General features: G+C 32.9%; 4 protein-coding genes across 4 annotated transcripts; 2 read left to right on the plus strand and 2 right to left on the minus strand.

The window, feature by feature from the left end:
- Window positions 1–35,999: 35,999 nt before the first annotated feature.
- Window positions 36,000–78,391, minus strand: LOC145248265 (PIH1 domain-containing protein 1-like). The gene is made up of 10 exons (XM_080110137.1): window positions 78,237–78,391; window positions 64,406–64,487; window positions 62,417–62,484; window positions 58,327–58,444; window positions 54,221–54,364; window positions 50,669–50,765; window positions 48,649–48,729; window positions 41,246–41,333; window positions 40,119–40,262; window positions 36,000–36,091 (listed from the first exon to the last, which is right to left on the minus strand). Exons 1-10 carry the CDS (start codon window positions 78,312–78,314, stop codon window positions 36,053–36,055), a joined length of 939 nt encoding a protein of 312 aa, XP_079966263.1. The 5' UTR covers window positions 78,315–78,391; the 3' UTR covers window positions 36,000–36,052.
- An 8,794-nt stretch (window positions 78,392–87,185) lies between these two features.
- LOC145248266 (aldehyde dehydrogenase family 16 member A1-like) lies at window positions 87,186–142,085 on the plus strand. Its single transcript, XM_080110138.1, has 14 exons — window positions 87,186–87,339; window positions 101,590–101,692; window positions 104,622–104,748; window positions 106,198–106,376; window positions 112,996–113,258; window positions 114,756–114,908; window positions 117,974–118,171; window positions 121,348–121,446; window positions 124,565–124,807; window positions 126,218–126,372; window positions 134,505–134,672; window positions 135,633–135,837; window positions 137,567–137,752; window positions 139,507–142,085. The coding sequence occupies exons 1-14, from the start codon at window positions 87,229–87,231 to the stop codon at window positions 139,804–139,806; spliced, it is 2,490 nt and encodes an 829-aa protein (XP_079966264.1). The 5' UTR covers window positions 87,186–87,228; the 3' UTR covers window positions 139,807–142,085.
- A 10,133-nt stretch (window positions 142,086–152,218) lies between these two features.
- LOC145248267 (small ribosomal subunit protein RACK1-like) lies at window positions 152,219–177,022 on the minus strand. Its single transcript, XM_080110139.1, has 7 exons — window positions 176,758–177,022; window positions 166,778–166,952; window positions 160,873–161,020; window positions 154,073–154,168; window positions 153,818–153,928; window positions 153,348–153,488; window positions 152,219–152,441 (listed from the first exon to the last, which is right to left on the minus strand). The coding sequence occupies exons 1-7, from the start codon at window positions 176,864–176,866 to the stop codon at window positions 152,268–152,270; spliced, it is 954 nt and encodes a 317-aa protein (XP_079966265.1). The 5' UTR covers window positions 176,867–177,022; the 3' UTR covers window positions 152,219–152,267.
- A 46-nt stretch (window positions 177,023–177,068) lies between these two features.
- Window positions 177,069–238,477, plus strand: LOC145248269 (serine/threonine-protein phosphatase 2A catalytic subunit beta isoform). The gene is made up of 7 exons (XM_080110140.1): window positions 177,069–177,457; window positions 222,222–222,431; window positions 223,245–223,418; window positions 226,554–226,643; window positions 229,650–229,811; window positions 235,988–236,106; window positions 237,768–238,477. The coding sequence occupies exons 1-7, from the start codon at window positions 177,353–177,355 to the stop codon at window positions 237,838–237,840; spliced, it is 933 nt and encodes a 310-aa protein (XP_079966266.1). The 5' UTR covers window positions 177,069–177,352; the 3' UTR covers window positions 237,841–238,477.
- Window positions 238,478–271,517: the final 33,040 nt, after the last annotated feature.

Raw genomic sequence — 271,517 nt, forward strand, 5'->3', positions numbered from 1 at the left:
GTGGTTCCAAAAAACGTGGATGGTTCTACACAAAGCCTTCACTATTATAAACAAATAATTCGTGTGGATTTCGAACAATTTAGTTTCCTGAAATTCATACGTCAGGATTCGACAGGGGAGTTTATTATATATATATATATATATATATATATATATATATATATATATATATATATATATATATTGTGTTTTAATGTGTGTCATTTTGTTTGTCAAAAAGTCATAAAGATTGGATAAACGTGGGCATTATTATAAGCGTTGGGTTTGTGTATTGCATATGATGTTGTGTGTGTGTGTGTGTGTGTGCGCGCGAGCGCGCGTGTGTGTCTGTGTGTGTGTGTCTGTGTGTGTGTGTATCTGTGTGTGTCTGTGTGTGACTGACTCCAATCGCGGAAGAGAAATTATCACTCGAGGTATAAATTCAATATTCAAAAAGACCAGCATTTGCAAAAAAATTAAAAGAACTAAGCCTTTCATGACATTTTTCTTTTTTCTTTGCAAGATTTACTAGAAGAATGTTTTAATCGATTCCATTGTCGTCGAAGAAAAACAACAACAAATAGTGGTGGATTGAGCTAAGACTAGTCATTGGATATTTTATATCCATGTCAAAACCTACGACTAATCCGGTCGAAAACTGGGTTCGTATGAACGTATATGACATGCCCACCCATCTCTAAAAAAAAAAAAAAAAAAAAAAAAAAAAAATGTTCTTTTATCTTTTAATACTTTTACAGAGCAGCAAGCATCACATATATCAGCCGGGATGTTTTTGATTCCAATTCATGAGATAGATCGGAATTGCTGAGCCGTCGCCGAACAGTCAATTATTAAACGAACACTTACATAACAACCCATGTGAAACAACTTTTTAAATTTTTCCCCCTTGACTCAGGGTTAGGATCAATCAAATACCTCCAACCTACTCGTGTTAAGAATGGGTTTAATAATTTTCTTCAGAACAGTAATTGAATCGACTTTATTTATTATATAAATGTATGCCACCTGTGCATTTTGGGTTTAGAAAACTTTTTTCGTGATTATTTAGAATTGCACTCATTTCGAAAAACAAAAATAAAGAAAAACCTTTATGGTGTACCTACTTGCACCGTCATGAAAATATTATATTTCAAAAATCACAAAAATTGATCAAGTAGTTTGTTTTTTGTTTTTGTTTCTTTGTTTTGTTTTTTTTTAAAGAAAATCCAATTTTACGATATTTAGCGATTAATTATTTTTAGCAGGCTTTGGGTGAGCCCTTGCTTTTGAAGTGGTTGTTAAGGTGGAGGTAATCATGGATGAATTTTGAATTTAATCAAATATGGCGACTGGTTTTTCTCACATTGAGTAAGTCATAAAATTTGATTCTTAAAAAAAATCTACTTAATTAAATAACGTGAATTTTTAGAATATGACGTTTTTATTCCGTGACGGGTACGTACATCATAAAGACTTTTCTTTACTTAGAATTTCCTTTATAAATGCAAGTCTAATTATTTTTATTTTATTATATTAAAGACCAAATTCTCAAAATTATTAAAAAGAAAAAAAAAATGAAAATTGAAAAAAAATCATACCGTTCAATTTTTAGATCGGTGTTCAATTTAACGTAAAATGTCACACCTATTTAAAATTCTGCATACGTTTGTAAATAGGACTCGTTTTTGAATGTACAGAATAGTTAACAAATATCCTTCCAGCCTTCCTCGTTTTAAGACTGGCAGACCAACGGGACACCGGCGGAAGTAACTGTGACTAGGTGAGGCTTTGCCTCTTAAGCAACAGACGCCTAAGCAGGAAAGCCGTGATGTGTTTGATGATCACGAGCTAGACGAGCGAGCTAAAATAAGAAAGAAACACGCCGAAACACACCGACTGGCAGACCAACGGGACACCGGCGGGAGTAACTGTGACTCTTTTAAGCAACAGACGCCTAGCAGGCAAGCCGTGGTGTGTTTTAAGAATGGCTTTCAAATATTATCTAGAAACCTATTCTTAATATGGGGAGGGTTTTTTTTTTAACTATTCGGTATCTTCACTGATGTTTCTTTTTTTCTGGCATCCTGCTTAAAAATCGAGAAACTTAAACTTAAAACTGAGCAGCTGAGCAGTGAGCACCTATCTAAAAATTTAGACAAGTAATTTATTTTTTCAAAAGTTTTTCTTCCTCTTGTTTTTGTTGTTATTTAAATATTTGGTGTTTAACCAGATTTTTTTTTAATTGAATAACATTTAAAATAAAATTTAGAGATGATGGGGCATGTCATATATGTCTACGCGTATATTTGATTTTTTTTTTGTCATTTTTTTAATTAAATTTTAGAATAGATGTCATTGTCAAGTGACTTTGTATTTTTCCTTTTGTATATTATCCTCCTATTTACAGCTTCCATTCCCATGTGTGACACAAGGCCAGTTCAATGTGGTCAAAATTCAGCTCACAAAATTGAAGCACTTTGGATTGGGATAAATTTAAAATTGCTGTAGTCGATGATGTTTTTTTCCTTCTCTGATTGATACTGATAAAGGTGCAGAATAGTTAACAAAATTCCCCCGTCTTCCTCGTGAAGAATGTGTTTTTAAATAATAACGTTATTATTTAAAAGGCCATTCTTTACATGGGGAGGAGAACTTTGTTAACTATTCTGAACCTTCATCCAAATACTGCAAGTTGACACACCAGTTCTTGTTAGATCACCAAAGTTAAACAACGTTGAGCTTAGTCATTATATGTTGTGTGACCATTTGGGAATACCAGGCGCTGTATGTAGGAGGACGTCGACACTTCCGGCAGTTTCTGTATCCCACCTCCCACCTGACCTCCAGCTGTCTTGGACCTGTCCTGCTGCTGGATCGGCCTCGTTGGGACGAGAGAGTGAAGATAGCTCTGCACAAATCAGCTTCACTTTAAACAAATCCCAGTGCGAGTCATTCATCATCCCGCCAATGATCAGATAGTTTTCATCATTCTGACAGATGAACCGCTTTTTATTTTTCTTTCGTTTTTTTTTTTTTTTTTTTTTTTTTTTTTTACTTTCATTCTATTCTGCAAATTCGGAAATCTTTTACTGAGTCATGTTTTTGGTATGTGATGACTTTGTTGTTGCCGGATTGAGTAATTTTGTAGTTTATCACCCAAAATGGAAGACAACTCGATGCTTGTTAAGATAGAGTCAACAGATGGAGTTTTTAATATGTCGTTTTCAGCAAAAAAAAAAAAAAAAAAAAAAAATTACGTACTTAATTGTCATGTTGAAAATAGTAATATATCCAAAAATTACAAAAATTCATCAAGTAGAAAGTTATTTATAGTTAAAAGTAATTTTTACAAAAAATGGTTAAAATTGTATTTTTCTTAGATGGGGTTTATTTTACAATCCATTCGGATTCGAAAAAGTGGTAAAAAAAAAATCAAATATATAACAAATAAATGTTACCAAAGACAAGTTACTCTTCTACCTACCTGGGTAGGTTTTTAGTGTTTTTACTTAATGTAAAATGTTTATTTGGCTCGAAAAACAAGCAATGTTAACCGTTAGAAAAAATGGCCGCGTAACAAATACGTTGAGGCTGTTTTTTCTTGTGGTCACGTAATGGTTGACATTGCTTGTTTTTCGAGCAGAATAGACATTTAATCTTAAATGTTATAAAGTAATTGGTGAAGAGTTCATAAACAGGGGGGCATAACTCGAACGAATATTTTAGATTACTTATCCAATGGCGACCAACATTTTAACTTTATAGCAATAGACATTTTTTTTATTAAAAACACAATAGCAATTCGGGTATTTAGCAGAGAAGACTACAATGAAAAAGGGATCAAAAATTCAAATACATACAAATAAACGTTACCAAAGGCAAGATAAATTACTCTTTTACATATCTGGATAAGTTTTGTGTATTTTAATATAATTTTAAGTGTTTATTCAGTTCGAAAGACAAGTAGTATCGAGTGGGTAAGTTAAACGGGCAATCAAGATGGCCGACGAAAGCATGCTGTCTTCAGAGCGTCGATAATCGTTAAAAAGTGGGGAAAAAAATACTGATAGAAATTCACCCAATAAGTTTTACTGTAACACTTCGTGACACTTATATGGTGGATTTCTACCAGTATTTTGTTAATTTTACCACTTCTGAACCATTATCGATTCTCTGAAGACAGCATGCTTTCGTCGGCCATCTTGATTGCCCGTTTAACTTACCTACTCGACACTACTTGCCTTTCGAACTGAATAAACGCTTAAAATTATGTTAAAATACACAAAACTTATCCAGATATGTAGAAGAGTAATTTATCTTGCCTTTGGTAACATTTATTTGTTATGTATTTCAATTTTTGGCCCTTTTTTCGTTGTTGTCTTCTCTGCTAAATACCTGAAAATATGGTTCTTATTTAGAATTCAACCCAATTAAAAAAAAAAACGGCCGAAAAATATTTATGATGTAGGTACCTGTCACGGAAATATCATATTTCAAAAATCGTATGAATTGGTCAAGTAGTTTCATTTTTATATATAAAAAAATAATTTTTAAACGATTTAAAGCGATTAATGTGAAATTGGTACCATCACAATGCTGATCTCACAAGTTTGAATTATTGTGGACTTATCTGTCCTTTTGTCAAGGTGGTGATGTGAGACAGTCCCTTTTTGCTTATTCATAAAATTTAATTAGTTTAATTAAAATTAAAAATAACTTTTGGAATATAATATCCTCGTTCCGTGACGTTGATTGTAAAGACTTTTCTGTATTTTTGTTTTAATTAATTAGGTTGATTTCTAAATAAGAACTGAAAATATTTATTTTTTCAATGTTATTGTGAAAATAAAATCAGTGTTTCTTTTCTTTTTTTTTTTTTTTTTTTTTTTTTTTAAAGGAATCCGAAATACAATGAATCCCTTTAAGCAGACGATTAATTTAAGGTCAAAGTCGTCCGCCATTTTGGGTGCAAAAGTACAAAATTACTTCAGACTGAAGTATGGTTCTATGCAGACGTCCACGGTTTTATTTTCTCTCTTTGAAAAGAAGTTCGCTTATTAATCCGGAAATGCAGATGGGGCTGCTCTGGCAATTTTTGTCAGCCAGATGCCCCTCTTCTTTTGTGTGCTGATTTTTTAATACCCGCCTTGCGACCTTGTGTCACATCTCTCCATGGTAAGAAGGGGTGTGAATATCTCCTTTTGTATATTATAATCAATCATGCCCACTCTTCAATATGAAGGTAATAAAATTTGCCTTCGCTATTCTACATGGAAAGTTTGGGTTTTTGTATCGTAAAACTACAGTTTCGTGGCCTACACAGAATGCGATGAAAAATTGGATAAAGGCGATAAAAATGGTTGGGTTTGTATTACTGCACACATAGATTCGAAAAAGTTGTCAAAAACAAATATATAACAAATAAATGTTATCAAAGGCAAGATAAGTTACTTTTCTACCAAACTGAATATATGTTTAGTGTTTTTATTTGATGTAGCATGTTTATTTAGCTCGAAAAACAAACAGTGTTTACCGATGTATTGGAAAGTTAAAAATGGCGCCTGACTCTTTCTTTGGCGCGGTAAGTTTGGGAAAAGGAGTTAAAAATAAAAACTAGACAAAGTACTGTTAGAAACTCGCTCAATATATGTTACACCGTGACACAGGCTGACATATATTCAAAATTCAAAACCAATTCAATAAGGTAACAAAGTATCAAAACAAAAAGTATTAATCATCAAAAGAGTCATTGAAATTTAAATTGTGGAGAAAAAAAAACATTTAAAATGTAATAGTTAAATAGGAATTGTTGGTGCTTATTGAGATTGGCACTTATAGCTGCAATTAAAAGTTTTTAAAAAAATACAGAAAAGTCTGTATGATGTACGTACCAGTCACGGAATGAAAATGAAACATTCCAAAAATCATATAATTTGATTAAGTAGGGTTTTTTTTTTTTTTTTTTTTTTTTTTCAAGAAAATCCAATTTTACAACTAAGCAAGTCGTAGTGTTTTCGGCCACCGTGATTAAATCCAATGACAGAAAAAAAGTGAGACAACTTAAGTTAAGCTAAGAGGTGAAAAATCAGCCTTACGTTCAATGCAGTTTAGCAATAAAATACCTAAAAATCGTAAATTTTGATTTTCTTAGTTTTAAATAAAACTACTTGATCGATTAATGTGATTTTTGGAGTATGATATCTTCGTTCTGCAACGAGTACGTAAATCATACAGACTGTATTTCCTTTACTTTTAATTGTCACCATAAGTGTCAATCTGAATAAGCACCAACTATTTTTAGTGTTTTTTTTTTAAATATATTTCTTTAATAACATAAAAGTTTATATCCAATTTTGGTGATTTTATTTTATTTATTTATCTTTTTTTTACAATTTAGCAACAATACTTCAAAATGAATTATTTTTTTAACATACAAATTAAATGTAAAATTCTATATTTCAAAAGAATTATTTTAAGAATAATTTTTTAATGCACAAACAAAATATAACATTCAGTTTAGAATATTATGAAATAGATGGAATGTTTGGAGAATCTGAAAGAGCTTGCCCCACCTGTCCATTTTTTATTTTCGTCTTTTTTTTTTTCAATTTTTTTAGCGGATTATTATTGAATGGACACTAATCTACCAGATTATCAAAGAAATAAAAGAAAAACGTCAATATTTAAATATTGGAAGGAGGTGCTCAGTTTTTAATGCAACGTTCTAGTAAATTGATCACCCAATTTTTTACCCATTCGATGGTTTTAGACCACATTTCGCGAAATTAGCCTTTTTTAAACAGTTCTGCCTTTTTTTCAGAGATTATTTTTAAAAGCAAAATTTAAAAAAAAAAGAACTAAACTGCTTAAATAAATGTAAATATTTAAATTTTTTTTTTATCATCTGGTTGATTAGTGTTCATTCCATAATAATCTATTGAAAAAAAAGTTGAAAAAAAAAAGACGAAAATAAATTTTTAAAAAATACAGGAGAGGGGAGTTCTTTCAGGTCTGGCAACATTTTTTTTTTTTTTTTAGAAAAGATAAATTTCTTTAATTAAATAAAATAAGTCTTGAAAACTGTCACAGTAATTTTAGAATATTTACAAAAGTAGCATTAATTTGGAATTATATTCCCTTTTCGCTAGTATCACTCTTCCGAAAATGAAAACAAAAAAAAAATACTTCCGGCAAGTTAAAGTGTACTTGTGTCAAAAAGTTTCATCATGTCATAATCTTTAAAAAAAAAAAATAAAAATAAAAATAAAAAAAATTATAAAACCATTTTAATCGCCTGTACATAATTTTTTTTATCACATTCTGTTCAGGCCACTAAACTGTGGTTTTACTATTTGTATATATATTTTCATGTTTACTTTTCTTATATATTGTAGGAATTCGAATCATTTACAGTATGTGAACATTTTGAAAAGCATTTTGTTTATTTAAGGCATTTTCTTTAGAAATATTATAAACGCATAGAAAGTTATTTTACACATTTTCTGTTAATATTGTTTGTAATTTTTATTGGCTATTTAATAAATGTCCATTTCTTTTTTATTTGAATAAAAGGTCATTTTAAGAAAGACCTTTTTATTTTTAATGGGTTATTGAAATAATATCCTGGAGAGGGAGGAGTCAAAAAGTTATTTTAACAAATACCTCTTTTAATAAAAAAAAAAAAAAAAAAGGCTATTTTAAGAAAGATTTGTTTATTTTTAATGAGTTAGCGAAATAATAACCTAGAGAAAGGGGATAAAAAAATTAATTGAACTAATACCGTTGTTTTTTATCCTTTTTAATTTGAAAAAGGGTTTATTTTAAAAAAGACGTTTATTTTTAATGGGTTATTGAAATAATAACCTAGAGAGAGGGGATAAAAAATTAATTTAACAAATACTTGTTTCTTTTTAATTTGAAAAAAAGGTTTATTTTAAGGAAGACATGTTTATTTTTAATGGGTTATTGAGATAATAACCTAGAGGGGATAAAAAAAATTGATTTAACAAATACTTGTTTCTTTTTAATTTGCAAGAAAAGTTATTGTAAGAAAGACCTATTTATTTTTAATGGGTAATTTAAATAATAAACTGAAGAGGGGGACCGAGAAATTATTCTGAACAAATATATGTCTGAAAATAAAACTCTTTTAACAAAGACCTTTTTGATTTTAATTGGATTATTTAAATAATAACATGGAGGGGTATCTCAAGAGATTATCTTAACAAATACCTACTTCTTTTTTCAAGTTAATTTAACAAAATCCTTTTTCTTTTTAAGAACTATTTTAACAAATATCTGAGGGGGGGGGGAGGTAAAATTTCTAATGATGCTTCCAAGAGTTTTAATATACCAATTTTTTCACTTTTAAATCGAACATGTGCTAAAAATAAGCTCACAGAGGAGTGTTTGCTAACTCCTCGTGTGCTTAACAACAACATCATGATTTGAGCATAACAACACAAGGATTTTATTAGCAAGGAAAAAAACAGGAAATAGAACTCTTTCACTCTCTGAAGATGAACCAGATATGGTCTGAAAATAATAAGAAATATTTCAACTTAAAAAAAAAAAAAAAATTGAATCGTGTTTTTCTTCTCTCTTTTAATAATTTTTTTTTTTTTTTTTTTTTTTTTTTTGCGTCTTAACCCTACCAGACCGAGTTACTGAGTTACTGATATACCGGTAATTTCTGAAAATGCTATATACCGAGTTACCGCTAAACCGGTATTTTTCTGACCATATCAAAAATAGCTACCCAATCGCTGCTTAGCCTCGATTTAGTGCAACCCTAACTTTCTGCAAATGACTTCCTTTGTTTTAGCGGAGTTGTGAGTTGTCTTGTAGAATAAAGTAGCCATGAAGCGAGCTAGTAACGAACCAAGCACTTCAACAGGTAGAAGAGCGAAACCAAGGAGTTTCACGGTGCAACAAGTGTTGGATAACGTAACAAATTCTGATTCAGACGAAGGCGAATTTGATCAGTAGTATGTTTCTGAATCAAGTAACGCTAGTAAGGATGAATATATTGATGAAGGAAAAAGTGATGATAATTCTGATGATGCAAGCGGGCCTGTGCATCAAAATCAAGTGTTTAAAATAGGGGGCTTGCCAGTCAACCAGGTGATAGGGGAGATTCTGGTGAGGTTGATGAGAGATGGAGTCACAATTTTGTATCTCCAGATCTGGATGTCACAATTTTGCCCAGGAGGCCAGGCACAGGGACAAATTAGGTTCAGTAGCTCAGGGTTGGTAGGGTTAACGTGTTCTAAAAACAGTTTTATCTATTTATTCAAAGTTTTTAATAATGCTTCCAAAAACTTTAATACCAACTTTATTCTGTTTTTATTTTTTTTAATTTTATTTTAACAATTATAAAATTGCTCAATATCCTAAGAAAAGAAACAATTAAGTTGTATGCACACACATATGCACATGCATATCGATAAGTTAACATAATGCAATATCAAGTTGGTGTTTATTAGTATTTAATTCAATCGTACTTAATATCAATGGTATCACTGCTTTATTTCTGTATTTTAAATAAAAACATTAATATATAATGACTTTATGGAATAATAAGTTTGTTTGTTCTTTTAAAATACTGGTAGGCGGCATTTTTAGGGTTTTGCTAAAGGTAATGTTGAACATGCGCGCGCCATACAATTACACACACACGTACACACATGTACACACACATACACACATGTACACACACACATGTACAGTGACTATTTTAATTATTTATCAAATCATGTTTCGAATAAAGAGCATTCATATTGTAGTTGTTTACAGCTGTTTGAAAGCAGTGTTTATTTCAAGTCATACAATGAAATATAAAAAAAAATCAAACACTTGATTATCTCCAGAAAAAGATTTTCGTAGGTATGCAGAAAAAATTACAAATCCATAACAATCACCCAAAAAATTACAAATTCCACTATAAACAAAGCAAAAATCACATGAATAGATTCATTATCAATTACCTCAGTAAAACATTATTAAAATGAATTCCACATCACTGTGCATATTATATATATATTTATGTTTGCAGTACAATCAATAAAAACGCCTAATATCTCAAAATTATTGTAGATGGAGGACTCTGTTTACAATATAAACACGACACCAAACTGATCCCTGACTTTTTTTACATGCAAGTAGTTTTCTTTGCCTTTTGATAAAATCATGTCTTAAAGTTCTGAATTTTTTTAGATGAGGGCTGATTGTTTATATTACTTGTATTAATCGGACTATTGTTCTCATGTTGAGTGTTATTTGTGCAACGTTTTGGTTAGCTTGTCCTCCGACCGTCTCCAGGCATGTTGGTTATTGTTTGGAAAAGAAAAGAGAAAAGTTACTGGCTCCGTAGTTATTTTCGTATTTTGTGAGTTAGTCTCTATTTTATGGTTTTAGTTTCGAATTTGTGAAAAAAATTGATTGACAAAGGGGAGGCATCTCTAATAAAGATCGATAGTATATTATCTCCCATTTCAGCAGCAAAATTTTAAGGGTGTAAATGTTTTACAGATTTTTTATTAGAATTGCCTTCCCTTTGTCAACCATTTTTTTTTTCATAAATTCGGAACTAAAACTATAAAATAGAGACTAACTCACACAATACGAAAATAGTTATGGAGCCAGTAACTTTTTTTATAGGACAATCCGACTGAGACGTTGCACAAATAACACTCAAGATGAAAACAATAGTCCGATCAATAAAAATAATATCAAAGATCATATCTGATTATTTACAAGTATGAAACATGTTTTTAATCTCAAAATGGGCCTTCAATAAAATAAATAACTGCTGAAGTTTTTCTATATAGTGTCAAACAAAAAAACATCAAGTATTATGGTTCATTTATGGTAACTAAATCAAAAGAAAATATTAATTTTTCTTATGCGCCCCGCCCCTGTCATACAAAAGATTCAATGAGTATATTTAACTTACTCTAAATATACATATAAAATACACCTTATATATATATATATACTCAATAATATTTATATATTTATATCTATAGGGACAGTTGGGAAAATATCACCTATTCCGTTTGATGTTCACACCAAGACAAAAAATATAATTCAAGATTAACAATCAATTTCAGCAAAAACTAGCAAGAGTATCTGGCGTTTCCCGGAGCTATAAAATATGTTAAATAATATGTGTAACATCTAAATCTAACTTTAACAGGTTTCTTTCCCTCCCCTACTCCCAGTGGCATAGCAACTATTTTTGCCACCCAGGGTGGTCGTAAGTTCCACCCACCCCCCATCCCCAGAAAGTCCTCAAAATATTTATTTTCAAGGAATTACAATTAAGGATCTAAAATCGTTTAAAAACACACATAAAACACAAAAAACATTACGCCCTTAAAAAATCATTTGGGTTTAAAATTTCAGACTTTTTGTTAAATTTTTTATTATTTTAATTTTTTTTTTTTTTTCTATTTTTTACCCCCTATAAATGCTGCGTTCTGGCACGTGCTACCCGAAGCGGACCGTACTTCCCACCCTCCTCTTTGCTGCGCCACTACCTACCCCCACTATAATTTGAAGAGAAATGATGTCATTTCTGGAAGATTTCAAAGAATGATTCGGCAATTTTTTGGAAATTACTATATAGATTGTTTTCTTTAAAAACTACTACATAATTACATTTTATAAATCCGGAAAAAAGAAACACAACTCTAAAAAAAAAGTACAAACAAACTTGCCCAGTTGACTCTCAAAGAATAAATATATTTTTTTTTATTTTTAGATATTATACATCCGGGACAACGCCAATTAAGATAATACCAACTTTATGGTCATTCGCTTTGCAGTTTTTCTTTTTTTGTTTTTTTCTTTTAGCTAACATACACACAGACAGCTTTCCTTTATATATTAGATTTGACTGTGACACAAACAAAATTAATGAGTTTTTCCTCTTGTCCCTTCTAAAATTGGACGCATTTCTACTTTTCAAAATGGTCATACGTTTTTACTTTCCATTTGGTGTCATTTTATATTTTTACACTTAAAATTAGCGATTGCTAAAGAAAAGCAAAGAAAAATAAGAACATCATTACTTATATACAAAAACTAAAATATAAGAAGTCACTTGCTCTTTTTTATATTTTCATTTTTCCAGCAGAAAAAAAAGTTTCACTATCGTTTTAAAATTTTTCATCTTTTTTTTTTTTTTTTTTTCCTTTTTCTGGGTAGATTTTTTTTTTTTTAATATTGATAAATTTTTAAAACATTTTCTCTCTCTCTCTCTCTCTCTCTCTCTCTCTCTCTCTCTCTCTCTCTCTCTCTCTCTCTCTCTCTCTCTCTCTCTCTCTCTCTCTCTCTCTGTATCAATAAAATTGCAGCTCAAAAATAATTTTGAAAAATGGAAAAAAAAAAAAAATACAAATAAAATGATTAAATTGTTACTGTATGTAGCTTTAAAGATTTCAGACACAACTTGCGAATAGGAACAGAAATTTATCAGCAAAATTTGTCGACGATTATGGGACTTGCTGAATATTTACCATATTTTCCAGCGACTTTTTGTAGAAGAACCCTGTCATTAATTTTTAAAAAAATGAGTTTATCAACAAAAGAAAATGCCATGCGCGGTGAGCACACGCGCCCTTGATCTACATTTTTAAACCCTGTTTAGATATGGGTTACGGATAGGGTCTCGATCTCCACGTTTTACTTTTTTTAAAGATATGACTGATGCAAAACCTTTTGTAAATCGACACAAGGGAAATAACTCTCGCCTCTTAATGAAGAAATTTCTAAAAAGTTAAAGGGCATGGATTATTTCCCTTGTGGCTTCATACAAACAGACTTGTTTCTTTTCCGTCTTGAACTATTTTTTTATATTGGCCATACTAAAAAAAAATCTAACATGGCGAGATGTTTTTTTTTTTTTACTATTTTGTGTGTGATATTCAAATGACTATAACTAATTAATTAGTTTTTAATACTTTTTATTTCATCTTAAATATTCAATTTTTACGAGTTTGCAAAAGAATGAAGACTGTCGGCAGCCATCTTGTTGGCTCCCAAGTCATAAAAAGTGAATATTTGAGATGAAATAAAGATCATCTGAAAACTACTTTTAAAAAAATCAGCCAAGTAAATAGAAAAGTAACTTTTATAACCGCCCCTTAAGTAAGACACTTTATCAAACCTCAACACTAACATACTGTACATGCAATAACCCTTATCCCCGAGTGGCTTCCGGGCCTTGATAAGTGGTGACCACCTTGTAAAAAAAAACAAAAAAACAATATATCATTGTAACACAGCCTATTCTTTTTTAACTGTGTCATTACTGGATCACTTGAACCACGGCCATAGCCGTGCTTGAACCCGCATGTTCTCTGGTACTTCATCGCAAAGGAATAAACAAACAAAAAATAGGAAAGAAATAAAAATCCGACTCGGCATATTTTTTTTTTTTTAATGCAATTGAAATGCATTTATTCGTGGTCTTTCCAATAATAACGCATCTCATTATCTTCCAAAATTCTTTTCGCTTTTTCGACCACGAAGCGAATGTCCTTTCTGAAGCGAATGTTCTTTTTGACATGGGTCTAAACAAAAGCCTGATCGCTTCTTTTACTCGACCACATACTGTCCTTTTTTTTCTTTTTCTTTCCTTCTTCTTCTTCCCCTGAGGTCAGAACGTGCACATTTGCTTAATTTGCATACATGCTTTAACGGCTGCTGCTGCTAATATTTTCACTAGCCAGCTATCCTACGGCCGCTGCTGATTTTCTCACACAAACCCATACGCGCTATGTTACCAAAAGAGCGCACCGCTCCGTTACAACATTTACTTATTGTATATTTGATTTTTTCCCCCCACCTCAGTCGTTTGTTGACTTAACTCCAATCCTCAAATGCTCTTTGGTCCGGAATTTCCCCTTTCTACATAGGGGCTGGGAATATATGTGTAACAGCAACAATTTTAGTCAAAAAATCAAGGATGAAAGTTTACTTTTGAAGAAGTAATTTTTTATTTGGCGCAGGTGGTCAGCGTAGATGCAAAATATGTTTTCCATCACATGAAAACTCTTTTTGCCTCACTAGTGACCTCCAAAGACCACATCAGTCTTGCATGCCAGTCAGTTCAAAAAGGAATCAATTCGAAATGGACGGTGTTCAGATAGGTAGTTCCTTTCACACCTTCCATCTGCAAGAGAGCGGTGCGGAATATGAATGTTCCCTTTATAAAACTACACCGGCCGAAACGCAAATTCTTACATCTAGATAATGATCATCAGAAACCTTCTCATCTCATTTCTGTTCCTGTTCTTAAGTAGTGTCAAGCGATAGAATTTTTACAATTTGACGTTATTACAATTTTTTTTTTTTTTTTTTTGTCGTCATTATTGGACTTGATGATGTTTTGTTTCTTCCCTGTGGCGTGTTTTTTAATGGTTGCAACAAATGTATTTGTCTTTTTAATAATATCTCTTTTGTTGTTTTGTTTTGGTTTTCTTCTATTTTTATTTTCAAATTACTTACTTTGGGTTATGCCCATACGATAAAAGGAAAATAAATTGAAATAAAAAAAAAAAAAAAATTGTTATTCTTGTTCAATGTTTTTGTTTGTTGTTTGTTTTGTTGTTGTTGTTTTTTTTTTGTTTTTGTTTTTTTAAAGAAGACAAAACTTCAGACCAATCGCCTGAAGTCTCTATTTGCAACTTTCTTTTTGAAATATTTTGGTGCTGTTCAAGAATTCACCCTTACTTTCTAAAAAATACAGAAAAATCCTTATGATATACGTATTGTTACATAGCCTCATATCAACCCTTAAGCACATACCTTTCAAGACCACTTTTCATTCATCTCATTCAATCTGCAAGGAAATGTTCATCATGCACGCAATAAAACACAGAGTCTTCTGTGTTTCTTTGATGTTCTTTTTAATAGTCCACCATGTTCGAAGAAGATTCTTCGTTTGAAAACTCATCTGTGTTTACGGAGGCAACTGCACAACCCCTAGGCTGGAGGCACGGGATCTGAGAGGGTAGGGTCACTGAAAGTCTGCAGTTTGCATCACTGCTGTTGATGTTCTGTGGCGCTTACTTCTGACAGTAATGAACTTCTGATGACAATCATCCTCAAAAATGACAGTAGCTTTATGGATGATAGATCGTCAGTTTGGTCGATCACTGGCACAGTCTTCCAATTTCTTTGGTCCAAGTTCACACCACTTTTATTGGCTACAGTATCATTGTAACACGGCCGATTCTTTTTAACTGTGTCATTACTAGGGCTAGGACAACAGCATATTCTTTTCATTGTTTTGACTCTTGAGTGTATATCAGTTAATATCTTTTTAAAAAAGTGTTTCTGTGATACAGTTAAGAAAATTAGACTTTGACATAGTGGTTCGGACATGCATCGCCAAGTTTTCTTTTCTCCCTTCATCTTATAATTCGGTGGGCTACATCTTCAAAACACACTGTTGCTCTGTTGCTCCCAATACCAAAACTGACTTAATTTTCCAAAATCATTTCCAGTCACCTGATCCTGTGACGTCATAATCTGGCGATAAATCACGCCATGTTTGTTATTGTTTTTGCCATTCTCCATTTGCTCCAAATATTTAATTTGTATTTATTTGCATTCACAAAACTGTATATTCTAAATGCATCATCGTTAACTGTGTAAATTACATATTTATCTAGTTAACGTTACTCACTAACATAGAGTCCCAATATGTCACAGTACCTGTCAGGGAACGAAAATTTTATATTGTAAAAATCATCTAAATTAATCAAATAGGTTTTGGGGGTTATTTTAACGAAAGAAATCACATTTTATGATGAAGCGAGGAGTGTGTTTCGGTCTGCCATCTTTAAAATTCATCATTGGTTACCTCCCCCTCAATAACCTCTCAAAAAATAGAGATCAAAATCAACCTTGTTATGACTACAATTAATAGTAAATTGCTAAGAATTGTAAAAAAAAATGACTTTTATTTTATAGCAAAAAGAATGCTAAGATTCATTCGAAAAAATAAAAAAAATATTTGATATCAGATCTAGCATTAGTTCACTATGATCCGAACAAAGAAGCGCTTGTCGTAGCTGACATAAACGGGATTGGTGCAGTACTTTTGCACTAATAAAATGATCGTTTAATTGTAGACTTTGCAGTTGTAGAAATTGGATTTTCATTTGTCTCTCGCTTTCTTGTAGTGTAGAGATCGTCTACCTCTCTTTTTTTGTCTAGTTCATTTATGTAGCGATATTAGGGAAAGGAATGAGACTAGTGTGATCAATTTCAACATAGGGTTAAAAAGTTTGTTATATACAAATATATGAACATATAACCATCTAACTTCAGACAGATACAAGTATTATATTAAGTAAACAATCACTATTATATATAGCATAAATTAGAACAAATTTTGCTGCATAAGCTGCTGACAAGTGTATATGTCAATTCTATCTGTGCATCTGCTATATCGCTTAATTATAGTAACCAGCAAAAACGATATTAAATTTTAAATAAAGAAAATGTATTATGCTAACAAGTCTGTAACAAATGTTGCTAATACGAAACATGCCATAAAATTTTCGGCCATTGTAATATTTCTGATATTTTGAAAATGTCGACCATTTGTTGAAAGAATAACCATTACTGAAAAAGACAGTACCATACGTGTGAAACTTGCACTCTTGGGAAAATGCAAAATGTACGATCAAGAAAACCAGGTTGTATTATCCTGAAGTAAACCAAATTTCAAATGAAGGAACCAAATCAGACATTCAACTTGAACTCTTTTCAAAGTTAAGCTTTTTTACTCGGATAAGTCTTTAGTACGAGAGCAATAACAGCATTTAATATTAACAAAGACGCTTCTTATTCAGACTTCATCTTAATTTAAAAATTAAAAAATGCAGAAAAATCCTTATGATGTACATATTTGCCCCGGAATGAAAATGTCATATTACAAAAAAAAATCACATAAATTGATCAAATTTATCTAAACTTCAGCCTCTGTCCCATCGACGAAATGTTGGATCCCTCTGCCTGTTCTACAAGTACTTTAATGGTGAATGCTCTGACGAACTGCAAGCACTTGTGCCCCTTCAACATAAATACCCCCAACAAACCCGACAAGCAGCTAAATCCCACCCCTTCACAGTAGAGATCCCTAGATGTAAGAGAGCCTTCTACTCCAGTAGTTTCTTCCCCAGAACAGCTAGACTTTGGAATTCCCTTCCGGGTCCCTGCTTCCCCAACTGTACTGACATACAGAAGTTCAAGTGTAACGTGAACCGACATCTTGTTTCCCAACTCCCTACACAGTACCCCTGATGCTTATGTCCCTGATAGTAGCCTCCTACAACAAAATGGCCATGTGCCTTGTTTGGGGTGAAAATGTAATTCAAAAAAAAAAAAAATAGATTAAACAAAAATTTCTTGTAGTGGAGAGGTCATTTGTCTCCCTCTTTTTCTTTTGCAGTAGCACTCTCTATATTAGAGATGAGCGTGTAAGAATATAATTTCGACAGAGAAAAATTATAACTAATGTTAGAAATAAATATATTCTTTCAATATAATTTGCAAAGTAAAATAAAATTATTAAATATAAATAAATAAAATAACATAACAATTTGTCGCTTATGTTTATTTTTATGAATAATTAAAAGGACGTTTTTTATTGGTGGAAATTAAAAGCTGTCTTTTGCTCTTGCATTAAGTAAGCAGACGTTTCTTTATAAAAAACAAATATACATATATATATATATATATATATATATATATATATATATATATATATATATATATATATATATTTATATATATATAAATTCTTTCAACAAGAAAAGACAAATTACGCTCTTACCAACGTTAGAATACTTGGAAAAAAACTAATTTTAAAAAGTGATATTCTCCTGAAGGTTGAAGGTTCAATCCTCATTGTGGACGACCGAAAAATATAATGGCGAATTACTTAGGACCTTTATCCAGTCATGGCTGATGGAACAAGAGTGCGTTACTCTCACGAAGTAAATGAATGGTTCCTCTCGAAATTCCGTCCAAATTCCTGAGTTTGACAGAAACATTCCCGAGTTCAAGATACACCTGAAGAAGGTCGGAGGTTACATTGACCAAAACGTTATGAAAATCACACAAGATGAGAACAGTAGTTTTATGAATCCAAATAATGCGAAGAACCAATCCTCATCTCAAAAATTCAGAAATGTCAAAATAGTGAGGGTATCTCCATTTTCTATTTGTAACGATGCACTATTGATGATGCAGAGAGAGTAGTGATTCCCTGTGTCTTTCAGAAAACGAGCTTAAAAGACTTTCACTTCTGTTATCATGGAATGTCTGTGATCAAAGCATTGATGCAAAATTACGTATATTGGCCTAAGAATGACCAGGATATTGAGAATGTTGTTAAATGTTGCAAAGGCTGTCAATTAACAGCCAAAGCAGCACCAATAAAAACTCAGCCCTGGTCTAAAACCGATGTTCCATGGACACATTAATTACAAAGGTTCATTGAAAAGGATATTGTAACATGGTGCAGACGCGCCTATGCAAATATATCCAAAATGACGATATCAAATACTTTTTTTATTTTTTGGAATGAATCTTGGCATTTCTTTGACAAACACCATTCTTTATTTTTCTGTCATGATTTATTCAATGGCGTCACCTAATTATATAATTTCGGAATGTATAGACCGCAAAAGTTTACTAATCCAAGAAATGCTTGTTTGTAGCTTCCTTTATCACCGGTGGGGAAAATTAAAGACTTTAAAAAGAAAATCACGTTAGAGACAGGAAGAACATTAAAGATCACGTAAAGGGGTGGCTGACGTTCGAGAGCTTGTACAAGAAGACAATGACGTGAGATATATCACACCGGTAATGAGAGACTGCATAAATAAATGTTGTACAAAACAAAAAGCGAGTTGAAATTCTTTTCTATTTTTTGCGACTGGAAACTACAACGTGTTGGTTCCCGGACAACGTTACGATATTACTTTTCAGTAATAGTAGATAGCTGTTCAAACTGGCCAGTAATTTATAAGCATAAGCTCACTATAAAATCAATAAAAGCTTTAGACAAACTATTCAACAGATTCTGTGTACCAGAGACCATAGTAAGTGATAATGCGATAGTATTGTAAATCATTGGCAATTGAACAGGTAACTACTCTGAATTATAATTCAAAATCTAATGGTCAGGCTGAAAGATTCCTTGAGACCTTTAAGAAAGCTGTGAGAAAAAAAAATCAAAATGGATTCCAACAAAAAAAACTATTCAAACTTTCTGACTAACACCAAATAGCGATTTGGAAAATTATGACTCAACTGGACATAAGGTGCGATCAGTTTTGAATATCTTGTTACTGAAAAATAAAACTTGTTTGGAACGAACAAAGGAAAAGTTTTTAAGCTACAAATTGAGTGATAAAGTTTTCGATTAATACTATTGCACTGATTAAAAAATTTTTGAAAATGGTAAATTATAACTTAAAATATTGCAGCATTAAGAATTTATATAATGCTATAAATTGAATATTTTTAAAATTCTTGATGCTGCAATATTTTAAGTTATAAATTTATTATATTTTTTACTAGAATATTTTGTCCTTTTCTTTTACAGTTTTAACAACTAGTCCTTTACTTTTCCATGTTTAAGCTTAACCATATTACTTTTCATGCTTGCATTTTTCTATTGTAATCCATGATTTTTCCAGGCTTCTAGTAAATTCACTTGTTCTTTATTTCATTTCAGTCTTATTTTTTTTGCCCCCATAAACATAACATACACATATATAATAACAATGTACAGCACTTGTCTGCTTTCAATAAAATCTCCCCAATTATCTCCCTTTCATTCTTTCATTCTCTCTGTTTCACTTGTTACTCCTCTTTTCGCAAGAGCGGTGAACTGGTAGCAACAATAGTCGCTGAAGCAATGTGGTTGCTATGGAAACCAGTCATAAAAAATATTACTCGCCTTCTTACGTTTTTTTTTTTACGATTTTGAACACCAGTAAATTTATCATAACTTTTGTTTTACTGAACGAAAATTGAAAATCTTTTTCGCAATATAGCTGAGAAGGTGATCTATAAACTGTAATAATTGTTTGAAGTTTGGTCAAAAAATGAGTGAGCGGTTAAACTTTAACGCAGTTCTAAATGACTAAAACTGACACTTAACCATATATTCAAACACGGTAATGTTTGAATGATATATATATATATATATATATATATATATATATATATATATATATATATATATATATATATATATATATATATAATGATCTGCTTTCCAGAAAGATAAAAAATAAAGTTACGATGAAAAAATACCAAAGAAATGCAAATAAAAGATTATATTATAAAATTTAAGTTTGCTTTTGAAAAGAAAAAATATCTGGAACAAAAATTTCTACAAAAAATAAATTATTTCCACAAAATGAGAAAAAAATATTAATAAATAGTTGTTTGTTTTTCCATTTATTTCCCATTTTTTTTTTTTTTTTGGAAAAAATCATTTTTGATCTTCAAATGTTATTTTTTTTATTCGATTTGAAAACACAAAAACGTGTCCATTTTTTAGATGCGTCCATTCAATCTGCGCGTTCCGTAATCAAAATGATATTTAAAACTTAAACGTTACAGACTAAATAATGTTATTTTAAACTTAAGCGTTACAGACTAAATAATGCTATTTCAAACATACACGTGACAGACTAAACAAAATGCTATTTTAAACTTCAGCATGGCAGACCAAAGACAATACTATTTAAAACTTAAGCGTTACAGACCAAACAAAATGTTATTTCAAACTTATGTGTGACATTTCGAAGGCGCAGACAAATGGTACGGGCTCAAACTGGAGACAATACTGGAAAACAAAAACTGCAAAATTCTTTTGGATACGGAGGTTCAAACAAAGAAATTCATCCAAGCTAGGAGACTGGACGTCATAATAATTAATAAGAAGGAAAGAAACTGCCAAATTGACGATTTTTGCTGTCGCAGCAGATCACAAGCTGAAAATGAAAAAGAATGAAAATGAAGCAAATACACGGAACTTTCTGGAGAACCAAAAGGAATATAGAACATGAAGAAACTTAATATAATCTATATATTAATGCCATAGTACGTTTAACGTACGTACATAAATGTGTCACAGTTTCCAGATCATAAATTATTCCATCAGGAGATCCTACTTATTAAAAAGGAGGACAACAGATGACAATATACCTCAAACATTAAATTAGTAAATAGATACGCTAATTTAATGTTCACGGCAATAAATAGGATCTCCCGATCACCAAAGACGCAATGTAAAAAAATAATAAATAAATAAAAATAAATGATAAATGATGTCGCTTTGGGGTCGTACGTGAAACTAAAATATACCTTCTTGGTCTTCTGGCTAGGATCTAAGGATAGTATCTGTCCTGTCTAAATATGGTATAATGAAATCGTGGGGTTTACGTTTGCGCCTGGCATTCATACAATGGAAATATGTCACAGACTCCTGTAAGGATATTGGAGGTAAACCGTAATAACCAGATATATTCTGACACTACATTAACCAGATTACTTAGATAAATACTTTTTCAGTTTTAATAAAAGGGCTACAAAATATCATGGGATCTTCATTCACACTAAATGTCCACAGATTGCCCAGTTGCAATATATTATGCATGAAAGATGCCGCTGTGGAATTTTCACAGGTCTCCCTAGTATCAATAATTGCATGAACACTAAGAACAATGCTAAAAAACTTGAAAAAAAGGTTAGGGGAAATTGGAATCTAAAAGAAAGATTGAGACTCTGCAAAAGTACGGCAATGCTGAAAACAACAGAAATCTTAAGGAAAACCCTCAAATACAGAAACTAACCCATGTAAACTACAAACACTAACCAGCCATATTTAAACTGCAACAGAAGTAAAACAAAAAAATGGAAGGAACACCACATGAAACCAAGGAAACTGAAACTGTAAGAAATCTTATAAACTGTGTTACCCACCCCTCCACAAAAAAAAAAAGGTATGAAGGGTCATGAAGAATGGGAGGATCAAGGAGGGAAATAACTAACCGGATCTCCACTGGATAAATACAAAGAATACTATGACCTTGGAGAGACTACTTGCTACCTAAATTTCAGTGAGGACTAATGATCATTACCAGCAAAATATCAACGGTATGGAGCTGTTGCAATAATGCAAAGTCATTTGTAAAGGTTAGTCAAAGAGGTGCAGAGTACTGGAAATTTGGGGAGATTTGTTGTCACCCAGATTTCAGGGAATACCACCGATTATCATCTCTGAGTAATTTCTAATGACTACTTGTATGAGTATTCCTAATGAGTACTGCAATAATAATCATCATCATAATAACTATCATAATAATAATAATAATAATCTCCTATATAATAAAATGACTGAAGAAATTCCCCTCTGGACGAAAGTATCGTAGGTTTGCAACAACAGATGCCACATACAACTTTAATACATCCAGGCTAATAACCACTATCTTATGTAGCTTTCAAACACCATTTTATACACATTCAGTCGTAATAATAAAATGCTACATTGCATTTGACGAGCAACACCATCACAATCGCTACATCTTCAGAGGAAGCAGTTCCTATTTTCCTCTCTAAATATTTAATCCTACCACCATTACCAGTTTTCACCAGATACAATTCTACATGTTCTACAGATACTGTACTTACACTGATCGTAACTAACTCATATATACATAGAAATCACAAAATCTTTCCTATTTTCAATTCATAAATAATAGCGTCCCCCTTGCTAAATTTCATACATTCTGATTAGCGAAACTCTGAAAATTCCTATATTTCAGAATCCAGTTTCTCGCTACATAAATGAACGCTTAGTAAAATTACAATATGGCGTCGTTCAGAGACATATTTACGGCAATAAACAAAACTGAGTTCTTATATTATTACACACAGTGCATGTACATTGGTGATATTTGAAAATGACGCATTACTTATGTATTTAAATATTGACCATTTTAGCTCCCAAATATTTGCGACTTTTACATTCAGATTTTTCTATTAAGTTAAATTAAAACAATGCTGCTGTCAAAACATCAACAAAACTGATTTCTTTTAGCATAAAACACGCTATGTGACCACCAGTGATGTTTCAAAACTATGCATTACATATGTATTTATGCATCAACGACAACAATGACGACGATGTTGCATTTTCTGTTTTTTATTCTGATGAAAGATAAATATGGAAATTCATTAAACAAAATAAAATTTTTTAAAAATTATTTTTTGCCAACAATTGTATTTACACTACATATTTCCTTTAATAATGTTCCGTAATACTTTTTTTTTTGGGGGGGGGGGAACAAATTACTAGAAAATATACTCGATTATTTGGAAGCAAAACTCTTCAATAGTATAATATATATGAAATGCGTGTGTACTTTGTCACGGTACCCTCATTTTGGCCACGGGTGCCAGTGCCCGCTATTATACTGGGCCGGTAGCAGCTCCTACTAACAACCGGAGCTTGTTTTTTTTTTTTACAGGTGGGTAGGGGCATACTTCCACCGTGCAACACCGGAACATGGGTCCTGCTAATAATAATAATAATAATAATAACAATAATAATAATAATAATGGTAAGTAATTATTACGATAATGCAAATTCATTTGCAAATGTTATTGAAAGAGGTGGAATACTGGAAATCTGGGGAGACTTGTTGTCACTCAGCTTCCAGGGAACACCACAATCCTTTATGACCCGTGTGAAAGCTCCTCATGAGCCAATAATAATAATTTTGAAAACAATGAAAACCAATTTTATCAAAATGTAAACAAGGGAGAATAAAAACAGAATAAAACTCGACTGGAGAAAGAAATGGGAAAAACGACAAGACCACAACAGAAATGCTGAATGGCTGAAAGACATGAAAGAAAAGTTACAGCAAATTAAAGAAAGGACAGAAAAAGAAATCAGCAAGGAAACACCCAAGAAAATCCAAAGAAAAATGGTAAACCAGAGAGCACCAGAGTACAATCGAGTACACACATATAGATTCAAAAAATTCACAGCACAACGTGAAAGGCTAATTCAAGACCTGAAAAGATATATCCACGAAGACACTGAAAAGGGAACCACACTCAGTAACTACAGGCCCATAAACTGCTTACTAACCATACAAAAAATCTTAACAACTGAAAGAACAAATTTACCACTCATTTAATAATCATAACTACTTTCCGAGGAACAGAAAAAAATACCAAAAATGGAAAAGAGGAGTGCATGACATAGACCAAAAGATCATGAAACAGGTAAAAAGAAGGAACAAGAACATAGCCATGGCATGGATCGACTACAAGAAAGCATCTGACAAGATCCCTTAAACATAGGTAATAAATTGTTTGTACAAAATATCGGACAAGATTATTAATTTGATTGAAAAGGCAATGAGAACATGGAGACTTGAACTTACAGGTGACGGACAAAACATAATTGAGATTAAAATACAAAGAGATATCTTCCAAGGAGATTCCCTATCACTATTACTGTTCATCATAGCCCTGATGCCTTTTAACGATATACTAAGGAAATACCAGGCCAGATATAAGTTTGCTAATAAAGACGAAAGAATTAACTATCTAATGTACATGGACGCTGTGAAACTTTTTGCAAGAAATAAAAAGGAACTAGAGACGCTAATAAACACAACCAGGATCTTCAGCCAGGATATCCAAATGGAACTCGAAATGGAAACGTATGCACTGCTATTTAAAAGAAGACGAAAATTGGAGGCAGCATAATGTATAGAAATGCCAAATCAAGAGAGGCTGAGAACACTGGGCAAACTAAACAATATAGGAGAAACCTAATAAAAGGAATAAACACATGGGTAATCTCACTAATAAGATACTCTGGAGTCTGGACTGTTCATAGGTTGAACCAAACAAGAAGTGAGGCATCTCGATCAGAAGACAAGGGCTTTGGAAAAGCTTTTTTGCTACCCAAATCCCAAGGAATACCAATGGCCGTTGCCAGTGAGAGATCAAAGGTAAACAGCTGTGCGATAATATGAAGTCATCTGCGCTAGTTATCGAAACTGTTTAGACCGTCGATCTTAACATTTACCTTGCAAGATTTGTTGATACATTTGTTTTTAAAAGAACAAAACAAACAAATAAAAAAACGAAATGGTATTTTATCTTTAACAAGCCTCACCATAGTTCTAAAACACCAAGATTTCAATAAACTGTTTTTTTCCTGCGCACGTGTCTATTGTCTACTTCATTTTTGTTTTTTGCACACTGGGAGGGCCCGGAGGGGTGGAGGATGTTTGTTTCAACTATTTTGACCGCATTTCTAAAAGAGCAATTAAAAAAAAAAACAGAATGTCAGATCTAAGATGGCTTTAGACTCTGGCAATAAATATTTCCATCATAAAAAAACTGTTTTCGTCTTCCTGAGATTAGCGATAAATGGCGTTGGACACGCATTCGTTTTTTTTTTGTTGTTTTTTTTGTTGTTTTTTGTTTTTTTGTTTTTGTTTTTTTTCCACTCCTCCTCAGATATTTTCCTAAAGGTTGACTAAGTTTACAATTTAAAGTTCTAGGTGCTTCCGCACGCCCAAAATGCCAAAATCAGTGAACGTTTTGGACTGTTGGAGTGTTGGACTCTGGCGAAAGTAAGGAAAATAAGATTTAAAAATATGTTTAGCAAAAAATATAAATAAAAATAAAAACGCAGACGTTGTAGAGCAGAACACCAGTCACCACCCTCTAAATTCCACAATTTTAAAACATTTTCTTGTTAATATCATCGATTACAGACTTAAATTTCAGATTATAAAAAACAAAAAATGAAAAAAAATCGAACACGAACTTTGTGACCACGATGAATAGATAGGTGATATGGATACATGCATAGATAAGAGAGAGAAAGAGAGAGAGTGGGGGATAGATACATCGATGAGAGGTGGAGGAGGGAAGGGGGGAGGAGGTAAAGAAATCTTCCTTTTTTTTTTTTTTAACCCTCTCTGTTCTAACCCCTACCTTCCGGTCACATCAGAGAGAGTTGCCATTTTTTTTTTTTCGTCGTGGTTACAAAGTGCGTGTTCAATTTAGTACAACGTTATAATTGAAAACTGAACCCTTACGTGAAAAGTTATGAATTTTTTTTTTTTTAATCTAAAACTTAAGTCTGTAATCGATGATATTAACAGGAAAAAAGTTAATAAAAAAAATTTTTTTTTTAAGTGAAAATTGTGGAATTTAGAGGCGGGGGGGGGGCACTCTCGACAACGTCCGCCAATAAAAAAATATATTTATATTTTTTAAACATTTTTCAATCCTTTTTTTCTTCACTTTCTAACCGTTTTATTTTTATTTTTTCCCCTTATTTACTTTTTCTATCTCCTTTCCTTCTTTCCTCATTTTCTCATCTTCTTTATTTGCTATTCTTTAATCTTTCTCATTAATTCATAGCGACTCATATTTTTCTATTTTTATTATTACCTACATATATACTACCCTTCCGATTTACTCTTATATATTGTACCTACTTTAAATATTTCCTAATTACTTTTTACCATATTATCCTATTCCTTCATTCTCATTTCATATTTAGATGTTTAGCAGTGTCAGAAAGCGCCATTAAAAATGCGTGATAAAAAATTTAATAATTCGACCTCTTATCTTTCGAAGCTTATAACTACTTGAAAAATGTAACTCAAACCCTAATTTTTTTAATTAAGGGAGCAAAGACCAAATTTAAAAAAAAATAACAGGTTGAATAGCAAATTATGTAATATTTGGTTTTTAATCGGTTTTCTTTTTAAAAGATTTAAAGAAAATCAATGAATTTTAACTTACTTCGATCAAATATATGTATATATACATTCCAAAAAATCCCTTACCTATAAAAATACTAATCAATGGGTACTTCCATTCTTCATTGTTAAGAATTTATCCATATTTATATTTTATATTCCATGTTCTTTTTAAATAAAATACATTTTGAAGCAAGGATAAAAAAAATTGCACCATCAGATGTTTTTCACAGTTGGAATAAAGGGAGACAAATGTCTGCTTTTCTTCGAGTATAAATCTCTGGTGGCTTTAAATGACAGAATTAATTTCTCTTTCTATTGCGTGCTGGAAACAAAAGTTAGTAAATATAAGCCAGCATAGCTGAAAAATAATCACATTTCACTTATTAGTTTTGGCCGATAAAAAAAAAAAAAACAGTTGAGCAATTTTTTTTTTCTCTCAAAGAAATACATGAGTTTTGATTTAATATATTTTATTTCTTCTTTATGGAGTGAATTATTTTTTTAAATATCTAAAAAAAAAAATAAAACATTGAATGAAATAGAAAAAATTGTTGTAATTCTATGAAATTTTCTGAACAATATAACAAGATCATAAGGTTTCACTTAAAAAAAATTCAACGTTGTTTTTAAAAAATAGGTTTTAAACTTTGGACTTTACAGGTAAATTTGCAAATAACTTCTTTTTTTGTTTTAAATAAGCTTATTTCATTTATTGATCTTTTATCTTCAATTTGTGATATATGAATTTGAGGTGAGAAAATTAATTATTTTGATTTTAATAGACATTTCAAAATGGGGGGGTGAATTTAAAAAAAAACGCTTGTCTAGAAAATTATATTCTGTTTATTGGAAAGCGCAGAAAATTGAAACCAATAGAAAAATTTTGATAGATTTTTAAAGTTTAAAAATTAAAAAAAAATTAACTCGTAAAATTCAATTGATTTCATTACATAAAAAAATGGCTGCATGAACACGCACAGGCACTTTGTAAACACTGTTTTTTAAAAAATAAAAAATAATATTTCTATTATTTTTTATACAACTTTAATATTTTATTTTGGAAGTATATTCAATAAAGAAAATAAACAACCCACTTTAAAAAAAGAAATTATGAGTTTTTTATATTTTATTCGCAGTTTGTGTTAGGGGTGTAAAAAAATTACCAAAAAATTCTGATACACCTACTAGATGTTATTAAGCCAATTTTTTTATATTTGTATTTTGTATAATACTGGCCTTTCTCCTTTTCTGATGAGAAGAATTTAACTTCAAAATTCCATGGCCTAAGCTTGTAAATTTTCCATTTTTAACTTTTTGTTATTGTTCTGATAATATAATAACGTTATATATAACTTTTATTCCTCATCTTTGATTTCATATTATTGTTTGCTCCTCTTAATAGTGTTTAGCTTTTCATACCATAAATTTTGCTTTGTTAAAGATTTACTCTTTGTTAAATAATTGTATTATATGTATTATATACATAAATATTATATATATATGTATTGCATATATATATATATATATATATATATATATATATATATAGTTGGTAAAACTGGTAATTAGTAAAAATCTGAAGAGAGTGCTCAATACTATTGCAGAGCAAATATGTGTTTTATTTTTTATTACCGTTTTATCTGTTTGGTGACATATGTTTCAGATGTCGGACCATGTTTACAATCTAACAGCCTCGTCAGACCTTACAGAAGTCTTCTGTAAGGTCTGACGAGGCTGTTAGATTGTAAACATGGTCCATCTGAAATTTGAAAATAAAATCGGCCAGCCAGAATGAGTTAGTGAAAGATGTTTGAATTTATTTAAGTAAGAACCAAATTGACAGGTGCGTGCCCGGAAGTCGTCGAGCGTGACGACGACGACGACGAAGGTTTGTTTGTTATAAGCGAAGTAAAAAAGAAAACAACGTAAAAAAATTAAGCGGGAAAAAAAGCACAAAAAAACTAACATAAGGCAAACGAACGATGAAAACAGAAAAACAAACGTTACGTGAAAAATGGCTTAAATAACACTGGTTCAATATTTAAATTTAAAAAATCGAAAAAAAAAAAGACATCTCACACCACGATTCGAACCCCAAAATGTTTAGATAATGAACCAACGCGCTAATCGACTGACCTAACGCAACGTACATTAAATTTGTTCAGTTTTTCAACAATTTAAAGTAAATCAGGTCATGACGTCATCTGGCGCATGCGTAGAACTGGTCGTCGTCACGAGAAGACCGTTTTTGTTGACCCCCCCTCCCACTGTGTAAAACTGTCGATTTCGGGGTGAAAAAATGAACGTTTTTGGCCAATATTTCGATATTTTTCAAGCGAAGGATGGGGCTTCGATATGATACAGAGTTTGTGAATTTTTGTCATGTCTGTCGGAAATTTTTAGCAGACACACATACATACATACATACATACATTTTCGCTTTTATATATATAGACTAGCGAGGGGTACCCGGCGTTGCCCGGGTGTTTGGAGGTGTGTGTGGAAACTCCGGGGGGGGGGGTAAAAAAAAAAAAGTAAGTATGAGGATCGAACCCGAACCGTTGAGGCAAAGTTGTAAATTAAAGTGTGAAAAAAAAAGTGCGACGTTAACCATTGCCCCACCGCAAGATGCTAACGGAAACACGGTTGAATTTATTTAATTACTTGGATTTGGCAGGTGCCCGTTTTTATGAGTTAATGAGGTCAAGTTTGAATGCGGGATAGTATTTCATTTACTGCGAAACGCTTTTTTTTCCCCAAGATGTTATAGGAAAAAGATTAACCCACATGCGGCGAGCGACAAATGTTGAATATTTATCTTCCCGAAATCGAGCAAATTAAATAGACAGGCGAGCTTCGTTGTTAACTCTGAGATATTACGATTTATATGTGATATAAAAAGTTTTAAAAAGTTGTGAAGCGAGCGACCGCTTCTCTGAAAAAAGATTTTTGTAGACATACAGAAAAAGCGAACACACATACAAACATTTTCGCTTTTATATTTATAGATTGCAATAGAAATAACATGTAAAAAGGATTTGATTTTGGAACAATTCATTTTAAAATTGCACACGGACTTTATATATATATATACACGGACTGTATATATATATATATATATATATATATATATGTTTTATTTTTTATTACCGTTTTATCTGTTTGGTTACATATGTTTCAGATGTTGGACCATGTTTACAATCTAACAGCCTCGTCAGACCTTACAGAAGTCTTCTGTTTGGTTACATATGTTTCAGATGTCGGACTTGACTTACTGTCTTTAGATTTTGGTTTTGATCTCAGCTCGCATACTTTTTTTATTTTATTTTTTTTTACTAACAAGAAGTGAACTGCTTAGAAAAAAAACATAATACTCACATGCACGGTTTTCCTTTATTTTTTTAAAGGAATTTAACTTTATGTTTAATACCTATGGTATTTCTGCTTTTAATAAATAAGAAATCTGCATTCATTAAAATATAGTTATGTGTATTTTATGACCAGGCAACACAGGGTGGCTTGCTAGTCAGTATATAAACTCTACTTTCTGATTGACGAGTGCTATTGATTATATGAGCTGTAACAAGAAGGGAATGACATTAACAATTAAATCAAGTTCTCGTTTTTTTTATTATCAAGCTTTAAACATGGACAGAACTTTCGTTACAAGCTGATATGTAACACATGCTGTCAAGACTTAAGATGACTTTTGAACTGACCTCGTCCTGAAATATGTGACAGGGTTAAATATTGAGTAACTCCACTGTCATTTAGCTTGATGGACAGGACTTGACTCTGGGATCAAGTGCGAGTAGCAGATGGTTCATCTGATTAAGTGACGAGACATATATCTATCAGAAATAGAGATATAGTCAGTTGCGGTCGATAAGTCAGAGTTTGATTGTTTTGAGGCATATCAACCCTTTTCAGGTTTATTAATGCTGAATCCGGTCATTTTGGAAAAAAATTTTATGCTTCAAGTTCTTTATACTTTCAAATATTCATTCATGGTGTTTGGTTTGGTGTATTTTGTTTTATTTTTTTGTATAGGAAAATTGTTGTTTTCGTTTTTGACTCTGCAAAACATCATTGAGTTTTGCAAAAGAAAAAGAAAAATAAACAATAAAATCAATGTTCGTTGTATTTGATGTCAGAAAGCCAATATCTTCAGACAGTTTGATTTGGTTAGAAAGAACCGATTATGATGTACTTAGGTTAAATACAAGGCATTTAGAACCTTTTGAAGATATTAATGAAAAGCAACTCTCGATTAAGAAAACTGTATACTTAAATAAACAGTTATTATTGAGCTATTGTTGTTTCCAATTCTTTCTCGTTCTATTCACTAGCTGGTAACTACACAGACAGCCCAAGACTCGACCCTAGACAATGTTGAAAAAAGAGCCACCAACCTAATAGGTCCTGAACTATCAACTAAAGTCCAACCTCTGTTCCATCATCGAAACATGGCATCCTTGTGCTTGTTAATTCCCCGACAAAAGGAGGGTGGACCTGTAAATTCATTCGTCCGTTTCTGTGTCCGCACTTCTCCCAATAACTACACCTTTGAATTTTATTAAATTTTGCACAAACATTAAATATGATATAAGTAAAAAAGTAACTGAATCAATTTTCCGGCAAAACTCCAGTTGCCTCCTAGGAGTACCTTTCAGGTTAAAATGGCTATAATTGACACTCTTATGCTTATTAAAAATAATTGATGCTTTGGATTTTCATAAAACTTTCTGTTTGTTTGTCTATACTTTGTGATAACTCTGGGGTGTGCGCCCCAGGGGCTCTTTTAGGGCTAATAAAAACACTTGGGACTATTTTACCATATTTGTCCAAAATTTTCTGTGTATGGCTATTTAGCAGTTTTGCATGGTGCTGAACTCAATTTGGGGACTTTTGAGGCTAAATGGAGGGGAGGCAAATGATGGACTTAGTCATTTCTTTTTTTTCATGGTGCAGAACTCAAATTTACATATGTTAAGGCCTAATTTGCACCGTTTATTCATTTTTACCAGAATTTGATATCCTCTGGGGACTTTTGAGGCTAAATGGAAAGGGGGGAGGGGGGGAATGCTGAACTTAGTCATTTTTTTTATTCCTCATTCACTGTGCACTCACGGGAGACCATGCATGCTTCACTTGCTTTGTATGTATTTCAATGTCAAGTGCTCTGACAAACTCCGAGCACGAGTACACCCTCGACGACAATCCCCTTGACAAACCAGACAAGCAGCAAAATCCCACCTCACACTGTAGAGATCTCTAGATGCCGTAAAACCTTCTACTCGAATAGCTTTTTCTTCAGACAGCTGCACTTTGGAATTCCTTCCTGAACCCCTGTTTCTCCTAACTATACTGACATGTAGAAATTCAAGTGTAATATAAACAAATATTTCACTGCCCAACACCCTAAATAGTATCTTTGCAAATATGGTCCCAAATAGTAGTCCTTCATGACTAAGTGGCTCTGTGCTTTGTTTGGGGTAAATTACAAGAAAAAAAAAAAAAGATCACAGGTGGGTTAGATGACGAGTAAGCGATCATATTCCCTGGTACAACTGAAGTTAATTAAATCAAGCACTGACTGCACTTAGCATATTTTTTCCTTTTTCGGCAAAAAAATAAATAATCTAAGAAAATTTAATTCAGAAATTTTTATTTCTAAGAACAAGGTTACCCGGCATTGTCTGGGAGCATTCTCTTTTTTCCCCTTTCTCTCTCTCATGAACTCTCCATTAATGGCTTTGTCATCAATCAGCCATCTTTATTATTATCATATAGTATAATCACGTTGACACAGCAGTTCTCATTATTTCACCAAAGTTAAGCAATGTTGAACTTGGTCAGTACCAGATGGGTGACCATACGTTGTATGTAGGAAGACATTGACACCTCCCTGCAAGAACTTAACATCATCATCTCCCTTGATGGAAATATACAAGCAGCTAGGAACCAGTTGTGAATTTGATATTTCCATGAAAGTTCCTCCTTTGGAGGAAGCCATTTAACCTGCCTATGATAAGTGCTGCTTCGGTTTGTTTTTACCACAAGGATGGTATTTTCTATAGTTTACTGTTTTTAACTAATTTATTTAAAACTAGTGGGGGTACCCAGCGTTGCCCGAGTGTTTGTTTCCGGGACGGGGGGGGGGGGGTAAAAAATGTTATGGTAGGTAAGTAGGAAGGATCAAACCCGGAGTCATGAGTAAAAGTAGGAAAATAAAGTGTGAAAAAAAAGAAAACAAAAAAACATCTGCAACGTTAACAGTTCGGCCACCAAGAAAAGTCCATTCCAGTTGTTTAGGAAAAAAAAAAAAAACGACTACGGTAGGTCGGCGTGAACGTGAAAATATAATGTGAATTGTCCAGCACGCTAACCACTACGCCACAGAGCACTGCAGCTTAGTTTAGTGATTTTAAATAACTTCACATGAAAGAACTACGAAGCCAAACCGGTGTTCTCTTCTCAACTGTTCCTTGTGAACGATCCCCAAACGGTGTTAAGTGGTGGCAGGGGGAGGAGGAATTTATTAGAGAGAAAATATTTTACCACTTCCATTGATCTTGATCGATTTTGGCCGTGACTTCTCAGCAGAAAAAGTATAGAAATCTAAGATTATCGAGGAATTTGAGAAACAATAAGCCTATAACACACCTCAGATATTGTTCTGCCGTTTGTGCATATTATATTTGCATGAAATATCTTGATTTTTAATCCTATTAATGTCAAAATCAGACGGGAAAAAATGAGTTCATTTTATTTATATAGAGATAACAAAATGTGGTTGTAAGGGTAGTTAATCAGAAACAAAAGTAAATCATTGTAAAACTCGCTGACAGAATTAGAATTATCTCCCTTGTTAGTTTTGTCATCAATCGGCCATCTTTATTTGTTTTTTGTTTTTTTCGTTATTGTAACAAAATTCAATAATTAAAATATTGAATTTCAAGTGAAATCAATGGTATCTACTGAATTGTCATGTCACAGTAATGAAAATATCCAAAAATTACGAAAAACGATAAGGAAGAAAATTAATTCTTAATGAAAACGGTTTTCAAAGATAATTAGCGAAAATCGAGTCTTGCTAAATTGGCTAAAGATGTTCATTTTTCAGAAAATATTTACCTCCCTTTTGTTACAAGTAGAACTCTCCATTTTCTTTTTTGCTTTTCTTTTTTTTTTTTGCAAAACTCCATTTTCACTAATTGTCTTCAAAAACTGCTTTATTAATAATTAATTTTCTACTCCATCGTTTTTCGTAATTATTTGGATATGTTCATTACCGTGACATGACAACCCAGTAGATGTCATTGGTTTCACTTGAAATTCAATATTTCAATTTTTTAATTTCGCTACAATAACAAAGAAAAACTGTTTCATCATCAATCAACCATCTTATTTTTTTAAAATTTTTATTTTACTTTGGAGTCACTATTTATCAAGGCCCGAAAACCACTCAAGGATAAGGGTTAATGAATGTAAGTATAATAATTGTTAATGGTGTGAATTGGGTAGAATTTGATTATTTATGGGGACGGCTCAATAAGAACTTGTTTTCATTGGATTTAAAGGCTACTATGTTGTATTCAACCAGGAAGCAGGCCAGTGGAACAGTGTTCCACAGGTGGGCAGTTCTAGGAAAGAAGCTTTGTTTATGTAATCTGCGTTTAGATTTAGGCACAGATAGAAGGTCAAGGAAATTGTATATAGTGGTTGTAGCTAGTCAAGTGCTTTTTTTGTGAATGTATGGCAATGGGAAACCATAGATTAGAATTCAGTCGAGCACTTACCATGAAAATAACGACAGAACAGAGACAGGCTCACAACATCTCTTTCTGTGGAAAAGAGTTTGCAGGGGAGAGAAAAGGGCATCACCTACTGGGTTTCAAAGCTAGTTTTGAATGCTATCAAGGCTGGATAGGGCGCACAGACCAGCTCAGATGTGGCAACAGTACTCCATTTTAGGGCATACCTGGCTTTTATACAGATATAGGATTACATCGGCAGTGAGATACTTTCTGGAGCAGTAGAATGATCCAGCCATTTTTCCAGTGATCTTGGCAACAGATTTGATGTATGTGTTCCATTTCAGATCAGGAATGAAGGTCGGTCGTATATCTTTATCACAAAGATAGAAATCTTATGACTTAATGTTTTTAATTGATTTTTTTTTTTTAATTGAAACAGTTTTTTAGTTTTTCCATTTGAGGGGAGGAGGGTGACCATACCTTACCCCCTCATCAACAGTATGTTCAAGATCTCTAAATATTTACCTATAAAGTTGTTATTTTTCTACCATTACCGTAAACACACATGTTAAATGTACAGATATTTTCTCGTAAAAATACATTTGTTGGAGATGATTTTAGTTTTACTGGTAGTTGAAAATCAATAGATATTCATAATTTGTTCATTACTACTAATAGTGGACGATTTTGTTTTAAACAAAATCAAATAAAGAAGCCAATTAAAAGAATCGTTTTTGGCATCGGGAAATAGGCACAAATTTCTCTGATTCCGATACACTCAAAAGTCCCGATTTTTCTGATTCCTAGTTCTAATTAATCATTCCAACACTAGCAAAAACTAGCATTACATATATTACTTACATCCGTCCTTGTTGGAGTATTTTGTTAGTTTAAATATTAAAGAAATTATTACAATAAAAAAAAAAAATGTTTGGTGATTGCCCAGAACTCCCTCCTTTCCCATGAAAAAACAAAAATACAGAAAACTTTGCACATACTCATAACAGAAAAAAAGCATACACCAAAAATCACATAAATTGATCAAATAGTTTGATTTTTAAATTAGAAAATCAAATTTCATGGCTAAATCTGACAACACCATCTTGAAAACAGTCTGAAGAAACAAAGGAGATAACTCCAAATAATTCAAACTTTAGCAAGATTTTAGAAATCCATTCTTAATATGAGGAGGGGACATCAGAAAAATTCAAATGCACTTAAAACTGATTTTCTTTATAAAATACTAACTAATTGATCAATTTACTTGACTTTTAGTGTATAGAAATTTTCTTTCCATCACAGGCACATGTCATACAGATTTTTCTTTATTTTTGTTTGTTCTTAGAGACGGGGGAGTTCTGAATAAGTAGCACATGTCATTCTTGAATTGCAAAAATTACACAGAAAATTTTTTTTTTTAATAAAATATTTATTAATTTGCAAATTAAATGTTATGTTGACTTAAACTGCTGGTTGAACAGGCATCGTTACAGTCAAAATCTGAAATGACAAAAATATGTAAAAAAATAATCAAATGTAAATAAACATGTCAAATGACAATGCTGACTAGATGAGAAAATAACACATTTTATATATATATATATATATATATATATATATATATATATATATATATATATATATATATATATAGATATATAAGAACAAGTAGTTAATAAAACATGTTAAAAAACACTTTGAAAAAGAGTTAAAAACATATTTAATTTTAAAAAGGAAACACTAAAAAAATTGATAGTCCTTAATCTGCGGAGTTTCGAAGAAATACTTTCCTTCTCATCAGAGGGTAGGATTTAGCAAAATGTGGGATCTGATTTTGCTTGCAAAAGTATTAAATGAAACTACAAGTAAGTAATAGATCTTACTTGATAACAAAAAGTGAAACAGAGGGAATAGGGTGAATAAAAGAGTGATTTCACGTGAATGGATAGTCTGGTGAAGGGTAAAATTTCCAATGACGGTAAAAGGCAAAGATGCAGAATCCAAGAAAGTTAGTTAAATTTCCATTCGCACAAGTAAAATCCAAGGGAACCGCATAATTGGAAGATGATCCAAAGTAATCCAAAAGGCAGAAATCCGTGGAATAATTCACAAATAGGTACAAGGAAATGGGAAAGAATTCCAATATATTATTAAAATAAAGATAAAATGTGCGTAAAAAAGAAATGGATCAAATTTACAGCTCGGCTGTCAGGGCAAGATGGCAATTGCCATATATATTTTATATTGCCATATATATTTTTATATTGCCATATATATTTTTATAACTTACTACCTAGCTCTACCCATATATTGAGCACTGTTGAAGTAAATACTTAAAGTTCACGCATAAAATTATTCTTTCATATATTAATTTATGTGATTAAATAAAGTTGTCATATATATATATATATATATACATATATATATATATATATATATATATATATATAGGGTGTTATTTTTTAGAAGCGGCAAACTCTAAATTAAAATAAATCACAGAAAAATATTTTTATTATACAAATATGTGGTTTATTCCAAAGATTAACTTTTTACATTATTTTTTTTATTTACAAGGTAGTTACCACTTATCAAAGCTTAAAGGCAACTTGAGGATAAAGATTAATAAATGTAAGATGGTAGTTTAGTAATTGTTAATGGTGTAGATTGGGTAGAATTTGGATTATTTAAAGTTTCAGCTCAACAAGAACTTGTTTACATTGAACTTGAAGGCTACCATATTGTAATTGGCTGGGAAGCAGACTAGTGGAACAGTATTCCACAGGCGGGCAGTTCTGGGAAAGAAGCCTTGCTCATGGAATCTGCATTTAAAATTAGGCACAGATAGAGAGTGGGGAAAATTGTTGATAGTGGTTGTAGCTAGTTGAGTGTTTTTTTGTGAAAGTTTGGTAAGGGAGACCATAGATTGGAGCTCAGATGAGCACTTGCCATGAAAATAATGATAGAGCAAAGACAAGTTTGGGAAAGAGGTTGCAGAGAAGAGAAAAGAGCATCACCTACTAGACTTCAAAGCCGGTTTTGAACTCTATCAAGACAAGATAGGGCATGCTAAACAGCTCCTGCCCAGGCATGGCAACAGTATTCCATTTTAGGACGTACCTGGTTCTTATACAGATAGAGGATTGCATCAGCAGTGAGATACCTACTGGAGCAGTAGAATGATCCAACCATTTTCCGGCAATCTTGGCAACGAATTTGATGTGTGTTCCATTTCAGATCAAGAGTGAAGGTCAGTCCCAGAAGCTTATCAAGACATGGTGCATCCCCAACACAAGAGTCATTTATTTCAATGGGGTTCAGAGCACCCCCACACTCCATGCGTATATGGCATAATCTGGAAATCCAAGTTTCACAAGCTCTACACATTAAATTAGGCTATATTTCAACAATTATGCATTAAATGTTTTCTTCCAAGTGATCTATTGTGTCTGGTTTATCACCATAGACATGGGACTTTACATATCCCTAAAGAAAATAATCTAACAGAGTTAGATCGCATGAACGAGGTGGCTAGTTGACAGGTCCATTTCGTGAAATTATTCATTCATCAAATTGATCGTATCATGTGCCTTATCCTGCTGCAAACCACATACTGAAATGCCAAACCAAGCTACACTAAAAATAATTGATAGTTGCGAATTTTGCAATTAAAGAAAATAGAGTTGTCAAAGTTCACTGCCTCCAAAAAAACAAAAATAAACCCTGCATACAAACACTATTGGTTACATATGTGCATACATGTTTCTGCTACAAATTCTTTAGGAATGCAGTGTCATCAGGCTTTAAATAGTTATTCTTTTATACAAAATCTTTCTATTATTTGTAATGGAATGGAAAAAGAAATAATTATAATCAGAATGAGCATGACTCAAAATGGTAAATGAGTCAATGCTGAAGTTCATAGCACAACACATGTTTTTAAGAAAATAATCTGTTATTGAAGGCCCCAATGTGTTGCTCAGAACATCCGTTGGTAGATAGGTACCATTCCTGATTCTGCTAGATACATGTTGTTGGACTTAACTATACGACCTTCAACCTTCAGTATTGATTCGTTTATCGTTTTGTTGTGCTCATTCGGATTTTCACCTGAAGATCTTGGAGACCATTAATGTTCATTTAAAGAAACCTTTTCTTTGTAAACAGGAGGAATGTCTCTTGGGTTTGAACGTGATTAGCCTCTAAGAGATTCTTTCCTTCGTAATTGCAATATATATTCATCAGCACTGTCTCCGCACTATTCTCAACATCCACTGGAGCGACTATGTCACCAATGTTGAGGTCATCGAGCAGGCGGAAGTCACCGGCATCGAGGCCATGTTGCTGAAGTCACAGCTATGCTGGGTCGAGCACATCGTCAGAATGGACGATCATCGCCTGCCCAAGATAGTCCTATATGGCAAACTCTTTCTACTGGCCGTCGTGACAGACAGGCACTGAAGAAAAGATATAAAGACTCTCTGAAGAAGTTTTTCGGTGACTACCACATTGACCACCAGCAGTGGTCTACTCTCGCTGCTGACCGTGTTACCTGGCGACATACTGTCTACCAGTCTGTCGCCGCCTTTGAGATCTCCCGCACAGAGAATCTGCGGGAGAAGCGCTGCAGGAGAAAGATTCGGGAAGCCTCAGCAGCCACACCTGACATGACTTTTGACTGCAGCTGCTGTGGCCAAACCTGCTTGTCCCGCATCAGGCTCGTCAGTCACAAGCGTGCCTGCAGTCGACGTGGAAAACCCCCTCCATAGAATCTTCGTTTGCGAAGTATTGCCAAGATTATATATATGTATATATACATACCAAGTTAAAGGTATTCAGGAGATAAAACTCATGAGTTAAAACAAGGTTATTAAGAGTGCTCAATAAAAAAGAGCAAAATATAATATTTTTATTTATATAGACAAATATTACAGAGTCGCTACACTGAACATGCTAATGTTTCAGACAATTGGTTGGCAAGAAATCAAAAGTAACTCATCAGGCGACGTAATGAAGCTTATTTGCCATCAAAGGCATCTGGTTCTCAAATGGAAAAAATGAAATATATTTTTTTATTTATAAAAATAAAATGTTAAAACACTAAATTTAAGTGGGAGAGGTGACATTAAGCGACATTTTAGACACAAAATAGAGGCAATAGGGGGAAAGAGAATGTCAAAACTTAACAGGATAAATAGAAGGATTAGAAAGAGATAAAAAGGGAAAGAAAAGATCAAAGAAAAAGAAAAAAGAAAGAACAGAGAGAGACGGAAGAAGGGGTCAGCATGATTACATTACTATAAGGAATTGGAGGGGGGGGGGTGAAAACATTTGAAATCAACTTAGATTAAGAGTTCAAAATTAATGTGTCAAAAGCATGGGTATTGATTGTCTAGCATGGAAAGAAAGAAAGAAGTCGGCGTAAGGGGGGATAAATACAAATTAGTATATATATGTAAGATTTGTCTATATAAATAAATATATATATGTGCATGCATGCGGGCGTATATACGTGTGCATTTTCATTTACCTGTGTTTTTCTGTCAAACTGAGCTCCACAATCCTCTTGAATGAGATTGCAAGGGAAATATATATCAAGTAGATAAGTACTGGACCTCGTCTGTAAGAATAAACGGTCCTCTCCAATATCTAGAATCAGGGAAGAAGCCATTTGCTGTGGATAAAAATATTTTTAAATAAGCAAATTATAAATACGAATGATAATTGGCATATCATCTAGGTGCTTGTGCAGTTTAATTTAATTTCAAATAAATGTATTCAAAGTAAAAACGCTATTGTGTACTTATGTGCTATGTCAAAATTTGTAAAAAATTACAAAAATGATCAAATAGAAAAATAATTTCAAGTAAAAATAAAATTTATTGAATTATATAGTTTTATTTTATTTATAATGTTGAAGACTTAATATCTACGGGAAGTAACAGCAGTTTATGATTTTGACAAAATAATTGTTATTCCTGAAAATCTCCCATTTCAAAATAGAAAATGGCGGATCACAAATATCTGAGGGTTTTTTTTGTAAAATACATCCTTTTTTATTTTTTATTTTTTTTACAAAAGAAGTCACCACTTATCAAGGCCTGGGGGCCACTTGAGGATAAGGGTTAATGAGTGTACAGAAATCAATGAGAAAATATTGTAGCAATCGTTAGTAGCAGAAATTTGATAAATTGGATTACTTAACGGTACAGCTCATCAAAAACTTCTTCATGAATTTGAAGACAACTATATTGTAGTCAGTTGGAAAGCAGGAAAATGGAACAGAGTCCCACAGGCGTGCAGTTCTAAGAAAGAAGCCTTGTTCATTGAATCTATGTTTAGGGTGAGGCACAGATAAAGAGTGGGAGAAATTATTGATAGTGGTTTCAGATAGATGAGTTTTTTGTGAAAGTCACGCAAGAGGAGGACCATAGATTGGAGCTCAAACGAGCACTTGCCATAAAAATAACAATAAAGTAGAGACAGGCTCACAACGTCTCTTCTATGGGAAAGAGGTTGCATTCCTCACTGACAAAAAAACAAAAATCTGTTTTTTCTTTTTTTTATTTAGTTAAAAATTAAAATGCCTAATATTATTAGTTTATTATTTGTTTTTAATAAATATAACAGTTTATTAAATATAATATTGTAACTTACAATTTTTGGAAGGTGTATTTCAGCTACTAAAAAATCTGGATGTCCTTTTGGGGGTTCTTGGATCAATTTGTATTTGGGTGCTTTTCCACTGGAAAAAAAAAAAAAGATGATTCATTGATGAACATCAGGAAGCAACCATAAATGATAGAAAGATAATTGAAGGATGAAATCTATCAAAGATGGTGCGAGCAAGCATATTCTTCAAGAAAATGCAGACACGGCAGACACATTCTTCAAGAATGATACAGTGAATATTTACTTAAAAAAAAAAAATAAATAAATAAATAAATAAAAGACATCATTGACTAACAAACTTTTTTTTTTCATCATTACTTCAATCAAAATGCATCCAATGTGGTGTTGTATTTCTCCCATGCTTATAAGAATGACAACAAACACTGGTGTTCATATTATTTGGATTCTTCGGACTACTAATGTAAATACTAATAGACTATAAACATAAATATTGATGTATAAAAATACATTTTTTATTGTTGGTGATGGCGAATGAATAAGGAAAGAGGACGCACAGGAATTAACAGAGCTGCTTTTCTTGAACTTGATCTCAATTTAGGGTTAGTTTATATAATAATTTTGGACACCGATGCAGCCACCTGTAAATGCCCACACTGGGATTTCACCTTTGCTGTCAATCTAGCGACACTCCTAAGGTGTGTATTTAGTGATGTATGGGATATTCCCCTTTGCAACGAACTGATACAGTGAATATCTATTTTAAAAAAAAACAGCACAGAGCAATAAGTAAGACTAAGCTGGTCTTCTTTAACAATTAAAAGACGCCTCCCCAACCACCAATATCCATGACAAATAACACTCTACTGAGAATTATTCCTTCAAACTCCTCAGCTTAATATTCACAGGCAATATGAACTGGAATAAATACATTGAGGATATTGCGAAGGCTGCTGCGAAGAAGGTGGGTTCCCTCTATCGTGCTAGAAGATTATTCATACCTGAGAGTATCTTGTACCTTTACAAGGCCACCATTTGATCATGCGTGGAGTATTGTTGCCACATCTGGGCTAATGCATTTACTATTAGTCTCTCCCTCTTGGATAGGGTCCAAAAAAAGGGGTCTTCAACCTAATCGGCCGCACTTTGTCAACTAAACTACAATCTCTGTCCCATTGCCGCAATGTTGCATCCTTGTGCCTGTTTTACAAATATTTTAATGGAATGTGCTCTGATGAACTCGTTGCACTTGTGTCCCCTTGGCATACATATCCCCGACAAATCTGCTTAGCAACAAAATCACACTCCTTCACTTTTGAGGACCCTAAATGCCAGAAAGCTTTCTACTTTAATAGTTTCTTCCCTTGAACAGCTAGACTTTGGAATTCCCTTCCTGCTACCTGCTTCCCTAGCTGTATGCAGAAGTTTAAATGTAATGTAAACCAGCATCTTTCCTAGCCATGGTTCCAAATAAGTAGCCTCTTACGTCCAAGTGGTGATATGCCTTGTTAGGAAGTGAACGGGAGTAAAAAGCATTTTTTTTTTTCACGATCAGATCAATCAAATTAGTAAAAAATGTATCCAATGTGGTGTTGTGTTTCTGCCATGTTTCAAAGAATGATCTAGCATGTCTAGAAGGAATGGGGAAAGAGTGCAGAAAAGCAAGCAAACTGTTTAGACGATGGAGTGATAAGGTATGTTTCTGGAGTTCTGGATCAATCTGTCAGTTTTTTTTTTAACTCATGTTCACCCCTAACAAGGCATACCACCACTTGGACATAAGGGGTTACTACTTGGGGCCATGCCTAGGAAAGATTAAGATGTTGGTTTACGTTACATTTAAACTTCTGCATATCAGTACAGTCAGGGAAGCAGGTAGCAGGAAGGGAATTCCAAAGTCTAGCTGTTCAAAGGAAGAAACCATTAGATTAGAAAGCTTTCTGGCATTTAGGGACCTCAGCAGTGAAGGGGTGTGATTTTGTTGCTAAGTGGGTTTGTTGAGGATATGTACGCCAAGGAGGCATAGTGCAACAAGTTCATCAGAGCACATTCCATTAAAATACTTGTAAAAACAAGCACAGAGATGCAACATTGCAGTAATGGGCAGGGGTTGGTGCTTAGTTGACAAATTGAAGACTCCTTTGGACCCTATGCAAAAGGGGAGGGACTACTGGTTGATGCACCAGCCCAGATGTGGTAACAATACTTTATGCACAATCGAATGGTTGCCGTGTAGAGGTACAGGATACTCTTAGGTGTGAGTAATCTTCTAGCACGATAGAGGGAACCCACCTTCTTTGCAGCAGCCTTCGCAATGTCCTCAATGTATTTGTTCCAGTTCAGTTAAACAACACAGTGAAAGACAGGAAGTTTTGCAAATTGTTAATACATAAATAACAATAAATTGTGATGTGTGGAAAACATTTCATGATGATGATGATGATGTGTCTATACATGATTCAATGAGTACATCAATGTTTTAAAAATTCATTTAAACTCATGTGTTTAAAAGAATGCTGGCAAACACTGATGTATGAAAATATACTTTTATTGTTAGGTTGCAATGAACGATAGGGGTGAGATAAGGGATTGGAGAAAGCATGGGGATTGAATGAGAGTGAATTCTTAAACTGACTAGCAAACTCTGATTTCAATTTGAGAAAGTTTATATAACATTTTTTGGCCACCCACGCATCTAACTGCCAACGATAATTTTGGAATCTCACCTTTCCCATCAATCTAGTCAAATTCTCTTGGATGTGGCTTCCATCCATTTTATTGACGATGATGACTGATGAATAAACGTTTAGAAATTTATTTAAGTTCGTGGGAAAAAATAAAGGTTGCAATTTCTAAAACTAACTTCATACAGTTTGTGTTTAGTCTGAGCTCATCAATAACTAAAAGTAACAGATCAAATATAAAGAAGAGAAAATAACGACCACTCTCAGCTCCTTCGAGATCTATATTCAATAGTCTGTATTATTGCTGTGTTTGAATGAATAACAACAAACACTGGTATATGAAAATATGATATTTTTATTTTTAAGTTTCAGCGAATGATTGGAGTGTGAGAGAAGATTGGAGAAAGTCTAGTAATCGAATGAGGTTGATGTCAACCAGTAGGTTATTTGTTCGATCTCAATTTGGAAAGTTTATATAACGTTTTTGGACACCCACGCATCTAACTGCAAACGGTCACTATGGGAGTTCATCTTTGCCGTCAATATAGCCACGTTTTCTTCAACCTGGCTTCCATCCATTTATTGTCTATGTATCTTTATGTATGTTTATTTAACAGTCTGTGAAAAAAGATCTATGTAGTGCTGTATTATTGCTAAAATAAATGACAACACTGATGTATGAAAATATATTACTATCAGTTCTTAATAACAATTCTTCCAGAAGTTGAACGTGCTATCCTCATGGCATAATAAATAAGAATAAAACAAAAATTACTTAACTAACTTGATCAAGGCTGACAGAATAAGAACAATCTATGTGCAAACATTTAATAAAGAGTTCAGTTTGAAATTCCATATAAGTTCCTGAGTACGGTATAAAGTTTGTGGGGTTTGAAAAAGGAGTATCTGAAAAAGGTTGAAGGTTGCGAGAACGTGAAAGTAACAATCAAGATGAGAATAGTAGTTTGAATATTCCAAACTGAAACAGGTTTTTAAATAGTCCTCTCAAAAATTCTTTATCATATATTTATTCATAAAAACAAACGTTATTCCTTTTCAGCTATTTCGACTTATATCAGTCCAAAAGAAAAAGAAAGAAGCAGAAACGACATTGAAACTAAAATACAGGGTTTGTAATAAAAACTGTTTGTTTTTTTTAATTAATTAATTAATTATGTATCAGTAAGATATATGCTGTACTAGCCTGGGTGCCCGGGTGTTTGCAGGTGTGTGTGTTGAGAAAAAAAAAAAAAAAAGTTGTAGCAGGCAAACAGGCTCAAACCCGTGACGCAAAGGCAGAAAAGTGGAGGTATGTGTAAGGATGTTGGTTGAGCAAAAAAAAAGTGGTAGTAATCAGGCAGGCTCGAACCCATACCACGAACGAGGAAAAAAAAGTGAAAAAAAAAAAAAATGTGACACATTAGCTGCACCCATTACCAAACTGGAAGTGACGTAGGTTTAAATTAAGGCTAGGCAATCAAAAAGAGGCGATGACTTCTGAAAATATCAGCGAAAAAAGCGACCCCTCCTTGTAGAAAAATGCCCAGTTGAGGGTGAAAGAATTAATGCTTTTAGCCAATTTTTCTATATTTGTCATCCGAAGGGTTGAGCTTCAAAATGATACCAATCTCATGAAAATCCGTCGCTTCTGTCGAAAGTTTTTGTGAGGCATACAAACATACATACATACATACATTTAAACAGACAGTTGAGATTTATATTATAGATTATTGACGACAAACACTAACGTTTAAAACTATAATATTTTGATTTCTTAGTTCCCGTAAATGAATGAGATGAAAGAGTAGGGTAGAGGAAACATGTGAATTGTCTGCGGTTGATCTCTTGAACTCACTAACTAGTTTATATAACACTTTTGGACACCCACACATCAACCTTTATACACACACTCTGAGATTTTGTCTCCAATATCAATATATCCACACCATCAAGGGCGTTTATTCTTGTCTGCAAACAACTTTCACATATGATCGTCATGTGTGTCTTTATATCAAATCACTAGGAAATTTTCTGGGCAATTATATTTCTGTGTCAATCAACTGCATTGTGTTTCTTCCAGCTAGGTGCATGCCTGTGTTAAGTAAGATTTATTTATCTATGTCAAATGCCATTTTCAGTCCACCAGACCCAATATTTAATAGTGTGGCACAACTATTTGAAATCAAATCATATTTAATTATAAAACAGAAATAAAATTTCATTGCAATGAGAAAGAATTTGTGGAAAGGTCAAATAAATTTCAGTAGAAGAAAAATAGTGCAGTTTGGATGGCAGAGTCATGAATGCTTTCAAGGAAGACTTTGGAATTCCCTCCCTGCTTCCCTTATTATATTGACATGCAGAAGTTTAAATGTAATGTGAACAAACATCTTACTTATCTCTTTACATAGACCCCTGTAGACATAGTTCCTAATAGTAACCCCTTATGTGCAAGTGGCAATGCACCTTTTTTTTTTTGGCAGGGGGGGGGAGTGAATAAGAGTTTTAAAAAAAAATTGTTAAAAACTGATATTTTACAAAAATAATAAAATTAAAATGTTTTATTTGTTCTTACTTTTGTTTCATCTGAAAACAAGACAAACTGCGACTGAGACATAAGAGGCTACTGTGATTAGGGGCAAAATTTATAAGGGTCAACCTAATAATGGGGAGTTGTGCAATATTTTTTCACATTACATTTAAATTGCTGCATATTGGTACAGTCAGGAAAACAGGCAGCAGTGAGGGAATTCCAAAGGCAATTAGTCCAAGAAAAAAAGCTATTAGAGTAGAAAATCTTCCAGCCTCTAGAAACCTCTACAGTGAAGGAGGGAAATTTTGCTGCTTATCAGGTTGGTTGGGGGCATTTATCTTGACGATGGTGGCAGTGACACTCTTCCAGTGCACCATCTTTAATTTGAAGAGTGTTTGTTGATCAGGCTGGAAAGAAAAATTCTCTTCAAATAAGTCACGAAAAACAGTTTATTGATGCTCGGGAAAATCATATCCGAGCTGGTGAACCAACACTAATCTCTCCCTCTCTCTCTCTATCAGATAAAGTCTAGGAAAGAGCCTCAAATGTAGTTTCCCATACTGTCTACCAAGTTCCAGCATCTGTCCCATCACCGCAATGTTGCATCCCTGTGTTTGTTTTATAAGTACTTAAACAGAATGTGCTCCAATGGACGAAATCGCTGTACTTGTACCTTCTCAATATAAATTAGCACTGACCAACCCGACAACCAGCAAAATTCCACCCCTTCACTGTAGATAGCTTTACACTATCTGGGTAAACTTTTTTTTCTCTTTGAATTTCTCTCCCTTTTTCCCTCCCTCCACAATCATACTAACATATAGAAATTCAAATGTAATGTGATAAAACATCTTATTGCACAACTCTCTACTTAAGATGACAAGATGACTCCAAATTCATGGAAGCCCCTTACGTCTCGGTGGTAATGTAATTCGTTTGGAGTGAATATAAGTTAAAAATTAAAAAAAAAAAAAGAAAATTTTTTTTTTAGTATTTCCATAGCTGTTTTAAGTACCTCAGCTTGCTGACCCATCCCCTATTCCACTCACCCAGCAGCCTAAAGCGGACAAAAAATCCCGATTTAAAAGAATGAGCAAACAGGAAAACAAAAGTCATCCGATTCATGACGTAAACTTTGTTTAACAAATGAAAATAGACAACCCCCCCCCATTCCTTATGATGGCTAATTATAAATTCAAGGATCAATCAAAGCAAAACATACCTTGTTTTTTTTTTTTTTTGCATTTTCACTCCAAATAAGGCACAGTGCCACGTCGATGTAAGGGGCTACTATCTGGGACATAATTTGCAGGGATACTATGTAGGGAGTTGAACAACAAGATGTCAGTTTACATTACATTTGAACTTCTGCATGTCAGTAAAGTCAGGGAAGCAGGAACCCAGAAGGGAATTCCAAAGTCTAGTAGTCCTAGGGAAGAAACTATGAAAGTTGAAGGCTTTCTTATATTTAGAGATTTCTACTGTGTACGGGTGCGACTTTGCTGCTTGTCAGGTATGTCGGGGGAGGGCGGGGTTGTATTTACGTCGAAAGGGTACAAAGGCTTCTAGTTCATTGGAACACCTACCATTAAAATACTTGTAAAACAGGCAGAAGGATGCAACATTTCATCGATGGGACAGGTTGAAGACTAGCTGACAGTTCAGGACCTATTAGGTTGGCGACTCTCTTTTGAATCCTGAGAGACTAATAGCAGATGAACAAGACAAATGTGACAATACTCCATACATGGGTGAAAGGTGGACTTGTAGAGGTACAGGATACTCTCAGGCATAAGTAGCTTTCTAGCACAGTAGAGAGAGCCCACCTTCTTCGCAGCGACCTTAGCAATGCTCTCAATGTATATGTTCCAACTCCTGTTCCTTTTGAGTAAGTAAACTTGATATTCCAGACTTGAGGAGAAATTCAATAAAAGGAGATAGACATGTTTTTTCATTAACACATGCCTAACGAGGCGATCGTTTTATTTACATTAAGGAGATAAAACAAAAAAAAACAAAAAATAGCCCTCTACAAAAATTTAAAAAAATAGGAACTAAGAGCAGATAATTCGAATTCTTTAAACCAAGGGATAGCTTATCTCTTTACAAATATGGAACAAGGGAGATAACTCTTATCAGTCTCACGGTCATTGATAACTTCAACACGCTTCCTCAATTGCTGTCAGACTACAATACATCATTTTCTAACATACCTTGGCTCTATTTTCTTACTGGATATTTCTGTTATAAGAGGAGTTGATTTCTTAATTTCAGGAACAGCTTTCTCTTCTGATCTGTAAAGAAAAATGAAGAAAACAATTTATTGACAACCAAAAAAATTCACATACAAATGTTATAAATATATAACATTTTATTTCTTGAAATATCTTTGATTGCACTAAATAGTAGATAATGTACGGCACAATCACGTTGACACACCGGTTCTCGCCAGATCACTGAAGTTAAGCAACGTTGAGCCTGGCCAGTACCAGCTAGACGCTGTATATACTTTCTGGGAAGGTTGGGCATGGGACAGCACCCTCACCCTGTAAAAAGAACTCCTCGCTACAAAAACATCTACAAAAAGTTGTAGATGGCCTATGCCCCACCCCCACCAGGGGTTCAAGGCTATGGATGGATGGAAATAGTAGATAGAGCACTTTCGGTGGCTGATATTGTTTATATAAACATTCACATTTCTCTTCCTTATCATTTTGCTGATTGCAAAATAACTAGATGTTCTGTCAAATATGGAGTTTTGATCTCAGCTTGAAGGACTTGCCTGTCTAGCTAAACTGAAGAGCTGTGATACAGTGAAACAGTGCATGTGAGAATAATATATATATATTCTAAAGCTTTCAGTAAAAAAAAATGTAAAAATAAAAATAAAGAATGCAATTTAAATTCCCAGAAAAAAAAAAATTAATATCGCAGACTTAGCACTTGCATAATCGAATTCTAAAATGTCTACAATTACAAAAGAGCATTCAACTATATATGGATGAAAAAGAAAAAAAAACTTTACTAAAACTGTTAAATAGAAATAGACTTAGCATTTGCATAAGCCGATTTCTCAAAAGTCTACAATTATAAAAGAGAATTCAAGTATATAAGAATGAAAAAAAGAAAACCTTAACTAAAATTGTTAAATAAAAAAAAGGAATCATCAGCTACCAACCACATAGTTGTTTCGGAGATTTTAAACAGAACACCTGTAAAATACATGGCTCTCCAGTGGATATAATACCACTTCCCCATTAACAAAATGTACATACAATACAGTTACTATTTATACTAATATAAAAAAAAAAAATGAAATATTAATAATATTAATAATAATAAGATTAAAGATCTATTCTGTGACATGTTAATTAGCATATAAATTTTATAAGAATAAAAATGCATAAAAGCTTAAGTACCTTTGATACCAGACAGGCAAGTAGATATATATATATATATATATATATATATATATATATATATATATATATATATATATATATATACATATACACACACACACAAGCAAATTTTCTCACAGAAGGACATGCAGCTTCCTACTAAAATCGAATATGACTGGAGTGATTTGTTTATAAACAAACCTAAAGAAACATTAACTTTCGATCTAGACCTGCTCCAAACTTGATCATTTTTCTACCATATCGTTTTTCTTAATTTTTGGATATATTACTATTCAAGACATGACAATTACATAGGTAGGATTTGTTTGTTCAATATTTTTTTTGTTATTATAATATAGAAGCACCATAATTTCTGTATTATATGACATTGAAGAATCGACAACAAAAAGTAGAATGCAAGGTAGGATCCTTTGAAATCGATTATTGGAATAAACAATATTTGATTACTTAAGACAGCTTGACATGTATTTGAATTTAAATAAAATAATGCTATATTCTCTAAGAAAGCAGCATCGTGATAATGAGTTCCACAGCAAAAAAGAATAAAGTGGATGTTTGGCTAGGAGCAAAGTGTAATAACTGTTCTGATGCTACACTTAATCTTTTTAGTCCTCAGTGAAGTTTTTCTAGTCTGAGGCAATTTTTATTTTTGTCCAAATCCAAAGTGTCCTTTTGGATAGGAGGGCTGGATTTTTCCACTCTTTATAAAACGACCTTGTGTCTGACTCTGCTCTCATCGGTAAGGAAGTAAATAGGAACACTAACCAAATGAGGAAAAAATATATTATAAAAAAAAATTATTCATACTCACGGAGGTATTTCACTAATAATAGGTCGAGGTTTATTCCGGATATTCTGTGCTGAGAGAGTTCCCATAAACTTTTTATTCTTTAAGATTAACCATGATTCTAGCAGAAAACAAATAACTTTACTTTAACAAAAATTTCAGCAGAAAACAAATAAATTTTCATTAACAAAGGTTTTAGCAGGGAAAATAATGAAAATTTCAAGTTTTTTTTCATATATTATTGCTTGAATTTATGAAAATGATATTTAAATGACATAAAGGAATAAGTTTCAACTCAAAGTCAGCAGAAAACTGTGTTAGGCCAAAATAGATTCAAGGTATAATATACATTGATTAAAAAATAAGTTATTTTACTAAAAATAAGTTCTAGGTATAACAAGCCACATGTGCATGGTTCCCCTCTGGTGCTGCGAGATGACACCACAAAAAAATAGTGAAGAAACGATGATCGTGAGAAGTGTGAAGGACCAACGTTGCCTTCACATTTTCACCAAGTTTCAGAAAAATCTAATAGATGGGGCAAAAGTTATGGGGTAAAAAGTGTCATTTTTTGCAATTTGGGGGCATTTGTGACCCCTTTTGAGCTCCTGGGAATGCCAGTGAAAATGGACAAACGGCGCAGTTTCATGCCTTAAGACATATATATTTGAATTCAGCACCATGGAAAACCACTATATAGACATACATATCAAGTTTTTGAGTAATATGAAAAAAGAGCTCCAAAAAGGCATATTTTTTTAACCCTAAAAGTTCCAGAGGGATGCGAACCAGAATTTTGCCAGGGTCACCCATACTGAATTTATATCAAGAAAAATGGCCTCCACATTTTGGCTAAGTTTCAGGAAAATCTAATGGATGGATCAAACGATATGGAGCAAAAAGTGTCATTTTTTACCTCTGTCGCACCCCTGGGGACGCAACAGGAATTTTTGCAAAAAAAATTTTTTTACTGTGCACATCTATTCAATGAAATACAATTTGTGGCAAAATTTCAAGAAAAACTAATGGACATTTATCTGGCAATCGTCCGGACTAACGGACGCAAGGACACCACTGAAAACATAGGTCCCTCTCCGATAAATCAGGGGATAAAAAACATTGATTAAAAAATAAGTATACAAAATAGATTCCAGGTATAATATACATTGATTAAAAAATAAAGTTCTTTTACTAAAAATAAGTATACGAATCGATTTTTTATTTCAGAAAAAATCGTTATTTTAAATAAATTTTTTGATATTTCTTAAAAATGTTTTTCTTTTAATTATGAAAATATTTAATGAAACTGATTTTGATTCATAAATATAATAATCAGTATTCATGCAGAATACGGACTGTGCTGAAATAATAAGGTCATTTAAAAACTCACTCTTAACATGGGGAGAGAGGATATTTTAAAACTATTCTGTACTTTCAAAAGATATAAAAATTGAATTTAACTTGAAAATCCTATCTAAAAAATGTCATAGTCCATATTCTGCACAAGTGCCTAATAATCAAGCTTCATACGTAATTTCAATAGTTAATTGAAGGAATTTTACTGGCATCAAAGAGTAAAAGAAAATTGCTTTGGTCATATATGTGTGACATGCTAGTATCATGATTTTTAAAGAAATTATTTCATTAATTATTTTTATAATTAAAGAAAAGAGTCTTACATTTATGAATTTTCAAACTCAATTTCATGAAATATTTTTATAATTCACAATTTGATTAAATATTTTTATTATTAAAAATAGAAATTTTTCATATTTTGGAAATAATATCAAACCATTAACCCTTATCCTTGAATGGCTTCCCAGCCTTGATAAATGATGACTTTAATGTAAAAAAAACCCAGCTCAATGAGTAACTATTTTTGCAAAAAAAAAAAAACAATTGTTTAAAAATCTTATATTTTCGAAATAAACTCAATTTAATCCAAAATAAAATGATTATTTCTTTAGTATTGTAAACTTTTACTTTTAATCAGAATCAAAATTACCAGGAAGTATATTATATCCAAAAGCTATTTTGGTCTAACACCATTTTCTGTTAACTTTGTGTCAAGACTTATTCCATTATGTCATTCATATTTCCATAGAGTGACTTGCAAAAAAATACCATTCATTAAATCATTAATAAAGTTTAAAATCCTTTCTGTAATCCAACCATATCTGGTACAAATAAACTTCAGTCTATGCCTGACTTGTCCACCAAGTTTCAAACAAAGAATGTCCCACATTTTTTGTTTTATCGCTATTCAATTACAAATACACCTGGATAGTAATCTAAATAATTTAAATAAAATAAATTACATCAATGTTGTGAATAGTCAGTATTTTTCATCCATTCAGTCCGTCAGGTTCCAACTATGAGAAGGTTCCAGGCATGAAATACCAATACCAGATAAAGCCATTGCAACAATCACTGAGGAAAGAATATAAAATATTTGCTGATATGTCGAACATAGTAGACAAAAATTCTTCTTTTGGTAAAAGAAATCGTAATGTTCGTTAGGTGAAGCAATCAAGTTGTTTGTTCTTGAAATACTTTGCATTTGTAATTGTCCCTAGTTTTTATAAAATTTTAAAATTATAAAAGGTGATGTTATAAACCAACCATATTTGGTACCAATAAACTCCAGTCTATGTCTGGATTGTCCACCAAGTTTCAGCTATAAATATCCAACAGTCTTTGAGAATAACTTCATAAAAGTTTTGGAGTTTACTTTAATCTACAATTTCACTAAATCAAGGATTTTTTTTTTCATTTTTGTGTCTCATGGCAAGGTTAGACGTTTTGTGAATATTTTTCAACTTTTTATGTTCATTGCAATTTCGCTTGTAGCGCTCACTAGGATCAGATCATCTGATCCTCTCCATGTTTTCAGAGCCAAGTGCTCGGTTTTGGATCATCAACATCAATATGGATCACACTTCAAAGCATTTCAGATGACCGATGGAAGGTAACATGGCAGTATCAGTTAGGACGACGACGACATTGTGCAATGTAATTTCTCATGGAAGCGTTTACTTTCTCCATCAGCAGCCAGGATCGTATCATTTCATCTTTTTCATTTTTGATCTCATTTCACAGTCGTATAAGAGTTGAACATGTATGTTACACACTATCATTCACTTATGATGCAATCCCTGCATTTTGTAAAATTGTCAATTCATACTAGAATTGTCTCAAGGATTCATGCCATAGTGGGTAAAGTAGTTGGTAAAATTCAGTTGCAAAGTTACACTCTTCTGGAGGCTGGAGGTTGCAGGTTCAATCTCAAGTACAGGTGACACTCAAATTACAATTGCAAATTACTTAGGACTTCTAACCAGTTATGGTTGATGGAACAAGAGCATGCTAGCCCCATGGATTAAATAAATGGCTCCATCCAAAATTCTATGCAGATTCCCAAGTTTCACCAAGATACACTTGAAGGTCGGGGGTTACATTGACTGAAACGTCGTGAAAATAACACGCAAGACGAGAACAGTAGTTCAAAGAATCCAAATAATAAAAAAAAAAAAAACTTGTATTCGAAAAAAATTTTGTTAAAAAACTTTCACTTACCTCGTTTCAAATTCAGTCCATATTTTTCTTCCAAGCCTTCAAGTGATACAGATATCATAAAAGAATGAAACAATTCACTTTTTTGTATTTTCTTAAAGAATTTTGGATTAATAACAACATCGTAGACCGTGCAGGCTTTCCCGGCTAGAATTATAATCAATATGAATTGAAGATGAATATTGTGGAAGAAAATGAAAATCTTTAAATAAAGAAACATTTTTTATGAAAATCAAATGGAAATTACAAAATGTTTTCATAAATAATTGAAAATATGAAAAAAAAAAAAAAAAAAAAAAAAAATGGGCGTGCTAAAACAAAGGTTTACATTGTGATGTCATAGTCGTTCATGTGCAGACGTAAAGTGTGCACGGTGACAAGCAAGATAGCCTCATCATCAGTTTTAGTAGTACATAAATTTGCGTTCTTGTCCAAAATTCTCCCTATATTAAAAAAAACAAAAATAAAGAAAAATCTGCCTGATATAAATAGCTGTGACAAAACAAAAATATCATATTCTAAAAATCACAAATTGATTAGTTTTATTTTTAATTTAAAAAAATCATATTTTATGAATACCCAATGAGTGACCATCATCTTCACCATTTTGAAAACAATTTAAAAAAAGGGAGATAATTTAATAATTCAAACTCGTGAGATTTTTTTTGTAATGTCTATGAATTCCCATTAATCATTTAAAAAATTATTTTTTTTATAAAAATAAAAATAAAACTATATTATTTAATTAGAATCCATTATTGCGATGAGCAATTTGTTTATTTATTTATTTAGTTATTGTGACTTATTATCCTCATCTTCATAGTTGTTGTTTCACGTTTCGGCCAACTATTCCTCTGGCCTTCGTCAGGTGATAACTGCGACGAGATAGGAACTCCGAATCTCCTAACTCCTAGTTGGCTGGAAGGCATTAATTACTGAGGATGCAGTTAGGAGATTTGGAATTCCTATCCCATCACAGTAACAAGCTGATGAAGGCCAGAGGAATAGTTGGCCGAAACATCGTGAAACAACACCTTAAAGATGAGGATAATAAGTCACAATAACTAACTAAACAAATAATAAAGATGAGGATAATAGTCCGTAATAAATAAAATAAAACTAGTTAATCAATTCATGTGATTTTTAGGATATGATATTTTCGTTTTGTCACAGATTTTTTTTTTATAGCAAGCCCCACTCTCCCCAATGGTTTACTTCTACTTGTGCAGCTGCTATAGCGTAAAGGCAGCATGTGTACTGCAGATTTAACCAAAATCAGTCCAGTTACAAACAGACAGAAGGATATAGAAGCCAGAAGTAACTGTAAGAAAGAAATAGCGACAGCTAAGAGAGAATTTACTGGAACCACCAAAAAACGCATCAAAGCACAGAAATAAGGAACCTGTGACTGAAAAATCTATAACAGTGTAATAAATAATGGGCAATCAACAATTCCTCTACTATCCGACAATCATGAGGTTGTTTGCTCAGCAACCGAGAAGGCTAACATGCATGCCAGTCAGTTTGCCTCAAACTCCACACTGGACCCTGCTAACCACCCCCTCTCTGACTTTCCTTTGTGGACAGATGCCACACTAGATCTGAAAATCACCCCTTCTCAGGTGCATGCTATCATAAAAAATCTTGACACTTTAAAAGCATGTGGATCTGATCTCATTCCGGCTGTGCTATTAAAAAGTGCTCCGCCGAAGTAGCCCCCAGTTCTCTCCAAACTTTACAACAAATGCCTTAATGAATCTTGCTTTCCTGCCTGCTGGAAAACTGCTTCTGTGGTACCCGTTTTTAAGAATTCTGGCGAAAGAACTAGCCCAGTAAATTATTGCCCCATTAGCCTCCTCCCACATTTTGTCAAAATATTTGAGTCCATAATTAACCAAGCTTTAGTCCATCACTTTACAGATGCTAAACTTCTGACCGACCAACAATATGGACTTAGGCAAGTCCATTTCACAGCAGACATTCTAACTGTAATCTCTGAACATATATACCATTCACTGGACAAAGCAGGGGAGGGTAGAGCAGTAGCTCTAGATATATCTAAGGCTTTTGGCAAGGTATGGCATGAAGGTCTTCTCAGGAAAATCAGATCATATGGTATCACTGGAAGAATACTTAACATAATTAAATCCTTCTTAGATAAGAAAAAAATCCAGGTTGTCCTCGACGGTCGTACATCTAAACAATACAATATAAATGCAGCAGTGCTTCAAGGGTCTATCCTTGGACCTCTATTATTCCTAATATTCATAAATGATCTCCCTGACAAAATTGTCTGTGAGATGGGTATATATGCTGATGCCACCACGCTCTATAACAGACACAACAGGAAAACAAATGAACACATATCTAAAGAAATGGCAGAAACACTAGAGGATGACTTCCGATTTGTAGTGGAATGGGGACAAAAATGGATGGTCACATTCAATGCTGCCAAGACTAAACTTGTTTCCTTCAATAATTACAAGAAACCTTCTCTACCACCAATAGCAATAGCCAAAGACTCTTTATCTGAAAGTACATCTTTTAAACTCCTTGGCCTAACGTTCACAGGAAACATGAGTTGGAACAATTACATTGAGAGTATTGCCAGGACCGCTGAGAAGAAGGTAGGTTCTTTCTACCGTGCTAGAAAGCTACTAACACCTGAAAGTATCCTGTACCTCTATAAGGCCACCATTCACCCATGTATGGAGTATTGTTGTCACATTTGGGCTGGTGCATCTGCTACTAGTCTCTCACTCCTAGACAAGGTTCAAAAGAGAGTCGCCAACCTGATAGGTCCTGAACTGTCAGCTAAGCTTCAGCCTCTAAGCTTCAGCATCTAAGCTTCAGCCTCTGTCCCATCGATGAAATGTTGTATCCCTCTGCCTGTTCTATAAGTACTTTAGCAGTGAATGCTCTGACGAACTGCAAGCACTTGTACCTCCTCGACATAAATACCCCCGACAAGCAGCTAAATCCCACTCCTTCACAGTTGAGATCGCTAGATGTACTGACATGTAGAAGTTTAAGTGTACGTAACATAAGCCGACACCTTGCTGCCCAACTCCCTACATAATTCCCCTGTAGCTTATGTCCCTGATAGTAGCCCCCTACATCAAAGTAGTAACATGCCTTGTTTGGGGTGAAAATGTAATAAAAAAAAAATGTTTTTTTAATATAGGAGAAATTCTGGACAAGAACTTAAATTTGTAATAGAAGTTGCAAAACTGAGATTGTGATTTATCTGTTCATGGTACAGGAAGTACCAGTCAGAAAAAAAAAAAGCACATATGGTTTTGGCTTTCTTAAACTTCAAATTTTAATATTCAAATTCATAATGACATTTAAAAAGAAAGTGCCAATCTATTTCATATAAATATAAATAATTTTTAATGTTTTAATAAAAACATATTATCCTGGGATAAGTCAATTTAAAAATATTTCAAAAGCAGTGTGTAAGTGACATCAGATAGTGTGTGATGTTAAATTTTTTTCCTTTCAAAGGCCAGCAAAACTTGGTCCAAAATAGAAAAAAAATTTATTACGGTTCTGAATTTTTGAGATGATAATTGATTATTCGTATCATTTGGATTCTTCAGACTACTGTTCTCATCTTGAGTGTTATTTTCACAATATTTTCAGTCAATGTAAACTCTGACATTCTTCAGGTGTATCTTGTCGAACTCAGGAATCTTTCTGTTGAACCCGAGAATCTTCATAGAATTTTGAATAGAATCCTTGCACAAGAACCCATGCTACAGTCGAGTACTTGGTAAAATTCAGTTGTAAAGTTTTGGAGGTTGAAGATTAAATCCTAAGTGCGGGTAAAACTCACAATACAATAGCGAATTACTTAGGACTTCTACTCTGTCATGATTGACAGAAGTAGAGCATGCTAACTCCATGGATTAAATTAAGGGTTCCATTCGAAATTTTGTGTAGGTTCTCACATTCGACAATGACAAGATACACCTGAAGAAGGTTAGAAGTTACATCGGGCGAAATGTTGTGAAAATAACATTCAAGATGAGCAGAATAATCCCAAGAATCCAAATAAAACAAAAAAATTTATTATCATAAATTTCAATTTTGAAATTGATGCTTACTTTTATCAAGTTCTTCATGAGGTTCTCCAAGACTCATCGGAACACGATATCCGGTTGGCTCTTCCGATGCGAGTAACTGAAGTAGATCATCTTCTGACAATTCTTTTGGTTCAGGTACCTGAAATAATGTGAACAACTCGACTAAGATGACAGTAGAAAATTCCTGATGAAGATTATAGATTACTGCCAAGAATTCAAAGAATGATCTCATGATCAAGCAGACCCTATAAAGAAACTAAGATTGGATTGGACAATTTCTTTTTTTTTAACTTTTTTTCACATCAAACAAGGTATTATTCGGGTCATGTGAGGAATTAAGTAACATTAAAACTCGACATTTAAGTTTCTGCATTTACCGATCCGCAATTTCCATGAAGTTGACTCAAGCTCGCTCAGTAGAAATAACCAGAAAAGATCGTCCGAGCGTTCCTCAATCTTTTTACGAACATTCTGCCAGTTTTCGCGATCACCCACTTCCAATTATTCCCATCAGCGGTCGAGCATATCCAAGAAATTTCATGCAAACCGCAGGTCAGTAAATGCAGGAGTACCTACTTCTGCATGTTCGTACAATCAGGGAAGCAAGAAACAAGGAAGAAATTCCAAAATCTGTGGGAAAAAAACTATTAAAGCAAAAGGTTTTTCAGCATCTGAAAACCTCAACAAATTATGATAAACAGAGAAAAACATGGAAATACAATAAATAAAACTAGTCGGACCTGTGGAAATTCCACGGCGACTCATTCATATGTAATATATTGATGTTGGCATCCTATAGATGTTCAGCGTAAATGGAGACACTCTGATATTATTGTAGCTCTTTTGTTAAAACTGCAAAAGTATTTATCCAAGCTAGCAGGGACGCCTGATGTAGCCAGGTCGTAAAATACGCTTAAATATATTTTAATTCTTGCAGATTTCATATATATTATTATAGAATTAATGTTCTATCGATTATTATATATTATAAAGTTGCGATTTCAAAAATAAAAAATATATCTACATGTCTTGGGTTCATCAACTTGAATCGAAACCGAATCCCGAACTTATGAATATATGCATATATAACTTTAGTTCCTTTTGCTATAATTGAAACCGAAACTTATGAAAAATTCTTGATAAAATTATTTATAAAAAAAATAGATTACTAAGGTGCCATCAGCTGAAACCGAAACCAAAACTTGAAGAATTCTTGATAAAATTAATTTTTAAAAAATAGATTATTGGGGTGCCATTAGCAATAATCAAAATCGAAATCAAAACTTATGAGAAATTCTTGGTAAAATTATTCATAAAAAAAAAAATAGATAACTTAAGTGCCATCAGCTATAATCAAAACCAAAACTTATGAAGAATTCTTGTTAAATTATTTATGACAACAAATGGAAGTACATAACAATTAAATAACCAGGATGTAAACATGACACAGAAAATAACACACTATCGTATTAATATATACCTAATCCGTGTGATTAAAATTAATTTTTTAACAACTAGTCCTTTACTTTTCCATGTTTAAGCTTAACCATATTACTTTTCATGAATGCATTTTTCTATTGTAATACTGAAATTTATTTGCACCAAATGTGATTGAATTGCAAAAGTGATTGTGAATTTTATTAACATTTTCTATCATAGTCAGCTAACATATTTATTTGGGGTTTTTTTTACGAAGGAGTCACCACTTATCAAGGCCCAGAGGCTGCTCAAGGGTAAGGGTTAATGAGTGTATGGAAGTCAATGGGAAAATATCATAGTAATCGTTAGTAATGAAAATTTGATAAATTGAATTACTTAAGGAGACGGCTCATCAAGAACTTGTTCACATTGGACTTGATGATAACCATATTTGTAGTCAGTTGGATAGCAGGAAAACGGAACAATGTTCCACAGGCATGCAGTTCTAAGAAAGAAGCTCTGTTCATGGAATCTACGTTTAGGTTTAGGCACAAATAAAGAGTGTGAGAAATTATTGATAGTGGTTACAGCTAAACAAGTGTTTTTCATGAAAGTCAGGCCATGGGGGGGCATAGATTGGAGCTGAGACAAGCACTTGCCATGAAAATAATGATAAAGCAGAGACAGGCTCACAACATCTCTTCTATGAGAAAGAGGTTGCAGGGAAGAGAAAAGGGCATCCCCCACTAGGCTACAAAGTCTATTTTGAACTCTGTCAAGGCAGGATAAGTCTTGTAGCAGCTTCAGCCCAGATGTGGCAACAGTACTCCATCATTGAATGTACTTGGCTCTTATATAAGTAGAGAATTGCATCAGCAGTGAGATATGTATTGGAGTGATAGAATGATCCCACCATTTTTCAAGCAGCCTTGGCAACAGATTCGATGTATGTGTTCCATTTCAGATTAGGAGTAAAGGTCAGACCCAAAAGCTTGTCAAAACATGGAGTCTCCCAAAGACGAGAGCCATTCATTTCAATTGATGCCAAATGGGGATCAAAGCATTGATGATGAAAAGATAGAAGCTTGGTTTTAGATACATTAACCAGCCACCTCTTTCCTCATTACACCATGTGCTCAAGATCAGGAGAGAAAGAATCAGAGAGAACTTGGTCATTTACAGCCTTTGAAGTGTTGCCATAGATGGTAGTGTCATCAGCATAAATGTTTATGAATGATCTTGGGATGTGATTTGAGAGATCATTGATGTAGATCAGGAAGAGAGTTGGGTTCAGGATGGACCCCTGAGGGACTCCAACATCAATACTATGAGCTTCTGATTTCTGCCCATTAACCACTACTCTTATGAAGCTATCAGAGAGAAATGATTTAATAATTGAAAAGACATTTCCAGCTATATTGTAACTGGAAATTTTGTGAAGTAGACCTTTATGGCACACCCTATCAAAGGCCTTTGATATGTCAATAGCAATTACCCTAGAAAGGAAGCCTCCATCGAGAGATTTTCTAATCCTTTGAGATATAACTGTTAGCACATCTGCTGTAGATCTAGCAGAATAGAAACCATATTGCATGTCATTGAGGAGGTTATTTTTACTGAGGTGGTTGACTACTTCTCTATTTAACACAGATTCCAGCAACTTAGTCATGACGCACAGGAGACTGATTGGTCTGTATTGAGAGGAAGATGACCGACCACCTGAATTTTAAATATGGTACATAACTTCCGGTGTATCTGCTACCGGAAGCGGTGACAAGGCAAATCAGTTCCTTCACTTTTTTCTCTCCTGCTTATATCTCCCCTGTGCATCTACTCTTTTTTTTTTATTGCATTTTTTTCAATCGTTCTTTTTTATTTAATAATCATTAAAAAGTTTTTTTTCGGTCTTATTTTAATAAGGAATCATTGAAATTAGTTTTATTGTTTTTAAGAATTATTGGAAACACCTGTGTATTTTCTTTTTAAAGAATGATCGAAAACACTTTTTAAAATCTTTTTAAACAATTTTGGGAATATTATGTTTTGAATACGATTTTTTTTATGTCTGAAATTTTGTTATTTTGACTTCAATAATTTTATTTTTATACTTTCATAAACATTTATTACATAAATTCAAATAAAAAATTTTATTTTTAAAATTTAAAAAAAAAACAAATTATTTTTATAATTTCATAAACATATATTTTTAATAAAATTTCAAATGAAATAAAAGCTTTTATATTTTTCATTTTGTTATTAAAACTGCAAATGGTGTTATTTTTATTTGTATAATTTTTTAAATTTTTATTGTATATTTTTCAATAATGTCCTTTTCTTATACTTTATTTCAATAAATCACTTCACAATAGAAATAATGAAGAACAATAAAAGTGAAGGGACTGATTTGCCTTGTCACCGCTTCTGATAGCTCTACGCTGGAGGTTAAGAAGTAGATTAGCTGACTATAACCAAATTTCATAGGTGGATTTTGGTGGAAGTCTTATGTTTAGTGTTATTGTTCCCCAAACAAACAAGCTAACATAACATCATATCTCTACTAGAACTTTGTAGAAAAAGAAATGTCACGTATTTAAGAGTTAGACCCCAGATATTCAATTTGCATACAGAATAACACAGAATTCAAATTTCATTAAAAAAAATAATGAGTAATTAAAAATATTTTATTGCTTACAGTTTCTGCATGGCAAAGGTTGATGAATACTTTTTCATCTTTATCATTTTTGACTTTAATGCAAAAACCTGAAAAAGAACAAAAAACAAATTTATAAACTGACAGGCAGGAAGACCCGATCTTGGCCAGGACTGAATGATTATTATATTATTGTAATCGAAATCGTTGAATTTCAAAATAGGCTGACCTCTAGAGTCTGGTGCTGTCTTATGTAGAGGTCATTTAAAATAGAGCTTTGAAAAGACACATATGATTTGATGAGTCAGAGATTGGGAGCAAGAGAGAGCAGAAGCAGTCAAGAGTCGAGAGAGGAAGAAAGGGTTCATGGATGCTGATGGCTACCAGTAGAGGGGATTAGGATGCATTAGTTTAGGACCAGCGTTACAGCTTGCCAATGGGAAACATAAATCTCACCTGTCTGTATGAATGTATGTATGTTGGTATGTCTGCCTAAAACTTTTGACAGAGGCGACAGATTTTCACAAAGCTTTTTGAAGTGCGGCCCTTCGGACGACAAATATCGAAAAAGTGGCCAAAATAAATTCCTTCACCTTAAACTGGGCACTTTTCTACAGGGAGGGGGTCGCTTTTTTCACTGACATTTTTTGCAAGTCATTCAAAGCTCGTTATTTCGTTACGTTATTTCGACCACCCGTGACATCACAACCACGATAGGCGCATCGATAAGAGCATTTGTTTTTGTTTTTTTTCACCTCGTTTTTCCTCTGGTGTGTTATGGGTTTCAGCCTGCTTACTACTTCTATTTTTTTTTTTTTGCGCTCACAATTTTCCTTATTTTTTTTTTTGCTCAACCAACACCCTTACACACACACTTCCACTTTCTTTTCTACCTTCGCGGTTCGAGCCTGCCTACCTACTACAACGTTTTTGTTTTTGCTCAACACACACCTCCGAGCAATGCTGGGCATCCAGGCTAGTCTATGTATATAAAAAGTTAAAATGTGTGTGTGTGTGGTTGTATGTCTTGCAAAAACTTTCGACAGAGGCGACGGATCCTGACCAGATTGGTATCATTTTGAAGCTTGATGCCTTGGACGACAAATATCGAAAAATTGGCTTTTCTTTTCGATTGACTATGATTAATTTGAATGCTTTCGACTTCCGGTCGCGACATGGAACATTGGTAAGACATCAGATTTTCTTTCACTTTCTTTTTTGCCTTCATGTCACAGGTTCAAGCCTGCCTGCCTACTACCACTTTTTTTTAAACACCTCTCTTTACCCTGGCAGCCTACTGTTTTGATTTCCTCTCCCCGCTACTACCATTTTTTAACACCTCTCTCCACCTGGGCTCCGACTGTTGTTTTGATTTCATTCCCCCCTCCCCCCGTTACTATCACTTTTTTTTTAACACTTCTCTCCACCCGAACTTCCTACTGTTATTTTAATTCTGCCCCCCCCCACACACACACCTCTCCACACCCAGGCAACGCCGGGTACCCCCACTAGTCAGTAATAAAGTTGTTAGAAAGACAACGCGAGATTTGTTGATTTATTGGGACAAATCTTCTTTGCAGCTTTTCCTGAGGATTTATTAAACAAGATCAGGGATGGACGAGGTATGTTTCTCTCATTGGCCCGATGTTAAAACCCCAGAGAACTGTCACTTGTCCCTTTCTGTTATAAATGTTAAATGTCCGTTGTTAAACTGTATCTGGTGTCATAAGCGTTATAACATTAGCTGATGCACAAGTTTAGACACACATACATAATATATACCCCTCCATGTTACACAGAACCCCCCAACAATACAACATTGGTACCATTCGAACCGAGTGGCAAGAAGTTTAGCATAACTGGAAATCATGCCAAGATAAATTGAGAGTACATACATTTCCTGATATTTCCAAATGGTCACCCATTTAGTTCTGACCAGGCTCAACATTGCTTAACAACAAGCCACATGAAGTGTTAACAAATTAGCATTTAAACAAAATTTATAAATATATTTGTTTAATGTTTACTTACCAGGTTTTGGAACCACCTGTACAAATGACGCGGGTTTTGCTTCTGTGTCAGAAAAACTTAAACCACCAGTTTCTTTTGCAAGCTACAAAATAAAAAATATGGTTATTCCTCAAAAAGTAGAAATTTATTAATTCTTTTTCTCTTTTTTATTATGTAGTAATCAAGAAATGCACGATTAAAATGTGTAAATATTGAACGAGTAAAAATCAAGATGGCTGCTACTGCAATTTCGTAAGTAAGTAGCAACTTTGACCTTTCGGGTTTGTTTTACAATGGACAGACATCCGAAAACATGGTCAAAAAACAAGCATAACAAATAGTTTTTGGGTTTGTTATCATGTATTCACGGAGGACTTTCTGTTGATTGAGAACTACCTGTCAAGACACCTGCGTTCGGGTTAGCGCATTGGACTTTGTTTGCTACACCAGTTGTTGGATTTGGGACAGGCATATGAGCATAGTTTCATGTTGTTTCCTTCCACTATTTTTTTTTACTTTGCAGTGGTTGTGTGTTGCATGGGTGGAATATGCAGGACGGGGTGTTAATGGCATAGTGGTCCGCTGTTGTCATCTGTTAACTAATTTGTATGTTCTCGATTTTTATTTTTTTGTTGTCATCTGCTAACTAATTTGTATGTTCTCGGTTTTTGTTTTTTGTTGTCATCTGCTAACTATGTTCTAAATATTTGTTTTCTTGTTGTCATCTGTTAACTAATTTGTATGTTCTCAATTTTTGTTTTTTTGTTGTCATCTGTTAACTAATTTGTATGTTCTCAATTTTTGTTTTTTTGTTGTCATCTGTTCACTAATTTGTATGTTCTCAATTTTTGTTTTCTTGTTGTCATCTGTTAACTAATTTGTATGTTCTCGACTTTTGTTTTTTTGTTGTCATCTGTTAACTAATTTGTATGTTCTCGATTTTGTTTTTTTGTTGTCATCTGTTAACTAATTTGTATGTTCTCGATTTTTGTTTTTTTGTTGTCATCTGTTAACTAATTTGTATGTTCTCAATTTTTGTTTTTTTGTTGTCATCTGTTAACTAATTTGTATGTTCTCAATTTTTGTTTTTTTGTTGTCATCTGTTAACTAATTTGTATGTTCTCAATTTTTGTTTTTTTGTTGTCATCTGTTAACTAATTTGTATGTTCTCAATTTTTGTTTTTTTGTTGTCATCTGTTAACTAATTTGTATGTTCTCAATTTTTGTTTTTTTGTTGTCATCTGTTAACTAATTTGTATGTTCTCAATTTTTGTTTTTTTGTTGTCATCTGTTAACTAATTTGTATGTTCTCAATTTTTGTTTTTTTGTTGTCATCTGTTAACTAATTTGTATGTTCTCAATTTTTGTTTTCTTGTTGTCATCTGTTAACTAATTTGTATGTTCTCAATTTTGTTTTCTTGTTGTCATCTGTTAACTAATTTGTATGTTCTCAATTTTTGTTTTTTTGTTGTCATCTGTTAACTAATTTGTATGTTCTCAATTTTTGTTTTTTTGTTGTCATCTGTTAACTAATTTGTATGTTCTCAATTTTTGTTTTTTTGTTGTCATCTGTTAACTAATTTGTATGTTCTCAATTTTTGTTTTCTTGTTGTCATCTGTTAACTAATTTGTATGTTCTCAATTTTTGTTTTTTTGTTGTCATCTGTTAACTAATTTGTATGTTCTCAATTTTTGTTTTTTTGTTGTCATCTGTTAACTAATTTGTATGTTCTCAATTTTTGTTTTTTGTTGTCATCTGTTAACTAATTTGTATGTTCTCAATTTTTGTTTTTTGGTTGTCATCTGTTAACTAATTTGTATGTTCTCAATTTTTGTTTTTTTGTTGTCATCTGTTAACTAATTTGTATGTTCTCAATTCTTGTTTTTTTGTTGTCATCTGTTAACTAATTTGTATGTTCTCAATTTTTGTTTTCTTGTTGTCATCTGTTAACTAATTTGTATGTTCTCAATTTTGTTTTCTTGTTGTCATCTGTTAACTAATTTGTATGTTCTCAATTTTTGTTTTTTTGTTGTCATCTGTTAACTAATTTGTATGTTCTCAATTTTTGTTTTTTTGTTGTCATCTGTTAACTAATTTGTATGTTCTCAATTTTTGTTTTTTTGTTGTCATCTGTTAACTAATTTGTATCTTCTCAATTTTTGTTTTCTTGTTGTCATCTGTTAACTAATTTGTATGTTCTCAATTTTTGTTTTTTTGTTGTCATCTGTTAACTAATTTGTATGTTCTCAATTTTTGTTTTTTTGTTGTCATCTGTTAACTAATTTGTATGTTCTCAATTTTTGTTTTCTTGTTGTCATCTGTTAACTAATTTGTATGTTCTCAATTTTTGTTTTTTTGTTGTCATCTGTTAACTAATTTGTATGTTCTCAATTTTTGTTTTTTGTTGTCATCTGTTAACTAATTTGTATGTTCTCAATTTTTGTTTTTTTGTTGTCATCTGTTAACTAATTTGTATGTTCTCAATTTTTGTTTTTTTGTTGTCATCTGTTAACTAATTTGTATGTTCTCAATTTTTGTTTTTTTGTTGTCATCTGTTAACTAATTTGTATGTTCTCAATTTTTGTTTTTTTGTTGTCATCTGTTAACTAATTTGTATGTTCTCAATTTTTGTTTTCTTGTTGTCATCTGTTAACTAATTTTTATGTTCTCAATTTTTGTTTTTTTGTTGTCATCTGTTAACTAATTTGTATGTTCTCGATTTTGTTTTTTTGTTGTCATCTGTTAACTAATTTTTATGTTCTCGATTTTGTTTTTTTGTTGTCATCTGTTAACTAATTTGTATGTTCTCAATTTTTGTTTTCTTGTTGTCATCTGTTAACTAATTTGTATGTTCTCGATTTTGTTTTTTTGTTGTCATCTGTTAACTAATTTGTATGTTCTCAATTTTTGTTTTTTTGTTGTCATCTGTTAACTAATTTGTATGTTCTCAATTTTTGTTTTCTTATTGTCATCTGTTAACTAATTTGTATGTTCTCAATTTTTGTTTTTTTGTCATCTGTTAACTAATTTGTATGTTCTCAATTTTTGTTTTCTTGTTGTCATCTGTTAACTAATTTGTATGTTCTCGATTTTGTTTTTTTGTTGTCATCTGTTAACTAATTTGTATGTTCTCAATTTTTGTTTTCTTGTTGTCATCTGTTAACTAATTTGTATGTTCTCGATTTTGTTTTTTTGTTGTCATCTGTTAACTAATTTGTATGTTCTCAATTTTTGTTTTCTTGTTGTCATCTGTTAACTAATTTGTATGTTCTCGATTTTGTTTTTTTGTTGTCATCTGTTAACTAATTTGTATGTTCTCAATTTTTGTTTTCTTGTTGTCATCTGTTAACTAATTTGTATGTTCTCGATTTTGTTTTTTTGTTGTCATCTGTTAACTAATTTGTATGTTCTCAATTTTTGTTTTTTTGTTGTCATCTGTTAACTAATTTGTATGTTCTCAATTTTTGTTTTCTTGTTGTCATCTGTTAACAAATTTGTATGTTCTCAATTTTTGTTTTCTTGTTGTCATCTGTTAACTAATTTGTATGTTCTCGATTTTGTTTTTTTGTTGTCATCTGTTAACTAATTTGTATGTTCTCAATTTTTGTTTTTTTGTTGTCATCTGTTAACTAATTTGTATGTTCTCAATTTTTGTTTTTTTGTTGTCATCTGTTAACTAATTTGTATGTTCTCAATTTTTGTTTTTTTGTTGTCATCTGTTAACTAATTTGTATGTTCTCAATTTTTGTTTTTTTGTTGTCATCTGTTAACTAATTTGTATGTTCTCAATTTTTGTTTTCTTGTTGTCATCTGTTAACTAATTTGTATGTTCTCAATTTTTGTTTTTTTGTTGTCATCTGTTAACTAATTTGTATGTTCTCAATTTTTGTTTTTTTGTTGTCATCTGTTAACTAATTTGTATGTTCTCAATTTTTGTTTTTTGTTGTCATCTGTTAACTAATTTGTATGTTCTCAATTTTTGTTTTTTGGTTGTCATCTGTTAACTAATTTGTATGTTCTCAATTTTTGTTTTTTTGTTGTCATCTGTTAACTAATTTGTATGTTCTCAATTTTTGTTTTTTTGTTGTCATCTGTTAACTAATTTGTATGTTCTCAATTTTTGTTTTCTTGTTGTCATCTGTTAACTAATTTGTATGTTCTCAATTTTGTTTTCTTGTTGTCATCTGTTAACTAATTTGTATGTTCTCAATTTTTGTTTTTTTGTTGTCATCTGTTAACTAATTTGTATGTTCTCAATTTTTGTTTTTTTTGTTGTCATCTGTTAACTAATTTGTATGTTCTCAATTTTTGTTTTTTTGTTGTCATCTGTTAACTAATTTGTATCTTCTCAATTTTTGTTTTCTTGTTGTCATCTGTTAACTAATTTGTATGTTCTCAATTTTTGTTTTTTTGTTGTCATCTGTTAACTAATTTGTATGTTCTCAATTTTTGTTTTTTTGTTGTCATCTGTTAACTAATTTGTATGTTCTCAATTTTTGTTTTCTTGTTGTCATCTGTTAACTAATTTGTATGTTCTCAATTTTTGTTTTTTTGTTGTCATCTGTTAACTAATTTGTATGTTCTCAATTTTTGTTTTTTGTTGTCATCTGTTAACTAATTTGTATGTTCTCAATTTTTGTTTTTTTGTTGTCATCTGTTAACTAATTTGTATGTTCTTAATTTTTGTTTTTTTGTTGTCATCTGTTAACTAATTTGTATGTTCTCAATTTTTGTTTTCTTGTTGTCATCTGTTAACTTATTTGTATGTTCTCAATTTTTGTTTTTTTGTTGTCATCTGTTAACTAATTTGTATGTTCTCAATTTTTGTTTTTTTGTTGTCATCTGTTAACTAATTTGTATGTTCTCAATTTTTGTTTTTTTGTTGTCATCTGTTAACTAATTTGTATGTTCTCAATTTTTGTTTTCTTGTTGTCATCTGTTAACTAATTTTTATGTTCTCAATTTTTGTTTTTTTGTTGTCATCTGTTAACTAATTTGTATGTTCTCGATTTTGTTTTTTTGTTGTAATCTGTTAACTAATTTTTATGTTCTCGATTTTGTTTTTTTGTTGTCATCTGTTAACTAATTTGTATGTTCTCAATTTTTGTTTTCTTGTTGTCATCTGTTAACTAATTTGTATGTTCTCGATTTTGTTTTTTTGTTGTCATCTGTTAACTAATTTGTATGTTCTCAATTTTTGTTTTTTTGTTGTCATCTGTTAACTAATTTGTATGTTCTCAATTTTTGTTTTCTTATTGTCATCTGTTAACTAATTTGTATGTTCTCAATTTTTGTTTTTTTGTCATCTGTTAACTAATTTGTATGTTCTCAATTTTTGTTTTCTTGTTGTCATCTGTTAACTAATTTGTATGTTCTCGATTTTGTTTTTTTGTTGTCATCTGTTAACTAATTTGTATCTTCTCAATTTTTGTTTTCTTGTTGTCATCTGTTAACTAATTTGTATGTTCTCGATTTTGTTTTTTTGTTGTCATCTGTTAACTAATTTGTATGTTCTCAATTTTTGTTTTCTTGTTGTCATCTGTTAACTAATTTGTATGTTCTCGATTTTGTTTTTTTGTTGTCATCTGTTAACTAATTTGTATGTTCTCAATTTTTGTTTTCTTGTTGTCATCTGTTAACTAATTTGTATGTTCTCGATTTTGTTTTTTTGTTGTCATCTGTTAACTAATTTGTATGTTCTCAATTTTTGTTTTTTTGTTGTCATCTGTTAACTAATTTGTATGTTCTCAATTTTTGTTTTCTTGTTGTCATCTGTTAACAAATTTGTATGTTCTCAATTTTTGTTTTCTTGTTGTCATCTGTTAACTAATTTGTATGTTCTCGATTTTGTTTTTTTGTTGTCATCTGTTAACTAATTTGTATGTTCTCAATTTTTGTTTTTTTGTTGTCATCTGTTAACAAATTTGTATGTTCTCGATTTTTGTTTTCTTGTTGTCATCTGTTAACAAATTTGTATGTTCTCAATTTTTGTTTTTTGTTGTCATTTGTTAACTAATTTTTATGTTCTCGATTTTGTTTTTTTATTGTCATCTGTTAACTTATTTGTATGTTCTCAATTTTTGTTTTCTTGTTGTCATCTGTTAACTAATTTGTATGTTCTCAATTTTTGTTTTTTGTTGTCATTTGTTTACTAATTTGTATGTTCTCGATTTTTGTTTTCTTGTTGTAATCTGTTAACTAATTTGTATGTTCTCGATTTTGTTTTTTTGTTGTCATCTGTTAACTAATTTGTATGTTCTCGATTTTTGTTTTCTTGTTGTCATCTGTTAACAAATTTGTATGTTCTCAATTTTTGTTTTTTGTTGTCATTTGTTAACTAATTTGTATGTTCTCGATTTTGTTTTTTTGTTGTCATCTGTTAACTAATTTGTATGTTCTCGATTTTGTTTTTTTGTTGTCATCTGTTAACTAATTTGTATGTTCTCGATTTTGTTTTTTTGTTGTCATTTGTTAACTAATTTGTATGTTCTCAATTTTTGTTTTTTGTTGTCATTTGTTAACTAATTTGTATGTTCTCGATTTTTGTTTTTTTGTTGTCATCTGTTAACTAATTTGTATGTTCTCAATTTTTGTTTTTTTGTTGTCATCTGTTAACTAATTTGTATGTTCTCAATTTTTGTTTTTTTGTTGTCATCTGTTAACTAATTTGTATGTTCTCAATTTTTGTTTTTTGTTGTCATTTGTTAACTAATTTGTATGTTCTCGATTTTTGTTTTCTTGTTGTCATCTGTTAACTAATTTGTATGTTCTCGATTTTGTTTTTTTGTTGTCATCTGTTAACTAATTTGTATGTTCTCAATTTTTGTTTTCTTGTTGTCATCTGTTAACAAATTTGTATGTTCTCGATTTTGTTTTTTTGTTGTCATCTGTTAACTAATTTGTATGTTCTCGATTTTGTTTTTTTGTTGTCATCTGTTAACTAATTTGTATGTTCTCGATTTTGTTTTTTTGTTGTCATTTGTTAACTAATTTGTATGTTCTCAATTTTTGTTTTTTGTTGTCATTTGTTAACTAATTTGTATGTTCTCGATTTTTGTTTTTTTGTTGTCATCTGTTAACTAATTTGTATGTTCTCAATTTTTGTTTTTTTGTTGTCATCTGTTAACTAATTTGTATGTTCTCAATTTTTGTTTTTTTGTTGTCATCTGTTAACTAATTTGTATGTTCTCAATTTTTGTTTTTTGTTGTCATTTGTTAACTAATTTGTATGTTCTCGATTTTTGTTTTCTTGTTGTCATCTGTTAACTAATTTGTGTGTTCTCGATTTTGTTTTTTTGTTGTCATCTGTTAACTAATTTGTATGTTCTCAATTTTTGTTTTTTTGTTGTCATCTGTTAACTAATTTGTATGTTCTCAATTTTTGTTTTCTTGTTGTCATCTGTTAACAAATTTGTATGTTCTCGATTTTTGTTTTCTTGTTGTCATCTGTTAACAAATTTGTATGTTCTCAATTTTTGTCTTTTTGTTGTCATCTGTTAAGTAATTTGTAGGTTATCGATTTTAATTTAAACTCATAATTTCTCCTTTTAAAGTGGGTTGTTCATTTTCTGTATGGAATATACTTCCAAAATAAACTATTGAAGTTGTTTAAAAAATAATAGAAATATTATTTTTTTATTTTTTTTTAAAAACAATGTTTACAAAATGCCGGCATGCCTTCATGCAGTCATTTTTTTACGTAATAAAATCATTAGAATTTTACGAGTTAAATATTTTTCAAGTTTTAAACTTTAAAAATCTATCAAAATTTTTCTATTGGTTGAATTTTTACGATATTTTTAGGGTCAATGTGAAATTTTATACTCTTTCCAATAAACCAAACATAATATTTTAGAGAAACGTTTTTTTTTTTCAAATTCACCCCCTCCCCATTTTGAAATGACTAATAAATTTTTTATAATTAATTTATGTGCCGAAGTTTTATATATCACAAATTGAAGATAAAAGATCAATAAAGAAAATATTCTAATTTAAAAAAACAAAAGAATAGTTTTTTGGAAATTTACCTGTAAAGTCCAAAGTGTAAAACTTTTTTTTTAAAAAAACCATGTTGATTTTTTTTTTAAATGAAAGCTCATGTTATGCTTACATCGTCAAGTAAATACCAGGCGCTGGCGGCAAATATTTCTATTTCATTGAATGTTTTCTTTTTTTAGATATATAAAAAAAAAAAATTTATTCGATAAAGAAGTATTGAAATATATCAATCAAAAACTTGTGTATTTCATTAAAAGAATTTTTAAAAAAAACAAAACAATGAAGCAGATTTTTTGTTCTAGGGGAAAAACTTATAAGTGAATGTGTTTCCTTTTTAACTACGGAGGATGAAAAATACTAATTTTGGTTAACACATGCAATAAAAAAGAGACATTATTTATGTCCCTTGGACGAATCCGTATTTCATAAATTTCATTTTAGCAGCAGCAGCTCTTTACAGCTTCGCGCAAAACACAAAAATGCGATTTTCTACAACCCTCGCTTTAAAAAATCCTTTTATTTAAAAAATACATGGAATCTAAAATATAAATATGGATAAATTCTTAACAATGGAGAATGGAACTAACCATTTAATAGTACATTTTTTTAAGTGAGTTTTTGGCATTTATATATATATATATATATATATATATATATATATATATATATATATTTATAAGCAAGTCAAAATATGCTGATTTTCTTTATATTTTTTTTTAAAGAAAACCGCTTTAAAAAAAAATATATATTGCATAATTTGCTATTAAACCTGTTATTTTTTAAAATTCGGTCTTTGCTCCTTTAATTGAAAAAAAAAATTAGAGTGTGAATTACATTTTTCAAGTAGTTACAAGCTTTGAAAAATAGTAAGTTGAATTATTAAAGTTCTGATCATCATTTTTAATGGCCACTTTCTGATACACCTAGCGGGGCACTCTGGTGGACACAGTAGGTTTGAGGTGCTAATGCAGAGAGTGATCCGCGCTATTTTTTAAAATCGTATTTCCACGTTTAATTAAAGTTTTATGATATGTTTTTTTTATTCAATTGTAAGGTTAAAGTACAGAATAGGTACAAAACACCCTCTCCTCCCCACATTAAGAATGGCTTTTTAAATAATAACGTTATTTCAGCACGGATCACTCTCTGCATCAGTACGAAGCTTGGGAAAATGAGTTAAAACTAAAAAAACTACACAAAATACTGTTAAAAACCCACCGAATATATGTCAGCCTATGTCACGATAACATATATTGAGCAAGTTTCTAACAGTATTTTTTTTTTTTTTAGTTTTAACTCATTTTCCCAACCTTAACATGTTCAGCAGAGAGTGCCCACCATTTGCAAATACATCGGTAAACACCGTTGTTTTGAGCTGAATAAACATGTTACACAAAATAAAAACATTAAAAAAATTATCCAGTTAGATAGAAAAATAACTTATCTTGCCTTTGATAACATTTATTTGTTATATATTTGTTTTGTTTTTTGTTTTTACACCTTTTTTGAATCTATGTGTATAGCCCACATTATTTAGAAAGCCATTCTTAAGACAGGGAGAGGAGGGCGTTTTCTAACTAACTTTCAACTAACACTTTGGTGCTAGTGCACTTACTGATCCACGCTATTTTTTAAATCGTATTTCCAAGTTTAATTAAAGTTTTATGATATGTTTTTTTATTCAGTTGTACCTATTTACTATGCCTCCCCACGGGGCAGAGTTAGACACCAGGGTCGTTTTTTAACGTGGAAAAAAGGTACAAAAATAAAAATTGTCTCAGTCGTGAAGGATTTCTCCTCCACCGAAAGAGAACAAGAAATGGAAGTGCAGCATCTGAAGAACAGATACTACACTTTGATCTTGACCAAAAGGCCAAGAACTTCAATTGTAAGGTTAAAGTATAGAATAGGTACAAAACACCCTCCCCTTCCCATGTTAAGAATGGCTTTTAAAGAGAAATTATGTAAGCGTGTGCCTCTCTGGGCGTCTGCTGTGCCATCTTCTAATTCTTGGGCATGCGTGAATCACGTGTGAATGTGATTTGACGCTATGCCTCCCCTTCCCCTGCTTCGTATTTAAAGTGACAGAATACCGCATAGGGGTGTTGTTTTTTGGGCACTGGCATTCGGGCAGTAGGAGAGGTTGGACGCACATTAGTGCTTCCAAACCTTAGAGGTGGCAACAGGGCAACCTGTTGCAACTTTCTCCCTGTCTCAAGCCTAGCACAAGGATAATTCGCCATATTTTGCAACAGGTTGCCGTCGGTAATTTCTATACCAGATTGAATTAATTTCTGTGATGGCGTCTTCCTGGGTTGAATGCCTGCAAGCACGTATCTCTTTCCTGGAAGGACCCTATATATCGAGTTAAACAGCCTGCAGGTTCGTAGAGAACCTTCTGTGACTTCTTACATGGATTCATTGGATTGTCCTTTTTAATTGTCTTCGTGAAAATTTGATGCTATGAAGTTAAACACGCATTCAAAACTCGGACTTTGGGATAATTTTTTATGTGCACCTGCAAGTCGTTTTTAATGCGGAATTTAAAATGAAATCCTGTTGTGTTGGAAAAAGAATCCTCGCTTTTAAATGAAGTTCTTTTATGAAAGGACAATTCGAGTCGAATTTATTTTGGAAAAAAGTCATTTTCAAAGACCTTTTTACGATGCGGTCGACTTGTATGTATTAAAAAGTGGTCGTTTTAAACGTGGACTTTGGCGTGAAATTCCATTGTCTTTTGAGAAAAGAAAAAAAAAAAGCAGTCGCTTATAAACTAGAGTTATTTATGAATCTACAATTCCAGTCAAATGCTTTTGTTTAAAAAAAAAACAAAAAAACTCGCTTTTAAAGGAACTTAGAATGCAGTTCGATCGACCTGTATGTAGGAAGTCAGCGTTTTTTAAGGAGAAATTTGAAATTAAATTCGGTGTGCTTAGTCGGGGATATCTTGCGTTGACTGGTAAGAAAAACTAGCGAGGGGATATCTTGCATCAACTGGTAAGCGAGACTAGCGGCGGGATATCTTGCGTCGACTGGTAAGCGAGGCCAGCAGGGGCGATATCTTGCGTCAACTGATAAGCGAGACTAGCGGGAGATATCTTGCGTCGACTGATAAGCGAGACTAGCGCGGAGGGGGTATCTTGCGTCGACTGGTAACCGAGGCCAGCTGGGGGATATCTTGCGTCGACTGGTAAGCGAGACTAGCGGGGGTATATCTTGCATCGACAGGTGAGTGAGGCCAGCTGGGGGATATCTTGCGTCGACTGGTAAGCGAGACTAGTGGGGGGATATCTTGCGTTGACTGGTGAGCGAGGTCAGCCGGGAGATATCTTGCGTCGATTGGTAAGCGAGGCCAGCCGGGGGATATCTTGCGTCGACTGGTAAGCAAGATTAGCAGGGGGGTATCTTGCGTCGACTGGTAAGCGAGACTAGCAAGGGGATATCTTGCGTCGACTGGTAAGCGAGACTAGCAGGGGGATATCTTGCGTCGACTGGTAAGCGAGACTAGCAGGGGGATATCTTGCGTCGACTGGTAAGCGAGACTAGCAGGGGGATATCTTGCGTCGACTGGTAAGCGAGACTAGCAGGGGGATATCTTGCATCGACTGGTGAGCGAGGCCAGCTAGGGGATATCTTGCGTCAACTGGTAAGCGAGGCCAGCCGGGGGATATCTTGCGTCGACTGGTAAGCGAGGCCAGCCGGGGGATATCTTGCGTCAACTGGTAAGCGAGGCCAGCCGGGGGATATCTTGCGTCGACTGGTAAGCGAGGCCAGCTGGGGGATATCTTGCGTCGACTGGTAAGCGAGACTAGCAGGAGGATATCTTGCATCGACTGGTAAGCGAGGCCAGCTGGGGGATATCTTGTGTCGACTGGTAAGCGAGACTAGCAGGAGGATATCTTGCGTCGACTGGTAAGCGAGGCCAGCTGGGGGATATCTTGCGTCGACTGGTAAGCGAGACTAGCAGGGGGATATCTTGCGTCGACTGGTAAGCGAGACTAGCAGGGGGATATCTTGCATCGACTGGTGAGCGAGGCCAGCTAGGGGATATCTTGCGTCAACTGGTAAGCGAGGCCAGCCGGGGGATATCTTGCGTCGACTGGTAAGCGAGGCCAGCCGGGGGATATCTTGCGTCAACTGGTAAGCGAGGCCAGCCGGGGGATATCTTGCGTCGACTGGTAAGCGAGACTAGCGGGGGTATATCTTGCATCGACAGGTGAGTGAGGCCAGCTGGGGGATATCTTGCGTCGACTGGTAAGCGAGACTAGCGGGGGGATATCTTGCGTTGACTGGTGAGCGAGGTCAGCCGGGAGATATCTTGCGTCGACTGGTAAGCGAGGCCAGCCGGGGGATATCTTGCGTTGACTGGTGAGCGAGGCCAGCCGGGGGATATCTTGCGTTGACTGGTAAGCGAGGCCAGCCGGGGGATATCTTGCGTCGACTGGTAAGCAAGATTAGCAGGGGGGTATCTTGCGTCGACTGGTAAGCGAGACTAGCAGGGGGATATCTTGCGTCGACTGGTAAGCGAGACTAGCAGGGGGATATCTTGCGTCGACTGGTAAGCGAGACTAGCAGGGGGATATCTTGCGTCGACTGGTAAGCGAGACTAGCAGGGGGATATCTTGCATCGACTGGTGAGCGAGGCCAGCTAGGGGATATCTTGCGTCAACTGGTAAGCGAGGCCAGCCGGGGGATATCTTGCGTCGACTGGTAAGCGAGTCCAGCCGGGGGATATCTTGCGTCGACTGGTAAGCGAGGCCAGCCGGGGGATATCTTGCGTCGACTGGTAAGCGAGGCCAGCCGGGGGATATCTTGCGTCGACTGGTAAGTGAGTCCAGCCGGGGGATATCTTGCGTCGACTGGTAAGCGAGGCCAGCCGGGGGATATCTTGCGTCGACTGGTAAGCGAGTCCAGCCGGGGGATATCTTGCGTCGACTGGTAAGCGAGGCCAGCCGGGGGATATCTTGCGTCGACTGGTAAGCGAGGCCAGCCGGGGGATATCTTGCGTCGACTGGTAAGCGAGACTAGCGGGGGTTTAAATGTGAGGTGATCTTTAAGGCATTTTCCTAGGGGCTTTTATTCTGGAAAAAAGTAAAAGGAAATATATTCCAAGACTCCTTTTTCTTTTTTGTGTCTTGAGACGAGAATATGTGAGAAATTATGTAAGCGTGTGCCTCTCTAGGCGTCTGCTGTGGGTGCCATCTTCTAATTCTTGGGCATGCGTGAATCAAGTGTGAACGTGATTTCACGTAATGCCCCCCCCCTTCCCCTGCTTCATATTTAAAGCGACAGAATACCGCATAGGGGTGTTGCTTTTTTTTGGGCACTGGCATTCGGGCAGTGGGAGGGGTTGGACGCACATTAGTGCTTCCAGACCTTAGAGGTCGCAATAGGGAAACCTGTTGCAACTTTCTCCCTGATTCAAGCACAGCACAAAGATAATTCGCCATATAAATAATAACGTTATCAATTCAGCACGGATACAATTTGTTTTTTGACAACTTGCATTAGTACCAACACTTTAATAAAAAGATATCGTAAAACTTTAATTTAACTTGAAAATAGTATTTTTAAAAAATAGCGCGGTTCAAAAAGTGCATAGGCACCACCGATTTTCCTAATCAATTAAAAAGAACAAAGTTCCATTTAATTTTATTAATCGATTTTTGGGCACTTTTTGCTATAGACAACAAAACGAAAAAGTGTCCCCATATTTAAAACGTGTTTGAATGGGAGTTTTAAGCAACGAGAAAAAGTTATCATTTACCGATTCATTACAAAATGGAGGAATGTTTAACGAGTTAGGAGTAATAATTAATATAAAATAACAAGATAGTAAATTACTGAACTCACGGAATTTAATAATAAGTTACAGTAATCTGATTCTGGCTCATTTGACTCGAGTTCCAAGAGGCTTTTATCAACAGACATGTTTACTCGTTGCTAGAATGAAGCGTTACTTCCGGTGGTACAGCAGTCAAAAATTACGGCATTATGAACAATCATATGATTATATCTTTATCTATTTTTTTTTTTTTTTTCAAAAAAGAAGTTTCAGTTAATTTTGAATTTTTTATACAAAAAGGACACATATTCACTCATTCGTGTTATTGCTCCGTGAGATTTTATAGAAAGTAGACGGTGGCAGCCAATATTACGTCCCTGCTGAAAAAAGTTCCATGAGTTAGTGTTTGTTTTATTTCAGCATAATAAATATGAATGTCCGTTTATTTACTTTTATGAATTCTATATATTTTTTTTAATAAATATGTTTAATTAGATATTTTGGTAAACTGTTTGTTTTTTGTTTTGTTTTTTCAAATAACTATGTTCATTTTCTTACAATTTTTCATAAAAAAATATTGCTTTAATATTCACCAACTTTCTTGGTGCAATGGTGCATGGTGCACTGCCAGCACTGCAACTACTGTCGTCCAACCCAATCGCATTTCAGACAAAAGCATTTCCGGGGAAAAGATTATTACATATTTACGTGTCATGTCGAAATTGATATAAATACCAAAATTTACGAAACATCGCCTAGTAGAAGACGTACGTTCAAGAGCTAATTTTCGGGGGGGGGGGCGTATAGTATTATCGAGAATAAGCAAGATGGCCGACTTGAAAGGAGTTATCTCCCCCTGATTTCAAGCATCTAAAATTGCAACTTTGAAAAATTGTTTTTACTTACTTTTCTACTGGACCATTTTTCGTAATTTTTGAAATTTTTGCTAATTTCGGCATGCCATGTGAGTACGTAATAATGTTATTCTCTGAAAGGCATTTTTTTTTAGGACACACTATAGTAAAGTTAAAGTTATTTATTTATGTTTGTTTGTTTTTTTTTCAAATATTTTTAATACAGCCACCCAATTACATTCTTTTAATCAATCTGAATTCATATAGGGCCAGAACAAATCCCCAGTAGGAGCATTTCATAGTAATCATCACTTCAATGTCCATGCGTACGAAGAACGCAACGTTGTGACTGCTGCGACCACCACACACATAAAACAAAAGGAACTATGTTACCCTTCCTCGCATAGAAATACAGTAAACATGCTGAAACGTTCGGAAGGCCTAGACATAAAGATTTGCCCATGAAAAATCAAATCAGTTTTTCCTCTTGATTTCTAAAGAACAGCACATGTTCAGAATAACTCCATCACTGGGAGACGTTAAAATCCCCCGTCCTGAATTTACATGCCATGCACATGAACTTTAATTCCCATCATGGAAAGTTACCACATCGAACGAGAATTTAAATCTTTTTTTAAACAATTTTGTTTCAAACTACTGTTTTTATGATACGAACACACATGAACGCATTCGCTTATACGATTTATAGACTGTTTTTCTCAGAAAATAGCCACATTAACTTTAAACTCACCTGTGACACTCTGATCATAAAAAAAATCAGTAATTTCAAACTTTTCTGCTATTCTCACAAAAATCCTAATTTCATTAATCCTTCGTTATGAACATTCAACATAAGAAAGCACTTATGTTAGAACAATTTAAACTAATATTCCTAACACGTAAATAAATGCTGTTTATTTCATGTTAGTGCAGCGATTTTGTGTTTGTCAAGTGTCATTATTTTCCAGATTTCATTTTAATTTTTTTATGTAAGGATGTGGATTTGTGAAACCTTTCTATTAATCTATGATCCCATTAAATTTATCTTTAATGACCCTGCAGATACTTCGACTTCAATAAATTGTGACTCATGCAACCAGGGTCCTAAAAATTGATAAATCCCGGTTATAAATTGATTATCCTACCGATCTCACATTTTACAAATGGTTAACTGGTTGATTGACACCGTCTACTTCCTATAAAGTGTTAATGGCTCGAATGATTGGCTTTTAAACTATATTGTTCAATTTAAACTAATATTCCTAACACTTTATTCCCAAGTTACACGTGTCTTTGTTTTTTTTTTATTTGCTTTGTTCAAATTAATACTGTGATTGTTTACAAAAGATTTACTTCCGTTTTGTGCAGCTTGTTTTGCTTCACATTGAATGTCCTGAAAAAGTACCTTTCTGATTAATGTTTACCAGTTTAAAAATATTCTGTTACTATGAAAAACAGCCAAGTTAGCTTATTTTAAAACTGATAAACATTAATCAGAAAGGGACTTTTCCAGGGCATATATTGTGAAGCAGAACCGTCAGCAGAAACTGGAGGTCAAAAAACAAAAAAGAAACATGCAGAACTTGGGGATAACATTATTTTAATATATTGATGAATTTGTTATTTGCAAGTTTATTTTTTAATTTTCTGCTTAAATTACTTTTGACTAAAACTCTTGTAGAATAAGAAGACAAGAAGTCTCTTTCCCAGAGGCTGGAGATTTTTATCCTCGGGCCCCAAAAATCAACAGAGATTAGACCGTTCTTGTAATTATCTGGTCCCTGTTGATTTTGGGGAATAAGCTCTGTGCAGTTCTAGAAGGTCCACCCTCCCAGGCCTTGCCTTCTCTTTTTGAGATTAATTTATTGCGAATCGCCTGAGGCGCCCTCACTGGGGAATGCTGACGGAGCTGCCCAGGCACTTTTTGAAGGTCGGAGTGCCCCTCCTCTCGGGCGCTGAGCTGTCAGTCCCACTTTCCGACCTTGGTGTCACAGTTCTTGAAGTGGGAGAGAACTACATATCCAAACAGCTTTATTGGATTACCTTTGTTAGTATGTTGCATAAAGAAAGGGTTAGTCATAAAAAGCGTTTCTGTGTAGAGACGTAGATTAAAGATTAGACAGGCCTGTTGAATGAGAGAAGCGTTCATGTGTGTGCATTGAAGTTATGGCCCATAGCCATGATGTATTATTTGTCTCCTTAAATTTAGTAGTAGAAACGTGCATCACGGTTTTCATGCATAAAGTAAATTTCACAGTGTATAAGAATTATTTTATACTGTAGATATTCATGATCGTACCCTATTTCTGAAAGAGGAGAGATATAATATATGAGAAATATTTGGAATCAAGTTTCAGATCATTTGAAACCATAGCAGCAGGTTTTAACCTCCCCTCCATCAAGGCCAGGTTTATTATTAGGTTGAAGCAAAAATAATGTAATTTTTCATTTGAAGTTGAAAGTCAAGCAGCGACATTATTTTTGCACCAACCTAATATATATATATATCATACTTTGGGGCAATTGTGCCAAATCCAGGGGTAATTAGGCCAATTAAAAAAAGTGCTCTTTATATGTGTGGTTGCCAAAAGAGCACTTTCCTGATCTTAAATGGAACACATACATTAAATCCGTTGCCAAGGTCGCTGGAAAAATGGTGGGATCCTTCTTTCGATCCAGTAGATATCTCACTGCTGATGCAATTCTCTATCTATATAAGAGCCAGGTACGTCCAAAGATGGAGTACTGTTGCCACATTTGGGCAGGAGCTTATCCTGTTTTGATAGAGTTCAAAATAGACTTCGTAGTCTTGTAGGGGATGTCCTTTTCTCTTCCCTGCAACCTCTTTCTCACAGAAGAGATGTTGCAAGTTTGCCTCTGCTTTATCGTTATTTTCATGGCAAGTGCTCGACTGAGTGCCAATCTATAGTTCCCCCTCGCCAAACTGTTACAAAAAACATCCGTTTAGCAGAAAAGACTATCAACAATTTCCCCTGCTCTTTATCTGTGCCTAAACCTAAACGTAGATTCCATGAACAAAGCTTCTTTCTTAGAACTGCATGCCTTTGGAATTGTTTCTGTTTTCCTGCTTTCCAGCTGACTATAATATGGTTGTCTTCAAGTCTAACGTAAACAAGTTTTTGATGAACTGTTCCATATAAGTTAACAAATTTATCGAATTTCCATTACTAACAATTACTATATTGTCCAATTTCTACTGTACACTCTTTAACCCTTATCCTCGAGTTGCCTCTTGGCCTTGATAAGTGTTGATGCCTATGTAAAAAAAAAAGGTAGTTGGCCCAATTACCCAGGACTTGGTGCAATTACCCCAAAGTATGGTATATATTCATACCTTTGGTTCTATGGGACGAAACTACATGAAAATTTGCAGGCTTTTTGAAGACTATAATATTATTCTATGGTTAAAATTTTATGACACTTGGTAAAGAAGACCTATACTTTCAAACCAATAAAATATACCCAAATTTTCCTACATCTTTACATATAGCAGCTTTAGTTTTGCTGCTTCAGTTGTCTCTCCTGTGGCCGTTAGTATATAATAATAAGTAGTTATATACACTATTAAGTATTAAGTTTGTGCATCTAAAATCCAGAATAGGTTTAAACCTCTTAAAATTCATACTAGAATTAGCTGCAAGGAACCGTGGCATATTGGATAAAGTACTTTGTAACTTACACCCTTCTGGAAGTTGAAGGTTCAAGTGTGGGTGATACTCAAAATACAATTGCAAATTACAACTTCTACCCCGCCATGGCTTATGGATTAAATAAAGGATTTTGTTTGAAATTATTTTGTAGATTCCCGAGTTTGACAGAAAGATTCCTGAATACACCTGAAAAAGGTTGGAGATTACATTGATTGAAACATTATGAAAATAACACTAAAGAAGAGAACATTAGTCCAAATAATATGTAAAATTATTCTTCCTTTTTTGGGTGTTTATATTTTTGTTCAACTCACTTGCAAATTTTATCATAATGATCAAAGTGTAATATCTGTTCTTGCTTGGCTCATTCTGGTACAGAGGTCTAGTTTGCTGAAATCCCAACCTGTGGATTATATGTGGCTGATAAGAAAGTTATTGCGGTTTTTAACTTTTAAATTCAGATGAACATATTTCGGCCCAAACAAAAGTTTATTGATCGAAATAAGCACCATCAGAATTGCCAAGCAAAACAAGCATATTTATGCCAGTAATGTAAAAAATCTTGTGTTCTGGTGGCGATGAAGTCGCTGAAGGCGTTTTTGGTATTGCTTAGGTTTTTGAAGCATTTCTCACAGAGAAAGTTGTTGAGATGCTTCAAAAAGTGGTAGTCAGTAGGTAAGAGGCCTGGAAAGTGTGGCGGATAAGGCAGTTTTGTAGTCCAATTCGTTCAACTTCTGCAGGGTCAGTTTAGCAACATGCTGTCAGGCATTGTCATGGAGGAGAACTGGGCCTTTTTCTGTTGACTAATGCTGGGTGTTGTTGTCGAGGTTTCTGATGCATTTTATCCATTTGTTGACAGTACTTTTCCACTGTAATGGTTTCGCCTGCATTCAAAAAAAAAACTGTAATGGATGAGACCAGTTGCAGACCACCAAACAGCCAGCATGGCCTTCTTTTGGTGCAACCGTGGCTTTTGGTGCAACCGTGTCATAGTGCTTTGTCGGCATCTAATCATTGATCTGGTCGTTCTTGTTGCATATAAGAAGGTAAGATGACACTTCATAACAACATTTCTTTTGGTTGTCATTCAATTCATGAGGTACCCATTTATCAAATGTTTTTGTCTTTCCAATTTCTTAAGTGGTTGAAAATCATCGTATATGTTACATCTAATTCAGAAGCAATTTCTCAAACAGTTGTGCATGGATTGGCTTTTACTAAGGCTCTTAATTGATCGTTGTCAGCATCCGATGGCCGACCACTATGCTCATCATTTTCAAGATTCTTGTCATTAGCACAAAATTTCTTAATCTACCATTGTGCTGTGTGTTCAGTAGTGGTTCCTGAGCCAAATGCTTCATTAATATTGCGAGCTATTTCAGCAGTTTTAGGCCTAGCTTGAATTGAAATAAGAAAATTGTGTGAATTTGTTTTTTTTCCATTTTGTATTCAACGTTCTGAAAAGAAGATATAATTGTTTTTAAACAATTAGATAGAGTGAAAATCGCTCTTTATATGATATATAGAGTAAAGGTATTATAACAAAAACTTATTTTGAAAATACATTTGAAATCAAAATTAAAAATTCCACAAGCACTTTCTTTTCAACCTAATAATTATGATTCTGTTCATTTTTAGGAGGCCATCTTTTTAGGCATTATCTCTTCCTTTAACAGAGGGAATTGGTTTATCACCAGTAAACTGAGACGCCCGTACTGAGCAATACCAACAGCAAATTTTGTACCTGTTCATAGTGATATTCGCCCCCTCCCCCTGTTAAACTGGAGAGCGGTTAAATAATTTCCCAGTATCTATATATTAATTGGGCGTAGGGCCAGCACCGTCACCCTGAAAAAAGAACTCCTCGCTACAAAAGCATCTACAAAGTCATGAATGGTCTATTCCCCTCGAGGGGCTCAAGGCTATGGATGGATCTATATATTAAACAGATTTAAATGGTTGTCTATATCATATTCTGCTTGTTCCTTTCTTAATTAGTCTATATGTTACGCTTTCAGTAAGCAAAACTCATCTACATAATAATATGTTAAGGCAAGTTCATTTCGTTATCACCTTTGTAGAGGACTAGGATATATAAATCCTAATCCCGTTACAAAAGAAAATAATGAAACAAATGGAATGAAGGAAACAAAGACCCAATTGCTGGAATAGATAAACATGTCGTTTATTTACTGTTGAAAGAATGAATGTTTTAGATATAACACGTGTTCATGTCCACGCGGGTGTAACCATTGTTTGTTGTGGGATTGGTAGTATAGAAGGAAAAAGGAAATGTGTGTTCATCTCACATTCGGGTCACTATCGTTTGTTCGCACGTGGGAAGAGAAGTGAGTGATGTAGTGGAAAATGGGAATGATAGTCCAGCGTGTAGACAAAGAAAAAGATAGAGGGTTGACATCAGTTAAACTGTGCGCCATGTTAGCTGTCAGCTATGACGTGGTGTTCTCTGGCACAAGTAGTAGATAGAGAGAGAAAGAGTGAGAATGTCAATCCAGTTCATGGAGAGAGAAAGCATATAAAGTGTACATACTGTCTGTTGGCATTTTGTCCCACATAGTAGCAAATGGCGTGAGGCACGCGCATGCGCGCGCATGCCGAAAAGGCATGCTGTCGGTCTGTAGACCGCCCAGCTAGGAAGCTGGTCTGAAAAAGGCTGGAAACAGCTTGTCTCTTGCTTTTATAGTCATTTTCAGTGGTTTTGCACATGTGTGGATTTCCTTTGAAAGGGGAAGTGACGTTGTCCATGTGTGCGTGTACGGGTGTGTGTGTATACACGTGAATGTGAGTGTATGTACGCGAACGTGAAAATATGTACGTGTGTGGACATGGGCGGGTATGTTTGTGTGCGCGTATGTATATGACAAGTAATATAGCTTGAAATGTGACCATGTGTTTTTGTGTGAGACTAGAAAAGGCTCGCGCACCTTCCATACCTTTTTTAAAGATAGAATCATCCGATAGTCGAAAATGCAATGAGAAAAAAGTAATCAAAAAAATTTCTGAGATGACAGCTGATTGTTTATATTACTTGTATTGATCAAACTGTTGTTCTCATCTTGAGTGTTATTTGTCTCACCTTTGTCAACCAAATTTTTCACAAATATGAAACCAGAGCCATAAAATAGAGACTAACTCAAAGAATGCAAAAATATCTACAGAGCCAGTAACTTTTCTCTCTTTTTTTTTTTTTTTTCCAAACAACAACCAACATTCCTGAGGAAGGTCAAAGGCCAAACCCACCGAACGAAACGTTGCACAAATAACACTCAAGATGAGATCAATAGTCCAATCAATACAAGTAATAAAAAAATTTCATCTGGTGCTTTATTATGTCGAAAGTGAAACTCAAACTAAAATACACTTTTCTCACCATTGAGCTAGGATTAAAGTGTAGTACCTGTTTGATCTAATATACAAGACACACATATGTTATACACCCATTGGCTACATAATAAAAGTTTTTAAAAAACTCATATTTGCTGCATGCTGCTATTTATTTTTCTGTCTAAAAATCTCAGTTTTTCACTATCCAGAAAAAATATCAATTTTATCAAAAAATATTTGTTAATTAAATATATTTCTCATCCCATGGACTTTCCGTAAGTCATTATGACATGTGGTCTTCAGAATTGTCTGATCTATTTCCTGCTTCCTTTGTTTCAGCTCATTTGAATCATTACTCTAGTGGTCTCCATCAATTCGTTGTTTTGAAACTTCATTGTAATATAGCTTCTTATTTCAAAAACTACAGGCTTGTGCAACTCTCTCCCTGCTGACTGTTTTCCTCTCTGCTCTTATAAATCTAAGATTAATGGGCACCTCCTGTCTATGCAATAATTATCTTTTCTTTTTTATTTTTACTTGGAAGTCATCATTAATCAAGGTCTTAAGGCCATTCAAGGATAAGGGTTAATGAATGTAAGGTAGTAGTGCAGTAATCATTAATGGTGTAAATTGAGTAGAATTTGATTATTTATGAGGAAAGATTAACAAAAACTTGTTTACATTGGATTTGTATGTTGTATTCAGTCGGAAAGCAGGCCAAAGAAACAGGGCAGTTCTGGGAAAGAAGCTTTGTTCATGGAATCTGCGTTTTGATTTTCCCACCTGACTACAACTTGAATGTCTTCAAGTCCAACATAAACAAATTCCTGATAAACCGCCCCCTTTAAGTAAGACACTTTATCAAATCTTCATTACTAACGATTACTACGACATTATCCCGTTGTACTGTACACGCAATAACCCTTATCCCCGAGTGGCTTCCGGGCTTTGATAAGTGGTGACTACCATGTAAAAAAAAAATAAAATAAAATAAAAATTTAAAAAAAAAACATGCATAAAAATGAACTAGTATCCGAACAGATAATACATTTTGCTCCAAGCAGGATAAGTAGGATTAATATCAAGTGGAAGATAAAGTTGTTTTCCTGCAGTAATGAAATAAAAATAAAAATAAAACTTTTTACGCATGCGTCACATGCTAAAACCCCGCCCCCTTTGTGATTTGGAAGATGGCGGCTGAGGCGATTACACGCGGAGAGTCTGGTCTCGCCAACTCTGTAGAAGGAATATTCCATACGCTTGATTATGGACCAGCACCCGAAAATGACGCTATTGTAAAGGTTAGCATTGGTTTCCATTTTCAATCTTATGGTTCTGTTATAGTTATTGCGATTTTTGTGGCTCCTAACTGGTTTTTCAATTAATTTACTAACTTTGTTTTGCTCGTAAAACTTTATATATTAGCAGACGCTGTTTTTTTCTTTCTTGATTGATTGATTTTTGGCTGCTTGTATAGATTGTTGGTGTTTTTAAACCAACGAATTTCACGTGAAAACTTTACTTGTGTGTCATGTCGAAATTATTACAAATTCCAAGAAATTACGAAAAATGATCCAGAAGAAAATAATAACAAAGTAAAAATAGAATTCATCGAATTGTCGAGTTTTATTGTATGTTTTTAATGTGAAAAAGTTGTGCGACCAATTCTGTATGACAAACTGATTTATCTCTCTCGACTTAAATTAAGGACCCCTCTTATTTAACACAAAATTTCAAAACGTAATCGTGAATGATATTTTGTTAAAAATGCGGCTTTTTCAAACAGTTCCCGGACACAGTGCTGCTGCTGCTGCTGCGACGCGTCTGCTGCGCTGCGACTGCTGCAGTGCTGCGGGCCTGTCAGACTAAAATCAAACATCACAAAAAAAGAAAAAGGGCTGGGCGGACGTTGTCGAGAGTTCCCCCTCCCCTCTAAATTCCACTTTTTTTTTTGTTTGTTATTATTTAAAAAGCCATTCTTAACATGGGGAGGGGAGGGTGACTGTTTTGTACCTATTCTGTAACCTTACAATTGAATAAAAAAAAAACAGAACCTTAATTAAACGGTATTATTATACAAACACCGTGACAGCGTTAGGGTTAGGATTAGGGTTTAGGGTTAGGGTTAGGGGTAGGGTTAATTCGCTGTCACGGTGTTTGTATAGTTTTACCATTAAACTTAGAAATACGATTTAAAAAATAGCGCGGATCAGTAACTGCATTAACACCTTTCCTGTTAATATCATCGATTATAGACTAAAGTTTCAGATTATAAAAAAAAAAAAAAAATGAAAAAATAAATTTTTATAACTGTTAACGTGGGGGTTCAGTTTTCAATTATAACGTTGTACTAAATTGAACACAAACTTTCTGACTAGGAATAGATAGATACATACAGAGATGAGAGAGAGAGAAAGGTAGATACATGGATCAGAGTGGGAGGAGGAGGAATAAAGAAAGCTTCCTTTTTTTTTTTTTTTTTAAATAAACCCTTCCGTTTTAAACGCTACCTTCCGGTCACATCAGAGAGAGTTGCAATTTTTTTTTTTTTTTTTTTCATGGTGGTCAGAAAGTTGGTGTTCAATTTAGTACAACGTTATAATTGAAAATTGAACCCCCACGTGAAAAGTTATGAAAAATTTTTTTTTTTTTTTTATAATCTGAAACTGAAACTCCCTAAGTCGAACTGCGTACAACATCGGAGCCGATGCGTATTTCGCTAGAGTGAACGTCCGCCTATTTTATTTTTTTTTATGACACTCAATGTTAACTGAACAATGAACACTGTTAACTGTTCTAAGGAGAGTTTTTTACCATTAACCCTAAGTCCGACTGGCAAGGTCATAAAACCACACATAATCGCATAAAGTGCACCCTCTATCAGGAAAAAGGTTATCTAAACACACAGGATTTATCTCCGGGAGGAGTAAGTGTTCTAAAACAATGGGATGGCTCGAAAATTGGGGGGGGGGGGGGCTGGCTCGTTTGGCATTTCTGCAGTTTAGCATTTCCAAAGAAACAAATTTAGAAAGCTAGCCTTTCATTGGGAGAGGCTTTATTATTAACTCGTTACGTTGCACGGACGGAACTCTCTGAAAATGAAAACACTTAATTTGCTTGCCGATAGTGTCGTTCATTTTACGTTCAATTTAATTCCCACTTTAAATTCTAAATTATTTGTTTTTTCTTTCTTGTACAAGGAAAACTTGCTAGGTTTTAATTTATTTTAAAGATTGTCATATTGATATTTAAATAAATAAAAATTGGCTGCTTGTAGGCACCGCCAAAACTGGGGGGGGGGCAGGTCAGTACTTTTTGACGGACCGTCTTTTTAAAAATCTACCAAAAATCAGGTAATTATCCGATCAATACGAAATTTTCAGCGATTATTAGGAGAAGAATGAACTTTATAACAGTGTACTTATTTTTCATAAACGATATTTATATATATATTTTTTTTTGCTTACAAACCCCCCCCCTTGTTTTGAAGTGGGAACAAGTATGCTTAAAATAATCATCTGAAACTGAACAAAACATATTGTGTTGTTGTAAGGGACAGAATTATAGATTTAAAAAAAAAAAAAAAAAAACTTGTTTGCATACCTTATTTTGACGTCTGAATATCAGAACTTCGATTGTGTTTAATTATCCCGCTTTTGAGTTTTGAAGTGTGAAATTCGGTGAATATGTTAAGTAAAATAATTAATTTAAGTTAAGCAAAACAAAAAAAAATTTTTTTATATTTATACGAAAAAAGCCATTTTAAAATTTTTGATAAATAAATTAACAATTTTTTTTTAGCGAGCCGAATAATGCATGACCATTATTAAACAGGGCATGCTTTGAATAATCGATACAAAAAAAAAAAATTCGATAAATATTGTGCCCTTTGTGTTAAAAATAGCATCATTTTTTTCGATCCCGTTTGAAAACGTTTGCCGCCTTTCGACTACGGTGGACCAAACGCGCTGAAATAATTTTTTTTTATTCTGCTTTAAATTGCCCCCACCCCATTTTGGGGAGTCTGGCCCCCACACACATACACATTAAAAACCAAACTCATACAAATGGTCACCCATCTGGTACTGGCCAGCCTCAGCTTAATAATACATTGAAATTTTCGTCACTGAAAAATAAGTTTTTTTGGCCTGTTTGGTCTTCCATAGTTTTCTCCTTATCAGACACAAACGTAAACAGAGTCGCGAAATCTGGTTAGCTATATGAATAAGTGGAATTATTTGAAATTCAGGTACTTATATTATAATATTTTTGCATATTCTCTTAGAAAATCATCCTAAATCTTAGTTAGACAATAAATAAATAAATAAATTATTTCAAAAACCTTTTTTTTTTTAAATATTTATGTACGTTTTTTGTGCAAGACAAAAAATGTCAATTGTTAACTTTTTGGGAAAATTTAACATTTAAAATTTAATTAAAAATAGTAGAAAAAGTTTTACATTATTCTGTTTTCTATATGATAAAATTCAGGGTTTTATCTTTCTGGAAAAAGTTACTCAGAAATAATGGATTTTAATAAATGTAATTTAGTTTTAAAAAACAACAACTTGATTTTGCGGCCATTTTATGTTCAGATATAGTCGACAAATCGAGTTTTTTAATATGTCGTTTTCAGCAAAAACAATATTACGTACTTAATTGCCAGGTCGAGAATAGTAATATATCCAAAAATTGCGAAAATACATCGAGTAGAACAACTGCTATTGTGTTTTTAGTAAAAAACAAAAAACAAAAAAAAACGTACTTGTACAGTTTAGTCAAGACATTAAATATTGAAAATATTGAAAAAAGGTTATATCGCACGTATCCGTTATGGAACGAAGTTCTCCGAAAAAAAAAATTCACTTAATTTCATCAAGTAGTTTTTTTGTTTTTTCTTTTCTGTTACGGCGAAAAAACAATTTATGATACCGAGCAAAAGGTTCGATTTTTAGGAAGAAAAGCTAGAAATGGGGAGGGAGTATCGGCGCTTTACATGGAGTTATCTCCCCGTGGCGTGTTCAGCAAATTTCACAATGGCTGACTTCAATGCGCTCTCATAAAAACGTGTTTTTCTGCTGTAGAAAAAAAAAAAAAAAAAAAAAAATTAAATGAAAATTTTTTCGGAGATCTTCAGTCCAAAACAGATACTTACAATATAACCTTTTTTTTTTTTTTTTTTTAATGTCTTGACTAAACTGTACAAGTACCAAAAAGTCTATCTCTATCGACAACAAATATTGGAGCCATATGAACAGGTAATCTAAAATATTCGTTTTGAGTTATGACCCCTGTGTGTAGATTTTTGAAGTCACCACTTATCAAGGCCCAAAGGCCACTTGAGGATAAGGGTCAATGAATGTAAGGTGCTAAGTATAGTAATCGTTAATGGTGTAAATTGGGTAGAATTTGGTTATTTATGGGGAGGCTCAACAAGAACTTGTTTACATTGGATTTGAAGGCTACCAAAGGAGACCAGGCCAAAGGAACAGTGTTTCCCAGGCAGACAGTTCTGGAAAAGAAACTTTGTTCATGGAAACTGTATTTAGATTCAGGCACAGATAGAGAATGGAAAATCATATATAGTGGTTGTAGGTAGTAGGGTGTTTTTTGTGAAAGTTTGACAAGAGCGGATCATAGATTGGAGTTCAGTCAAGCACTTGCCATAAAAATAACAATAGAGCAGAGACGGACTCACAACGTCTCTTCTGTGGGAAGAGGTTGCAAAGAAAAGAAAAGGGTATTACCTACTAGGTTTCGAAGCCAGTTTTGAACTCTATCAAGACTGGATAGGGCTCGCTGAGTTTTGGAAAAGGAGTTATGAATAAAAAGTCAAAATACTGTTAAAACCCTGCTGAATATATGTTGGCCTATGTCACAGTAACATATATTGAGCGAGTTTCTTACAGTATTTTGTCTGTTTTTTTATTTATAACTCCTTTTCATGAACTTACCGCCTCAAAGAGAGTCGGCTGCCATTTAAAATTTTCCAATACATCGTAAACACTGGATGTTTTTCAAGCTGAATAAACATGTTACATTAAATATAAACACTAAAAACATATCCAGTTGGGTAGAAAAGTAACTTATCTTGCCTTTGATAACATTTATTCGTTATATATTCGTTTTGTGACAACTTTTTCGAATCTGTGTACAGTAATACAAACCCCCCACACTTTTGAAATTCTTGTGCCTAATTTATAAGTGAAATTGATTTTTCTCTTTGTTTGCGAATAAATAATTCAAAGTGTAGTATCTGTTTTGTACTTGGTTGGAAGATGAAGAGAAGTCCTTGAAGCAATTCGTTATATTTTTGTCTCGACTCAAAGTGCCTCTAATTAGGGCGCCAAATTTACCCCATCGTTAAAAACCAACCGCATTTCTAACTTGTCCTTCGTGGGGAGGTAAGTAAATATTGATAAGTGATATATTCTCAAGATGACGACACACTTTTATGAAAAGCAGCATGTCACGTGAGTTGATGCGGATTTTAGTATTAATATAACACAACACACATACACACACAACACAAGCATAAAACACACACACAATTCTTGGAAAACAATCCTATCTCAATGACTCAGACAAGGATAGTTAGTAGTTCTACAAAAAAAAATAATGTACGAATGTCGTTCCCACTTTTTAATTTAAAAAGTTGGAGAGTTACGAAGACGGATTATTAAGTTATTAAAATGGTTGACCTTTTGTGCCTCAGAATGTATTTTCTACATAGTTACCACCATTCTCAATGACGTCTCTCTACTTTTGATGCACGTCCATGATAAGAAATGCTTTCTTAGTCTCACACTGTCAATATCTAAAAAAGAAATGAAACTTTTAGGTCATGAATGCATAGGTTCAGTTATTATAACAATGCAATTTGCAATCCCCTCTGATCCATTCAGGCGGAATAAAAAAAAGTTAGAGGCATTACTTTTGGAACGCTTCCTCCTCTGTGTTTATGGTTCTGTTTTCAAAAAGCTGCTTATTACAACGTATATATATTTTCAGATATGTAAATAGATTTTGGTATGCGGGAATAGATTTATTAACAAAAATCTATTTTGTTACTGATTTTGGACAAACATTGTTTCCTGTTTTCAAAAGCAAAAGTTATCCTTTTTGTTTGTTTTTTTTTTAATTGTTTGTGTGTGTTTAGACTTTCTCAACATTTTCTCTTTAATTTGTCCTTCTCAAATGGAGGTGACAAAATTTTCATTCTTCATCTGGGATATCTGTGACTCTCCCCATTGACATCAGTACATGGTATAAACTGTGGTATATGATGAACTACACAACTCTCTGGTTTGGTCTCTAATTAGATAAAATCTTAAAATTTATTTACTGCAGAAAAAAATGACATCTGATTTTTTTTTTTTTTTTTTTTGTTCATGTCATTTGAAAAATTAGTTTTCTTTACTGTTTTACTAATCTATAACAAATAGATATGTACATACATATTTGAAAAATAACAAAAATACAACTTTATTTTGAAAATCGATTATCATTGATTTTGTGTGTGTGTGTGTGTGTGTGTGTGTGTGTGTGTGTGTGTGTGTGTGTGTGTGTGTGTGTGTGTGTGTGTATATGCTAGTAGGGAACCCTGACATTGCTTGGTATTGAATGAAGATCAATAACTATTCCACACTTCTAATACTTTTATTGTCATTGAAATTGGTGAAATCACCCATTCTTCAATCCAATCGATTGATTGCCTGCTCTAATTGGAAACTAGGAGGAAGCTACACATGCCTCACAGTGATTTAGTCCACGATACATTGCACTGTAGAGAACCTACTATTGATTTTTATAAAATTATTTTATACAATGGCTTGAATTAAAGTTTAATATGCAAAAGTCAAGTATCATAGTTCAATTATGCTCTAAACAAGAAACATTCATTTTGAACAGGCCCCTGTCTTATCAAAGAACCTACTGTTGATTTTTATATGCTGGACGTTCTACTTTTGCGGTGATAAACCACAAATACACTTGCGATGTTAGGTTATATAAGGGTGTTTAACCTTGGCCAAAATTGGACTGTTCTTTCTTCAATCAGATTTTTTGGATCATTGATTTTCGATACTTACTGGAGGCATTCCGATACAAAACCTATCTAAGAACACTCCCAGACACATAAAGTACATTTGCATGAAATTAAAAAAAAATCAGTCCATCTGTTTCAGAGTCCATAGGGAACAAACTCATGTGCACACGCACACATTCACACACACAAATTATCTATAACATAAATCTCACCTGTTTGTTTAAATGTATGTATGTTTGTATGTCTGCCTAAAACTTTTGACAGGCGACGGATTTTCACGAGATCGATAAAAAAATTGGCTAAAAACATTAATTCCTTCACCTTCAACTAGGCACTTTTCTACAAGAAGGGGTGTCTTTTTTCGCCGATATTTTCGAAGATCATCCCCTCTTTTTAATTGACTAGCCTTAATTTAAACCTTTGCCACTTCCGGTTTGGCGATGGACGCAACAACAAAGATATCATGTCTTATTTTTTTCATGTTCTTTTCCTCCTTCGTAGTACAGGTTTGAGCCTACCTGCCTCTACCATGTTTTTGCTTAACACACACCTCCAAACACCCTGGCAATGCCGGGTACTTAGGCTAGTATATATGTATATATATATATATATATATAAGTACAAATAAAAATTGCCTCTTTCATTCCAATGTAAAAAAGCAGCATTCCATTTTGCTTCCTTCAGTTGTTTTGCAAATTTGAATTATAAATACTAAAAACTCTCGAAGTAAGAATAGTATTCAACGTTAGTTGAGCAAACGTTTTGGAGTTATCTTAGTGGGTCAAAGTACAAAGTCCATAACTAGGATTGCTGATTTGGTGACATTTTAGGATGTGGTGCAATGTTAGGGGTCATGAAAGGTCAATAGAGAATGGGAGGAAAAAAAAAAGGCACTTTACTTGAAATGAGGCCAAAACAGAAATGTGAAGAGGAAGATAAATTGATAAAATGTGTGGATTGTTCAGGAATTCGACACTTGTTCAGATGATTTGTAAAAATTAAATCTCATAATCTCTATTAAAAGTCAAATATGTTTTATCTTTTTTTGTCTTTATTCAAAAATATCTACTTTATTCATGTTTGTTTACCATCTGCCTTTTTCTATAAGAATATAATCTATTAGATAAAAGGCAAAATGTGTGTTTGTCTGCCAACCGTCAACTGGGCCATTTTTTTACAAGGAGGGGGTAATTTTTTTCATCGACATTTTTGCAAGTCCTTCAAACCTTGCGTCAATGCCGTTGTATAAGAAGTTATTTCAATCACCCATGATGTCACAATCGCGATGGGTGCATTGATTCTCCACTTCTGTGTGTTAGGGGTTTGATCCTGCCTACTATTCCTAATTTTTTTTTTTTTATACTCAACCAACACCCTTACACATACCTGGGCAATGCCGGGCACCCAAGCTATTCTAATATATAAAAAGCAAGATATGTGTTTGTGTGTGTGTGTCTGTCACTCAAAAACTTTTAACAGATGCGTCAGACCATAATAAAGTTAGTATCGATCTCTTGGGTGACAAATATCGAAAAAGTGGCCACAAAGATTAATTCTTTAACTGTCAACTGGGTCGTTTTCTTTTGGGGGGGGGGGCAAGGAGGAGTCAATTTTTAGCATCAACATTTTTGCAAAGTCATGCGCCTACTGATTTCAATGTATGTGTAAAAGCTGTTATTTCGAAAACCATGACACCACAAGTGCGCTGTGGGCCAGACGGTTGACATATTTGCTTTTTATACCTCCTTTTTCTCTTTTGCGTTAAAGGTTACAGGTTCGAGCCTGGCTACTGCAGCTAATTTTTTTTTAGGTGGTTGGCTGCTCAATAGCCTTAGTATATCACCTTTCCACACCTGGGCAATGCTAGGTAGCCATACTAGTAGTATATAAGTACTGGTCTATTACCCTTTAGTTTTTAGTAGTATTCTTGTTGTCTTACTTAAGTTTTGAATGATACAGTCTAACTGCGAACAAGATGAACCATTCAAAGTGTCAAATGAAATCAAGCAAGAATGTTTTTGCTCCAATCTTATTTGCTCTTTTATTTTCAGTGATGCTTGAAACGGCCTTCAAAGACACCTTTTTAAAGTGTAGGTGTTGAGTATCAATCAAGCTAAGGATTATTTAACCAGCAAAAGTTCAAAGCCAAAATCCGGGCTTTTGTGCAGACTGTTCTTGATCTCCTTTTTGCTGATGACTGTGCTCTTGTCACCCATAGTCTTGAGGACATGCAGAACGTCCTCAGTAGATTCTCTAATGCATGTAAAGTGCAGTACTAAACAAAATAAAGAACTATTTTCTTTTGTGAATGGATGCCTCTATGCTAAGCGATTTGACCACAATTAATCAATCAGTTGGCAGAACACTTGAAATTCATCCGCTCTGCCAACTGGTCAATTGTGGCCAAATCACATAGCACAGGGGCATCCATTCACAAAAGAAAATAGTTCTTTATTTTGTTTGCTGCTACAAAGCCTTTGGTCTTAAAAAGACTGAACTTATTTACCAGCTGAAACTAAACTTTTCACTTTCTCCACAACCAGTTGTATATGTTAATGGTAAGGCTTTTAAAACAGTATTTTCCTTTACATACGTTGACTTGATTGTGTCTGACGCTGTCACGTTTCATTTTTGAATGGCATTTTCATTGGTTCATCAGTCATCAGTTTTAAATGACGCATTTATTAATCGGTTTCAAACAGCATTTTTTTTTTTATATATATAAGCATCTTCTGACCTCCTATAAGAGATTCTGTCAGTTTGATTTTCATGTTTGAAATGTTATCGTAAATCAAGTTATGCAATTTTACGTTGTCTATATTTGGGAATGTGTGGCATTTCAATCATATCAGATACAGCGTCGTGCTAAACTTGTTCTTTAAAAGTACTATCATAATTAAGGCACTTAAAATACTCTTGGTTCCCTTTTTAAGTTTTCTTTTTAATAAAAGTGAAAAATAAACGAAACAATTATTGATCAGTTATTCTGCTTTAACTTTAAGTAACTTCTAAAAAATTTACAGTGTATTTCTATAGAATAGTGGATTTTGAAACAAATGCATTTCAGGTAAAAACATTATCACATACTTACGTGTTCTATCGAAATTCGTATAAATTCCAAAAATTCCAAAAAATGATCAAGTAAATGCACTAGATCTATTTTTTACTACAAAAAACATACAAACGTTTGCTCGACATGTTGTTTCTAAATGGTAGATTTTAATCATAAATCAGAGATATTATAATCTAGGTAGTATATAAAACGTTCTAAGAAGCAGTGATCCCCCCCCCCAATCCTTTGCCGAACATACAAAAAATGTGCACACACTAACACACATTTTACCTTATATATATAATGTCTTTACCTGTGCTGTTTGGCTTGAGAAAAATGTTTTTGTTATTTACAGAATTACTGTATTTTATAAACTTCAAACTTATGAGACAACTTGTCATTCCCTCCTATGATTATTTATATTTTTATGCATTTATATTATTTTTATATTTATTTTAGTGATATTTAAAATCACTTAAAAATTGTATGTATGTATTAGTGTTGGGGCAATTGATTGGTAATTGGAAAAATCATAACTTTTTGGGGAATCGATATCAGAATCATTTGTGCTCAGTTTTCAATATTAAAAAAAAATTTGTTTTAATTGATTTTTATTTTTTTTTTATTTTGTTTAAAACAAAATCTTCCATTGTTGGTAGTAATAATAAAATAATAAATATTTACTAATTTTAAACTACCACTAAAATTAAAAGCTATAAATCTCCACAGGTGTGTGTTTACTTTTGAGAAAATATATACACATTTGACATGTTTTTTTTTTAATTAATAGGGAAAAAGTAACCATTTTATAGTTAAATATTTAGAGATTTATAAAAAATTTGAATCGGTAATTGTATTGGAATCAGAAAAAATTAGAATCGTCCCATATGTACAGAAGGTCAGAAAAAAATTGGTACCGTCGGTTTCAAGTCTAACATAAGGGCGACCAGTTAATGGTAAATTGTAAATAATGTTAGACTCTCATCAGCCATGTTGATGAGAGCCTAACATTATTTACCATTAACTGGTCGCCCTTATGTTAGGTTTGAAACTAACGGTACCAATGTTTTTCTGACCTTCTGTACATTTAAATATTAAGCTCTTGTATCGAAAAAAGGTTTTTCCTTTGTAATCGAGCACTTTGTTGGAATTCTTTTAAAAAAAACGGTAAATAAATATATATATCTATATAAACGAACCAACGTCATCTATCAGTTCAAATGCCCCTTGAGAGAATGTAACTCCTATAATAACAATGTAACTAATGGTTATGTTGGATATATGATCACAACATTATCACGCTGCGTTACCTGCCATATTCCAACATTTACATAAAAGCATCACTGTCCCTGCTCAAATTTCAGAAATTCTAGTTAACAACACCAAAATACTACACCATGAAACAAATGTAAAGAAACGTAAAATTCTTGAAACTATTTATATTAAAACGCAAAAACCTACCCATAATCAGGTCACATTTCAGAATAGTACCAATACATTCAAATACCTTGCATAACTCCTACCCCCACACCCACCTGGTCCTGCCACTGACCCTAGAACAGGTTCTTCACTTTTCCTTACCACAACAACGTCCCCACTGCTGTTAGCAGTCTTAAGGAACTTCGCTCACACCCCAACTACCATTTAAATAAATCTTCCCATCCTTACCAAGACTAGCACACATTCCTGGCGATATGAAGACGATTTCATGAAAAGTTAAAACTGCAGACACTTCGACAAGAAAAATGCTTAGACCATACATCCATGCGTTCAATGTATATACAAAAAAGATAATACGCAAAATAAAAAATAAAAAAAAAAGGTGGTACTAAACAGAGCATTCTTTTGTTTTCAATAATGTCTGCCTGGATGAAAAAATGCTGCCTTAATACATGCAATATATGTATTTTAATATAAAACACTAATGTACCTACCATCTTGTATAATAATTTTATTAAAGCAGAAACTGAGGGTATTAATTCTATTAATCTTATTGTAACACAGGCTATTCTCATAAAATTTGGACATTATTCTTCCGTAAAAACTATACACAGGACAAGTAGTATTTTTATGCGGCCTATGAATGATATGAAAAGGGAAGGAAATTCTTTTATCAAACTTTTTATGGATAAATATATCCTCAATTTTTATATCCAGATTAAAAAACGTAACTTGTGTTCCTGTGTTTTTTCACAATTTAATTCTAACACATTTTAATCAAATATTTCCAAACTCCTCGTTATCATTAATCAGTACATCACCTGCAATCGTGATTATAAATTTTTTTATTAATAATACCATATATTAGTATGTCTATCTGCTTTGCATTTTCTCAAACTACGGCACCCATCTAGCTGAAATTTTGTATGGACTCTTGTTATAAGGTGCTGTGGACTAGATATTATGGCATCTACTCAATGCAGAGTTAGGGATTAATAGAGATTAGTATTTAATGCAAAAATGAGCACAGATTTCATACTCAGTTATAAAATTGGCATAAAGCACTCATTTGGAGTCGGTGGGCTATAGCTTTGGTTTGTTAAAAATGGGCAAAGTTTAGTTTACGATGAACCCACCCGTCAATTGCGACGCATGAACTCTGTCACAACAACTTAAGTTGCTAAGAAATCTATAGATGATTTGTTTATAGTGGTGAAGGCTTTGTGTAGAACCAACTGCACTTTTTGATATAACTGCTAATCTTTGTCAGTGCAATTCCTGTCACAAGACAGAGCAGGTTTTTACATCAGGTTTTAGTGTGTGTGTGTGTGTGTATATATATATATATATATATATATATATATATGTATATATATATATATAATGACAAAAGTCTATATTCCAAATTTCAAGATGTTCACCATCTTACCATTTATTCCTTTAAGTTAGTGGACATTCACAATTCATGCATGTCAACTTCAAGGAATAAACGATTAGATGGTTAACATCTTAGAAATTTAGAATATAGGCTTTTTATTGTTATATGCTCTGTAATTACATTGAGCTTCATAAATTAAAGGATTGGTATAAATAAAAGGTGAAATATAATTGAATAAATATATTTCCACATAAATATCTATTATGTTGGAAGGAATGGAAATAGTGATTTCTGTGCGCGATGGCAGCAGCACATTCTGGAGGGGACTGCCAGAAACCACAGTAAAAAAGTAATAAAGAATGCAAGAGTTGTATTCTCAGTCTCTCAAGCCCAAAGTAGCTGAACAGCAGCTTAGTTCCCACCAGTTTTGGCAAATAACAAACAGGGTCCTGAAGAAAAGTGTGTTCTCTATCCCAACCATCATTAATAGACCTGTCGTAATTTTGTCAGCATTAGACAGTCAAACTTTTTGCCAAAACTTATGCAGCTAATTCTAATGTATGTGATCAGGGCTGCCAACCCCTCCATGTTTCCTCCTGTGTCTGAAAACACTATGCGACATACAAATATGTTTCCAAGCTAATCAAAAACCTTGATTCCAGTAAAGCAACCGACCCTGACAGCATTTCTATTATAGTGCTCAAAAAGCGTCAACCAGAACTAGCTCCCATACTTACAAAGCTGTTTAAGTGTTGTTTTAGACTTTGTTGCCCTTTTCTCTTTCCTTCAACCTCTTTCTAACAGAAGAGACGTTTGCGAGCATGTCTCTACTTTATTGTTATTTTCATGGCAAGTGCTTATTTGAGCTCCAATCTATGGGGCCCCCTGGCTTGACTCATCTAGCTGAAACCATTGATAATTTCTCCCACTCTTTATCTGTGCCTAAAACATAAATGTAGATTCCATTAACAAAGCCTCTTTCTTAAAACTGCACACCTGTGGAAATCTCTTCTGCCTTCCTGCTTTCCAACTAAACAATATGGTCGTCTTCAAGTCCAACGTAAACAAGTTCTTGATGAGCCGTCCCCTTAAGTAATCAAATTTACCCAATTCCCATTACTAACAATTACTATGGCATTTTCCCATTAACTACTGTACACTTATTGACCCTTATCCTTGAGTAGCCTCTGGGCCTTGATATGGGGTGACTTCTTTCCAATTTCAGTCGTAATTTTTCACAAATAACTGTTTGGTTAGAATATTACTAGCAGCTTCACAATTTATAAGTATCTTAATCTATAAAACCTACTTCTAACAAGATGTGTTGTATATAGTATCCTTTACAAATAAAAACTATATTATTAGCTGCTTTATCAATAGAAACCTTTACAAACCTATTTGGAAATATTTGGAGATTTATAATTATTTCTGAATTTCTAAAGTTGTTTGTAAAGGATGTTTAAATTTGTTAGATCATTCGACCTTTTTGGCTTTGTTTATTTTTAGTTTCCTATTTTTGTTAGCTTTGAATTTGATAAATCAATAATTGCTTCTGATTAGCCATTTTTTTCTTTCTTTTTATCATTGCCCCATGTTCTTTAATCCGGTACATGGAAACATGTTTTCTTCTTTAGGCCTGGCTTGACAAGCATGAGAGGTCGTTTGGTCATTTCATTGATGGACAATGGTTGAAACCAGAAGGAAGAAAGACATTTGAAAGTAAAAATCCTGCTACAGGTTTGTTAAAATTCTTCCTATTTTTTCAAAGAGTCACAATTTATCAAGGCCCGATAAGTGTACAATAGTCAAAGGGACAATATCGTAGTAATCGTTAGTAGTGGAAATTTGGTAAATTAGATTACTTAAGGGAACGACTCCTCAAGAACGTATGTCCTCTATAGTATCAGACCTGACTTAATGGTTAATTGTAGGTATAGACTGCTTCATACCCTTCAAAAAATTCCAGCAAAAACCCAACAGCCAGCTGTGGTTCTCTCCAGAATGTGCTGCTGCCATTGTGCACAGAAATCCCTTTTTCCAACATAATAGATGTACTGAGACTAAAGTTGTCTTCAGGACTGCCAGTAACCACTCTAAAAGAATAATAAAAAATGCAACTGAGTTGTATGCTCAGTCCATTAAGTCGAAAGTAGTTGAGCAGCAGCTTGATTCCCACCAGTTTTGGCAAAGAACAAATAGGGTTCTGAACATCAGTGTGTGTTCTATCGCAACCATCATCAGTGGACCCGAGGTAATCTGGCCAGCATCAGACAAAAGCAAACTCTTTACCAAGAACTTTGCAGCTAATTCTATCCTATGCAATGAAGGCTGCCAACCTGGAGAGGTATGTCTGAGGCTTATTTACATTTTGTTTTTATCTTAACTTTTACAATCAAGTAATCAGAAGATCCCAATGGAGACAGAACGGAGGATGAACATAGCTCAGGGCAAATTGTGAGACAAAGGTCTAGGAGACTTGCATACTGACCATCAGTGTCAGGCACACGGCTGGGTTCGTGAACAATCCAAGTTAGATCATAAGCAATGGAGAAATCATGACAGAACTTCCTTGCATCATGTCTTATTTGAATGGGCTAACCATTCCACATTGTGAACATTGAAGTCTCCACACATGTGAATGTTAGCCGAAGGATGAGCAGACAGGATGTGGTCAATTTTCTCAGAAAAAGAAACGAAGAAATATTTTTTTATTTATAGCCTATGATAAGGTAAAGCTGTAACAATTGCCCACTAAAATGACATTGAGAAGCACCATCAGAAGCTACCGCATGGTCCAGGATCCATTCACCAATTGGCAATACAGCAGCCCCAGTACTTTACAACTGCTGATAGGACGGCCTCCTTCGTGGTTAATCAAAAGTTAGAATCTCTGACTATCAGGCGGATAATGTCAGCCCAGTTAAAATGTTTACCTCCAGCACCCTTATTAGTGGAATGACTACAAGGATAGACATAGAAACAGAAAATTTCTGACATCTTGGCAACTGCTCACGCAAAAATACTGCTGGCCTAGAATAGAGCTTTTTCTTCTCCTTTTGTCAGAAAAATCACTCATTCTAAATGAGGACTGAGTGACAAATAAGGAGAAGCAAGAGTTATGGGAGCTGCCGATAATGCATCCACAATGCATTGTCTACTCTTCATTTAAAAAAATCAATAACTAATGGGACCTGTAGAAATACCACAGGGGACTCATTTGTATGTAATATATTGACGTTGGCATTCTGTAGATGTTCAGCATAAATGGAAATGCTCTGATATTATTGTAGCTCTTTTGTTAAAACTGCAAAAGTATTTATCCAAGCTAGCAGGGACAAGTATGCTTAAATATGATATTTTAATTCTTGCAGATTTTGTATATATTATTAGAGTTAATGTTCTATCGATTTTTATATATTATAAAGTTTATTAATGTCTGAATACATTTTATATAAAATTTCAAATATTTAGACCAAAAATTGGCTGAGTAATTTGGTAGAAATCAGAGGTTCAATTTTTTAAAAAACTTTGACCTCAATTTTGACCCCTTAACATTTATTGTTTTGGGCTCAGATCAAATTAAAGTTTGATCCATGTCCAAGTAACCTACATTTAAAAATTTCAAATGTTTAGACCCAAAATTGGCGAAGGAGTTTGGTAGAGTTTTCAAAGATCAAATCGTTGAACTTTTAGGTTGCAGGGAAGAGAAAAGAGCATCCTCCACTAGGCTAGGTTTTCTCCTCCCTCCCCCTTTCCTTAACCCCATTTTCAGTTTTTTCTTATTAGTCTTGCTTGACCTAATCTTGGGATCATTACCAAAATTAGTCTTTTTCTAACAATGAAAAAAAGAAAAGGTGGAAGCAACCAAGCAGCAAATAATAAAGCAATTAAATCCAGTTTTATGATTGTAAAGTAAAGCCATTGTTTACAATATAAAATGAGGAAAAGCATAAAAAAGGAAACATCTACAGAAGAGTCAATCCTTTAAAAGAATTATCTCTTCAAGCAACAAATGTGTGGTCTAAAATGTAACCAAAAACAAAAAGTTACTCCTTTATAATTAAGAACTTAAAAAATTAGTATAAACATGTTTGCATGCAGTCTGTAGAGTTCTGTCTAGACAAAAAGAATGAAGCAAAAAGGGTGAAAAAAAAAATGATCACCTTTTCTCTTTGTATGCTTACAAAATTATCACCTAACATGCAAATGAGATGCTTCCAGTTTAATATAAAAAGGCGGATTTTTCAGAGACTGGGTTGATTTTAGATTTGGATGTCAAAGTTGCAAGTATTGTCAGTAGTGTGTTGTGTTCTAGAGTTGAGTTTTGACACAGTAATGAGATTTGGAGTTGAGTTTTTGATAGCAGTGTGTCGAATCTAACATTTCTTAACCACAATTCATCGCCCAAAATAATAATCACAAAATTAAGAAAAACGGAGAATTAATCTTATTTTTCAACCAAAATAAAAATGGTTTTACATATGCAAAACTTGAAAGAATGCAACATGCAAAAACGATTTCTTTTCAAATATCCATTTTTTTCTCAGATTTTCTCTTTCTTTTATAATCTCTTGAGAATAAAACTTTCACGTGGTATAAGTTCTTGGATTTTCTTGCTCAAAAGAACTTGAATATATTTTATACAAGTTTTTTTTTTTTTTTTAAGGTGAAGTTCTTGCCACCACAACCCAGGGAGAGCAAGAAGATGCTGAAAGAGCCATAGAGTCTTCCAGAAAAGCCTTCAAATCATGGAGTGCTTTATCCCAACATATGCGATCACGCTACTTATATAGGTCAGTATAGCTTCTTTCAACATATTTAAATTTCTATGTGCATTTATTTATGTAAATCAGGTGTTTTATAGTTATGAGTAGTCAAAATAACTGATCACTTTTTTTTTTATCCCTTTTAAACACGGCCCACAAAAAAGGAAACCGTAAATGTTGAAGCCAACAGAAGAAACATAGAAAAACCATGCAGAATCGAACAAGTGAAAAGCACTAAAATGTGACCTTGAGATTATGCAATGAATTATAGTTGTTAGCTTAAAGAGCTGAAAAGAAATAAGATAATAAGGAGGTAATTAACAAGATTATGTGTTTACAGAAAGCTTTTTTTTTGGGGGGGTACTTCTGCAGTTTAAATCCCGTTTTTCTGTGAGTCTTACTCTGCAATCTCCGGCGAACGACGAAAACTGGTCCGGAAAGTGCAGAAGTAAGCTAATTCACTGAGAAACCGAGTGGCAAAAAGAGACGTGAGCAGAGGACACCAAATTCGAAGAAAAAATAAGGAAAGGGAAGAGTTTCATCACGCTTCAAACCAGGTTTTTATTCTTGTGACAAGGAAAATGCTTTTCTTCAACTGCAGAAACTACTATCCCTAAGGTAATAACGTATCCTCAGGAAACCACAAGTTGCTTACCCCCCCCCCCCCCCCCCCCCCAAAAAAAATAGTTTACCCCTAGCTCCCTACAATAAGTGTAAAATATATAATTAAAAAAAAAAAAAACTATTTTCAAAAAGAAATTTTTGAAGAAAATGCATTTTAAAAAAATTGCCATCGTCGGCTGCTTACAAAAAACAAAAGAAACTCAAAAGTTTGGAAAACAAACTCAAAAATTGTTAAAAAAAAAAAAAAAAAGATACACCATTTCTTTGAAAACAAGAGCTTTCCGAAAATATATGTATATCCAAAAAATAAAAACGTTCTTTGTTCCTTCAAACAAGGTTAATGTGGTCTGATTATCCCACTGAAGACTTACCTGCAAAGGGTGTTTATTTAGAAAGCTGTTCTTAACATGGGGAGGTTGGGAGTAATAACTCCTAAAAGGCAACTCTTTGCAGCTAAGTCTTCAGTGAGACAACGAGGCCATATTAACCCAAAACAAACATTTTTTTTTTTTTTATTAATTCAAATAAAAATAACGTTTCATACAAAAAAAAATAGAAAAAAAAAATTTGTTCACTAATTCAAAGAAACAAAACTTATCAAAAAACAAAAACTAAAACAGTAAATTTTATGAATTTATTACAGTAGGTTCTTTTATTTTATTTATTTTTTATTGACTTCCGTTTACTCGGTATAATCCAACGGTTTTCATCGTCCACCGGGTGTTGCTTAGCGAGACTCACGGATAAATAGGATTTAAACTGGTGAAGTACCATTTTTAGTCGATGTTCAAATCTTTTATATTTATTGGATGATAAAATGATTTTTTTTTTTTTTTTTTTTTTTTTTTGTAGCATTGCTAGGAATATCCAGAAACATCAGAAATTATTTGCTGTCTTGGAAAGTATGGACAATGGAAAACCAATGCGGGAGACGAGAGACTACGACATTCCTACTGTCATAAACCATGTCTATCATCATGCCGGTTGGGCTCAGTTACGAGACACAGAGATGAAAGGATGGAAACCTCTTGGTAGGTTTCACTGTTAAAACATCAGCATAAAATATTCAGTTTTATATTTGCTATTTTTTTATAAGAAAACTTGTATTATGTGGGGATTCATAAGCTCCGAACCAGATGTTTACCTGTCAGCTGTCACAGACAGTGTATGTAAACATATCACTATGCATAGGCTCTATACACCTATCTGGTCAAAAAGAGGAAAGTATAAAAATTAATTTAGCTAATAGAAGCGCAACTCGCTAAAATAAATTTAACAACTAATGTGTTTCTGGGAGCCAGTAAAAAATAGATAAAAAGCCGAACGTTTTTGAAAATGAAAAAGAACGGAAACAAATACCAAGAGAATAACATACAGGCACATTCAGGAGAGACGTCAGCCCGCTTCCAATATTGAAGCCAGCAAACACTCTGCTTTAACCCAAAAAAAAAGAATGTTTCATTCAACAAACAAAGCCTATAGTTATTTGGATTAATCAAACTACTATTTTCATCCTGAATAGTATGAAGAATCCAATCTCTGACAAACTTCAAATCTAAAAATGAAAGACATATATCTAATTTGCTACTAAGGTTGCTAAAACAATTCTTGTATCTTTCTACCTTTCCAGAAAGTGCTGCTTAAAGCACTGTTTTGCCAGCGTACAAAATCAAGTTTGGCATCTAGTGGGTGGATGATTTTTTTTTTTTTTTTGCGTAGAATAGACATTGCTAGTATGTTTTATCTACTCTATTGTTTCATTATTAAAGCATCAACATAAAATATTCAGTCTTATGTATTTGCATTTTTTTTTTTTTAACAAGAAAACCTATCAAATTATTTGGATTACTCAGACTACTATTCTCATCTTGAATAGTCCAAATTCTACAAAATTATCAATCTTCGTTTGAAAAATTCGCATGAAACCTATTGTGTTTTATTGCTTGCGCAAATGATGCTACACGCAACCTAATTTATTAGGTTGGTGCAAAAACGATATCGTTTTTTCGTATGTTACTTTTATATATGATTTCTGAATTAATTCATTGATATATATATAACCATGTTTTATATCATTTTGAAGCACATTTTTCGCTCTATCGAATCGTGTTATTCGTTACCGTTCTCAATCTCTTCATTCATTTTTTTGCAGGCCTTTCGACAGCATGGACAAAATTCAAATCTGCATGATTTTTTTACTCCAGTTCAAACTAGGCCGAAAAGCTACCTAGACAGCTTGTGGTATCGATGATGCGTTTGTCCCAGGAACCACTAACAAACATGTGGCACAACAGTGGTTCCAGAAATTTCGCAATGGTGACAAAAACCTCAAAGATGAAGACAGTTGCAGCCGGCCGACTGTGGTTGATAACGAGCATTTGAAAGGCTTAATTGAAGACAATCCTCGCAAAACCACATGAGAAGTTGTTGTTGAATTCAACCACTCAACAGTTGTTCACCATTTAAAGCAAATAGGGAAGTCAAAAAAGTTGGATAAATAGGTGCCGCATGAATCGAACGGTAATCCAAAATCTCGTCGCTTTGACGTGTCTTCTATACTCCTTCTGCGCAACAAAAACGACCTACTTCTCGAGCGGATTGTGACATGTGATTAGAAGTGGATCCTCTGCAACAACCGGCAACATTCGGCACAGTGGTTGGATGCCGGAGAATCTCCACAACACTTCCTGAAGCCGAAATTGCACAAAAAAAAAGGTTATGGTGACTGTTTGGTGGTCTGCAGCCAGTATTATCCATTACACCTTCTTGAATTCAGGCAAAATGATTACAGCGGAGAAGTACTGTCGACAAATTGACGAAATGCACCAGAAACTCCAACGTTTATGCCCGAGATTGGTCAATATGAAGGGACCAATTCTCCTCCATGACAACACTTGCCCACATGTTGCTCAACTGACCCTGCAGAAGCTGAACGAATTGGGCTAAGAGACTCTGCCTCATCCAACATATTTACTGGACCTCTCGCTCACAGATTATCACTTCTTTAAGCATCTCGGCAACTTCTTGCACAAAAAATTCTTCAAAAGCCGAGATGATGCCAAATCGGCCTTCAATGACATCATCACTTCCAGAACCCCGGACTTTTTATGCTAATGCCATAAACTTGTTTCTTGTTGGCAAAAATATGTTGATTTTAATGGTTCTTATTTCGATTAATAAAGTTTATTATGAAAGGAGTTATGATCTTTTGAAGTTGATGTCAAAGAACATTTTTGCACCAACCTAATAACACTCTTTAGCTAAAGACTTCTAGCAATTCTGATGCTACGGTTGCTGGGAAAATGGTTGGCTTATTCTATTGCAGAATGTATGTGAATCTTGTCTATATGAATCAGATATGCTATTAGATGGCATGCAAATGCAACTTCTTGTCTTGACAGAATACAAAATTGACTTTGCAATGTAATGGGAGAAATAATCTCTTTTGTTCTTTACAATCTTTTCTCACAGAAGATTCGTTGCTATTATCTCTCGCTATTCTATTATTTCCAAAGAAGATGATCTATCGAACACCAATTGTTGATTTCTCACGCTCAAAATATTTGGCTTTCTCTTTAATGAAGCTCTTTGTTTTGATCAAGTCCTCTAACTGATTTCACTCCTAAAAAGGGAGGTATATATCCAGTCGGTTACTAAGGTTATTGGAAAAATGGTTGCATCATTCTACTGCTCCAGAAAGTACCAGTGTCTTAATGCAATCCTATACCTATATAAGATTCAGATATGTCTCGAGATGGAATACTGCCATTACATCTGAGGAGATGCCACTCAGAGCACCAAAAAGAGTTTCCGCTTTCTGGCCTAAAATGCACCAAACTTTGATATTATTTTTCCTCTACAAAATAACCACTAAAAATATTGGATTTGCCGATTAATAGTCCGAAAAGGGTTGATACGCCATAAAACAAAACAGCAAATCCATGTAAAGCATTCATATCAGGACTGTCAGGGAAGCAGATAACATGAAGGAAATTCCAAAGTCTAGCTATTCGAGGGAAGAAGCTATTAGAGTAGAAGGTTTTCTGCCATTTAGGGATCTTAACAGCGAAGGAGTGTGATTTTGTTGCTAAGTAGGTTTGTTGGGAATATGTACATCGGAGGGGCACAAGTGCAATGTAACGTGTGTGTCTTCGACCCCGACTAGCTACGTTTAACTTCCATGCATTATCACACTGCGTACACATGTCTAATCGATTCTTTCCTTGGTCGAATACTTTATTGGTTAGAAATAGTAAAAGTTCTCCAAACTTACTCCATCCATTCATAATTCTTACAAACACGTTAGCACCAGCTCCTTTCTGTATTCCAAGCATATCACCAAAGTAACAAAACTTTTGAAAAAGCTCAGTAGCTTCGTCATAGAAATATACTTTCTCCACATCTGAGTTCTCATCCATCTCGATTATGTTGAACTTCTTGCACACAAATTAGTTATCATCTCTTAATTTGTAATTTCACTGCATTTCTTGTGTATCCAATGCCTGCAAATATCGCAAAAATTTAATATAAATTTGCAAATTTGTTAGAATTTTAAGAATTGATGATTTCCTATAATATAACTAGTTTTTCATTAAAATCTATAGTATAAGTGGTTTTTCATTAAAATCTATAGTATAAGTGGTTTTTCATTAAAATCTATAGTATAAGTGGTTTTTCATTAAAATCTATAGTATAAGTGGTTTTTCATTAAAATCTATAGTATGAGTGGTTTTTCATTAAAATCTATAGTATGAGTGGTTTTTCATTAAAATCTATAGTATGAGTGGTTTTTCATTAAAGTCTATAGTATAAGTGGTTTTTCATTAAAGTCTATAGTATAAGTGGTTTTTCATTAAAGTCTATAGTATAAGTGGTTTTTCATTAAAGTCTATAGTATAAGTGGTTTTTCATTAAAATCTATAGTATAAGTGGTTTTTCATTAAAATCTATAGTATAAGTGGTTTTTCATTAAAATCTATAGTATAAGTGGTTTTTCATTAAAATCTATAGTATAAGTGGTTTTTCATTAAAATCTATAGTATAAGTGGTTTTTCATTAAAATCTATAGTATAAGTGGTTTTTCATTAAAATCTATAGTATAAGTGGTTTTTCATTAAAATCTGTAGTATAAGTGGTTTTTCATTAAAATCTGTAGTATAAGTGGTTTTTCATTAAAATCTATAGTATAAGTGGTTTTTCATTAAAATCTATAGTATAAGTGGTTTTTCATTAAAATCTATAGTATAAGTGGTTTTTCATTAAAATCTATAGTATAAGTGGTTTTTCATTAAAATCTATAGTATAAGTGGTTTTTCATTAAAATCTATAGTATAAGTGGTTTTTCATTAAAATCTATAGTATAAGTGGTTTTTCATTAAAATCTATAGTATAAGTGGTTTTTCATTAAAATCTATAGTATAAGTGGTTTTTCATTAAAATCTATAGTATAAGTGGTTTTTCATTAAAATCTATAGTATAAGTGGTTTTTCATTAAAATCTATAGTATAAGTGGTTTTTCATTAAAATCTATAGTATAAGTGGTTTTTCATTAAAATCTATAGTATAAGTGGTTTTTCATTAAAATCTATAGTATAAGTGGTTTTTCATTAAAATCTATAGTATAAGTGGTTTTTCATTAAAATCTATAGTATAAGTGGTTTTTCATTAAAATCTATAGTATAAGTGGTTTTTCATTAAAATCTATAGTATAAGTGGTTTTTCATTAAAATCTATAGTATAAGTGGTTTTTCATTAAAATCTATAGTATAAGTGGTTTTTCATTAAAATCTATAGTATAAGTGGTTTTTCATTAAAATCTATAGTATAAGTGGTTTTTCATTAAAATCTATAGTATAAGTGGTTTTTCATTAAAATCTATAGTATAAGTGGTTTTTCATTAAAATCTATAGTATAAGTGGTTTTTCATTAAAATCTATCATATGGCTGGTTTTTCATTAAAATCTATCATATGGCTGGTTTTTCATTAAAATCTATCATATGGCTGGTTTTTCATTAAAATCTATCATATGGCTGGTTTTTCATTAAAATCTATCATATGGCTGGTTTTTCATTAAAATCTATCATATGGCTGGTTTTTCATTAAAATCTATCATATGGCTGGTTTTTCATTAAAATCTATCATATGGCTGGTTTTTCATTAAAATCTGAGACTATAACTATAAATGTTTGATCTGAATAAATAAATTATGTTAAGATCTACTTTCTAACTAGTGGTCACTATTTGTTATGTTGGCCATATCTTGACTGTTGATATGTTTACAAGTTTAGAGTAAAATCTGCATGGGTTCAGTTTCTCAAAGTGTTGGCAGTCCTGACATTTTGGACTATCCTTCTCACTATCAGGGGAAGGGCATATAGGAATGTGAGACTGTATAGCAGTGAGAGCTAGGCTTCCACCCAGTCAGAGCTCACTTATCTTTAGCATAATGGCAGAGCAATGACTGAATAGATATGTAATGTTGAGCCAGATCAGATCCGACATATCCCCTCTGAAACTCTATTGGTGAGGCTGAATATGCCAGAGCTTGATAAACTGCTGAGAATCAGTCGCTACATTAGTTTGACCATGTTGAAAGGCACAATTCTTGCATAAGAAAATGAAGAGACTTTGAGTTGAAAGGTCAGAGGAAAGTTGGACAACCCAAGAAAACTTGGATGCAAACTATCAAAAAGAATTTTAATAAAATTTGAACGGAATCCATCTTCAAGATCACAAGCTTGGAGACTGATTGCAGGCTGTCAGAAAATGTCAGACCTCTGGCCATGGAAAATAAAATGATAAAATGACTTTACAGAGAGTGGTTGACAGAGAAAATTATTAATTAAAAAGGAAAAACTGGACTTTTTGGTGCAACTTTACTATATGCCTTTGAAAAAATACATTTCAGAGAAAAATATTATGTACTTACATGTCATGTCGAAATTAGCATAAATTCAAAAATTTACAAAAAATGATCCAGTAGAAAAGTAATTATAAGTAAGAACAGAATTTTTCAAAGTTTCACTGTAAATTAATCCTTTAGATGCTTGAAATCAGGGGGGAGATAACTGTTTTCATGTCGGCCATCTTGCTTATTCTCGATAATACTACATGCTTTTTCCAGAAAATTAGCTCTTGCACGTCTTCTACTGGATGATGTTTTGTAAATTTTGGAATCTATACTAATTTCAACATAAAACATAAGTATTAAATAATGTTTTTCGCTGAAATGCTTTTGTTTGAAAATACACAATTGGGTTGGACGACCCACTATAGTAAAGTTGCACCAACTTTTTAGTTTGTTAAAAACTAGCAAAAGTTATAGTCCATTGATTTTAGTATGAGTGCTTTATGCCAAATTGATGGTTGAATAAGATTCTTTGCATCAAATACCTATTAATCTCCAGCTATGACTTGAATGGATACCATAATAGTTTGTTTGCTGTATCTTATAGCAAAGGTCTATACGAAATTTAAACCAGATCAGCTCAGTAGTTTCCAAGAAAAAGTGGAACTTGAATACTAATCCCTATTGATCCCTAACTGTGAATTAAATGGATAACCATAATATGTAATTCACTGCATTTTATAACAAAAGATTTTTTTTTCTTTGTATGCACTTTTTTTCAAAGGCAAATGTCTATTTTTAGGTGTTGTTTGTGGTATTGTTCCATGGAATTTTCCGTTGATGATCCTCATGTGGAAAGTGTGTCCTGCTCTCGCCATGGGAAACACTGTTATTTTAAAACCGGCTTCTTACACCCGCCTCAGTTGTCTGTTGCTGGCTGAAGTGTGCGCTCAGGCTGGATTACCTCCAGGTGTTTTCAATGTGGTCACAGGAAACGGTGCATTTGGTAGCATGGTGGCCGGACATCCGGGTGTTGATAAAGTTGCCTTTACTGGTTCGACTGGAGTATGTATTCTTTCATTCTTTTTCTAAAATAGCTATTCTGTGAGAAATGGAGAAAATTTTATCCCACAATAAAATGGGTTTCCCTTCAAACAATGACCTTTTAAATCCACCTTCATCTCTGTGATTATACATTGTCAGGATTTTACTAATAAGGTACGACAAAAAGTACAAGTGCACCTGCTGATTCTCTGTGTAATATTTTTGCATGTCGTTCGAGTAATCTGGAATTCTTATGTCAAGAACAACAAGAAGCAATCCATTTTAATTTAGACGGATTGGCACACTTTTTTTTTTCTTTTTTTTTTTTTTACACTAAAACATCTTTGTACAGAATAAACAAGCTTTTTTTTATTTTTTGGATTTGATATGCTTTTATTTTTCCATTGCTAAAAGATTTTTGTAAAAAAAAAAAAAAAAAAAAAAATTAGATTAAAAAAATTTTTTTAGACTAACAGGTCGAGCTTTTAGATGAATTAAATAATTTGTTGATATGTTTACTTTTTGCTGTCTTTAGAAAACATTTACTATTTTAAAAACGACAAACTTAATATATACAAAAAAATCATAATTTTAAAAAGTAAACAATCTTTTTTTTTTCCTTTTAACTTAATGGAACATTTTTCTTTTATTTGATTCGTAATCTTTCCAAAATATTTCCTCCCTAAGTCTGTAGCGGTAAAAATAAAGTCCAACCTTGATAGAGTTCAAAACTGGCTTCAAAACCTAGTAGGTGATACCCTTTTCTCTTCCCTGCAATCTCTTTCCCACAGAAGAGATGTTGCGAGCATGTTTTTGTTCTATCATTATTTTCATGGTAAGTGCTCGACTGAAATTCTATCTATGGTTCCCCTTTGCCAAATTTTGACAAAAAAAAAACACTCGACTAGCTACAATCACTATATACAATCCCCTCCACACACACTCTAACTGTGCTTAAATCTAAGCGCAGATTACAGGAACAAAGCTTCTTTCCTAGAACTGCTCACCAGAGGAACACTGTTCTGCTGGCCTGCTTCCCGGTTGAATATAACATGGTAGTCTTCAAATCTAATGTAAACAAGTTCTTGTCGAGCCCTCTCCATAAATAATGAAATTTTATCCAATTTACACCATTAATGATTACTACACTACCACCTTACATTCATTAATTCTTATCCTTGAGTAGCCTTGAGGCCTTGATAAGTGGTGACTCCCAAGAAAAAGAAAAAAAATTTGAAATCCTCAGATCTAAGCCTCACATTACGCATCGATCATATCATTTTCATGCGCAACATACATCTTCAACCTTCACTGGGCAGACATCATCTCACTTCATACACTTCTTTTCAATAAGGTTGATATGCCATAAACAACCAAACCATCCTTTGTGCCTCAATAATTCTGAAACATAAAATTTATTTATATAAAACATCCTAAATTTTTCTTAACTATCAAACCATAACTTGTAAATTTTTTTTATTGTAAACATTATTCAGTTTTTCGTTTTTCTACTTTCAGATTGGACAGACGTTACGCCGTCTAACTGCAGGAAGTGGCAAGAAGATTTCCTTGGAGCTTGGTGGAAAGTCGCCAGTGGTTGTGTTTGAAAATGCTGATATTGACAGCGCCATTGAAGGAATCATTGATGCCATCTGGTTTAATCAGGGCCAGGTAATTCTTTCTTTTAAAAACATTTGGTAAACTAGCTAAAAAAAAAAAAAAGAAAAAAGTCCTCTGGGTGAATTTTTAATCTACTTCCTTTAGAGGATTTCTGGGTTTTGGACAATGACCTGATGTATATAGTAAACTTTTGTGTGATAAATAAAATTATGACTTGTTTTCTCACCAGTCGCCCTGATCGTTACTAAAATTTAAAAAAAAAAAAAAATTCATAATATTCTCCAGTTCTCTAGTAGTTATGAAATCCCTAAAAAATAAAAACTTAAGTTCTTATTCAGAATTTTCCTTATATATTATCAAAAATAAAGAAAAATCTGTACCGTGACAAAAAAAAATCATATTCCAAAAATTAAGTAAATTGGTAAAGTAGTTTTATTTTTAAATAAGAAAATAAAAAGTTTTGGTCAATGTAATTTCCAACATTCTTCAGGTGTATCGTGTCGAATTCAGAAATCTTTCTGCAAGGACCTGTGATGTAGTGGATAAAGTAGTTGGTAAAATTCAGTTGTGAGTTACACTCTTCTGGAGGTTGAAGGTTCAATCCTTAGTGGGGACAACACTCAAAATACAATTGTGAATTACTTAGGACTTCTACATAGTCATGGCTGATGGAACAAGAGCATGCTACCCTCTGTTTAAAATTCTGTGCAGATTCCCGAGTTCGATAAGATACTACTGAAGAAGGTCAGAGGTTACATCGACTGAAACGTAAAAATCAAATAAGACCAGTAGTCTTAATAATATTAATAATCAATCCTCACCTCCAAAATTCAGAAACAATAAAATCCAATTTTATCAGTATTGGATAAGTAACTGTCTTGCTCATCTTTTTGAAAAAAAAAAAAAAAAAAAAAAAAAAAAAATTCTAATAAACAAGGGGGATAACTCATAAGTTATACTTACTAACATATCTTCTATGGATTCCCACTAACCACTTAAAAATGATTTTCTTTATAAAAATAAAACTATTAAGTTAGATGATTTTTTTTTTTTAATTATATTTTTGTTTCATCAATAATGTATTTTATTTTTTAATTTATGGGGAATTCTGGACAAGAATCAAAACTTAAAAGCCCATTTATTAATAATCAAACTGTTAGATTAACCGTTTTAAAAGATTCGAAGCAAATAAGTTTCTGCTGGATACCTGGCCATGTTGGTATCTAAGGAAACTGCAGCAAAGAAAGCATTAGAAATGCTTCCCCCCCCCTTTTTTTTTCTTGGGAGTCACCACTTTTCAAGGCCCGAAAGCCACTTGAGGATAAGGGTCAATGAATGTAAGGTGGTAGTGTAGTAATTGTTAATGGTGTATATGCATATATAAAAAAAATTTGCCTTTCATCCCTTTTTTAAAAGATTGAATCGTCCGATCGTCAGAGACAAGATTCAAGCAAACAAGGAAAGATGCCCGGTTTTATAATTGGGGAAAATCTTTATGAAAAAAAAAAGGGAAAAAAAAAAAAAAATACAAACTTTCTTTTAACATCTACATTGGCCATTTTAAAATTTGCAAAATGTTTGAGTTATTGAGTTTCATGCGATCTGCATAGGCATTCCCAATAGCAGGAAATCAACAATAAATGAATCCCTTCTTAGAGAGAAAGTAAAGCCTGGGAAAGTGGAACCATACTTCCACCCAACAGCAGCCCTGTCGGTGGGGCATTAGAATACGCTGACTGCCCCCCTGCAGAGGGTAAAAATCCCTCAATGGGGGTCCTGGATATGACCTTAAACTATATCCAGTGGTGAGGCCCCAGCTTGTGGGCTTTGGGGAGTGTGGAGTCACCCTTTAATTACCATTGCTCCCAGGTCCACTCTGACCCGGAGTGGTAGTATCTGTTAGGGTCCCAACTATGGGTTAAATAGAAACCGACGTGAAAACAACAAATATATTCTATTAAAAAAATTTTTCTTGAATCTTTGGATTCGGCATTAAATAACCCGAAAAGGGTTGATATGCTGTAAAACAACCAACCAGTCAATCCACCCAACAGCAACAAAGTCACTGTCATACTAGCTAAGGTATTTGCTAATGTTTAAAAATATCATTTTGGCACAATATACGAAGGATGTTCCAAAAGTAATACCTCCTATTTTTGCATTATTATTTGTTTTATGCATTCATGACCTGAACATTTCATCTCTCTGTTGCAGATATTAACAGTGAGACTCTAAGAAAGCAATCCTTGTCATGGACATGCATCAGAAGCAAAAATACATCATGGAATTCCTGTACACAGAAAAACTAACTGATCAATATTCACTGGCATCTGTTGAACATTTACAAAGCTGATACAGTTGATGTCAGCACAGTTAGGAGATAGGTTCGTCGATTTCAGAGTGTCAAAAGATATGCGAGTAATAAAGCACACTCTGAAATTTTACAACCAACGCATCAAAAGAGGCTGACAAAGTGCATTGAGAATAGTCATAACGATGTAGAAAAATAAAGGTTGGTTGGTGTAATGGCACACTGCTGTCTTCATAGCTCTTCAAGGTTTTAGTTTTTGAGTTAAAAAAAAAACAGGCTTTACTTTTGGAACATTTTTAGAGTTAAATGTAACTCAAGTTATTAGGTATGATTGATTCTAGGGTTAGTTATGAACCCATATACAATGGTGAATATCTGATTGGTTGGTTTAGTCATGTGACTAGATATAGGATTTGAAGTGATGCAGATAGTTTCAGTTCAATGTTAATGAAAGAAGCATCAGTCAAGATCCTGGTCCTCTGATATCCAGTTTATCAATACATAATCCAATAAATAATAAAATTATTGTGTACAATGGTCTGAAGGTGCACTGGAACTGATCAAAAGCATATGCATAGCACATAGGATGATGTACAATTGTAAGAGCCCTCATACTTATGTGTATGGAGGGAAGGGGCATTCGGTATAGTTCTGGCAAATTTCAAAATGCATGAAGTTTTTAATGGATATAGTGTCTTGGCGGCCAAAAACTGACGTAGGCAATTTGCTCCATGTTTTTTAAATTTTTTTATTTAAAGTTTCTTGATTTACATTTTTTTTTTTTTTTTTTTTTTTTTTTTTTCAGGTCTGCTGTGCTGGTTCTAAATTGCTTGTCCAAGAGCCTGTTTATGAAAAAGTAATAAGTAAATTAAAGGAACGGTTAAGCCACTTCAGAGTCGGTTGTGGTCAAGACAAAGCGGTTGATATGGGAGCTATTGTAGATGAATCCCAGAGAAGGACAATTGATCAGTACGTTCAAGAAGCAAGAGAAGAAGGTGCGGAGGTAAGATTTATTTAACAAAATTCATTCCTTTTTTTCTTGATTACTCAGAAGTGGGCAATGTTTTTTAATTTTTTTTTTTTTTTTTCAATTGATTTTTTTAATTTGTTTTTGATTATATAGTAAGTTTTTTCTTATCATTTTTTTTTTCAGTCTATTTTATCTTAAGAAGTCATTCCCTATAGTCTTATGAGTAAGATAGGCTGAGAATGAGCCACTTTCATTATCAAGTTTCTATTACATAGGCAAGATAGTGTGCTTGGGTGCTCATTTGGACACTGTTGGAAAATATATTAAAAATAAAGAAATTGAAGAAAAATCACAGGATTTAGAACTATGCCTTTTTGATCTCCTTGAATTCGCCCCTGTATATATCTCATAGTCTGTGGACTATTTGGGGCAATACACAGATTTCTAGCTGCTAAATTTCTTAATGTGTCCATTTAATCCATGCACTTAGCAATGAAACTGCAATTTCAAACTTAAGTTTGACTCATGAATGAACTAAACAGAAAGACGAAGCCTCTTAGAGAGATACGTGGACATGTCTAAAAATATGAAAAACTTTGAAGTGTAAGACGATAGATTGAAATCATGTCTAGAAAGTATATTTGGATTTCAAGAATGGATGGAGTAAGTTCAAAAAATTCTGTCATTACTAACCTGTAGAGCATTACCATTATTGACCAAGAGGTATGTCAGGTACGTGTGAAGTGTCATGACATATGGAAGTTAAACTTAGCCAATGAAGGTTGAGGATATGCATGGAGAGAAAGGATATGAGAATCATACAATGGATGTGTGATGTGATTCTTAACAACAGACTTAAATCTGGTACATATAACGTGTAATAGACAGGGTCTAAATGAGCAAAGCCTCAGTAAAATATATTTAAAGTTGCTCTGCAGTTATAATCTCAATAGGTGTAATTACCTAGAGCTATATAAATAGAAAGGGTGAGAGATTAACAATTGTAAAATTATCAATCAAGTTTTCATAGGAGAAAACATAACCTTGAATTTATATTTGATTTTATGTTTCCTCTTATTGAATGATTGATAATTTCACAATTATTAATCTCTCACCCTTTCTATATAATTATATATGTGTATATATATATATATATATATATATATATATATATATATAACAAAGAAGAGACACCCATAGAAACAGTTTATTTCATGGTCATAAATTTAATAAATGATACTTGGTTTACATTCCCTTTGCTGTTTTTAATGTTAAGACCCTTCTAGGCATGGCATTGATCAGTTGACAAATAGCATCTTGAGGAATTTCTTGCCATGTCTGACGCAATAATGCTAAAAGTTCATGCTTAGAAGATAGCATCCTTTTCTTTTTGTGAAGGTTCCAGTCTAATATGCCCCAAAAGTTTTCAATTGGGTTCATATCCAAGGACTGACTTGGCAATGGAAGTTTATTAATCCCATTTTGGCTCAATCAATGTTGTGTTGCCCTAGCAGAGTGACAGAGCGCTCAATCTTCCATAAACAGAGAATTAACTTTGTTCATTTTACCATTTGAGAATATTGGTAGGAATCTCTTTCATGTAATATTGAAACCTATTTAGCAGGATTGATGTTTTCTTTGCACTCCACCAGGTGTGAGCAACCGTCACTTCAAATTACACCCCATACCATAACCAAGTTTTGGCGTTAGCTGCAGTCTTTTTAAGTCAAACTCTTGCTGAGAAAACCTCCTTCCATACCTATACACTTCCACCGTCAGGAAATAATGCAAATTGTGACTCATCAGAGAAAATGACATTGGTTGAAAAGGTCATAGGTCTCTTCACCATCTCACAAGCCCAATCTTTTCTGCGCTTGATATTGGAAGGATGAAGAGGTTTCCTTCTCACAGCTCTACCATAATAGCCCAGTTTGTGAAGATACCTGACAGCTGTTCTGGTTGCTTGTGTTGCAATGTCAGAGGCTTTGCACCAAATATCCTCTTCAACATTTTTTCACAAGATTCAAGGTTCTTTCAGACGACCCAAGGCAACTTGGATGAGGTTTTGTGTACTCTTTGTCATCTCTTGTGAATTGTACGATCACTCTATTAACAGTAGAAAGAGGGATTGAAAGATTTCCTGCTATTTTGCATTAAGACCATCTTCATGTTCACCCACGATTCCTCCTTGCAGAAATTCTGATAGGTCTGATGCTCTTTTGGTTCATAGCATGCTTCAATGTTTATAGATGCAATTTTTATGAGATACTCTTAATTATTTCAGCACTATTCTTATCTGTAAATATAAATAAATATGTGTTAATCTTAGGAAAAATATTTATTTCAGCATCTATTCTTTTGTCATTTCTGTATATCATCCACAAATGGAACCACATGAAGACAGTTCTTAAAATTGAACACTTTCTAGGAAATAAAAGCAATCGGCTTACCTTGTGCGAGTTCGTTATTTCTGGTCATTTGAATACTATTGACTGTCTTAACATATTTGGCATTTATAGTTGTTAATTTCCCTTAGTTATTGTGACAGTTGGTGGCCTGGAGGTAACGTCTTAGCAAATAGTCAGACTTTGTAACTGGGCTCGATTCTCCCAACGAGTAGCAATTGTCACTTCCTGAACTGATGATTGCAAAAGCATGAAACGCTAAGTACAAAGATAATTATGAATAATTATCTTTGTACCTAGTGTTTCATCTAGGTATAGATATTATAGGTACAAAAATAATTATAATTATACATGTGTAGCAATTAACCTACAGTCTTACACATTTTATACCTGTAAGGAATCGAATGCAGAAGAGTCTGTGTAGTGTAATTGCCATATATTTTCATTATTTACTCGTGTATTGAGCATTGGAGTAAATACAGAAAATTTACCCATAAAATATATTTCGTTAAAACATTTTATGTAAATACATAAAAATATATATACTAACACTAAGTTAATTAATATTTTTGCCTAAGTCTGTATTTTAATCACACAAAATACATACTAAAATATTCCTCAGTTTTAGAATTGAATTATATTTGAAAAATAAAAACATTCTCAATTAGCCATAATTTTACTAGTGTTTAGTTTGTGAATTTCTTACAAATCAATTTAATTTTCAATTTCTTTTTTATGTTGTAAAACTGTTAATCCTAAAATGAATGTAATTAGTTTACTTTAAATGCTTTTCTAATATTCCAGGTCTACCAACCTTCGATTGAAATGCCAGCGTCTGGTTGTTTTTACCCACCTACATTAATTACCAACGTTCAGACTGTCTCAAAAGTTGTTGAAGAAGAGGTAAATAGATTTGTATAAATTTGCGAAATACTAAAATTGCGTGGTCAAGAACGGCCTATTTTCTGAAGTCAGCCTGTTAATATATGTGGATCTAGACAGAAAATGGCGGATCTAGAGGAGAAAACTTTGAACAAAAATTTCTCTTTATGAGTAATTGTAGTTTGTGTGGTAACCATCAACAGATGGAGGCTTTAGCAGAAAGAACATCAGTTTCGTGGGAAACTATTTTTGACAATAAAGAGGTGCATTACTCCAGAGAATGGAGAATCGTAAAGTGTAGAGGTTTGGCAACTTGTATACTTATCTAATCATAATTTGTTATAATCACTTTTGGCTAAGACTGCATGCTTTTGAATATGGCTGCAAACTTGGTTTAAAAAATAGTTTTAATAAGGGGAGGGAGGGTAGTAAAACCATAAGCCTAAGTCCAAGGGTGGTTGTCATTTAGAGTAAACATTTTTAAAGTAGTTTGTTTAAAGCATTGTTTAATGTGTAAATAAAAAGAAATTTAGATTTATAGAAGGCAAAAGTGTTTCTATTTTTTATCTATTAAGCTTGAAATTTGCGACTAAGTTATCAGCTATGTTGTAGAACATACAACAAGTGGCAACAACAAACGCATTGATAATAAATATTTCAATTAGTAAATACTTGTGAAAATTTGGTGCAACTTTACTATAGTTGCACTGAATTTCATAGAAAAACATTACATACTTACATGTTATGCTGAAATTAGTATAAATTCCAAAAATTATTAAAAATGGTACAGTAGAAAAATAAGTAAAAAGAGAATTTTTTGAAGTTGTGATTTTTCGCTGTAACTGCACTCTACCAATTTAATTTGCTCAGCGCAGAATCTGATGACACTATCTTTCAAGTGGGCCGTCTTGCTTCTTCCTGATATACTGCACGCTTTTTCCTGAAAATCAGCTTTAGCACATCTTCTACTGGACCATTTTTCATAATTTTTGGAATTAATACTAATTTTGACATCGCACTTAAGTATGTAATATTTTTCTCTGAAATGCCTTCGCTTGAAAATACATCATTGAATCAGAACGACACACTATGGTAAAGTTGTACCGAAAATTCTACAGGTAAGTAGAAAATTAAAATTTTTTGCATTTGGTAACAGTTATTTGTTTTTTGATTTTTAGTTTTTAAACTTTTTTTCTAAACTATATTGCATAACAGCCAATATCTTTTTAATGTAACTTGCTTAATCGCACATAATGACACGACAGAATAATTGACCCCTAGGCATAGTATTGCTTTCAAACATGTGATGCCCATCATACATTGTTATTGCATTAATAAAAAAAGGAAGATTTAATTTAGATAATTTATAATGTTTGCAACCTTTAGAAAACTCGCTTAGAGCTGATTGATATTTAACATTTTTAACAGATTGTGGTGCAATCAGCTTTTCAATCAGATCAAAATTATACTAGTTTAATATTTAATTTACTTTTTAATAACAATAAAACTTAATCCAACAGGTACATATACAATATGGTGCACATATAAAAATCGCATTCCAAGGAAAAATTGTTGTACATTTCAACCACTTGGACCCACACGTTGTCTGGTATGGTCGCAAAGAAACAAACAGAAAAGGAAAGAAATAAAAATTCAACTCGGCAGTTTGTTTTTAAATGCAAATGAAACTCATTTATTCGTGGTTCTTCCAAATAACACATTTCATTATCTTTCAAGTTCTTTTCGCACTCATGTTTTACAACACTGTGCCATATAACATGTGCTTTTTAAAAGTCTCCGTCCTCACCACCTGACGCCTGTCTTATCTTTCCCTTGGATCCTCTAGTTTTTCAGAGAGAAGTGGGGGATGCTGTACAGGCAACAGCTATCCTATATCATCCTGCCCAGGCTATATATATGTAGCTCCACTTCACCAGAACTACAAGGTGGGTGAGTGCTACCAATGACAATTAAGTTCTATATTTTGTCCATTTACCAGTTTTGGTCTAAACTAATATCAGCAGTTATTATCAGAACTGAAAACTGCTGACAAACCATAAATGAATACATTTTACAAGAATGGATGTTACAATTCGATAATCATTACAACAGCAATTATGCTTAATTGAACTACTTTTAGAGAGATTTTCAACATCATTGTTTTCAGAAAAAAATTATCCATATCAGTTGAATCAGTGGTACAATTAATCATGGAGTTCTGTTATGACCCGGTTGCTGAATCCACTTTTTGCACATGGTTCACCCCCCCCCTCTTTTTTTTCTGTGTGCGTGTGAAATGTAACAAGCAGACATTGAAAGGTTGGACTTAAGTTTGGATCTATTCTGCAGGGTTAGGAAATTCAGTAAGAGAAAACTGATGTACAGGATTCAAAGTTGCACCTATTAAGAGTGAACCTTTTGAGTTGACATTGATTTGCACTGCTTACCTGACGAGTCTATGGTAAATTAAGTCGAAGTCATACAAAAAATGCAAATCTATTGCTTTGTGTTTTTATTTATATTATTAAACCAGTGATATAGTAGCAGTGTAATTTGTAAAAATAAATATATTTCTGATAATGTTTTTTAAATTTTTTCTTAGTTTCTTATTTGTAGCTTTTGATTTCTGTATGAGTTTCATATTTCTGTTTAGGAATTTTCTATGTTCGCAGTCCCATAAAAAAATTAACAGCTTCATTTGATAATAATATTACCTACATAAACAAGAGTGGTAATCAAATAACAGCCTTACACACAACATATTTTGAATTTAGCATAACCTCTGACCTTCTTTGGATATATTTTGTCGAACTCGGCAAATTTGTATGGAATTTCAAATGCAACTCTTTATTTAATCCACAGGGTAGCTTACTTTCATTCCATCAGCTATGATTCTGTAGAATTCTTCATATTATTCGCACTGAGGATTGAACCTTCAACTTAACATTCCTGGAAGGTTGGAGGTTACATCAACTGAAACATTGAATAGCATCCAAGATAAGAACAGTATTCCGAATAATCCAAATCATTAATCTTCATCTCAAAAATTCTGAAGCAACACAACATTTTGTTGGAAATTCATTTGATGGATTTGTCTGTTACGTGTTTGATTCTTTAATCATATTTTTTTTTCTTGTAGATTTTTGGACCTGTACTTGTGGCTCTCTCCTTCCGAACTGCTAAAGAAGCCATAAGTCTGGCAAATAACACAATTTATGGTTTAGGTTCAAGTGTTTGGTCTGAGAGTTCGGCCCTGGCCTTAGAAGTAGCTTCGAATATTAAGGCTGGAACGGTTTGGATAAATTGCCACAATGTTTTTGATGCTGCTGCTGGCTTTGGCGGTTACAAACAAAGTGGTTATGGCCGTGATGGCGGAAAAGAGGTATGATGGTGAATTTTTTTATTCTTATAGATTATATGCAATTTCTGAAAATATCTTGTATACATACATTGGCAATTTATACATGCACTAACACCTACACACTATACCTATTACTTACAGGGTGGAATGATAAAATTGTCATCTTAGAAAAGACGACCTGATTCCATTTATGTTTGTGAACACCGTTTTTCTTTTTTTGTTGCGGACCATCTACTAGTTGGTCAGTTGTGTACAAATCCCAAGAGCAATAGGAACCTATCATGTCTGAAAGTGACACCATGTTCAACAAGCGAGATCAAAGATGTGCCGCTGTACGACTCATGCTTTCTACCGATCCAAGTTATGAGAACAGGACCATTGCCAGCACCCTCAAAATGCATCACTGGACTACCGTGAAATACAGGGAAGTTTCCGACCACAGTTATGGTCTTTGGTGTGGTCTCAAGTTGGAGTCACATCATGCCACCTCACATCTTTGAAGTAAGAGCTATTAAACCTGATGTAGTAATATTGGACAAGGAGAAAAAAGCAACCTTAGAAGTTAGTGTCCTAAATAATGCTGGGTTAAACAGAGCTGAGAGGGAAAAAAACGAAATATCAAGATCTTATATGATGACATGAAAAGAAATTGGAATCTTAGGAAGATCTCCATCATTCCAGTAATTATAAGAACCACCTAGACTCATGAAAAAGAACTACCTGTCAAATACACTTGGTAAACCAAGTGCGAGAGAGATCCAAATAACTGCACTTAAAGCAACGGTTAGAATCTTAAAAAGGTCTTTCATTTACCTGCTTTCCATCTGACTACGATATGGTCATTTTCAAGTCCAACGTAAACAATTCTTCATTAGCCGTTCCCCTTAAGATATCCAATTTACCAAATTTCCACTACTAACGATTACTACGGTATTGTCCCATTGACTACTGTATACTCTTTAACCCTATCCTCGAGTGGCCTCTGGGCCTTGATATGGGGTGACTCCTATGTAAAAAAAAAAAAAAAAAAAAAAAGTGAGATAGGTGAATGTCTGTCAACCAGTAGAATGGCCTCTTCCAGCTGAAACAAAATAAGCTAAAAATTAAATAAAACACAGATGAAAATCTCATTCTAAATAAATTCTTTTATCTATTTACATATCAGGTAAAAATCCTCACCAAAAAGTGAAAAAATTATTGAGTAGAAGTTTAATTACAAGTGAAAATAAATTTTATCGCAAATTTCATTTTTATCATGTCAAGTAATTTTAAAGAGATGTTTGAAAACAAGGGAGATAATTCAGTCACACTTGGAAAATAGCATTTTGGTTGGTCTGTCATGCTTAAAAGTTTGGAATAGCTTTTTCTTTTCTAAATGCTCAGACTGAATGGAAACATCTTTCAAAAATATCCGTTCTTTTCATATTGCAGGGTTTGTATGAATATGTTCAGCCTGCCTGGATGTCCAAGCCAAACATTCCATCATTAGAAGTGAACATGAAGACATTTGGATCTGCAGAATTTACTCATTCAATGCCAGGAAATGAACAAATGGGTTTTCAGTCGAATGAAACCGATAAACCAAGGTGAATTATTTTTACACTTTTTTATCTATCCTGTATAGTTCATTCTATTTTTTTTATTATTATTTTTTTTTTTTAATTTTTTTTTTTTTTAGCCTTTACGTTTGAATGATTTTAATCACTTAGTTCGGGGGGGGGGGGGGGGTCATTTTAATGGTATTAATCACTTAGTTGGGGGATGGGGTCATTTTAATGATATTAATCACTTAGTTGGGGGGTGGAGTGCTTTAATTATTTCTTTGTTACAATTGTGTAATATAGTTGTATTAAAGAAACAGGAAAAAATTTTAACAAATGTATTTATATCTAGTATTTCCAACAACGTATTTTTTCTAAATATTCAAACAATTCCTTTTTCCTTCTCTGGATGTATGTGACTGTCCCTGCTGTGACGTCCGCCAAGTGTCTTGAACACATGCTTGTCTGAACAGTGGCCACGCCTCTAACACGTGCTTTTCATGTCGAGTTTCCAATACCTCTTCTCTGAACACCTGCATCCTTTTATCTCTGCTGTGAGATCACTTTGCACAGCCGGCTTGGTTATTTGTATTCTTCATGCAGACTACCACTGCTACCAGCGTCAGCAGCTCTGTTACAACTGTATCTTAAATCTTGTATTAATGACACTGTTTTCAAGGAAAACCTCAATGTTTTATTAGAATTGTAGCATATTCAGTTGTCATATCAACTCTTTGTAACTTTACAAAACGACGTGTTATATATCCATCAATGCATTTCTATATATATATATATATATATATATATATATATATATATGTATATATATATAAAGTAGTAACTTTCGTTTTATGTGTGCCTGTGTATACAACTTTCCTACAGCCCACACCACCGGACCAATCATAACCATGATGTTGGTCCCCCACTTAGGGATGGTGCAAACCATTTTGCAGCTTTACGGTCAAGGTCATAGCCTATGTATATATACTCTCCTACAGGCTACACTTGACTGACCATGACTAAACCTGACATGATTGTCTCTCACCTAGTGATGATGCACACCATTTTTCAAGATCAAAGATTAAGGTCATATTTAGTGCGTCTTTTACTAAACTAGGGATGCTGCAGACCAAGTTGGGATTTGTCACCATCCCGGGAGCGCCAGCCAACTTCTTTGTGAATTTGAATCTGATCATCCTCCTCCACCCACATCCTCTGAATCAATTAAACAAATGTTAACGATTGTGATTCTTTGTAATCAGGGTTGGATCAAATACTGACTTTTAACAATTGAAATACAAATACTTTCGTTAAGGTTACCAGAAATACAAATACAAATACTTTTATTCCTAACTCTAAAAATACAAATACAAATATAAATACTAACGCTAAAAATACAAATACAAATACTTTTATTCCTCAATCTCAAAATACAAATAAAAATACAATAACTGATTTAAACAATCTGAAAATATGCGAAGAAAAGAAGAAAAAAGAAGAAATATTTCCTTCCAAATTTGACATCTACATTACACTCTATATCATGTCCTCATTGCATTTTATCATCATTAGAGCTCTGATGACTTTTAATTAAACTTTTGGGACTACTCACTCAGGAAAAAGTATATGAATACTTAAAAATATTCATTTTAAATACAACTTTAAATAGCTATAGTTATAAGTTTTCAAATTTCTATAAATTGAAAATAAATTAATTCAATTAATTTCAAAACACTACTTTTAAAGAATTTCAAACGAAAAATACAAGAATTAATTATTTCAGAGGAAATATACTCAGTGACCTAATTGGCAGGGACAAGGCGCCAGCACTAAAAAATGTCCCCAAAATGGTTTCATACTCAACTGTGAACTCTTTGAAAGGGTCCATATAGACCAGTGGTTCTCAACCTTTTTCACTCCATTCCCCCCTTCATGAATTCTCAACATTCGTGTGGCTCCCCTTCATTTTTCTCCCAAATCCCACCCTGCCAAAAAAGGCGCAGAAAAAAAAGAATAAATAAAATGTTGATGAAGAGAACACCCTTGCTTTATTACAAAGTTTACAGTCATAATTATCTTATATTGATAGATTTCTGTGATATGCTTAACTTACATCACTAGACTACAAAAGACTAGCAGACAATAGCAAATTTGATTTGGATGGGAGAAAGTTCAATTAACCTCTGCATACTTTATCACACATCAGTGGGAAGGCTGATATTGTTTCTTTTCAGTCAGTTGACGAATCCGAGGTTGTGTCACTGACAATGCACATCTCATGTCGGGGTCCACATCCAATCGGTTGCGGCTCTTATTCTTGATTTGTAGAAGGGTGGAGAAACCAGACTCACATAAATAGGTAGTTGAAAAAGGCAAGAGTAGTCGAAGTGCAATCTCACTGACTTTTGGATATGACTGATGCATCGAACACCAGAATACATTCAGAGATTTTTCTTCATAGAGATCTTTGGCAGCAGAATCATGTTTGAGATCAAGGAACTCGTCCTGAACATCACTGGGAATGGTAGTAATATCAAGAGTGCCAGAGAATGGATTCCTTACCAACTTCCCTTCTTCCTCCTCGAATTCTGGGAAGTACATATTAAGTTCACTTTCCAAGGATCTCAGATGCTGGGTGATTTCAGTTTTAAGTAATGGGTCAAGCAGACTATCTTCTTCATTCTCGTCAAGGACAGCTGAAAGGTTTTCAAACATGGCAACATTCCCGGCACCGACTTTCCTTTGCCAATTCTGGAGCTTGGCAAGAAATCCACGAAGACAGTCCATCAGGTGAAACACATTTCTTTCCTTGCCCTGTAGTTTCAGATTCAACCTATTTAGCTGCTCAAATATATCTGCTAAATATGCAAGACGTGGCTCCCACAAAACCTCATTGAAGTGACTCAACAGATCATCTTTCCCTTGCATTTCCAGGAACAATTTTAGCTCCCCCCGAAGTTCAAACACTCGATTCACAACATTGCCCTTGGAAAGCCAGCGCACTTTGGAGTAAAAGAGGAGAGCTTCATGCTCCGAATCCATGTCTCTACAGAGGTTCTGGAAAAGGCGAGAGTTCAGAGCTCCAGCTTTTACAAAGTTGACGCATTTGACCACTGCTTCCAGGATCTTGCAAAGTTCATCAGGGAGGGTTTTCGACGCCAGTGCAAAACGATGGATCATACAATGAACCCCCTTGGCATTCGGAGCTACTTCCTTGACACGCTTCTGGAACCCTGATTTTGATCCCAGCATCGCTGGAGCCCCGTCTGTACAGACTCCACAACAATTTTCCCATGGGATCCTGTTAGCTTTGAAGAAAGAAGATAGCTTTTCCATCACATCTTCAGCTGTTGTGGTGGTCTCAAGCTGTGTACATAACAGATATTCTTCCTTGATATCACACAAGAAAATATACCTAACAAACACGAGTAGCTGTGCACACGAACTCACATCCGTTGACTCATCCAGTTGTATTGCAAACATACCAGCTGGAGACGATTTGATCTCCTGTATCACTTTTTCCTTTATGTCATCTGACATTTCATTAATTCTCCGCTTCACTGTGTCGTTTGACAAGGAAATTTGTTGAATTTTACGTTCATTTGCATCTCCAAGAACACGCTTGACCATCTTTAAAGTACATGGCTTAATTAAGGTTTCACCAATTGTGTGGGGCTTCTTTTGCTTCGCTATTTCAAGGGCAACCTCGTATGATGCCTCAACTACACTTGAGGTCTGTTGTTGGAAAGCACCAGTTGCATCCAGTTTCTGTTTTCCGAAACTACTTTCATGGCGCCTGAAGAAATCGGGGTCTTTTTCAGCATACTGTGGATGGATGGTCTGCAAATGATGCTTCAACTTACCAGGCCTCATAGAATCGTTCCCCAACACTTTGAAGCACAGTACACACTGAGGTTTCTCGATGCCATCAGCGAGAATTGATGTAAATCCGTAGCTAATGTACTCGTCACTGTACTTCCGCTTCTTAGTAACACTAGTAGCCATCGCAAATCTAGGGAAAATAAAGAAGACAGACTATCAGAACAAACATTAAGTGATAAGACAAAAGAATGATAATGAAGGACAGATAAATAGGACAAGTGATAAAATGACAAACACACAAATATCCACATACATAATACATCCATGGACTCACACATTAAGCACACACACAGTCATACACAAACATACACAGAGAGAGTAAAGATGATAAACATTCACACTCAACCTAGCAAGCTGAAATGTACTTTCTACAGCAAGAACACACCTCCTTTGACAAGCACTGCCCCAATTGAAATTATGAGAAGAATAGCGAGTCACATCAATATTAGCACTAAAAAAAAAAAAGCAGGAATACCTGAGTAGGGAATGAGCATGAATACAATGATACCAAAAAATAAGAAAATAATAAAGGAAGTGCACAAATATTTCACACACGAAAACAGCGACCGCATTTATAATTGTCGAACAAAATAAGTAAAACAGTATACAGTATGGTTCAGAATCAATTATACCCACATGTTTACGTGCTGATATCCAAGGCCACACTGAGATAATTCGATCACCTCTCTCCCACATACATACACACATACACACGTACACACACATTCGTAACAATATTATGTAGGTAACAAAATTTTATTGTCAACTTAATCAATTAAAAAAGAAAATTCCACCATGGCCCCCCTAAATTATTGCCATGGCCCCCTTGGGGGCCATGGCCCCCAGGTTGAGAGTCTATGATATAGACATTTAGTAAGTAACTGTGAAACCGGATTAAACATTTAGGTGTGAGATTCGCTTAGTGCGAGAGGGTGTAAATCCATGAATGGGAGTGGGAGGTCAAAAGTTTGTTTTTTTTAATCTACAAGTTTAGACATCCAAACAACTGTTTAAATTACTTTATTATAACTTTTTCTTTAATAATCCATATTTAATAAATATTTATATAAAATTATCCGAAAAAGGCCAAATTTGAAGCATAAATTTGAAAAAAAAACAAACAAAAATTTTGAAAGCCAAACTGCTTCAAAAAAAGCCAAATTCGCGAAATTTGGCCTTAAAAAAGCCAAGCTGGCAACCCTGAATTGAAGCTACTTGACTCACAGACTTATCGTCACTCAACTAGCAGCAGCGTGTGTGACTGGAAGTGGACAGGGCTGGTAGACTGGTACACGTACGCAACATGTATGTGAACAGGGTTGGATCAAATACTGACTTTTAACAATTGAAATGCAAATACTTTCGTTTAGGTTACCAGAAATACAAATACAAATACTTTTACTCCTAAATCTAAAAATACAAATACAAATACAATTACATTAAAATTGTATTTAAATACAATTGAAATACAAATACAATTGTATTTGATCCAACCCTATTTGTAATTGTTTAAATTTTTATCTGTAACAATATAAGTGTTAACTTTGATATAATCTATTTGCTTTAAAGTTCATAGTTGGATTTCAATCACTCCAGGAGGTAGTTAAAAAATTTTAAACATCTTAAGCTATAGTTGCTTGTACAATATTCACTTCCTGCTAGGGTGTCCACGAAGTGAGTACCCGAATGTACAACAAAGTCCTGCATGAAGCGCAGGTATCTTTGCTAGTGTATATATAATTGTACATGCTTCATAATCATCGAAAGAGTTGCATATCAATGTCTGTCTTATTGCTAGTGTTGAGAATCGGAATCTGAAAAATAAGCGCTCTTAGGGTTATCGGAATCGGGGAAAATCTATTTTCTGATGCCAAAACCGATTCCTTTAATTATCTATTTTATTTTTTTTTGTATAAAACATCTTCCATTGCTTGTAGTAATAATAAAATAATAAATATTTATTGATTTAAACTTCCAGTAAGACTAAAATCTCTAGATCACCCTGTCACAATTGTGTTTTTACATTTGAGAAAATATATGCACATTTAAGATGCGTTTTTACAGTAATTGGGACAAAATAATTTTATAGTAAAATATTTAGAGATTTATAAAGAATCGGAATTGGTAATTGTATCAGAATCGGGAAAAATATTCGAATCGTCCAATCACTACTTATTACACAAAGTTCTTTTTTGGCACCAAATAATGACGTGTTACAAATGTATGTGAAATAGGTGTGTATTTACACGCATACAATAAACATTCAGTTCAGATAATATGTGATCGCTGAGAGTAATTTTTTCTTTTCCTCACCTTCACCCCAAACAAGGCATATTGCCACTTGGACGTAAGGGGCTACTATTTGAGACCATGCCTAAGAAAGATTAAAAAAAATGTTGGTTTACATTATATTTAAACTTCTGTATACCAGTATAGTCAGGGCAGCATGAAGGAAATTCTAAAGTTTAGCTGTTCAAGGAAGAATTTATTAGAATAGAAAGTTTTCTAGCATTTAAGGAATTCAACAGTGGAGAGTGAGATTTTGTTGCTAAGCAAGTTTGTGAGGGATATGTACATCGAGGGGTACAAGTGCAATGAGTTCATCAGAGCACATTCCATTAAAATACTTGTAAAACAGGTACAGGGATGCAACATTGTGGTGATGGGACAAGGGTTGGAGCCTAGTTGAAAAAGTGAGACCTGTGAGATTATAGACCTTTTTTTTTTTTTCTTTAGATTAGCGGTAAATGCACCAACCCAGATTTGGCAACAATATTCCATGCATGGGCAAATGGTGGCTCGGTGGAGGTACAGGATATTCTCAGTTGTGAGTAGTCTTCTAGGACGATAGAGAGAGCTCACCTTCCTTGCAGCAGCCTTTGCAATGTCCTCAATGTATTTGTTCCAGTTCATATTTCCTGTGAATATTAAGCCGAGGAGTTTGAAGGAAGAATTCTCAGTAGGGAGTTATTAGTCATGGATATCGGTGGTTGGAGAGGCTTCTTGTAATTGTTAAAGGAGAGCAGCTTACTTTTACTAGTATTAAATGTTATGATAATTTCAAATGTGCATGACATACAGATAGACATACCTTGGTTCCTTAGTTTATCAGTAGTTGGCACTGGATGTTTGAATAAAAATCTTTTCGACATCTGGTTGCATGCGAATCAACCAAATAATAAACAGGCATACACCTTTTTGTTACGGTTTTATTTTAGGTGATCAAGACACAATACTAAGTTCTCTCACTCCCAAGAACAAACTTTTTATTTTGTAGACTATTGTAGACTATATATGATTGAATGTTCATCGTTCACTCCTGCAACTCTAACTCATTTAATTCCAGTCATTACCGATATCACCAACTGTTTTCTTTGTTCCTAAAATTTTGACCTCTTTCTATTCAGACAATTGCGTTATCTTTGACATTTTAAATGAGGCCAATATTTATTATTGTCATTGACTGTTATCGTTTATAAATTCCTTTCTTGTCAACTATTTATCTATTTGTTTCAAAACTGTATATTCACACATTCCTTAAGCTTAGCTGTGCAAACTGTATATTTATCTAGTTAACCTACTCAATTCTGGTTACTGTAAGGCCCCAATCTGTTGCACATGTACAGAAAAACTTAAAATATTAATAGATAAAAAATTTACACTTTAATTTAAATCCAAATCAATCTTATTAAGAAACTAGCAGGGGGACTCGATGTTACCTAGGATTGAATGATGATCAACAAATGTTTCATGCTCTCATATTTTTATTTTCATCAAAATCTGTGAAATCACCTATTTTATCTGTTTGTCAACTGTTCCACGAATGCGCATGTGTGAATCGTCCACATGACAGATTAGTTACGTTAAGAATGATTAGGTTTGAAAACTCCTAGGTTTTGGTTGTGATCTCAGCTTGAGTATTTTTTTTTTTTTTTACTTATAACAAATAAACTGTTTAGAAACTTAACTCTCGCATGCACATGTCGCAGTTTCTTTTTCTTTTTTTTTTTTTTTTTTTTTTTTTTTTAGGAATTTAACATTATGTTTAATAACTTGCAGTATTTCTTTTTATAATAAATAAGAATTCTTTGTTAATCAAAATATAATATTTAGGCGTATTTTACGACTAGGCAACCTCCTAGTATATGATATATATAAATGAAGTAAAAACTGGTATGACTCTACTTTAGAACTCTACGCCATATTTATTCAATTCTTCCGATCAATTTTGGTAGTCAGCAATGTTCTAAAGTTGAATGTTGAAATAAATTTTATGTATTTAATTCTATTTTCAGTGTCGATCACACATACAAATTGTATTATGGTGGTGCCCAAAAACGTCCTGATGGCCAAGCTTCCCGCACAATATTTAGTCCTGAAGGTGGAGTAATTGGTCTTGTAGCCGAAGCTAACAGGAAAGACGTGAGGAATGCAGTAGAAATTGCTCAAAAGACGGCGCCAGGGTAAGAATGTAACTGATTTTATTTTTGTTTTTTAATATTGGGTAAATTTTTTATTTATTATTTTTACAAATAGACCAAAATAAATGCATTCTTCAGAATTCAATTTTGTAACTGAATTATATTTTTTGTCGAATTATTAAACAGATTATTGAGGATGGAGTGGAGAAAGGTTTTTATTAAAAAAAATTTTTTTTTAAATTGTTTGAAACGTTTATACAACTAAATAAAGAGTAAAAAATGGAAAAGGAGTGACTTGTTTTTTCCCGGCTTTGGTCAATTTGAGGGTTCAATAACTTGAGCCTTCAGGGTAGGATCAAAGTGTATCTGTTCTGTCAGGGTCAGAGAGTTTTTTTTTTTCTTAGGTATATGAATACCTCTTACCACTTATGAGTGAAGTAGTAGCCTGTCTCTCCCTCTACTCGTCAAAAAATAATAAAATAATTTATTAAATCTGTACCTATTGTAAAACTACAATTTTTTAATATACCAACCAGTTAACCAAATCTACATACCTGAGTTTACGATTTTTACTTGAATTTATTTAGTATTGTTGGAATTCATAAAGTGATTAGTTTTCTTCTATAACATCCTTGGCTTTCCGTAATAATTTATTTTTTCATATTATTAAGGTTATTCAAACTACTATTTTTATCTTGAGTTTTTATTTGCATTATATTTCTATTGTGTAACCTTTGACCGTCTTCAGGTGTATTCTGTCAGACTCCAGGAATCTGCACGGAAATTTTGAATGAAATCGTTTATTTAATCCACAGGGATAGCATACTATACTCTCGTTCCATCATCAATCCTAATCTAAAAAAAATTCAGAAACTGTTTTCTTTTTTAATTATAGTTTCAGTCGCAATATGTATTGTTTCAGCACTAAATAACCTTCAAAAGCATTGCTATGTTATAAAAACAGGCAAACGGATCTAAAAGACACAAAATAATTATTTGCAGGTGGGCGAAAAAGACATCTCGTCTTCGGTCGCAGATAATGTACTATATTGCAGAGAATTTGGAACTTCGTCGTGATGAAAGTGCGTCGCTGTTGTGCAAAATGACAGGAAGAAGTAATGCAGATTGTCTTTCAGAAATTGACAATTCAGTTGAGCGCTTGTTTTATTGGGCAGCTTATTGCGATAAATATGGTGGAGTTGTTCAGGTAAGATTTATTCCTCTTACAGTAAAGCTCGCCCAGAATTCTTCTTGTATTAATTTAAATTATCAGAACCTGTGGAAATTCCACGGTAGTTGAAAGTTTTTAAAACCCGTTATAAATAAAATGAATAAAAAAATAAAACAAACAACGACGAATTTTAAAAAATTCTTTTAGCAAATTATTTTTTTAACCTTTTAAAGCTAAAAAGAATTGATTTAAAAAATTTAGATTTTTTTTTCAATGAAAATTCAACACAACACATTGTATTATTTTTTTTTTTTTATATAAATTATGAAGGAACATATGTAAATTCTTTTGCACATTTTTAATTTTAAAAAGAAACTATAATATATAAAAAAGACTTACTCTCTTCTCAACATGACCTTTATTTTTAAATTATGAAATAAAATAGTCAGTTGAATGTACTCGCAAAAAATGGAACACACACCAACAGATCCTATATACAGCAATTTAACAGACAAGAATGATTATACGAAAAGTAGAATTAACTTTAAAAAAAAAAAAAGAAACAGAAACGCTATGTGCTATATTATGACGTGTGTTTAAATGAAAACATGCTGCCTAAATCCACACACAAATTGAAATCTCAGCGACTAATGATCAGAATTTAACAAATGAAGGCTCACTGAAAAGCTAATGATCTGAATTTTGTAGTGGGCTATGTGACATTTGCCCTTAAGATCACACATTAGAGATCATCCAGAGCCTATGTTTTGCACTTTTTTACAGCCATAAAATGTTTCAGAAAAAGTGTACCCTCAATAAATCCTTTCCACCCTCAAAAAATACTTTTAAATTACCACTGTTAAAGGTTTTTGTGGGTGTTGAAAATGAAAATGTTTGAAATTTCAGGAAACGAGTACTTTCCAAGATATGAAGAAATTATAGTTTCAAAAAGTGGGGATCACTTTTCTATATTTAACGTAAAATGAAACCCACTTGGTGTTTATTTGATAATTGTGATTATCGACCTGATATAAGAAAGAGGTTGTTGGAGATAGAAGCAGACATATCCCACTAGATTTCAAAGTATGTTTCGTACTTTGTCAATGTAGGAAAGGATGTTTTGAGCGGCACCTTCCCAGGTGAATATACTTGTTATGAAAAATAAACAAAATCCCAGAGTAAATAATGGAGTTTTTGCTGTTCTTTTTAATTACTTCTGTTATTTCAGCTACAAAAAGAAATAAAATTGGGAAAGAAATTTTTCAATCAAGAGTTGAGTTAGAGGTTAGGAAGCGTGGTAGAGAAGTGAGATTGGTTCTGCCTTTTGAGTGTTTGGCATCAAGATGAATGGACGTTGTTGTTAGTTTCTTCCACTACCTCCATAGGAGTTGACCAGGACAATGCAGTTTATCTAAATATGCTTGCTGTAAAAAGCAAACCAAATCCCAGAGCAAATAATGGAGTTTATTGTTGTTCTTTAGTGCTTCCAATATTCCAACTACAATGAGAAAACGGAAGAAAAGAACATCTCTACAACTGGTATAGTCACCACTGCTGAAAGACACCACCATCCGTTAAGCTAGCTTCTTACATATTTACAAATAGCTATTTTATTGAAGAAGACGATAGCCAATCTGTGCAGCTCAAAGAATTCTCCATTCAGTGTAACACGCATCCGCTTATAGAGATGAATGAATGTGCCTAAAAGACAAATCAAATTCTCACATTATTTTAACTTGATTTATCTTTACTTTTGTCCTTACAGGAAACTACAGTGTACGGCCTAACAGTGAAACTCCATGAACCTGTTGGTGTGTTGGGTATTGCCTGTCCTGATGAGAATCCCCTCCTTAGCTTTGTTTCTTTATTTGCTCCTGCTATTGCCCGTGGTAACGTAGTTGTCATCATTCCAAGTCAAAAGTATCCACTAGCTGCCATGAATATGTATCAGGTAGATTTTTTTTGTTTTTTTTTTTTTTTTTTTTTGTTTAAGTACAATTACTCTTATGTGTGTATCCGTGCGTGCGAGTAGGTTGGTTTGAGGAATGAAAGCATTTGGATTTAAGTAGACAGTCATGTTAAATCTCAGTTCATCCTATGAAGGATTTTGATTGGTTGAAATGTGGTAGTTATTAGTAGGACTAGGACAACAGCATATTTTTGTCATTGTTTTGACACTCTGTATCCATTGATATCTTATATGCTTTTATATAGTGATGTGATTCTCGCTTGTCTATGTCTCGATATATACTCGAGAGTCAAAACAATGAAAAGAATATTCTGTTGTCATAGCCGTAGTTATTAGTCAATTAGAATAAAGAATGGAAAAGTTTTATTTTGAGAAAAATTAGGTTTGGAAAATTAAGATTTAGACACACAAAAAAAAAAACAGTATTAACAGGTGAACCAGTCAACCATAGAATCATAGGCAAAGGTTGAGTGGGGAAACTTCCATGCTAGCCTTTAAGTATTTGCAGATATTTTGTGGCAATTTTAAGATTACATCATTCTCTGGTGAAATACTTTTTTTTTTCTCTGATACTTAAATAAATCACCCCCACCCACCTCTCATGTCAAATACATCTTATATTCATAGTCAAAATTCAGTGTTTGGTGACTTTACAAAGTGCAGATGAAAAAAAAAAAAAATAGTGCTTGTTACAGTCAACAGATTTATTTATTTTTTTATTCATTTTTTTTTTGTCATTTCAAGCAAAACCAATATTACCTACTTAATTGTCACTCTGAAAATAGTAATATATCCAAAAATCACAAACAAATCATTGAGTAGAAAGTTATTTATATTTTTATGGAAAATTGGGTAAAATTGAATTTTTCTCAGATGTTATGAAGTAGACAGTAGGAGTTGCTGGGGATAGGATGGTGTGCTTATGTAATTGGGATCCCATCCTCTTTTGTCGTGAATGGTAGCGGATTTAGGAGCATAGGTCGCATTTATTTGTTAATGAAATTTTTTGTCTATAATTAGTTGGTTTTGCCAGCTGTATATCATTTTACAAAGTTTGTTGCTTGAAACTAAAATTTTAGATAATGAATATTTCATTCATAAGACACAAGACTATAAAATTTAGCATTCATCCAAACATTAACAATTGGTAATTTTGATGCATTTTTTTATGCAAGTTTAATTCTTAATTAATCTGAAAAAAAAAAAAAAGAATTCCAGAATTTTGACTCCTGATTCAATAGAGTATTTGTAATCTATATAGATAAAACAGATATGTGTGTGTGTGTGTGTGTGTCTGCCTGTGTGTAAAACCAATAAACTCTTAAACTCCTGGTCACATAACACTGAAATTAACAGGAAATAGTAATCATACACTAAGGATGGTTTATAATGAGTAAAATTTTTGTTTAAATGGATGAATAATATGTACATTTTACGACCGGCAAGGTCACCCTCCCTCCTAGTATATAATAAACATCTAAAATATTACATTTTAGAAAAAAAACAATCAACTGTAACTTTTCAATTATAAGGAAATCGGAAACCATCGCGTAAACATTAATCAAAATATGTTTCTTTGGTATACAGCAGCCTGACTTCTGCTTAATAGAAAATGGAAGTCAGAATGATGCAAGTTTTTTAATTTAGTCCAATAATTTTTATCTAAATCAGATCAGTCCGTTTTTTAATTATTTTGTGTACAATTAAAATAATTTAATTTCAATAATTTTTTTCAGATTTTTGATACGTCTGATGTGCCTGGCGGTGTAATAAACATCTTGACAGGCGATAGGGACCATCTCACCAAATATTTGACAGAACACCATGACGTACAGGCTATGTGGTACTTTGGATCAGCTGAGGGTTCCAAGTTTGTAGAATACACGTCAGCCGACAACTGCAAGAGGACATTTGTGAATTATGGACAGGCGAGAGATTGGTCCGACCCCGAACAAGGACAAGGGGAGGAGTTTTTATATCATGCAACACAATGCAAAAATATTTGGCTTCCAATGGGAGACATTTTTGCTAACTGAGCTTTTATTTTCTTTTTGTAGACTTCTTGATTCTAATATTGGACTTATTAGCTGCCAAATTTTAATGACTAGTTTCATTTGATTTTCTGAATGGTGAAAGAGCAAATTAATCCTCTGTATTTGTTTTCTGATTTTGTAGATTAACTTGTATTTTTGTGGATTCTTGTTAAAAACAATTTCTGATTTTTCTGGATTTCTTAAAAAAAAAAAAAAAAAATCTATGAAAGATTTAAACAAATTTATATGGTGTATTAATTTTTATATGGTGTACTAATTTGGTCTATCACTGTTTGGGAAATCAGACAAAATTAGTTGATAAATATGTCAGTCATTTTGAAAGCTAACCACTTCAATATTACTGAGTTTTGTTTCAAAAATATTTTGATAAAAATAAGTTTTATATGACACGAGTTATGTTTGTCCAAAGATAGTTTATTTTTTATATTCTAATAATTCATGGAGAATTAAGACAATGACGAGTGAGAAAATTGTTTTAAAAATTTATTATCCTTGTCATGATGTTTGTTTATAAAGTGAAAACTTGTATTATCAAAGTCGGGATTAGTTTGTCCTAAGCTTACATTTACTTAACAAGAGAGAGGTCAATAATTTTAATATTCGGTTATAGTGAATAAATAATTTAGCATTTTTTTGTGTGAACTGTTATCCTCAGTCAGTTTCACCACAACTCATCTTCTGGCCTTCTTTCAGATAATTAACCGCAACAGGTTAGGAATGCTGAATCTTGTAACTGTATTCCCAGTAATTACTGTCTTCTATTGTTGTCTCGCCACGTTTTCAGCCAACTAATCTTCTGGCTTACTTTGGTAAGATTGAAACTGCTGTCTTCAGACGATGCTCACCTGGAAACCGTAGAGACTCGACATCTCTATCCACTGCACCACAGACCCCGAAGGCCAGTGGATGAGTTGGCTTAAATGTGGTGAAACAATAACTATGAAGATGAGAAGAATAATCTGCAAAAAGAATGAATGCACAAATTATGAAGCCTCATCTCAAAGAATTCAGAAAAAAAAAAAAAACTTAATATTTACAAAACTACTGTAACTTTAGCAAATTTCACCTTTCCAGTGTCAATTAGATTTAACAAAACTTTTTTGTTGTTTAAATTAAATAAAATGGTGCATAAAACAGTTTTTAGTGCACTAATTTCAAATACTGTGCAACCAGTTTTAATGAATAATTTTGAATTTTTGTGTGCTTTACATACATACATAATACTTTTATATCACTTGGAATTTCTGCTGTAGTAATACAAATTTACAATTTAAGCTTGAGGTTAACTTGCAAGCATCCCAATGTTGTCTAAGAATACAGGATCATGTGTATTGCATCTCCCCGTCTGAAACCTCAAATTACAATTTTTTTATTTACAATTTTCAGTTTATTAATTAAATGTATTCATGGATGTTCAACAAAATGCAAACCTGACAATGTTGTTATTATAGCCCCTTCCACCTCTTTTCCAATAGAATATTAATACCACTATTGGATTTTTAAACATTTTCATATTTGATTAAAATATAAAATAAAAAAGTTTAAATGCAAGTTAACATTTTTCTTAAGGCTATCTCTCTACTCTATAATTTAATAACACAAAATACATGCTAAAATATATACTTTTGTTCTGGGATTGAGTTATGTTTGAAATAAATTTTAATTGTTCTAATTAGCCATAATCTATTATTATAATATTAAATATCAGTTAATCAACGTTTGTTTCCCTATGCCTTTTTTCCTCTATTCTTCAACAATACAAATATATGCTAAAATATACCTGTTCTAGGATTGCATTATGTTTGAAAAATAATTGTTTTAATTAGCCATAATTCCCGAGAACAAGTCACTTGTTTCTCGTAGATATTTATGTATTCCTCGCTGTTGATTCAACCACGTCTGTGAGCATTGTCACTCTTTTATCAGTGCTACCATCAACTTTTACATACGAAATGCGTTTGTAAATTAAATGGCAAAATAATTTGTTTTACTTGCATGAACAATTAGAAGTAAAGAGACTTCAATTATGCAATAAAAATGTCTTATCACATCTCGGTTTGGAATTTTCGAATGAAATCAAGCAGAATAGTGTTTGTCACTTAACGGATTGCGGATATGGTTAATATATTATAGATTTCTCGCTTTACATTTTAATAAGCTGTATCATTTAATTAAAGTCTAAAAAAAAAAAATAGAAACAAAATTCAACTCTTATGTATTATTTTTTTTATTGGAATCCTTTGAGATGATTAATTTGTGCATTTATTTGTGGACTATTATCCTCATCTTCATAGGTGTCGTGTAAAACAATAACTATGAAGATGAGGATAAGTCTGCAAATAAATAAAATTCAAACTCCATTGAAACAATTCACTTTGATATCTAAACATAAAAAATTAAATAGTTTACTGCTTCAGGAAATAAATATCATCTTTCACCAGAAATTACTTTCTATTTGACAGTTTAAAGGCTTTAAAATTACTTTTGGATTCGGAAGTGTGATGTACTTACTTTTGAAGGGAAAATAAAGACTGGAAAAGTAGGGTAATTTTGAAATTTGTACCCGGCACAAAAAAAAGATAAAACTTTAGTGTAATTATTCATTCAGAAGCCAAACAAAAATTGATTTTTTTTCACTTGCCACTTTCATTTTTTTTTTTTTTTTTTTTTTTTTCAAGTTGTACCAAAAATCCAAAATTCTCTTATCCAAAATGAATAGTATGATCATAATAAATGCATTTAACATTTATTTTTTATAAAAAAAAAAAAAAATCAGTTTCTTATATTTTTTAACACACCAGCCCTTATATTTTTTTAACACAACCTGAATACACATTTTGATCAATTTTCATAGTTTTTGTCATGACTGCATAAATTACTTCCATCTTTGAAATTGGGAATTGTATTTGACTTCTTTTCTGAAAATCAAAGGTTTAATTTGATGAATAAATCATTTTGCAATAAAAAAAAAGTTATTTGTCTTTTCTCATGAGATACACCTTGATTTCATGCGACTTTATGAAAGGTGTTAAATAACTTTCTGTAGGGTCGAATGAAAAATTGAAGGGTGAAGATTTTGATGTCCTATTATCATTGGGGATTAAAAAAAAATTCCCTCACACTCGTCTCATATTCCTTGCATGGAAGCTGAATATTAAATCTGTTAAATTAGCTCTTCTGCAACTCATATTCAGTTTTGTTTAGGATCTACAGGAACGCACAGAATCTTAGCACAGCTTAATGGCACCTACAGAAAGACTCCAGTTTTTTGGGGTTTTTTTTTCATCATTCCACCTTACATTTAAATTCAACATATCACAGATGAAGAGACTGCCTATGAATTTGATAATCTCACGAAACTGCCTAGGGTGAGTGCCGCCTCATAGATGGAGTGCAAAGTAGGAAACTGGATCATATCAGGAATATACAGAGACAGAGGAAATCAAATTGATGTTTGAACAGATCGAGCACTGTCAAATGTAATAGGCAAAACAGCAGCTGCTATGATAAAATTAAAATGCAAGATTATACACACACTACTGTAACATTATTACTGTGACAACAGCATATTTTTTTTCAGTGTTTTGACTCTGGAGTGTGTATAAGTTAATATTTTATATAGTGATGTGGTTCTCGGTTGATTTAACTGTGTGGGATATATACTTGAGTCAAAACAATGAAAAGAATATTCTGTTGTCAGTCCTAATTATTACTTTTAAAATGGACCCAAATATTTAGAGACTCAAAGGAAATAAAACTTTGCCACAAACTTTTTAGGTAAAAGAAAAAGTTGTTTTTCTTTATCACATAAGTTGCCGACATTTGTTTACAATATGACAAGTATCTTCTTTCTTTCTCTCAGCAGATAGCAGTCCTTTGTTTTAATTACAGCCAGCTGAGGTGTGGCCATAATTCTCTCTACAACTCATGGATCGGATGGCTCATTTGAAAGCTTAGGAGGGGGAAACTTGCGTGCTTGCCAAGCGTACCTTTCAAATCACCTTTTTCTTTCCAACCTTAATATTTATATATGCATTTCATTCAGTGACGTCATGTTTGTGCCTTAAGTTGCTGACACAACATTAATTCAGCATACGAGTTGTCAATATCCGTATGTGTCCTGGCCATTTAATGGTAGAGCCCCTGACTGCGTTACACTACTCCAGCAGTACTGAAAAAACAGTATGCAAGTGTATCTATTCCCCCCTGTTTTATTTTTTTTTTTGTGCATAGCTTTATTTTTACTGCTTTATAACTAATACAAAAAAGTCACTTAAAAAAACATTTCTACTAAAACTTCTACATTTGTCCCCTCACAAACTACTCAGCCCATTCCTTTAGCTGGACATACAGACAATTCTCCTTTATATTAAAAGATTTCTTGCAAAATAAGTGGGCATTTTCTTTCCAAATTAATACATAACACTGAAGGAAAAAAAAGAAAAAAAGCTCCCTTCTCCCTTTACAAAACCCAGGTAAGGTAGAGTTGACTCTCAAAGGATTTTTTTAAATATTCATCCAGGACAACATTGATGAAGAATATACCAACTTTGGAAGCAAAAAAACTCAGCCTGACAAGTTTTATTGCAATCGAAAAAGATATAAATAGAATTCCTGTAATATTGGATCAAACGCTGGAACTCCGTTAATGGTCAACATGAATTAATGGGGGAATTATTGATAATTTATTTGGAAATTGAAACAATGGGAAATTTCATGTTAGTCATTTGATTTTATAACCCCACACACTTGTACTTTGACATAACAGATTTAAAACCTAAAATTGGCATTCTGTGCATCTAGATGCTTTATTAAAAGTAGGACAATTTTCCATCTTTTTGGCTAATAGATCAGCCACACAAGACTATATCACCTGAGAACATAAGTATAGTATGTTAAAATAACCATTAGTAAAATATTCCTATTTATTTCCCTCCTCACAAGGGCAGAGTTAGACAAGGTCAGTTTTTAATGTGGGGAAGATCCAGCTCCCCAAAAGGGGCACTCTGGATAGGAACAAAAATAAAAATTGTCTGTCATGAAGGAATTCTTCACTGCCCGAAGACAGAAAAGGTGAAGTGTAGCATCAGAACAGATGGTATTTATTTGCTCCCCCACAGAGCAAATTAGGCACAAGGCCGTTTTTAATGTGAGATAAAAACCAGCTCCCCTAAAAGTAGGTAAAAAGGGGGCACTCTGGTTACCAAAAATAATAATTGTCCCAGTATAGAGGGTTTCCCCTCCATTGACTGGTACAAATCATCTTAAGTGCAGTATCTGCCGGAACAGATGGTATTTATTTGCTCCCCCACCGAGCAAATTAGGCACAAGGCCGATTTTTAATGTGAGGAGTGAAGGGAGGGGGAAAGGAAAAAGGGGACCAGCTCCCGAGAGGTGGGAAATGGGAGCTGGTTAATGGTCAGGCATGTGGGGCTGCCCCCACATCTGGTCTTTGCTAGTCATAGCTTGCAGTATCTGCCGGAACAGATGGTATTTATTTGCTCCCCCACTGAGCAAATTAGGCACAAGGCCGTTTTTAATGTGAGGTAAAAACCAGCTCCCCTAAAAGTAGGCAAAAAGGGGGCACTCTGGTTACCAAAAATAATAATTGTCCCAGTATAGAGGGTTTCCCCTCCATTGACTGGTACAAATTATCTTAAGTGCAGCATCTGCCGGAACAGATGGTATTTATTTGCTCCCCCACCGAGCAAATTAGGCACAAGGCCGATTTTTAATGTGAGGAGTGAAGGGAGGGGGAAGGGAAAAAGGGGACCAGCTCCCGAGAGGTGGGAAATGGGAGCTGGTTAATGGTCAGGCATGTGGGGCCGCCCCCACATCTGGTCTTTGCTAGTCATAGCTAGTCCTAGCCAGTCATAGCCTGCAGCATCTGCCGGAACAGATACTACACTTTGTTCCTGACCAAAATACCAACTATCAGCAGAATGTTTAACACTAGTTTTTTCTCCCATAACTCTCCAACAGGTCACAATGCAAAGATGGTTTGTAGCACAAATTGAGTTGCAGTTTTGATTCTGTACCTTTTCCAATAAAACTAACGTTTAAGGACATTTTGCATTAAGCAGACACTATAATATTAGCATTTTAATAAGACCATTAAATATCTTGTAAAGTTATGATCAATGGTTTTAATTGTATTCCTGACCGTTACAAATGTAACAGAGCTGCTAGCACTTGCAGGAATCGCATGACACATATGCAAATGACTAAGCCAGTGCATGAAGTGACATCATAGGAAGAGAAGGGAAAGTGGTCGAAACTGCAGGATTTTTTTTTTTTTTTTTTTTTTTTAACTACATGGCGAACTTTTAAAGCAAAATGTAATGTGTCACTTTTGAAAGTAACGGTGGGGGGGGGGAGGGGGGGGGAGCAGAATCAGATTTCTTTTGTTTCCTTGCGATTACCTCAGACACCTGTTGGATCAGTGTTAACATGTAATAACACCATCGCATCTTTATTTTGGCACCATAAGACTAGACCTTTTCACAAAAAAAAAAAAAAAAAAAAAAAAAAAAAAAAAAAAAAAAGTTACAAGAGAATGCAGTCACAAAGAAAGTATATAACAAACTAATCCGAGAAGGAAAACTTGGGAAATAAAATATTTTTTTTAAATTAAAGAATTGCATCACGCTGTAAGTAATATAATTCGTTTTTGTTTCTTCCTCTTTTCTGCTTCATTAAAAAAAATTTGTTTTGTTTTGGCAGGCAGATTTTTAGTTGCTCAAGGGCGTTTTGTGGGGAATCTTACTTAACTGACAATATTATGTTAAATGTCTAGTATTACAAATCTGTTATAAAATATAAGAGAAATTGCTACACTAAATGAGCGTGAAACTGATAGCATATTTGGTATTAAATAAGAATTTAGAATGAAACAACCATATATTGTTGTAAATTTACATTTGAGCTTTTCAAGTGATGTCAGACTACCAGCTGAGAATACTGAATATCTCCAGTTTTTTGTTAATTTTTAAAACTAATGTGTTAAAAAAAAAAAAAAAAGTTCAATTCTCAGCACAAACTATGCTGAGGGACTTACAAATAATTTTGTTTTTGCAAGTTTTTAAACAATGCATGATGTTATTTTTCGGTATTTGTTACTCATAAATTTAATACCAAACACATTAATATTTGAAATCGTCTTTAATTTTAAAACTAATGGCAAGTAAAATTGCTTGGAAGTTAAGTAAGGCAGATAACGTTAACAGAATATTATCTGTTGAGCCTAAAACTGAAACTCTTTATGAGAAAAAGGTACAGTGGTTGAATCACCGCTGTCATAGAACGATAAGTGTCCACTAAACATTTAAGGTACTCACAATCCTCTGGTACAGAAATAGAGGATGTGTGTAATGATGAATTTGTTCCTAAGCAACATGAATGCTGTCAGAATTTGCTTAGTCATGAGATAAGGGGCCATGGAAGTTAGCATCAGGGCTTCTGAGGATTCGATTTACAAAGTAGCTTAAAGGATAGCAAAAATTAGAAAAGTAGTAAGTGAATAAACAGTGTTCGTGTGGAATGAGAAAGCTGAAGAGAAATGTCAAGGTAAAACCGTATTGTGACAAATGAGGGAAATGCGATAATTGTTGTATAATGTTGATATCGATTAAATCCAGAAGTTGGGGGAGGGGATGACGGATAATGCTTCTGATCATTCGGGTCAGGTGTTAACCATAATTATGCCAAAGGGGGCTGAGCAGTTCAGAGATAAATAGGTCAAAGAACTAGGCAAGAGGTCATGCTAACTAGTTTAGTCAAGAATTTCAGAGGAAGTTTTAAAACAAAATGAATTAAAAAAACTATTTGGGCACTTGGCATGAAAATCTATCAAACAAGCAAGGAGAGAAATATTAATGCTATGACTGATAGAATAGGTAAAAGAAATTGAGAAAATGCAAAAAGAATGGAAAAGATAAAAACTCACATTATAAAATTAACAATGTAACATGTTATGAGGAGTGCCAAGCAATAAACTGATTATTACTAAAATAATATCCGGTTTCCGTTTGGGGAATTTATAGATGCAGGACCAATGAACAAAGACTGTTGAATGAAACTGATTTTATCTTTTAACTGGTTTTGTAACAGTTAACTAAGGTTATAGTTTTGAATGTTAACAAAGCTGAAACATTTTGGGACTGAGTGAAATTTGTATTTAAAAAAAAAAAAAAAAACCCGTGTCTTACTATTGAAACAGTTACACCCCCTTTCAACATATAAGAACATTGTCTTGAAATATGTTGGAGTTTATTTTTCTTGTAAAAATTAAAAAAAAAAATAAAGAAAAAATTTTCTAACATGGGGATGAAAAAAGTTAGAATGAAAAGGTTGAACCAAGACATTGTGTGAACTTGAGTTTCTTTTATTACCTGAGCACAGGTTTTAAATCATAAATTCTTTTGACGTAACAAAGCCTTTGGCATTTGTAGTAGCAGCTGCATAACTGAGCCAGTGCTTGACGTGACATCACAGCAGAAAAGAAAAGCAGAGGGGGAAAAAAAGACATGGCTGGCAAGGTGTGAGCTGGACGTGTCATGACATGTTCAACACGGCAGTTTTGTTAAGCATATGTTGGTGCGAGAGAAACTGTAATACATGATGCAGGCGTTGTTCGAAAAGTGATAACAAATACCTTTGTTAAAACTGAAAAAAAAATTTAGAAGTTGAATTTCTTTCTTATTTGTTTGCAACTGTCTCAAACATGTTGAGTTTCTGAGTGTTGGGATGATTAATTGGAATCAGAAAAAAAATATTAACTCTTAAACGAATCGGAAAATTTTTTCCAATGCCAAAAATGATTCTTTTTAAAAGCAAAATCTTCCATTGCTGTTAAAAATCAATATTTTATGATTACTAACTAATTAAAACGAAGATCTATAGATCATCCCATGAATTTTTTTTTTTACACACTCGAAAAGGTCTGCAAGATTAACATGTGCTATTATGATAATTGGAAAAAAAAAAAAAAAACTATTTCATAGTTAAATATTTAAGAGATTTATAAAGAATCGAAACCTATAAAAAGAAAAAAAGAAATTTATATGGGATCATCCCATCACAAGTTAACATGTAACGATATCATTGAAGGTTAACTACATTACACAAATAACTCCTTATACTTTATATTTCAAGCTCCTTCGAAATGACAATCTTTAAATTACAAAAGGATACACAGTATGATTGAAAAAAAGGACAACCATATGATCATTTAAAGCTCTCCACTTGTAGCAATCCCATAAGCAAATGGCAATGAGTCCTTACTATAAAAAAGGAGGGATTTGAAATAAAAATAAAATTACTTGTATGCGATCAGTTGGAATCTAAGCCAAAACATCTAGTGCCAGACTAGAGACATTTGAGCTACAGACAGATAAAGGATTTAAAATTAAATCACTTCAAACTATGAATGAATTTGTGCATGCACAAAAGTAATAGAAACATGTCGGCAAGTTGAAACGAACATTTTGCATCCTTCAGTGCATGTTATTCATCCATTCATAAACCGTCCTTGGTGTACGATTAGTTTCCTGACGTTTATCGGTTTGTTTTCACTTTACATAAATAAGATTTTACGGCTAAGCAAACACTAACAGCAATATCACAATACCATCTGAAAAAACAAGTCAACTCCAAATAATTAAAATGTAATTTTAAACTATTAAACACCCAAATTCACTTAAAATGTCAAAAAGCCATCGAAAAATCAATGCCTCCTGCAATTATTGTCTATATATAAATATGGTACTTGTACAGTTTAACCAAGAAAAAAAAAAAAAGGGGTATATTGCACATATCCGTTATGGAACGAAGTTGTCAAAAAAAAAAAAAAAAAAAAAAAAAAAACAATGTTATGATATCAAGCAAAAGGTTCGATGTTTAGGAAGAAGGAAAAGATGGGGAGGGAATGTCGGCGCTTTAACACGCTCTCATAAGAACGTGTTTTTCTGCTGTAAAAAAAAAAAAAAAAAAAAACTTCAATCAAATTAAGTGAATTTTTTTTTTTTTTTTGTCGGTGATCTCCAATCTTATTTATCGATATTTTAATTTTTAAACGTCTTGATTAAACTGTACAAGTACCAAAAATACTATATTTTGCTTTTTTTGCGGGTTGCTTGATCTGTGTAAGTTAATCAACATTCTTGTGTGTGGCGTGTTTGCTCAGTTGGTAGAGTGCTCGCCTAGCATGCAAGAGGTTTGGGTTTCAAATCATGAGCGCAGATGTCTAACTGATGAGCCCAAATGAGGGCTAAACTCGAGTTTTGGATTTCTAGTTTGTTGGCTTTCTTATGGACTGCGGACCTTGGTCCGGCTGTGGGAAATAATTATATATATATAAGTGATGGGACGATTCCAATACAATTACCAGTTCTGTGTTAAATTTCTGATTCTTTATAAATCGGATTATTTAACTGTTATTTCCCTCTAATTTCTTTAAAAACATTAAATATGCACATATTTTTCTAAACATAAATTACACTTGATCCATAAGATTTCAGCTTTGCTTCTATTTTAAAATCAGTATTTGCTATTTCATCAATATTGCCAGCAATAGATTTTACTTTAAAAAAGAAAATCGTTTTGGCAATTTCCGATTCCCCAAATGTTCGGATTTTTACAATTCCCGATTAATCGTCCAAACACTAATGTGTGTGTGCGCGCGGCTGAGTTTTAAAAATAGAAACCAAAACATGATGAAATACCCTTAAATCATTCAAACACTACCACGTTTGAATATATGGTTAAATGGAAGTTTTAGTCATTTAGAACTGCTTTAAAGCTTTACCACTCACTCATTTTTCGACCAAATTTCAAACAATTTGGTTTATAAATCACCTTCCCTTATCTTAAATAAAAAAAAAATTTTTTTTTTTTCATTTTTGTTCAGTAAAAACAAAAGTTATGAATTTACTGGTGTATAATGTTATGTTTATGGGGGCAAAAAATAATGTTATGTTTATGGGGGCAAAAAATAATGTTATGTTTATGGGGGCAAAAAATAATGTTATGTTTATGGGGGCAAAAAATAATGTTATGTTTATGGGGGCAAAAAATAATGTTATGTTTATGGGGGCAAAAAATAATGTTATGTTTATGGGGGCAAAAAATAATGTTATGTTTATGGGGGCAAAAAATAATGTTATGTTTATGGGGGCAAAAAATAATGTTATGTTTATGGGGGCAAAAAATAATGTTATGTTTATGGGGGCAAAAAATAATGTTATGTTTATGGGGGCAAAAAATAAGACTTAAATCAAACAAAAAACAAGTGAATTTATTGGAAGCCTAGAAAAATGTGAGCATGAAAAGTAATAGTTAAGCTTAAACATGGAAAAGTAAAAGTATGATATTCTAGTAAAAATATAATAACTTAAAACATTGCAAAAAAAAAAAAAAAAAAAAAATTCAATTCAAACCAATTCTTAAATGCTGCAATATTTTAACTTATAAATTCATATTTTTTTTTTACTAGAATATCGCCGTTTTCTTTTCCAGTTTTAGCAACTAGCCCTTATTACTTTTCATGCTCGCATTTTTCTATTGTAATACAATATAGTTATGTCTCATAAGTCTTAATATGACTGCAAAAATAATAAATAAATAAAAAACATCCACTGAAGGGGATGCCTATAAAGTTTTCACCCGTAAACATTGCACGTTATCCTATCAAATTTGATCATTAACCCATTTCATCCCACCGTCTTATTACAAAAAAAAAAAAAATTCCATTTGTTGGATCATGTATGGATTTAGATGAGTTTTGCAATAGTAAACCACTAACTTATTGCCAAAAGTACAGCGTTAACCGTTTTGCTCCTTACAATAATGTGGAAATTTTATCTTGAATGTCTTGATTTCTGAAATATGTCCCCCGTGTCTTATTTATAAGAGAGTCAGTATTTTGCTTTCTAAATAAACTTTCCATTCAATTCATATTTTAATTACAAAGTTTCAATTTAATAGTAGTGGTAAGACAATCACAATAAAAACTTTTTGGGGTATTGGAATCGGTAAAATTTGTGCATATTTTTTTATGCCAAAAAGATTCTTTTAATTATTTTTTTTTTTTAAATTTGATTTTGTTTAAAAAAATCTTCCACCGTTAATAGGTAGTATAAAAAAAAAAAAAAAAAAAAAAAAAAATTGATTTTAAACTACCAGCAAAGCTAAAATCTATAGACCCCCCCATGTGTTTTTACTGCACATCAACTTTTTAATAATTAGGAAAAATTACTTTATAGATAAATATTTAGAGATTTATAAAGAATTGGAAAAATATTGGAATTGTCCCATCATTACTCAATAGTTAAACATTAAGATAATTTTGGACTTTATTTTTTTTTCTATTAAATAAGGAAAACAAAAGTTCACCGAGCACTTTTAAAATCTTTATTTTGATGGCAAATCAATTTTTTTGTTAATGTTTATCGAGCGGCAGTAGAGACTTGCCAAACCCGGATATTATTATCCGTGTAGCCAGCAAACAAAGTCTGACCATTAGCAGACCAAGCAAGGCAGGTACAAAGGGGCTGCGACTTGGTACTTTGAGTGATCACTTCGGGGCGCAGCTCATCTACGACATTTTTACCTTCAAGATCCTGCAATAAAAAAAAAAGATAAAAATTGAAAACTATTTGCTTTCAGTAACATGTAAAAAGTTTTCTAGCAAAAAGTTAATCTCAAAACGGCATTATTAGTTATAAATTTCATTTGGTGAAAATTGTTCAGAGTATAAAATGCTTTCTGTTTGCGAATTGGGAAAATATTAAAAAAATATTTACCCCTGACAAAAATAAAAAGCTAAAAAATAATTAGTATTCTCTTAATGAGTATTATTTAAAATTGTTTTAGATCTGTGCTAATTTTTATTTGAATCTCATAAATTAATGAAAATTGTATTCTTTTGTATAAAGTTATCAATAGGGGACCACTAATGTTTCCCATAGAATAGAGTTGTTTATATGCATCTATTTTCTAGAATTTTTTTTCCAAACAGTTTAACAGAATACGATTTTTTTCTTTTTTTTAAAAACATTGAATTCATTTGCATTGTTTATTTACAAATTCATAGTAAAACAAAATATTACTCTTAAAATTCAAAAGGAGTGCAATACATTTTGTTCAGATTTCTTATATTTGAAAGAAAATGTGAAGACTACAATATGGTTGTCTTCAAGTCTAACGTAAATAAGTTCTCGATGAGCCGTTCCATATAAGTCATCAACTTTACCAAATTTTCATTACTAATGATTACTATAATGTCCAATTTCTACTGTACACTCTTTAACCCTTATCCTTGAGTGGCCTCTTGGCCTTGATAATGTAGTGATGCCTATGTTAAAAAAAAAAAAAAAAAAGAGATTGCTGATTTTTAGTGTTGCTTCAAATTAACAATATTAAACTTATTTGCTTCCTGACAGGCCATTGATAGATCTTACTGTTGAAGTGCCATGGTGACCACAAGAAATATTGATTATATTTGGACATTCAAAATGAAATCTTACCCAAATCTTGATGCTTGGTCCTGTTGCAGCGCACAGCCAATATCTGTTAGGACTGAAACACAGGGCGTTGATTACATCACCACCATCCAAAGTGTACAAATGTTTGCCTTCTCCAAGATCCCACAACATAGCTTGGCCATCCTGATTTAACAGAAAAATAAAAATGTGATGTATATTGGATTAAACTTCGAACAATTGATGCATAAAAAGAAAAATATATTCAAACCATTTTGATGATGGCCTACACAAACATGGAGAAACTTAAAAAATTTATCCACATTGCTTAACATTAATTGAAACACCAGTTATACATTGCATTTTAAAATTATTTTTTAATACAGTGTACATAGGAATTTTTTTTAAAGAAAAATAAAAAAAAAACAAAAAACAAAATTTTTTGTATCAATAGCTAATACATGTAAAGATATTTTTTAAATCAAGTTGGAGGTTAAAAATCAAATTGTTTTTACCTTGCCACCAGAAGCACAGAGTGATCCATCAGGAGAAACGGTCACAGTATTCAAGTAACCAGTATGTCCATAGTGGTTGGTCTTTAGCTTACAGTTGGTAAGATTCCAAACCTTTAAAAAGAGGAATGAAAACATTTTATTTGAATCTTTTACAAAAAAAAAAAAAAAAAAAAAAAAAAAAAAAAAAAAAAAAAAAAAAAAAAATACAAATTTCAATTATGTAAAATTTGATAGAATGTATTATTGAAGACTTACCTTGACAATTTTATCCCAGGAGCAAGAGACAATAATTGGGTTGGCTGTGCTGGGAGAAAATCTGACGCAGGACACCCAATCGGGATGGCTGTCCTCCTACATTAAAAAAAAAAAAAAGGAACAGTTTAGATTTTATGCACCACAACTTCTCTACAAAAGACTGTTCAATAACGCTTAAATCTGAAATAGATTTCTTTAAGCGCACAAATTAAAATGGGTTTATTTTAATCAGTTCTTTTTGTTTTTCTATAAAATAGAAAATATTTCAAAGAAATTTAAATCCAAAAAGTTTATCGTTTGACACTATTTTCTTTACCCATTTCATAGGGATAATATACATTTGGCAGCAAAAATGCTGATTGATTTCAAAATTGTTTTTAAAAAGAAATAAAAGAATGGTCAAAGAGTGGTCAACAAAAAACAGTACAACAATGAAAATGACATTTAAAACTAAATTGACAGATTAATAACTCCTCATGCGTTATGTATTTGGCAAAATACATTTTAAAATTTAAGATTAATCGTAACAACAGAGACCATATACAGAATTCACAATATTACAAGTTGAGAGAAAAGAAACATTAACAATTTTGAAGATGCAGCACAAGAATAAGAATGTATTCATGAATCAAAATCAATTTAAAAAGTTTAATGTTTTATAATTGCTGAAAGAGTGTTGATTCAAAGCAAGCCTCCTTAATTTGGATCAAATAAATTGAATAAGCAGACAGTAATTTCCCACCTTATACAGTAATGGAATTCATGCCCTCATAATTGCAGGAGTAATTTCATCAAGCATCAAAAAGGGTTATTAATCACTGGGCAAACTTCAGACCATTTTTTTTTTTTTTTTAATGCACAAAATTTTGCAACAGCTTCAATACAAAGCCCGAAGCTGATTGTTAGATCCAATTAAAAAAAAAAAAAAAAAAGTTTGTTTATTTTTATTTTATTTATTTATTTATTTTTAAATCTTAACCAGCCAGAGATAATACAGAACATTAAAATGAAATTTTTCTCAGTGGGTGTGGTAGTTAAATGAACATTTTTAATTTCGGTACAATTTTACTTATCTTGTAAATTTAACCATGAAAAAAAATAAAAAAATAAATAAATTAATAGATTGTAACAGTTTCAAAATTAAGTAAAGACTTACACTTCCACCCAAAAATCTCATTCGGACAAATTTTGAAAGACTTATATTAAAATCAAAATAACTGAAAAGATTTTTTTCCCCCCCAAAACGAAAATGCAAATTAGTTAAGCTTGCAGCTAATATCAAATATACATACACAATATATATATATTATATATAAAAACTGCATATTGTGTGAAGTTGAAGTGGTTTTGACTTTACCATTAATGAGATTAACTTTTTGCATCTTTTCATTTATCCAAATGAAAAAAAAAAAAAAAAAAAAAAAAAAAAGAAAAAAAGAAAAAAGTTTGCCTAGTTTATATTTTCCAATTATATACCAAAGTTCATGAAATGACGAATACAGTAAAATTTCTTTAAAAATTCAGTAGAATTCACGGCTTTTTTGAATTTATGACATTAAAGATTAGACAATATTTTAAGGGACTCTTTTTACTAATTAAATTAAACCAAGACAATTCTGAATTGGAAATTTAAGATGCCCTCATAATTGCAGGATTCATTTCAATGAATATCAAATATAATTTCTTAATCACAGGGCAAAAACATTTCATAGAATTTACTATATTTTTTAACACTAATTGCTTTTTAAAAAATAAAATTGTTTTCCTTAGCATTTATAAATGTTTTGCTTTTCAGTCAGAAACTATTGCATGAAAGTTTTTATTTTATTTAAAAAAAATTTTTTTTAACACGTACAGAACTCGATCTCCATTACAAAAAAATTTAATAACCCTAATTTTTCGATTTTAAAGGAACATCAATTGACAAAACGGAAAATTCAAGTTGAAAAAGGAGTTAATTTTTTTTTTTTTTTTTTTTTTAAATAACAAAACAAATGTCTTATTTAATTTCAGATGAATTTGATCAACTTTTAGAAAAAAAGTATGAAACGAGTTTAGATTTTAATTGTATTTTTAAGACGAGGTGAATCTTTGTTTCAATTATCAGATTTCTAGAAACAATACATTTGCAGGATACAATCAGTTTTGAATTCAAAACCACAAAAAAATTCTACTAAGCATCAATTGCTAATCACTGGAGAAAACATAGTATCTTTTCTATTTTACAATGTGAATATCTGACATTTCATTCATATTGTTTTTGGCATTTTAAAGCAATAATCATAAAATATAAAATTTAAAAACTTTTTAAAAATGTTCTTACTGCAGCATTCATCCTTGGCGAGTTGAGCCTGCAATTTGCTTCAAGGAAAAACTCAAGTAAAATAAAAAAAAAAGCTTGCTTTTCTTTAAAAACCTTCCCAACAATTGAATAAGGTAAGGGTTCAATTGTAGCCCCATAATTGCAGGATTCATTTCAAACACAGATTTTGTTTTTGATTTGATATTACACTTTTAGACACTGGGAAAATATAATCTTCAATTACAAAATCAAGTTTTTCTAAACGGATGATTTACTTCCTCTTTTATACAAATTTAATCCGATTCTTTGACAAATGTTGATAACAAATGGCGAAGATTAAAATTGTAGAATTTTTTTTACATCAAATGCCCTCATATAGAATAGCCTTTTTTCAACTTGTTTCAATAGCTAATACATGAATTTATCAATCATTGGGCATCAATGTATATAAAAAAAAAAACAAATCGAACAATTTATCAGATGTATCCTCAGACCTCAGAAGAAAAACTAAATAGAAATCTTAATTGCTAACACAAATAAATTGGCATACATCATTTGACCCTAGTTCATTTGGTGTCACTCAAAAGACTGCGTGTACACGTGTTATGGTCAAAACGTACGACTCATAAATTAAACTGATCTGTCACCATTAGTATAAGCATAAGAGATTAAATATTTACAGATAGTTTTTAATTCTTAATGTTGCTGCATTAATCATAATGTTAACATGCAAGCGTGTGTGTGTATATATATAATAAAAATTAAATTTATGCTTCAGAATTTGGAGATGATCGATATATTATTCTAAGCACTGCCAAAACAGGAGAGAGTTTAAAACAAAGGAATCACCACTTATCAAGGTTCAGAGGATAAGAGTTAAAGAGTGTACAATGGTCAAAAGGACAATATCAATCGTTAGAAGTGAAAAATTGGATTACTTGAGGGTAACGGTTCATCAAGAAATTGTTTACGCTGGACTTGAAGACAGCCATATTGTAGTCAACTGGAAAGCAGGTAAACAGAAGAGTTCCACAGGTGTGTAATTCTTAGAAGCTTTGTTCATGGAATCTACGTTTAGGTTTAAGCACAGATAAAGAGTGGGGGAAATTATTGATAGGGTTTACAGCCAGCGAGGGTTTCTCGTGAATGTTTGACAAGTAGGGATCATAGATTTGGGGCTCAGACAAGCATTTACCATGAAAATAATAAAAATTAGACAGGCTCGCAACGTCTCTTCTGTGACAACGAGGTTGCAGGGAAGAAGAAAAGGGCATCCCCACCAGGCTACGAAGTCTATTCTGAACTCTATCAAAGCAGCTCCTGCCCAGATGTGACAGCAATACTCCATCCTTGGACGTACCTGGCTCATATAGATAGACAAATTGCATCAGCAGATATATATCTACTGGATCGATAGATGGATCCCATCATTTTCCCAGCGATCTTGGCAATGGATTTGATGTACTCATTCAATTTTAGATCAGGAGTAACAGTCAAGCCCAGAAGAGTGTCAAAACATGGAGCCTCCTCAAGATGAGATACATTCATATCAATTGATGCCAGATGGGGCATCAGAAAGTTGATGATGCAAAGATAGAAGCTTGGTTTTAACCAGCCCCCCCCATTGTACCACATGCTAAAGATCAAAGGAGAGAGAATCAGAGAGAACCTGGTCGTTTACAGCCTTTGATGTGCTGCAATAGATGGTAGTGTCATCAGCAAAAAATATCTACGAATGACCTAAGGATGTGAGATATATATATATATATATATATAAGTCATCCACATACAGTACTGTTTTGCAGCTCATCAATGCAGCTAGACAGGCAACTACCTCAAGTCAGGATTGATATAATATATATATATATATATATGAGAGACGCTCAAGGGTACAAAAATAAGAATTGTCCCAGTCGTGAAGGATTTCTCCACCGAAAGAGAACAAGAAATGGAAGTGCGGCATCCGAAGAACAGATGCTGCACTTTGATCCTGACCAAAAGGCCAAGAGTAGCGGTGAACCCGTGGAAAAAGAAAGGGAAAACAGGCAGCTGTAAACGACGAAAAGAGAAAAAAAGATAAGATCGTAGCTTATGGTGGAAGAACGTGATGACGTTAAATTGGCCATGACAGCCCGTGGGTGGCGAGGATACCAATGAAATTCCGATCTACAAAGCAAACAGTCGCCGAACAGCGGGGCGACACGTGACCCTATTGAAAAGACGCGTGGCCTTTGTGGAATCGGATTCAGCTGTTTTTATGTCCTCTCAAAAATAATTAAGTTAGGCATCTGTTTTTATGTCCTGTCAAGTTCCATTAGGGAACACCCGAATGCCAACAGAGAAAGAAAGACAGCTCCTTTTTTGGGTATGGGCCGCCTGGCGAAGATTTGACGGACAGTGATCCCTTAATTCTGATTGGCCAACGACCTGAAATGGGAAGAGACCCAGTCCACGCCCCCACAATATAAGCAGCGAGCCTTGAGAGAGTAAGAGAGAGAGCCTTGCTTCCTTGGGTCCGACGAACGAAGATTCCCCCATCGATTGACCCCGTCACGTAGATAATTGAGTTGTCTGTCGGAGAGAGAGAAGAGAAAACCTCGCAGTTAACAAGTGGCCAGTCCCTAACTAAACAGCTAACTGCGATTGTACCCTGATTGAATACAAAGAAGTTTAAACAAAAAGAAACGCTTATTGATTTGGTCCCTTCAATTGTTTTTGCATGACAAGTCTGTTTTAGGAAACCGGCCGTGACATCATCGCTGAGGAAACATCAGAACCGACAACCGGGGTCATTCCACCACTGGACGACGCGCGGGTGACGTAAGTGTCACATATATATATATATATATATATGTTTTGCCCCCCCCCCCCCCACTTCTTTAATCAGCCGAAACTGACAATATATTGTATTGTGGAAGCACGAGGAGTGTTAAAGAATACCAGATTAGCAAAAAAAAAAAAAAAAAAAAAAAAAAAAAAATTATATATATATATATATATATATATATATATATATATATAAAATTTTCATTTTTACGAAAAATAGCTTTAAATCTTTTGGAAAATAAATTTTCTGTTAACGAGCCGATACACTATTAGGAAATGTTTTGAAGAATCAATAAATAAATAATAAATAAAAAAAAAAAATAACTGCACCATTTCATTTTACTAAAAATAATTTTTTTTTCATCAAATTGTTACGTATTATTTTTATCCACGGAAGACTATACGGCCTAAAAACAGTTCTGTATTTACAAACTGTTACCTCCCTTTTCCAAAATAGGAATTCAGAATTTTGTCTTGTAATTAATGCCTACCGTAGCCTTTTTTTTTTTTTTTTTTTTTTTTTTCGCCACGAGAAATCTACACATTGAAATAAAAGATACAATTATTTGAAATACTTGTTATATTTTTGCATATAACAAATCATCCTATAAAAAAAAAAAAAAAAAAAAAAAAAAAAAAAAAAAAAAAAAAAGCAGCGAATATTTTTTTTGTTGAAAATTTAAAATTGTATTAAAAATAGAAAAAGTTTTATTATTCTACTTTTCATATGATAAAAATTCAGGTTTTTATCTTTCTGGAATAAAGTTGCTCAAGAATAGATTTTTGGAAGAGTTGAATTTGTTAAAAAAAATTTTTTTGCCCGTGTTTATATTCGGACGAATGTAGCGTAAGTGTTAAGTGATCTGGAGCAGAAAATGGTTAATGTGGCATGACGAGGTCCCAAAATCCAACATCGTTCTAATTTTGGGGAAAGGAGAGTCACGTGTGTATGCAACAGAACATTAACCCTTTGAACATGAATGCAACAGTACGAGTTCGAGTGATTATAATGAGGCGAAAGAGTTTTTAAGGGTAGAGAAATGTTAAAAACTTAACGGTTTTATTTATTTATTTTTTTCCAATTCTAATTGCTTGAACTGTTAAAAAAAATGTCTATAATAATAAATATTTGAAAATTCTTTCAATTGCTTCTTGTCTTGGTAGCATTTATTCATTCATTTTTTTCCGTTTATCTGTTTGAAATTAACAATTACCCACGTTTCTACAAAGTCAGAACAAGGCTGGATTTTGGGAACCCATCGTACTACAATAACCAGTTTAATGATAATACAATTACAGATTACTTAAGTCTTCCACTCAACCATGGCCGACAGAACAAGAGCAAAAAAAGGTTCTACTCAAAATCCTGTAAATACTCCTAAGCTTGAAAAGATGCATCTGAAGATCAGAGGTCAGCTCAGATGAAACACCGAGGAAAGTGTCGCCCCTCCCTCATTTTCACACAATTTGTTAATAGGAAAGCGTGTATTAAAAAAAAAAAAAAGAAAAAAAAAAAAAATGCCCTCATATAGAATTTTTTTTTCATATTGTTTCAATAGCTAATACATGAATTTATTAATCATCGGGCATTAAAATTTGGTTTTAATTAAGAGAGAGAGAGAGAGAGAGAGAGAGAGAGGGGGGGGGGAATAATAAAAACAAACAAACAAACCGTAATAGTGTATTTGCAGACACCAAGAGTATTCCACAGTTTGATGGTTCTGTCGCGTGAGCCAGACACAATTTGACGATTATCAGCAGAGAAGGATACACTGAGAACATCTTTGGTGTGACCAACAAAGCGACGACTGGTGGTACCCCTACAATGGAGAAAAAGAAATAGTTACACTGACATTATGAAGCAAACAGATATAAAAATATGAAAGTGAAATATCAATGGTAATATTTGTCAAAAGAAAATCAGTTAAAAGCTTACATGCTTTAACTACTAATTAATAAACTAAAAGTACATATAAAAACTAATAATCATTCAGTGGAAGATTTATTTTGCATTCCCCTAACAATAAAATGTATTTAAAGGATCTAGGAAGCTGAAACTGTTGATAAGATGTGATCAATAATTTACTTTCAATTACATGAGAAAAAAAAAAAAAAAAAAAAAAAATGCATTAACAAATGTTACATGATAAGGGCTGTCCCCTTTTCATGTAAGTATAAAAATGGAGAATTTAGTTTAAAAATGAAAATGAAATAGCAATAGACAAATTCGAACCTCGTAATCTAGTTTAGAAATAGATTACGTGTGAGAATTTAAAAATGTAAAACAAACATTTGTTTAGAATATAGATAAATATTTCAAGGAAAGAATGTTAACTATCAAGTTTGTTATGAAATTTTAAATTGAAAGAATGCAGCTTATAAGATAATGTTTTTAACATATTGGAAAAATAGGTTACTGAGAAATAGGAAAAGTTTTGGACATGTATGTCCAGGACACGTGAAAGAAGGCACATGTTTTAACATGTGTATGACGTCACGGAAAATAGGACGTTCTAGGAATAGAGAAAAACTTTAGTTAGAGTTGACAGTCAGTGAGAAAACTCAGAGAGTCAGCCGTCTAGGAACGAGACGTCCCTTCAAGAAAAAAATGTGAGACTTTGAATTCTTGGTGATGGAACACGGCCGTGTGACGAAATAAATCATCAAGTGTTTTTTGTAAAGCTCGTCTTGTGTCTTATAATTCTTACAAAAAGGTAATGTGAAATTGTATTATATATTTGTGTTATGTCTTTACATACACGTCTCAACATCATCATGTCCGAACTGTCTGAACACTATATGTCCTCACTCAAAGAGCTTTCTTCTTCCATTCAACACAATTAAGGAATGAACTTTTAATATATAAGAATCTCTTATAACGTGAACAATATCTACCTAGTCTCTTACAACATCAATCTCTCTGAGTCTTTCAACATCCCTCACTGTAATAAGACTCCTAAGCATCTCTCTCTAAGACTCTTTTAATAAGACCCCCTTATATATAACACAAAAAAAGATTAAATAAAAATAACTTATTTAAGAGAAAAATCTCAAATTTTTCCACATTTTTTCTTTTCTTGACAAATAAAAAAAGACAGAAAATGCAATACTTAATCAGTTTTTAGTAATTTAATCTAATGTTAATTTTTTTTGGGGGGGGGGGGTCTGGGGGATCTACCCAATTTAAAAATTTGACACTTCACCTAGTATCTTATAAGATCCTTATTTACTTGAATCTGCACAAAGAGGAGTTAGATGTAAGTTAGGTAACAATAGTCTATATCACAGAGAAGGGACACTGTATTGGGACATTTTAGTCAAAGATTGACAAGAATACTACAAACATCAATTTGCATAATCAGATCTTTATTGCAAAAGCTTATAACATTTCACACCTTAAGACATGTATATTTGAATTCAGCACCATGGAAAACCACTATATAAACATACATATCAAGTTTTTGAGTAATATGAAAAAAGAGCTCCAGAAAGGCATGTTATATTAGCCCTAAAAGTTCCAGAGGAATGCGAATCAGAATTTTGTCAGGATCACCCATACTGAATTTATATTAAGAACAATGGCCTCCACATTTTAGTTAAGTTTCAGGAAGGTCTAATGGATGGATCAAAAGTTATGGGGCAAAAAGTGTCACTTTTGGCCATTTTTTACCTCTTTTGAGCCCCTGGGGATACTGAATCCCAATTTAAATGGATAACGGTACAGTTTCAGGCCTTAACATGTGTATTTGAGTTGATCACGGTGAAAAACCACTATATAGTCAGACATATCAAGTTTTTGTTGAGAAACCTGAAAAGAGCCACAAAAAAAAGGGGCGTTTTTAGCACTGAAAGTCCCCGGGGATGCGAACCAGAAGTTTGCCAAGGGTCACCCATACTGGATATTAAGAACAATGGGCTCCACATTTCAAGTTTCAGAAAAATCTAATGGATGGATCAAAAGTTATGGGACAACACGTGTCATTTGGCCATTTTTGACATATTTTGAGCCCCTGGGGACGCAACGAGAGTTTTTGCCATTTTTTTTTTTTTTTTTTTTTTTTTTTTTTTTTTACTTTTTACTGTGCACATCTTTCATTAAATTGAAATACAATTTGTGGCAAAATTTCAGGAAAACTAATGGACGGTTATCTGGCAATAATCAAAACTAACGGATGCCACTGAAAACAGGTCGCTCTCCGATAAACCAGAGAACCAATATTCAAATAGTGAACTTTTATTCATTAGATTTTTTTGTCCGAAACTTAGCTTTTTTTCAATACCTAAACTAGCAGGGAGACCCGATTTTGCCTGGAATTGAATGAGGATCAAGACGTTTAACACTCCTATATTTTATTGTCATCAAAATTAGTAAAGTTATCCAGTTTCAATTAAATCAATTGACTGCTCTAGTTGGGGACTCATCGCATTGCACTAGGAGGGAGCTTCACATATCTCCCCACATACATTGTAGTAGGGGTAGGCTATACAGACAAAAATTTTTCAAATAAATGCCAAAAGTGCCTTATTACCTTCATTTATATGTAAATAGATGGGAACAAGTGATTTGTTCAAAACGGATCAAAATTGGAGGATCGCTGGCCCCAAACGTGATTTGACCGCATCAACGCGTGAAAATGGCCCAAATTTTGCCCCCGAACAAACTTAATCACTTATTGAAAGCCACAGGGTGCATTTTTTGACTATAAATGCATTTGTATCATTAAATCTAACATTCCCATTGGCTATCCCACAAGTATAGGGTTTTTTAGGGTATCTCAGAGTCCAAAATAGGTCAAAATTACCCCAAAATTAGTCAAAAATGGTCGGAAATCACAATTTTCCAAAATGCACCTTCCATGGGCCCAAAGACACCTCTACATGGCAGAAACTGTTGGGAAATGCTTGAAGCAGGCACTCTCCTAACTTTTGCACTGTTAATGAGGGGTATAAGGACCTTTAAAAGGGGCTAAATATGGCCGATTTAGCCAAAGAGAGTCAAAAAGTCCCTAAGAATCAACATAGGTTGTCAAAAAGGGGCTTAATTTGAGTTATAGATGGAAAATTACCAAATAAGAAAATGTTTTCTTTCTGTAACAATGCAATGGCATCTTTAAATAGACACGATAACATTGCATTGCATTAATTGTGAATTTGATTGAACTTTGCTTTCTTTTTCAGTTAGTAAAATGCAATGAACATGACTGGTATAGCAGGGCAGATTGACGAAGATCATAACTACGACGATAGGACTTATCTTCTGCTTGATTCTCTTCCAACTGAGGCTGAATGTGTTCAAGCTGTGCAACATCATGCTGCCAAATATGGTACCACGACACAGAAAAATCATATTCACCAGTTCTCCTTGCGATTACTACAATTGTGGCAGAAAGCCTTTGGAAGTGATGTTCGTTATGTTACAATACCTGGGATAAAACAAACTTGATCGATCGCTAAAAATTTACGACAAAGATGTCTACAAAGCAAAGGGTTCCAGACGTGTGAATATGATTAAATGGAAACGAGAGCACCATGTCCTTCTCAATATACTTTCAAAACATGTGAATCCTGATGAATTTGATGTACATGAACAAAGATTCTTTGTCGATCAAAAGTCTCTCTCTCGCAAATGGCTCATTGACACTTTCCACGTCGATATGGAACATGAACGGTTTCTGGCAGAGCCAGAACTGCACAATCGTTTGGATTTGGACGATGATCAATTTGAAATGGAGGATATAAGTGACCAATTGCCAGAGCATGATACCTCAAACAATTTTAACTACTCATTAAACAGATTGGGTACAGTCCGTAGCACTGTCCCATGTACCGAGATCGCCACCCAGTATTTGTGCTAGAGAATAATGATGTGATTGACGAGCTCTTTAATGCATTATATTGATATTTTACTGTTGAATGATTTTAAAGTAATGTGAAGTGAAGCTGTGTCTTGAAATAACAAAATAATTCCTTTGCTAATTACTCATACCTTTTATGAAGTTATTCAATATATTGGTTAAAATCGAGAAATAGCGAATCGAGAGCCATTTTCATCAATTTTGGGGTAACTATGAGAACAATATGAATTCAGACTCTTCTTGGACAGCATTTTATTGACATTCCATGTTCAATTTACAATTAATTACTTTCTGAGAAGTTGATGTAGTAAAGTTACGATGTTTCTAAAAAGTATCATTGATGAATGAACTAATGATTCATATGTTATGTACCGTAAAGCGTAATTTTGTCATTTTTGGATTGTTTTGACCCTTTTTACATTCCCCAAAGATCTCTAAATACCCTAAATACAAATGGATAAGATAACAGGGTGGTTATTTCAGTCTTCCAACTGTAAAAAGCCATACAGGAGTGTTTATAGGAGTCCGATGAGATATAATACCTGCATTTTGGGGATTATCTGTGATTTTCGTTCATTTTTGGCTAAATTTGACCCATTTTGGACCCTTAAGATACCTTGAAAAGCCCTATATAGGTGGGATAGCCAGTGAGAATGTTAGATTTAATGATATAGAGTCATTTATGGTCAAAAATTGCACCCTGTGTGGCTTGGGAGGTGCAGTTTGGAAAATCCGTGATTTCCGACCATTTTTGACTAATTTTGACCTATTTTGGACTCTGAGATACCCTAAAAAGCCCTATACTTGTGGGATAGCCAATGGGAATGTTAGATTTAATAATACAAATGCATTTATAGTCAAAAAATGCACTCTGTGGCTTTCAATAAATGATTAAGTGTGTTCGGGGGCAAAATTTGGGCCATTTTCACGCGTTGACGCGGTCAAATCACGTTTGGGGCCAGCGATCCTCCAATTTTGATCAGTCTTGAAAAAAAATCACTTGTTCCCATCTATTTACATATAAATGAAGGTAATAAGGCACTTTTGGCATTTATTTGAAAAATTTTGTTTCTATAGCCTACCCCTAATTGTAGAGAACCTACTACTGACGTTATGAAATTAAGTTTAAAATGCAAAAGTACCATGGTTTAATTGTGCTCTAAAAAAGAAATTCATTTCAAACCAGTCCTTGTCATAGCAAAGAACCTACTGTTGATTTTATATGCAGGGCCCTTCTGCTTATGGTAATAAAAACATCTCAAATGCACTCTTGATGTTAGCCGGTATAAGGCGTTAACTTTGCTCCAAAATTGCCTGTTCCTTCTTTCATAGGATTTTTTTTATTTTTTATCATTAATATTTATTGAAAACATTGATATAAAACCTAACACTACCAGCCACATTAAGTACATTTGTGTGAAGGAAAAAAAAAAAAAAAAAAAAGCCTAGGAGTTTAGGAATCTATAAGGGAACAAACTCTGAGACAAAATTCCTTTTATATAATAAAATAAGAGCGAGGAAAACACCTTTTCAGGTAATGTTGACTAGATTTTAAAAATTGGACCAAACAAGCATTTAAGTTGACAAATCAAGCTTTTTTGTACCATTTAAATTAAATTACAAGTGACATTTTTTTCTGCATAAAGTTTTAAAGACGATTAAACTGCATCTGAGCAACACCTGTGAACACATGAATAAAAAGAGGTCAAAAGGTCAACTTACTGGTTCAAATCCCACAAGCGCAAAGTGGCATCCCATGAGCTGGAGAGGGCGAAATTTCCATCAGAAGACATGACAACATCAGACACAAAGTTGTTGTGTCCTTTAAGCGATTTCTTGGCATATCCAAACTGATGTTGCTCATCTTTCGTTAATTGCCACAAAATCAAAGTCTTGTCTAGAAAAAAAATAAAATAAAAATAAAAAATAATTTTTTTTTTTTTTAAATTTCAAGTGAAAAACATGGTATCAAAGTGATAATACTTAATCAGGTTTGTCATTTTTTTCATCTTCCAAATTACAAAGCAAAAAAAAAAAAAAAAAAAAAAAAAAAAAAATCGCATCAAGTAAAAAAGTATAGAAAGTTTAATATCGAATGAAGCAACAAATCTTACTAACATAGCAGAAAGAACAGTTGAAAAGAAATCATACAAAAACCACTATGATTGCAATTCCTACAACTAAAACAGGACTATTAATAGCTGACATTGTAATATGGAGAGAGAGACAGACAGAAAAAAAAAGGCAACCTTACAAGTTAGTTAATCCCAATTATGCTGGATTATTTAATCCAGCATAATTGGGATTAACTAACTTGTAAGATTGCTTCTTTTTTTTTTCTCTCTCTCTCTCTCCATATTATAATGTCAGCTTTAATAGCCCTGTTTTAGCTGTAGGAATTGCAATCATTGTTTAAGTCAAGAGGGAAAAGCTAAAATACCAAGGTCTGCTGTACAACATGAAAAGAAACTGGAATCTTAGGAAGATGTCTATCATTCCATTAATTATAACAGGATTCATGAAAAAGAATTTCAAAAACTACCTGTCAAACCGGTTAACCAAGTGCAAGAAATTAAATCTCTTGGAATATATAAGATAACAGGGAATGTTTGGCATCTGCTAGGATGTCATCTCCAGTTTAAACAAAAAAAAATATCTTACAGTAGAAATTTTTTTTTTTTTAAATGTGGGCAATTTTGCAGTTCAAGGCAAAACGATACACAGAAAAAAAGAGGGGAGGGGAATCAAACATAAATGTTACCAACGGCAAGATAAGTTACTCTTCTACTTCCCTGGATGTGTTTTTATTGAAAATTTAAGGGTTTATTTGGTTCAGGAAACATTTAGCAACGAAAACACCAGAGTGCAAATTGTTTATTTTGGACTTTTGAGCCATTACTGATGCTCTGCACCAAAGATGGCGCACTTTTGTCGGCCATGTTGATTAGTGGTTTAACTCACCAAAGCGAACACTTTTTCGAACTGAATAAACACTCAAAATTATGTTAAACACAAAACATATCTAGGTTAAGTACGAGAATAACTGGTAATGTCACTAAATCTAGTGTGAGAAATTCCATATACAGTCGCCACCTTCCTTTTGTTTGGCCGCTCATGCAGTAGGTGTCAGAAATCGTGAAAAATATTGAATAATTCCACCCAGTCGTTCCAAGCTTATAACTCCTCGAAAAATGTAATTCAAGCCCTAATTTTTTTTTTCAATTAAAAAGGAGCAAGGACCAAGGTTTCATTAAAAAACAAAAAACAAACATTTTTTTTTTTTAAAAAAAAGGTTTTAAACTTTGGACTTTACAGTATTTATTGATCTTTGATCTTCAATTTGTGATATATAACACTTTAATTTACTTTTTAATAGACATTTCAAAATGGGAGGCATGAATTAATTCAACCCCCTGTGTTTCTAAGCTTATAACTACTAGAAAAATGTAATTCAAGCCCTAATTTTTTTTTTAATTACAGGAGCAAGGATCAAGGTTTCATCAAAAGTTTTAAACTTTAGACTTTACAGGTAAATTTCTAAAAAAAAAAAAAAAAAAAAAAACAAAAAAAAAAAAAAAAAAAAAACAACTACTTTTTTTGGTTTTAAATTTGAATATATTATTTATTCATCTTTTCTCGTCAATTTGTGATATATAAAAAGAAAGATGCCAGTTTTCACGTACACAAAAAAAAAAAAAAAAAAAAAAAAAAAAAAAAGGACGATAAGTTAACTTGTCTTTTTTTTTTTAAGGGAGATAACAGTTATCTCCCTTTGGTATTATTTATAAGTCGGACAGAAAATCCATAAGGATTCTTTTAAACTGGTCGACACTGTCGCCAACCCACGTCCACGTTTTTTTTTTTTTTTACATAGGCATCACCACATTATCAAGGCCAAGAGGCCACTCAAGGATAAGGGTTAAAGAGTGTAAGAAATTGGACATTATAGTAATCATTAGTAATGAAAATTTGGTAAAGTTGATAACTTATATGGAACGGCTCATCAAGAACTTATTTACGTTAGACTTGAAGACAACCATATTGTAGTCAGCAGGAAAACGGAAGACAATTCCACAGGCGTGCAGTTAGTTCTAAGAAAAAAAAGCTTCGTTCATGGAATCTACGATCTGTGTTAAGAATTTCAGTCTGGTTTCTTTTTGCACTTATTACAAATTTATATATATATATATATATATATATATATATATATATATATATATATATATATATATATATATATATATATATATATGCCGTTGATATTCGCAGCCGGCTGCGGCTATTCTAAAATGCTATTCGCAGCCGGTCGCATCAGCTGACCGGAAGTGACGTCAGACAAATCTTAAGTAAATTCTTGGTTAGAATTGTAAAAATAATTTGTTTTCTTTTGTAATAGAATTTAACAATTTCTTTCATTTTGAGCTGCTTTTTTCTCCCGTTTATTTTTGTTTTCTACAATTAATAAACCAGTTTACAAGTAAAAAATAAGTTGTTTTAATTTTTAATTACCAACACAGTGGCGAATTTAATTTTTCTCTCTCCCATTTTTTATTTTGAGCGGAGAATTTAACATGTCTTTTCATTTTAATTATTTGTTTTAGTTTTTCATTACTAACACAGCGGAGAATTTGGGGTACTCATGCAGAGAACGGCATGGGCGTGGCTTATCACTTGCTCAGTTGCGAAATATTTTTGTTTTTAGTAAATAATTTGTGTTTTTTGGCAAAGTTTATTTTTAATAAAATTAGCGTATTTACTGATATTTTTGAACCGCGATATTACCATTCTTTCATAACACCGATCACTTTAGTCCTGCCTTCTTACACAGGTTTTCGGGTCGCTGACAACGAATCTGATAATCAACCCCACAGCAAATTTACCGTTTAGATGGTATTAACCCCTGGAGACTGGATCTACCTGTCGCCATTTTACAGGCTTCGTTGCCCGCCCGCTAGGTGTATCAGAATTTTAGGCGGAATTTTTGACACCCCCAACAAAAAACTGCGAATAAAATATATAAAACTCGTAATTTCTGTTTTTAAAGTGGGTTGTTTATTTTCCTTATGAAATATATTTCCAAAATAAACTATTACAGTCGTTTAAAACATAATACAAGTATTATTTTTTATTTTTTAAAAACAATGTTTACAAAATGTCTAAGCGCGTTTCTCCGATGTTACAAGCAGCCATTTTTTTACGTATACAAATACATTGATTTTTACGAGTTCACTTTTTTTTTTTTTTTTAACTTTTTTAACTTTAAAAATCGATCTAAATTTTTCTATTAGTTCAATTTTTACGTAATTTTCAGGTTCAATGTGAAATTTTATGCTCTTTTCAATAAAGTGAATATAAATTTCTGGTAAGGTTGTTTTTTTATAATTTTGAGATCAATACCGTCGACTCGACAACTTCCGGTTTCGCCGCCGGCCGGCTGCGAATAGTCACTTCGTATATATATATATATCTCGGTATTTTCATTTATCATATACTGACTTCTGTCACGACTACGCAACTGTTTAGTGTTTCGTTTTATTTATATAGTTTTTGCATACCTCAGACTTATTTACTTGTCTTTAGAGAATTACGGCCAAATTGTGTTCATTGCCCACCCCCAATGTGGGTTCCCATTTGACGTTACATTATTATAGAAAAGTGACCCCCCACTTTCTGACCACTAAAATTTCTTATCTTTCGTTTGCCGTATATATAAATGGTAATTTCCGTTTTCAGCGCCCCCGAAAACCTTTAAAAGTGGAAAATTTGAAGGAATATAATCCCATATCGAGATTACTAACGTTTCTGAATTAGTGTTTTTTTACACTTATAGGCTTCCGTAGATATAACAAAGTGAGAATCTTAACATCCGGTTTCTTTAATGGACGATGTCGGTACGATTTATCCTGACATGTGGTTGAAAAATCCTTCCATTTAAAAAATACATGGATTATAATATATAAATATGGGTTATGGTTAACTTTCGTAACCGGTTGTTTACAAAGCCATTTGCCGGAAGTGACGTTTTATCTACGGATGATCAAAACCGTATAGAATGAACCTTTTTTTTTAATATAAAAGTTTTATTCAAACAGGCTTTATTTGAACTTAATGGACTTTTTTTCTTGTATTTATTAACTGTTTTATTCTTTTTATCAAACAAAAATAGAATTTTTATATTGACATATTATGGACTGTTTTTCGAACATCGAAATTTAAAAATTAGTTTTATTTAAAAAAATAAAAAGAAAGACGGTGTGGAGTCTTTGCAAAAATAAATTCAGGTCCATGAGGGGGACTAGCGTCGCTAGTCCCCCTCATGGACCTGATGCAAATTTTAATAATCTACAAGAATTCCTTTGGCGGCGGCGAATCAAAAGCAATTATTTTGGGAATATAATGTATTGGATACGATTTTTTTTATGATGTAATGAGTTAACTACATGAACAATGAAAAAAAAAACAAACAAACTTTTTCTTTAAAATTTTTTTAAATTTTATGTTAGAAAAGATCTATAAAGTCTATTTTTTTATATGAAGGCAAAAATTTGTTAAAGAGTTAAAATAAACAAAGACTTTTCATTAAATATATTTAAAATAAATTATAAAATATCTATAAAGTCCATTTTTTATGTCTAAAAATTTGTTTAAGAGTTAAAATAAACAGACTTTTCGTTAATATCTATAAAGTCTATTTTTTATCTCTAAAAGTTTGAAAAATTCAAATAAAGTTTAGAATTTAAAAAAAAAACAAACACCGTCTTTCTTTTTTTTTTTTTTTTTAAATAAAACTAATTTTAAAATTTCGATGTTTGAAAAACAGTCTATAATATGTCAATATAAAAATTCTATTTTTGTTTGATAAAAAGAATAAAACAGTTAATACAAAAAAAAGTCCAATAAAGCCTGTTTGAATAAAACTTATATAAAAAAAAGGTTCATTCTATACGGTTTTGACCATCCGTAGATAAAACGTCACTTCCGGCAAATGGCTTTGTAAACAACGGGTTACGAAAGTTAACCATAACCTAAATATGAATAAGTTCTCATACAGGAAGATTAAAAGAAAGCATATCTTAGTCATGGAACAGGTAAGTGATGTTTTGCCAGTTAAATAAATATCATAAGATTCAACTCGTGTTATTTGTTCGACATTCCGTGAAATTATAAGTGAAGAAATCCAAAGAAAAAATAAAATTGTTTATTTCTCTTTTAAAGCTTTCATGATATTAAAATTTGGTCTTTGCTCGTTTTATTGAAATAAAATTTACGGGTTTAAATTACATTTTCATATTGTTATAATCTGATAGACTTGGCCAAAAATTATGATACACCTATCGATTCTCTAGGTGTGTCAGAAACTAACCTTATGAATGCATGTCGACCCCCAGTCTTTCCAAGCTTATAACTACTCGAAAAATGTAATTCAAACCCTATTTTTTTTTTTTTAATTAAAAAGGAGCAAGGACCAAGGTTACATTAAAAACAAAAGAAAAAAAAAAAAAAAAAGGTTTTAAACTTCGGACTTTACAGGTAAATTTCTAAAAAACACTACTTTTTTGGGGTTTTAAATTTGAATATATCATTTATTGATCTTTTATCTCCAATTTATGATATATAAAAATTTGGTGCATAAATTTACTTTTAATTAGACATTTCAAAATGGAGGGCGTGAATAAAAAAAAAAAAAAAAAAAAAAAAAAAAAAAAAAAAAAATTGTCTAAATTATATTCAGTTTATTGGAAAGAGCATAAAATTTCACATTGACCCTGAAAATATCGTAAAAATTGAATCAATAGAAAAATTGATAAATTTTTAAAGTTTAAAATTTTTTTATATATTCTTAGCTCGTAAAATTCAATTGATTTTGTTAAAAAAAAAAAAAAAAAAAATATTTCTATTACTTTTTATACAACTTTAATAGTTTATTTTGGAACTATAATCCATAAAGAAAATAAACAACCCACTTTTAAAAGAGAAATTACGAGTTTTTTTGTTTTTTTTTTAATTTTATTCGCAGTTTCGTGTTCGGAGTGTCAAAAAGTCCCCAAAAATTCTGATACACCTATCGATTCTCCACAATTTTAATGAGTTATCTTTCCTTTTCTTCCTTTTAAACAGGCACTTATGGCAACAAAAAATGCGACCTAAGGGAGATAATCAGCATAAACAATAGCAAAATATACATTTTGCAAGGTATAATTTGGGACGCTTATTAATTAACATACACAAAAGTAAATAAATCAACAAAAATAAACTGCGATCAGAGAGCAATATCTATTTTCATTAATCAACAAGTTTATTTAATTTTTGTCGTTGACATCGTTCCATTGCGACTTTTTTTTTTTTTTTTTTTACATGTTTTGTTTACGTTAATAAGTTCTTGTTACTTAACACTGATTAATTTTCTTCTTGAAAACTGCTTTGGCATATCCGGAACTAATCACATATAGTTTGATCGCTAACTTGTTTCCTCTTAAAATGTTTCGGCAATTTCCGAGACTTGGCTATAGTATTTGTATAATATTTTTTTTTCCATTTAACATTATTTACTTGTTTAGCGTCCCAAATGGCAAAATATGCTTATTTCTGTTTATGCTGGTTATCTCCCCTAGATCGGAGTTTTTGTTGCCATAAGCACCCGATTACCTCATTTTTGTGTAGACACCTAGCACCTACCGTTGCTGGATATGCAAATTTATCAAGTTTTTCCGGTGCTTATTCAGATTGGCACTTGTGGTAGAATTAAAAATTGAAGAAAATACAAAAATGTCTGTAATGATGTATGCATTGCACCGATCACGGGACGAAGATGAAAAATTCCAAATCACATAATTTGATTTTTTTTTTTTTTTTGAGGGTGGAGAAATCGGACAACGCTGACGTAAGTGGAAATGATTATCTCCCCTTATTTTCTCTGGGGAAACATGGCCCCGTCTGTTATTTATCGATAAAAAATGGCAAATTTGTTTTTCGTAAATATACTTGATCATCTTGTGATTTTTAGAACACAATCTCCATTCCGTGACAAGTAGGTATAAGTTTTTTCTTCATTTTTGTTTATCGCTATAAGTGGCAATCTAAACAAGCATCCGGCTTTTGCCTCTACGGCGGACCTAAACGAGACCCCCCCCCCCAAGTCTTTACAGTATGTTTTACTTTTCGATGTTGAGTGTTTATACTACGCTAGGTTAGGTCGTAAAAATACCAACTTCAAAATTAGGGTAGGAGGAGATAAACAGATTTTTCGTTCAGGTTCATTCTAACTACAAACGCTGCAAAGTTTATAATTTTTGACGTTTGGATAAAACCAAATTGCTTAATGCTTCGTAGAGTGATCTCCCTTTTAGACCCCCCCCCCTCAACACACAAACCAAGTTTTGTCTTTTAATATCGAAGTTGGGTGAAGATTTAATTTTAGTTTTTACTGCTCATAAAACAGTACTTGCATTATAGTCGCCGATAAATACAATTGATCTTCAGGGCAAACTTTAATCACGTTTTACTTTACTGCAGCATAAAATTATGGTTCTTGTTTACATTAGTGATCTTTTAAACCAACGCATTTCAGGTGAAAACATTACTTACGCGTCATTGTCGAGATTAGTATAAATTCGAAAAATGTAAAATGATCAAGTAACAGACGTGTTTGTTTGATGCAATTAAAATTTACAAGTTTTTTAATGGCTTACTCTTAATTTAAGTCAAGGGAGCTAAATCAGTGTAATAATACTCTTCCACCTGCACAAACTTTTAATCCAAAGAATATGACGTGTACATTTTATTTTAACCTAAAACAAAATTATGTTAATCATTTTTCCAAATTTTCTTCTTTCTGGCGCTACCGCTTCCATATATGCGTCTATTTTTTAATATTCACGGAATAAGTTTGCTGACTTTATCTCCACGTGGATATTTTGGTACTAGTGCACTAGTGCAGTCAGTAGTGCAGTGCACTTATTGATCTGTGCTGAAATAACGTTATTTAAAAAGCCATTCTTAACATGGGGGTGTTTTGTACCTATTCTATACTTTAACAATTCAATAAAAAAACATCAAACTTTAATTAAACTTGGAAATACGATTTAAAAAAAAAACTGGATCAGTAAGTGCACTAGCACAGATATTTTAAAATGTCAGCCTAATTATTAGTACGAGACTTAACATTTACTTTTAAAAATGTTCAAAAGCGATTTTGGTGCTTATACAGAAAAAGCACCGTGCTATTTTTTATACGAACGGTATCTTGTTTAAGCGAAAGCACAGAATAGTCATAAAACACCCTTCTCATGCTAAGGGCTTTCTAAATAACTGCACAAGTGCACAAGTATCGCGATTTTTCCCAAGTTATTAGCAAAACTTTCGTATGAACTACGATTAATTTAATGAAGGCAAAAATGTTTTTTTGGCGGCAAGTAATCTTTATTTTATTATATAGAGCTAACGCGACTAAAAAAAATGCAATAAATTTAGAAAAATTGAATTTAAAAAACTAAGTTAAATAAGTGGAGGAATCCAGGAAGGCGTTTAAAATTTCCCCTGGCGTTGGAGGTCATGCCTGGGAGACGTCTCAAAGACAGAATAGGTACTTTGGCCCGATTAGGTAAATATCCAGAAATTCGAAATATTCATTCTTTGAACCGAACAGATTTTTTTTTTTTTTTTTTTTGCCAAGTAACTCAAAATATGAGTGAAGAAACGGTTGGGAGACGGGAGTGATTCTATAAAAATAAAAACGTGAAGGTAATTGTCGATAATAGGTAAAATACCAAAAGAGTTAAGATAAAAATGGACAGAACTTAGACGAAAAATCACAAGAAACAGTGTAGTAGTTCATATAAGCACACGTACTTGGAATAGGCCATTTTTGTCAAAAAAATTGGAGGTCTTAGATTTTATGGTACTCATGCAGAGTGATCCGTGCTGAAATAACGTTATTTAAAAAGCCATTCTTAACATGGGGAGGGGAGGGTGCGTTTGTACTTATTCTGTACTTTAACCTTACAATTGATCAAAAAACACGCATAAAACTAATTAAACGTGGAAATACGATTAAAAAAAATCGCGCGGATCAGTCTCTGCATTAGCACAGATTTTATTTCCTGTAGGGAAATAAAATTCTACTTGATATCTAATTGAACTTTTCTGAAAAGTATTAAATTGCCGATTAATAGGTTTCATTCGGCCTCCTAATTTTTGCTTTAAAATTCGAAAACTATGAATAAAAACATAGTTGATAAAGAAATAGTCGCCAGCGATTAAAATATTGAATTAAATTTATATTTCAGGACCTTTAAATTTTCTACAGAAAAAAAAAAACTTACGATAACCAGTTTTATATAAACTGCGAAGAAAATCGCGTTGAATAGGGGTGATTTTGCAACGTTGTTTAGACTACAATTGAAGTGTTTCATACATTAAAGGAATATACTTTTGCGACCTGTGTCCACATGTGGGTTGATAATCATTATGGACCGGTTTCATCGATTTGTTTGTTGCCATCATTAGGAATGAACATAATTTAGATTATATATATATATACATATATATATATATATTACATACACAGACAAACCATATTTAGCAAGTAGCAAAATAAATAATTTTAAATTAAATATTAATAAAAATCAACCTTCATATACAAAATGTATACGTAAGAAATCACGTTTACATGTACAAAAAAAGAACAAAATGACGAAGCCTACCTCTAGAAGCAGAAACAATATTTTCTTGGTTAATTGGGTTGGTGGCGATTTGTGTAACCCAACCTCCATGACCCTTAAGGGTCCCACGAAGGGTCATTTGCTCACTCATGATTATTTTTTAAAAGTTATCTCAGGATTCCTACAGATTGAACCCGAAGAGAAAAATTAACCGATCTGCATGGAATGGTGACCGGCCGGAAGAGAACGTCCGACGTGAGTTGACGCGTTAATCTCGTTTCAGCATAAACTTCCGGCTATTGAATTTGATATTTTTAGAATTATTATTTTTTTTAAATAAAGCATATCATTACGGAATATATTTAATTTAAATGTGTTTTAGATCATATTTGTCGATATTTATCGTAATTGATAATAAAATTATATGCAGAGACAGTCTGTTCATGACGTCAGAGCAGGAGGGTCGGCCATTTTGGGTAACGTCTCGAGTAGGGTCGGCCAAATTGTCCTCAGAAACACGACTTGTGTTATTCTGAGCTCTTTTCTTGACAATCTCCCGACCCCTCCAAAACGTTTGTTTGATTTTAAATAAACTATAAAGTGTCGTTGACGACGAAAAAGTCCAAAGGAGAAAATAATGGTGGAAGATCGGGCGGCAGCGAAGGAATTGGATCAATGGATTGAGCAATTGCACGATTGTAAGCAACTAACAGAGACCCAAGTGAAAACACTATGTGAGAAGGTAACAGTTATTTATTTTTAATTGTTTGTTTGTTTTTTTACACTATTTTATTTATTTATATATTTTTTTAATATTTCTGTTTTAAAAATATTTGTTTTAATCTCATAATTTACACCCGGTGTATCTTAAGATTTAGATAGACGTGATTTCTTTTCTGTTTCTCCATTTTTTTTTTTTTTTCCCTATCTTGTCTATTTAAAATTATTAATTTTATTATATTTTTTTAAAGTCGATTTGTTAAACACGTTAATTATAATAATATTAGTTAATTAAATTTGATCTGAGTTTGCTATTGCTGCTTGTCAAAATGAAGGGGAAAAAATCATTGATTTCTCTTTCCTTTTAAAAATCGCCATCTCCGTTTTAAATTTTTTTAACATGACTTTTTCCTCCTTCTTTTTATTTTCATTGTTTATTTTTCTTTTGACGTTATTATATATTTAACTTGATCTGCGAATGTTAATCTCGTCAAATGTTCGACTATGTCCCCCTCTTTCTCCTTAAATGTTGAGCATTTTAAAAATATCTTGTTAGTAGTAGTAAGCAAATTGCCAAAAGTGAGGGATCGAATTATATAACAGTATTAAATAATAACTAAACCCCCACTTTTTGACCGTTTAAAAGTATAACAGTTTTAAAATTTTATTTATGGCTTTTTAAACATTTTCTTTAATTTAATCAAATCTAATTTTAAAAGTAATCTTAAAAAATGCATTTAGTTCTTTGAAATCGTTTTCATCAAATAGACGCCAAAATGTTTCTGTATATTTTTATTTTAATTTCTGAATTCATTTAGTTTATAAGAATGTTTTACAATTATAAAAATCTGAAAGCTTATACATTAGTTTTTAAAAGATTATTATTTTATTATTATTTTATTTTTTTTATTTATTTTTTTTTTACTCAACATTTAATTTACAGGGAGACTTACCTAAAAACCTTGGACGATTTTTGGTACGCAGAATTACGGAGATCATGCTAAAATAATTTAGAAACCCATTCTTAACATAGGGAGGGCGTTTTGTGCTTTCTGTACTTTCACCTAACAATATATACTGCACAAATTGAATTTATTTTGAAAATTTTATAAAATGAAAAAAAAAAAAATAGCAGCATTCGTATTTTATTTTTCAATAAAATTGTTTTAGATCCAGAACTCCTACACAATTTGAACTATTTTTTTTGTTTTTTTTTGTGCTTATGCACTTTTGTAATAGTTTTCCAGGTTAAATTCAAATTTCACGATATCTTTTTAATTGTTAGGTGGAAGCATCCTCCACCTCCCCGTATTAAGAATGGCTTTCAAAATGTTATTTCAGCACGGTAACAAAAGTGCATAAGTACTTTTTTTTTAACCTTAAACTAGCCCTAGGTTTTAGATTTAGTTCGGCAAAAGTTTTTTTTTTTCTGTTCAAATTCTGTAGAAGTACCTTAGATTCGGGAAAAAAATGTTTTACAAGCTTAACTTACAGGTTGACTCCACTTTTCATTGATTTCGAATGTTTAATGACGAATTTATTTAATTAAAAAGAAAAATCTTTACTTTCGTTGTCTTAATGGGTTTAATTTCTGGTTTAATCCAATTATTTACGAAAAAAAAAATCGTTGGACTTTTTCATGATTATTCAAATTTTTGCTTATAGGTATGTATAAAATAAATGGCCGATCTCCAAAAGGTGTAAACATTGACCCCTCCCTTCACTTGAAAATTTTCCAGGGTTTGTTTTACTGTACACATAGATTCGAAAAAGTTGTCACAAAACAAATATAGAACAAATAAATGTTATCAAAGGCAAGATAAGTTACTTTTCTACCTAACTGGATAATTTTTTAGTGTTTTTATTTCATGTAACATTTTTAATCAACTCGAAAAACAGTGTTTACCGATGTATTGGAAAATTCAAAATGGCAGCCGACTCTCTCTTTGAGGCGGTAAGTTTGGAAAAAGGAGTTATAAATAAAAAACCAGTCAAAATACTGTTAAAAACCCGCCGAATATATGTCAGTCTTTGTCACGGTAACATATGTTGAGCGAGTTTCTAACAGTATTTTGACTGGATTTTTATTTATAACTCATTTTCTCAAACTTATCTTTCCAATACATCGGTAAACACTGTATGTTTTTCGAGCTGAATAAACATGTTACATTAAATATAAACACTACAAACATATCCAGTTGGGTAGAAAAGTAACTTATCTTGCCTTTGATAACATTTATTTGTTCTATATTTGTTTTGTGACAACTTTTTCGAATCTGTCTACAGTAAAACAACCCCTTTTTCCAAAATTCAGGAAATCAACCAATTTTATTGAAGTTTTCCGTATTTATTTATTATCAGAGTATAATGAACCAATTTGTTTTTTTTTATCTAATTAAAAATTTATTTTGTGTAAACAAAAACACCTTTTACTAAAGTCTGTTTTAAGTATTTAAAAAAATTCTTTTTTTTTTTTTTTTTTTTTTTTTTTTTTTTTTTTTAATGAAAATAAAGCATCGTAAATGTTAGTGTTTTTTTTTTTTTTTTTTTTTTTTTTTTTTTTTTTTTTTTTTTTTTTAAATATAAAATTAGGTAGGAACATTAAAAAAAAAGCCCCTAAAGTTCGTGTTACTAAAATCAATATAACTTGAAGAAAAGTCAGTTTCTTGAACTAACGATTTTATCATTACATTAAGCATTGTTTATTCAATGTTTTCACCAAAAATATAATTGTAACGAATGTTTCCTGTGACTTGGATAATTCTCGCAAAATGTCAAATATATTTTCTTTGTACACATAAACGTGAACAACATACATCACCGTAAGAAATCTTTTATAATCTTAAAAATAAAATTTGTGGACCAGGATCACTAACAAAAATTTTAAATGGTATTATTTCTACTAACGATTAATTTGGAGAAGTACGAGTGCGCAACAATATAATTTAAAAACAAAGAATTTGCATCCCACGCTTATTGTATTCTATTTAATTTTTGTTTTAACGCTGTAGGAATTTTACAACTTTTATTTCCAAAATTTTACTGAAAAGACTTCAATATTTTCAGAATATTACTGAGTTTGTGAATTTTTAACCAATAATACTATTAAAATGTCTCTGAATTTAAAAGTTGAATATTAATCTTTACTTTATAAATAACAATTTTAATTGAAATGCTTTTTAATCAAATAAGCATTTTCTTTTTATTACAAAATACGAGTACTTGATATTTTTATAATCTTCAAAAATACAGAAATCAAGGTATAGTGCTTAAATTTACTTTTAAAAATCGATTTGACATTTTTGGTTTCCAAAGAAATTCTGCGCATCGCTTTGTCATTTGTTTTGATTGTACGAAAACCGGTTTCTTTTATGGATTATTAATCCTTTTTTTTTTTTTTTTTTAACCTTTACATTACCACCTTCCCAATTTTCCTTAAAATGATTTTTTTAAGGTTTTCGACTATGCTAAATAAGAAAATCATTTAAATTTTGCAGAGACCAGTAGTTATCGAGATATAAAGACTTTCATTATGCACTGTAATTCTCTATCAGCCATGTTTATCGCGCGTAAAAACATGGTCGCCAGAGAATTGCAGTGCATAAAGTCTTTATATCTCGATAACTACTTATCTTTGCAAAATTTGAATGTGATTTTCTTATTCAGAATAGTCTTCTTTTTAAAGAAGATTGTGAAGTGGAAGTGGAACCCAATGTAAAAAAAAATTATCATTTTTATTTTAATTATTTTTTTAAATAGTTCAGAAATAGTTTCTTTCAAGGGATTTTTACATTTAAATTTAACCTTCAAATTTGGCTGAATTTTCAATTTTCGTAGCCGTCGTGTAAACATTTTTTTCCGTTTAGAGATTAGTTTGGGTTTTAATCTTCCAAACAATAAAAAAAAAAATAATCGGAAACTTATTTAAAAAAAAAAAAAAGATAAAAAGCAAAACCAGCTTTCATAACTATGGGTCTATCAGGTTTTCGTTTTATTTTATTTTTTTTCTTTTATTTTTATTTATTTATTTTTTTTTTTACTATTAAATTGCACGTACGAGTAGATTAAAAAAAAAAAATTAACGGATTATTTTTAATCTAATTTGCGTTTTCATTTATTTTTTTCTACTGTAATTAACTAAACAAAAGGTATGGAAAAAAAAAACTGCAACAAATGTTACCGAAGGCAAGATGAGTAAAGCGAAAGCGGTTGTTTTGTTTTTCAAAACAGTGGCTCCACTATTGAGTTAAAACGAAGGAAAAAATATAATTAATATAAGCTTTTACATGAGAACGCTTGATAATGATTAAAGAAAAAAAGAAGAGAATTATAATTAATCAAAATACTGGTAGAACGTTACATTTTCGCACGGTTGGTCACATTTGAGTGTGTTTCTCAGTATTTTCGATTTTTGAGCGATTATCAAGGGCTCTTTTGCAAAGCTTATGTGCTGTCATTTTTTTTTTTTTTTTTTAACAAGTGGGAACACAATTTCTTAACAAAAACACTCTTTAAAATAATCCACCCAGAAGAGTTAACTTGCCTTTGGTAACATTTAAAAAAAAAAAAAAAAAAATTTTATGATAGTAATTTTTGAATTCTTAATTCACTTTACGCTGCTCAAGGCCAATAAAAATTGAGTACCCATGTCATGATTGATAAATATCCTAACTCAAGATACTTTCCTTCATTAAAGCATGAAATTAAATTTTCAGAAATTTTAATTTACAAGAAAATGAATTTTATCAATTTGAACAAATTGTAATTTTGATTTCATTTTTATGTGAAATATTAAAACCGCTTTGATCTGATATTCCGGTTAACTTGGAAACTGACTTAAAAAAAATTTTTTTTAATTCAAGATGAATTAAAAATCACTATTGTACAATAATTAAAAAAAAAAATGAAATTGATATTTGTTTTGATAAAACTGAAGTTAATGAATTCTTGAACTATATAATGTGTAAATAAATTATAATGCCGAGAACTCTATATCTAAGACAAGATCATATTTCTACGTCTATACGTAACTTTATAATAAAAATTGATGATTTTTGTTTATAAACTTTTATCAAATATTTGAGATAAAAAAAAACGAAGAAATATATAATTAAAAAGTATATTTACACAAAACCTCGAAGTTTTTAACCAAATGTGATTTTCTAATAAGTATAAGAATTTTAACATAAAAAATATAGAATTCCTTTGTTTTTGGAATTTTTAGATGAGGATTTGTTATTCGACTTTGGATTCTTCAGATTACTGTTCTCATCTTGAAAGTTATTTTCATATCGTGAATAAGTAATTATCAAAATTCAATTATAAAGGTTGATGGTTCAATCGTCAGTGCGGGCGATTCTCAAAATACAATTGGAAATTATTTAGGACTTCTATCCAGTCACTGCTGATAGAATAATGGCATGCTACCGTGACCATCGTCATATTACGGTAGCCACGATGCTACTTTTGTGGATTAAAGGAAGGGTTTTGTTCAAAATTCCATGCAAATTCCCAGTTCGACAAAAGAATTCCCAAGGTCGAAGGTTACATCGACCGAAACGTTGTGAAAATAACAGCAAAGATGATGAGAACAGTCGAGAACTTTTTTGAGTAAAAAATTTCAACATTTTCGGCATCAGAGTTATTAAACTTTTTTAACTTTTACTTTTTGTTTGTGACGTTTGTCAATTTTATTTGAAATACAAAAAAAAAAAACAAAAAAAAGTTAGCACACACGTGTGTGTGTGTGTGTGTGTGTGTGTGTGTGTGTGTGTGTGTGTGTGTGTGTTTTATTTTAACTACGAATGTATTATTGAAATTTATAACTTTGAAAACTTCAAATACGTATATTCTTTGAAACTTTAACAAACAAATACATATATTCGGAATTTTTTAGATAGCAACTATTATTTTGATTATATTTAACATATGGCTGATTTTTTTTTCCTGAACTTTGGAATCACGGGGGCAAAACTCTTATGAACATATAACTTAACGGTTACAAGCTTTATTGGTTAATCAATTTTAACTGACAGTCTTCTAATGTATTTTTTTTTCTACACATTTACCTTTTATTATCAACTTTGTATATACAACACAATCCAATCCAAACAATCGACATATTGGTTGAATGACTAATATTTTACCTTTTCATATTTGCGCAACATTATCGATTTTTGTTTAGATGACAATTTATTTTATAGTAGATTAAAAAAAAAACAATTTTTTTTTTTTTTTTACGACCTGCCCCAGCGGAGTATAAACACCCCCACCCCCCCCAAAAAAAACCACCTCATGTTAAGAACGGCTTTCAGAATAACCCCCTCCCATGTTAGGAACAGCTAAGGTTGGGGAGGGGTTATTCCAAAAGCTGTTCTAACATGGGAAGGTTGGAGTGTTTATAACACGCTAGGGCACGTCGTAAAAATTTGCCAAAAATTTTCGTATTAAACATTATTTTGAATTCAAAATCTCTTGTGAATATTTCGATGAAGGCAAATTGTTTGGATTATCAAACACTAATTAAAATAGTTTTCATTTTGTTTTCCAATAAAACGTGATCCTTTATTAAGTCGCACATTAAGTGGCTGTTTAGTATTTTGTTATCTAATAAAGTTATCTTTGCATGTTGCATCTGATAAATCAATATTTGATTATGACTTGTGATTTATTATTGTCCACTTGCTAGGACTTCTCAGACATGCTATCAACAGCGATCACTAGCTGGCAATAAGCTGTGTTGTTCCCTGGAGTCTGAGTGACATCAAATCTCCATAGTTCTCATGCTCTCCACCTCTTTCGATAACCAGTGCAGATGACTTCACATTAACCTTTGATCTTTCACTGGTAACGGCCATTGGTATTGCTTGAAGTTTGAGTGGCAAAAAGTCTCCCTCAAGGCTCTACTGCTCCCTGCACTTTTCTAGTCGAGGTCTGATTAGTACTCTCCCTTATTTCTTCTGGATCCTCCACGACTCTTTAGTGTGGCGTCATTCGATGTAGACGCCACTGACGGGGGGGGGGGTAAAATAACCAAAACCGCGAAATGTTAAGTTATCTTGGTTCTTTGTGGTTGTATTTGGTTTTATTTTTGTTAAAGTATTAAGTTAAGTTTACAAAAATTATGACAAAAATGCAGAGTAATTCTAGAAAATAGTTTGCAAATTTACGAATAGGGGTCTCCCAATTTCTAGCCTAGTTTTCACTTCAGAAAAATTAGGTCACGTGGTACCTGTGTAAGGTCAAATAACTTTTTTTTTTCTTATCCTTGCAATCACCCCCCCCCCCCGCCGCTCATTAAGATAATTGAACAGAAATAAACTAAAAAGTTTCGTCATCTCCATTTCTTTTTTTTGTCTTTTTATTGGTTACGATTATTGATTTTTATAATTGAAAAGTTTAAAAAGAAAAAAGAAAAAACAATTCTAAGAAGTTCATGTTTATATCATGTTAATTCAAAAAGTTATTTAGCGCGATACTGGTCAGCTAGTACCACATGACCTAACTTTTCCAAAGTAAAAACTGCTAGAATTTGGGACCCCATTTGTAGACTAGCACAAATAGTTTTACCATTTTTATGCATTTGACTGGAATTCTCACATTTTGTGTTGGAATGCAAGTCTTTCTAAATCTGACCTTAGTTTCTTTGTTGTAGTCAAAGTGTATGTAAGGAAGTGTGAAGAAATTGGAAACTGACTTTTCAGACAAATTGAAAGTCAGACCCAAATAGCAAACCATCTTGCATGTCATTACTCTATTCAGACTAAGCTTTTTATCATTATTCATCTTTTCATTTTTTTTTTTTTTCTTGAAGTTATGTGCAGTTAGACTAAATTTCTACAAAATATATTAACTGACGTGACTTAGGCATCTCCAAAGATATGTGTAAAACGTTCACGTTTTACACAACAATGGCAACGTTATTTTGTGTGTAGATTATTTTTCGTGTTAATTTCTATGGATGGCATAAAAAATTACTTATAGAATTTTATTTATTTTTTGATTCGAATATTATCGAAAAAAAAAAAAAAATTGAGAAAAAGCGTTTTTGTTTTTTTTTTCTATTGATTTTGTGTACAATTTTGTTTACAACTTTAAAGAAAGTGACAAATAATGGGTGTTTTTAGATTGTTTTTTAATTATTTAAACTCGTCAACTTTAAAAAATGTTGCAATTTTTATGGGCCTAAATTTCGTAACATGAAATATGAGGAGGGTGTCAGAATTCGCCATTAAAAAAGGAGTGATTATGTAGACTCGCTATCTTTCAAAGCTTATAACAGTATGAATAATGTATCTTTAAACCCTAATTTTTTTTTTCTTCAATAAAAGGAGCAAAGACCAAACTTTAAAAATACAAGGTTTTATCGAAAAATATACAATATTTTTTTAAATCTGTTTTCTTTAAAAAAGATTTCACGAAATTCAACAAATTTTAACTTTATCTAAATATAATAAATATAAATTCAAAAAAATCACTTACCTATATAAAATACTAATCGACGGATGCTTCCATTCTTCATTTATGAGAATTTGTCCATATTTATATTTTATATTCCATATATTTTTTTAAATAAAAGAATTTTTTTTTAAACAACTATTTGAAAAGACCGCTATTACGTAAGTATTAGCCGTTGTTAGCAAGCCTGTGTTTTCTTGTTTCTTCCTGTTTGGAAATGCGGAGGGATAAAAGGCTATAAAACGTAAAAACACAACACATACGCGTAAGCCCTGAAGCCTTGTGGATGGAGAAATGTGTCACCATAGCTAAAAATAAAAAATAATTACATTTTACTTATCTGTTTTTGCTTTAAAAAAAAAAAAAAAAAAAAAAACACTCGTCGAATTTTTTTTTTTTTTTTTTTTTTTTTTTTTTATTCTTTCAAAGAAATACATGAATTTTTGATTTAATATATTTTATTACTTTTTTATGGAGTGAATTTTTTTTATAAATATCTATTAAAAAAAACAAAACCTTGAATGAAATAGAAAAAATACGAAATTTTCTTGAAAATATAACAAGATTATAAGGTTTCACTTAAAAAAACAAATCCAATATGTTTTTTAAAAAAAGTTTTAAAACTTTGGACTTTACAAGTAAATTTGCAAATAACTTTTTTTTGTTGTTTTTTTTTTTTATTATTGATCTTTTATCTTCAATTTGTGATATAAATTATTTTCATTTGAATAGACATTTCAAAATGGGGGGGGGTGAATTAAAAAAAAAAACGCTTGTCTAGTATAATATATTCGGTTTATTAGAAAGAGCATAAAATTTTACATTGAACCTGAAAATATCGTAAAAATTGAACCATTAGAAAAATTTTGATAGATTTTTTTTAAAGTTTAAAAATTGAAAAAATTTAAATCGTAAAAAACATGGCTGCATGAACGTGCGCAGACTTTGTAAACACTTTTTTTTTTTTTTTTTTTTTTTTTTAAATTAAAAATATTTCTATTTTTTTAAACAACTTTAATAGTCTATTTTGGAAATATATTCCATAAAGAAAATAAGCAACCCACTTTAAAGAGAAATTACGAGTTTTTTTTAAATATTTTATTCGCAGTTTTGTGTTAGAGGTGCCAAAAATTCTGACACGCCTAGTAGAATACCTAAAAAATATTTCCTCATTTAATGAAACCTACTTTCAATATGCAAGTTATTTTAAAAATAAGTATTGCAAATTTCAGGAAAATATGGCTATTTGATTTTTTGCTAGATTTTTAAAATCTAGGTATGTTTATGCCAACAAAATCATCACTACATAGGAATGTTGTTTTTAAAGCGTCGATAATATAAACACGATTTTAATCTCACATTTTCATTATTTTCGTACGCTGTAAAAAATTTTTTAAATAATATTAGCAGTTAATTTGAAGCTTCTTTTAAATGGTAAAAAATTGGCCCTCTTGCAGTTTAAGGAAACAAATATGAGGAATAAAATGGGACATAAGTTGTGTTACACCGGTAGTAAGAAGGCTACTTGATTGGATAGTGAAATTGATGTCATTTTATAAATAAATGAAATATTAAAATTGACAATATTAGAAAACAATATTTTTTATTAAATGATTTTTAGCATTTTGCATCTTTTTTTTAATCACTTCCGCGTAATTTTATAAATAAAATGACATATTAAACTATATTGAAATTGACAATATTAGAAAACAATTTTTTTATTAAATGATTTTTAGCATTTTGCATCTTTTTTTTTAATCACTTCCGCGTAATTTTATAAATAAAATGACAAATATTAAACTATATTGAAATTGACAATATTAGAAAACAATTTTTTTATTAAATGATTTTTAGCATTTTGCATCTTTTTTTTAATCACTTCCGCGTAATTTTATAAATAAAATGACAAATATTAAACTATATTGAAATTGACAATATTAGAAAACAATTTTTGTTGACAAGCAAATAAAGATAATTAGAAATGATATTAATGAAAACGATATTGAAATTGACAATAGTAGAAAAGTTTTGTATTTAAAAAAATTTTTTTTACAATGACAATTAGAACTGATTGTTCTGATACATAATAATATATGCGGAAAAAGTAAAATGGTTCACTATAAATGGGCAATCGAATTGTGTTACTTTAATATGACTTTAAAAATTATTATAAAAGAATTTTTATTCTATACTTATATTTTAATTATTAAATACTTAGTAATTAAGTTCTTTTGCAATTTCAGTTTTTAAATATCTATCAATATTTTATCGTAATAACTGGAGATCTAATTTTAAAATTAAGTAAAATAGTTCATTATAAGTAGGCAATTGAATTGTGTTACTTAAATATGACTTTAACCGTTTAAAAATTCTTTTATAATTTTTTATACTAATTTAGTAATTAAATTCTTTTACAATAATTTCAATTTTTTAATTCTATCAATATTTTATAGTAATGTCAATTTACTGCCCAATCAAGTGGCATTCTTACTACCGGTGTAACATGATTTATGTCCCATTTTCTTCCTCATATATTTGTTTCCTTAAACTGCAAGTGGGCTAAAAAGTTAGGATAATATTAAATTAGTTACATTATGTTACATATATGTATTACATATAAATTTGTAGTGCACATTGGAGGTACCTATGTGATTTCAAGTATGTGTCACGTTCACATCAGTTAGATATTATCGATTAGCGTGATATGTTTAAAACTTAAAATTTCTTTTGCACAAGATATCTTTATAAGTCAACAGAACTACTTTCTGTTTCTTCATAAACAGGTCAGCCATTTTATTTTACTTCCAGGCAATGCCAAGTAGATACAGTTATGTAAATTGTACATGTACATTCGTTTTTCAATATTCACAATAATGCTGACCAAGATGAGCCACTTCCTTCTAATAAAGTGACCCCGCACTCGCTGGTGTATCTGGAATATTTGATCCTTGTGAAATTTTCATAACTTTTTGATTCGTTTTATATTTTTACATATTGATGTAACTAACACATTAGAAAAATCTGAAAAGTAATTTTTTTTTTTCCACTGAAATGTTTATTTACAGTAATTATTGAAAAAATATATAAACATCATGGAATGTTTTCCTTGTTACAAATGCGCAGATGAATTTTTCTTTTTTTTAAATTTTTTTTTTTTATATATATTATTATTAGAAATTTAGTATTTTATAAACGTCTTGCAACATTTTCAAAATACTCAAGTGGCTGTTTATTTAACAAATACTTAACAAGATTATTTTTGTTCTATGACCGGGACATTTCTGACACTTTAACTGATAAGCAATTAGGTAATGTCTAGCCACTCATTCTAATATTTTCATACTGTCACCGGTTTCTGTCAGTTTTTTGAAAAATAAAACCTAGATCAGCTGCTAACTTCACCTTTTCAATCCATTTTATATATTTACATGTTGATATAACCTGGAACGTAGTAAAGCAGTGACTAGCTTGAACATAATCTAGTGGGGCCATATACTCGAGATACACCGTTGGGTTGAGACACTTTGTTAGAAGATGGTTTGTCTCCGTCAACGTACCCTTTTACCAAAATATTTTTATGGGCAGTAAACAAAAGGTGGAGTGGAATTTTGTTTAAATAAGCATGTTTACAGTTTTAGTAGACATCCATAAGATAACTTTGATGTGAGCTATTAGCGTGATTTAACATCGTTTAGTGTGACAAACATTGGAATAAAATTTAATTTGTTTTTAATGGATTCGCTTGCACAACAATTTTTGTCCTCTGACATGGTATGTAAACATACATGGGTAAAATGATTGTCATATTGAATTGTTGATTAAACCGAATTACATAAGAATTGCTTAATCTAAATCCTCTAGGCCAGAGGTTCTCAACCATGAGTAAAAAAAAAAAATTACATAGTCGGGAGTAAATAATTTAAAAATATTTCTTTTCAGATTATTACATTTCTTAGACATGAAACAAATTAACTTCATAATTTTCTATTTAGAAAAAAAGTTTGATTTTCTTTATTTTTGTGATACAAATGTTTTTTATACAAAAACTAAACTTCTAAACAATAAAAAGGTTCCTTATGACCTTGTTTTTCTGTCACTTTATGATGGCTACAAAATTTTATGAGAGTAAGGGGTAAATGGAGAAATACAAAGTGATAGAATGGTTGCGAGTTTCATGATTTTGTGCTTTTAAATTTTCGATCGCATCTTAATACAAGTTGATTGCTTGCAATTATTGGACTTTTTTTTTCTAAATAAGTATTTTGTATTCAATTCATAAAAAGAAAAGTATTTTGTGATCATATTTTATAAAGTCTTTTTTAATAAAGCCATGAACTGATTAACTAATGCTTTTAACCATTAAACCCTATGCGGACAATTCTAAAATTAGTCTAAATGACTCTTCTGGGGATTGCAGGCAATAACTAAAAATAACAAATTAACATTTCTAACCGGTTATAGCTGGCAGAATGAGAGCAATTAACCTCATGGATAAAATAAAGATCTGTTTGAATTTTAGTACAGGATCCTAAATTTGATTCTCGTCTAAAAAGAACGAGGTTTGGTTTATATCAGCTGAAATATGAATATAATCACCAAATTGAAAATAGTACAAATAAAAGAAATTAATCTTTAACTGAAAAATTCTAAAACCAAATTAAGATGTTAGATTTTTAATCGAAGATTAAAAGGATTCAAACTTGTAAATATAAGTACAGCATCAAAGAATCTAAGTTATATGAAGAATTTGATTGTATTAATTGCATGAATCAATATCTTTAAAATAATCATAGATAAATCATGGAAGTTGAACAAAAAATAGAAGTACTTGTACAGTTTACAACCCACCAGCAACGTTGTCAACATTTTCTGGCAGGTTACAGAAGCAGCCAAAAGATGTTGCAGTCAAGACAAATGCTTCAAAATGTGCCCCCCCCCTCCTGTGTTGAGATTTTTTGACATCTTCAAAGTTTTTTTTTCTTTTTTCTTTTTTTTTTTTCTTTTTTCTTTTTTTTTTTTTTTTCTAATTCTATTTTGTTTTCCGTTCTCTGATATCATCATCCCTTTGCTTATATAACTTATGGATGCTGATGCAAAGTTGCGAAAGATTGGATCATAAACTGCATAGGAATGTAAATATTTTTAAAATATCTGATAATGTATTGAAATGCTTTAAGAAATATTTCAAATATCTTTTAAGGACAGTCGGATTACATTTAGTGATGAAGTAGAAATTTTATTTTTACATATCAGATAGGTGAAAGGGTTGTAATGGTGTGTGTGCGTCCGACTCCTGATTCAACTCGGAGTTTTAAAAGTTTGACTACCTACCTGTATTTTAAAAATAAACACTTAACTTGGCCTAGTTATTAGGTTACTCATGTATGATAAATTTTATGTAAAAACGTATCATGTGACTAGTTTCTATTTCCAGAAGAGATAAACTTAAATTTCTTAGTGTTGTCTTAAAGAAAATTAAAGTAAACCTTTTTTAAGAACTAATTTGTCTTTTCTATAATAGATTTGATAGTAATAATTTTCAAAGTCTAAGAAACTTAATTTTTCCTTTCTATAACAAAAAAAATTGATACAATCCTGAGATAGCTTCTTTTTTTTTCTGTTATTTGTGTTTGAAATAAATCTCCAATCATTTTTTTTTTTTTTTTTTTTAATCAAATATTAAGTCGGTATCCTGAACCAGATTTATTTTAATTATATCTAAAAATATTCAAGATCTTTTAGATCTTTGCAAAATATAAACAATGGTACTCAATTTTTGTTTTATTTTAGTAGTTCAAATTAGCCACAAAATTATAATTGGAAAATTTACCATCTTGTCTGTTATTGGTGCATAATTTTCAGCCCATGACTTTGTTATACACTGAAAATTATTGCTTCTAACATGTAAAAAAGAAATTCTTGCAAATTTATCATTTTATGGTAAATGAAAATTAAATCACAAAGCTATAATTATTAAACTTAAACATTGATGAAAATACCTTTTGTGTCTTGGAAAAGTTTACAGAAATAACATGAAGCATAAACGAGTGATTGTATTAGATTCATTTAAACAGCAAACACATTGGATTTTAATGATTAATAACAGATCAAGTTTTCTTTTAATATTAAATCAATGAAAAAAAACCCTTAGATTTTAATCCTGAAAGACAATTTGATATGGCAAAAGTTTAAGTTTTTTTTTTTTTAAATAAATTTTTGTTTCTTTTGAAAAACAAACCTATTATTAAGCCCATCGTTTTAGGAGTAAGCCTCTTCCTTTGAGGTGGGACTGTTTCATATGGTTAGAAATGTACAATATCGTTTGAATTAAGTTGAAAAATACCGGCATTAAAAGAAATTGATGATCACTGAAACTTGACCCGGAAGAAACAAAATTATTGGTGACAAGAGATGAAATTATACACTGAAAGATTTGTTTGTTTACATCTATTTGTTTGAAAGTTAGTCGTCCAACACATGCCAGCATGTGATACAAATTTTATTGAAATTAAAAAAAAAACAAAAAAAAACGCATTATCACAAGTAGAAAATGGAGGGAATCTCAAATACCTTTTTTTTAATATAAAGTTTTCCTTCTCTGAACACAACTTGTTTAGACTTTGAATTTAATCAATAGTTGGTAAAAGGCCATGTCTTGTTTTAATTCAAATACGTCTGATAGCATGTCAAGTTCATAAAACTGCATCTACCACTGTTTTCATCATTTGGGAAGGAGGAGAGGCGCTTTGTCTGAAAGATAAGTTTGGATGCTTCACTTGTTTATAAAACCTTTTTCGAGATGCTAAATTTTCATCAGATTAAATGTCTGGTGGTTGGCATAGAGCTTTTACTAATGTAGGTTTAATGGCTGTTTTAAGTCAAAACAATACTATTGCTTATATTAATGTACTATCATTAAATGCTCAATACAGGAAGGATGGGTAGTGTAGTATCTGTTCTGTGGTTATAATAGTATTCTCTCAGACTAGCAGAAATATGCAACTCGGCTATAAATACATAACATGGTAATGTCTGATTTTTCATGTTCCACCTAAATAGTTCCCGTTCTGAAATGTAAATTTTATTTTTAATACTTTTTTAAGCATTGATCCATGTTAGTAAGAAAAATTTTTTTTTGCTTGTATACTTTATCTGGTTTGGACTTTTCTTTGTTTTGTCTTGGTAAATATACATTAACATGGAAATAATGATGTGTCATTACATTTTTATTAATATTTATTGAATCATAGTTAATGTCACTTTCTATATAAAAACAGACTTGCAAAACATATTTGAATCTCTGGAAGCTTCTAAAAGTGATTGCATTAATTTTTATTTGCAACTGTTTTATGAGCATTCATAATTTACATTTTTCCGTTTACAGTTTAGATGGCATTTACATTGGATTTTTAATTTACTTTTAAGATACATATGAGGACTTTGTGCTGTTGTACACAATACATATGTAACTGTTTAACTCTTATCAGCTGAAATATGAATGCGAACAACCAAGATAGTAGTCCATGTACACAAAATCACACAAAATTACAAAACTTCATTGAAGGAATTAAAATGTTTGACTTCTCCATTAGGAAGTCATTATTCATATTTATTTAAACAACTAGCAAAAGTACCCGTTGTTGACTGGGTTCAGAAACAGCCTACAGAAAATGACTCTGATTTATGAAAATAATAGCAGGGGTACCCGGCGTTGCTCGGGTCTTTGTAGGTGTGTGTGGTGTTAAATAAAAAAGGGGGCGAGGGGGGGTAGGATGGAACCCGAAGCCCTGAGGCAAAGTTTGAAAATAAAATCGGCCAGCCAGAATGAGTTAGTGAAAGATGTTTGAAAGTCGTCGAGCGTTACGACGACGAAGCATTGTTATAAGCGAAGTAAGAAAAGAAAACATTGTTTTAATTAAGCGGGGGGGGGTAATCAAAACATAAAAAAAAAACACAAAAAAATCTAACGTAAGGCAAACTAACGTTGAAAACAGAAAAACAAACACGTGAAAAATGGCTTAAATGAGCCTGTTTCGATATTAAAATTTAAAAAATCTGTCGATACCCGGGTGTCGCTAAGAATAAGCGAAGTAAAAAAAAAAAAAAACAGGAAAACGAACGTTACGTGAAAAATGGCTTAAATAATACAGGGTTCAATATTTAAATTTAAAAAATCGAAAAAACATCTCCCACCACAATTCGAACCCAAAACGTTTAGATAATGAACAAACGCATTAACCAACTGCGCTAAAGCGACGGAGATGAAGTTTACCCGGTTTTTCAACTATTTAAAGTAAATCAGGTCATGGCATCATCTGACGCATGCGTAGAATCGGGCATCGTTACGAGAAACCCATTTTTGTTGGACCCCCCCCCCCCTGGAAAATTGTCGATTTCGGGGTGAAAAAGTTAACGTTTTTGGCCAATTTTTCGATATTTTTCTAGCGAAGGATGGGGCTTCGATATGATAGCGAGTTTGTGAATTTTCGTCGCGTGTTGAAAGTTTTTAGCAGACACACACACATACATACACACAAACATACATACATTTTCGCTTTTATATATATAGATGACCATTTAGATTTTTTTTTTTTTTTTTTTTTTTTTTTTTTTTTTCAACATTGTTACTGGTTAAAGAACAAAATTTTTGAAGCTTATAGTTTTCACTTTTTTTCTCTCATTTTTTATAAAATAAGAATACATATTTAGTGAAGATCTCTTAAAAATTTAACATATCCTGTACAGTCCTAACATTCACAACTTTTTATTTTGTAGCTTTGGAGATGGGGGGAAATAATGATATGCTTAAAAAAAAGAAGAAAAATTTTTTTTCTTTAACCAAATCATTTTGTAAAATTTTTTTTTATATATATTTGAACCACCATGATTTCAAATTTTGCTAAATTTCTTGTCATTTTTCAAGTGATTTAAAGGGATCTTTAAGCATTTAAACTATATTAGAAAGTCATGTTTATTTAAACAATTTTCTCACTGTGGCAAGCTCTGCTTTCGAAATGTCTTTGGTTACTCATGATTTCATCCACAGTCATTGAACCAGCACCATCTCAGGATTGAAAAAGATGTGGAAGTCAGCTGAAAACTCGACTGAACACTGAGCTGATCCTGGACCTTTATCTCTATCGGGTTCACCACTTAACCATGATTGGCTGACTCTTGCATCTGCTGTTGCAGTTGATTGTTACATCTGGTCCGCATTCATTCAGGACGTGGTAAATTCTCTGGATGGAGCCGGCCTAATCGTTCCATGGTGAATGCTGAAATGATTACAATTTGAACGATCACCATTCAAAAACTTCCATGTTGCCTGTGTAAACAAAACATTTTTTTTTTTTTTTTGCAAATACTAAACATTTATAAAATCTTAAACTTAATTTTTTTTTTTTTTTTTTTTTTTTTTTTTTTTTTTGGTACTTGTGCAGAGAAATTACCAGCCTTAAACCAAAGTTTCACAGACATTTTCCGGCAGATTTTTTCACCCCCTCCTCTCTTTATTTTATGTCTCCATTGTTTGCTATGTAGGAAATTTTATAAATGAACTGGTCTGGATGCCCGGCATTGTCCGAGTGTTTGGAGGTGTGTTGAGCAAAAAATAAAAAGAAAGTGGTAGTAGGCAGGCAGGCTTGAACCCATGCCGCGAAGGAGGAAAAGAATGTGGAAAAAAAAAATAAGTGATGTCTTTGCTGTTGTGCCCATCACCAAACCGGAAGTGATGAATGTTTAAATTAAGGCTAGTCAATCGAAAAGAGGGATGACTTTTGAAAATATTGGCGAAAAAAAGCGACCCTGTAGAAAAGTGCCAAGGTGAAGGAATTGTTTTTAGCCAATTTTTCAATATTTGTTGTCCGAAGGGTCAAGCTTCAAAACAATACCGATCTCGTGAAAATCCGTTGCCTCTGTCGAAAGTTTTTTTTTTTCCATACATGCATACATAACATTTAAATAGACAGGTGAGATTTATATTATAGATGTTCAGTGCATAGCTGTCATGCACAAATATTTTTGTCAATTTCAAGATAAAGTAAGCATGTTTGAGTATTTTAAATATATAAAATAATTTTAATTGTTTATGACAATTTTTTTAACCATTATGATTCTAAATCTTGCCACTTTGTCACATTTTAAAACCTTTTGTTTTTTCCCTTAGAATGTCAGCTATTTACATCTTTTAATACTGAGGTGGTGGTGGAGGAGGGGGTCAATTGTATTCTTAGAATTTTAAAATTCTCATTTCTTACACGATTGACAGTTATTATGAAAATGAAGGTAGAAATACTCCCAGTTAATGCTGAGTTGGGGCAGTTGGAATGATCGGAAATGAAACTGTTTTATATTGAATTCTTGTAACGTATATAAGTGTGTCAAAATATTTATTTACCTATGACCTATATTTTTCTGTATGTGTTTCTGTTTGGCATTTTTTTTTTTTTTTTTAACTACTGTCAAACCTTTGAATGTTGGAAAATCATGCCTGCTCTACAAAGATAACATGTTATTTTATACTTAAAATAGATTGCCCATTTGTGAATTTAAAATATCTCAACTTGACTATAACTTTTGAATCAAATGAATATCAACCTTAAGCAAGATACAATAAATTAACAAAAATAAAGCTATAAATGCATTTCCTCTATCTTAAAATAAAAATGAGGTTTTATAATCTACTGGGGGGGGGGATACCCGGCATTGCCCGGGTGTTTGGGGTTGTAAAAGTATTAGTAGTCAGGCAGGCTCGAACCCATGATGTGAAGGCGGAAAAGAAAGTGAAAGAAAACATGACCTCTTACTGCTACGCTATGAGGCCATAGGAAGTGAAAAGCATTCAAATTTAACAATGTCAATCAAAAAGTTGACTTGCTAAATGAATACGCAGGTGCAGAAATAAACATTAGCTGAAGGCTAGTTCAGCTTTCGACTGGTTCATTTGTTTCCCCACGATGTTGGGGAAACCAAGCTCCTCCGTTAAAAAGGTGAGCTCTCAAATGAATAGCAATTGTCTGATAGGAAGGGTTTTCCCCACATTGATCAAAGCTGATTGCCTTCAAGACGTGCCGGGCATGAAGGCTAGCAAGCAGCTGATTTGATTCAGTTTTGCTTTATTTATACGAAAGACAAACACTGAAACCAGGTTTTGAATTTTTTTTTTTAACTCTCAAAATGTAGAGACGATGGCCATTCGCAAATCCTAGATATTACAATCTGGGAATATATAAAAAGGTCTAAAATATAGTACCCCCCCCCCCGAACCCTTGAAAAAAAGCCTTTGCTGGACATACAAAAACATGCGCGCCACTTTTGCCATATATATCTATTTAAATAAAATGAACTCTTTTTTTCCCGTCTGATTTTGACCTTAATAGGATTAAAAATTAAGATATTTCATGCAAATATAATATGCACAAATGGCAGAACAATATCTGAGGTGTGTTATAGGCTTATTATTTCTCAAATTCCTCGATAATCTTAGATTTCTATACTTTTTCTGCTGAGAAGTCACGGCCAAAATCGGTTAAGATCAATGGAAGTGGTAAAATATTTTCTCTCTAATAAATTCCTCCTCCCCCTGCCACCACTTAACACCGTTTGGGGATCGTTCACAAGGAACAGTTGAGAAGAGAACACCGGTTTGGCTTCGTAGTTCTTTCATGTGAAGTTATTTAAAATCACTAAACTAAGCTGTAGTGCTCTGTGGCGTAGTGGTTAGCGTGCTGGACAATTCACATTATATTTTCACGTTCGCGCCGACCTACCGTAGTCGTTTTTTTTTGTTTTTTTTTCCCCTAAACAACTGGAATGGACTTTTCTTGGTGGCCGAACTGTTAACGTTGCAGATGTTTTTTTTTTTTGTTTTTTTTTTTCACACTTTATTTTCCTACTTTTACTCATGACTCCGGTTTTGATCCTTCCTACTTACCTACCATAACATTTTTTAAAACTCCCCCCCCCCCCGTCCCGGAAACAAACACTCGGGCAACGCCGGGTACCCCCGCTAGTGTGTATATATATATATATACAGTGATGATCATATTTATTGGCACGGTAAAATAAAAGTTAAATTTTGTCTGATAAATTCTAAAAAGGGATTAAATTAAAGAAAATAACAAAGTATATTATGTATTTTTAACTGGCCTTTCCGATGCAGCAATCGGAGTTTAGAAAAAATAAATAACAAAGGAACAACAAACATAATTGCAAAAAACCCTTGTTCAAAATTATTGGCACGGCTTTGTTTTTCTTTTAGTATCAGTATAATATCAATCAATTTCCGGTTTACGTGCTTTCTGAACTTTTTTATAGCCATATTATGCTTGTTTAACGCTAATTCAGTGAATAATTTTTTTCAGATAATTTTTAGATAGCGATTTATTTAAACTATTATAAGTGACTAAATTATAATTTTCAATCGCCATGGTTAAAACTAAGGAACACAGCGAAGACGTCAGGAAGCTTGTTGTAGCATGCCATACCAATGGGGAGGGCTATAAGATTTCAAAGAAGCTAAACCTTCCCAAATCCACTGTTAGAGCCATAATAAACAAGTTCAAATCGCAAGGCCACGTTATGAGTTTAGAGGGTAGAGGGAGAAAAAGGATTCTTTCCCCAAGAGATAAACGGAAAATTGTTCGACAAGTAAAACAAAACCCAAGGATCTCTGTTGGGGAGATTGTTGATGAACAGAGCACCTCTGGAGTGAATGTATCTCGACATACAGTTGGTAGAGTTTTGAAGAGAGCTGGTTTAAAAGCATGTCGTCCGAGAAAGACTCCCTTATTGAAGCCTATGCACCTGAAAGCAAGGCTAGCCTTTGCAAAACGTCATATTGATAAAGATGTTGCATTCTGGAAACATGTTCTATGGACTGACGAAACGAAAATAGTTATTTAGCCATAATAAAGTGTCTTATATTTACAGAAAATCTGGCGAAGCTTTCCTGCCTAAGAACACCATACCCACAGTGAAGCACGGTGGAGGCAGTTTGATGTTTTGGGGATCCTTTGCTGCCTCTGGACCAGGGCGACTTGTTAAGGTCACAGATAGCATGAAAAAGGAAGATTATGTTAAAATATTGGATGAAAACCTGAAAGACTCTGCTAAAGAGCTCTCACTTGGTCGTCGTTGGTGGTTCATGCAAGATAATGACCCAAAGCATTCGGCTAAACTGACTAAGAAATGGCTTGAGGACAATCATATTAATGTTTTGGAGTGGCCATCACAAAGCCCAGACCTTAATCCAATTGAAAATTTATGGAGAACATTAAAATTGAGGGTAATGCAAAGGAAGCCTAAGAATCTTATTCAATTGGAGGATTATTGTCAGGAAGAGTGGGCTAAAATTACAACTGAAGAGTGCAACAACTTGGTTGTAAACTATGAAAAGCGACTGAGGAAGGTAATCAAGGCCAAAGGCTATACAATTGATTATTAAATAAATCGTGCCAATAATTTTGAACAAGGGTTTTTTGCAATTATGTTTGTTGTTCCTTTGTTATTTATTTTTTCTAAAATCCGATTGCTGCATCGGAAAGGCCAGTTAAAAATACATAATATACTTTATTTTCTTTAATTTAATCCCTTTTTTAGAATTTATTAGACAAAATTTAACTTTTATTTTACCGTGCCAATAAATATGATCATCACTATATATATATATATATATATATATATATATATATATTACTGACAAAATTGCTTCTAACTTTGATAAATACATTTTTTCTAGATCATATTTTTTTTATTTCAATATTCAATCAGAAAATTACAAATGTGTTTAAAAACAATTTGAAACAAAATTGTAAACATGACTATATTTATTTACAATTATTTTTCTCTAAGCTGTCTATCCTTCGATCTCCACTTGGGCAACATTAAATACAGCTGGTAGATACTTATTTGTCTAACAATAAGCTAAAATTATTGGTAGTTTATATTTTGAAATTATTTTTTATGTAAACAACTGATGGTGATGTTGCTTGTTGGAAAATTTTATTTTTTTTCCTTAGTTCTCAAGTAATGAATAAACGTTTTAAGTTCAATATAAATGGAGAAATATATATATATACATACACTAGCAGGCCGCCTGGCATTGCCCAGTCATAAAATATGCTTAAATATATTTTGATTAATGCATACTTCGTATTTATATTATATTGAACCCAATATATAGTAACGATTTTAATTTTAAAAAAAAAAAAAAATGACTTGTGCGCCACCATCGAGAATCGAAACAAATGTTTAGCTTACGATTTACTTTTTCCTTTGGGGTTAATTCCCGAGCTACGAAGACATGTTTGCTGCAAGGCTGAAAATTAAAACATGAACCAATAGCTATTACGTTATGCAGGTGTATTCATAATGCTGTCGTTCAACCTTCACCTGGCAAATTCCATTTCTTTAATTTTCCCACTTTTTCACTGATTTTCTCCGGATAAAACCAAATTAAGTTTTGCATGGGTTCAATACCCTATATATTAGGTTTCATGTCTGTAGACCAAAAACTAACAGGAGTTTAGTAGGAAAAATTTTTAAAACAAAGATATACACATACATTATATATATATATATATATATAGGTTTGTGTTTACTATAATCTTTTTATGCAAATATAAATCGTGAAGAATCTGCATGAATATAATTACACATAATAGTTAACTAAAGATTATCATCTCATAAGATCCCCCCCCCTAAAAAAAAAAAACTAATAGGGAATTAAAACAAATGTTTAAAAGAATATGCAAATTAGCTGGATTTTTTTTTTTCAGATGAATACAATTCCACGACCCATATATAACAATGTTGTATTTTCTTTTAATAAATAGAAAAAAAGGGTTTTTAATATGAATATTAATACCCAAAAACCCCAAATTTATAGGAGTATAGATATAAGCAGGGTGTTCCAAAAGTCTTGGACACATTTTGATATTGAATATCTCAAGATCTATTAAGGATATAAAAATGCATTTGGTATATTCAGAAAGCTTGTAATCTCAAGTTTTCATGGAATTTTCAAAGAGGTTTAATGTGAGCACCTTTAGTCACATGACATGTCAAGCCAATAGTCCAATTCTTGCAAAACATATCTCAGCATTGCATTGTCAATGGTTGTAACAACTTCTGTTATTCGGGCATTCAGCTCATCCACATCTCTTGGAATGGGAGGCACATAGACCAGTCCTTTCACAAATCTCCACAAAAAAATTGCAGCTTATGAAATTTGGAGACCTGGGCGGCATGTTGAACAAGTGTCCATGATTTAGTTTTTGTAAATTCAAGCACACAAAATGCCTTTTTTGGTTGAGTGAACGCCATTACTGGATCTAAAAATGAAAAAAAATCAATAGCAAAATTACAGAAAACTTAATGCATTTAGCTTTAAAATTTCATCTTATCATTCATAGTTAAATAGATATCAAGACTTGAAATGTGGCCAAGACTTTTGGAACACCCTGTGTATGTATGTATATACTACCTGCCTCATGATCGGGTCACCGACGACTAAACTAGTACCCCCACCAGACTTGTTTGATGAGGAGGGTGGCAAGTCTCCCTGAAGGATTAAAAACAAGACCTTCCAAAGGGCGAATGAACCCTTTTTCGGGGTCAAAGGCCAACTAACACTGTATGTTGGGGTGGAGAGGACTCCTGTAAGCCGTGGTGAAGGCAACCTTTCTAGGAGAAGCACATCTGATTTAAAAAAAACATAAAGCGGGAGACCAGTACCTGCATTAAGCTGGTCTGCAGTTTAACTTGTTGCTGGCTATCTTGCTCTTGCTTGTTGCTGGATCTCAACATTGAACCGAGAGAGAGAGACTTAGCTGTCGTACAAAGCTAAGACTCTGTAACATCATCTGTGTATAGATACTCCCTCAGGCATTTGTCTATAAAAGTGGTCCAATGGCGATGGAAAAGTTGTGACGCGTGGAGGCTTGAAATGCTGGAAGCGTGTAATAATTGATCTCAATGACTATCTTCAGTGTCATGGCTGCTTGAGCATGTGAATTCACGGGTAGGACTAAAAAAAAAAGTCATTTTTGGGTTCACGGACTTTAAGTGTCTGAGGGAGTGGCACTCGCCTGACAAGACGTTGCAATCCTCATATATAAAAACCATTCTAGGATAGATATAGTTATGACCTAATTGGGGGGGGGTACATTATAGAATATTTATATTTAAAGATGTTAATTAAAAGTAAATAGAATGGATATTGTCTGTAGAATAAGTATTGGATTATAAACTTTAAAACTAAATTATTAAACTGGATCAAAATAGACATAAATATTCATTTTGTCATTTAAGCTTTGATTATACAAAAAAATAATTTAGTACTTCAGTTTTGTCACGTTAAGTTCTGTTATCACTAATCAGAAATATCACTGTTAACAAAAACAAGAGTCTATCAAGCAAGTGTCCTTGGTGTGATATATAGAGCGAATGATACAATGAATGTGCGATATGAATCTTAAAGATGAACCTAAATCTGATGAGCTCAGGAAGATTAAATCTGGAAAGTATAGCGATGTGTGTAGAACAAGAAACTTTGTTAATGAAGTTTCTTGTTCTATTGAAAGAATAAATTCTTTAGTTAGTTGATGTGGAACAGTTGAGGTAGAAAGATTTGTTGACTGGAAAACTCTAAGGAAATGAAAAGTGATGGTTAGAAATAGGTTAGTTTTGAATTCAATTTCTAAAAGTCGTTCAACACATGTCAGCATTAAAAACGAACGTTAAACCAAACATGATTATTTATCCTTAATATTCGAGTTTAAAATCAATATTTTGCTTTTACATCGGATTAAGTATGAAAAAGCATTTAAGAATATTGCGTTATACCTGCATGATTTTATATATATTTTTTATATATATAAATGTAATGCTATGCTGCAACATCCTGCCATTTATATTTAAAAAAATGGAGTAAGGGTAATTCAGAATGTGTTTTTTTTTTCTAGTCAGTTTACACTTCTAATAATTGGGTATCCTATGAAACTGCAGTTATGAACCAGATTTGTTTTTAGTTTTTTTTTATTTATATGGTAAGTTATGAAAATATATATGGCAATTAAGCTACACAGAATATTCCGTGTTTCATTCTCATGCAAATTCATCAGGCTTCAGAACTTACTACCTAGCTCCTCTACCTATGATTGAGCACTGTTGAAGTAAATTCTGAAAATTTCACATAAAATTATATCTTCATATATTAATTTGTGATTAAATCCAGTAATTGTGTGTGTGTGTGTGTGTGCGCGCGCTTATAAGCAATAAAAAAAAAAATAATACATAAAGTCATCTAGGACCTCGTAACTTAACGCATTCAACCATAGTAGTACATATGGTCTGAGGTTCGAATTTTAGAACAGTCAAGCTATACTGATGAGTGTTTGTAGATTAGTTTTAAGTAAAATAATAAATATTTGTCTAAAAAATATCAGGGATCTTCCAAGGATAAATATTTTCCTAGATCTCCAAGATTGGAAACACTAATAACCGTACACACAATCACTACAGAAAATGTGCATATTAATGGTGACGAATTAATTTCAAAAGCACATTTCTGACTGCTGTCAGATTGAAAAATGAGTTGTTATAAAAGAAAACTTTGGCAATCCTTTCTAACAATAGAGAATGTCAGTTCCTATTAATTAAGGCATTTCATGAATAATAGGTTAGTAGAAGCAACAGCATTCGTGACCTTTTTTTTTTTTTTTTTCTCTTTCTAAAGTTAGTCTTGCTTAAAACAAGTTGAATTCTTGAATTCATGAAACCAACTTTGTTTTGAGACTTCAAAATGACCTAATTATCTGCTGGTTGCTTTTTTATCCCCCCCCCCTGATTCCATAGCAGCTATGACTCAATTGCTTTTTTGTTTCATCATATTTGGTTCAATGTCTTTTTCTTTTTTTTTTTTTTGTGCTGGCATGTATTGTGAACAGCTTTTAGAAATTTACTTCCTAAACAAACCTATCTCCTGGTAACTCTTTATCCTTTCTTTCAAATCTATATCCCTTCCATGTTTTCCTTGGCTTTTCTTGGTCAACTGACTTGCCACCTCAACTCTTCTAGATTTACTAGCCTAAAAACTTTTTCTTTTTTTTTTTTTTTTTTTTTTTGTAGCAGTTTCCTGTTCTGCACAAATCTTATATTATCCAAAACTAGCAGGCCACCAGGCATTGCACAGTCATAAAATACGCTTAAATATATTTTGATTAATGCAGATTTTGTATTTATTATATTGGAGCCAATATATAGTAATGATTTAAAAAGTTTAAAAAAAAAAAAAAAAAAAAAAAAGACTTGTGCGCCACCACCGAAAACCAAAATGGTTAAAAATTAAAACCTGAACCAATAGCTATTACGTTATGTATGCATATTCATAATGCGGTCGTTTAACCATCACCTGGCAAATTCCATTTCTTTAATTTTCCCACTTTTGCACTGATTTTCTCTGACTAAAATCTAAATATAAAGTTTTGCATGGATTTGAATACCCTATATATTGGTCTTCATGTCTGAAGACCAAAAAACTGACGAGAGTTTGGTAGGCAAAATTTTTTTAACAAATATGTGTATATATATATATATATATATATATATATATATATATATATATATACATATAGAAAGGTTTGTGTTTACTATAACCTTTTTTATGCAAATATTGTGCAAGTATAAATCATGTAAAATATCTGCATGAATATAATTACACGTAATAGTTGATCATCCCATAAGAAATCCGAAAAACCAATAGGGAATTAAGTAAAATGAATGCTTAAATGAATATGCAAATTAGCTAGATCTTTTGTAGATGAATGCAATTCCACAAGCCATATATAACAAAATTGTATTTTCTTCTTCTCTATATAATATTCTGATTGCAGAAATTCCCCTCTGGACTAAAGTACCATAGGTTTGCAACAACAGATGCCGCTTACAAATTATGTCTAAGCTATTAGTCACTATCTTATGTAACTTTAGAACGACAGACACATTTATTCATTATAAAATCCTACATTTCATCCTAGGAGTAACATCACAATCACACCATCTTTAGAGGAAGTAGTTACTATTTTTCTCTCTATCTAAAGTCCTCATACTGCCTTCAGTCATCACCGGGAAGAAATATGCACATTATAACTATTTTCCTGGCACCCTTCATAACTGGATCATATACTCATATATCATTATCTTTACATTTCCCGCTCCAAAAATAATTTCTCCCTTCTAAAATTCCTGCAATTCTCATTGGCTGAGCTCTGAATATGCTCATATTAAGAAATTCTATTCTTCTCTATATAAACGAACAGTTATTACAATTTGAATAAAATAGCATCACTCATAAACATTTGGCTTGGCAGTGAGCCTGACACAAAAAAACACATCAGTTTTCATAACTATTGCAACAAAGAAAAAAAAAATTAATCTGTGTGTGTGTGTATATATATATATATATATATATATATATTATTCAGTAAACTTACAATATTTACTTTTTTTTTTTTTTTTTTTTTTTTTCCCCCCGCATGTTCCTTTGTTTACATATGCATGTCTTTGTGTGCGTCTGTTCTCGCCATCGTGCATTACTAAAGAAAAAACACAAATTTGGCTTTTAAATTACAATTGTCGCCAAGGCTTACCTGAGCAATGCCAGTTAATGGGTCCTGCTAGTTTTAAATAAATAGAAAAAAGGGTTTTCAATATGAATATCAATACACAAAACTCCCCAAATTTATAGGAGTATAGGTTTAATGCAGCAAGAGGCTTTAAAGTGAAGCCTAACTACATTGGTGCTTGACTTTGCCGGGTTGTAAAATATGCTTAAATACATTTTACATTCCTGCAGATTTCTCATTAGAGTCAATTCTCTATTGAAAATATATATAGGGGGGTTCCATCGCGCAATGCCAGTTAACGGGTCCTGCTAGTGTGCGTATATATATATATTTATTTATATACGCACACTAGCAGGACCCGTTAACTGGCATTACGCGATGGAGCCCCCCCCCCCTCCTTCTCGCAAATAAGTAAACTATGTTGTTGGTGGTGGCCACTGTTGTCCAATTGCTGACACTGGCGGCTGTGGCCGAAATGTAATAATCTGGCTTTTACTTGTGATTAGTGATCGTCTGGGCCGATAACATGCAGGTACTTCTTGAATTTTAAAAAAAGCAATTAAGGGTATGCATAAATTAGTATGAATTAATTAAATTACGAAAATGGTAAAAACAAATTTTAGAGGTTAGGGATTCCCACCGTATATGAACTGCTTAGAGCAGTGATCGCCAACCTTTAGAATTTCATGGACCACTAAATGTATAATTTTTCACTTGGCGGACCAGTAATATGAATTTAGGAAACTAAGTGAAACTGGAATAGGGCCGACCACTTCTCTAGATGAGTTCATAATTAATGGATACTCCAATTTAACAGCTAAATCTGACACCCAAGATCGCCATGGGCATGGAATATGTGCCTACATTAAGGATGGCTTCCCATGTGGCAGGGATATCTCTAGAGAAGATCCTAATTTACCCTATATGTGCTTCAGGGTTGCACTTGCTAACACCACTGCATTTATATTTGCCCTCTATAGGCCCCACAACAGCGGAGTTACTATCTTTAAGAGCATATCTGAGAAAATAGACTGCATACTGTCTTCACATCCCTCGGCTAACATCCACATCTGTGGTGACTTCAACGTCCATAACGTGGAATGGCTGACCCATTCAAATAAGACAGATGATGAGGGGAGGTTTTGTCATGATTTTGCCATTGCTTATGACCTCACTCAGATAGTTCGCGAACCCACCCGTGTGCCCGATACACCCAATCAATATGCAAGCCTCTTAGACCTTTTTCTCTCAACTTCCCCTGAGCTATGTTCATGTACCGTTCATTCTCCTCTAGGATCCTCCGACCACTCCGTCGTATCAGTTAAGATAAAAACGAAATGTAAGAAGCCCCCAGACGTACCCCTCCACCGTACTGTATACCGATACTCTATGGCTGACTGGGATAGCTTCCGTACATTCATATCTGATTTACCTCTGCACTCCATGTTTAAAAAGGAAGTGTCCTCTATAGTATCAGATCTGACCGAATGGTTAATTGTAGGCATTGACCAATTCATACCATCTAAAAAATTCCAACAAAAACCTAAACGCCAGCCATGGTTCTCCCCAGAGTGTACTGCTGCTATCGCGCACAGAAATCACTTTTTCCATAGCTACCAACGTAATAGATGCACTGAGACTAAAGCTGCTTTCAGGACTGCCAGCAACCACTGTAAAAGAGTAATAAAAAATGCAAGAGAGCTATATGCCCAGTCTGTTAAATCCAAGGTAGCTGATCAGCGGCTTGGTTCCCACCAGTTTTGGCAAATAACAAATAGGATCCTGAACAGAAGTGTGCGTTCTATACCAACCATTATCAATGGACCAGAGGTCATCTCGTCAGCGTCAGACAAGGCCAAACTATTTGCAAAGAACTTTGCAGCTAATTCTACCCTATGCGACGAAGGCCATCAACTCCCCATATTTCCTCCTATAACACAGAACAAGCTAGGTAACATACAAATATCCGTGCATGAGGTCGCCAAGCTAATCAAGAACCTAGATTCCAGTAAAGCAACTGGCCCTGATGGCATCCCAATTATAGTGTTAAAAAAGCTTCAACCAGAACTTGCTCCCATACTTACGAAACTATTTAAGCGCTGCCTTAAGGAGAAGTGCTTTCCAACCCCCTGGAAGACCTCATCAGTTTGCCCTGTATTTAAGAATTCAGGTGATAAGTCATCTCCCTCTCAGTACAGACCAATAAGTCTCCTCTGTGTTATGAGTAAGTTGCTGGAATCAATATTTAAATAGAGAAATAGTCAACCACCTCAGCAGGAATAACCTTCTTAGTGACACACAATATGGTTTCCGCTCTGCAAGATCTACCGCAGATGTGCTGACGGTTATATCCCACAGGTTTAGTGAATCTCTTGACAAAGGCTTCCTTTCTAGGGCAATTGCTCTTGACATATCAAAGGCCTTCGACAAGGTATGGCATAAGGGTCTACTTTACAAGATTTCCAGCTACGGTATAACTGGAAATGTTTTCTCAATCATTAAATCATTTCTCTCCGATAGGCTCATAAGAGTAGTGGTAGATGGACAAAAATCGGAGGCCTGCAATATAAATGCTGGAGTCCCTCAGGGGTCAATCCTGGGCCCAACTCTCTTCCTGATCTACATCAATGACCTCCCTAAACACATACTTAAATCATTCGTTGACATCTATGCTGATGACACGACCATCTACGGCAACACATCAAAGGCTGTAAATGACAAAGTTCTCTCTGATTCTCTCTCCTCTGATCTCGAGCGCGTGGTTCAGTGGGGGAAGATGTGGCTAGTTACCTTTAATGCATCCAAAACCAAACTCCTATCCTTACATCATCAACGCTCTGATCCCCATCTGGCATCAATTGTGATGGATGGCTCTCGTCTGGGTGAGGCCCCGTGTTTTGACAAGCTTCTGGGTTTGACCTTTACTCCTGATCTGAAATGGAACATGTACATCAAGTCTGTTGCCAAGGTCGCTGGAAAGATGGTGGGATCCTTCTACCGCTCCAGAAGATATCTCACTACTGATGCAATTCTCTATCTATATAAAAGCCAAGTACGTCCAAGGATGGAATACTGTTGCCATATCTGGGCAGGAGCTGCCAAAAACAGCCTATCATGCCTTGACAGAGTACAAAATAGACTTCGTGGCTTAGTGGGGGATGCCCTTTTCTCTACCCTGCAACCCCTCTCCCACAGAAGAGACGTTGCGAGCCTATCCTTGTTTTATCGTTATTTCCATGGCAGGTGCTCGTCTGAACTCCAATCCCTGGTCCCCCCTCGCCAATCTTTCACGAAAAACACCTGTCTAGCTGAATCCACTGTGAAAAATTTCCCCCACTCTATATCTGTGCCTAAATCAAAACGCGGATTCCATGAACAAAGCTTCTTTCTTAGAACTGCACGCCTGTGGAACTCTGTTCCGTCTGCCTGCTTCCCTCCGGACTACAACTTGGATGTCTTCAAGTCTAATGTTAACAAATTCCTAATGAACCGCCCCCTTAAGTAAACACTCCATTAAATCTCCACACTAACGTAATGTACTTGCAATAACCCTTATCCCTGAGTGGCTTCCGGGCCTTGATAAGTGGTAATCACTGTGTAAAAAAAAAAAAAAAAAAAAAACTGGTACTGTAAATATATTTATATAATAATAATCAGAAATTTTTTTTTTTTTTTATGAAATACACTATCTAAATGTAAGTTAGTAATTATTAAAAAAAACAAAACAAAAAATTAAATATTACCTATTTTTAATGTGATGGTTGTTCCTGCTTATTTGACATTATGTGGAGATTCAGCTCCAATGATGACACTGCAAGACGGAAAGCTGCTTCTATGCCAAGGCGAGAGCGGTACCGTGTTTTAATTTATCTTGATAGATGAAAATACCTTTTTGCATAAATGTTGTTAAAAATTGAATCAAAATTTTAATTGCTTTCACACTCAGTGATGGGTATTCATTTTTTTACAGAGAGCCAGAAATTTAGCTTGGAGACTGTCGTCACAGGCTAGAAGGATAAGGCTTTCTTTTTCATTCATGCTTAATTTGCTTTCTTTGATAACTACAAACGGCTCGATTATCCACATATTTCCAAGCCTAGGATCTTCTTCACTTGGGTAATAAAAATCAAAATATTTTATCAGTGACTATAAATGCTGTTGAATAATAGATACCACTCTCCAGTTGAGATCCTTCTCTCCCATATATTCATCAAAATTTTTAAACATTTGTAGATCTCCTTCTGCCAAATGTTTGCTACAGTGATATTTTCATTTGAAAAGCATCTATTTTACCTTGTACTATAAACACGTCTTTAAGTTTTCCTTGCAAAGATACATTTAGTTCATTTAGCGGAGAAAAAAGATCTGCCAGGTATGCAAGCTTGGCTACCCACTCGGCTGAAATTACTGATTATTTTGCTGATGGAAAAATTTGATTTCTTCACGCAAGACAAAAAGTCATGTCAATATTTTGCCCTTCGAAAGTCAGCTTAACTCAGCATGAAGGTGAGTATATTGGGAGCCCATTTCTTTGCAGAGGGTTTCAAATATTCAAGAATTGTGTGCTTTGTGTCAAATTTTATTTATGATTATAAGAAAATCTGATAAGACTTTAGTTCTGGGGACATTTTTTTTCACCAAGATGCTCACGATGTATAATGCTGTGCGTAGACAGTGACTAACATTTTTTTTTACCTTTGCAACAACTCCTGAGCGATATTCAGTCATGTTTGCAGCACCATCTGTACATATGCATTTTTTTTTTTTTTTTTTTGCATTTAATTCTGTGTTCCAGGAAATATAAAGTGCTTTAAAAATCCCAAAGCTAGTTGATCTATCTGGCAAGTTGGGTGAGCAAAGAAGTTCTTGTAATTCTCCTTCACACTCAACCCAAACAAAGTGCTTTGTTACTCACGTTTGTAGATTCATCAAATTAAATAAAATGGTGAATTTTTTTACCATTTTTATAACTTGATTTTTCAATATCATCAGACATTTCTTCAATTCTGCGCCTAATGTTCGCAGACGTAAGAATTACCTTTAATCTTTGAACAGCTTTTTTTCCCCAAAACTGCTTCACAGGCTTGTAACATGCAAGGTTTAAGTCTTCAATTGTAGAAGGCTTTTTATTTTTCACAATTTGAAGTGCTATCAAGTAGGAAGCCTTTAACAGAGATTTATCTTCAACAACCATATTTTTTTAAAGCACCTATTTGTTTTTTTCATACCTTCATGCATTCTTTGAAACTATTCAAGTGATTTCTTAGCAAAATCTGGGTGTTTTGATTGCAAGTGCCTTTCAAGTTTTGACAGTTTCATGGCATCGTTAGATAAACTCTCACAATACAAAGAGGCCGTGGGTCCAGTTCAGTACAAAGTTCTTGAATAAATCCAAATTTCAAGTAGCTTGAATCATATTTTCTTGATATTTTGCGCTTTTTCTTTTCGCCTCCAGTTTGCATCTTCTCTCTAATACTGTCTGACAAGAACTGTGGATGTTGTGACTCATTGATCAGCTCGCTATTAACTGAAGTATTACTATTTTTATTAGTTATTTTATCTTTAGTTTTACTAAAGTACAAAATATACACCTTTTCTCACTCATGAGTTCTATTACCTATTTTATTTGAATCTGGAAAAATTAGTGACTTGGAGCAATAGTGTGTGTGTAATATATATATATATATATATATATATATATGTGACCTTGTTCGTTTGTGTGAGAAACTGTCTCTACCAAACAATTCAATTTTTGATAAAGAGGGGTTGGACCCATGGAACCGATTTGATTAAAATTTTAATGGGTAAAAATAGTTGCTAAGGGGTCAAAATTGGAACTTGGTATAAGTCAACTGAATGTGTTATTTCTACGCATGCGCAAATATACATTCATATCTTTAACAAAGTTATAAGTTATATGCGTATGGACTTGGATTGGATGGTAACAAATTAGGCTGGAGAGCTACATGTTTAACTTTTGAAATCACTACTGTATATTGGATAGATTATAATGATCAATAGTATTGATTCTATGATAGTAATTATGAAATTTGCATAAATTAAAATATCATGTTTTATGACTGGGCAATGACAACCTGTCAGTATATTATAAGTGTACATGCGTGCAAAATGATTTCTACCAAATTGCTTTGTCAATTTTTGGTCTAAAGACTTGAAATTTGATATATACGAGATTCAGACTTTTATAACATTTGATTTGGTTTTTAGCTGGTAAAAATAGCTGCTACTGAGTCAAAATTGGAACTTGGCAAGTTTAAGTCAACTTGATGTGTATCTTTGCATTTATAAGTTTAACTGCATTAATTTTTAAAGATTTGATATATGGCAGCAAATACTACTGAAGAGCTAAATGTTTTTGTTTTGATTCTAGCTGATGGCATCAAAGTCATCTTAACTTTTGAAATCACTATATGGTGTACAATTAGAGAATTTGCCCTAAAATAAATACAAAATCTGCATTAATTATATTTAGTCATATTTTATAACTGAGCTTCATTAATGAGAAAATAATTCCTCTTCATGGTTTTAAATAAACAGATTTTTTTTAATTATGAATATATCTAGTCCCAATAATAATAGATAGCATGGAAGGGGGGGATACTCAACGGTAACGCTATAAATTTATTTTATTTTATTTTTTTTTTTATCGATAATCATTTTCTAAGGAATGCCAGTTTTCAAGTCAAATATCTTTGTGTTTTTTTTATGCTACTGTTGAAAGTGACTCCATTTTCTTAGCAACGTTTTAAGAGGATAAAAATAAATTTAACACAACCTCTAGAGCATTGTTAAAACTATCCATTGTAAGGCTGTAATGGAACACAAAGCCATTTGACTTTTCATTCCTCTTTTTGACACTTGCAACTCTGACTCTTTATGTAATTAAGTGATTATGGCCTACAAATCTCCTAAAGCTTATGCATGTGCTCCTAATGTGAGTCAACCTGTATTCTTATGGCTGGTTTATATCAAATAATAGACTAGTCATATTAAGTGTAAAATATGCCAGTATTTTTTTCTTCTCCAAAGACTCCAATGACACTCTTTGTTTCCGACTAGATCCCAGAGTCCTCCCCTCTCCACAGCCTGATGTAGATAACACTGGCTCTAGATAGCTGAACAGTGTTGCAATAGATTTGAATTGACCCACAATGAAAGCCACATTTATAAACCATTTATCAACTGTAAATCGCTTGACAAAAAACAGCAAGTTATTTTCGTAACGACTTTTGTCAAAATGTAGAAACTGCTAATCATCAGCCAATCCTGATGTCTATTTATTTTTTTAACTTTGTTGATTTGCATCCTCAGCTTCCTTTCAACAGTCGTTGCAGATGCTTTCAATTTTTTTTATTAAGGCAGCTCCTAACTAGAATTCACTTTTGAAACCAACATGACCACCCTGATCTCAGATTAGTTCTAACTCCTAATGTTGATCAATTTTCTCATTGGCTTTTTTTTTTTTAAATATTTATGTACGTTTTTTGTGCAAGACAAAAAATGTCAATTGTTAACTTTTTGGGAAAATTTAACATTTAAAATTCAATTAAAAATAGTAGAAAAAGTTTTATATTATTCTGTTTTCTATATGATAAAATTCAGGGTTTTATCTTTCTGGAAAAAAAAAGTTACTCAGAAATAATGGATTTTAATAAATGTAATTTCGTTTTAAAAAACAACTTCATTTTTCAGCCATTTTTGGCGGTGCCTATACTTTATCCTGCTCTGAATATTTGTCACGGGGAAGTTATCTTTTGGTGGTGTAGTACCTTTTCTAACGAGAAAAATGAAACTATTCATAGTTGGCGTTTCAGTTCAAAATGAATAGCATAAATGAATTGTGGGTCAATCATTTATTAAACTTTTTGTAAAATATTTTCAGGTTTTTTATTTTTAATTAAAAAAATAAAAAATAAGTGTAATGGTGTCCAAATCATAGAAAACTAATGGAAAGAGGAACAAATTTGCAACATTTATTAGGCTTAATTTTTTTTTTTTGGGGGGGGGGTAGGAGCTGAATAGACGAGACAGTGTTGTTTTTTTTTTTGTTTTTTTTTGTTTTGTTTTTTTTTAAAATCTATTTTATATGAAAAGCAAAGAAACGTAGGCAGCAGGAATGTTCAGATGAAAATCTGAAATATTTCAGATAGAGCTCCCCTCTTCCCCCGAATGTCCATATAAATTTCTTTATCAATTTCTGAATTAATCCAATTTATAATTTTCTAAACTTATTTTTTAACTTGATTAGATAATTTGGTTAAATGTATTACTCTATTAAAAAAAAAAAAAAAATGTATTTTTAATTGTTCTTGCTAATAAATTACTGAGGATACTTAATTGCATGAAATGAAATAGGTTTTAGGCATATTGTGAAATGTGATTTTTTTTTTTTTTTTTTTTTTTTTTCAGCATTACGGTTTTCAGTATTTTAGTTATTGTAATAGAGCTTATAGCAAGTTTGGTGCAGCCCATCACAAAAAGCCCCCCCCCCTTTTTTTTTTTTTTTTTTTTTTTTTTATACAATTAAACTTTTTTGCTATTTAATATATCCTAGGTGTATCTCTAGCAGTGTCAGAAGTCGCCTTTACAAACTAGTGAATAAACATTTGATTATTTAGACTGTTTCGAAGCTTATAACAATATGAAAATGTAATTTCAAACTTTTTTTTTTTTTTTTTTTTTTCAATAAAATGAGCAAAGACCAAATTTTAAAATAATGAAAGGTTTAATCGAAAAAATACTTTTTTTTTTTTTTTTTTTCGCGGTTTTCTTTTTCATCGGTTTTTAAAAAAGATTTCACGAAATTCAACAAATTTTAACTTAATCCAAATCTAATAAATATATATAAATGCCAAAAAATCACTTACCTATAAAGAAAACAAAAAACTAAGCAATGGGTGCTTCCATTCTTCATTTATAAGAATTGTCCATATTTATATTTTATATTCCACTAGTGAGGGGTACCCGGCGTTGCCCGGGTGTTTTTCAGGGTATGTGAAAAAAAAACAGGTGCCCGTGAAGAAAAAACGAAGCCTTCACGACGCGCAGTTGGAAAATAGTAAAGTGTTAAATCAGGTGCGCGCTTTGGATTGACATGACGGCGATAGGTATTCAGCAGTAAGCATTTTGTGCGGGACAGTTTTGAATGAGGTGAATAAATCGGTTTGTTTGTTTTTAAAAACCCGCTCCCTGTTTATTAGGAGGAGCGAAATGATATCTGATATGACGAAGTCAACATTGAACAAACGTTACTTAGCTCTCTTGAGACAACTGGCTTTCGGCCTGTGATTAGAGTCAAGTTTCGCTTTTTTTTAAACCGAATGTAACGCGTGCCAATGTGGGAAAATGTCGAATAATTAACGTTTGAAAGTCAATAAAATTAAATAGACAGGCGAGCTCCGTGGGTAACTCTGAGATATTACAATTTAAAGATGATATAAAAAGTTTTAAGAAGTTGTGAACCGAGCAAGCGCTTCTCTGAAAGAAGCCTTTTGTGGACATTGAGGAAAACCGTACATACATACATTTTCGCTTTTATATATATATAGATGGATTTTTTTAAAGCAAGGATCCCAGAAAACTGCATTTTTGCAACTCGTTATCTGCCATTAGCCAAAGCGGGGTTTTCAAGTTATCAAATATGGAGGCCTCAAAGGGACATAAATATTTCCAAAACGTAAAAACACATTAGACCAAATACATTTCAAAAGTAATCTCTATAGTAACTATATGACGAAAGAAACATTTATCTCCCCTTAGTAATTAACTAGCGGGGGGTACCCAGCGTTGCCCGGGTGTTTGGAGGTGTGTGTGGTTTTGGGTAAATCAAAACGGGGGGGGGGTTAAAATAAAAAAGGTTTTGGTAGGTGAGTATGAAGATCAAACCCGAACCCTTGAGGCAAAGTTGGAAATTAAAGTGTGAAAAAAGAACGTGCGACGTTAATCACTGGACCACCACGACATACTAACGGAAATACGTTTGAATTTACTTAATTACTTAGAATTGACAGGTGCACGTTTTAATGACTTAATGAGGTAAACTTTGACTGCGGGGTAGTATTTTATTTAATTCGGGAACGCTTTTTTTATTTTTATTTTCCCAAGATGTTGGTGGGGGGTCCAAATTGAATAGCAATTGTCTGATATAAGGAAAATATTTCCACATTGATCAAAGCTGATTGCTTTCGGACATTTCCGGCGATTGCGACCAGAAAAATACTGCCAGAATTAGTGTCGCTTTTATTATACGAAAAAGCCTAATCCACATGCGGCGAGTGAAAACTGTTGAATATTTATCTTCCCGAAGTCGAGCAAATTAAATAGACAGGCGAGCTCCGTTAACTCGGAGATATTATGATTTATATGTGATATAAAAAGTTAAGTTGTGAGCCGAACGACCGCTTCTTGGACATACACAAAAAGCGAACATACATACACACATTTTCGCTTTTCTATATATATATATATATATATATATATATATATATAGATTAGATATTTGAAGTCAATAAAGTTGGTCGATATGGGTTACCGTACGTAAAAAATGATCATATTTCAGTTTTCAGTTTTCGTTGATTAAATGCAAACTACTCAACAAATTTTTTTTTTTTTTTTTTTTTTTTTTTTTTTCTACATGAGTTTTTGATTTAATAAATTTGGGTTTATTTTACTGTACACATAGATTCGAAAAAGTTGTCACAAAACGAATATATAACAAATAAATGTTATCAAAGGCAAGATAAGTTACTTTTCTATCTAACTGGATATGTTTTTAGTGTTTATATTCAATGTAACATGTTTATTCAGCTCGAAAAACATACAGTGGTTACTGATGTATTAGAAAATTTAAAATGGCAGTCGACTCTCTCTTTGAGGCGGTAAGTTTGGGAAAATAAGTTATACATAAAAAAACAGACAAAATACTGTTAGAAACTTACTCAGCCTATGTCACAGTAACATATATTCAGCGGGTTTTTAACAGTATTTTGACTTTTTTTTTTTTTTATTATTATTATTTATAACTCCTTTTCCCAAACTTACCGTCTGGGAGAGAGTCGGACGCCATTTTGAATTTCCCAATACATCTGTAAATATTGTATGTTTTTTTGAGCTGAATAAACATGTTACATTAAATACAAACACTAAAAACATATCCAATTGGGTAGAAAAGTAACTTATCTTGCCTTTTGATAACATTTATTTGTTCTATATTTGTTTTGTGACAACTTTTTCGAATCTGTCTACAGTAAAACAAACCCATATATTTTATTCCTTTATAGAGTGAATATTTTTTTTTTTTTTTTTTTTTTTTTTAAGTATCTAAAAAATATTGAATGAAATAGAAAAAATTATCATAATTGTACGAAACTTTGTGTACACTATAACAAGATTATAAGGTTTCACTTAAAAAACAAAAAAAAATTTAACGTGGTTTTTAAAAAGGTTTTAAACTTTGGATTTTACAGGTAAATTTGCAAATAACTTTTTTTTGTGTGTGTGTGTTTTAAATTAGCTTATTTTATTTATTGATCTTTTATCTTCAATTTGTGATATATAAATTTGAGGTGAGAAAATTATTTTGATTTTAAGACGTTTCAAAATGGGGGGGGATTTAAAAAAATATTTTTTTTAAAACCTTGTCTAGAATATTATATTCGGTTTATTGGAAAGAGCATAATATTTCACATTGAACCTAAAAATATAAAAATTAAACCAATAGAAAAATTTTGAGATTTAAAGTGAAACACTCATAAAATTCAATTGATTTCATTACATAAACAAAATGGCTGCATGAATACATGCAGGCACTTTGTAAACACTGTTTTTTAAAAAATATTTCTATTTTTTAAAAAACTTCAATAGTTTATTTTGGAAGTATATTCCATAAGGAAAATAAACAACCCACTTTAAAAAGAGAAATTACAAGTTTTTTATATTTTATTTGCAGTTTTGTGTTAAGGGTGGCAAAAATTCACAAGAAATTCTGACACACCTAGTGTATCTCTAACTCAGCAGCAGAAGAAAAAGTTAACTTTTTGATGTTTGGCTTATTTTGTGGATCTTTTTAATTCTTGGTCTTCTAATTTTGGAATAAGTTATTTTTTTATCATTTTCTTATTTTCATATTAGACCTCCCTCCCTCTCCAATGTTTTCTTGAAAAGGTTTGGGGGGTAGGGTCACAAAACACTCGGTAGTCAAAATACCAAGCATGTGTGTTGGTGTAATAAAATAGACTAACAGCTGAAATAAACTGAATAAAATACAACACTTGACAAAAACTAAAATAAGCAATAAATGCAAAAGTCGTATATGCAGAAACTCAACAGTTAATTGCATTATTTTTCAATGTAACTGTCGCTGGAGATGACCATCTCGAGGCAGGTGCAAATTGAGTTGCATGCTTTGGTGAACATGTCCTTGTTTATAGTGGAAATAGCAGCTTAGTGTCGACCATATTCTGGGTGTGCTTGTTCATCTTGAGGTAAGGTGGACAGCCAATAGTCCTCAACCAATAGTGAGGAACATTTTTGAGCAGCCATGCTTGGGTTGTTTTGGCCTTGCGTGTGAAAATCTTGTCCATCCAGGGCTTCACCATCTCCCTCAGCTATTCCTGGAATTTCATTTTTTGTCAAGTGTTTTTGCTGCAACACGTATTAAACCAAAAAAAAACAAATTAAAATTTTTACATTTTATATGGATTAAAGTGTTTTAAAAATATGCCTTTTCGTGATTTTATTTGTAAATAAAGCAGTAAATATTTTAGATGTTCACATGTCTTTGCTTGTATTACCGTAAGGCTGGGATATTACTTGAGAACGAGTCTTGTTTATCAATAGAAATGGTTCAGTTCCTTGTAACTGATGAGGATAGTGTTATCCTCCGTTATGACTTTAAAGTTAACGACTAGACCATCTTGATTACAGATAAGTTGCATGATGCTGCATCATGCAATTAAAATTGTATAGTGAGGAGAATAAGACTCTTTTTCTCTTTTCTATGTGGAGCGGGGGGGGGGGGTCAGATTAAGTTTTAAAATATATATATATACACACACGAGTTCTGGAGCAGTAATGGCACTTATTGGCTAATGTTTAATTATGTCAAATTTAATTGTAATATCTCCTGCCATCATTGTTTTAGGGGCAATAGTAATTATTTCAAATTAAGCATAATTGACCTCACCCATCAAATTTTTCTATAGGAAAACATTAATGTATAACAATATACTTTGTTTCACTGGGCCTATTCATTTGGTATATATAGGTGTTATTGCCATCACTTTTTTTTGTTTTTGTTTTTTTAATCTATTTTAAAAACTTTTAATATTTAAATATTATTTTTGTCTGAAAACTTTTCTTCATTTACCATTCCAACAAGTAAAAATTTCTGTAAAACTAATATTTTATGACTATCCTAACTTTTAATCGCTTTTTTTTTATGCAGAATTCTTAGAATCTTTCGGTGTTTATAATGCAAAATACAAAAGACTGATTTCTTTTCATTTCTTTAAATGTGTTTTACATAAACAAAAAAGAAATCTTAAACATTAGCCCTAAAGTGTGTTGGACATTGTGACCATTTTAGTTTCAGTATGATTTTGTTTTTAACATGCCTGTTCTGTTTATTTATTTATTTTTTTTTCAGTCTTTAGTATGATGATTACGTATTGCACGTCATGTTGAATTATACCATTTTTAATTAGGTGATCATCTTTGACTCCTCCTTTTATTTAAAGACGGAAACACTCTTCATTTTCGACAGTTAACTCTTTGAATCCATGAACTGATGAAAGACTTATCTCCTATATGACAAATACATCTAGGCTAATCGCCATTATTTTATATAGCTTTCAAACACCATTTTAGACACATTCACTCATGATAAAATGCCACATTGCATCCTACGAGCAACACCATCACAATCACAAGATCTCTAGAGGAAGGACTCCCTATTTTTCTCTCTAAATATTTAATACTTTCACTCCTACCAGTTGTCACCGGGGAGAAATTCTACAGATTTTGTGATTACACCAACTGTAACTGGCTCATACATACATAAACCTAACATAATCTTTCTATCTTTCTAATTCGTAACTAATAAAAGCTTCTTCCTTAAAGTGCATCTATTCTGATTGGCTGAGCTCTGAAAATTCTCATATTCTGAAAAGCAGTTCTTCGCTTTATAAACAAATGCTTACTAACATTAAAATATGGCATCACTAACGGACATTATTGTGCCTAAGGTCAAGTTCATTTAATGCTGAGGTCATTTCAGGCATGTAAGATTGAAAATTACAACAAAGAAAATCATTACACAAACGTTAAGTAACTAGTTTACTTGATTTTTTTGTACAAAGTTTAAAACCCATTATCTCTTATAAGAATCTTCATCCTCGTTTCCATCAAAAGATCAACAAAATTTTTTTTTTTTTTTCTCCAATATTAAACACACTACATGTAGATTGGTGCTGTTTAAAACCGCTTCATATATAGATGGAGAAAATGAGGAGGCATGACTGGAAATCTTTATACCCGAATACGATGTCTAGCATGTTAAAAATATACCATTTGTTGTAAAAATCCAATGGATAAACATCTGGAGAAGTTGGTGGGGACAGGATATTTTTATGGAAACATAAATTGTAAAATTGCCACTTATTAATGAAACAACTGTAATGGAAAAATCCAGGAAATAAACGAAGGTTATAAAAAAGAAAACGCGAGTCTTTGAATTTTCAACAAAACTTTGCACTCATATATATATATATATATAGAGAGAGAGAGTTTAGCTCCCCAAGTATTTACGCCTTATAGATTAAGATTTTTCCTAAAAAAATTAATAAAATACAAACAAAAAAAACAATTAACAAAATACGCAAGTGTATTTGTTAATTATTTTCTCTTCTCCATGCAATTGGAAAACATTTTGTTTTCTGTTATGATACTTGAGGATGTTAACTCGTGACTGAATTGAACAGTTTTTTTATCATTATTAACAATAATGATAAAAAAAAAAAATACGGAAGTTTATTGAACGAACTAAAACAAACTTATTTTTTGCTAACAATCTTATTTCCACAACATTTCTTTTTGTAACATTCAGTATTTTTTATTTTATTTTTAACAAATCATGATATAAATTACATTGTTTGGAGGCTAAACACTTCAATATATATATATATATATATATATATATGAAATGCGTTGGTACTTCGCCACAATACATCCATTTTCGCCACGGCGCCAGTGCCCACTAACAACTGTAGTTAATTTTTTTTTTTTTTTTTTTTTTTTTTTCCAAGTATGGTGAAGCAGGGGCATATTTCCACCGGGCAACGCTGGTACATGAGTCCTGCTAATGAAGAATAAATAATTTTGAATCTTCATTGTAACTTATTAAACTTCTTATCTTAGGGAGGGGGGGGCATACCTTAAAGTAATTAAACTCTTTTAATAAAAATTTATTTTATTCGATAAAGCAATGTTCAAAAAAAAATAGTGCAGTTAGTAGTCATAAGTGTAACGTGCAGTTTTGTAAAAATTGGTTTGATTTGTAGCAGTAGTAGTAGTAGCAGCAACAGCTCTTTCTCAGCATGAAAGACTTTTAAGGTATTTATTTCTAGTCTTATAACATTAAATAGAGCAGATGGCTTGAACCATACTAATGGGGACACTGCTAGTCAGTCAGCAATTATACAATATATTTATATCTGAGTGCAGTGTTTGCTTACGACACCTGGTATTTCTGAGTGGTCGCTAATCTAGGCACAAATAAACTTTACGCAATGCAACGCCTGTATTTGTATTAAAATTCAATATAATGCGTTGTAAATTAATTGTATTGAATTATTTGTTTGAATTCTTGCACTCGATACAGTCATCAATGGATTCATTATAGGACATGTCTCATTGTGATACATAAAGCAAAGTTAATCAGCATTTGTTCCATTAAAACTTTTTTCATGTATGCATTAATCATACAAAATATTTCTCAGTTTTGGAATTGAGTTATGTTTTGAAACGGAAACTTCCATTTAAATTGTTCTAATGAGTCGTAGTTGACAATTAACTTGTTAAGTCCCTCATCTTTTACTTAGTTTCTGTCTATCACTCTCTTCCTCTCTCGCTGTTACTGTTTGCCCTACCCTTGCTTTTATTTCATATGCTCTCTTGAAATAGTTCATTATCAGTAAAGGAGAATAATACGGTGTATAATTTAACATGTAGGAGATGAATATAGAGTAGAAAATGACTAATTTTTTAAAAATGTTATATTATCTGGCTGTGCAAACTTTTTTTTTTTATCAGTTTGTTCAAACTGGGGATGAAGCATCCTACTGGATGCCAAACATTCACTCACTCAGATATTCCAACGGAGAGATCTTAAGTTTCTCACCATTCCTTTTTTCACAGATTCAAACAATAAGTGACCACTTAGGTCAGGTCACATTTTTATAGCATAGTATAACTGTTTATATTTTATTTTGTTTTTAGATAATATTTTAAAATTCTAACTGGCAAATATGTATATACACACACACACATTCATAATTGTAGAGGTTTTTAAATGTAGTTGTCATAGTATAAGAACTTTGCACGAAACAATCTTTCAGTGTCTATGTATAGAAAACACTAAGCCTAGTGATTTTATATTTTTGTAAACTACTTTTTTCTTCTTTCTAGGCTAAAGAAATATTGTCCAAAGAATCTAATGTCCAGCAGGTGAAATGTCCTGTGACCGTGTGCGGAGATGTTCATGGACAGTTCCATGATTTAATGGAACTTTTTAGAATAGGAGGCAGATCACCTGATACAAATTATCTTTTCATGGGAGATTATGTGGACAGAGGTTATTATTCTGTGGAAACTGTTACACTTCTTGTAGCACTCAAGGTATGTATATTCAGGGATTTTTTTTATCCTTAAATCACATGAATTTTTATGGCTACATCAATGTTATAGTAATTCTTAGATTGATTTTGTTAAAATTTGTGAAACTGTCATTTTGAAGGCATGTTTACCTTTTTATAATAAATTTATTCTTAATGTTTCACAACTAAACATTTTTTAAAAAAATTTTTTTTCAAAAAGATCTTCGGATTACTATCAATTTAAATATCCTATTTTCATTCGGTAAATTGTTTTAGACAGGTTTTTACCATCTTTGATAGCAGAAGTCGGTTTTCTATGTAGAATAGATGCAAAATGTTTTAAATAATATTTCCTGACAGCTTCATGATTCTTAAAGGAAAAAATATTTTGACCATCATATTATATTGATTGATTGAACACGAAAAAATATAAGTTAAATGCAAAATGATTCTTTTTGCTCAAAAATTTGTTTTTTCTATTTTTAATACCGATTTACTTTGGGAAAGAAAATGGGCATCATTATGTAACCTTGTTTAGAAAATGTTCAAGTTTCTAAAGACTAATATTTATAACTTCTCTCCAACTTTGGACTGCCCGTGAATTTAATATTCTCTTGGTACTTCCTCCTTTGGAGGAAGCTGGTTCAACCCACCTCGGATGAATGCTGTACAACAAGAACATATACAATAAATCCTTTCTAACGATCCGATTAAATAATTCTGTAAAGCAACATGAACAAGTATCGTTTCTGTTGATCAGATTATTAAAACTAATTTTTTGTTGCTCTAAATTGTTTAAAAAAATTTTTAAGCTGTATCGTTTTTCTTTTTTTAGGTTAGATATAAGGACAGGATTACTATACTTCGAGGAAACCATGAAAGTAGACAAATTACTCAAGTATATGGATTTTATGATGAATGTTTAAGAAAATATGGAAATGCTAATGTGTGGAAGTTCTTCACAGATCTCTTTGACTTTCTTCCATTAACTGCATTAGTAGATGGGCAGGTAAGTACTTCCTATTCCCAAATGATTTTCTTTTTTCTGATATTAAAAATTGTCTAACACATGCAGTTATCTTGTCTGAATCAAGTATCAATATATCAACTGAAATTCTGACTGGCCTATCTGTTTTCTTTCACGATTATTGGCACAGTTATTTTTTTTATTTTTATTTTTATTTTTTTTCTGAAAATGCTTATACTGGCTAAGAAAACTTAAACTTTCCCTTGCTCATCAAACCAGAAAGTTATCAAGTTATTGCATGCAATTACATAGTTCTCTTTTTGAGTTTTGCATATATTAAATAACAACTTTTTTTGCCTCCATATTTTTTTTTTTCTTTACAAATTAATAATTTATTACACAGAAATTTGAAATATACTAAATGAAAAAATTTAGCTAGGGGGATGACCAATGTCAAAATTTCAGGAATTTAACAAATAATCCCTATATATATATAAAATGAACTCATTTCTTCCCCTCTAATTTTGACCTTAATAGGATTAAAAATGAAGACATTTCATGTAATATGCACAAACTGCAGCATAATATCTGAGGTGTGTTATAGGCCTATTACCTCTCCACTTCCTCGAAAATCGTAGATTCCTATATTTTTTCTGGTGAGAGTTCACTGCCAAAATCGGTTAAAATCAATGGAAGTTGTAAAATATTTTCTCTCTAATAAATTTCTCCTTCCCCCGCCACCACTTAACACCGTTGTGGGATTGTTCACAAGGAACAGCTATGAAGGAACACCTGTTTGGATTTTCTTTACTTCGTAGTTGCTTAAAAAGCTGGAATGGAATTTTAACGAATTGAAGGGTTATTTATGCCGTTTTGTTTTTGTTTTTTCTTTTCATATTTAAACAGGGTTATTACTTCACTTATTTTTTACTCCCCCCCCCACACACACACCCACCTCCAAACAACTGGTCAACGCCGGTACCCCCGCTAGTTAACTAATAAAATGTCTTTTGTTTTGGAAAACTAATATTCAAATATCAGGAAGTTTCATTGGGTGGCAGGCCTCGAGTAGATTTCGAGCGTTTCCATGAATATTTTTAATGGAGAAGCATTTGTAAAGCCAATTCAGGATCGTCCCTGATATAATGTTAACATATCAAGGCTGTTAGGGAATTGTGTATGGTGTGATTTTTTTTTTTAGCAACAGATTTGATTTTGTCATGTTTGCCAATATGGTCAGAATAAGAAAAAAAAAAATCTTAAAGTTACCTTGAACAAGGTGCCTTAAATAAGTTTCAATACTTTTTTTGTATGGACACTTTTATTGGTAGTATACATGAAACTCTAGTTCTCTTCAAAGTAATTTCCTCTGGCTGCAATGCACTTGTACCATTGCAACAACTTCTAGAAGGCCTCTTGTGTGAGGATGTCAATGACCCTTGTCACAGCTTCTTTTATCTTAATTGTCTCATAACAACAGCCTGACAACATCTTCAGTTCCTCGCAAATAATTGTGTGTACAGTTCTTGCACTGACATCAAACTGTGCATTTACCTATAGACACAAATTTCTTTATCCATGAAATTCTTTATTTGGCCAATCAACTCTGGTGTTCTGACTTCCTTACTCCTCCCACATCTCTCATCATTCCTCACAGACTACCTGCCTTCCTTGAATCTCATATGCCACTCAAAAACTTATGCTTGATTCATGCAAGATGGTCCAAAAGCTGTTTGAAGCATTCCATATGTTTCTGTGGCATTTTTTCCAAGTTTAAAAAATAATTTTATTGCATATCGTTCTAAAGTGTCCTCATGTTCAGATTGCATTTTTGAAATTCCCCAGCTGTGACAATCCAGCTTTAGTAAGGTGTATTCCAATTCCTGCTGTAGCTGTTCATTTGAATCTGAAATCATAAAAATTGGTCAATCATCTCATAAGATGTATAGCAATAATATACTGAATTTTCAAGAGTCTACAATTTTAAATGCCTGTACAAAAGTCTGGAAAATTATTGAAGGCACCTTGTATATCTGGAAATCTTGAGCATTTTTTTGTGTCTGAGCGGTGGAATTGCTTTTTTGATTTTGAAAAATATGGAAAAAAATTTCCTCTTTAATCCCCAGTAAATAGTTGAAGAGACTTGTTTGAAATTGCTTATAAATTTGAACATTTGATTTGTAATAATTAAATCAACTGATGAGATATAAAACCATATTAATGTATTATTTAATTGGAATTCATTATTGAGATAAATATTATTTAATTTTATTTATTGCGTTCCCAAGTTATTGTTGTCTCACCATGTTTTGGCCAAGTAATCCTCTGGCCGGCTTTGGGTAGGATTGAAACCACTATCTTCGGACAATTCTCACCTGGAACCGTAGAGATTCAACATCTCTATCAACTGCGTCACGAGCCTTGAAGGGTGATCATGGTTGAATTGAAGTTAGGAGATTCAGAGTTCCTATCCCGTCGCGGTTACCACCTGATGAAGGCCAGAGGAATAGTTGGCCGAAACATTGTGAAACAACTAAGGAAAGATGAGGATAATAGTTCGAAATAAAATAAAATTAAAACCGTATTTATTCTCTAAATCTAATATTAAATGACCTATTTTCAATTTGCAACTTAAAATTGTCTTTAAGAATGGAACAAAAGTTTGTGCCATCCTTTAAATATTTTCCATTATACTCTCCATCCTTTTTCTTTTTCTTAAAAAAAAAATGATTTCTGCCATATCATAAAAACCTTACATCTTTATTTTTATTTTTTTATTTTTTTTTTGTCACTATTTGGCTACTTTTTTTTTTTTTCGTCACTATTTGGCTACATTTTTTTTTTTTTTTTTCTTTCTTTGTCTTACTTTCCTTTTCCCCTCTAATGATGGTTCTCTATAAACTGGAAGTGTTAAATTTGCCGTGAGCACTAGAACTTCAAATGACTGAATGATTTCCTGCTACTTTCCCTCCACAGGAGACTTTAAGGCTTTCTGTTAATTTTTACATAATTGAAATTTATTGCAAGGGGGAGAGGTTCTCTCTCTCTCTCTCTCTCTCTCTCTCTCTCTCTCTCTCTCTCTCTCTCTCTCTCTCTCTCTCCATTAGTTACTCGCATTACTGATAAAAGAAATTGTCTGAAAGGGTTTACTGTAAATTAATTTTTTTTCTTTTTCAGATATTCTGCTTACATGGTGGTTTATCCCCTTCCATAGATTCACTTGACCACATCAAGGCTTTAGACAGAATACAAGAAGTACCTCACGAAGTAAGTAAACTTTTTTATCTATTTTTTTTTATACTTGCGTTAACCCCCTAACAAAGCATATCACCACTTGGACATAAAGGGCTACTATTTGGGACTGTACCTAGGAAAGATTAACACAATGTTTGTTTATATTATGTTTACATTTCTGCATATCAGTGCGAGAAGGGAATTCCGAAGTCTGGTAGTAGAAAGCTTTCTAGCATTTAGTGACCTCAACAGTGAAGAGGTGAGATCTTGTTGCTAAGCGGGTTTGTCGGGGATATGTACATCGAGGGGGCACGTGCAACGGGTTCATCAGAGCACATTCCATTAAAATATTTGTGAAACAGGCACAGAGATGCAGTATTGTGGTGATGGGACAAGGGTTGGCGCTTAGTTGACAAAGTGGGATATATTAGATTGAAGACTGTTTTTTGGACTCTATCCACGAGGGAGAAGCTAATGATAGACGCATCAGCCCAGATATGGCAACAATACACCATGCATGAGCAAATGGTGGCCTTGTAGAGGTACAGGATACTCTTGTGTGAGTAGTCTTTTAGCTCTATAGAGGGGCACCACCTTCTTTGCAGCAGCCTTTGCAATGTCCTCAGTGTATTTGTTTCAGTTCATATTGCCCATAAATGTTAGGTAGAGGAGCTTAAAGGAAGAATTCTCAGGTAGGGTGTTATTTGTTACGGATATCGATGGTTGGAGAGGCGTCTTGTAATTGAAAGGAGAGCACCTTAATCTTACTAGTATTAAATGTTATCTATTTGTGGCCCCATTCCACTACGGTCTGGAGGTAATTTTCTAATGATTCTGCCATTGTCTTAGATTTATGTACATCTGGTCTTCCCTCATGTATATTATAGAGCATTGTATCATCCATGAATTAATTCATCTTGGACAATGTCATCAGAGGTCGTTTATGAATATCTGGAATAATAGTGGTCCAAGGATCGACCCACCGAGGCACTCTCGCATTTATGTTGCTTGGATATATGTCCGTCAATGACAACCTGGATGGTCCTATTGTCTAAGAAGGATCTAATTATATTTAGTATATGTCCAGTTATATTGTATGATTTAATTTTCATTAACAGCCGTTTGTGCCAGACTTTGTCAATAGCCTTGACTATATCAAGGGCTACAGCCCTGGCTTCACCCGCCTTATCCAGCGCATGGTATGTGTTCAGATATGACTGTTAAAATATCTGCAGTAGAACATTGCCTAAATCCAGACTGTTTGTCAGAGATTTGCTTTTGCGAGGTGTTGTCCTTGTTAATTTTGGTTTTGACCTCATCTAATATATAAAAGGCAAAATATGCGCAAGCGTTTGTGTGTATGTCCACGAAAGGCTTTTTCGTATAAAGCAATATCTATTGGAACACAACCGCCTGTACTTAATTTTTCTTTTAATTGGTGATGTTTAAACTAGTTTAAGCAAAGGTTTTGCATCTTGGAAAGGATCACTCTTTCGTTCTAATAGGTGACCTACTTTTTGTACTTCAGCATTTATATCATAAATGATCTCTTCCTGATTTTGCAAGCTGTTTATTAATTGTGTACAGATACAAGATAACAAGCAACGTCCAGTTTTAAATACTGTGTAAAAAAATATAGATTGTCTCATGTTTATTTCGCATTGGATTTCATAAATACAAATTTTAATTCTAATTTGTATGTCTTATTAAAATAATGGATTACACCATAGAAATGCATAAATTTTCATTGCATAATCAGAAAGAACATGCAGTTTTATACAAGAATATCAAATTCTATCAAAATTGCTACAAAAATAAAAGGTGAAGAAATTAATGAATTTCTAGTTGGGAATTGGTTTATGATTTCAACTCCTTTTTCTATGTAATGTCCATTATGAACTACAAGTTTTAAATAATCATAATCTTTGAACCACTATATTTGTATAATTTAAAGTTTCAAACTTCATAGTTATTTATAATTTATGTTGATTAAATAACAACCTAAAAAATGTTTTTTCTTTTTTCTTGTTAAATCTGAGAATGGTAATCAAATCATACTAGCAAGGATACCCAACATTGAATGAGGAATTTTTTTTTTGTTTTTTTTCCCACCCTGCATATTATACTGTTTTACGGATTTTGGTCCAACAAAGGAGGGATTGTACCTAGCAATTCACTCCTTTTCATTTGTTTGCATTTTTCTAAATAACCACACCTTCGTTTTTTTTTTTTTTTTTTTTTTTTTTTAAGATTTTGCACAAACATTAGTCATCATGAAATTAAATTTTTCTTGTGGAAAACCCCGCATTCTCGGCTTGTTCTTGTTATTCTTTTTACATTTTATAATCAATTTTTGGTGGTGATATATAAAATGATCTTAAATAAATTTTGGTAAATATATAATTTTTAATCTCTCCCTTTTGAAGTACGCTTGAATGGGGACTCTGGTCTACTCCTGTCGTCAACCCTTAATGTTTTTTAAATTTCTATTGTAAATGAAATTTATGTACATGTAGAAGAAGGCTGTTAGCAATGTAGAATGCCACAATCGTGACATGATGTATGAACAAAAAACAAAGTATAAATCTTTGTATATTTTTCAAAATTAAATTTCCTTTTTGGAATGTAAATCCTAAAATTAAACTCTTTAATTAAAATGAAATATGCTTACCCATGTATCCTGCGTAATGTAGTTATAGAATATATTTTATGTAAGTTTTATCTCCTTTTTCACATAACAATATTAGTTCTCCTTTGATTAAAATGATCCTAGTTATTCAAGTACCCTGGGTAATGCCCCCCCCCACTCCCTTTTCATCATATAGTGTGTGTTTTTAGAGAAATTAAAACGGTTCGTTTAAAGAAATGACTAATATTGTTCATTTGAGAATTATACAGTTTTGAGTAATTGGATTTTGATAGCCAGGGTTTCGTAAAAACTGAGAGCCATTGAGCCCATGTTGAAACGTGTACTCCCGTATTATATTTGAAATCCACTGGCTTGTCTATTTTCTATTCATTTGCTTTTTTTTTTTTAAGGGCCCAATGTGTGACCTTCTTTGGTCAGACCCCGATGACCGTGGTGGCTGGGGAATTTCCCCTCGTGGTGCAGGATATACATTTGGACAAGACATTTCTGAAACTTTCAACCATAGTAATGGACTTACATTGGTTTCCCGTGCACATCAACTGGTCATGGAGGTAAAAATAATTCATTTTTGTGTGCATTGCTTTTGTATAAATAGAATACTTTTTAGAATTTTTTTTCTTCTTTTTGGTTTACCTCTGCCAAGGATGTTATGCTTTAGATAATGTTTGTGTACAACTTAGCATCCACAATGTTTGATCAATTGTCACCAAACTTGGTCAAAATATGTCATGATTTAACTTAGAACTGATTTAATTTTGGAATGTGAGAATTGCACATTTTGGCAATAACTTTGGTTCTGTTCATCGTAGATACTCTCTACTTGGTCCATATTGTAACCAATGAAGTCCTGCTTTTTTTTTTTTTTTTTTAAATATCACCTTGGACGTTAACGTTTGGTCATGGTCGAAATTGCTAGAATTTCAACTTTTGATTTGTCCAAATTTGATGCATGGATCTGATGCTCTTTTCATAATAGTAACTAGCATCTAAACTAGCATAACTTTGGAAATATTGTATAATATGCAGCAGGGTCCTCTGTACAAATTTAACTTCTTCGACAACTATTTTCATTTACTAACCAAATCCATTCTAATGTTATGAATAAAATAATTCCAGCTGAAGTTTTGTTTTATTTTCTAATTCTCTAAGGAGATGCAGATGATATTTTATTGGAGGAAATTTAGAAATTCCAAGAACAATTACATTCAGTGGTATTGTTACCTGCAAATATTATTCAGAATAATTTGGTCAACTGACAAATGCAATTTGTATTATTTGGATTCATCAGACTACTGTTCTCATCTTTAGTGTCATTTTCACAACGTTTCTGTTGATGTAATCTCCGACGTTCTTCAGGTGTATTGTGTTGAACTCGGGAATTTGGATGAAATTTCGACAGAAATATTGTGAAAATGACACTCAAGATGAGAATAGTAGTTCGATGAATCCAAATAACGAATTCTCATATCAAAACTTCAGAAATTTAATGACAGAAAAAAGTTTGAAGATCTCATCAGTTTCAATATTAGTTATTAAACTTGAAACGATAACCTCATAAAAATATTACATTCACTTCAATAGTTACATGTCAAACTTTGAAATATATTACTTAGACATGTCTAGTAAATTGACAAAATTTAAATGCAAATTTGAAGACTTCAAGATCTCATCAGTTTCAATATTACTAACACTTGATTCATGAAACAATGTCAAGCAAGATCATCAAAATATATTGTGTCCAGTGACTATAGAACAGCTTAGTTTCCTAACAAATATCATTTGGGATAATTCAGTTAACTGACAAATCTAAATTTGAAGATATCAGTTTCAATATTATGAAGCAATAACCTCATGAAAACATTACGTTCACTTCAACTGTTATCTTGCAAAGGTGTCATTTAGAAATTATTAAGTCATGATTGTTAGGTGTTGTAACACTCTTTCAAATCTTTACCTTATTTTCAATTTTCTGGCCAGGTTGGTAAATGTCAATCAGAAATATTCATAACTATTGTAATGCTAATTTTGGAACTTGAAGTGTGATTGGAAAGAGGAATGTCCAGATGGTCTGACAAACACATACTCTGTCTTTGTGTTGCTGAAATTGAACTTATTTCTATGTATCAAACTGAAATTTGATTTTTTTAAATTTTATAACTCCAATATTTAATTATTTACATTTTTTTTATTTCATTTCTAGTCCCACTTCAACACTTGCTCAATTCAAATTGTCAAATCAATAGCTTGTGACTCTTAAATCTTTGTTTTTAGACAATACTGTTTTGTCCACAATGTTAGCATGCCAGTCTAGGCCCTCAGCCATCCTTTTACCACTTGCCATCAATCTGTCAATGGATTTTAGTTTTATGTTTCTGATTAACCAATGTAAATGTTACCTACTTATAAAAAAGATAACATCATTTAACATTTTTGTTCTAAATTGAATAAATAGAATTAAAAGTAAAGTCTTAAATTTCATTTTTTGTAATATAAAAATACTTAAAGTACAATGTTTTTAATTAGAAAATAATTTTATAGTTTATTTGCATAATAACAATGGGATTATTTGCTTTTTTAAAGAAGTTATATTTAAAAGCATATGAAATATTTCACTTCTGTTTTTGTGTATTGGAAATAATGCAAAGTGTTGTATTTGTTCTGATACTACACTTCATCTGTTCTGTCCTCGGTTAGTCAAGAAATTCTTTTAGACTAAGACCATTTTTATTTTTGTCTCAATCCAGTGCGTCCGTTTTAAAGGAGCTGGATTTCCTCATATTAAAAATGAGATTGTGCTTGAGCCATCATGTGAAGCCAATTAAAATGTTGTTGCCTCACTGATACAATGTTGGAATTTCCAAATTACCATTATTCCTTGATTTAAGCAATACACATGGAAATAACATCAGAATATTTATAAATAGCTATATTAAACACTTATTAAAAAAAAAAAAAAATTCCATTAATGACAGAATCCTTACTATATAATTTGGTTTCGTAAAGTTGACTTATTGCCATTCAAATTCTTTACATGCAATCGAAAAATGAGAAAAACTTAATTGATATCACTTTAAAAAGTTATCCAAATACGTTAACAAGTTTTAGTTTTTGTATTTTTTTAATTAGCATTGTTTTATTGTTTATGTTAACAAATTTTGTAATTAGTTTAAATTTTTACTTTTTTTAATTAACATCGGTGAATTATAGTATTTGTTTAATCCTTTTCTCATTTAAATTACTAATTTGTATATAAATTAATTTCATAATTCATATGTATTGTACCTTTTTGTTTCACTTTAGTTATTTAAATTACTAATTTGTATGTTTTTCAGTTTCGTTAAAATTTTTATTGGGTATTTTTTCATTTAAATTTCTCATCTGTATCGTAACTTTCATTGTTCTACTAATTATGTAAGCGTCCTAAATTGTCACAACGAAACAAATTAGTAAATGGAAGGAATCTTTCTCAGATTCCAGATGCTGTTCAAACAAGCTCTCTTTTTGCAAGTGGGTTTCATAAAAAAAAAATTGTTTTTTTTTTTTAATTTGTGGGAGTAGAAATATTTACTTATAAATGAAGCAGTTAACTACTCATTAAACATTAATTTCAAACAGATAATTTTTTTTTTTTTAATTAATTTATAAAGAATGCTATGTTGAAACTTGAATGTATAAAAATTTGAATGTCTTCAGATGTTTTTAAACAGCCTTCGTTTAAAAATAGTGTTTTTTTAAGGCAAATGTCATGGTGCATGTCGTCAAATATTTTGCAAAATGATGATTTGGCTTATGGTATTCTTTACGATTATGAATGAAGAGTGTATTAATTCAACGTGCAGAAGAATTAAGCTTTCTTATCCATCAAGTGTTTCCTTCCTCTTCAGTTATTCAGCCTGGCTTTTAGCAATGATTGTGTGGTTAGATTCTCAATACTATAGACCAGTATCTTAATGAAATCCTCTACAGATGAGATTTTAATAACTCTATCAACACTCTTCCACCGCCTATAGTGGACGTCTTCATTAATCTCAAACTGTTCCAATCTAGTCCTCAGTTTTTTTCTCATGATGAACCATACACGCCATCTGTTATTTTTATTTATTTTTCCTTACAAGCTCTTAAATATTTGTTTTGTGTGCTAGTGATGTTTACTGACACAAACTGAATTTGACTCTGAAGACAGTTGTTGTCCCGGCCCTCTGCAGGGCTGGACACCAAAGTTCCAGCAAAGACCATATGTGTGGGAAACATATAAGACCTTGGTCAATGTAGGGGCAACCCTTCATACCAATTGTCACTATCCATCTCCCCTATTCCCCGGGGAGTTGGTCCCCATTTCCCCTTCACTCCTCACATTAAAAATCGGCCTTGTGCCTAATTTGCTCGGTGGGGAGCAAATAAATACCAACATATCACTCCATTCTGAGCTCACAAAATTTTTACAAACTTATTTTGTGATCAATGTTTTCTCTATAGGTGTATGCATCGTTCTTTCGAGTTTAACATTAATAAATGTTTCATCCACAAAAATCCGTCATTCTCATAGAATAGGATTACTGGCTGTATAACTTCATCAAAAAGGTTTCTGCATCATTGTGGACATTAGTGTAGTAGTTGTCACTGCATACAACAACTCAACACGGGATGTTGATCAAAAATGGATGTCTATATGCATCCTATACGGGTTTATTCAGATTTCAGCTAATTTGCAAAAAAACAATTTTCATGTTGTTGAGGGGTTACGATTTTTTTTTTTTTTTTTATAACATCATCTCCTTATAATCAGACAATTGCTTTTCAGTTGGACACTCCCCTTTTTATGGGGAGCTGGAGCAGTTTTCCCCAACATCTTGAGAAAACTGGCTTGCAGCCAAAGTTCATTCCCCTATGGTGTGATGTTTTTTTTTTTTCTTTTTTTTTTTTTTTTTTTACACAGTGATCACCACTTATCAAGGCCCGGAAGCCACTCAGGGATAAGGGTTATTGCAAGTACATCACGTTAGTGAGGAGATTTTATGAAGTGTTTAATTAGGGGGGGGCGGTTCATTAGGAATTTGTTAACATTAGACTTGAAGACATCCAAGTTGTAGTCCGGAGGGAAGTTTGACCTCATTAAATTTATGCACCTGCCACAGCTTTTTAATCGTTACATTAGAACGCTTTTCAGTTCTTGTCCCGTCATGGCTGAGGGGTAGTCAGGTTTTTTTTTTTTCCTTTTCTTTTCCACCTTATCAAGGCTTCCTACCAAAACTGTTTCTTTTACACCAACAAAGACCCAGGCAACGCCAGGCACCCATGCTAATGCTTTATAAATCAAACTGCAAGGATTTTTATTCTCTGCTCCCAAAACTGATTAGACCATTCTTGTAATGATCCGGTCTGTGTTGATTTTGCAGTGGGAGTTTAGTTCTGTGCAGCTCTAGGAGGTCCACCATCCTAGGCTTTGTCTTTCTTTGTGAAGAGGTTAGTTTATTGCTAATCACCTGAGGCCCTCTTATTGAGGAATGCTGGCAGAGCTGTGCAGGCACTTTTAGCAGGTCAGTGCTCTTCCTCTGGGGCACTAACTTATCAATCCCACTTTCCGACCCTGGTGTTTTAAGTTCTTGCAATGGGAGAGAACAAAATGTTTTGTTTCATTTTTTTGTTTTTGTTTTTTTTTTTGTGTGTGTGTGTGTGTGTTTTTGTTTTTTTTTGTTTTTTTTTTAAAGAAACTCTAAGTAGGATAAATAATGATTACTTTGGCTTATTTTGTGCATCTTTCTTTTTTTTGTGTATTCATTATGAACAATAAAATATTTCTATGTTGAACATTTTATCTTTTGTTGTTCAGAACGTTTCTCAAGATATGAAGGAAAGCATACAAATTTTTTTTTTTTTTACCCATCTTAAGACAATAAAGATGGAATATTATAAACATTTTTGCATTATGTTGAATTTTACAGCCAGAATTTTCATGCAATAAATTTTTAATCATGAAACCCACACATGAATAAAAGTTAGTGTGCAGCAGTCGCACGAACATAAATAAACCCCTCATTCACTTGTTGAACCCTGTATAGACCTGTACTTTGAAGACCAGTGGGGTTGACAAGCCATAGTAATATATATATATATATATAATTTTTTTTTTTTTTTTTTTTTTTTTTTTTTTTTAAGGTGACTTAAAAATATAATTTGGTATTAAAAGGTTAATTCCATAACTATTGGTAATCATTCATTTGTAAAATGTTAAAATTACATTTTTGAAACTTTTTTTATATACTTTTTTTTTTGTCTTATTTGATTTTCTAAACTTTCAAATTACATTAAATTTATTAAATAATTTATTTTATTTTTATTTATTTATTTATTTTATTTTTTATTTATTTTTTTTTTCAGAGACTTTCAGTGTAACCTTACAAAATGTTTTCAAAAATGTAATTAAACTTATCCTTAAAATTCCCACCACAATGCAAACAAAACTTTCAGGCTGATAACAATTGTCAATAATACTAGATGTATCTTTTTGTATCTTTTTAATGAGAAAGAGGCTGACCCCGGGGGTTAATACCACTAGCGAAATGAAACAAAACTGAAATTTTATTTTTTTTAAGATCTTACAACAAAAGTCTCGGAAAAAGGAAAACATGTTATCACATTTGGTTTTCTAAAATTTCGAACTAACCTCACAAAATGTTTTCATTACTGAACTCCTACTATATAATTTACTTTTGTTTTGTTTTTTCAGGGTTATAACTGGTGTCATGACAGAAATGTGGTAACTATATTTAGCGCTCCCAACTACTGCTACCGATGTGGAAATCAAGCTGCTATTATGGAACTTGATGATGCTCTTAAGTATTCCTTGTAAGTTGAGCTGACATTCTTGTGAATATTTCATGGGGGGAGGGGGGCGTTTTCATTGTTATCCATACATAGTTTTCCCTGTCTTTAATTTCAATTAGAAAAATAACCAAACGCTGCTTAAACAAATTTTTCATACTCATTACTTAATACACTTCCTAAAGTTTATTCCAATAAAATATAGATACATTTCATTTCTCCATTTAAAAATTATTACATTTAATCTGACTAAACTGACTCTCTCATACATAGTCCTACAAAGAAGGTAGCAAAGACTTTTCCTCTCTATCAATTACCATGTTACTAATTTTACAGGTATAATTATCTTTAAGCAACCACTTATTCCATGTTTTCACATACTATGTTCAACATACTAGCTTACATTTCTAAACAAAGTAATAAACACTCCCTTTAACTTGCATTCAAAATGATGTCTGGAATCTTATCAAAGAAAAAGAAAATCTGAATGCTTTAGTTTTGAGAGAGTGCTACCTTCTTATTACTAATTTCATTTCTCAGATCAGGGTGAAAATGGCTATTCCTTACTCTTAATTCTATTTAGCATTTCTTAATGTGATAAAACTCGCTTCCGTGATAGGGATTATTGGATTGGGACAAATGTAAAATTGTCTGTCTGGAATGGTTCACAGAATGAGTACAGAAATAAATTTAAAAAAAAAAAAAAAAAAAAAAAAAAAAAAAAAAAAAAACAATTGTTTCAGCATTTTTTGATTTAAAAAGAATTATGCATTTTATATAAATATTCCGCTAATTTTTATTTTTATTTATTTTTTTTTTTTTAAGACTGATTTGCATTAAAATTGGAGTTCATTTGAGTCTGCATATTTAGCCATTAAAATACTATTTTTCACACTTTATGATGACATATCTATAAAGCCTCTCAAAAATGCAGAAATTCTAATAAAGAGGTTTTCTTTATAGAAAAATATAAACATACTAGCTGTGCTGCCCAGTAGTGTTTGTTTTTGTTTTTTTTTCTTCTCAAATATTTCGTTTTGGGAAAATAACTCTCTAGTTGAATAGTTTTATTACAGGAACATGCTGTAATCTTTCACAAGAAAAACTAAAACTCTAATCAGATATTAATTTTTATTTTTATTTTTTTAGAAAGCTATCAATGACTATGAAACTATAGAATACATATTAAATAAAAAAATAAATAAAGATAGGCATTGTGTCTATTTACGTTTCTTGGAAATCCCTCCAGACAAGGCATGAATCTGCTTGATGAAAGGAGCTAAAAAAATATATGATGTCAAAGTTGAAAACTAGCCAACAATGTCAGAAACATTGTTCATGAAATGTGAGGACTAATGAACAACATAAAGGAAGAAACGAGTTCTATGGCTGCCGAAAGTAAATTCACAGCCCACTTTCTACATTTTTCTTTTTTTTTTTTTTTTTTTTTTTAAGGTTTAGGGTCAGTTTATTTAATTGAAGTTTAATAGTACATTTATTTAAATGTGTTGACTGGCGGCAATCACTAATGTAGTGAATTCCTGTTATTTCTAACCAATTATTAAACTGTCTTTTTCCAATATTTAATTCTCATGATTGTTTAAATTTTAAATACTTGGTATATTTTTAACCTTAACTAATCTGATTTTTATTTATATTGTTAATTTAATTGTTTATTTTTCCAGTTTGCAGTTTGACCCTGCTCCAAGACGAGGAGAACCTCATGTGACACGGCGCACTCCTGACTATTTCCTTTAAGCTCTGGACATTTTAGCCGTTGTACGAACAGTTCCAACTGTCGGCTCATTTCATTAGCCAACTGTACAACCGCCTCAGCACGTGATGATGCCCTCTATCTTGTGAGAGGTTGGCAATTGAGCATGACCACGCACCCCTGGGACATAAACAACAACAAATACACTTAGATCTCTATTATTTGAAAACTTGCCAATATACATGAACAACTGTTTTTCTTTTTTTCTGTTTTAGAAAGGCATTTGGTTTTCATGTAAAAAAAAAAAAAAATACAATATCTGCTACTCTAATGATGTACCGTTTTTCTTTCTAGCCTAGTGTACCAATGTTTATTTCTGTTGAGATCAGTATTTCTCTAAACTTCTTTCCTCTCTTTTTTTCCCACCTTTTTATGATTCTTCAAACTTTAATGTGATACAATCGTTTCTATGGCCTCTTCTTTATTTCACAACTGATTCTTATCTACATCTTCATCTTCATTTGTAACTTCTCTTTTATTTACGAAATCAACACAAACTTTGCTTTATTGGCTTTTTAAACAATCTAAAGTTTGACAACAGTGATAAAAAAAAATGAACTGAAATAAACAATGTTTCCAAAAAAAAAAACAATAAAAAAGAAAAATTACAATTAAACACCATTTCACTGTTCCCACTTTTTTTTTTAAAAAATAAATTAAACTTTAAATACTTTAATATGAAATTAAAGAATAAATTATTAAAAAGAAAATATATATATATATATATATATATAGAAACTGATTCCACACGTATATCTTAAGATTTTTCTGGCATAATTTATGAACCTTAGCTTATTTTTATGATCCCAGCTGAAATGGAAGAACGCTTGCCATTATTTCAGAAGCATGATTTTTTTTTTTTTTTAACTTATTAAAAGATGCTGCTTGCTTAAGTACTGAAATGCTTCATCTAAATTGGCAAGTGTTGGAAAAACAGACTTTTTTTTTTTTTTAAATATTTCCACAGGGTGAAAATAGTTTCTACATGGTTTGCTCACATGATTTCATCCCAACAGAATTCAATTTGCTGCCTAACTCTATCAACAATACAATATTTCTTAATCATGTCAACCATAATAATTCAATATTTTAGCTTTTTTTTTTTTTTTTTTTTTTTTTTCAATTTTCTTTTAGTAAAAAAAAAAAAAAATTTCTGCCCTTTTTTTTTCTCTCTCCTCCACCCCAAGTTCGCTCATTTTTTTTTTTTTAATATAAAACAAAAATATTAAATGAAAATAAAGTATTACTTTAGGATTTTTTTTCTCTCCATGTTCTTATGTTTCCAGGCTTTTTGTTTTTGATCATGATTTTATTTTTAAACATCATATATAATTTGTCATTTATGAGATAATTTTATCTTTGAAAAAGAAATGAGCATCTGTTTGAATTGTGTAACAAGATCAATATATAGGAAATACATTTTTCAATTTAAAACTAAAAAAAAACGTAATGTCCTTTTAACTGATATATACATACACACACATTATTGGTTACTTGTGTACATGTTTCTACTGCAATTTTTTTGGAGTAGGAAAAAATCTAGTCTGAAGAAGTTGCTGCCGAAACATGTATGCTGTTCGGTGGGCACATTTTGATAACTACCAAAGTTTCAGTAGATTTACATTCAGAAAACTAATATATATATATATATATATATATATAACTTAACACTTTATTAATTTCAGAATATCACTGATCATCATAAATGTCCCAACTAGCATTAATTCATTAAAAAAAATTTTTTTAATGGAAGAATACATGTTATTTATTCATGTGACTGAGTTTACTATTTTACAATTCTTTTGTTTTTATTTTTTGATTGATACTAGACTGGTCATTTTTAGTTATACCATGAAATTATAAATCTGGTCACTTATTAGAATTAAAAAAAATATCCTTCAGTGAAGTAAATTTTTATTTCTTTTTAATATAGATCTGTCCTATTAGGTATCAAGCCATTTAATTGTTCAAGATCTGCTTTCTTAATTTGAGCTTGTTCCAATTTTGAAAAGTTTATTATATAATATATATATTTTTTTTTTTTAAATAACTTCTTTATGCATTATGTTGGAGGTACCTAGGTTTCATCTGTCGAGCCATTTTGAAGACTCCCACATGGTTCGTTGGGTGAATCGATGAAAAAAAAACGTGGGTACTGCTAATAGACATGTACATGTATAGTTTATAGTTGAAGATAATACATATTCTGTTCATTTAATTTTATTTTAGGATTCCAGATACACAGAATTATAACTGGAATAATGAATTTGTATAAGATTTTGGAAAAATCTACATCTTCACATATGTAAAATAAAAGTTGTAATTTGGAATATGCCTAAATGAATGAAATTGAGAGCTCAAGGAAAAGAATCTTTTGAAATGAAAGGTTGAAAATTAAGGAAAGTTTTTTTTTTTTTTTTAATATTATTATTCCAAGAAAGTCGTCGGCTGAAATGTGTTTGCTCAAATCCAACAATTAGAATGTGTCGGCTATGAATTGATTTTTTTTTTCCCCCCCACTTGGCTTTTACGTATTTGAAGAAAGTATAAATTGTATGGGAACATAAGAAATACATTTTTCTAGTCATGAAAATACTGATAGTGTGTGTTTGTGTGTGTGTGTGTGTGTGTATATATATATATATATATATATATATATATATATATATATTATTATTACTACAGTATTGGTCAACATTTCAGTGACCAAGATTTTCATTTTTTTGTTTTTTCCAAAACAAAAATTTTGGTACATTTTTACAGGCCATTTCATTCATAGAAAAACATAAGCCACTGACACATATGCAAACGACCAAGCCATAGTGTAAGCATAACATCACAGCGAGATCAAAGGGAAAGAAAGCAAAGGGGGAGAAAAGAAGCATATGCCGACACGGGGAGGAGAAAAAGCACATGTCAAAATAGCAGTCTTTTTTAACCACATGGTGGTACGACAGGAAGTTTGAAACGATGCAATCTGAGCTTTTAACAAGATTTTCGGACAGCCGCATACAGTGAAATTAATTATTCACATCGTGGTTGGTTAAAGCTACAGACTAAGAAACTAAGTGCTTTTGCTTTCACGGGAAAAGAAAAAAACTTGTCACAATTCTTTCCTTTGTTTTATTTTTTTTTGTTTTTTTTCTCCATACACAACGTAAGGTCTGCTAAAAATCTAACGACCATGTTACAATATTAGTATGTCTATCTTGGACTTTCATCTATGCATTCTTCAGAAACCAAAGATTTTTCCTTCAGAAAAAAAATACATGAACCAAGATGACGACTCTTTCTGGGTAGCGTTTTTTTTTTTTTACTGCCTGGTTATGTATTTTCTGTAAAAATGTACCCAAGTTTTTGTTTTGAAAAGATGATCAGAAAAAAATGAATATAATCTTGGTCACTATAATGTTGCCTCATATTTATATTATTGCTCTGTTTTTAGATGCTAACAATCATCGAGCTCTTACTTGCAAAAGGTTGGTTTTAAAAGTATATAAAACCATTTCCACACACGCAACACACATTTTTAGGGGCAAACATTAACATAGTCGTAACAACTCTTACATAGCAAGAGGGTTTTGTGTTTACTAATCAGGCTTTTCTTTTATATCTTCAACTAGACTAATTTTTACATTCATAAAAAAAATTGGCAAACATTTTATAATTAAATGAAACAGTTTTGTAAATCTTCAATTTTTTAAAAGAATTTTTTTTTTTTTTTTTGTAAAAATTGCTACTGGTGATATTTGGACCCTCAATGACTATACATTTCTGTGCCCCACCTCAACCCGAAATGGTGTCTGAATTGAAATTATCAACAATAAATGCTCCATTGCCTTCCCTGAGTAACCCCCCTCCCCTCCCCTCCCTTCCCAATCTCCTTCATCCTTCAGTATTCTTTCTGGATACAGTTAGCAGCATGACATGGAAGTAGAAATTTGAAATCTGAAATAAAAACTAAATATTACTTCTTGGGATTTTTTTAATTTTATTTTTATTCTTTTTCCTTCCATCCCTCGCACATTTGTTGAACATTGTTGCTTTTTCACTTACTTTTCTTTTAACAACTGTAATCACTGTCATCATGTTTCAGCTGTGACTGATTTATAAAGATTTGACCACGTTAGTAATATAAAGGAAAGTTTACCTCTTTAGTGTACGTGGACATGTCATACGTCGTTGATCTTGTCCACCTGGAATTCATCTTGTTCTTTGTGGGGAGGCTGGAACCTGTTTGGACGAATATTCATTTCTTCCAAGAATGCTGGTTGGTTTTAGTTTTTATTCACTTTCCAGGTATCAATCGCAGAAGAATGGAAAGTGAATATCTTTAGCTTGCATGGTTAATTGTAGGTCTCCATTCTAAAACATGTCAGCCCCCCTCTCCAGTGAAGGGGGGGGGTCGACTTGTTAACCGTCAGCTCTGTTCAATGTCCAAATTCCAACTCCCATGTTATCTTCAGCTGACCTGATCACATGTTAACATACACATAGATCTGATCAGCTGATAAGATGTTTCCGATAAACTTGTCTAATATGATTTTACCATATTTCGACATTCTTCACATTCATCTCCAGTTAGATAGATCGAGACAGTTATCTATTTCTGCAGCTATCTAACAAATACTTGTTTCGACCTACTATCTAACACCTGCATGCCTTGTTCTTTCCTCCTCATCCAAGAACCTGCTGGTTATGTCTCCTCTTGCTTAGGACATTATTTTCATTTGCCACCTGTTTTCTAATGTCTTGCAGTATGACATAAAAAAATTATTGGAATAGAACACTACTCTCTGCACATAATAAATTATATTTACTGGAATGCATTTGGTATTTGCAAGTGGTTATTCTTCAGTAGGTATAATTTTTAAATTACATCAATTTGGAATCTATAATATAAATTTCACCCGTCTGTTTAGATGTATGTTTATGTCTGCCTAAAACTTTTGACAGAAGCAACGGATTTTTACAAGATCGGTATAGTTTTGAAGCTCGACTCTTCGGATTACAAATATTGAAAAATTGGTTAAAAACATTAATTCAGTCACCCTCAACTGGTCACTTTTCTATGGGGAGGGGTCGCTTTTTTGCCAATATTTTTGACTAGCCTTAATTTAAACCTACGTCACTTCCAGTTTGGCAATGGATGCAACGACAAAGATGTCTTTTTTTTTTCACATTCTTTTCCTCCTTTGCGGTACGGATTTGAGCCTGCCTGCTTGCCTACTACCACTTTTTTTTTTCTCCCAACACACACCTCCAGGCACCCAGGCTAAATGCTGCTTCAAATCAAAATGAGTTAATATAGACTTGTCTCAAGGCAGCCAGTCTTTGAAGTCTACAGAATCACAGAATATTTAAATAAATTAAAAAAAAAAAATGGACACCTAATTTGTACATCAATATTTTTTTAATTATTATGGCTTTGTTTAATTTTTATATATTGTAGCTACAATGTTTTATTCAAAATAACTAGTGCGAAACCTTTACAAATTACTAGCTTAAAAATTAAAAATGAGTGATAGTGTGGGGGCATTCTTATCCATTTGCTTTCTATCCCTCCAGTTTTTTTTTTATTTTTTTTTTTTTACATAGGCATCACCACTTACCCTCGAGTGACCTCTTGGCCTTGATAAGGGTTAAAGCGTGTACAGTAGAAATTGAACAATATAGTAACCGTTAGTAATGGAAATTCGGTAAATTTGTTAACTTATATGGAACGGCTCATCAAAAACTTGTTTATGTTAGACTTGAAGACTACCATATTGTAGTCAGCTGGAAAGCAGAAAAACGGAAGACAATTCCATAGGCGTGCAGTTCTAAAAATGATGTTGTCTTTCAGTTTGGAAAGATAACCCTGAATGTTTTCTTTAAAGCCATCCTCCAGATGTGACACAAGTGAAACTTTTTTTTTTTCTTTTTCTTCCAAATTTGAATGGATCTGATCTTTCATAATCACCAAGCAAAATTTTAATCTAATTAAATTAGTTTTTATCAATGTTTCCATTGCATAACTTAGGAAATACTTCATACAATAGGAAGAAGTCAGATCCAGGTATGACTTTGGCCCATCATTAAGCGGACATATGCAGTCTCATTATTGACTTACGTTCTTGTTTGCATTTGTTACTACTACATACGCAACCATATAGATATAAAATTATTCTCTACATTGTTTTTTTTTTTTTATATATAAAAAAAATTAGGTCACAGTCGAATTTGACAGGATTTCAGCTTTGTTTTTTTTTCCAAATTTGATCTATAGATCTGATGCTCTTTGATAACAATAACTATTAAGTAAAATTTCTGTTTAATCAGATAAATCTTTTTCTCTTTTTTTATTTATTTTTTGTTTTGTTATCAACATTTTCATGGCATTTCAGAAATACAAGATGAAGAATACAGCATTATGCACGTTGACAAACTGGTTTCCGTTAGATCATAAAAGTTGAGCAACATTGAGCCTGGTCAGTGATGATTTGGAAATTTCAGGTGCTGTATGTGCTTTCTGTTTATCTCTACATTGTTTCCAGTTGTCCTGGACATTTCCTTGCCACAGGGCTCTAGTAGCGCTGGTTTAGAAGAGGTGTAGTTAAGGATTGCACAACCCTTGCCTCACAATTATGTGTGCAATTAACCTTAGAGGGTATCCATTACTTTTCGAGACTGAATGGCAGTTACCATCTTGTGACACTTACGTCACCCGCGTGTCGTCTAGTGGTGGAACGCTCCCCGATTGTTGATCTTCGTGTCTCCTTGATGAGAATCTCAGTGGCCAGTACCTGAAAGAGACTCATCGAGCGTTTCTGCAATCATGCAAAACAAATTTAAAAAAAAGACAAGTCGATATTTGTTTTTTTTTTTCTTATGCAAAATTCCTTGTTATTCATTTACAATCGTCGTTTCGTAATTCGACATTAAGTTAGGGACTGGCCGTTTGTTAACTGCAAAGTTCTTTCTTTTTCGATAAAGACTAAATAGCTACGTGACAGGGTCAATCGATGAGACAGTCGGCTTTTCCGCTCGTTCAAGCCTAGGGGAGCAGATCTCTGTCTCTGTGTGTCTTGCGCTCAAAACTCGCTGCTTATATTGTGGGGCGGGAGCTATATCTTCTTCCTGATCGTCTTTTTTTTCTCTCATTCGGCCCTTTAGCCAATCAGGATGCCGGAACCACTATCACTCAAATCTTCACCAGGCGGCCTATGCCCAAAAAAGGGGCTGTTTTTTTCTTCTTCTGTTGGCAATCGAGTAGAATAGGTGGACCCCTAATCTCAGTCGGCGTGTGCCTAATGGAATTTGACGGGTCATTAAAACCAGAATGGTCTCGTTCAATTAACTTTGAGGGATCATAAAAATGAACCAAATCCAACTCCACAAAGGCCACATGTCTTTCCAATAGAGGCCACCTACCCACCAGGGAGCAGCCAACAATGGTCGCTTTGGAATTTCATTCGTATTCTTCCGCCACCCACGTATTTGGCGATCGGCGCTTGGCTGTCAGGGTCAGTTAGCGTTTACCGCTTTCTTGGCCAAAAGAAGTATCCTTCACAAATACCACTCTGGCCCTATCTACCTTTTTTTTCCTTTTTATTTTTTTTTTTGTTTACAACTGGGTTTTTTTTTTTCTACGCCTGTCGTCCGCCCCACCACTACCTCTTTTCTCGGTCGCATGTTGCCTCGGTCAGTGTCTATCCAGTTGGGTGCATTTAGCTTGCAGTTTATTGCACCTTCGAGCCTGTCTCATCTGATTGATGGAAAAATAAGTCGTAGATAAAGCTTTGCACTACTCTTATGTTATCAGGCGTAGATATGCAGTCTCCTGACTGATTTATTTATTTATATAATATATATAAAATTTTATAACAAAGGAGTCACCACTTATCAAGATCTGAAGGCTACTTGAGGATAAGGGTTACTGAATGTATGGTAATGTAGTAATTGTTAATGATGTAGAATTTGGATTATTTAAGGGGTGGCTCAACAAGAACTCGTTTACATTGGACTTGAAGGCTACTATATTATAATCCACAGATGGCCAGTTCTAGAAAAGAAGCTTTGCTCATGGACTCTGCATTTAGATTTAGGCAGATAGTGGGGAAAATTGTTGAGAGTAGATGTAGCTAGTCTAGTGTGTAACACCACCTTGGGTGGGTCCTCTTCATACATACAGGCAAAAAAAAAAAAATGTACACTAACCCTAAGTCTCAGTAGTTACACTTTTAACTCTGTTTAGTGGTTGACCTTTCAAGGGTGACCAGACTCTTACTGGTCATTTTTTTTTTTTTTTTGTATAAACAATCTGATCTTGAGCACATGGTACAGTGGGGGAAGAGGTGGCTGGTTACTTTTAATGCATCTAAAACCAAGCTCCTATCTTTACATCATCAACGCTCTGATCCCCATCTGGCATCAATTGAAATAGATGGCTCTCATCTTGGGGAAGCTCCATGTTTTGACAAGCTTCTAGGTTTGACCTTTACTCCTGATCTGAAATGAAACACATCAAGTCTGTTGCCAAGGTCACTGGAAAGATGGTGGGATCCTTCTACCGCTCCAGAAGATCTCTCACTACTGATGCAATTCTCTATCTATATAAAAGCCAAGTACGTCCAAGGATTAAGTACTGCTGCCACATCTGGGCAGGAGCTGCTAAAAACAGCCTATCCTGCCTTGACAGAGTACAAAATAGACTTTGTAGCTTAGTGGTGGATGCCCTTTTTTCTTCCCTGCAACCTCTCTCCCACAGAAGAGATGTTGCCTGTTTTTGTTTTATTGTTACTTCCATACTTCCATGGCAAGTGCTCGTCTGAACTCCAATCTCTAGTCCCCCCCCCCCGCCAATCTTTCACAATAAACACCTGTCTAGCTAAAACCACTATCAATAATTTTCCCCGCTCTTTATCTGTGCCTAAATCAAAACGTAGATTCCATGAACAAAGCTTCTTCCTTAGAACTGCACGCCTGTGGAACTCTCTTCCGTTTGCCTGTTTCCCACCTGACTACAACTTGGGTGCCTTCAAGCCCAACATAAACAAATTCCTTATGAACCGCCTCCTTAAGTAAGACACTTTATCAAATCTCCAATACTAACAATTACTACAATACTATCCTATTGATTACTGTACACGCAATAACTCTTATCCCCGGGTGGCTTCCAGGCCTTGATAAGTGATGACCTCCATGTAATAAAAAATAATTATTTACTGAAAGTTACAAAACTGATAGTTCATAAGTTGTGACTCAAAATGCAAATTGTCTGGGATTGACAGGTTCCATGAGTAAAGCCAGGCTTGTCTCTTCAGTGTAGATTCAGGGCCTTATAATAGTGAGGTTTAATATCGGAGATTTCTATTGGACTAGTGTAAAAGCCCCAGGCAGTTGGCAGTATGTCCTCAAGGCTATCCCCCCCCCTCCTTCATTATATTGAGAATCAGGTAGGCTTCACACACAAATAAGTGTGCGTGTATTAAATTGATATAACCTTTCCTAACAATGCTCTTTCTATTCAACATTATCATCAGCATCATCTCTACCATCATAAATTATAAACAAAAGAAAACCACAGGTAGTAATACTATTTAACTCATAGCTGGAGAGAGGGAGATTGTGAGCAAAATGAGTTTAATTTTCAGTGCTTTTATTTTTTAGAGTTTAAATGGCTTTACAAACTCATTTTTTTTTCCTGATATAAATTTAATCTAAGCTTAACGGCTGACCAAACGAGGCAAAATTGATCTTATTTTTCTCATCTTATCTATAAAAGTGAGTGTGTGTGTGAGAGGACAACTCTCAACTAAAATACTCAACAAATTTTTGATCTACAGACTTGAAATTTGGTATATAGGGTACTCAGACACGTGGAAAACTTTTTAATCAGTTTTCATCCGAAAAAAAAAAAAAAAGGGCTGCTAAGGGGTAAAAATCATTACTTGGGGGTCATCAGATTCTTATGTTTGTCAACTCTTTCACGAATGCACATGCATGAATCATTCACATGACAGCTTCCTCATGTTAAGAATAAATAAGTTTGAAAACACTTAAAGATCATGGCAAGCTGGCCTAATGGTTATCGTACTTGACTCACTGTCTTTAGTCATTGGTTTCGATCTCAGCTTGAGCATTCTTTTATTTTATTATTTACAAGTGAATGTTTAAAAAAAAAAACAACGTATTACTCGCATGTACATGTATCAGTTTCTGTTTTTTTGGGGTTTTTTTCTTAAGGCGTTTACCGTTATGTACAGGGGGGGGGAACGCCGAGTACATCTGCTAGTTCAAAAAATAAAACTCCTTGGTTTTCTTTCATATTTTCAGAGTATCTCTTTAAACGTTTGCCTTCACTATTTTTTTTTTTTTTTTTTTTTTTTTTTTTTTTTTTTGCTAATAGCCATATTTTGATGGTTTATCATTTCGAATTTAACTGATTAATTTTATCTTGTTCTTTGATGATGGTTAACCAAAGAAATTTCTTAGTTTATAGTTTAAATCTGCAAATTCATCTTTAGACGTATCTGTTTTATCTGTCACGTTTTAGTGATTCAAATGCATTTTTTTTTTTCTGATCAGCTGAGTTTTCTTTGTCACTTAATTTTCTATTTCCTTTCTTCATTAGTATGTAAAGAAAAGGTTCTGTTTCGGCTTTCTTTTTTATGATTATTCTAGTATTTTCTAACAGAGTTAATTATGGCAAATCTACCAAGAGTCATCATCTTGTTTTATTCTCGGCAAACATACCAGATATAATTGCGTATAAAACTTTACCAGATTCATTTTTTTTTTTTTTTTTTTTTTAATACAGATGAGCCAACTATTTAGGTTGGTGCAGAAATAATGTTGTTTTTTGATGTTCAAGTTCAAAAGATCATAACTCCTTTCATAATAAATTTTATTAATCGGAATAAAAACCATTAGAATCGACACATGAGACCAATGAGAAACGTTTATCCCATTAGCATAGAAATCCGGAGTTCTGGAAGTGATGAAGTCGTTGAAGGCTGATTCAGCATCATCTCGGCTTTTGAAGCATTTTTCGTGCAGGAGGTTAGGATGCTTGAAAAAGTGATAATCGGTGGACAGTCTCATAGCCCAATTCGTTCAGCTTCTGCAGGGTCAGTTGAGCAACATGCGGGTTAGCGTTGTCATGGAGGAGAATTGGTCCCTTTATATTGACCAATCTCGGGTACATATGTTGGAGTTTCGGGTGCGTTTCGTCAATGTGTCTACAGTACTTCTCTGCTGTAATCTTTTCGCCTGGATTGTAACAGCTGTGATGGATGAGATCGGCAGCCGCAGACCACTAAACAGTCACCATAACTTTTTTTTGTGTGTGTGTATGCAATTTCGGCTTCGGGAAGTTTTGTCAAGCTTTTCCGGAATCCAACCACCATGCTGAACTTCGCCAGTTGTCATAGTAGAGGATCCACTTATCATATGTCGCAATTTGCTCGAGAAATGGGTCGTTTCTGTTGCGCAGGAGTGTAGAAGACACCTCAAAACAATTTTTTTTGATTATCGTTCGATTCATGCAGCACCCATTTATCCAACTTTTTGACTTTCCTATTTGCTTTAAATGATGAACAACTTGAGTGGTTGACCTCAAGTTCAACAGCAACTTATGTGTTTTTGCGAGGATTGGCTTCAATTAAGGCTTTCAAATGTTCATTATCAATCAGTCGGTCGGCTGCGGCCCTCTTCATCTTCGAAGCTCTTGTCACCATCGTGAAATTTTTGGAACCACCGTTGTGCCACATGTTCGTTAGTGGTTCCTGAGCCAAATGCATCATTGATACCACGAGCTGTCTCGGCAGCTTTTTAACTTAGTTTAAACTGAAACAAGAAAATTGTGCGGATTTGAATTTTGTCCATGCTGTTGAAAAGCCTGCAAAAAAAAAAAAAAGAAAAAGAAACTGAATGAAGAGATTGAGAACGGTAATGAATAACACAATTCGATAGAGTGAAAAACGCACTTCAAAATGATATATAACGTGGCTATATATATATCAATAAATAAATTCAGAAGTCTATAATATAAATCTTACCTGTCTGTTTAAATGTATGTTTGTATATCAGCTTAAAATTTTTGACAGAGGCAACGGATTTTCACAAGATCAGTATCATTTTGGAGTCCGACCCTTCAGGCAACAGATATCGAAAAATTAACTAAAAACATTAATTCCTTCACTCTCATCTGCGCACTTTTCTACAAGGAAGGGTTGCTTTTTTTGACGATAGTTTCCAAAGTTATTCCCTTTTTTCGATTGACTAGCCTTAATTTAAACCTTCGCTACTTCTGGTTTGGCAATGGATGCAACGGCAAAGTTTTTTCCACATTCTTTTCCTCCTTCGTGGCACGAGTTCAAGCCTGCCTGCCTACTACCACGTTTTTGCTCAACACACGCCTCCAAACACCCGAGCAACGCCGGGCACCCAGGCAAGTCATATATAAAAAATAACACGTGAGAAAACGATATTGTTTTTGCACCAACCTAATACATAGGTAGAATGGGACTTTTTCTTATATATATTAGTGATGGGACGATTCTAATATTTTTCGCGATTCTGATACAATTAAATTTCATGCTAAATTTCCATATTCTGATTCTTTATTTTCTCTGGTTTTCATAAAAACACATTAAATATGCAAATATTTTCCTAAACGGAAAAATACACTTGTGGAGAATGATCTATCGATTTTAGCTTTACTGGTTATTTTAAAATCAATAACTATTATTTTATTATTACCAGCAATGAAAGATTTTGCGTTAATTAAAATCGAAAATGACAAAAGAATCGTTTTGGCATCAGAAAATGGACAGAAATTTTTCCATTCCAAATGTTCTTGAGTTCGTTCCCTATGGACTTGAAAATGGCTGTGCTGATTTTTATGAAATTTTACACTTTATGTGTCTGGGAGTGTTCTTAGATAGGTTTTGTATCGAATGTCTTCAATAAATATCGATAATTGGAAGGAACAGGCGATCAAAGTTAACACCATACACAGCCTAATATCACAAGTACGTTTGAGAAGTTTTAATGCCACACAAGCTGAAAGGCCTGACATATAAAATCAACAATAGATTCTTTGATATGACAGAGGCGTGTTCGAAATATTTCTGTTTAGTGTACAATTGAAACATGATACTTGACTTTTGTATTTTAAACATTAAGTTATTATAGATAAAAAATAAGTTTATAAAATGAACAGTATGTTCTCTACAGTGCAATGTTTACTACAATGTATTGTCGACTAAATCACTGCAGGGGAGACATGTGAAGTTTCTTCTCTGTGCACCATGTTGAGTCCCCAACAAAAGCCGGCAATCAATCGATTTGATTTAAAAAAAAAAAAAAAAAAAAATAGGCGACTTTATCAATTTCGATGACAACAAAAATATGGGAGTGTTAAACATTCATTAATCCTTCATTCCCGGGCAGCATTGGGTTTCCCTGTTAGTGTGTGTGTGTGTGTGTGTATATATATATATATATATATATATATATATGTATAATGAGGAAAATGCATTGATAATAGAAAATATATACTGATGCATATAGATTTATTGATCATTTTTAAACAAAGAGAGACAATAAAGTGTGTAGGGATTATGAGCTCTTTGTTCCAGGCATTTCGAAGCATAATGCTTTTCATCGGAAGAGGGGAAGTGCTAGTTAATTAGATATGGATGCAACGTCTAGCTCTTACACACTGTATTGTATTCCCTTATTTAAAATTGATATATAAATCTATCTGCATCAGTATTTTTCTAATATCTTTTCCTCTTGTATCTAAGCTCCACTTGCATGTTGAGCTTTTTTTTTTATATCAAAATGTCTCCATTTAAAGAATCTTGATATACTTCTTTAATCCCCTTTATATATATATATATATATATATATATATATATATATATATACACACACATCATGTTAAACGTATTCAAGAGTGATGACTAATGAATTTAAAGAGGTTATAAGAGTGCTCAATAAAAGAAGAGCAGGATATATTTTTATTAATATAAACAGATTTACATGATCGCTATACTAGACATACTAATGTTTCGGACATATATATATGAAAATTCTAGATTTGAAATTTAACCATTTCACCTCATAAAATTTAAATTACTAAATTATGATATATATGGGTCCCCCACTTATCAAGGCCAAAGACCATTCGAGGATTAGAGCTAATGAGATGAAATGATTTTCATTTGGGCAATGGAAACCTTTATGAAAAGATAAAGAATGGTTAATGAAATAAACCAAGTTTGATTATTTATGGGGACAATTCATGACTGGAATTTGTCGACATTAGCTTTCAAGACTATCATGTAATCTATCAGGAAACAGTCTCGTGGTTCTCCGATGGGAAAACCTTGTGAAGAAACTCTATGGAAATTCTACCCGATGCTAGTCACAAAGTAATGGTTTGTGTGTGTAAGACAAGTTCCTCTCGTAAATATCTTATGAGGAACCAGAGATAGAAGCACAGTTGAGCCTCGTCCATGAAAATAATAATAGAGTAGAGAGAGACTAACAACGTAACTTCTATGAGAAAGGGTAAGGGTCCGTAAGAAATGAGAGATTATCCTCCACTAGATTTTGGAGTTGCTTTTTGAACACTATTTAAGCAACAAAAAGTTTTCTGGATGGTCCCTCTCAAGATATGGAAGCATTACGCGATCTTCGAACATATTAGGTAGAGGATAAAGTTAGCTATTTTTTCTGGAGTGATAGAATGATCCAACTATTCTTCCAAACAACCTTAGCAAAAGATTCAATATGTCTACAATGGATATAAAGTTACTAGTTATTTTGTACATCTATAAAGATGCACAATAGACACCTCTTTTGGCTAAGAGCAAAGGGTAGTATCTGTTCTGATACTACTCTTTTTTCTGTCCTCAATCAGTGATGAGATATCCTTCTAGACTAAGGCTTTTTTTTTTTTTTTATCCTAATCCAGAGTGTACCTTTTTTGATGAGTGTGATTTTTCTCCACATTAAAAATTGACCCTCTGTCTAACTGCCCTCGTGGAGGAGGCAAGCAAATAGAGAGGCTTGTCTGAGATAGTTTCTCCACAATTTTCCCATCCTACTCTTTGCATGTAATTAATGTAATGGATAATGACGCAGATTGACGAGCTGGGTGTGCCAGGTTCCAATACATTTGGTTTCATAGCGACACTTTCCCTTATGGATGCTGGCAACTTTCATGTGCCCCCTCCTTCTATGAGCACATGATTTTAGAAAGAACTGAGGAAACCAAACCTAACAACAGAATCAGGTTAGTAAAGAAAAACTGTACCATTTGGATTTATACGAGCTAATCTTTGCCAGATCACGTCGGGGGTCACCATTTTTTTTTTCTTAAGAGCTAATTGTTATGATTGATTACATACATGTTCAGTTGTATCGATCAAAATCTTTGACATATGCCAAGCTCTTCTTCATGAACAAAGTCTTCATAAAACGTTTTTTTTTTTTTACCTTGTCTGTTACCTTTAAACTATTTGTCAGCTTCTGCATAAGAATCCAGTATACTGTCTGCCTTAGAAACTGGACCCACAAATCGCGTAAACATCATATGTACGACTGTATCGTTTGTATACATCAGCTCTCAGAGCCCTTCAAGAAAATTCTCCTCCTCACAATTTTTTCCACCGGATCCCTTAAAGGACAAAAAGATGAAAGACACGGAGTCATTAGAATATTTGATATTTGATTTCATCAAGTTTAACAGAATATGAGTAGAGAAATTAAGTTTGGATTTAGGGTTTAGGATAGCTGAAGATAGTTGGTCATTTAGAGGTCCCCAAAGGAGATCGGAGAGATTGGAGTTGAAGCTAGACAAGAATAGATGGGGCTGAGAAGAAAAGTCGCTGGAGACTGACGTGACGAGTTAGATCAACGGACAATGTCTGGATTCCTACTTCTATGTTATGCGGCGGTATCACGCATACGCACATCCAGAACTTTACTGATCGACTCCAAATACTTGTTGTTTGTCATGACGCGATCAGGCTATGTTAGGATTGGCGACAGACCAACAACCAAGTATGAAGTCCGATCTTAATTCTTGATCATATGTGACACGATAATTCCTTATTCAAATCTTGCGAAACATAAGGGAATCACCCCTAACGAATTTGCTGCACTTGTGCCCCCTCAATGCAAATACTCCCAACCAAACTAACAGCAAAATCCCACCCCTTCAGTGAAGAGGTTCTCAAATGCCAGAAAGCTTTCTACTATGATAGCTTCTTTCTTCAAACTGTTTGGCCTTCAGAATTCCCTCCTTACTCTGTTTCCCTAACTGTACCGATGAGCAAAAATTTAAATGTAATGTGAACAAATATCTAGTTGCACAACACTCCACTTGAAAATGCTTAATAAATCTGGCTCCCAAATAACAGTAGCCCCTTTTTGTCTTAGTTGCAATGTGCTTTGTTTTAATTTGGGAGTTTGACAGTTTTGTTTTGTTTTTATCAAGGGAGATTACTCTGGCCTGGAAACCAGTTTTTCACCAAACAAGGTAACTTTGCTTCCAATATCCCCAAGTCATATAATAATCTTTTTTTATAGTTTCTAATTTATTGACAAAATGCTGGCGCTTACCCAACTTTACCCCAATATTAAAAATTGCTTGCAAAAAGAAAATGAATAAATAAACAAAATGGTACAAAATTTTTATCATGTACTTCATGTGTTATGTTTTCAAAAAGTCATTAAGTCATTAATGACTTTTTGAAAACATGCTCATCTCCCTCTCAGTACATGTGCGCCATGAGTAAGTTGCTGGAATCTGTGTTAAATAGAGAAGTAATCAACCATCTTAGCAAAAATAACCTTCTTAGTGACACACAATATTGTTTCAGTTTTGCTAGATCTACAGCAGATGTACTTACAGTTATATCTCATAGGATTAGCGAATCTCTTGATGGAGGCTTCCTTTCTAGGGCAATTGCTCTTGACATATCAAAGGCCTTTGATAGAGTATGGCATAAAGATTTACTTCACAAGATCTCCAGCTACGGTATAGCTGGAAATGTCTTCTCAATTATTAAATTATTTCTCTCTGATAGGTTCATAAGAGTAGTGGTTGATGAGCAGAAATCAGAAGCTCTCAGTATTACTGCTGGAGTCCCTCAGGGGTCCATCCTGAGCCCAACTCTCTTCGTGATCTACATTAATGATCTTCCAAATCACATCCTTACATCATTTGTAGACATTTATGCTGATGACACTACCATTTATGGTAGCACATCTAAGACAGTAAACAACCAAGTACTCTCCGATTCTCTCTCCTCTGATCTTGAGCATGTGGTACAATGGGGAAAGGAGTGGCTGGTTACTTTTAATGCATCTAAAACCAAGTTTCTCTCTTTACATCATCAACATTCTGATCCACATCTGGCATCAATTGAAATGAATGGCTCTCGTCTTCAGGAGGCCTCAAGTTTTGACAAGCTTCTGGGCTTGATCGTTACTCCTGATCTTAAATGGAACATTTACATCAAATCTGTTGCCAAGGCCGCTGGAAAAATGGTGGGATCTTTCTATCGATCCAGTAGATATCTCACTGCTGATGCAATTCTCTATCTATATAAGAGCCAGGTACGTCCAAGGATGGAATACTGTTGCCACATCTGGGCAGGAGCTGCTAGAAATGACTTGTCCTGCCTTGATAGAGTTCAAAATAGACTTTGTAGCCTCGTAGAAGATGTCCTTTTCTCTTCCCTGCAACCTCTATCTCACAGAAGAGATGTTGTGAGTTTGTCTCTGATGTATTTTCATGGAAAGTGTTCGACTGAGCTTCAGTCTATAGTCCCCACTCGCCAAACTTTCACAAGAAACACTCGTCTATCTGAAAACACTATCAATAATTCCCCCCACTCTTTATCTGTGCCTAAACGTAGATTCCATGAACAAAGCTTCTTTCTTAGAACTGCACGCCTGTGGAATTGTCTTCCGTTTTCCTGCTTTCCGGCTGACTACAATATGGTTGTGTTCAAGTCTAACGTAAACAAGTTCTTGATGAGCCGTTCCATATAAGTTAACAAATGTACCGAATTTCCATTACTAATGATTGCTATATTGTCCAATTTCTACTGTACACTCTTTAATCCTTATCCTCGAGTGGCTTCTTGGCCTTGATAATGTGGTGATGCCTGTGTAAAAAAAAAAAAGGAAAAAAGAAAGAAAAAAGTATTACACCAAAAATCACAAATTCATCAAGTATTTTTTTAAACAAGGAAAAACGCATTAGAAACTAGAGTGGTAGAATGATCCAACTATTCATCACAGCAACTTTTGCAAAATGTCTTATCTGCTAATTACTGCTTTACATTAAGATTAGGTCAACTGCCAAGGGACATAATTCAAACTTATTTCATCACACAGTCATCATCATAATACCAATTAGAAATCATTTAGTAATTAAATTTTATTTTATAAAAACAAAAGTACTGAATGAATTTGTGTAAATTTACAGTTTTTTTTTTAACCTAACAGGTAAGTACATAATAAAGTTTTTGCGCAATTATAATTTTGTCATATTGGGATAAAACTGGATTAGCACCAAAATGCATACTGCTTTTATGTCCGAGGCCTGATCAAGCATAACTGGACATTTTTTTTTTTTTTTTTTTTTTTTTTACATGGAGGTCACCACTTATCAAGGCCCGAAGGCCACTCAGGGATAAAGGTTATTGCGTGTACAGTAATCAATGAGATAGTATTGTAGTAATCATTAGTATTGGGGGTTTTGATAGAGTGTCTTACTTAAGGGGGCAGTTTGTCAGGAGTTTGTTTATGTTGGACTTGAAGACGTCCAAGTTGTAGTCAGGTGGGAAACAGGCAAGCGGCAGAGAGTTCCACTCACGTGCAGTTCTAAGAAAGAAGCTTTGCTCATGGAATCCACATTCGGATCTAGGCATAGATAAAGTGTGGGGAAAACTGCTGACAGTAGCTTCAGCCAGACGGGCGTTTCTCGTGAAAGATTACTTGCTTTATATTATCGTTTTGTGGTTGTAAATAGATGTATCCGCTTTAATTTGTATGGAATGAAATTTATTAATTTATGTAATGTACATTGACTATGAATATTAGAAATATTATGGTGAAAAACAGAATTTTTTAAACAAATACATGAGTATTAATATATTAGTAACAGCCTTTGCCTTATAAACATTTGTTAAACAATCCAGTTAAAGAATGAAGTAAATAAATTTAAAAAAAAAGGGCCAGTCGCCCGTACTTTGCATTTGATGTTCCCCTCATCTTGTCGTTTTCTGGGATATCCCATCCTCAGAGCCTAAAATGTCCACACTTTTCACAATAAGCTTCCGTATAATGTCTTCACCCTCAAATTTTGTTGTGAAATTATCGCAGCTCATATAACAACTTTGAAATGGTCATATCATTGACCGTATTTTGAACTGCCATATAAGTGTCTAGTGTATTCCTTATAACGACCTCAACTTTGACTGTTCCTGGATTCTAGTTGGTCATTTGGTATATGCTCGCAAAGGAGGTTGTTACTTTAATGAAGACTGTAGATGTCGAAGGGTCAAATTACCACTTTCTCTGTGTTGTCAAAGATGAAGAGGTCAATCATCCGACGTTGGTCATCAGAGTTGTATCACGTAGGAGTAATAGTCACTTTCAAGCATGAAAAATAAATAACAATTCAAAGATTGTTCTTGTATAAAAAATAATTTATTGTGAATCTGTTACAATGTTGCGTTTGTGTAGAAAAAGAAAATTTCTGAAACACTTTCGACTCAATCAAATCCGTTGCCAAGGTTGCTGGAAAAATGGTTGGGTCATTCTACCACTCCAGTAGATATCTCACTGCTGATGCAATTCTCTATCTGCATAAGAGCCAAGTACGTCCTAGAATGGAGTACTGTTGTCACATTTGCCTTGACAGAGTTTAAAACCAACTTTGTAATCTAATAGGTAATGCCCTTTTTTATTCTCTGCAACCTCTTTCCCACAGAAAAGACGTTGCAAGCCTGTCTCTGCTTTATCATTATTTTCATGGCAAGTGCTCATCTGAGCTCCAATCTATGGTCCCCCCTCGCCAATCTTTCACAAAAAACACTCGTCTAGCCAAAATCACTATCAATAAATTCCTCCACTCTCTATCGGTGTTTAAACTTAAACATGGATTCTATCAACAAAGATTCTTTTCTAGAACTGCCCGTCTGTGAAACTCTGTTCTGGTGATCTGCTTTTCAGCTGACTACAATATTGTCGCCTTGTAAACAAGTTCTTATTGAATCATCCTCGGAAATAATCTGATTATACCAAATTTCCACCACAAACAATTACTACACTACTGTCCTAATGACTACAATGCACACATTAATCCTTATCCTTGAATGGCTTCCGGGCCTGGATCCCTTTGTAAAAAAAAGAAAAGTGTTTTCCAACTGGCTCTGTTATCAAGTGTGAGCAATTTTCGTTTAGTGATATTAACCTTTAAGTTTGGAGTCTGTCTCTTGGGTCTATGGAGTCGGGTGGAGAGCGAAAAGGAGTCTCTTGGTTACAAAATGCTACTGATTGTGTTGTGTTAAGAATTTAGCAATACAACCTGGCACTGTCCGGTTTTCTCCAGACACTCTCTCTCTCTCTTCACTATTATGTCAGGAGGGGAGGTTCTCTCACTGTATCAAATTATTACATTATCTGTATTTCTCCCTAATAATAGCTCAGGAGTGGAGGGAGGGTTCTCCTATACTCTCTCTCAGACCCACCAGCACACATTTTTCCAAAATGTTTTTGGACAGGCCTTATTTTCAAGTCTGATGTGGATTTGAGTGACGAGCAAAAATCTTAAACTCGTTATGCTCCAGTTTATACTGAGAATCAGATGACATCACTCCGATTTTTAAGTCAAGATCCCAGTGTAGTACCTGTTCTGACACTGTACTTCACCTTTTCTGTCCTCGGTCAGTAGAGGAGAAATCCTTCTAGACCGAGTCAATTTTTATTTTTCTTCCTATCCAGAGTGCCCCTTTTTGGGGAGCTGGATTTTCGCCACATTAAAAACCGACCTTGTATTTAACTCTGCCCTTGCGGGAAGGCAAGTAAATAGGAACAATTATTAAATTAGTATATGACGTCATCTGCTCTGTTACGTATCGTCTACTATGATGTTACACTTATGTATGTCTAACTGCCCTCGTGGGGAGGCAAGTAAATAGAGATGTTTGTGTGGAATAGTTTCTCCAGAATTTTCCCATCCTACTCTTTGCATGTAATTGATGTGAGGTGACGGTGATAAAATGGATGACGACGCAGATTGATGAGCTGGGTGTGCCAAGTAAAGTGTTTGTGTATAGTGAACCAACAAATAAACAGACAGGAATATCATTATAATAGAATTTCTGAATTTTTGAGACGAGGATTGGTTATTTGTATTTTTTTTAAGTCACGTTCACCCCTAACAAAACATACCACCACTTGGACATAAGGGGCTACTATTTGGGACCATGCCTAAGAAAGATTTAAAAAATGTTACATTTAAACTTCTGCATACTAGTATAGTCAGGGAAGCAGGTAGCAAGAAGGGAATTCCAAAGTTTAGCTGTTCGAGGGAAGAAAATATCAGAGTTGAAAGCTTTGTGACATTTAAGGACCTCAGCAGGGAAGGGTGAGATTTTGTTGCTAAGTGAGTTTGTTGGAGATATGTATGTTGAGGGGGCACAAGTGCAATGAGTTCATCAGAGCACACTCCATTTAAATATTTGTAAAACAGGAACAGAGATGCAATATCGCTGTGATGGGACAGGGGTTGGAGCTTAGTTGACAAAGTGGGACCTATCAGATTGGAAACTCTTTTTAGGACCCTATCCAAGAGGAAGAGGCTAGTGGTAGGTGCACCAGCCCCGATGTGGCAACAATAATCCATGCATGGGTGAATGGTGGCCTTGTAGGATACTCTCAGGTGTGAGTAATCCTCTAGCTCAATAGAGGGAACCCACCTTCTTTGCAGCAGCCTTCACAATATCCTCAATGTATTTGTTCCAGTTCATATTGCCTGTGAATGTTAGGCCGAGGAGTTTGAAGGAAGAATCTTCAGGTAGATTCTTATTTGTCATGGATATTGGTGGTTGGAAAGGCATCTTGTAATTGTTAAAGGATAGCAATTTAGTCTTACTAGCATCAAATGTTATCATCCATTTCATTCTATTATGGTCTGGAGGTCATTTTGTAACGATTCTGCCATTGTTTTAAATTTATGTACATCAGTTCTTCCATTGTGCATGTTAGAGAGAGTTTTATTATCAGCAAATATACCCATCTCGGACACAATATTATCAGGGAAGTCGTTTATGAATATTAGGAATAATAGTGGTCCAAGGATTAACCCCTGACCGGTAGGTTGCCATTGAAAATGTAAAAAAAAAAAAAAGAAAAGCCTTACTATGATACGAAAAAGAATTAAGTTTTCAAATGTCTGAATAGAAGAGAAAAAAAAACATGTTTCTGTTTTCTTCTTGATGATTATACCCCCCTCTCTCACCCTCTTTCTCTCTCTTTTTTTCCTTCTTTCTCTCTCCTTTTTATTTTCTAATTGTGGTACTTATGCAGTATAAGTACCGTGCTATTGTCAGAATCCTCTGGGAGGTTTATCGAAAACGCTGGAAGGTGTCGAAACGTTGAGCACTTTAACCCGAGGACCTTCGAGCGACCAACTGCCCTCGGCTGTGTTCAGTTGGCCAAAACGTGATGAGACAACAACAACTATGGAAGGCAGTAATTACAAGGGATACAGTTACAAGACACAGGGCGAACCATGAACTATATTTTCAAGATAAATTCAAATTTTACGATAATTTTTGTTTAAATTATTAGTTAAATGCATAGAATAATAACTGTCCCCTCTCGTCCCATTGTAAGAATTGCTTTTAGTTCAGCATGGTTCGTTAACTGAAAAAAAAATATGTGTGTGTGTGGGGGGGGGGTGATTCCCGTTCAGGTCCGCGAGACTATCCAGTCACAGTTAATCACCTTAAGAATGCCAGAGGTTGAGTTGGCCGAAACGTGGTAAAACCACAAGTATGAAGATGAGGATAACAGGACTCATCTCAAAGGATTAAATAAAAAGTAAAAAATAAATAAATACAAAATAAATGTAAATAAAAATTAAAAAAAAAATAAATAAATACAAAATAAATGTAAATAAATAAAAAAAAACTAAATAAAAAATAATAAAAAATAAATAAATAAAACATAAATATATAAAAACTTTAAAAAAGTAAATTAAAAAAAATAATAAAATAAAAAAAAAATAAATGATAAATAAATAAATTAAATAATAAAATAAATAAATAATAAATAAATAAAAATAATTTTAAAAATAAATAACAAATAATAATACATTAACCCGAATGCAACATTCATAAAGAAAACATTTGCTGGCTATCATTGGTTTATGATATGTTTTTTTAAATCTAAACATTTATCTTCATTTAAACACAAAAAATCATAAAAACATTGATATAAAAAATCATTAATAATTCCAAAACTTTTTTGCTTGCTATCAGTTTTGTTTGTTATTAAAAAAATATATTTATTTATGAAACTTACCTTACAATGAATGTTTTTTATATATTTGAATTTTAATTTTCTAAATTTTCATAAAATTTGTCAAGAGTATTGTTTTCATTTTTCAATTAGTTTCGTTGAATTAGCTTTGTACTAATAGAAATAATATAATTTTCATTGAAAAAATTGCCCAGCGTTTGTGCAAAATATAAAAAAAAAAATCCCCAAACTTTCATTTAGCACCTTCCAGCATTTTCCATAAACTGTCCGGACGATTGCAACAATAGCATGATCCTTATAATAATAAGTGCCATAATTATTTTCTTTGTACATTAATATGTGAAGAAAGATCATGTTTCTGCTTTCTTCTTGATTATTATACCAGTCTTTCTTAATACATTTACTTATGGCAATCTGCCCAAAATAATCATCGTAAGAAACATTTTATTCTCAACTAGCAGGACCTGTGTCCCAGCGTTGCCTTGGGCAAATAGAAAAGAATGATTTAAATGTAAAAATAATAAAACATTATTCTTATATTTTGATTTATAAATGATTTTGATTTTATAAAATATTATTTCTTATATTTTGATTTCATAAAAAAAATCCAGTATATAATTATATATTGTGTTATTTTAAAAAGTAAAAAAAATAAACATAAACGGAAAAGGATAAAATATTTCTGTCTTTCCCCTCTCTTTCCTGTTTTCCTCCTTTTCTTTCTCTCTCTGTGCTTTTAATTTTCTAATTATTATCATTAGATATTGCTTCTGCTTTCTTTTGATTATTATTCCAGTTTCCTTAATGAATTTAATCATGCCAAATCTGGCCAAAACTAATCATCTCAACAAAAATACTATAATATACTCACATTTCCAACATCACCGGAATTTTTTTTTCTTTATAACTATATGTAAAATGTACAGATGCAAAACATGTTTTTTATTTTTTAAATAAATGGGTCCTAACTTGTCAAGGCCAAAAGTCACTCAAGGTTTAGAGCTAATGAGATGGAATCATCATCATTTGGGCGATGAAGAACTTTATAAAAGGACTGAGAATTATAGATAGAATAAACTAACTTTGATTATTTATGGGGACAATTCATGGCTAGTTTTCTTTTTCTTCTTTTTTATAAGTATATCAGAAATGTACAGATGAGCCAACTACATAGGTAGGATTGGGACCCTTTTCTTATATATATATATATATATATATATATATATATATATATGATGATTGCAACATCTTGTCAGACGAGTGCCACTCCCTCAGAAATTTCAAATCCATGAGGCCAAATATCTGAGGGAGTAGCTATACAAATATGATGTTACAGAGTCTTAGCTTTGTACGACAGCTAAGTCTCTCTCTCAGTTAAAAATGTTGAGATCCAACAACAAGCAAGAGCAAGATAGCCAGCAACAAATTAAACTGCAGACCAGCTTAATGCGGGTACTGGTCTTCCACTTTATTGTTTTTTAAATCAGAGATTTGCTTCTCCTAGAAAGGTTGCCTTTACCAAGGCTTACGGGAGCCCTCTCTACCCAATACACATATACACACACACACAAATATACACTGTGCTAGTTGGCCGTTGACCCAGAAAAAGAGTTCATTCGCCCTATATATATATATATATACACACACACATATATATATACACATATATACTCATATATACACACACATATATGTATATATACACATATATACTCATATATACACATATGCATATATATATGCATATATATATATACACACATATATATATATATATATATATATATATATATATATATACACACATATGCATGCACACATATATATATATACATATATACACACATATATATACACACATATGAAAAAGAAAAAGGTTATCTTTGGGCTCATGGACTCTCAGTGACTGAGGGAGTGGCACTCGTCTGACAAGACGTTGCAATCATCATATATATATATATATATATATATATATATATATATATATATATATATATATACATATATATATGATGATTGCAACGTCTTGTCAGACGAGTGCCACTCTCTCAGTCACTGAAAGTCCATGAGCCCAAAGATAACCTTTTTCTTTTTTAGTCCTGCCAGCGAATTCACATGCTCAAGCAGACATGACATTGAAGACGGTCTTTGGCATACATATATATATATATATATATATATATATATATATATATATATATATACATATACACACATACATACACACACATACATACCCATAAACATACACACCTGCACACATCCATACATACATACATACACAATAATACATATAACACATACATACAAACATATACATACATACATGCACACACATATACATACATATGCATACATATATATATACTATCATATACAAATACATACACACATATACATACATATTCACATGCATATACGTACACATGTATGCACATATACATACATACACAGAAAGTTACCTACATATACCTACACATACATATATATATATATATATATGCACCTATATGCATAAATATATATGCATATATACATACAAACACACAAACATATATACATATGCATATATACATACAAACACACAAATATATATACATATATACATACAAACACACATAAACATGTATACATAAAAAATAAATAAATAAATAAAAATATATACACACATACATATATAAATAGGTATACATACACATACATATACTAGTACATATATTAACATACATACACACCCATATGCATATATAGAATGATGGCAGATCAATTATTACATGCTTCCAGCATTTCAGGGCTACACACATGACACTTTTTCCATTGCCACGGACAATTTTTATAGACAAATGCCTGAGGAAGTATCCATACAAAGATAATGTTGCAGAGTTTTAGCTTTGTACGACAGCTAAGTCTCTCTCTCGGTTCAAAATGTTGAGATCCAGCAACAATCATGAGCAAGATAGCCAGTAACAAATCAAACTGCAGACCAGCTTAATGCGGGTACTGGTCTCCCGTTTTATGTTTTTTTTTTTTTTTAAATCAGAGATTTGCTTCACCAAGAGGGTGTTGCCTTAACAGGGTTTTTGGGAGTCCTCTCCACCTCACACACATATCAAAATAAACATATACACGTACACATACAAGCATGCATACAAACAGATGCACGCAAACATACATACGCAAGAACAAACACACCTGACAACATGCACATACATTCATACATACACGCATGTACACAGAACATAGAATAGAGAGACGTTCGCTTCACCGGTAGTACAGCTTTTAAAATGAACACGTGTATATACATATATATATATATACACACATATATATATATATATATATATATATATGTGTATATACATATATATATATATACACATATATATATATATGTATGTATGTATATATATATATATACATATATATATACATATATATATATATACATATATATATATATACACATATATATACATATATATATACACATATATATACATATATATATATACACATATATATACATATATATATATACACATATATATACATATATATATACACATATATATACATATATATATACATATATATATATACATATATGCATATATATACATATAAATAGATATACATATATATAGATATACATATATATATACATATATATATGCATATACATACATATATATATACATATATATATATACATGATGGCAGCAAATTCGCTTTCGAACATTGCCATCACTTGATATAGCACAAAAAAAAAAGAAAGAAAAAAAGGTATCTAGAAACACGAAAACATTCAGTGATGGGATGTACAAATGTGGCTTTTAAGCCCTGCTAAACTCTGGCATTCCTTAGCACACATTGTACAGACATGTGCACCACTAGCCGCACGTTCTTGCTGTTCTTTTCTATGCAGGATCAAATGCTGTTTCAAACCGCCTGTCGTTTTGTAAATCCGCCCGCAGTTGACACAGGTTAACTCTGGCAACTCAAGACTGCTTTGTAGCCTGCTGCGCCGATGATTAGACTGGTGACTCATCAGCCCAGCTTTGCTAAGACATATTTTTCTGCACACCTCACACTCCAGACCAATTTGGCTCTCCCTCCCATCCACGGCTCCTTTCACTCTCCTTTTCCGGATATCGCGCTTCAGCCGCTCATACTGGGTTCGATCCACCTCAAACTTGCCCACACCTCCCTGCAAGGCCCTTCTCCACCCTCCGCGATCCAAAGCAAGACTCTTCCAGGTTCTTTCATCAATCTCACATTTTTTTAAGGTGGATCTTAAACAATCCTTAAATTTCAATTTAGGCTTTTGAGCCAGATGTCTTCCCTCAGTGAGCTCGCCATAAAGGAGTTGTTTGGGAAGTCGACTGTCTAACATCCTCACCACATGTCCACTCCATCTCAGTCTATGTTTAATAACATGAGTCTCAATATTAAGGCATTGGGTTCGATCAAGCACCTCCACATCACTGACATACATCTGCCAACCCACACCTAAGATTCGCCGTAGGCACATCTGGTGAAACTGATCGAGACGTCTCAAATGCTCCCTGTATGTTGTCCAAGTTTCACAACCATAGAGAAGAGTAGAGAGAACGCATGCGGCATAAACCTTAATCTTAGTTGGCAGCAAGATCCGATGACGTCTCCACAAACGCCCGTCCAACTTTCCGAAGGCATCACTTGCCCTGCTGATCTGTAACGATACCTCATCATGCTGGGCACCAGACATACTCAGTGTGCTACCCAAGTATACAAATTTAGAGACAACCGCTATCCTTGACCCACAGATATATACTGATGGCTCGTAGTATGGCATGCCCGGAGCAGGCTGATACATTAAGACAGTTTTTTTTTCAGATTGATGGTCAGGCCCAATGCGCTTCAGGCAACCGCAAAAGCGTCCACAAGATGCTGCATATCAGTCAGCGTATGAGCCACCAGATCACAGTCATCCGCATAGAGCAAGTCACGAATCATGTTGGTGAGTACCTTTGTACTTGCATTGAAGCGCCTAATGTTGAACAACCCCCCAGTAGTTCGGTAATGAATATAGAAACCATCAGAGCACCCCCCCCCCCCAATGCCATCCGAAAGACCATGGTGAAATACAACACAAAGAGTGTGGGTGCTGGAATGTCTCCCTGCTTAACACCATTTTCTACTGAGATAGGATCAGCCAGCTTTCCCCCAACATTGATCACAGCCTTCATATCATCGTGGAAGAGCTTTAAGATGGTTACAAACTTGTCAGGACAGCCAAGCCTTTTCAAAATCTCCCACAAAGCATCCCTATTGACTGTATCAAACGCCTTGGTTAAATCGATGAACACCTGATACAGTCCCTTTTGCTGTTCTATACATTTCTCCTGCAGTTGCCTGGCTGTAAAAATCATATCCACTGTCCCTCGACATCTTCTGAAACCACACTGTGACTCAGGCAAAACATCATCAGCAATATGCTCCAGCATTCTATCTAGTATGATCCTGCAGAGCACCTTACCGACTACTGACAGCAAAGAGATACAACGATAGTTTCCACATTCATCTCTGCTACCCTTCACCTTGTATAGCACTACCATCAATGCATCCCGCCAATCCTGCGGAATACACTCATTCCGCCAAGCAGTCTGCAACAATCCCGCTAAGCGTTGCATCATCTTGGGTCCAGAACATTTAAAGATCTCCGCCTGCAAACGATTCGGATCAGGAGACTTTCCATTGATCAGCTTATGGACAGCTGTTTCAACCCCCTGGAGAGAAGGAACCTCTGCCAAGATATCCTTGACCGGATTGCTAGGAATCGACCTAACAAACTCGTGATCAACGTAAGGTCTGTTCTGTTTTGTGAAGAATGTAGGTAGGGTCTCGAAGAAGATCCCCACCATCTTTCGAGCGCAGAGGAGTGATAGGTGATCTGGATGGTCCGTAAACCACGCACAGTAGGCTGTATAAGATCTTGGTGTTGTCGAATCCGAGGCGAGCTGTATTTCCTCAGCTTTCTGCCTCCACCATTCATCCTGCATGTTATGCAACCTCCTTTACACCTCGTGCTTGATTGCCTTAAACTTGTCCCTCAATCGATCTTGCTCACCATCCATCAAACCACCCCCGAGATAAGCGTGCAATGCTTTGGCTTTTGAATCAAGCAAAACCTGACATATATCATCATCGGCGGTCACTCGTGTCTGAGTAAGACTGTCCTCCGTTGTGGCTTCTGTGGGTCCTCAGGTGAGCATAGAGCCCAATCCTAGACCCAATTTTTCTTGTGCAATTTGGGCAGATAAAGGTAGTGGTGGTGGGGTGGGGTTGGGTGTGTCTGGTTGATAATCTGTCCTTTCTGTGCTTGCGTTTATCCTCAGCAACTTGATTTAGGTCACTGCTATAAAGCGCAGCACCTTCGTGGACAGTGCTCCTCCATGCGAACCTGCTCCCAGCCACGTCCTCCCATGTCTCAAGGTCCATGTGAAACCGCTTTAAATTTACTTATATGTTGTCCTTATACGTCATCTTTTGGCCACCCTCGGCACGCTTTCCCTCAACAAGCTGAGAGTAGAAAATCTGTTTTGGGAGGCGGAGATCCGGCATTCGGACAACATGACCAGTCCATCTGAGCTGGCATTGAGCAACAGTAGCGGTGATAGTAGGAATGTCAGCCTCACTCAGAACGTTGGTGTTGGTGCGTCGGTCCTTCCAACTGATTCTGAGGATTTTTCGGAGGCATCTTTGGTGGTATGTCTCCAGGGTTTTTACGTGCCTCCATCTTTAAGAAGGGAGACAAGACAAACTGTGGGAACTACCGGGGCATTTCTCTCCTCTCTACCACAGGGAAAGCCCTAGCTCGGGTTTTGGCCAACAGGCTTACACCCCTTGCAGAAACCATCCTTCCCGAGTCCCAAAGTGGCTTTCGCCCAAATAGAGGCACGATGGACATGATCTTCACTGCTCGTCAACTCCAAGAAAAGTGCAGGGAGCAAAATTTACCATTATACATGGCATTTATAGACCTTACTAAAGCCTTTGACTCGGTGAACTGTCAAGCCCTTTGGCTGGTTCTTGCAAGGTTTGGATGCCCAGTGAGGTACATTCGGGTACTGAGACTGCTACATGACAATATATCAGCTACAGTCCTCAGTAGTAGTGGAGATGAAACAGAGCCCTTCAGGGTTGACACGGGAGTGAAACAGGGATGTGTCATTGCCCCAACCCTGTTCTCCATCTTCATTACTGCTATCCTCCATCTCACGGACAAACATCTTCCCTGTGGAGTTCGGATTATGTATAGAATTGACGGGCGACATTTTAACATCAACAGATTCAGGGCCAAAGGTCGAACGAACACCATATCCATTATGGAGCAACAGTATGCAGACGATAACGCCCTTGTAGCCCTCTCAGAAGAGAACCTACAGTGTACACTGGTTGCCTTCAAGAGGGCGTACAAACAGCTAGGACTAACAATCAATATAAAAAAACTCAAATCCACCATCAATCACCACCAAACAGTACTCCAGTCTCACCCCCAAACATCTCCATCGACAAGGCTAGGCTGGAAAATGTGGACCACTTCCCATACCTAGGCAGCATCCTATCATCAAAAGCCAAGATAGATGATGAAATACAACACCGTCTCAGCTGTGCAAGTGGGGCTTTCTCAAGGCTAAGGAAAAGAGTATTTGAGAACCCTGACCTTCTGGCAAAGACCAAAATCATGGTATACAAAGCTGTCTTGCTGCCCACTCTTCTCTATGGATCGGAGACCTGGACCACATACATATATATACATACATATATATACATATATGTATACATACATATATATACACAGATACATATATATACATACATATACATACATATATATATATATATACATACATACATATATATATATATAAACATACATATACATATATATATATAGACATATATATATATACATATACATAGACATACATATATATACATATATATAGACATACATATATATACATATATATAGACATACATATATATACATATATATATATATATATACATATATATATACATATATATACATACATACATATACATATATACATATATACATACATATATATATATACATACATATATATATACATACATATACATATATATATATACATACATATATATGATGATTGCAACGTCTTGTCAGACGAGTGCCACTCCCTCAGACATTTAAAATCCATGAGCCCAAATGCCTGAGGGAGTATCTATACACAGATGATGTTACAGAGTCTTAGCTTTCTACGACAGTTAAGTCTCTCTCTCGGTTCAAAATGTTGAGATCCAGCAACAAGCAAGAGCAAGATAGCCAGTAACAAATTAAACTGCAGACCAGCTTAATGCGGGTAATCGTCTTCCGCTTTATGGTTTTTTAAATCAGAGATTTGCTTCTCCTAGAAAGGTTGCCTTCACCATGGCTTACGGGAGCCCTCTCCACCCCAATACACATATACACACACAAATATACACGATGTCATGTCAGGTCATGTCATGTGCTACTTGTACCATGTAACCCAGTACTACCTGCCTCATGGTCGGGTCACCGGCGACTAAACTGGTTCCCCCACCAGACTTGTTTGGTGAGGAGGGCGGCTAGTCTCCCTGAAGGATTAAAAACAAGACCTTCCAAAGGGCGAATGAACTCTTTTTCTGGGTCAACGGCCAACTAGCACATATATATACATATATATATACATACATATATATACATATATATATATATACATACATATATATACATAGATACATATATATACATACATATACATACATATATATATACATACATATATATACATATATATATATACATACATATATATACATATATATATATATACATACATATATATACATATATATATATATACATACATATATATACATATATATACATACATATATATACATACATATATGATGATTGCAACGTCTCTTGTCAAACGAGTGCCACTCCCTCAGACATTTAAAATCCAGGAGCGCAAATGCCTGAGGGAGTATCTATACAAATATGATGTTACAGAGTCTTAGCTTTGTACGACAGCTAAGAGTCTCTCTCTGGGCTCAAAATGTTGAGATCCAGCAATAAGCAAGAGCAAGATAGCCAGCAACAAATTAAACTGCAGACCAGCTTAATGCGGATAATGGTCTTCCGCTTTATGGTTTTTTAAATCAGAGATTTGCTTCTCCTACAAAGGTTGCCTTCATCACAGCTTACGGGAGCCCTCTCCACCCCAATACACATATACACACACACAAATATACACGGTGCTAGTTGGCCGTTGACCCAGAAAAGAGTTCATTCGCCCTTTGGAAGGTCTTGTTTTTAATCCTTCAGGGAGACTAGCCGCCCTCCTCACCAAACAAGTCTGGTGGGGGAACCAGTTTATTCGCCGGTGACCCGACCATGAGGCAAGTAGTACTGGGTTACATGGTACTAGTAGCACATGACATGCCCTGACATAACATACATAACATACATATATATACATATATATACGTACATATATTACAAATATTTTTACAATGATTGCAAAGCTATTTATAATACAGCACTTAAAAATAGTGGGTATAAGGACATAGAGATAAAATATAAAGTAAATAACACTAGCACAAATGGATCTAGAAATCGTGGTAGGAAAATTATTTGGTTCACACCCCCCCTTTAACATTATGTTGAAAACAAAACTTGGTGCAAAAGTTTTACAACTTATTAATAAGCATTTCCCACCAAATAATATATTACATAAAATATTTAATAAAAAATACATTAAAATTAAGTTATAGCTGTAGTGATAATTTGGAAAGGATTATAAAAAAGCATAATGGAAGAATTTTAAAGACGACTAATAGAGAAGGGGAGAATACTAGTGCAAACACTGCGGTGAATAAATGTAACTGTAAAAAGCCTGAGGAATGCCCAATAAAAAATGAATGTCTGACCTCATCGGTGGTATACCAAGCAAGGATATTCCCGGTGGAGAACCCAAGGGATGAAAGATTCTACATAGGGAGTACCCAAATGACTTTCAAAAATAGATTCTATGGACAT

Source organism: Euprymna scolopes, chromosome 26 (assembly GCF_053919585.1).
Source record: "Euprymna scolopes isolate OS-2025 chromosome 26, ASM5391958v1, whole genome shotgun sequence".
NCBI lineage: Eukaryota > Metazoa > Mollusca > Cephalopoda > Sepiida > Sepiolidae > Euprymna > Euprymna scolopes.

Bases quoted from the DNA above. Each gene is read 5' to 3' on its own strand.
- LOC145248267 (XM_080110139.1), bottom strand. From the start codon at position 176,866: ATGAGTGAGCAAATGACCCTTCGTGGGACCCTTAAGGGTCATGGAGGT. The intron at 154,169-160,872 runs GTTTGTTTGTTT...TTTTTAATGTAG, and splicing joins TCTGCAAATACACTATTACG to GAGGACAGCCATCCCGATTG. The intron at 152,442-153,347 runs GTAAGATTTCAT...TTTTTATTGCAG, and splicing joins GACCAAGCATCAAGATTTGG to GATCTTGAAGGTAAAAATGT.
- LOC145248269 (XM_080110140.1), top strand. From the start codon at position 177,353: ATGGTGGAAGATCGGGCGGCAGCGAAGGAATTGGATCAATGGATTGAG. The intron at 223,419-226,553 runs GTAAGTACTTCC...TTTCTTTTTCAG, and splicing joins CTGCATTAGTAGATGGGCAG to ATATTCTGCTTACATGGTGG. The intron at 229,812-235,987 runs GTAAAAATAATT...TTGTTTTTTCAG, and splicing joins CACATCAACTGGTCATGGAG to GGTTATAACTGGTGTCATGA.
- LOC145248266 (XM_080110138.1), top strand. From the start codon at position 87,229: ATGGCGGCTGAGGCGATTACACGCGGAGAGTCTGGTCTCGCCAACTCT. The intron at 114,909-117,973 runs GTAATTCTTTCT...TTTTTTTTTCAG, and splicing joins TCTGGTTTAATCAGGGCCAG to GTCTGCTGTGCTGGTTCTAA. The intron at 126,373-134,504 runs GTGAATTATTTT...TTCTATTTTCAG, and splicing joins AATGAAACCGATAAACCAAG to TGTCGATCACACATACAAAT.
- LOC145248265 (XM_080110137.1), bottom strand. From the start codon at position 78,314: ATGTCTGTTGATAAAAGCCTCTTGGAACTCGAGTCAAATGAGCCAGAA. The intron at 62,485-64,405 runs GTAAGTAAACAT...GTTCTTTTTCAG, and splicing joins ACAGGTGGTTCCAAAACCTG to GTTTTTGCATTAAAGTCAAA. The intron at 58,445-62,416 runs GTAAGCAATAAA...ACATTATTTCAG, and splicing joins ACCTTTGCCATGCAGAAACT to GTACCTGAACCAAAAGAATT.